This window comes from Amblyraja radiata, chromosome 7 (genome assembly GCF_010909765.2).
Source record: "Amblyraja radiata isolate CabotCenter1 chromosome 7, sAmbRad1.1.pri, whole genome shotgun sequence".
NCBI classification, from domain to species: domain Eukaryota; kingdom Metazoa; phylum Chordata; class Chondrichthyes; order Rajiformes; family Rajidae; genus Amblyraja; species Amblyraja radiata.
Genome location: NC_045962.1, coordinates 49,842,021 through 50,117,205, shown reverse-complemented (window position 1 = coordinate 50,117,205; position 275,185 = coordinate 49,842,021). Strand labels below are relative to the sequence as shown.

The window sequence follows — 275,185 nt, the reverse complement described above, 5'->3', positions numbered from 1 at the left end:
ATATACTGGGAATGGAGGGATATGAATAATGTGCAGGCAGCTAGTAGTTTGGCTTGGCATCACGGGCCTGTTCCTGTACTGTTCTATGTTCTATGTTCTATGTTCTATATTCTATGTTTATGCACCACTGTGCCAACATGGATACGACATGATATGTTAATGTACTAATGAGAGCACAGCATTGTTGCCTGGAGACTCCACCTGCTAGCTAGAACTTGTGTTGCCTCCTAGAACTTACACCAGGACTCCAGGACTACATCTAACTTGAGTTGTCAACCCAAGAGTGAACAAAGCCCAAGTCTTCCCCACAGATGTTGCTTGCTAACTCGAGCACAGCTTCAAAGATGAGACTGCAATCAGTACTCAACAGGTGTCCACAAAACACATCCGCACAATACCTGGCCCGATGACTTCTGCTCACTGAAGGAGACAAGCAGCACTTGTGTGAAAGCTATTCCCGGCTGGTGATATAACAGACAAACGTGACACCAACTCCACCCCCACTACTTCTTAATTTTATTCAACAATATTACTACTGAGAGCTTTTCACATTTAAATCTTCCCTTTGCTTTGTTGCTCAGCCAACAAAAACTTCCAAGGAAGTCCATTCCTCAGTCTCCCGCCACCTTCTCTTGCAGCACACTCTGTCATATGCTGCCACTGAAATTTCTCTGGAATTTTAAGTCATATTAAGTCATGAACATTGAACTGTTTGATTTCAGGTAACCCACACCCCTCTTTTTCTATCCTTTGCCCCCACCACACTTCTCCTTTCACTCTCCCTACCCCCATAACCCAGTTTCTTTCTCTTTCCTCCATCCCTATTTCCCCAACCATCCATTCGGCCCTTTGAGCCAGCACCACCGTTCAATGTGATCATGGCTGATCATCCCCAATCAGTACCCCGTTCCTGCCTTCTCCCCAGGAGGATGCTAGGAGACTGCAAGGTGACTTGGATAGGCTGGGTGAGTGGGCAAATGTTTGGCAGATGCAGTATAATGTGGATAAATGTGAGGTTATCCATTTTGGTGGCAAAAACAGGAAAGCAGACTATTATCTAAATGGTGGCCGACTAGGAAAAGGGGAGATGCAGCGAGACCTGGGTGTCATGGTACACCAGTCATTGAAAGTAGGCATGCAGGTGCAGCAGGCAGTGAAGAAAGCGAATGGTATGTTAGCTTTCATAGCAAAAGGATTTGATTATAGGAGCAGGGAGGTTCTACTGCAGTTGTACAGGGTCTTGGTGAGACCACACCTGGAGTATTGCGCACAGTTTTGGTCTCCAAATCTGAGGAAGGACATTATTGCCATAGAGGGAGTGCAGAGAAGGTTCACCAGACTGATTCCTGGGATGTCAGGACTGTCTTATGAAGAAAGTGGATAGACTTAGTTTATACGCTCTAGAATTTAGGAGATTGTGAGGGGATCTTATAGAAACTTATAAAATTCTTAAGGGGTTGGACAGGCTAGATGCAGGAAGATTGCTCCCGATGTTGGGGAAGTCCAGGACAAGGGGTCACAGCTTAAGGATAAGGGGGAAATCCTTTAAAACCGAGATGAGAAGAACTTTTTTCACACAGAGAGTGGTGAATCTCTGGAACTCTCTGCCACAGAGGGTAGTCGAGGCCAGTTCATTGGCTATATTTAAGAGGGAGTTAGATGTGGCCCTTGTGGCTAAGGGGATCAGAGTGTATGGAGAGAAGGCAGGTACGGGATACTGAGTTGGATGATCAGCCATGATCATATTGAATGGCGGTGCAGGCTCGAAGGGCCGAATGGCCTACTCCTGCACCTAATTTCTATGTTTCTATCCCCTGACTCCGCTATCTTTAAGAGCCCTATCTGGCTCTCTCTTGAAAGTATCCAGACTACCGGCCTCCACCGCCCTCTGAGGCAGAGAATTCCACAGACTCACAACTCTCTGTGAGAAAAAGTGTTTCCTCGTCTCCGTTCTAAATGGCTTACCCCTTATTCTTAAACTGTGGCCCCTGGTTCTGGACTCCCTCAACATCGGGAACATTTTTCCTGCCTCTAGCGTGTCCAAACCCTTAACAATCTTATATGTTTCAATAAGATTCCCTCTCATCCTTCTAAACTCCAGAGTGTACAAGCCCAGCCGCTCCATTCTCTCAGCATATGACAATCCCGCCATCCCGGGAATTAACCTTGTAACCTATGCTGCACTCCCTCAATAGCAAGAATGTCCTTCCTCAAATTAGGGGACCAAAATGCACACAATACTCCAGGTGTGGTCTCACTAGGGCCCTGTACAACTGCAGAAGGACCTCTTTGCTCCTATACTCGACTCCTCTTATTATTAAGGCCAATATGCCATTTGTTTTCTTCACTGCCTGCTGTACCTGCATGCTTACTTTCATAGATTGATGAACAAGGACCCCCAGATCCCATTGTACTTCCCCTTTTCCCAACTTGACACCATTTAGATAATAATCTGCCTTCCTGTTTTTTATACCAACGTGGATAACCTCACATTTATCCACATAAAATTTCATCTGCCATGCATCTGTCTACTCCCCCAACCTGCCCAAGCCACCCTGCATTCTCATAGCATCCTCCTCACAGTTCACACTGCCACCCAGCTTTGTGTCATCTGCAAATTTGCTAATGTTACTTTGAATCCTTTCATCTAAATCATTGATGTATATTGTAAATAGCTGCGGTCCCAGCACCGAGCCTTGCGGTACCCCACTAATCACTGCCTTCCATTCTGAAAGGGACCCATTAATCCCTACTCTTTGTTTCCTGTCTGCCAATCCATTTTCTATCCATGTCAGTACCCTACCCCCAATGTGCTCTAATTTTGCCCACTAATCTCCTATGTGGGACCTTATCAAATGCTTTCTGAAAGTCCAGGTACACTACATCCACTGGCTCTCCCTTGTCCATTTTCCTAGTTACATCCTCAAAAAATTCCAGAAGATTAGTCAAGCATGATTTCCCCTTCGTAAATCCATGCTGACTCGGACCGATCCTGTTACTGCTATCCAAATGTGCCGCTATTTCATCTTTTATAATTGACTCCAGCATCTTCCCCACCACCGATGTCAGGCTAACTGGTCTATAATTCCCTGTTTTCTCTTAAAAACCTTTCTTAAAAAGTGTGTTATCATTAGCTACCCTCCAATCCACAGGAACTGATCCTGAGTCTATAGAACATTGGAAAATTATCACCAATGCATCCACGATTTCTCGCGCCACTTCCTTACGGACCCTGGGATGCAGACCCTCAGGACCTGGGGATTTATCAGCCTTCAGTCCCATCAGTCTACCCAACACCATTTCCTGCCTAATGTGGATTTCCTTCAGTTCCTCCGTCACCCTAGATCCTCTGACCACTACTATATCAGGAAGATTGTTTGTGTCCTCCTTAGTGAAGACGGATCCAAAGTATCTGTTCAACTCATCTGCCATTTCCTTGTTCCCCATAATAAATCCACCTTTTTCAGTCTTCAAGGGTCCAACTGGTAGAGCTGCTTCCTCACAGCGCCAGATACCTAGGTTGATTCCTGACTTTAGGTGCTGTCTGTGTGAAGTTTCTCTCCCTGTGAACACATGGGTTTCCTCTGGGTGCTCTCGTTTCCTCCCTAATCCCAAGGATGCGTGAGCTTGTAAATTGCCCTCAGTGTGAAGGGAGTGGATCGAAAGTGGGATATTTATAGGGTTCAAAGAGTTTAAAGATATTTATAGAGTTTGCACTGTAAACAAATGGAACATGGTTGAATGAATGTGAATGGGTGATTGATGTGTGGCAAGGACTCGATGGTCCAAAGGGCCAGTTTGGATAAATTAGTGTATTATTATTTATTTTTGAATCAATGAATGATCGCAATGCACAAAGGAAACTGTGGGTTATGTGAATTGTTTTAAGTTTACGTATGTCACACTACGTGGGCGAGTTGAGGAGCTGGGAAAAGGATTCATTGTTTTGGAATAACTCAATAAAAAAATCCAAATGTTCCATATATTTACAGTTTAAACTCTATATAATATACAGATCAAGAAACGGGTTCTGCTCCCCCAACCTATCAGAATAAGCTCTCATAATACAGTGCCTGTAAAATCATTAAAGAAGGTATCTTTGTGATGATATTACAAGCAGCATGCATTAAATACTAACATAAAGTGGTGGTGCTCTCATTGTAACTATATTTACACTTGCTGGCAGCAACCATAATTTAGTGATGATGGGTATTCAGGCCAACTGTCAGCTTTTCAATGGCTAATTTATTGAAGTGCTCGTTGATAAAGAGCACATGATCTGTTTGGTAATCTACTAAATTGAAATACTGTAACTGGGAAGAACTCAGGGCAGAAATAATCAAATGGTGCCTGTCAGCAGGGAAATAAATCCGTGTTATAGTGATTGAGGACTGAAAGTTGGTCATTACGTGAGCAAAATCACGGCGATTCAACTTTTGTGACCGGTGCCTCTAATCGTGATTTCACATGATGGCCTGGTAGTTGTTGTTACATCTGGTTTCTTTCAGTTTTCCAAGATTAATATTATATACAAGCCCTACATACTTCTGCTCCACTATTATGGTATAATTACTTGGCATAGCTGATAATTAGTGTATTATTATTTATTGTATAGTTAATTGTTATATTGTTGCATTGACATGCCTGTAAAGCTGCAGCAAATAAGAATTCCATTTCTTATCCGGAATTCTGTTCTAGATACGACATTAAACTCTCTCGACTTTTGCTATTTTATAGGTTATTAGATGATAGAGAGAGAGTGTTTAAGAAAGAACTGCAGATGCTGGAAAAATCGAAGGTCGGCAAATATGCTGGAGAAACTCAGCGGGTGAAGCAGCATCTATGGAGGAATAGGTGACATTTCGGGTCGAGACCCTTCTTCAGAATAAAGTAGGGGTGGGTGGGGCGGGAAGAAGAAAGGAAGAGGCAGAGACAGTGGGCTGTGGGAGAGCTGGGAAGGGGAGGGGAAGGAGTGAGAAAGCAAGGACTACCTGAAATTGGAGGTCAATTTTCATACCGCTGGGGTGTAAACTACCCAAGCGAAATATATGCGGCCGAGACCAGAGACTCGGCCGCTCCGGCGGCAGCGACTCAAAACACAATTACATTTACTGAGGAATGTGGATCAGAGCATTGATGACACATTGTATAACTACTTGTTAACTACTGGCTGATAACAAGTGCTACAATAGTAGTTAACACATCATTTGTGTCTGATGGCCATGTTCGTTTTGTAAAAAAATCCGTATGGCGAATGTTTAAAATTTTTTTTTTATTTATCAAAACGAATTTGTATTTCCAAATGAAATACGGAAAATTAACGTGGGACCCCCAGAATTTGGAAAAATCGGTCAAATTGGCCTAAGGCCGGCCCTGCGAACAAGGTTTGTTCAACGTACCCTACAAAGAGGTAGGCATAGCTGGGGCCCATGCGCGTGCCCATAGCTACACCTTGGAGTTGGAGGAAATGGGAGGAGTCAAAGGAAAAGTTGTTGAGGGTAAGGACCAGCTAGGCGGAGGAGAGTACTGTATGGTAGACGGGGATTGTTTGGTTCTGCGGTCGTGAGAGAGTGGGAATGTTGAAGAGAGGGGTGGCACATACATTGCATCCAGCACCTAAAAGTCATGCAGGATGAGCTGAGGTAGGAACCAGGAGCCCATTCATTTGAATGGGGCCACTAACACAGAAAAAAGATAAGCAATGGTAAATGGTTGATTTATTTAACTCAACTAAGAACATTAAAACAAAGCAAAACAATTCGCTGGCATCTCAAGGTTTATTTAAGTTTTCGCATTGCTCTTTAAAATTCTGTCATCTTTTAAAAAATCTATTTGGACAGCTTTGAATTTTCAGAGATTTAAAAACAGTTTTCTCAACCATCGACAGTAATCGATGAGCAGGGCATGAACGTTGGACTTGTGAAGCCTGCTTGTGTCCAGGGATGCGCTCAGCCCTGCAGAGGCTTTTATCATCCATCTGTGGTGATTTGATTTAATCAAAGCCATTGTCTGTAATTTCCCGTTCAAGTCACTGACAAACATCAGTGCATGTGAAATAAGCAGTAGGCCATTAGGCCCTTCAAGCCATGATCAAGAACATGACTGATCACCTACTGCCAGTGTTATCACCATATTGTTTAATCACCAATCCCTTAAGAAATGAGTGTGCATCCAGGGAAGGGAGGGGGGGGGGGGAAATGGGGGAAGAAAGAGAGGATGGTTGTTTACCTAAAATTAGAGAATTAGGTTCATACTGTCAGGTTGTAGTCTACCAAGCCATAATTTCTTGAGTCTTCCCTGCACTCATTCTATGGCAAGCACACTTTCTCAGATAACGAGGCCACAAATGTGCACAATACTTCCTCTGCAGTCTCATCAAGGTCCTATATATGACTTTGTTTAGTTTAGTTGAGAGAAACAGCATGGGAACAGACCCTTCAGCCAGCGAGTCCACGCCGAACATTGATGATAAAATGATTCCTTATAATCCAAGCTGTGCTTCTAAATTTAATTCAGGGGATATCATCCCATTTCCTCTGCATTGAGTTAACTGACTAGTAAGTAAAGTTATCACCCAATGCAGCATGAATAAAGGGCTTGTGTCCCAAGCCTCAGCTAGTTTGGCCCATGTTAAGGGGAATGGGGAGGAAGGGGTTAACCAGAACTGATAGTGAAAAGTATCATGTGAAAGTGCCTTTGTACTGAAGCCTGATTACTAAGAGGCTTGGATTAGACTGAGTTGCCCAGTGTGCTGAACAGTTAATGCCAGTGCTGTCTGCCTTAAACTATGAAATATAGTCTCTGGATGAGTTACAAGAAAACTCTCAGTGACTGTCGAATTTGATCCTGAGATGGAACTAAGGAGGGAGGGGACATTGTTGCTTTATGATAGGGCTGCTTTGAAGAGACACAGACCAGATATATCAAGAGCTTGCCAGTGGGTTGGCAGTACTTGTGATTTACAATGCAGCAGATAGGAACCTGACTTTTGTGTCAGCACTAACTATCATTTGCTGGCATTCCGGCACATCTGTGCTGAAATAACCCAGTCACCTGGTCCATTTGACTTTATTTGTTACAAGTCCAGCAGCTTTTTTTTTCTCAATTGTGGTATTCACTTTGGAGTTGGTTTTGTACCTGCCATGGTAATGGAGAGAAGTGGTACAATGGGCCTGATTGACTAACAGATGATACGTTGTTTGCTAAATTATAGGTTGTGCTTTCTAAATTTCAAGAACCATTGACTGGATTGTCGAGGTGGGGCTGTTGTGAGGGGGTGGGAATGGAGAGGGGGCAGGGGACCACGAATGATATGAAAGCCAAACCAGGCCTGACTATAAAGTATTATAGTTCTGACAGAGACATGGCTAAACTCATCTGTACCTGATGCGGCTGTTAGCTTAGGGGGGCTAACAACATTCCGGCTCGACAGGGACACTGTTTTGACTGGTAAATCCCGGGGTGGGGGTGTGTGCATCTACACAAACAACAGCTGGTGTAATAATGCTACCGCTGTTTCCAGCCACTGCTCTTCGGACATAGAGTTTTTGACTGTGAAATGCAGGCCATTCTATCTGCCACGGGAGTTTACTGTGGTTAGCATTACTGCTGTATACATCCCCCCCGCGGCCAACACTAAGGAGGCTCTGCGTATTCTCTACCGTTCCATCAGTGAGCTGCAAAGAAATCATCCAGAGGGCGTTGTCATTGTTGCTGGGGACTTTAACCAGGCCAACATGAAGACTGTCCTCCCTCATTTCCATCAATATGTGGACTTTGCTACACGTGGAGAGAATACGCTGGACCGGGCCTACAGCAACATCAAGCAGGCTTTCAGAGCAGCACCCCGGCCTCACCTCGGCTCCTCTGACCACCTCTCCGTAATGCTCATCCCAGCCTATAAGCCCCTGCTGATCAGAGAGAACCCCACTGTGAAGCAGGTTAGAGTCTGGTCTGAGGGAGCTATAGAAGCACTCCAGGACTGCTTTGAGTGCACGGACTGGGACATGTTCAGGACAGCAGCCACTTACAACCAAAACATCAATGTGGATGAGTATGCCATGTCTGTGTCGGGATACATACAGAAGTGCATGGAGGACGTCACTGTCATCAGGAACATCACAACCCGGGCCAACCACAAACCTTGGATTACTGCAGAGGTGCGTGCCATGCTGAAAGCACGGAATGCGGCTTTTAAATCTGGTGATTTGGGGGCTCTGAGAGCAGCGAGAGCCAACCTCAACCGTGAAATAAGGAAAGCAAAGCGCGCCCACGGACAGAAAATCCAGGGTTTCTTCCAGGATGATACCAACACCAGGAACATGTGGAAAGGCATCCGGGCCATAACAAACTACAAGGCCCCTCAGATGTCTTGTAAGGATGACACAGACTTTCTCAATGAACTCAATAACTTTCCGTTGCAACCGCAAGAAATGCAACACCTGTCCCTTCACCTCCCCCCTCGACTCCATTCAAGGTCCCAAGCAGTCGTTCCAGGTGCGACAAAGGTTCACCTGTATCTACTCCAACCTCATCTACTGCATCCACTGCTCTAGATGTCAGCTGATTTACATCGGTGAGACCAAGCGTAGGTTGGGCGATCGTTTCGCCGAACACCTCCGCTCAGTCCGCAATAACCTACCTGACCTCCCGGTGGCTCAGCACTTCAACTCCCCCTCCCATTCCCAATCCGACCTCTCTGTCCTGGGTCTCCTCCATTGCCAGAGTGAGCAACAGCGGAAATTGGAGGAACAGCACCTCATATTCCGTCTGGGGACCTTGCGTCCTTATGGCATTAACATTGAATTCTCCCAATTTGGCTAGCCCTTGCTGTCTCCTCCCCTTCCTTAACCCTCTAGCTGTCTCCTCCCACCCTCCCATCCGCCCGCCCTCGGGCTCCTCCTCCTCCTCCCCTTTTCCTTCTTTCTTTCCCCCCCCCACCCCCCATCAGTCTGAAGAAGGGTTTCGGCCCGAAACGTCGCCTATTTCCTTCGCTCCATAGATGCTGCTGCACCCGCTGAGTTTCCCCAGCAATTTTGTGTACCTTCGATATTCCAGCATCTGCAGTCCCCTTTTGAACTCAATAATCATTTCGGCAGGTTTGAGGCACTGAACACCACTACAGTGAGGAAATTAGAGCCTCAACCAGGAGAACAGACACTGTCTTTTGAAACTGCTGAAGTCCGCAGAATCCTGGAGGGCATTGACAAGCGAAAGGCAGCCGGACCGGATAACATACTAAGCGTCTGCTTAGGGGATGTGCCGACCAGCTGGCCCTGGTTCTGACAGACATTTTTAACACCTCCCTGAACCAGGCCATTGTTCCATCATGTTTCAAGACAGCCACCATCATACCAGTTCCCAAAAAGTCCACAATAACCTGCCTGAATGATTACCGCCCCGTAGCACTCACACCAATAATAATGAAGTGCTTTGAGAGGCTTATTAAGCAGCACATGGTCTCTAAACTCCTCTCCAGTTTTGACCCGTTCCAGTTTGCTTATCGCCCGAACCGCTCCACAGAGGATGCTATCTCCTCTGCAGTCCACCTGAGCCTACAACACCTGGAGGAGAAGAACACCCACGTGCGGATGCTGTTTGTTGATTTCAGCTCAGCATTCAATACGATAATGCCCCAGCATCTGGTGAGCAAACTGGCACCCCTAGGATTCAATACCACACTATGCAACTGGATCCTGGATTTCCTTTCTGAAAGACCCCAGTCTGGCTGGGTGAGGAAGAACACCTCCTCGGTCATCACACTGAGCACCGGCTCCCCTCAGGGCTGTGTCCTGAGTCCGCTGCTCTTCACATTGATGACACATGACTGTGTCGCCAGGTCCACTACTAATCATATCATCAAATACGCGGATGACACAACAGTAGTGGGCCTCATCCGCAACAACGAGGACCAGGCATACAGAGAGGAGGTGGAGCAGCTGGTGAGCTGGTGCAGCAGGAACAACCTTCTCCTAAATGTGGACAAAACCAAGGAGATTGTCGTCGATTTCAGAAAGAAAAATCAGCCCAGTCACACTCCGCTGTGCATCAACAACTTAGCAGTGGAGCAGGTGAAAAACATCAAGTTCCTGGGAGTGCATATAACGGATACCTTAACTTGGTCTACAAACATCACATCTCTGGTAAAACGGGCACAGCAGCGTTTGTACTTCCTCCGCAGGATGAGAAGATCACACCTCCACCCTCCCATCCTCACCACATTCTACAGAAGCACCATTGAATCAGTCATGACCAGCTGCATCTCTATGTGGTGCGGCGGCTGTACAGCTGCGGACTGGAAGTGCCTTCAGAGAGTGGTGAGGACAGCGGAAAAAATAATTGGGACTTCTCTTCCCTCCATCATGGACATTGGTTACAAACGCTGTCTGACAAGAGCTAAGGGCATTACCAGAGCCCCCACACACCCACAATATGGACTGTTTACACTGCTGAACTCTGGGAGGAGGTACCGCAGCATGAAGAGCGGAACAACCAGGTTCTGCAACAGCTTCATCCCCCAGGCCATAAGACTATTGAACTCACAATCAAACCGATGCCAGAATTTTCTTATACATTGCCACTTTTAAAAACTTTCCTACATATCTATTTTACAGAACTACGCACATGAAGCACTTTTTATGGACACACTAAGCACTTTTACTGATCGCTTGATATAAATGTTATATTCTGCTGCTACTTTGAAGAATCAATGCAACGAAATTTTGTTCAATGTGCACTGTGTCTATGTGTATACCTGAATGACAATTAAAGTTAATCTATCTATCTATCTATCTATCATTGACTGCATTGCTTCTCAGTTAGGATGGGTGAGGGTTTCCAAGAGAAGATATTCTTGTGAAGCATGATGCCCATGTGTGTATAGCAAGGTCTCACTAAACATCAACCAGCATGTTGCAGGATGGATACTGACTAGAATTTGGCTGTTTCTTGAACAACTGCTACCAAGTGGCCCAGCTGGTAAAGACGCAGCCTCAAGGTGCTAGAGTCTTTGTCAGCTCTGTTCCTGACCTTAAGTGTAGGAAGGAACTAGGGATGGCGGATTATACTGAAGATAGACACAAAGTGCTGAAGGTAATCAGCAGGCCCAGAATCATCTGTGGAGAAAAGGAACAGGTGACGTTTCGGGTCAGACCCCTTCCTCAGACTGGAAAGGAACAGGTGACGTTTCGGGTCGAAACCCTCCCACAGACCAGGTTGATGCTTAGTGAGAACTTGCTGCATTGGCAGTTGAGTTGAACGATCGCATAATAATCTCCTCAGGCCTGGCCTGGCATGCGCTGTGTGTGTGGAGCTTGCATATTCTCCCTGTGATCATTGTTTCCAAATTAGAACAACATGCAGGTTGGTGGGTTTATTGGCATCATCCTCCTTTCTTACTCAGTTTTCATTTCCCTCTCTCACTCTCTGTGTGATGCATTCTACTTATCAGATTCCACATACTCTGAGGATGAGGGGAGACCTGATAGAAATAACAGTTTAAGGATAAAGGGGAAGTCTTTTAGGACTGAGATGAGAAAAACATTTTTTACACAGAGAGTGGTGAATCTCTGGAATTCTCTGCCACAGAATGTAGTTGAGGCCAGTTCATTGGCTATATTTAAGAGGGAGTTAGATGTGGCCCTTGTGGCTAAAGGGATCAGGGGGTACGGAGAGAAGGCAGGTACAGGATACTCAGTTGGATGATCAGCCATGATCATATTGAATGGCGGTGCAGGTTTGAAGGGCTGAATGGCCTACTCCTGCATCTATGATCTATGTTTCTATGTTTCTATGCAAGCTCACCCTATTACGACTGGGGCATGCGGTGCGGGACAGGTTACGAGCACCCTTGAATGAACAAAATAACGACTGATTTGAGTCAGGTGTCAGAGATGATCAAAGGATGGGAGATTCCTCTGGTGGTAATCTTGAGATTGGTGCCTTTACTCGCAATGTTAATCCGGAAACTGTTTCCTCACACAAAGGAGAAGGAAACCTGGAACACACACTCCTTCAAAAGACTCCTGAGGCCAGGAGTTAATTTAAAAACTGAGGTCGTTAGATTTTTGGGGTATATCTGAGGATCTGAAAACCAAAGGTAGACACAAAATGGTGGCGTAACTCAACAGGACAGGCAGTATCTCTGGAGAGGAATGGGTGATGTTTCGGGTCGACACCTTTCTTCAGATTTGGAAACCAAGGCAGGTAAATGGATGAGGATGTAGAAATGTTGAGATTAGTTGGAGGGAGCAACAGAGATGTGGCTGAATGGCCTGGCCCTGTTCCGCAGTCCTGCACAGGTACACAGACAGGAGCACATGAAGCAGGAACAAGAGTAGCCCATTCAGCTGCTCAAGCCGCTCTGACATTCAATAAGATTGTGGCTTCAGCACCACTTTTATGAAACATCTTTCTCAATGTCAAGGATAACTGGGTTGGTGTCGACTGAACTTTAAAAAAAGAGAGTTTAAGATACTGGAAAATCGAAGGTACACAAAAATGCTGGAGAAACTCAGCGGGTGCAGCAGCATCTATGCAGCGAAGGAGATAGGCAACGTTTCGGGCCGAAACCCTTCTTCAGTTTCCCTCCTGTGGTTCAATAGACTGGAATCAATTGGCAGACAGCAAATTCTGTGACAATGTTTTAGCCAATGTAGACTGGTGATGTGGTTCTTTCTCTAGGACCCACCAGAGCAGACAGACACATGTGTGCAATTACGCACTCGATCTGCCAGGCAACGACAAGAAAAAAAATCACGTGTACAGGATTAAAATAAGTCACAGATCACAAAGCAGAGGTGGCACAGTGGCGCAGTGGTAGAGTTGCTGCCTTACAGCACTTAGAGCGCCAGAGACCCGGGTTCGATCCCGACTACGGGTGCTGTCTGTTTGGAGTTTGTATGTTCTCCCTGCGACCTAGGTGTGGGTTTTCTTTGAGATCTTCCGTTTTGTCCCACACTCCAGAGACGTACAGGTTTGTAGGTTAATTAGCTTGGTATAAATGTAAAATTGTCCCTAGTGTGTTAAGATAGTGTTAATAATAATAATAATAATAACTTTATTTATAAAGCACTTTAAACAACTACAGTTGCCACAAAGTGCTGTACATGAGAACTCATGAACAAAAAGCTATTACAAACAATTAAAAACCATTAAAAACCGTAAAACGAAGGACTATAAAAAACACACTAAAAATTAAAAGACATTAAAAGCACTAAAAACAGGAGCAATGCCTCAGCCAGTGTCGAAAGCCAAAGAATAAAAATGTGTTTTTAAGGAGGATTTGAAGATGGACAGTGAGGGGGCCTGTCTGATGTGCAGCGGCAAGGTGTTCCAGAGTGCCGGAGCAGCAACAGAAAAGGCTCTATCCCCTCTGAGCTTCCGCTTAGACCTTGGTACCTCAAGGAGCAGCTGATCAGCTGACCTGAGGCACCGGGCAGGAGCATATAGGTGGAGCAGCTCAGAGAGGTGAGGCGGGGCGAGCCCATTCAACGATTTAAAAACAAATAAAAGAATTTTGAAATGAACTCGAAAGTGCACTGGGAGCCAGTGTAGGGAGGCCAAAATTGGCGTAATGTGCTCCCTCTTTCGAGTTCCAGTCAAAAGGCGAGCGGCAGCATTTTGAACAAGCTGGAGACGAGCCAATGAAGCTCGTGCGACTCCAGAGTAGAGTGCGTTACAGTAATCCAGCCTAGATGTAATAAAGGCATGGATTACTGTTTCAAAATGCTCCCGCTCGAGAATGGGCTTCACCTTTGCCAGCTTCCTTAGGTGAAAGAAGCTGGACTTAACCACCGCGCCTATTTGTTTATCTAGTTTAAAATCACCGTCCATCCTAAAACCCAGGTTCAAGATGGTTGGCTTTACAGACAATGCCAGTGGACCCAAGTCAACAAAGGGAGGGTCACGGCAGCCATTGGGGTCAAACAAAATCACCTCTGTCTTCTCTTCATTAAGTCCCAGAAAGTTTAAGGCCATCCAGGACTTAATGTCCTCAAGACAAGACAGAAGTGATTTTAGAGAATAGTCGTCTTCTTTCCTGAGTGGCATATATAACTGGCTATCATCTGCATAAAAGTGAAAGGAGATGCCATGCCTTCTTAAAATTGAGCCCAGAGGAAGTAGGTATAAAGAGAAGAGCAGGGGCCCTAAAATTGAGCCCTGTGGAACCCCATATACCAAGGGAGTGGAGGAGGATTCAAAGCCAGCAAGGCTTACATGCATGGTTCTGTCTGCCAGATAGGACCTGAACCATCCCAGGGCACTGCCACAAATGCCCACTTGGTGCTGTAGTCGGGAAATTAAAATTCCATGGTCCACTGTATCGAAGGCGGCAGATAGGTCCAGCAAGACAAGAACCACATAATTACCTGAGTCGTTTGCCAGGAGGATGTCGTTGAAGACCCTTAGCAGAGCCGACTCTGTGCTATGCATAGCCTTGAATCCAGACTGGAAAACCTCCCGAATATTGTGCTCATCCAGGAAGAGTTTCAGCTGCGCATAAACTACCTTCTCCATGATCTTAGAGATAAAAGGCAACTTGGAGATCGGCCTAAAATTGGCCAGATCAGTTTGATCCAGGCCTGGTTTCTTAAGTAGTGGTTGCACTACAGCATGTTTAAAATTTATGGGGACAACCCCAGAACAGAATGTGTGGGGATCGTTGGTCGGCGTGGACTCGGTGGGCTGAAGGGCCTGTTTCCATGCTGTATCTTTAAACTGAACTAAACAAAACAGATGACTGAAGAAACAATTTACGACATTCATTAACTCTAATAAAAGCCCAAATTCAAAGTCAGTGGGTATATGGCATAGACATCTGCCATAGACACAACAGATTGGTGTTCTGGTAAATAAGTGATGAAGGTGAGAAAACAAAGGGTAGTATTGAGGTTTCAGGGGCTGGTTGAAATGTTCTCTTTTATGTCTTCACCTAATCCTAAGAGGGCATTGAACTTAAAATCTCAACACCATCCCATTCAGTAAGTGCAGTAGTATGATCACTGTATCAAATGTACAGATGGCACTAGATGTAGTTGTTGGACTAACCCTCCGCACTCACCCTTCACCATGTTGAATTTCTGCTCACTTCCATCTAAACCATGAGCATTTTTCACATACCCGCACCAATCAGTGTTCCAAATCTGCGCCCAGGCCACGTTTTCCATTCCCCTGACCAACGTCATTGAAAGAGATTGGGGAAAAAAAAGTCATGCCATTGCCTGTTCTGTGGAAGTAATCCATAACAGTGAATGCTTTCTCTTTCGATGTAAAATCCTTTGGGACATTTCTAGATTATGAAACCTATGGTATCTTTCTTTCCATGCATGCACCGTGACTTTCTCTAATTCAACAGGGTTTGAAAACAAAGAGACAAGATATCCTCGACAGCCAGATGCAGAGCACCAAGAAGCTGCTTCTCAGCAACCGGTGCACACAGTTACACCAGGTACCAACCAAAGATGGAGGTAGGACTCAAGGAAGAAGCAGAAAGAATGAGACACTGTCACATTTAGTTTCCAAGAACACATTTTACAGTTTTGCGTTTTAGGCACAGATCTATTTCTGGTTAGAACAAATGATGGAAACCACAAATCTATTTTGACAGAGTCTTGTGGGGGTAACCTCTACAGATACCCAGTGCATGTTGCATTCTGTTCTTCTGACACTTTTCCCTTTCATTAATTGTTCTGTCATAATCTTCCTCCATCACTATTTTCCCCAAGTCACTTGGGAAGGCTCTTGACTGTTATATCTATGTGATATTTCCAGGTAATTCAAGGCTGTGCAGAAGGTTTTCTCCTCCACATTCTCTTATTCCTTTTCCTGTGGGAACCTCCCCAGGCCGAGCTTCGCTCAGAGTTGTGACCTTGGGGACACTCAATGGCCTTTCCACTTCTACACATTGCCTCACAGCAAGGGGTACCAAATACCAGGGCAGTTTTGTAATGTCTCGTAACATCTTGGAAGGACAATCAGTAACTTCTTGAAAGACTTGGGACAGAAAAATATATTTTCTCAATCTGCACTTGCTTAACAGAATGCAATCTTCTAAAGATTCAATGTGGCATTGACGTGGTTTATCAGACGCACATTATGGGTTGTATTCTAACCTTGCTCACAGAAGAACGTGCCACACCTATTTTTGATACAAGCAATAGATTCTTTAGTAACCTTGTTTCAGCTGCTTATTTCAAATACATACGTCCTGCGCCTGCATTTGATTGGCAGTTTTTGAACAGGTAATTAAACTGATTTAGTCCTGATTAACGCCTGGAAAATATTTATCATTATAATGACATGTAATTGCATTTATGAGAGACCTGAGTAAGAGCCACAGGGGAGAAAAGGATGAGAAGGATATCTTGATAAGGTGATTATGCGAATGAGACGAAAACTATCAGGAGCATAAGTCAATTAACTGGGTTATTTTTGTGTGATGTAACTTGATGCAAACTGACAGTCAATGTGGGGAATCTGGCAGTTTGTGGAGAATGGTAATCAGTTTAAATTGCATTCACAGCTGATGAGTGTAGAATGAATGTTACTTGGATTCTATATCATTTGCCCTTTTCCTCATACTTCAAGGCGGTTCATTTTGCTAACTGCTAACTTTACACTGCTTCACTAACACCATTCACAAGTAGGGCTGCTGTCTCACAACTCCGGTGATCTGGCTGCAATCTTGACCATGGGCGCTGTTTGTGTAGAGTTTGACTGTTCTCCCTGTGATTGTGGCGGTTTCCTTTGGGCACTCAGTTTCCTCTCTCGTCCCAAAGACACGTTGATCGGTTTGGCCATTACAAATTACCTTTGTAATACATGGGTGAGCGGAAGAATGTGGGGGGAGTTGATGGGAGTGTGGGGAAAATAAAATAGGTGCAGGTAGGATTAGAGTAAAAATGGGTCAATATGGACTCACTGTGTCAAAGGTTGGACGTCATCTCCCTATGACTCTCTCCATGACTTTTATTACAGTTTACTGGCAGTTAAGCTTTCATGGTCATTCAGCTACCTTCCAACTCACTGTATATCTGCAAAGGCGCCCATGATAAACTAAAGTGAATGGGCTTTTCATATCAAACCCTGTTCTCAGAGTTATGACCTGAGTGATGCCCTGCTATGGTGGTTGGAACACGGAACTTAGAAAAGCACAGCACAGGAACCACTCCTTCAGGCCACAATGTCTATGCTGAACATATTGCCAAGATCAACTCATCTCCTCCACCTGCACATGATCCATGTCCCTCTATTCCATGCATATTCATGGTTCTCTGGGTATTTGGAATAAGACATCACATCTCACACGAATACTCTCATCTACAGGTGTACGGTAGAGAACATATTGACTGGATCCGTCACTGCCTGGTTTGGCAACTCGAATGTCCAGGAATGAAGAAGATTGCAGAAAGTGGTGAACACTGCCCAGTCCATCACAGGTACTGACCTCCCCACCTTTGGATGTATCTACAGGACTCACTCAAAAAGGCAGCCAGCGTCATCAGAGACTCACAAAATACGCTCTCAATTCTCGTGCCATGGGGAAGAAGGAATAAGGAGCTTTAAAACTGTAACAGCCAGGTTCAGGAGCAGCGTCTTCCCAACAACCATAAGGCATTAAACACTACAACTTCCAACTAAGCTTCAATCTACTTAGCCTTGAGGGGGGGGTGTGCTGTTTTTGTCTTTGCACTATTATTGTTAGTTTATTTTTATATAATCTGAACTTCTTTATGTTGTTTATTAATGTCTTTACAGACTATTATGTTTCCATACCTACTGTGCTGGTGTAAGTAAGAATGTCATTGTTCCATTTGGGACATATGACAATAAAACATTCTTGACTCTTGACAAAGTGTTACAAAAGTGTAACCTCACCAATTTCCAGCCATCTGCTCATTTTTGACAAGGCCTCAGCTTGCTAGTGTGTGCATCCTTTCACCTGGTTCATTCCCCAACTGCGTCTACCTACCACCTGCCAGTCTCCATCTCACCCTCCTTTGTACCAGTTATCTTTTCTTTTCCTTCTCAGTCCTGATTCAAGGTATCAACCCGTAATGTCGACTTACACCTTTTACTCTACTGACTCGCTGAGTTCTTTCAATGTTCTGTTATTTGTTCAAAATTCTAGCACCTGTAGTCCCTTATGTCATCATACCTTTAGCCAAGGGTACATTTTATAAACAGTCCACCAACCCCCTCTAGTGGTGAATGTTTGTACTCAGGAAACAGCAGTAAAATGAGCATTTGCTCTGGCGGTTTGTTACTGCAGTTCATGACAATCAATGAACAGCTCCAGTTGTACAGACACCACGTATTTGTGAAAAATTACACAAGGTCTGAACCACAAAGCCTTGGAGCCATGTAGCGCAGAAATAGGTCCTTTGGCCTACCATGTCCATACATAGAAACATAGAAACATAGAAAATAGGTGCAGGAGTAGGCCATTCGGCCCTTCAAGCCTGCACCGCCATTTAATATGATCATGGCTGATCATCCAACTCAGTATCCCATCCCTGCCTTCTCTTCATCCCTTTAGCCACAAGGGCCACATCTAACTCCCTCTTAAATATAGCCAATGAACTGGCCTCAACTACCTTCTGTGGCAGAGAATTCCACAGATTCACCACTCTCTGTGTAAAAAATTATTTTCTCATCTCGGTCCTAAAAGACTTCCCTCTTAACCTTAAACTGTGACCCCTAGTTCTGGACTTCCCCAACATTGGGAATAATCTTCCTGCATTTAACCTGCCATGCAACCCCTTAAGAATTTTGTAAGTTTCTATAAGATCCCCCCTCAATCTTCTAAATTCTAGCGTGTACAAGCCGAGTCTATCCAGTCTTTCTTCATATGAAAGTCTTGCCATCCCAGGAATCAGTCTGGTGAACCTTCTCTGTACTCCCTCTATGGCAAGAATGTCTTTCACCCAGTGAATACCCTTCTTTTTTTTTTCTTTTTTTTTTTATAGAAAGAGAGAGAAAGAGAGGGTAGAAAGTTACAAAGAAAAAAGAAAAGAAAAAAAAAAAAACAACAGAAAAACAAGGGAGGTGGAATGGGTTACCTGTAATACGTCAATGGAGATAGGTTCGTAGGTTATAAAGTATAGCTTTTCATCTGGTCCTGAGTTCAAGTTTCAGTTAGGTCCTCGTGCTGTGCCAATCTGTCCCTTCAGATAGTTAATGAATGGAGCCCAAATTTTATGGAAAAGATCTTGTTTGTCCATTAAGACAAGTCTAATTCTTTCTAAGTATAGGGTCTCCGACATTTCCGCAATCCACATTTTAATTGTGGGGGTTGTAGGGACTTTCCAAAATTTTAATATTAATTCTTTCCCGGTTATTTTACTGTAGTCGAGGAAATTTCTTTGGTTTGTTGTGAGTGTTAAACTTTGTTCTGATATTCCAAGTATTATTAATTTTGTGTCTGGGTCAAGTTTTGTATTAATAACTTCTGAAGTTATTTCAAAAATATCAGTCCAGAAATGTTTAAGTTTTATACAGTTTGCAAACGTATGTGTTAAATTAGCCTCTAGATGTAGACATTTATCACAAATAGGAGAGATTTGTGGGAAGATTCTATTTAGTTTTATTTTAGAGTAGTGTAGTCTCTGTAAGACCTTGAATTGTATTAAAGTATGTCTGGCATTTAATGAACATTGATGTATTTGTTGTAAACTTTCGTCCCACATATCTTTCGTTATAGGGTGACCTATTTCATTTTCCCATTTGTATCTATATGGTTCGGTCGGTGGTACCTCGTTGTTTAGTAGGGTGTTATAAATATAAGCTATTAGTTTTTCAGTATTAGGATGCTTGTTCAAACATTCATCAAGAATTTCTGATTCCCTTTTCCTGTAGACTTGTGTATTAGATTTAACATAATCTCTAATTTGTAGATATCTGAAGAAATTATTTGAGTGCAGTCCATAATTCTGTTGTAACTCTTGAAATGAAAGAAAAGTACCTTTCCCATAAAGATGTCCTATATTTTTCATTCCATAATTTTCCATTTCCTTTGTCCATAAACGATGATTTGAATAAAGGATTATTTACAATGGGAAGGCAGAGTGGTATATTATTCAATTTTAAATCTTTTTTTATTTGTTTCCAAATTCGTATTCCACTATGTATTATGGGGTTTTCTTTATAGGTTTTTTTGTGCAGTTTTGTGGGGGCAAATATGATCGGTCCAATTTCAAAAGGTAGACAGTCTTCCTTTTCCATCATTAACCAATCTGGTTGTTGATCCATTTCTTCCAGCCAGAAATTCATGTTTTTAATATGGACTGCCCAAAAATAAAATAAGAAATTTGGCAAAGCCAAACCTCCATTTATCTTTCACTTACATAAATGTTTTTTACTTATTCTATGATTCTTATAATCCCAGACAAAACTTGTAACAATGGAGTCGACTTTCTTGAAAAAAGTTTTTGGGATATATATCGGAATTAATTGAAGTAGGTACAGCAGTTGCGGTAAAAAAAATCATTTTTATAGCATTAATTCTCCCAAGCATAGAAATGGGGAGTGTTTTCCAGTATTGAATATTCTTATGTAGTTTATTCAGTAAGGGTGGGAAATTTAGTTTAAATAAAGAGGTATATGTCTTAGTTACATAGATTCCTATGTATTTAAATTTATCTTTAACTATTTTAAAAGGGGATTGTTGTATTGTATGTAAATTGAATTTTGTTATTGGCATGATTTCGCTTTTATTCCAATTAATTCCATATCCCGAAAACTGACCAAATTGAGTTATTAGATTTAATAGGTTTGGAATACTAGTTTCTAATTTTGTAATATATATTAGTATATCATCTGCATATAAGGAGATTTTATTCCTTGTGTCTCTAGTATTGTATCCAAATATTCCTGGATGGTTTCTAACGCTTTCTGCTAGGGGTTCGATTGCAAGAGCAAATAATAGTAGGGATAGTGAACATCCTTGTCTACAGCCTCTAGAGAGATTAAATTTAGTTGATAACATTTTGTTTGTTAATATTCTAGCTGTTGGACTAGAATATAACAATTTAACCCATGTACAGTACTTCTCTCCTAGTTGAAATTTTTCCATCACTGAAAATAAATATGGCCATTCTACCTGGTCAAATGTTTTTTCAGCATCTAACGAGATAATTGCTAGATCTGCATTAGGGATTCTATAGGAGTATATAATATTAAATAATCTTCTCAGATTATAAAATGAATACCGTTTGGGGATAAACCCTGTTTGGTCGGGATGTATTAATTTGCTGATCACTAAGCTCAATCTATTAGATAGAATTTTAGTTAATATTTTCTGATCAGTATTTAAGAGGGCTATAGCTCTGTATGAACCTGGGTCTTCAAGATCCTTGTCCGTTTTTGGTATGAGTATGATTGTAGATTCATTTAGAGTTTCTGGGAGTTTCTGTTGAGTATAAGTGTATTTGTACATTGTCTGTAGGCGTGGGGAAGGCAAATCATAATTTTTTTAATAAAATTCAGAATTTAGACCATCGGGGCCTGCAGACTTTCTGTTTTTTAAAGATTTGATTGACTCTTCGATGTCTTTTATCGTAATTTCAGCCCCTAGCGATTCTCTCTCTTTCTGATCTAGACCCGCAAGATTACAATTCTGTAAAAATGTTTCCATTCCCGTTGATTGTTCTTTTATTTTAGATGAATACAATTTTTGGTAGTATTGTAGAAATCTATCATTAATATCTTTAGGCAGTGTTAATGTTTCTCCCTTATCTGTTCTAATTTTGTATATTGTTTTTTCCCCATCCAATTTGCGAAGTTGACGCGCTAATAGTTTTTGTGGTTTATCACCAAATTCAAAATTTAATTGTTTTGTATGTTGATAAAGTTTTATAACTTGGTCTGAATATATCTTGTTTAATTTATATTTCAACACTGCAATTTTATTGTGTTTTATCGTGGATGGTGCTGCTGCATTTTCTGTGTCTAATTGCTTTATTTCCAGTTTCTGTTGTTTGGCCCTATTCTCTTTATTAAAAAATGATTGGGAAGAAATTAATGCTCCTCGTACAAATGCTTTAAATGTTTCCCAAAGAAGGGAAGCAGAGATTTCAGGGCTATCGTTAGCCTCAAAAAACATTTTAATCTGTTTTACTAGGTATTCATTACATAACTTATCTTTTAAGATTTGGGGATTAAATCTCCATTGTGACTGTGTCTCTACCATTCCTTTTAGTTTGATCATAAATGTTAATGGAGCGTGGTCTGAGGTTATGATGTTATGATATTGCGAGTTATAGGTAAATGGGATAAGTTTTGAATCTACTAAAAAATAGTCTATCCTTGAGTAAGTTTTGTGTACTGGTGAGTAAAATGAGTATTCTCGGCCCGATGGATTTTCAGTTCTCCAAACGTCCTTAATATTAGTAGTATTAATATATGAATTTAAAAATTCACTTGATCAAGATTTTAGTTTTCTTTGAGTTGATGATCTATCCAAACAAGCATCCAATGTACAATTTAAATCTCCACCGATTATTAAGTTTTGTTGTGTACATTCCGGGATATTGTTAAGAATTCTCTTAAAAAACAGAGGGCTATCAAAATTTGGTCCATACACATTGAGGAGAGTCACCTTTTTTAAGTATAACTCCCCTATTATTACAATATATCTGCCTTCAATGTCTTCTATCGTTGATATATGTTTAAAGGGTATACCTTTACGAATTAATATTGCAACACCTCTAGATTTATGTGAGAATGAAGAGTGGTACGCTTTAGCAATCCATTTTGCTTTCAATCTGTGTTGTGCTTCCTTTTTAAGATGTGTCTCCTGGAGAAATATTATATCTGTTTTCAATGATTTTAAATGAGCTAACACTTTGCCTCTCTTGATAGGTTCATTAATTCCTTTAACATTCCAACTACAGAATTTAATTCCCTCACCCCCTATTTTTATATTCATGTCTTGCATCTTGTGATTAAGTGGTAGAGCAGATGATTCAGCACACTCAACCCTACTTTATACTTGAACATCAGGTAGATGAATTTTAGGTCCCGTCTGTTTTCCATCCGAACATATCTCCTTAAATAAAATATGCAATTCCATTCCAAATACAAAATATAATATGATATAAGATAAAAAAAGTAACAGCAAATTGGGTTAGTAAAGTGTGGAAAGTAAAAAAGTGAAGCAACTACAACTACAATTAGTGCAGTTAGTGATAGCCACCCTAATGTGGCTAAGCATCTATGGACTTCCGTAGCTTTTGGTTAATAAAAATATTCTCTGTCCTCCCTCTATGGCAAGAATGTCTTTCACCCAGTGAATACCCTTCTGCACTAATCCCATTTACAAGCACTTGGTCCACACTCTACTGTACCTGGGCGATTCCAGTGCTTGTCTACACAGTGCTGTGAGAGGACCTGCCTCCTCCATCACCTCCCCAGGCCATCCGTTCCAGATTCCAACCACCCTCCGGATGAAAAAAATGATTCCTCGGGTCTCCGCTAAATTTCTTACTCCTCAGTTTAAACTGAGTGGTATTAGACTCCTCTACTGTGTCTGTGTTTTCTAGCTATGTCTCTTCATGATGAAATGTATAAAATAAATCACTTGCTCTATGTATGATGGAGGTCAAAATTCTACACATTTTAGTGTCACTTGGCTGATTGTCTCTCCTTCTGTTAACCCTTTCCATTCTGTCTTTTCTATAATAGATGTGGCTTTGAGAAACTGTTGTTCAAATACTTAATGCCATTTGGGACCAAGGTCACTTCCAAGGGTCAGGGATATTGATGATTTCCTCCTATGCCACCTACCTGATATTTTATGTTAGTTCACCGGTCACTCTATATTTGGAAGCTCTATCTGCTCTGCCAGGTGTACGTAAATGTTGAGTGGAGTAAACGTGTATTTTTTCTATTGACATAAAATTACAAACAATACTATCAGACGTTCAACTCACATCCTTTAATGACCTTATTTATGCGGAGGATAAATAAGAGTAATTAAAGGATGGCACTTTCAACACTGCCAAATTTCCAGTTGGTATCAGCCTAAAATGCAGTGTCTGAAATATTCTTAGACGCTTAGAAAAAACCCCAAATCATAGAAAAGATCGGAAAATTGTCTTGGTTATCAATCGCAAATTGGGATTTCAAATTTACCATATCTACTCCCAATACAAAGCAATTACCATGTAACTCTGTCCAATCTAATATACCCACCATGTATTAACTGGACCATGCATCAGTTTCACAGTACAAGGAGACAAGGAGATTGGACAAGTTACTGAATATACTAACAAACCTCTGTAGATTCATTATAGAAAGAATCTCGACTGGTTGCATCATGGTCGGGTACGGCAATTTTAAAGCATAGGAATGCAAGAGGCTGCAGAGAGTGCTGGACTCAATCTGATCTGTCATGGGCACAGCTCCATTCCTCCTCATCAAAAACATCTACATGAGGTACTGTCTCAAGAAGGCAGCGTTTATCATCAAGGATGGCCACCATCTGGGCCATGCCCTCTCCTCACTGCTACCATTGGGAGTGAGGTGCAGATGCAAGTCCAACACCACCAGGTTCATGAAAATCTACAATCATCAGGTCCTTGAACTAACTTGCACAACCCTACTCCTATCTCAATAGACAATAGACAATAGGTGCAGGAGTAGGTCATTCGGCCCTTCGAGCCAGCACCACCATTCAATGTGATCATGGCTGATCATCCCCAATCAGTACCCCGTTCCTGCCTTCTCCCCATATCCCCTGACTGCTATCTTTAAGAGCCCCATCTAGCTCTCTCTTGAAAGTATCCAAAGAACCGGCCTCCACTGCCCTCTGAGGCAGAGAATTCCACAGAATCACAACTCTCTGTGAGAAAAAGTGTTTTCTCGTCTCCGTTCTAAATAGCTTACCCCTTATTCTTAAACTGTGGCCCCTGGTTCTAGACTCCCCCAACATCGGGAATATGTTTCCTGCCTCTAGCGTGTCCAAACCTTTAATAATGTTATATGTTTCAATAAGATCCCCTCTCATCCATATAAACTCCAGAGTATACAAGCCCAGTCGCTCCATTATCTCAGCATATGACAGTCCCGCCATCCCGGGAATTAACCTTGTAAACCTACGCTGCACTCCCTCAATAGCAAGAATGTCCTTCCTCAAATTAGTGAACCAAAACGGCACACAATTACAGAAAGTAGACTATTTCGTTCAGACCGAAAGGTCTGAATGACAAATAAAGGATTCAATTCAATTCAATTCAATTCAATTCAATTATCTGAATGGTGGCCGATTAGGAAAAGGGGAGATGCAACGAGACCTGGGTGTCATGGTACACCAGTCATTGAAAGTAGGCATGCAGGTGCAGCAGGCAGTGAAGAAAGCGAATGGTATGTTAGCATTCATAGCAAAAGGATTTGAGCATAGGAGCAGGGAGGTTCTACTGCAGTTGTACAGGGTCTTGGTGAGACCACACCTGGAGTATTGCGTACAGTTTTGGTCTCCTAATCTGAGGAAAGACATTCTTGCCATAGAGGGAGTACAGAGAAGGTTCACCAGACTGATTCCTGGGATGTCAGGACTTTCATATGAAGAAAGACTGGATAGACTTGGTTTGTACTCGCTAGAATTTAGAAGATTGAGGGGGGATCTTATAGAAACTTACAAAATTCTTAAGGGGTTGGACAGGCTAGATGCAGGAAGATTGTTCCCGATGTTGGGGAAGTCCAGAACAAGGGGTCACAGTTTAAGGATAAGGGGGAAATCTTTTAGGACCGAGATGAGGAAAACATTTTTCACACAGAGAGTGGTGAATCTCTGGAATTCTCTGCCACAGAAGGTAGTTGAGGCCAGTTCATTGGCTATATTTAAGAGGTGGCCCTTGTGAATCAGGGGCTATGGAGAGAAGGAAGGTACAGGATACTGAGTTGGATGATCAGCCATGATCATATTGAATGGCGGTGCAGGCTCGAAGGACCGAGTGGCCTACTCCTGCACCTAATTTCTATGTTTCTATGTTTGTATTATAGAAGTTTGAACATAATGTTACAATTTTCAAGACACTGGTGGGTCTGCACTTGTATATTATTGTGTTCAGTTTTGTTCACCTTGTTATGGGAAAGATGTTATTAAGCTGGAAGGAGTGCAGAGAAGATTTACGAGGATGTTGCCGGGACACGGCAAGTTTGGGCTTGAGCTGTTGAGAGAGGTTGGCAAAGCTTTATTCCCTGGAGTGCAGGATGAAGGGTGATATTATACAAGTGTATTAGATCATGAGGTGAGTGGATTGGGTTAATACACAGTCTTTTTTTCCAGTGTAGGGGAATCAAGAACTAGAGGGCAGAGGTTTAAGGTGAGAGGGTAAGTTTTAATAGGAAACTAAGGGCAACATTTTCCACACACACAGGGTAGTAGGTGGACAGAACAACTGCCAGACGAATAGTTGAGACAGGGACAATAACAACGTTTAATAGACATTTGAACAAGTACGTGAATAGGAAAGGTTTAGAGGAATATGGACCAAATGTGGGAAAATTTGAATAGTTTAGAAAGCATCTTGGTTGGCATTGACAAGTCGGGTTGAAGGGCCTGTTTACATTCTGTGTGACCCTGTGACTTTATGACTTGATTTGAACCAATGTTTTTGCTTCCATTGGTATGCGTCAATGTTGAAACTTTTCAGAAATGTTGTAAGAGAGTCTTTGAATCTGTTTTTTTGCCACCACATGATTGCTTGCTGCAGTCAGCTCTCCATAAAGTAGCTGCTTTGGCAACCTGTCATCACACATTCTCCTGACAAGCCCAGTCTATCTGATCTGTGACTTTTTTCAACAAATGCTGGGGAGGTTTGTTTAGAACAGCCTGTATGCCTGGAATATTGCCATTTGTTGTGAAGTATTCTGCGCAGACAGATCATGTGGAAATGGTGGAGCTGTCTGGCATGTCTGCTGTATACTTTACACCTCTCGCAAGCATAGAGTAAGGTGGCATAATAGCAAAGTGATACTCTTTCAGCATGGTCTTCAGGCCAATTCCTTGTTGTTCTCATACTTTACTTCTCATTCTTGCCTAAGCAGAACTAGCTTTTGTTATCCAGTAGATTACTTCATCGTCAATGTTGACTCATCCTGAGAGAATGCTGCCAAGGTAAGGGAACTTGTCCACCACTGAAAGTCTCTGATAAAATATAAAGTTATTTCACTTTGTGTATGAACTGCTTGGTGCATCATCTATATTTTCTTTGTGCTAATTACGAGACCAAAGTTATCACGGGCACTGGCAAACTTGTTTAAGCTTTTCTGCAAATCTGCTTCTGACCTTGCATTGAGCTTTAAGGTGGTTTCTCAGAATTTTGTTTTGGCCAAGAGTATCTTTTGGAAAAGAGCACTATCGGCCCTGTATCTATGGTTACTTCCATCTTCTTTATCAGAGGTAGGCATCAGAAAATGTTGCAGAGAACATTACACACGATCGTCCCTGCAAGGCACACGACCTTGTTGCACAAGATTGGTGACCAGGAATAAGTGCATAAATTAAACTGAACAATGAATTCCATTTATTAACCATTTTCAATAACCTCAGGACTCCCAAAATTGAAAAAATCAACAATGTGTTTTCCATTTCCCTTCTAAAAATTAATGTTTTTTTTCAAACAATGCAATCTGTCAAATCACTTTCCCAAGTAAAAAAACATGTCTCCTTATCTCTCCCACAGGCCTTTAGCCAATTACATTTGATCAGTGTCCTCTGGAGACCAGTCTGTCAGCCAATGGCAACAATATTTTCTGACCTGCTCCACCGTCCACCGTCAGAACTTTGAACATATCTGTTCAATTTCTACCTAAACCTCCCTGCTCGAAGAACAAGGTCAGCTACTCTAACCTCCATAGAGTGTGGAGCTTTTTCTAACCTTTCATTATCTTTATTTACAGCTCAATAAAGCTACGATGATATTATTTGAGTGTAAGGAATGTGGATGTGCCACATACACAGGTGAAACTAGTTTCATCTGATGAATAAACACAACATTTTGGAGTAACATAGCAGGTCAAGTCAAGTCAAGTCAAGTTTATTTGTCACATAAGCATACGAGATGTGCAGTGAAATGAAAAGTGGCAATGCCTGCGGAATGTGCAAAAAACCACAAAACAGAATAGAACAGTAATCAGTATTTACATATTGGTGAGAAACCCCCCCCCCAAAAACCCACCAGGCAATTTTAAAAAGACACAACACAACAGTAAATTGGTACAGTAAGTTAGTCCCTGGTGAGATAAGAGTTTACAGTCCTAATGGCCTCTGGGAAGAAACTCCGTCGCATCCTCTCCGTTTTCACAGCATGACAGCGGAGGCGTTTTCCTGACCGTAGCAGCTGGAATAGTCCGTTGCTGGGGAGGAAGGGGTCCCCCATAATGTTGTTGGCTCTGAATCTGCACCTTCTGATGTATAGTTCCTGCAGAGGGGCGAGTGTAGTTCCCATAGTGCGTTCGGCCGAACGCATTACTCTCTGCAGAGCCTTCTTGTCCTGGGCAGAGCAGTTCCCAAACCAGATTGTGATGTTTCCGGACAAGATGCTTTCCACAGGCGCTGAGTAGAAGCACTGGAGGATCCTCAGAGACACTCTGAATTTCCTCAATTGCCTGAGGTGGTAAAGGCGCTGCCTTGCCTTACTCACCAGTGCGGCAGCGTGTGATGTCCATGTCAGATCCTCAGTGATGTGGACTCCCAGGTATTTAAAGCAGCTCACCCTATCCACAGTATCCCCATTTATCTTAAGTGGCATGTACCTCCTCAGATGTTGTGCCTTCCTAAGTTCACGATCAGCTCCTTAGTTTTTTTGACATTCATGAGGAGGCTGTTGTCCTGACACCAGTGCCAGATCAGGAACCTCTTCCCGGTAGGCCTTCTCATTATTTTCGGTGATCTGGCCCACCACCACAGTGTCATCAGCAAACTTGATTATAGAGTTGGAGCTGAACCTAGCCACACAGTCATGTGTGTACAGGGAGTACAGTAGGGGGCTGAGGACACAACCCAGGGGGATCCTGTGCTCAAGGTGAGAGTCTTTGATGTATTTCCTCCCATCTTGACTACCTGGCGCCTGACGGTGAGAAAGTCCAGGACCCAGGCACACAGGGGGGTGTTGAGCCCCAATTCCAGCAGCTTCTCAGCAAGTCTGGTGGGGACTATCGTGTTGAAGGCTGAACTGGTCTATAAACAGCATCCTCACATAGCCCCCCCTTCTGGCTGTCAAGGTGAGAGAGAGTGTGTGCAGAACCTGGGAGACCGCATCATTCATGGATCTGTTCGGACAGTATGCGAATTGTAGCGGGTCCATGTTGCGAGGGAGGAAGGCGCAGATATGGTTCTTGACCAGCCTCTCGAAGCATTTCATGACTACCGAGGTGAGGGTCACCGGTCAGTAGTTATTCAAACAAGCTGGAGAGGCATTCTTTGGTACAGGTACAATTATGGATCTTTTGAAGCAGGCAGGGACCACGGACTTGGCCAGGGAGAGGTTAAATATTGTAGTGAGCACCGGAGCTAGCTGCGTAGCATAAGACTTAAGTACTCGCCCCGAGATGCCATCTGGGCCTCCAGCTTTCCTCGTGTTCACACGTGTCAGAGCCCTCCTCACGTCGTGCTCGGACAACGAGAATGTGTGCACATCCCCAGCGATGGACCTCCCTCCAACCTCGCTAGCCAGTGGGCTGGCGGTGTTGTCGTTAGCCGGCAAGCTGGGGGTGATGTTGCTCGACTCGAAACGTGAATAGAAAGAGTTCAGGTCATCAGCTAGGGAGGTGCCGGCACTTCCGGTTGAGTGGGGGGCTGCTCCGGTAGTCAGGCAGCATCTCTGCAGAAAAATTAACCAGTCTTCATTACAGAATAAAATTATTATCCACAAGTCTAACATAGTTGACAGTAGGATCCAATTTTCTGTTACCCTAATGAATGCACGATATTATATAACCAATTAAGTTCTTGAAACTTGGGTGTCGTCCATCTCTCTACTTTTAGGCTAAGTAAGTCAGTAAGTAAGTTTATTGGCCAAGTATTCACATACAAGGAATTTGCCATGGTGCTCCGCCCACAAGTAACAACATGACATACAGTGACAGTGACGAATGACTCAGAAAACACTAAACATTAATAATAATAACACAATAATGATAAAACACCATTGATCAAGCATGTGAACCAACAAAATACCAGATCAAAAGGAGGCTTCAGATTTTTGGCTGTTGAGTAGAGCAACTACTCATGGATAAAACCTGCTTTTATGTCTGGCTGTGGCAGCTTTGACAGTCCGGAGTCGCCTTCCAGATGGAAGAGATTCAAAGAGTTTGTGGCCAGGGTGAGAGGGGTTAGAGATGATCTTGCCCGCTCGCTTCCTGACTCTTGCAGTGTACAGTTCATCAATGGAGGGAAGGTTGCAGCCAATAACCTTCTCAGCTGATCGGACGATTCGCTGCAGCCTCCAGGTGTCGTGCTTGGCGGCCGAGCCAAACCAGACCATGATGGAGAAGGTGAGAACAGACTCTACGATGGCCGTGTAGAATTGGACCATCATTGTCTGTGGCAGATTCTGCTTCCTCAACTGCCGTAGGAAGTACATCCTCTGTTGTGCCTTTTTGACTGTGGAGTCGATGGTAGCCCCTCACTTAAGGTCCTTGGAGATGATGGTTCCCAGGAACTTAAAAGATTCCACAGATGTGACTGTGGTGTCTGTGGTTCTCTGTCACCACATTAACACATTCTACATTCTTATTTACCAATTAGGAGCCCCCACTATTCTTTCCCCTACAACACCCTCCCCTCTAGGCCCTTGGCCCAGACTGGCCAACAGGGCCTAATGATTAGATCCCTAACAGTACCCTTGTTTGGCCTTCTAAACTACCATCCCCCTAACGCCAATGCTTTCTCTGGCGTTGCAGTACACACACTAAAATCATAACAGTCATTAAAACAATCAGCTGTACAACAACGATAATATGGGAGATAAATTGAATCCCGGGATGGATTTATACATTCAAACCCCAATTCTGTCCCAAAAGGGTTTCAGTCCCAGAGTCACTTTGACCCCATTCTCATGATCTGTTATCCTTTTCGACAGTGCACCTCATTGCTTAATGACGTCTTCATCCTCCCGAATGATCTTTTCCCAATCAGCAGTAAAGTGTAGAATGGGTGGTGGTTCTGTGGCTATATACTTGTGCAATCCCTTGTCTGTGTCACTACCATAAATGGTAAGCTCCAGTATCCCTTCTGCATCAGGCTTAGGTAAGCCCAGCCATGCAATCATTAATTCGACTGAGATGTTACTGATTGCCACATTATAACCAGTTAGATTGCATTGAACCTGCCCTTTGTAATATGCTCTTGTTGATGATGCAACGTAGAAGCTATTGTTCACCAAAGCATACTTCAGGTAGGTTTTGTTATTCACCACAAAATGGACAGGGAACAATATCATACATAAGGCTTTGTACTTTCTTTATATTCCTCAAAGGCCCTGGCCAATTTCATCCTCTTAAATCTTGCATGTGCTTCCTTTTTCTTTTTGATCAAATTTACAACCTCTGCAACATGTTGGTTCTGAACTTAGATCAACTGGTCTTTAAACAACTCCCACTTGTCACTGGACTTACCCAGTTACAATTTATCCCAGTGTGCCCTCCAGGGCTCTTGCCTAATACATTTGTAGTTTGCCTTACTCCATTGTAGTACCTTCCCACAAGGTCCAGTCTTCTCCCTATTCAAAACAATCCAAAAACGTACAGAATTGTGATCACTATACCCGAAAGGTTCTTCCACTGAAACACATGTCACCTGGCCAGGCTCATTTCCTAGCACCAAGTCCAGTGTGTTCCCTTCTTGGTTGGACTATCCAGAACCCTCTTGATGTATATTGATGGTTGAAAGATTCATGATCGTAGGAATAAATATCACCAGCAATTTGTCCTGGACCAGTCACATTGAACCAATAGCCAAGAAAACACACAATGAGTCTACTTCCTTAGGCTCAGGAAGTTCAGCATGCCCACAACAACTCTCACTAACTTTGACAGATGTGCCATAGAAAGCATTTTATCTGGATGCATCACAGCATCTTTTAGGATCAGTTCCATCGAAGACCGCAATAAATTGCAGAGAGTTGTGGATGTAGCCCAGACAATCACGCACACTAACCTCCCTTCCATTGACTCCATCTACACTTCATGCTACCTTGGCAAGGCCACTAGCATAATCACGGACAATCACTCGGATCACTCGCCTTTCTTCCATGAGGCAAGAGATACAGCAGTTTAAAAACGCATACCTCCAGATTCAGGGACAGTTTCTTCCCAGCTGTTATTAGGCAACTGAACTGTCTTCTCACCAGCTACAGAGCGGTCTTGACCTTCCATTTACCTCATTGGAGATCTTTGAACTATCTTTTATTGGACTTTATTGGACTCTATCTTGCACTAAATATTATACACTTTATTTTGTATCTGTACACTGTGGACGGCTTGACTGAAATCATGTATAGTCTTTTCGCTGACCGGATAGTACACAACAAAAAGCTTTTCACTGTACCTCAGTATATGTGACAATAATAAACTAAACTAAACTAAACTAAACTAAACTAAAGTTAGTGTCACCCACTAAGACAACCCTTTTGCTTTGGCATCTTATGGATATAGACAATAGACAATAGACAATAGACAATAGACAATAGACAATAGGTGCAGGAGTAGTCCATTTGGCCCTTCGAGCCAGCACCGCCATTCAATGTGATCATGACTGATCATCCCCAATCAGTACCCCGTTCCTGCCTTCTCCCCATATCCCCTGACTCCGCTATTTTTAAGAGCCCTATCTAGCTCTCTCTTGAAAGTATCCAGAGAACCGGCCTCCACCGCCCTCTGAGGCAGAGAATTCCACAGACTCACTACTCTCTGTGAGAAAAAGTGTTTCCTCATCTCCGTTCTAAATGGCTTACTCTAAATGGCTTATTCTTAAACTGTGGCCCCTGGTTCTGGTCTTCCCCAACATCGGGAACTTGTTTCCTGCCTCTAACGTGTTCTTCCTTTCTTTTATCCCTTCCTTTATCTCCTGCTTGCTATTGGGGGGCCTATAGAGTGCTCTGAATCCCATCAGAGTTCTTGCATCCTTCTTATTTCAAAGCTCTCCACACACCACCTCAGTTGACTAATCCTCCGATATGTCCTCTCTGATCACCGCCATGACGGTCTCCCTGATTAGGAGCAAAACCCTCTATATTAATCATGTCCAAAACATCAAAACTCTGGAACATTGAGCAGCCAGTCACAACCCCCTCCCAACCAGATTTCTACAATAGCCCCAACATCATAGTCCCAGACACTGATCTAGGCTCTAAGCTCGGATGTTTCCTCCACAATACTCCTTGCATTGAAACAAACACACTTCAGCTCATGAGTGTCACCATATTCCTTCACCTGTCCCTGCCTGCCCTTCCTTGGGGACTTACTGGTCCTAACCTCACCCTTTCCATCATTCCTTACAATTTCTGAAATACTACTCTGGTTCCCACCCTCCTGCCTCTCTCGTTTAAACCTTTCCGAATAGCACTAGTGAACCTCCCTCCAGGAAATTAGCTACCTGATCTCCCGGTTGCTCAGCACTTTTCCTCCCCCTCCCACAACCTATCTGACCTTTCTGTCCTGGGCCTCCTCTGTTGTCAGAGTGAGGCCCAGCGCAATTTGGAGGAACAGCACCTCATATTTCACGGGTAGCTTACACCCCAGCGGTATGAACATTGACTTCTCTAACTTCAAATAGCCCTTGCTTTCCCTCTCTCTCCATCCCCTCCCCCATCCCAGTTCTCCGACCAGTCTTACTGTGTCCGACTACATTCTATCTTTGTCCCGCCTACTCCCCTGACATCAGTCTGAAGAAGGGCCTCGACCCGAAATGTCACCCATTCCTTCTCTCCAGAGATGCTGCATGTCCTGCTGAGTTACTCCATCAATTTGTGTCTACCTTCGATTTAAACCAGCATCTGCAGTTCTTTCCGACACATTATATCCCAGAAGAGATCCCAATGGTCTAAAAATTTGAATCACTGCCCTCTGCACCAACTCCTGAGCCATGCACTCATCTGTTCTATCTTCCTCCTACTAACCTCCTGGCATTGGCTCTGGGAATAATCTGGAGTTAAACCACCTTCGGGGTCCTGCTTTTTAATCTTCTACGTTACTTCCTATATTCATTTCACAGGGCCTCATCCCTTTTTCTACTTATGTTACTTGTGCCAATGTGCATGACCTCCGGCTGCTCACCCTTATGGCCCTGTCCCACTTAGGAAACCTGAACGGAAACCTCTGGAGACTTTGCGCCCCACCCAAGGTTTCCGTGCGGTTCCCGGCGGTTGCAGGTGGTTGCCGGAGGTTGCAGGTTGTGGAAGCAGGTAGGGAGACTGACAAAAACCTCTGGGAACCGCACGGAAACCTTGGGTGGGGCACAAAGTCTCCAGAGGTTTCCATTCAGGTTTCCAAAGTGGGACAGGGGCATTAGGGAGACAACCACCATCCTATGTGTTGTTTACTGCTACAGAATCTCCTGTCTGTTCCCCTAACTAATGAGTCTCCTATCTCAATGGCTCTGTCTGACTATTCCCCTCCCGGCTGTGCCTCAGAACCAGGCCTGATATTGCCAGGACTTCAGGGCATGAGCTATAGGGAGAGGTTGGGCAGGCTGGAATTTTATTCCTTGGAGTGCTGGAGGCTGCTGGTGAAATTAATTGAGACATAAAGGTAGAGAATGTTGGTGACAACAGTGGGTCAGGTCACTGTGGAGGGACTAACCTTTCACCAGAATTCGATGATTCGGTGGCATAATAATGCAAACATAGTTTATGCAGCGTTTAATGTCCCCATTGTCAAACACCCAACATATGAACACAGTCTGGGCTCTCATCAAGAATGGTTAACTGAGGAAAGACTGAAGACGTGGGGTCTCCACGGAGCGGAGGAAAGAGGGAACATGACTGAGGTATATAAAATGACGAGTATTATTTAACCTATGGAAATGTTTCCCCATATCAGAGGCAGATAAAACTGGAGAACACAGAATGTTAGGAGGAAGATATTCAGAGGGGATAAGGTTCACCCAGTCAAAGGTACCAGATAGGACATGTACAAACAATGGAAAATCTTGTATTGAGTTGTGCTTTCCCAGGAAGGGTAGCACCAGAATAAGGACAAGGCAGTCACTTTACTGCCCAGCAATGTTGTCTTCTTTTACAAGTGATGCTGCTGGCACCTATGGTACAGTGGTTGAGTTACTGCTTTACTGCACCAGAGACCCAGGTTTGATCCCAACTGCGGGTACTGTCTGTATGGAGTTTGTCCGTTCTCCCCGTGACCACATGAGTTTTCTGTGGGTATTCTGGTTTCCTCCCGCATTCCAAAGATGTGTAGGCTTGTAGAATAAATTGTAAATTGTCCCTAGTGTGTGTAGGATTGTGTTAGCATGCAGGGGTTGCTGGTCAGCGTGGACTCGGGTGCCAAAGGGCTTGTTTCTGTGCTGTATCTCTAAACAAAAAAGCTAAGGTGTCAGAGCCCTGTGGTTAGGTGTGTTTGTCTGCAACTTATTACACATCAAATGATTGCGAGAGCCAGGTATGGGGAGAGATTGGAGGAGGAGAGGACCAGATAAATTCCAGCAAAGGCATCACAGTCTATCAATATATACATTCTGGACACATTCCTCTGTGGTCGTAATATCGGAGGATCAAAACCAAGCTGTTTCCATTGCAGTTGAGAAGTAAAACAAGACAACATAGGAAAAGAACAATACTCTACTCAGATTAAACATTTGCTTTCCAAGTTACAATCCACCCTGATTTAGAAATATATCACCACCCTTTCTCCGTCGCTGAGTCAAAAGCCTGGAACTCGCTTCCTGACAGCATTGTAGGTATATCCGACCTCAGAAATGCAGCAGTTCATGAGATCAACTCATTACCAGCTTCTTGAAAGCAATTAGGGATGAGCAATTAAATGCTGGCTCATCCTGCAAAGCCCACATTCCTCGAATGAGTACTATAATAAATGTTGGCTTAATAAGGAAGGCGATGGATTCATTTCTGTAAGGACTGTTTGTTATTGCCTTCTTCTACTGTGTGGCAATCCTCCACTGCTGTAACTCAACTTTCCTATTTGAAGCTGTCAGTAAGTTTGAAAGTTAAATGTCAGAGTTTTGAGTCCAAGCCCCTTTGTCTGACAGTCAATTTGACGACCCAACTCAAATTCCATCTCAGTGATGCATGTTTTCCAACAAAGCACAGAAATCAAACCACCATGAATTGCAACTTCTCCACCCATTTCACAATTCAGCAACATATTCACTTTATACTGTAGATCTTCCAGGCGAGTTACAAAGTGGTTCATGTTGGATTATCAAGATTAAATCCAAAGTCTCCTTAAAGACAATCTGCCACTCTCAAAACCTAACAGATTTTCCAGATTATCGGACATTTAACAATAGACTTTTTTTTACTATGTTGCACAGTATTATAATTACTTTTCCAGGGAACCCGGCAAGTTTATAGTGAGCGTGACAAACATCACCCAACTGGTGAGCTACATGCCGGATCATTGGGATTTCCAAATAGCCGGAGAGATTATTTTTATATACTTCTATCAGGTCTCCTCCCTTCCAATACTACAGCTAAAACAATGCAAATCTATCCAATCAGTCTTTTTAGCAAAGACTCTCCAATGCAGGCAACATCCTGGTAAAATGTAGACACAAGGAACTGCAGATGCTGGTTTACAAAAAAAGACACAAAGTGCTGGAGTAGATCAGAAGGTCAGGCGGCATCTCTGGAGAAAATGGATCAGTAATTCTTTGGGTCGGGCCCTTCTACAGACAGATTGTAGTGGGGGGGGGGGGTCTAAGTTGGAAGAGAAATGGGGGCGGGACAAAGACTGGCAATCGATAAGTGGATATCCTGGAGAATCTCATCTGCAACCTTTCCATAGTATCTGCATCCTTCCTATAATGAGGTGATCAGAACTTGAAAGGATTGAGATCAGATAAATGATGAGGGACAGTGGATGATCGTTCCTGATGTGGGAGGGTTCGAGAACCAGACATCACAGGTATACTGTAAGAAAAAGGAGAGAATAAATAATGATACATGGAAAATAATATTTTTATACACAGCATGGTTGGAATGCGCTGCCTGGAAGAAGTGGTGGAGACAGCTTCCTTTGTGATTTTAGAGGGAACTGCTGGGGAAAGAATTGCAAGGCTACAGATAAAGGGCTGGTGGGTGGAACTCGAAACTTGCTGTGGCGCTGACATGATGGGCTGAGTACAGACAGCACCTGTAGTCGGGATCGAACCCAGGTCTCTGGCGCAGCAAGTGCTGTGAGACAGCATCTTTACCGCCGCGCCACTGTGCCGCCCATGAATGACAACTTGAAATGATTGTCTTTGGAATCGTGAGCTCCTTGGGTTAAAGCAAAGCCTTCCTTTAGGAGATTGAAGGAAAAATGGCATAAAAGAAGGGTGGTCCGAGCCTTCGGCAACCACATCCCAGGAACAACCATCGCAAGAAGGAGTGACATGAGTTTAAAACTGAGGGAAGACTGCTCCCTACCAACAGAGTGAATCTGGCCAGTTCATTCATAAGTAATATCTGAGTCTATCATAAGTTTTGTGATTTAGTTTAAGAAATTATGTTGGAATAGTAAATTAAATGAGAAGTTATTAGAAGTCAATGGTTTGCATGCATGCCAAAGTAACTCAAGTGTTTAGAGTCCTTGCTTTAGAGTCTTTGGTTCGACACGCCAATTGATACTCTATAGAGGTAATAGGATCAACACACCTATCTACCTCATGATGTTATAAACCTTGATAACGCATCGCCCAGCCTCCTATGCTACAGGAAAAAAAGACAGCCTTTCCAGTTGTCCAGAACTGGTACCATTCTCGTAAATATTTTTTGCACCTTCAGAGGAGCGGAGCCCATGGCTACCCGATGTCCTCATTGATCCACAAGGAGTGGATGATCTCCACAAAGTGGCTAGCCTTCACCACACAAGGCGTAAGCAATGAGCAGAGCCCAAGTCAGCACCCCCACCCCCTCGGCCCTGCCTGGACCCCCTTATTGGAAGAGGGGGCTCAGACGCACTGACCTTCCACAAGGAATTGGGGGTGTTGATTTTAAAATCAATTCAGGTAGATTTAAATAATTTAACCCAAAGTAAATAAATAACCCAAAGTAAAAAAAAACGTTTCTGACAAATCTAGAAACAGTGGCTCAAGCAGCTATTCATGGGTTTGAAGATCCTGTTCGAATGGATGGATGGCTATTCTTGTACAAGCCTTGCCTGCTGCCAAACTCTGGACCCACTCCCTGACCAATGCCCCACCGCTGGACCCAGTGGTGATTCCAACTGTGTGGTTGGTTTAAGTCCACTTGTACGCTTGTGTTTCCAAGTTGTCATTGTTTGGTGATCTGCTGCCAGCTGATCTGCTAAATGCAGGACAGCACGATTCGGCCCAGCATCCCTGCCCTCATTGGATAGAGACTTTGGAGATATATTACTCTTAACATCACCAAAGGTCAAAGAAAATCCCTGGACTGTCCCATGGACAGAACCATCCGCTCCAATGTGATTCCACCTCACCCTAAACACATTCAACTCCCCTTTCAGCATCTTGAAGGGTCAACCTCTTGCAACTCCTTGGACACTCTTCCCATTCCAATCGAAATGTTTTCCTGCACGTTCCCATGCAACTTCAGGTGAGGTCCTTTCACCTCGTCCATTCCATCCATCCGGATGAAGCAGTGATTCACTCACACTTCTTCCACACTGGTGCACTGCATTTAGTGTTCACTGTAGAATCTCCTCCCCACTGGAGAGACCAAATACAGATTGTGCCGTTGCTTTATGGAGCCCCCGCGCTCAGTCCCAGGAGTGTCCCTGAGCTTCCCGATGTCTACTCCTTCAATTACCAGTCCTGTTCCCCTTCTGATTCCTCTGCCTGTGGCCTCCTGTACTGTTATGAGGCCAAATGCAACATTAAGGAACAACACTTCACCTTGCTTCTCACATTGCAGCTTTCCAGAGTCAACATCAGTTTGACTTTTTCTTTCTGTCTGTTTCAGAACTGACTATTTCTGCCTGTCATCTGCTCAGTTTTGCTTTTTCTACTAGTATATTCTGGGCTGCTGGGTATGGTCCGCAGCCATGCTATTTACAACGTATTATACAGACAAAGAACCTTAAGCTGATTCTAACTGTTCCTCAAAATTCTGCATGAACGCTTTTGGTCTCAACCTATCAGAGATATTCCCTTGGTTCTGCCCAACCCTCCCCCACTTTTTCTACTACCGAAAGCAAACTTGTTTTCTCTCTTTCCCATTTCTGACAAAGGGTCTCAGACCTGAAACATAGTGATTCTTTCTCCACAAATGCTGCCTGACCTACAACAATGTTTCCAGCATTTTCTATTTATTTATTTCAAATCCCAAGCAATAATAGCTTCCATCCATATCACTATTAGAGGTACAAAATGGGATGGTTGGAAACTTCAGTAAGTAATTGACAAATAAAATATTCATCTGGATGAAACATAACCATTAGTTACAATGTAACTACTGGCTTTTTAATCAGGAAGAAGTTGTATATTTATTATAAAGTTTCTTGTTTACTTTATACACGTGACAATGTGGGAAAATGTTCCTTTCATTTAATTGATTAAATGATTAAATGTGTGTTTTTTCTCACACAAAACATGCAACTAACATCAAATAAAAAACGCTGCCCTGATTTCTGGGCTACAATATGCACATATCCTATTTGCCAGCTCTCCTTCCTGATCCCAGGAGAGGAAAGCCAACCCACAAAAATATAAAAAACAATGAAAGCAATAAAAATCTTTGGGATTTCTCATGGTGAATAGTCTATGGGCTTAATTTGACCTGTTTTTATAATATAGCAACAATTTATTTTGCAAGATGATCTTAATCTCATCAGCAAAGGCACCATCTCTTGATTACAAATCAGTCTCGAGTAGACAAGATGACCTAAGGGCAACTTTTTACTTGTGTGTCCTGGCATTGGTTTTCTTCTTTTAAGGCCAGGCCAACACTATTCCTCAGTGAATGAAGTGGGCATACACCAGCAGAGAGGGGATGGGGATATTTCCAACCATGCAAGTAGAATCGTTGTCTTGGAAATGGGAGCTGGGCATTCTTCCAGCTCTCAGTAATTGGGAGAACTTCTAATTGGAGATGACAATGAGAGCATTTGTAAAGCAGCCGGAGAGAGTTTGAAAAGCACCAACAAGGCTCTGGAGGATCAGTTCACATTTCCAAATTGTCATCTGCAGACTTTGACGTGTTTACTCACTAATAAACGTGAGAGTGAGTGGCTATTCCAGGCGCACTGACTCCAGAAAACTACACCCTATGCCTCCCTATATACTCTTCCAGTTGCCTAAATATTTGTGTAAATACAAGCAACAGCATAAGCAATGCATTCATTCACAAAGAAAATTTCATATCAATTCTCACATCCAACTATTTCCCTTGGGATTCCAGAATTTTCCTTTCATCATCCCATCAAGGAGTTTATTTCTCATTCTGTTTTAACCTATTAGTTTTCAAGGATCCGGCCTTTGAAAAGTTGGTGATGAGTTGCTTCTTATCCTTCTGGTGAAGTATCGATGGGCAAAGACTCTTGGGGTTCAGACACTTGGACCGTCTGACATCTGATCAAGTGGACAGCTTACAACCCAATGATATGAATATTGAAGGTAAACACAAAATGCTGGAGTAATTCAGCAGGTGAGGCAGTATCTCTGCAGAGAAGGAATGGGAGACGTTTTGGGTCAAGACCCTTCTTCAGACTGATGTCAGGGGAGGGGGCGGGACAAAGATAGAATGTAGTCGGAGACAGTAAGACTAGTAGGAGAACTGGGAAGGGGGAGGGGATGGAGAGAGAAAGCAAGAGTTATCTGAAGTTAGAGAAGTAAATGTTCATACCACTGGGGTGTAAACTACTCAAACGAAATATGAGGTGCTGTTCCTCCAATTTGCGCTGGGCCTCACTGACAATGGAGCAGGCCCAGGACAGAAAGGTCAGATTGGGAATGGGAGGGGGAGTTGAAGTGCTGAGCCACCGGGGTTGGTTAAGATGGACTGAGTGGAGGTGTTCAGCAAAACGATCGCCGAGCCTGCGCTCGGTCTCACCGATGTAGAGAAGTTGACACCTGGAACAGCAGATACAGTGAATATTGATTTCTCTAACTTCAAGTAACCCCTGCTTTCTCTCTCTCTCTATCCCTCCCCCACCCTAGTTCTCTGACTAGTTTCACGGTCCTCCTGATTAAATTTTACTGATTGTATGTCTTGTTGTCTTAGGGGTCTAAGAGTAAACCTAGCAATTATAGACCTATTAGTTTGACGTCAGTGGTGGGCAAATTAATGGAAAGAATACTTAGAGATAATATATATAAGCATCTGGATAAACAGGGTCTGATTTGGAACAGTCAACATGGATTTGTGCCTGGAAGGTCATGTTTAACTAATCTTCTTGAATTTTTTGAAGATGTTACTCGGGAAATTGATGAGGGTAAAGCAGTGGATGTTGTGTATATGGACTTCAGTAAGGCCTTTGACAAGGTTCCTCATGGAAGGTTGGTTAAGAAGGTTCAATGGTTGGGTATTAATGGTGGAGTAGCAAGATGGATTCAACAGTGGCTGAATGGGAGATGCCAGAGAGTAATGGTGGATGGTTGTTTGTCAGGTTGGAGGCCAGTGACGAGTGGGGTGCCACAGGGATCTGTGTTGGGTCCACTGTTGTTTGTCATGTACATCAATGATCTGGACGATGGTGTGGTAAATTGGATTAGTAAGTATGCAGATGATACTAAGATAGGTGGGGTTGCGGGTAATGAAGTAGAGTTTCAAAGTCTACAGAGAGATTTATGCCAGTTGGAAGAGTGGGCTGAAAGATGGCAGATGGAGTTTAATGCTGATAAGTGTGAGGTGCTACATCTTGGCAGGACAAATCAAAATAGGACGTACATGGTAAATGGTAGGGAATTGAAGAATGTAGGTGAACAGAGGGATCTGGGAATAACTGTGCACAGTTCCATGAAAGTGGAATCTCATGTAGATAGGGTGGTAAAGAAAGCTTTTGGTGTGCTGGCCTTTATAAATCAGAGCATTGAGTATAGAAGTTGGGATGTAATGTTAAAATTGTACAAGGCATTGGTGAGGCCAATTCTGGAGTATGGTGTACAATTTTGGTCGCCTAATTATAGGAAGGATGTCAACAAAATAGAGAGAGTACAGAGGAGATTTACTAGAATGTTGCCTGGGTTTCAGCAACTAAGTTACAGAGAAAGGTTGAACAAGTTAGGGCTTTATTCTTTGGAGCGCAGAAGGTTAAGGGGGGACTTGATAGAGGTTTTTAAAATGATGAGAGGGATAGACAGAGTTGACGTGGAAAAGCTTTTCCCACTGAGAGTAGGGAAGATTCAAACAAGGGGACATGACTTGAGAATTAAGGGACTGAAGTTTAGGGGTAACATGAGGGGGAACTTCTTTACTCAGAGAGTGGTAGCTGTGTGGAATGAGCTTCCAGTGAAGGTGGTGGAGGCAGGTTCGTTTTTATCATTTAAAAATAAATTAGATAGTTATATGGATGGGAAAGGAATGGAGGGTTATGGTCTGAGCGCAGGTATATGGGACTAGGGGAGATTATGTGTTCGGCACGGACTAGAGGGGTCGAGATGGCCTGTTTCCGTGCTGTAATTGTTATATGGTTATATGTTATATGGTTGTCACCTTCCCCGCAGCTAACAACAAACCATTCTAAATGTTCCTTGATCAGCATCCCCTTTGACCTGTGTTTTCACACCTTACCCTTCTATATCTCTATGTCGCCCTCTCCCATGACTCTCAGTCTGAAGAAGAAGGGTCTCGACCCAAAATGTCACCCAGAGATGTGGCCTGTCCCGTTAAGTTACTCCAGCATTTTGTGTCTATCTTCGGTGTAAACTAGCATCTGCAGTTCCTCCCTACACATCTGATCAAGTGAAGCAGTTTCTCCAATATACTCATCAAATATTTTCACAAGCTGAATTAAACTCTGGTCCACCCTGAAGAGAGAATAAGAGATTCTTCTCAATTCTCTCCATTCAGACAAACATATTGTAGCCTATCATTATCTTTATTCACAGTGTGATCTGAAGAACAGTAATGTGGGCGTGCAAAAAAAAGTTTTATCTGCACATGCTCCGATGAGCTCACAGTTCCCAATTATTTTTGTGGCTGTTTGACAAAATGCCAGTGAAATATGTTCACTGAAGTCATGAGGTGGTGGCTGAGATGTGTCTCAATCTTAGGGATATTTCCCTTGATCACAAACTGTTTCCAGACTCAGTACAATGGGTAAGTAAATATAATGTTCTTATCATGTGAGCAATTAAGATATTTATTAGTAATTGCCAAATGTAAAGGGTGAAAACAACTAGTAGAAATCTGTATCTTTTTACGATGGCTAGTGTTGCTTGTGTACAGCTGGAACTCTGCACTGAGATGTTTAATCAGAGTTGTGTCTGTCATTCACATTCAGATGTAGTGGGATTCGCTAACCGAGGGTATTACTTATTTGTTTTTTTTTCACCAATGGAGGGATTTTTCAACAAACACCATTAACTGAAGGGGACAGATCAGATATTTTAGTGGATCAGTGACAGAGCCAACGATTTTTTTTATTTCCAAAATTAATCTTTATTCAGAATTTAAAAATATGTACAAAGCAAAAACTTTTCCGACATTCTCAGAGTCTATATATTCATTGGCGTCATACTCAGTAATGTTTGCAACTATCATTAAACCAAGTGCCCTTGCGACTCTTGTGGCCCGCTGGGGTGATTTCCCTTGCCGTGTTTGGGGAGTGTCCCTCAGGACTATCCCGTTCTATGTCCAGCAGTGGATGGACGCTAGACTGTGGACCCTGTACCTTCCCCTTCCACTGCCTTGTTGTTAGCTGCACCAAGCTTCAGCGAGTCCTTCAGCACAAACTCCTGCAGTCTGGAATGAGCCAGTCAGCAACATTCCCTGACAGGCATCTCACTCTGCTGGCAGGCCAACAAGTTTAAGGCATGTCAAAGAGCGTCTTTCACTATGTAGATGATCTTCCAGAAGCACTCGATGTCCGTCTCCGAATGTGTCGCTGGGAATAGCCTGTAAATTAGAGAGTCTGCTGTTACGGAGATGTTTGGGATGAACCGTGACAAGGACACTTGCATCATTCTACAGACCACTTTCGAAAATTCACACTCTGCATGGGAAGAGGTGGGCAACCATCTCCTCTCCACGCCAGCCAAACAAGGTCAGAACTTGATGGTGTGTTCTGGTGGTGAGGCGTTTCGCCAGACAAGTTGGGCAGTCTGCTTGCGCTGAGAGGTTGTTGGATATGCCGTTAAAGTTTTGTCTTCTCTGTAAATTATTCATGTGTAAGAAGGAACTGTAGATGCTGGTTTATACCAAAAATAAACACTAAATGCTGGGTTAACTAAGCGGGTCAGGCAGCATCTCTGGAGAAAAGGAAAAGGTGATGTTTCAGGTCGAGACCCTTCATCTGAAGGAAATCCTTTTCTACAGAGAAATTCGCTGAGTTACTCCAGCATTTTGTGTCTATCTTCGGATTATCAACATAACAGCGACAACAACATGGGTGCTTATAAGATGCCCTGATAATGCTAATTTTACTTACCTTTTATATCATGGTATATGGACACATTTATCTGTTTTGTAGTAAATGCCTACTATTTTCTGTGTGCTTAAGCAAAGCAAGAATTTCATTGTCCTATACAGGGACACATGACAATAAACTCACTTGAACTTGAACTTGGACTTGTTTTGTATGTGCACTGTAGACAGGTGATTCAGCAGATAAAGAAGGTGCAGATAATTGTTTAGCAATCCGCTAACAAACACAATCCAATTAAAGGTGTCAGTGCTATTCGACAGTGCTCTTTCCTAGGGGTCATGACTCTGTGAGCAGTGGGATTTAATCAACTACCTCTGTGGTGGAACACATGGTGCTGTCACAGATCAAATCCCACTGCTCACAGCTAAGATGGTTCGATCTTCAGCAATCAGCAACCGATCAAATGGCTCTGTCAATTTGGGGAAGTAAAAGACATTTCAAAGGGGAGAGCGTTGAACTATGAGGGGCATTCCTACTTAGCTACCATCAAACACCTCCATGGATAGACACAAAATACTGGAGTAACTCAGCAGGACAGGCAGCATCTCTGGAGAGATGTTTTTCCCGCAGAGTTACTCCAGCATTTTGCGTCTATCTTCGGTGTAAACCAGCGTCTACAGTTCCTTCCTACACATCAAACATCTCAAGTTGGCTGGGTCAAAAAGGAGTCTGAAGCACCTACTTTAGTTTAGTTTTGTTTAGAGATACAGTCCACCGAGTCCACACCGCCCAGTGATCCCCACACATTAACACAAGCCTACACACACGAGGGACAATTTACACTCATCCCAAGTAAACAAACCCAAGCCAATTAACCTACGTCTTTGGAGTGCACTCTCAACATGATCTAGCAAAGGAAGGAAGAGACTACAGGGAAACACACACGGGACAGATCTGTGGCTAAATATTGGATGAGAAATATAAATAATTGAATTCTCCCATTTTTCCCATTTATAAATGTGAAAACCCAATGTTCGCCTGCTGGCATCCTTGAACTAAGGCCCATCAAAATTGTGTTTGCTAACTCCCGATCCCCGATTTCCTATCTTTCTTAATACCAGGAGATATGTTACTATCTTTTACTATATTTTACTATCTTTAAAGATTGTATATGAATGTATAGGCAATATAGGAATGTAAATGCTGGAAACCTGAAATTACAAATAAATACAAACAGGAAAGAGAATACTTAGCAAGTCTGGCAACTTGTTCAGTGAGAAACAGGTTAATGTTTACATTAGTGACCTTTCATCAGATTGTAATCGTGGACCTGAAAACTAAAGTGTGGAATTCCAGTTACAATTAACGTGGAATAAGTTGGAGCCTAAGATATTCCTCAACAAAAGTTATTTGGTGTCAATGTGAATTCTGATAAATACTTAATCAAAAACATTTTTAAGATTGATGAAAAGTCATCACCCAGCAATGTTAACAGTTTTTTTATTTCTGATTCTTTGAGTATTTCTAGTGTTTTTGATATATTTTTACAAGTTATTAATAATGCAATAGGATGCAAGGAGAAATTAAAATTGTGAAAGCAAACCTCTCATTTCAGGGATCAGATTCTCCAGCTCATCCCTGCGGATTCCAACCATGTGGAGTTCCTGAAACAACTAGCGGAGGAAGGGCAGGTCAGTTCTGAAATGAGCCAGGCTCCAGATCAACAGCAATCACATGAAACTGTGACAAGGGTTACATTTTTGCTGGAAACAGACTTACTGCCCACTCACAGAACACTTGGTTTAGAAACTAGTGATTCGTGGTTGTTTGATGCAATTTATCCATTGTCATTGTCAGTCAGATCAAAATTACTTTCAAACCTTTGTGACTGCTTGTGATTTAGATTAATTTAGATTAATTTACTACTGTCTAGCCTTCACCAATGGAGGGATAAGCATTGCTCAGGATACTGGGGAGACCACACCTGTGCACCATCAAGCACTGCCGCTGGTTCTTTGGTATTGGTATTTGTTTATTATTGTCACATGTACCAAGAACATTTTGCTTTGCTTTCTATCCTGGTAGATAGATAACAGATAGCATAAAAAGGGAAATTGTTACAGCTACAAAGAAAGTGCAGATAAAAAAGTGCAAGGGCCAACAATGAGGTAGATTGGAAGATTGGGAGTAAATCCTTAGCATATGAGAGTTCTGGTCAATAGTCAGACAACAGCAGGGAAGATGTTTTTCTTGAATCTGGTGGCACATGCTTTCAAACTTTTATACCTTCTTCCCAATGGGGGAGGGGAGGAGAAGGAATGATAGAAGTGTAAGTTGTTCTTGAATATGTTGGCTGCTTTCCCAAGGCAGAATGAAATTTAGATAGTCAAGGGCAGGGGGAGGGGTTGAGGTTAGGGGGGGGGGGAGGGCTGGTTTGTGTGATGGACTGGGCTGCATCCACAACTCTCCTCAATTTCTTGTGATCTTGGGCTAAGCACTTGTGAAGCAATAGTATGGTGCACCCCAATAGGGATTGTTTCTATCGTTGGAGGGCCAACACGGTCAGCTTTAACTTCTCATGCAAGAGATGCAACCTGTGAGAGTGCGGTGATCTCTCTGTACTGCACTGAAGTCTGCGTTTGACGTTCAAGTCACTGCTCAGCACTGTACAAAGCTGAGCCTTCAATAGTTAAGTGTGTAGGGGCCGAACGGCAGATGCTGGTTTAAACCGAAGATAGACACAAAAAGCTGGAGTAACTCAGCGGGTCAGATAGCATCTCTGGAGAAAAGGAATAGGCGACGTTTCGGAGCCTGAAGGATGGTCTCGACCCGAAACATCAGCTATTCCTTTTCTCCAGAGATGCTATCTGACCTCCTGAGTTACTCCAGCTTTTTTGTGTCTACCTTCAATGGTTAACCTTGAGTGATAGCAATAAGGCACACATGGCAAATGGAATTGAATCAGTAATTTTGATTGAAGGATTGAAACAATGAAAAGTAAATAAAATTAAAGAAAGGAGAAGGCTGTTAAAAGTAAAGTTAAATTGAAAAGTAAAGCACATGTAGAGTCGCGTCACCCCAATGTAGTTATGCGGGCTCTTTGAAGGAGCTCCAATCCTCTCCCACAGCCATGAAAAAGGGGAAAGAGATTACTGTTAGATTTTTTGTTTATGTTTGTGGCACTTTCTTGAACTTTGAAAAGTGTCTTATTACGCAATGTTCCTGGAAAGTATTTGCAATAACTTCAAGATGTTTATCGTTGGGATTAAAAAGTTAATACTTTATGATTAAGTGCAATCAGGAGAGTTTGATTGCCTCTGTTATCGAGTGTCCCATGTTCTGTTGCTTTGTTCAGGTTGATTTATGGAGGCCTCAATCATCAGAGGGAATTTATCCTGGGGTTGAAGTTGATGTTCGGATCCCAGCATCAGCAGTTGGCGAAGTTCGAAGTGAACTGAAGAAAAGGGCCCTTCAACACAAGTAGGTGCAAGTGATGGATTGTTGGTCAGATGTTGACACTGTGGCACTGTGCCTGGGCAGTTATGCCCCTGTCCCACTTAGGAAACCTGAACGGAAACCTCTGGAGACCTTGCGCCCCACCCAAGGTTTCCGTGCGGTTCCCGGAGGTTGCAGGCGTTTGCCGGAGGTTGCAGGTAGTGGAAGCAGACTGACAAAAACCTCCGGGAACCTCCTGGAACCGCACGGAAACCTTGGGTGGGGCGCAAAGTCTCCAGAGGTTTCCGTTCAGGTTTCCTAAGTGGGACAGGGGCATTACTTACCCTTCTGCAATCTGGGCAAGTTGTCACTGCAACTTCCCACTCAACACCGTCTAATGCCCTGCACTTAGTGCCCATTTCTCAAGAGCATCTTGGAGGCTCTCTAATGTATGATCTCATTTTCTGGAGGAATTGAGGAGGACGTTCTTTAGTCAGAGGGTGGTGAGTCTCTGGAATTCATTGCCACAGAAGTATGTGGAGGCCAAGTCAATTGATATTTTTAAGGTGGAGATTGACAGATTCTTGATTAGTTTGGGTGTAAGGGGTTATGAGAAGAAGGCAAGAGAATGGGGTTAAGAGGGAAAAATAGATCAGGCATGGTTGAATGACTTAGACGATGGGTCGAATAACCTAATTCTACACCTACAACTTATAAACTTATGAACATTATGCTGGGCATAACGTATCCTGCAGGGCAGGAGACAGAAGGTGTTCACCTCTGTTCACAGTCTCATGAATCAGGTTCCAGAGATGGAGAGTCAACTTCATGGATGCCACAGGACATTCCAACAATAAAATACAACAATACAATACAATACAGTTTATTTGTCACATTGCACAAAAAGTGCAAGTGAAATGGATATGTCAGCAGCGATACAATGATAAAGAGCACACACAAAAACACAATAAAAATTTAACATAAACATCCACCACAGCATTCATCACTGTGGTGGAAGGCACACAATTTGGCCAGTCCTCCTCCATTTCCCCCCGTGGTCGGGACCTCAACCCTCCGCAGGCGGGCGTCCAGATGGTAAGGACAAGGTACGAGTCCAGGTAAGTCCAGAGGCGGCTCTTCCCCACCGGAGACCGCGGCTTTAAGTTGGTGTAGGCCGCAGGCCGGCGGCCGAAGATTTAAAGTTCCCTCCACGCCGCAGCCAGAAGCACCGCAGACTGCAGGGCCGGCGGTCGAAGCTCCCCTCCAGGGGTGATGTTAAGTCCATACCTCGCCCGCGGTAGAAGACGGCCGCGGGCCGGCGGTGGAAGCTTCTTCTTACCCCGGGTCCCCCCCGAGGGATCCCGGGCTGTGGACGCCGCACCAGCTGGAACTGTGCAGACCGCGGCTTCAGGCTGCCGGCTGCTGCGGGCCAGCGAAACGGAGCGCTCCCCTCCAGCGAGCCCCAGCGAGGGCTCGCCCGCTCCGCGTGGACAGTCCACGCTGCACCCGCCGCCGGAGCCCCGAGCCCCAGGCGCGTCTCCGGGAAAGGCCGCGCCGATCCTCGCTGTTAGGCCACGGGGGAGGCGACCTGGAAAAAGTCGCCTCTCCTTGGAGGGCGACTGAAACGGTTTCCCCCTCACCCCCCCACACCACCCCCCACACAAAACACACAAAGAAACATTAAAAACATACTTTAAAACATACTAAAAAAATAAAAAAAGTTGAAAATAACTAACGCGCTGCTGACAGGGCTGCCACCAATGCAGCGCCCCCACCGACCAGGATGGATGTCCACTCTCTTCACCTCAGTATCCACTGTCAGCTCTGTTCCATACAAACTGATCTGACCTCGCTCTCTCCACTCCTGCACCTAGTAGGTTATAGAGTCTTTCTTTCCTGTTTCACAGTGTACCAATGTGTCCTCCTCTGGGTCAACAGGGTTTTAGCAGAAAATATTCAAGACCTTCTGGATGGTCAGTTTCGGAGTAACAACAAGCTACCGCGCAGCATCAGAGGACACAGTTACACCAAGTATCATCCAATGGCAGAGGTGAGACTCGGACAAGGAACAGAAAGAACTAGGTCTCTTCATATTTTGTTTTTAAACCACGTTTTACATTTGTTTTCTCAAACTTCCAGATTTATTCCTGGATGGAGCAAATAAAGGAAAATTACAAACACTTGGTATCAAAGCACCTGCTGGGTTCCACTTACCAGAACCGGCCCATGTATTACCTGAAGGTACCTTCACACACTCTCTTCCTCTCTCTTTGACCCCATGTGTTATGCGCTTCATCTCTTTGATCTTACCTGCAAAGTACCTCTTTGCAGAGCTGTCTTGCTAAAATTCATTTTATGTTTAGAAACATAGAAACATATAAAATAGGTGCAGGAGGAGGCCATTTGGCCCTTCGAGCCAGCACCGCCATTCATTGTGATCATGGCTGATCGTCCCCAATCAATAACCCGTGCCTGACTTCTCCCCATATCCCTTCAATCCACTAGCCCCTAGAGCTCTATCTAAAGGGCCTGTCCCACTTGCATGCGATTGCGTGCGTTTGGCACGACCAAACGGAAGCGGAGTTCACGCGGAGTTCGTGCTAAGTACGCGCTAAATTTGCGCGTGACGTCATTTGTGTCATGCTTACCAATCAGCTGGGCAAGAGGCGGGCCGACTGAATTTGGGCGTCGCACGGCATCGGGCTGTGACGTCATCACGCAACCCCACGCCGGGCGGTGACGTCATCGCGCAACGCCACGCGCTAGGCGTACGCCGTCAAGACGCTGCGTACACCATCAAGACGCTGCGTACGACCGTAATGCGCCTGCGTGCCGACAGGCCGTTGGCGCGCAAAGATTTCGGACGCTGTCAGATTTTCGGAGCCCCGCGCGATGTCGGGACCAGCCCCGCACAATTCTGCGCTTCTAAGTGGGACCGGCCCCGCGCGGCCATATGGCGCCTGTATGCCTCAAGCGACCATGAGGTCGCGTAATTTGCGAGCCAAGGTCTCGTAAGTGGGACAGGCCCTTAACTCTCTCTTAAATCCATCCAGTGATTCGGCCTCCACTGCCCTCTGTGGCAGGGAATTCCACAAATTCACAACTCTCTGGGTGAAAACGTTTTTTCTCCCCTTTATTCTAAGACTGTGGCCCCTGATTCTGGACTCGCCCAACATTGGGAACATTTTTCCTGCATCTAGCTTGTCCAGTCCTTTTATAATTTTATATGTTTCTTTAAGATCCCCCCTCATCCTACTAAACTCCAGTGAATACAAGCCTAGTCTTTTCAATCTTTCCTCATATGACAGTCCTGCCATCCTAGGGATCAATCTCGTGAACCTACGCTGCATTGCCTCAATCACAAGGATGTCCTTCCTCAAATTAGGAAACCAAAACTGTACACAATACTCCAGATGTGGTCTTACCAGAGCCCTATACAACTGCAGAAGAACCTCTTTACTCCTACACTGAAATCCTCTTGTGATGAAGGCTAACATTCCACTAACTTTCTTCACTGCCTGCTGTACCTGTATCATTTATTACTTTGCTCAAATCTTTTGCAGATTCCTTATCATCCTTGGTCACTCCCTGCAGACTGAGCTGCTTCTTAAACGGAACCCTCCTACGAATGCTCTAGAAGTTTGTCACAAACGTTGCTTGCTTCAGTGAGGTGGCCCTTTTGATATTTTAGCCCCTCTTTTGTTTTCTTAATCTCTCAATGCATGTTTTCCCTAATTGTTCCTGGTAGAGGTAATGTCCTTGTTCTTTGCTACACGATCTATCTTCTATCAATACCATAGTCTAATTTACTGCCCTGAGGTTTTAACTCTCCACGTTGAAAAGTAATCCTATTTCAGCACATTCTTTCTAGTCAACATTATTTTTGTCCTAACTGACCACCAGTCTTTGATTCTCAACCTTGCGCAGAATTATATTTACTTTACAAACTTTATCTTAATGTTAACAATCTTTACGACACAGCTCCATTGCAGGAATGATAATAAAACATATCAGGAACTCTTAAAATAGATGTTTACATTTTAAAGCTTTTTACAATTCATTTATGCAATCTTTTGCACTATAATAAATACTCCTGATCGAAGATCTGAAAGATTAAAAAAAAATCAGTTCTAAAAGTCACAGATTCCCCACCTTTGCACCAATAAGAAAACAAAAATGTTTGTGTATATATTGGCATATGGTGTACCTACCTTCATCGGTCAGGTCATTGAGTATAAGAGTCAGTCAGTTATGTTGCAGCTTTATAGGACTTTGGTTGGGTTGTTTTTGGAGTATTGCATACAATTCTGGGCCCACTTTACAGGAAGGATGCAGGGGCTTTGGAGAAGGTGTAGAAGAGGATCACCAGAATGCTGCTGATTTAGAAGGTATTAGCTATAGAGAGAGGCACAAAAAGTTGAAGTAAAGGGCCTGTCCCACTTGGGCGTCCTTTGCACGTCACGCAGGTGGCGCGCAAAGATTTTGTGAATCCCAAAATCCTGGGGCGCCGCGCGCGACACTGCCTACACCACCATGCCTCACCACGCATCACATACACACGCGTCGTGCGTTGTGATGCGTAAATGATATTGCGTAAATGACGCGCAAATGACGCCCAAGTGGGACAGGCCCTTAACTCAGCGGAACAGGCAGCACCTCTGGAGAGAAGGAAACAGAATGAAAGATATGCATAAAAGGTAATGATGATAAATGAAACAGGCCATTGTTAGCTGTTTGTAGGGTGAAAATAAGAAGCTAGTGTGACTTGGGTGGGGGAGGGATAGAGAGAGAGGGAATGCCGGGGCTACCTGAAGTGAAAGAAATCAATATTCATACCACTGGGTGTAAGCTGCCCAAGCGAAATATGAGATGCTGTTCCTCCAATTTGCATTTAGCCTCACTCTGACAATGGAGGATACCTAGGACAGAAAGGTCTGTTTAGGAATGGGAAGGAGAATTAAAGTGTTCAGAAACCGGGAGATCAGGTTGGTTCAGGCGGGCTGAGCGAAGGTGTTCCACAAAACGATGGCCAAGTCTACGTTTGGTCTCGCCGATGTATAAGAGTCTGCATCTTGAACAACGGATACAATAGATGTGGTTGGAGGAGGTGCAAGTGAACCTCTCTCTGCCTGACCTGAAAGGACTGCTGGGGTCCCTGAACAGAGTTGAGGGAGGAGGTATAGGGACGGGTGTTGCATCTTCTGCTGTTGCAGGGGAAGGTACCTGGGGAAGGGGTGGTTTGGGTGGGAAGGAATGAGTTAACCAGGGAGTTGCGGAGGGTTCAAGATGAGGACTCATACATCGGCATAACTTGCACCTCCTCCAACATTCAGTTCTTAAAGCTCCCCCAGGCCACACACACAGTCTTGATGTTTTCCAAATTGTAAGGAATGTACACACAAATAGATACACACACTTCTTTCTCCCCTTAACGGTCTCCTCTATATTTCCATTTTATATCTTTTCTAGATCAGTAGACAATCCGACAAGCCGAAAAAGATTATCTGGATGGATTGTGGAATTCATGCAAGGGAATGGATTGCTCCTGCATTCTGCCAGTGGTTTGTGAAGGAGGTAAATATGTCTTCTTCGAGTCATTTTAGTCAGAATCTTTAGTTTAGTTCAGCTTAGAGAAACTGCATGGAAACAGGTCCTTCAGCCCACTGAGTCAGTGGTCTCCATACACTAACACTATCCTACGCATTAGGGACAACATAATTTTACCGAAGACAATTAATTCACAAACCCCAAAGTCTTTGGAATGTGGGAGGAAACCAGAGTACCCGGAGAAAACTGCTGCTCCATTGTGCCACCCTAAATCTCCTCAAAATATTTCAATATTTAAGTGCCCGAATCTCTGAGGTCAGTGGAGATGCAACTGCCCAGTGAAAAATTAATGATGAATTTAGGGGCATCTAATTGGGTCAGATCTTAATGGGGTGGTTGGAAACTTGATGAGGATTTTGATAGGGTTCAATCTAGGCCAAACTTTGTCGGGTAATCAGGATGCTCCATTGTTCAGAGAACGAGAAATAATTAGTGCACTAGATTCACCTGAGAAATAGAAGATCATTATTTCTTGATAAGACCAGCGAAATGTATGCACAATATGTTATTTGCTGCTAATTATGAGGAAACCCTGTACAAATGTGAATGGTAGATATTCTAAAAACCTAGAAGTGGGACACCAGGAATTGATTCCACACCCTTGTAGATCAATATCCAATAACTGAAAAAGAATAGGACTGATGGATTAACAAGACTTGACCAGTCATCTATCCTTGAGTGAATAAAATAATAAAAGAAAAGGGTTGATGGGGAACTCAGTGGGCCAAGCAGCATTTGAGGAGGGAAATGAATGGTGGACATTTCAGGTCAGACCCAGCCCATTCCCCTCCACGGAAGCTGCCTGACCAGCAAATGTTCCCCCAGCAGTTTTTTTTTTTGCTCCAGCATCTGCAGTATCTTAAGTGAAAAGTTTGTTTATCATGGTGTCAGTATTGAGCAATGAGTTTTGAAACTCAGTGTTAGGGTTAGGTATTTACAAAATAAGTCCAATGTTGGTTATACCTCCCTAAATAAACTGGCAATCAAATATTCCAGATCCCCCTCTCTAATCCCTTCTTGTGTTTATGTGTGTACGTGTGTCAGGTATTAGAAACCTACACTGCAGACCCGAAGACAGATCGCTTCTTCGAGAACATTGACTTCTACGTCCTGCCAGTTCTAAACATTGATGGCTACATTTACTCCTGGACAAAGGTAGGTACCATCCTACAGAGTGCGTTACGCAGCTTTGATATAAAGGAACTCCATGGTCGATTCCTGCGCACATTTCTAACACCACTGAACAAAACATCTCAGCTGCCAAATTGCAGGTGTAAGTCGCCATTTCTGTGTGTGTAGTTCAGTTCAACATCCTTTTCCATCTCCAGGAGCGCCTGTGGAGAAAATCGATGTCTCCGTGCTTCAACACCACCTGTTTTGGAACTGATCTCAACAGGAACTTTGATGCACAATGGTGCAGTAAGTGGAAATCTACTTACCTTTCCGCATATCTTCCAATGTACAACATTATATTTATGAGAATTTATATGATTTCTTTTCCATCCTTGATACCTACCAAAGATTCCTAAACTGATTGGACATGTTATCTCTTGTACATCCATCGCAGCTGTCTGCATCCAAGCCTCTGCCAGTGTAGGCAAGGTGTTACCCAGAGCTGTTTTCCTGTTGTGATGTTTGCTCTACATTCTAATTTGTCTGTTCATCCACTTGTGCAGAGTCTGAATGTGCCTGTGCAAACGCAGGGCCCAGTATGAGCAAAGCAGTAGGCTTGGGATGAGTTGGGGCAGAAATATATCCCTGCACTGCCATTCACCGTTCACTGTGGGGAATTGGTTTTGTTGCCTCTCTTTCTATCATTCACTCAACAGCAAGCTCGCTTTATAAATAATGGGCTGGAAAGGTTTAGTGGATACTGTGGCTTTAAATTGAATGTGACAACACTTCAAGGCTGGTCGGCTGAATCAATAGATTTCCTTCTCTCCAGAGATGCTGCCAGTCCGGCTGAGTTAATCCAGCATTTTGTGTCTATCAACAGATTTCAAATGACAGATCACAAAATGTACTTGGTATAAGCCTAGTTAGTCACTTACATGCATGTTGTGAATCAACCTCATCTCAATTGGAAATATACTTATTTTCATTGCTAAGTCCTAAATCAAAGATGTGAGCACTTAAAGTTAGCCTGATCTCTAGATCAACTTTCCAGTATAGCACCGAGGGAATGCTATAGGGTAGGGAGTATCAACATTGGTTGGGCTGCCAAGACAAGGATGATTTTTAAATGGATGTAAAAGCTCCTACTATATTATTCTAAAGAGAATCTGAGAAATTTAGTTTAGTGTAGAAAACCTGAGCACCCGGAGGAAGCCCCAGCAGTCAGAGCGAGAATGTGCAAACTCCACACAGACAGCACCTGATGTCAGGATCGAAACTGGGAGTCTGGCACTGAGAGGCAGCAGCTCTACCAGCTGCGCCACAGTTCTTCCAAAAGTTTTGACCAATATATTTCCATCACTCTTTATCACAAAAGGTGAAGAATTTAAGTAGTTGCCATAACTATGCACAAGGTTGCTGTATTTCCTGACCATCTCCTTGACTGTATCTTGTGATTGTTAAAAACCTTACAGAAATACTTTTTTCCTGATTTTATTTAAAGTGTGTTGCAATATAGAACATTCACTCCATTTCATGGCCTTGGCATTTGAGTGGGTTGGTGGGTGTTAAACATACATCTACAGGGTCACAAGGGTGTCATGTCATAATTGGTAATTGACGTACAGGTTTGTAAGTTAATTGGCTTGGTACAAGTGTAACTTGTCCCTAGTGTGTGTAGGATAGTGTTAATGTGTGGGGATCGCTGGTTGTGCGGATTCGGTGGCCCTATGGGCCTCTTTCTGCGCTGTATCTCTAAACTAAACTAAACTAAATTCAAAAATACTTCAATTGGACATAAACTGTGTCTGAAGATGACAGAAGAGGGAAGAGTTCACAGTAGTCCAGTTCTTAAACTGGGAATGGTGCCATCTTATTCCAGTTTTACTAACAGTGGATTTGGTGAAATTAACTTTGAATATGATAAAGCTGTGTTTATGTGGATCTAGCCAGCAGAGCAGAAAAGTGGTAAGGGTGGTCAAATACCATTCCATTTTCGTACCTCAACTTCGTTGAGGGATTCAACAAACTTAGACCATGCAGCATTGGTGTAGATTCTGGATCGATTCATGGCAGAAAACAGAAAGGAGTTATGGGTTGAGTGGCTGTGACTGCTGGACTGCTACATGGATTAGTGCTGGGGACCCAACTGGTCACAATGTACAATGGGATCTTGTGTAACATAGATATTTGTTTTACACCCACCAACTCACCTTAACACCAGTGCCATAGATGGAGTGAATGGTCTATATCCCAACACATATGCCAGTTAGCTGGGGTTAAAAAACAGGTTGGCAGAGTGGGTGAAGTTCAGTCACTGAATGTATTCAGGAAAGAGACTGATACATTTTCAATAATAGGAATTCAATATTAAATCAAGGGACCTGGAGTACGTGCAGTAAAGTAGGACTGATGTAAAAGGTGGGCTGTGATCTTGCTCTGTGGCCTACTCCTGCTTCAATCTTCTTATAGTTTCTGCTTCTCACCTTGCCTGGGAGTGCTGACAGGGGTTGAAAGAAAAATGTAGTACACGTTTTCACGGGCTGCCCGAGCTGTGTACATACCACGGCAAGACCCACTGCACTAGCAGTGTTTTGGTGCACAGATGTGAGAATGGTGTTCCGCACATCTCCGTTCCATCACCTTCCTTTAATACTGCATTATTTTACTTTCACTACAGGCATCGGGGCTTCAAGGAACTGCTGTTCAAACATCTATTGTGGTTCGGCCCCCGAGTCGGAACCTGAGACCCGTGCAGTTGCTGATTTTCTCCGTCGCCACAGGTCCGACATCCTGTGCTTTCTGACCATTCATTCCTACAGTCAGCTGATCCTGACCCCGTACGGATACACAAACTCAACAGTCAGCAACCACGAGGAAATGGTGAGACAACGTTACCTGGGGTGAGATCCAGAGCAATGATGAGGTCTAGGATTGGCTGTAACAAGGAGCCCTCCAGGAACAGAGACCATAATTAGACACCACACCAAGTTTCCTTCAACTAGTCTCCAGGACTAGTAGTCAGTAACCCAGTAGTATAACAAATTAGGAGTTTGGGAGAAGGGTGCACTGCAGATTGCAATCAAGGAAGAGAGACCTCCATTTAAGGAAAACAAGGCAAGTCTCTCATGCTCAGAATGACAGTAAAAGGATGAAGTTTATTACATAATTAAAGGTAGCTCGCATGCGGGGGAGGGGGGAGGGGGGTGGGGGGTGGGATTAAAATGCATGTTTGTATTGCTTGTCGGAGAGGGATTTCCTCGGGCTGCTAGTCGATGAAGAAAAAACGATCGGACTTCCGTTCCCATTTTTTTAAATAAAAAAATTGCTGGACAATTTAAAAGTTGGATTAAAGTAAAAAGCGACTTCGAAGTGGATTGGAGTGGATGTTTCTAGATTAATTTATGGGAATTAAACATTAAATTCCTTCCATCTGGCATATAAGTTTATGACAGTGAGATTTAAAAATCATGTTATATTGTGAATTCTTATGTGAATGGGATTAATTTGTTATTTGGATACTTAGGCTATTAAAAAAATTATCCTTTTCTTAAGGAATGGATAGATATTTAGAACTAGAATTGAATTTAGATGAATTTAATTGATTTGATGAAACTGATGAATATGATTTTTTTGTTGGGTATTTATTATTTGTTTTAGCGTTTAACTTTATCATTTCTACCTTTTTTCTAAAACTGCAAATAATAACTTGTTTCTGTTAATGCTGTTCAGTGTTTTTTTTCCTTTACATTTTAAACAGATGTCTCTGAAGAAGAAATGCAAAATTGTCCATCCAAATGCCCAACAAAAGAGACTGATATAGACAGCGTTTGCAGAGATGATTCAAATTTGGACTACTCCAAATGTGATGATCTACAGGACATTTTTAGTGGGAAAGTAGTGGGCAGAAAGGCATGTCATGCATGGTTTGAAAAGCAAAAACTAGTAGTTTACAATGCCAAAATTGAAAAGTTGAGGAAAAACAAGGTGTACAGAGTTGCTTATTGGTTACAATCTGAGGAGTATTATGATGCTACTGATTATGATATGCCAATGTACCAGCTAGAAACTGATCTTCTCCATAAAGACTTGGTCTATTGCTAGAAATTGTAATTTATTTACCTATCTGTTACGGACACAGCATATAATACAATGATATTAAAGTTCTGATCTTGAGAATATCACGTTTTTGAATTTTCAAGGCAGTCTGGGTGTTTATTACTATTTCCGTCACAGCGGTCAATTTTGTAATTAGCTACAATTAGGTAACTAACTAATTATATGCTTTAATTTCAGGTCATCCAAGCAAGATGTTTTATATTGGTTTCAGAATGCTTCAATCTATAATGACTGAAAATGTAATTCAGTTCTCTCAATTTTTATGAAAGTTATGGGCTTTTGACTGTCTTCGATCACAGCTTTTGTGTTAAGTCAATGAAAAAGCAATAGGGAACAAGATGCTAATTTCCGAGTATGAAAATGGCCACAACTTTTTTAATACTGAAGATATGAAAGTGAATTAGGTGTCAAATTAAACTTCTTTTTATGCTTTATCTGATGGGATAAATTGCAGACTTGATTTTTAAAATCTCAAAATTTTGTAACATTGCTACACTGAGAGTTTTGATGTCTGAATTTTTTCTTGTTATTGAAAATCGGTGCTTTGTTATATTTCAGATGCGAGTTGGACGAAAGGCAGCCACTGCTTTGATGCAGGTGCATGGGACCAAGTACAAAGTGGGACCTTCCTCATGGATTCTCTGTAGGTTGCATCCGTATTAACCCTTATGTTTATCCCAAGGGCCCATTTGTAGTCTCACCTTGATGTGCTCATACACTCCTAAAGTAAACTCAATGCATCTCAATGCACATGCTGGAAATTTGATATAAAAACAGAAAATGCTAGGAACATTCAGCAAACCTTGAGTGAGAACTGAGTTAATGTTTTAGGTTTATGACATGTCATTAGGTTTGGGGATTGGATAAGCACAATAGACTCGCATTATTTTCATTTGTGAATGTTTTCCAACAAAACGCATGCTCAATTAAGAGTGGTTTGAAGAAACTTCAGATTGAAGTGATTATTGATCATCCGTTCCCATAATGGAAACTCTTGTAGAAAGTGGATATTATTGCGTAGAATATTCTATCAATTGGTAGATTGGGTTGGGTAGTTAATTGACCATTATAGGTGATGGTATTATCTGGGAAAGTTGATTCGTATGTGGGAAGAGTAAAATGGGATGAATGGAGGATCAGTGTCGATGAGAGCTTGATGTTTGGTGTGGCCTTGGTGGGCTGAAGGGCCTGTTTCTGTGCTGTCAGACTCTCTGACTGTATGTGCACTACAATAAATATCTATAAAGTATTAGTTCAAGTTCAAGTGAGTTTATTGTCATGTGTCCCTGTATAGGACAATGAAATTCTTGCTTTGCTTAAGCACACAGAAAATAGTAGGCATTTACTACAAAACAGATAAATGTGTCCATATACCATGATATAAATATATACACACATGAATAAATAAACTGGTAAAGTGCAAATAACAGAAAGTGGTTGTTAATAATCAGAGTTTTGTCCGAGCCAGGTTTAATAGCCTGATGGCTGAGGGGAAGTAGCTATTCCTGAACCTGGTTGTTGCAGTCTTCAGGCTCCTGTACCTTCTACCTGAAGGTAGCAGGGAGATGAGTGTGTGGCCAGGATGGTGTGAGTCTTTGATGATACTGCCAGCCTTTTTGAGGCAGCGACTGCGATAAATCCCCTCGATGGAAGGAAAGTCAGAGCCGATGATGGACTGGGCAGTGTTTACTACTTTTTGTAGTCTTTTCCTCTCCAGGGTGCTCAAATTGCCGAACCAAGCCACGGTGCAACCGGTCAGCATGCTCTCGACTGTGCACCTGTAGAAGTTAGAGAGAGTCTTCCTTGACAATCCGACTCTCCGTAATCTTCTCAGGAAGTAGAGGCGCTGATGAGCTTTTTTGATAATTGCGTTAGTGTTCTCGGACCAGGAAAGATCTTCAGAGATGTGCACGCCCAGGAATTTGAAGTTCTTGACCCTTTCAACCATCGACCCGTTGATATAAATGGGGTTGTGGGTCCCCCTCCTACTCCTTCCAAAGTCCACAATCAGTTCCTTGGTTTTGCTGGTGTTGAGGGCCAGGTTATTGCGCTGGCACCATATGGACAGTTGCTCGATCTCTCTTCTGTACTCTGACTCATCCCCATCAGTGATACGCCCCACAATAGTGGTGTCGTCAGCGAACTTGATGATGGAGTTCGCACTGTGGTTCGCTACGCAGTCATGGGTATAGAGTGAGTACACCAGGGGGCTGAGCACGCAGCCTTGAGGTGCTCCTGTGCTGATTGTTATCGAGGCTGACACATTTCCACCAATACGAACAGACTGTGGTCTGTGGACGAGGAAGTCGAGGATCCAGTTTACCTTCGTATCTGATCTTTTCTACCTGTATTGCCTTTTTATTTATCCAGTTGCAGAGACCCAGTTCTGCGAGTTTGGTAACCAGTTTGGAGGGGATGATTGTGTTAAATGTCGAGCTGTAATCAATGAATAACAGCCTGACATATGAGTTTTTGTTGTCCAAGTGGTCCAGTGCGGAGTGGAGGGCCAGCGAGATCGCATCCACCGTTGATCTGTTGTGGCGGTACGCGAACTGCAGTGGGTCCAGGATTTTGTCGAGGTAGGAGTTGATTTGCTCCATGATCAACCTCTCAAAGCACTTCATCACCACCGGCGTTAGTGCCACTGGTCGATAGTCATTGAGGCACGTCACCTTACTCTTCTTGGGCACTGGTATAATTGATGCCCTTTTAAAGCAGGTGGGGACCTCAGACCTCAGAAGTGAGGGGTTGAAAATGTCCGTAAAAACTCCCGCCAGTTGGTCCGCACAGGTTTTTAGAACACGACCGGGTATACCATCAGGTCCAGGTGCTTTTCGGGGGTTCACCCCTCTGAAGGATTTCCTGACATCGGCCTCTGTGACTGAGACTGAAATGCCATCACAGCGAATGGGGGATCGGGAAGGCACATCAGTATTCTCCCTGTCAAAGCGTGCGTAAAACGCATTGAGCTCGTCAGGGAGTGATGTTACACCGGCATTCGAGCTACCTCCTGGTTTTGCCTTGTAGGAGGTGATTGCATTCAGACCCTGCCACAACTTGTAACTCCAACAATACGGTATGGTGCAACCAAAGCATGGTAAGTTATAGTTTAATGTCACGTTCACCCCACAATGTTAATCCTGACCAGGTCTGGGCAAAATTAACAGTGATAGCAAAGAATAAAGCAATGGAGGAAAATATGGTGATATTAACCCTGTATGACATTATTTTGATCAGAACAGCTAAATGTCCATTACCTCTTAGCCAAAGAAAATTAAAGAAGAATAAATAGAGCACTCATGAGAGAATGAGATGCTTGAATTGCATAGCAGTGGAGGACATGTCGCTGAAATTGACCGGCCAAAGAGAAATGTGTAAGGTTATTTGACCTCACAGAGAGCTTTCAATTGCTTGCAGGTCAGTCAACATCCACGGATGAATAACCTTGTGAATGACCTTCTATAGAATGGAAATGATCTGCTAGGGTATCCTCATGCCCCAAAAAAGGGAAGATAGAGAGAAGCTTCGAGCTCAGATACAGTAACGCTTTCACAATGGAAAGGGAAATTGATTTAATGGGCCTAAATCAGCTGAAGGATCTTCAGCCTGAAACATTGATTCTGTTTCTCTCTCCACAGACCCTGCTGGTCTGCTGAAAGCTTCTCAAAATTTCTGTTTTTTGTTTCGGGAAAGCAAAGGTGATGTTTGAAGTGCAGCATTAGTGGTCAGGTCGGGAGGAGTTCCCCTTGCCATGGGTACCACGTAATCCCGTGCTACCTGCTGCTTGGTCGGATAGTCTCCCCCACCTGGTTTGCCAGATGAGGGGGCTGTGGACTCCCAGCAGGACCAAAAACAAGACCTGTCAAAGGGCCGGTGAGCTTCTAGCGAGCCAACGGCCATCCACACTTCAGTAGAAGTTGTGATCACTGTTGGACATAGTATTGTAAGGAATGATGATAAAGCACACACCAAAATCCCATACTTCCAGTGGCAGAAGTCCACGGGAATGGGAGGACAGAGATGTGTGGTGCGTCTGTCACCATTCCCGTCGTAAACCAACACCACTGCGTCGCTAATGTCTTCAACGATGATGAATGAATTAGGCAGTTTCATTTGTCACACCTCTTTTATCATCCAGGCATGTGTAGATTTCTCCATCATGCTCATGACTTGTGCCCTGTAAATGATGGAAGGACCTTTGGGTGTCAGGATGTGAATGACTCCCAGGCTCTAATCTGCTCTTGTGACCATGGTATTTTGTGGCTGGTCCAAATACATTTCTTGGCAGGTTCTTGATGGGATAAACTCGGTGATGGTAATGACAGGGTAGGTGGTTAGACTCTCAGTTGCTTGAGATGCTTTTCCAGTCTTTAACATTCAGGCCACAAATCAGTCCATGCTTGTAAGTTGCCTCCACCTTGCTGGAATGAGCAAGCATGAAGAGATGCAATGGAATCGAAACTTGCACAAACATCCCCACGTGACCTTAGTTGGAAAGAGGGTTAATGATAAAGCATCTGAAGATGTTTGGGAATAGGAGACATCACTGCAGGAATCTTCTGCAGTGATGTCCTGAGGCTGGGAATGGAGGAAGTGCCTTAGTATGGGAGCTAAAACAACACAGCTCTAACATCCTAAACATTCCCTCCTTTAGATTACTCATCCGGTTCCTCACGAGACTGGGCAGCCGATCTTGGATTCAAGTTTTCCTACACGTTTGAGCTCCGAGACAATGGAACGTATAAATTCCTACTCCCAGAGGATCAGATCCAGCCCTGCTGTGAGGAAACAATGGCAGCGGTGACAACCATCATTGAGCACACCCATGAGAAACATTTCCAGAACTCCACTCCAGGCGTTGTAGCCCTGTGGTTGTATGTGTTGTCTTCTTGTTTATTAAATGTTTATTTTATTAATTTGTCATAACAGGAAAATGAGAGATAACTGTCAGGTTTGATGTAGAATTGTAGAATCATTCATTCACATGCTGAGTCATCATTAATTTGCAAGTCCTTAATAGCCCATGAGAAGGTAGTTGTGAGCTGGTTTCTTTATCCATTGCAGTCCTTGAGGAGTGGCAAACCCACAATATTGTAAGGGAGTTCCAAGATTATGACCAGGTGACATAAATATAAAGTCTGGGTGCAGTGTAACTTGGAGGGCAACTTCCAGCTGGTGGTATTTCCATGCATTTGCTCTTCTGCTGGTGGGCACTGAAGGTGCTCTCTCAGCCGTCCATTTGCAACAAGTGCCAATTAGTCTACTGTGTTTGTGCTAGATGAAAGAGTGCTATCTTTCCCAATCCCACCATCCAGCACAATGTTGACGCCCCTGCAGACCATAGCTCTTCAAGCACATGTCCAAGTACTGTTTAATGGGATGGGATAAAAGAAGCCAATGATTAATATTAATATAATATCAAGGGGGGTGGTTAGTGTGTGTGTGCGCCTCCGCAGGTGCCCCTCCCACACACAACCGCGCGTTGAGGGGATGGAACCCAACGGGTCCCACTTGTTCTAGTTATCTTTAAATTCACATCTTCTAGTTTTTGATCCTTCTAATAGGTTGTTCCCATTTAATTTGTAACATAATTTTACACACTTCAATTAATGGCCTTCACCTCCTGTTACAAAGAAGTAACCTTGGCTCTTCCAACCTTTCCCTTAGCCTTGTTTCCATTCCTGGTAACATCCTCAAGAATTGCTGTATCCCATACAGAGCATTGCACATTTTCTGTGTAATCAAAATGTCGCCACTCTTGGGGATCATCAAAAAGTAAAAGTGGGCCACATAAATCCTATAAAGCATTCAGGAGAATCACACCCCCACAGAATTGAGGTGGAATTTGCTTTCATATCCTGCTGATGAGAGGAATGAGAGATGCAACTGAGGGAGAATGAAATATTACCATAAGTGGAAGAAATGTTATCACGAGAGGAGAGAAAGGATTAGGTAGTAAACAAATCTGGCCTAAAGCAGTTAGAATATTAGGCCTGTTGCAAATTTGTATGTTTATTATTAAAGAACTCATGTTCATCGAAACAACACAATTCTGATGAATTCCTGACCGTTGAATCCACCTCTTCGTGGCCCCTTGCAGTGTATGCTTATCTGCATTTTCTCTGAAGCTGTAGCACAATATTTTGCAGTCGTTTTCCTTCCTCAGTTGCGCTCACTATCTGTTGTACTCATGCAGGGCATGATTTGCCTTGATAGCATGCAAAACAAAGTTTTTCACTGTATCTTAGTACATGTGACAATAATAATAAACCAAGCAAACCTGCACCAATACTGACCATTCGTATTTTTCTGTTGTAAAAGTGGAACCATTTCTTGGTCCCTGGTTTGATATTTTGTTTGACGCTCGAACATTAAAAAATATTTCATCAACTTGATAAACTCTTTGAAAGAATAAATAAATCTGACAACTTTCCTGCCCTTGCCTGTGCAAACACTTCAGATCAGCCAAGGAAGCCTGGGATTCAGATCAGTATGGTTTAATTTGGAGCAGCAGAATGTGCACAGGGTCAGACATTAAAGGGAAAGGCAGAACTCAGTGTGCCATTAGGTGTGGTCTCTCTGTGCATTTTCTCTCCTGATGCAGAGGTTTCAATTCTCTATTCAGAGACCCAAATACAAAACCTGGGCCAGCACATTATTGAAAGAGCACTACATTGTCAGACAGATTTTGAGATGAGCTGTTTGAAAGAAACTGCACTTAGCCAGGCGTAAAACATCTAATGAAAAGCAGGAAAGTTCTCCCTCTCAGACGTGGGCGATATTTATCCGTCAACCAATATTAAAACAAATTATCTGGCCGCTCATTGTTGTTTATCCAGTCTGGCTGCTAGGTTTCAATAGTCACTGTATTTTAAAATTACTTCACTGGCCAAAAAAGCATTTAAAGACTTCTTGAGGTCATAAGTAGTATCGTTTTGAAACAACTTATTTTATTTTACAAGGACGTTGCCAGATTTATGAAAATGTTGCCAAGACTCGAGGGTCTGAACTATAAGGAGAGATTGGGCAAGCTAGGTCTTTATTCCTTGGAGCGCAGGAGACCAAGGTTATAGATCTTATAGAGGTGTATAAAATCATGAGGGGAAATAGATAGGGTGAATGCAGAGTCTTTCACCCAGAGTAAGGGAATCAAGAACCAGAGGATATAGGTTGAAGGTGAGAGGAGAAAGATTTAATAGGAACCTAAGGAGCAACATTTCACATACGGTAGGTGTATCGAACAAGCTGCCGGAGGAAGTTGTTGAGGCAGGCACTATATGAACATTTAAAATACATTTGGACGGGTTGGAAAGGTTTCGAGGGATATGTGCCAAATGCAGGCAGGTGAGACTATTATAGATGGAGCATCTTGGTCAACATAAGGAAGTTGGGCTGAAGGGCCTATTTTCATGCTACATGACTGTGACAATACAGGAGTTTACCCATGTTGCAGGAGTGAAGTGACTCTATGCCTTGCTCATGGTTCACACTTGTGGCAGGTCAAAACTTTACTCTAGCAATGTTTACTAATAAATCCCCTGAACAAAATATTAATTAGATGTCACAGCACTGCCTGTTCCTGTCACTCATTACATTCTACATACAGGAATAAAGGTCATGACAGGTGCAATTTATATTTTCTTCCCAAGATAAAGACAGTAGGATCTTAGTCCAATATTTCTGCTTATTCAGCCTATCCATATTAGGCATAATATTCCCACAGTGCCAATAACTGAAAGCCATTTGCCTTCTGCGGACTATTGGCAATCCATCTCCATTAACTAGATTCCTGTAATATCCCTGTACTGCAGGAAGCATCCTGAATCACATGCAAATTTGCATGTGAAGACCAGAGCAGTAAATCATGATGCACTTGAATCTTCGGTGATTTAAATCTCTTACCCTTAACTCCCATGAAAGCAGAGGTTGACAAAAATAGTTCCTTCAAATACAAGTATGGAATCAAATCATGTTTTCATACATCTTGTGCAAATACATAATATTGTTGCCTCCAAGCCCTTAAAGAACTTAAGTCAATATTTCAGTGTTTGGCAAGTCAATTTTGACTGAAGTCTAGGGAATCAATGCTGAGAGTTCCTCCGGATGTAAAGTAATAGCAACCACACAGTACAGCTACCAGCTACCAGAGTGTCTCAGCTCTTTTAAATTCAGTTTAAAATCAATATTTTCTTTACCTGGTGGATAATGCATATATTCCACCAGGTGGCTGCAGAAACGACATTTCGTTTGGACCTCAAGGGGTCCAAATGACAATAAATTGAATTGTATTGTAATTGTATTCGTAAATTGATAGACACCATTAGATAGGAATGAATGGCACATTTCTCAAAATACTAATAATTATGGAAATATTTAAAAAAATGCACTCTCCTCTTTGATGCATCAAATGTTTGGAGCTGCTCAGTGTACACAAGGATTGAGAACCATGGTTCCATAGTTCTTAATATCAGCTGTGTGGGCTTGATGGAATAATGAGGGGCTTACTTTAAGAAAAGGCCAGCACCTCAACAGTTCTTTTGTTTGAAGACAAAGATCGAAGCGTTTAAGGATCACAAGTTTTCCAAGAGTTACATTTTATCTCATATTCTGAGACGGATGACTTGCCTAAACAAGTATTCTGCCAGCAGCTGAACAATTTGTGGACTTTTACAACAATTCTCATAAAAGTTGTACAACCAAATTTGAGGAAGGACATTATTGCCATAGAGGGAGTGCAGAGAAGGTTCACCAGACTGATTCCTGGGATGTCAGGACTGTCTTATGAAGAAAGACTGGATAGACTTGGTTTATACTCTCTAGAATTTAGGAGATTGAGAGGGGATCTTATAGAAACTTATAAAATTCTTAAGGGGTTGGATAGGCTAGATGCAGGAAGATTGCTCCCGATGTTGGGGAAGTCCAGGACAAGGGGTCACAGCTTAAGGATAAGGGGGAAATCCTTTAAAACCGAGATGAGAAGAACTTTTTTCACACAGAGAGTGGTGAATCTCTGGAACTCTCTGCCACAGAGGGTAGTCGAGGCCAGTTCATTGGCTATATTTAAGAGGGAGTTAGATGTGGCCCTTGTGGCTAAGGGGATCAGAGGGTATGGAGAGAAGGCAGGTACGGGATACTGAGTTGGATGATCAGCCATGATCATATTGAATGGCGGTGCAGGCTCGAAGGGCCGAATGGCCTACTCCTGCACCTAATTTCTATGTTTCTAAATTTAGTTTCAAAGCACAATCCCAAACATGACTTCTATAAACATCCTGTTACTGAATGCAATCACGACATTGGAAAAATATATAAGATTGTATACATCTGTGGCTCAGTGGTAATTCCTCCCACTCTAAGTCAAGAGGTGATGGGTTCATGTTCTCCTCTTGATATTTGAGCACATAATCTAGTTTGATAACCTCAGTGCCGATCAGAGAGAATGCTGAGCTATCTTTTAAATAACACTGATAGATAACTCAGAACAAGGCCTGGAAATTAAAGTAAGGGTATTCTCCTCAGTCCATCATGTGTTTATCCTTTAAACATATGCTGGACACCAACCAGTGATCACCCGTACACTAGTTCAATCCTACACACTCGGGACAAGTTACAGAAGCTAATTAATCTAAAAACCCGCATGTCTTTGGAATGTGGGAGGGAAAATGTACAAACTCCGTGCAGACAGCATCCGCAGTCAGAATCAAACCCAAGTCTCTGGCACTGGAAGGCAGCAATTCTACTGCTGCAGCACTGTTCCGCAAGGAAATGTGCTGGGACCACTTCTGTTTGTGATATACATAAATGACTTGGATGTAAATGTAGGCAGGTTCATTCGTAGGTTTGCAGATGACACCAAGATTGCTGGGGTTGTGGATTTTGAGGAAGCCTGTCACAGTATACAGCAGGAATAGATCAGCTATAGAAATGGGCAGAGAAATGGCAGATGGAGTTTAATCAGAGCAAGTGTGAGGTGTTACATTTTGGCAGGTCAAATGTAAAGTGAAAATATACAATGAATGGCAAAAGTGTAAAATAAGTCACATCGCTTTCAAAGGTTAGGGCAATGAGTACAAGAGTCAGGAAGTCATGATGCAGCTTGCATTATGAGAATTTGGTTAGGCCACATTTGGAATATTGCGTGCAGTTCTGGTCTTCCCATTGCAGGAAGAATGTGGAGGCTTTGGAGAGGATGCAGACGTTTACCAGAATTATGTCTGGATTATGGGGTATTAACTGCATTGGACAGACTTGGTTTGTTTGCTCTGTGACACCGGAGCTTGCAGGAGGACCTGATATAAGTATATAAAATTATGAGGGGCACAAATTAGGGAGACAATCAGAACTTATTTTTCCATCAGGATGAAAATATCAAATACTAGAGGACAGTTTAAAGTTGAGCGGGGGAAAATTTAAAGGAGATGTGCAGGGCAAGTGTTTTTACACAGAAAGTGGTGAGTGTGTGAAACTCGCCGCCGGGTGTGGTGGTAGATAAGATAGAGGCATTTAAGTCTCTTGGATGTATGTACGATTATGCAGGGAATGGAGGGATATGGATTATGTGCAGGCAGATAACAGTTGGTGCTGGCATCATGTTCGCCACAGACATTGCCTGCCACAGGGCCTGTTCATGCACGTACTTTTCTAGGTTCTAAGCACAATCACTCAAATTACGTTATCACATTCCTGACTGAATACTGCCTTTACTATGTCACAGCAATATCTACTATTTGTAAACACTTATTTAGTGGTCAAATGGGTTTGAAGAGTTTGAAGACATGAAAAGCATTAAAAAAAAATCCTGACATCACTGTGATGGGCATGGAGCTGCAGGTGAGTGAGGTGAGGTGGTAAACAATCTGCTTTATAGAAATCAAAGTAATTTTACTCATGAAGGAAACATCATTTTTTAGTAACAGTTGGCTTTTTCACATGTGTGGAAGTAGTGCACCTGATCCACATTATTCATACATATGAATGAATCACAGCAGTAGCACTCCAACACTGACCTGAGATGGAAGGGTGGTAAGAGTAAAATGAGGAAGTACTCAGCTAGTTATGCAGCATCTGTGGAGAAGGAAACAGAGTAAACCGTTCCACACAAATGTTGCCTGAACTACCGATTACTTCCCGTGTTTCATGTTTAACTTCCTTATTTTCAGCCCACAAGGTGTTTTGCCTCTTTAGAAGGGTAGTTCCTATTGGTATCACCGTTGCAGCATAAAAATGTAGGTTTTGGTTGTCACCCAAGAGAAAACAAGAGTTCAAATTGTCAGCTGAACACAATTCATGCTCACAGTTATTCTAGTTGATTCTGGGAGACCATCCCTGTATACAAAGAAAGAACTTAATGCAGAAGCTGCCACATCAAGCTTATCTCTTGCCATGATATCTTGATCAACACCATTAGAGCAGTTGTTTGTGTTCATCTCATATTGATTCATTCTGATCTTACTGTGAATTGGCTACGGATAAACACAGCATTAATTCAATTTTGAGATTCCATTTCTTGAAGAGTGCAAATGGTATCAGAGATTTACTGAAGCTGTTGACTGCATCTTGCTCACCACGGGCACTCAATGCAATGTTCAATGACTTCTCAAAGGCTCTTCATTCTCCGAAGATTGCATTCTTTAAAAACACAACTCTTTCATCTTCTGACAGCCTGCCAAATTCATGTTCCGCGACCTAAAATAAACAAAGACAGGAAAAATAGAGTTAAAAGATGGAAGGTTGTTGGTATCAAAATTCCCCCTCCCACAAATTGCATAAGGCCAAACAGGAAATGTTCCTCAGTAACTAAGGGCATCAGGTTTTGACGGAATATCTGTCTGCCTCTTCCATCACACAAACTGAGCTTCAAATTCACGTGATCAGGAAGCGGACGCTAAAATACAACTGCCCAAGATAGCAAAAAAAAAATTGCTGGGCTGTGGACGTAGCATGGCCGACAACAGAAACCAACCTCCCCCCACCCCATCAATTCAATCTATACTTCATAAGGCCTTGGGAAACCAGTCCACATTAGCAAGGGCCATCCACTCCCCAGTCATTCCTTCTTCACCCCTTTCGCATTGGGCGGAAGACGCAAAAGTCTGGAAGCACACATCATAGATTCAGCAACAATTTCTTCCATGCTGCTATCAGACTCTTGAAAAGATCTCGCATATGCCAAGGATGAATTCCCGTTCTCCCAATCTACTTCAATACAGCCCTTGAATATTTTTTATCTGTACTTTCTGTATAGATAAAACTATATCTGTAACCCTATATTCTACTACCTTTCTCTTCCGTTATCTGTTGTTTCTGCTTGCTCCTTACCCACTGAAATCATTTCCGTGTATCTCGACTCCATGTTATCACATCGGAAGGCCCAGACCACGGGTGAACATCTGGGAAGATCGGAGGGGAGGCTGGCTGGACTATGGTGCCTTCCTCACCAACTTTCTGTGTTTGTGCTTTTTTTTAAATTCTATTTTATTTTTAATATGTTTTATTATTTATTATTTATTTATTTTTATGATACTGACTGTAAAGGGAAATTCATTTCGTTGTCTCTAATTGAGACAATGACAATAAATTTGAATACAATACCCCTGTTCCAATCCCTCCTGATCTATGTCCAAGATACCTCACATGTCCTTCGTCTCTTTAAAGATTTCCGCTTTCCAGGCCCCTACTCCCTCATCTTTTCTATGGATGTTCAGTCACTCTACACCTCCATCCTCCACCGAAAGGCCTTAAAAGCCCCGTTTCTTCCTCGACCGCAGAACCAGCCAATTTCCCTCTACTGTCTCCTCCACCCAGCTGGGCTGAGACAGTCCTCACTCTCAACAACGTCTCCTCTGACTCCTCCAACTTCCTCCAAATCAAAGGCGTAGCTATGGGCACCCGCAAGGGCTCTAGCCATGCCTGCCTCTTTGTAGGGTGCGTTGAACAATCCCTGTTCCAGGCATACACTGGCCTATCCCCGAACTCTACATTCATGCTACCTCCTGAAGCCCATGCAGAAGTCATGAACTACATTAACTGCACCACCAATTTCCATCCTGCACTCGAATCACTTGGACCATCTCCGCCACCTCCTTCCCCTTTCTTGATCTCACCGTCTATATCGCAGGAGATATATTATCAACTGACATCTATTATAAACCTACTGACTGCCACAACTATCTAGACTACACTTCTTCCCACCCTGCTTCCTGCAAAGACTCAATCCCCTACTCTCAATTGCTCCATCTACACCGCATCTGTGCCCAAGATGAGGTGTTCCATACCAGGACATCCGCGATGTCCTCATTCTTTAGGGAACAGGGAATCATAGATGGAAGAGGGGAACCCTGGCCCTAACACGTGTCTCCTTAGCACCACGCAGCTCCACTCTTACTCCCCCTCCCTCCAGTCGCAACAGTGACAGAGTCCCCCTGGTCCTTACCTTTCACCCCATCAGCCATCACATACAACACATAATCCTCCAACATTTTTGCCACCTCCAACGGGATCCCACCATCTCCACCCCTTTCCGCCTTCCGCAGAGACCCTCCACAACTCCCTGGTTAACTCATCCCTTCCCACCCAAACCACTCCCATCCCAGGTACCTTCCCCTGCAACCGCAGTGGATGCAACACCTGTCCCTATACCTTCTCCCTCGACTCCATCCAAGGACCCAAACAGTCTTTCCAGGTGAGGCAGAGGTTCACTTGCACCTCCTCCAACCTCATCTACTGCATCCGCTGTTCCAGGTGTCAACCTCTCTACATCAGAGAGACCAAGCGCAGACTCGGCAATCATTTAGCTCAACACATCCGGTCAGTCCGTCTTAACCAAGCTGATCTCCTGGTGGCCCAGCACTTCAACTCCCCCTCCCATTCCCAATCTGACCTTTTTGTCCTGGGCCTCCTCCATTGTCAGAGTGAGACCCAGCACAAATTGGAGGAACAGCACCTCCTATTTCGCATGGGAAATTTACACTCCAGCGGTATGAGTTAACTTCTCTAACTTCAGGTAGCCCTTGCTCTCTCTCTCTCTTCTTTCCCTCCCCCTTCCCAGTCCTCCCACTTGTCCCACTGTTCCGCCTACTTTCTTTCTTTGTCCTACCCCCTCCCCTGATATCAGTCTGAAGAAGGGTCTCGACCTGAAACGTTGCCAATTCCTCCTCTCCATAGATGCTGCCTCACCCGCTGAGTTTCTCCAGCATTTTGTGTCTACCTTCATATTTCGCTTGGGCAGCTTACAAACAATCGGTATGTGTAATCATTTCCCTAACGTCAAGTAACCCTTGCATCCCCTCTCTCTCCATCCATCCCCTACTCTAGTCGTTGTATTGATGTCAATGTCGTCCTGGTGAGTTTAATTGTTTGTAACTCATTTTCACCTAGCCCAAAGTTAACTATGGCTTGTTGCTTTCATCACGTTATTTTTTTGCATATCTTTCATTCATTTGTTCTATATCTCTCTATATCACCACCTATATCTCATTTCCTTTTCCCCTGACTCTCAGTCTGAAGAAGGGTCTCAACCCGAAACGTCACCTATTCCTTTACTCCCGAAACCTGTCTGACCTGTCGAGTTATTCCAGCTTTTTGGGTCCATCTTGGATTTAAAACAGCACCTGCAGTTCCTTCTTACACGTAAAGTAAGGGTTTGATCATACTCTTATATGGTATAATTTGCCTGGATAGCACACAAAACATTTTCACTGTCTCTCAGTAAACGTGACAATAATAAAAAATTACCAATTATCACAGAACATTTTTCTTTTAATGAAAACCTATAACTGCAGATGTATCCAACAGAAAACCCGAACCATTAACTCTGTTTCAGCTTCAGCAGGCACTGCGGAACCCGCTGAGTGTTCCAGCAATTTTCCCTCAATTCCTCTTGGTGTATGTACATAGTTGTCCAGTTGCTCACTGCAAATGTTGCATGAACACCCCCTCAAACATACCAGAATGGCATAAAGGTGTGGTAGTTATGTTAGAAGAACAGCAAATTAGAGGGTTTAACAAATAATTTGAGAAAAAGATTTAGATTTAAATAGCACCTTTCACAACTTTAGGACATACTAAACCGCCTTACCATTTCCTGAACGGCAGTCACTGATGCAATTCAGGAAACCAGCATCCAATTTATTCCCAGAGACGGCAATGGGATTAAAAAAAAAAGAGCGATTTAAATTGGTTAAGTATTATTTGAATCAAGGGATATAGTACCATTGCTGTTTATTGAAGAAAGTGCCTTGTGATATATCACTGCTACATGAGAAAGAGGACAGGGGTCTATTTAACATAATCCAACAGACTTTGACACTGCAGCACTCCCACAATATCCACCACAATAAATCTGTAAATACAATGCTGGTCGATATCAAAGAGAATATTAAGCTGTTAGACTATTGTGTAACAGTTTACTGCTGTATGTTGAGGAGAGGAACCTGCCACCTTGCATTGGCGTTGGCACAACTCCAGGCCCACACCCAATGTGATTGACACTTAACTGCCCTCACAGGCTGCTGTTATTTGATTGAATCAAACTACCACCCACAGGATCGCCTTCAGCATCTCAGGAAAAGGTAGAAAGTGATGAATGCTGACTGTAGCAGCATCAGACACATTGCAAAAATGAATAAAGATATCTTGACCTCATGGTCCTGTTGAGACTGTCAAAAACAAACTCCTTGAAGAGCTATTAAAACAAAGGGGAACTAACTTTATGTCTACCGAAACCTGATGGTTACATATGATATTTACAGGTAGTTCTGCTGGTTGGAAACACTTTATACCAGGGGCCGGCAACCTTGTTCTGCATAGAGGCCAGGACGCATGTCTGTGAGCTGATGGCGGGCCACATCTATCATGTGTTCACATAGACCTCGCACCCATCCCACGCTGGATGGCAGGCATCAAATCACGTGTTCACATGGATCCCGCCCCTTCAATGACGCCACCGGGAGCACTGGCCCCTAGTTATGGGCGCTCACCAACACGGCGTACCTAGGTCCATTGCATTGGCTCTGTCCTGAAGGCGGTGGCTCAAATACTCATACTCACTTGTCCCTGGTCCATTGACAACCCCGATCCCGATAATGAAGCCCAGACACAGAAGGCGCGTGGCTATACTGGCGGCTTTGCGCTGGATGCGGTACAGCCAGAGTTCGGCACTCGGCGGCTCCGCAATTGCGGCCGCCAGCATAGGCCTCCTTGCGTCACCGTGCCTGGGCAACTCGGGCCCGGGAGGTACTGGAGATGAAGGAAGACAGCGGGCAGGATGACTACGGAAAAAAAAAAAACGCCTGCGGGCCGGATGATTTTGGGTTACGGGCCACATTCGGCCCGGGGGCCGTAGGTTGCCGACACCTGCTTTATACAAAGGGTGCAGAAGCATGGAAGTTAGGAGCAGGAATAGACCTTTTTGGCCCTTCATGCCTGCTCTGCCATTCCATACATTTTCTCTTTTGCACTACCTGTCGTACACATGTATGGATATGAAATGATCTGCCTGGATAGCACGCAAAACAACGTTTTTCACACATTTCTGTGGCAAGCGAGAGACTGGCAGAATTGAATGTATAAAGAGAGGGGTACAGTTTAAAGGAGATGTGCGGGGCAAGTTGCTTTACACAGAGAGTGGTGGATGCCTGGAACGTGCTCCCTGGGGTGGTGATGGAGGCAGATGCGATAGATGCATTTAAGAATTTTTTGGATATGCAGGGGATAGTGGATTATGGACCACCTGCAGGCAGGGAAGTTTAGTTTAATGGCACAGATATTATGGGCCAAAGGATCTGTTCCTCTGCTGTTCTTTTCTTTGTTCTATGATAGTATTAGCTTTCTCTTGTGAAGAAATTACAGAATATGGAACCAAGGTAGTGAAAATTAAGCAGATCCTGGAAATGTAAAATAAAAGCAGGTACATTCACAACGTTTAAGAAACATTTAGACAGATACATGGAGAGGACAGGTTTAGAGGGATATGAGCCAAATACAGGCAGGTAGGACTAGCGTAGATGAGACATGTTGGTCGATGTGGAAAGTTGGGCCAAAGGGCCTGTTTTCATGCTGTATGACTATGACTAAACTGAAATAACTGGAAACACCCAACAGAAAAGCTCTGAGGAAGGAGTTTCATGTGAATCGTTTACTGTTTCTCTTACAACAGACGTGGCCTAACATGCTGATTATTTCCAGCAATTTCCGTTTTCACTTTTATGATGGAACCAAGGCAGGTGGAAGGAGTGTAGAATAGAGTAAAGCTAAATGGCTGTCTCTCGTTCTTCCGTCTCCGAGTGACGTTGCAAATAAAGTGAAACCAACAAAAAAAGCATAAATATGCATTTTAATTAAGATGCCAGTGAAACAAACCAAAATCTAGCCAGAAAAAAACACACCAAAGTAGTGAAATTGTTGTTCTCAATCAGGCACTAGGCTGAATTTTGTCCAATTGATTTTGCTTGGCCAAACCTACCACTTCATCTTGGAAAGTTATCAAGCCAAAGAAGTCATTGTAATACTCACCAATGCTACTTGATAGCCCAGTGTCTTGAGATGCCGAACCTTCAGTGCCAACCTGTCTTTAGGGTGCACTGACCCAAGACAAAAAGCAGATGCTGGTGCACAAATCACAGCCACCCTGGAAGACACAAATAGCAGTTACATTGCAAGGAATGTTCTTTAAAGTGTTGTGCACAAGAAGATAATGAAAAATGCACACCATTGCAACTGAACTTTCTTTAAAACCATTATTATTTTGCTTTTGTACTTTTCAAAACAAATGAAGTTCCTCTTTGTTTACAGAACATCACAGGGACATAGATTTCAACACAATTATAATCCATGTTATACAATTTCAAGCTTTAATTTTGACGTTGGGAGAGGTGAGTCATGGTGGATGTCAAGTGTCATATTGGGTCCCAGTGCAAGATTGGGGCTTTCTTTATTTTGCACATAAGTCTAATACTTATAAGTTGCCGTCAGATTCTCAGACACCGCAACTCAAAAGTTCAGGCCCAACTGATTATTGACTCTGGGAAGGATCATAATTAAGCCTTACCCAGTTCCAAGCTATTATTGAGATAAAATATTCTTGAAGGCTATCATGAGAGATAGCTTGATGTTGTGCAGAATCTTCCAATCATTGTACATTTATAAAAAGTATACAATTTCTTGCTTTTCATTCATTGGCAGAATTGTATATATTAATATTAGCTGTTATTCAGAAAGTGGAATTAAGAAAAATATGAACATTATTATCTTTAACAATTACATATTGTATTTTCAAAAATATTGCATGCTTCTATAACGTGAATTGGATATGATGCTAGTAATGAATTAGGGAACATCTTTGCATTACCTGGGTCGAAATAGTTATAACGCAGTTTTGATAAGGATTTAATGAACCACTTAAAAGTTACTTTGGAAATTGGGATGCAGAAAAAAAAGCTCTTGGATTTAAACATACAGGTAGAAAGATCTGGGGTTCCATGTAACATTTCGGTGGTAATCATAGAAACATAGAAAATAGGTGCAGGAGTAGGCCATTCGGCCCTTCGAGCCTGCACCGCCATTCAACATGATCATGGCTGATCATGGCTAATCAGACGCCAATGACTCTAAGAACACAGCTGTCAGTAGTTAAAGGGAATAAATAGGACACTAAAGAGTTTAAGTAATGTCTTGACCGAGACTGGACAGGAATGAGTTAAGGTATTCCCAGCATTTATGGTGGTTCAGAACAACTCCAGTTAGAGACAGGATTAATGCCGTCTGAAGCACCTGCACCGCTCGGCCTCGCACCTTCCTGTTGGCTGGCGGAGGAGGGGAGGCGGTAGCGAGGCGATCCCAACTGCCTCCCCCTTTGGCGGCGGCACTTGGCGGTGGACAGGGACTGCCAGCGGGCCTGTGATGACGGTGTTGTCCGAGGAGTGCGCTGCCCTTCCTTCCTCCCCACCTGCTCTGCCCCTCACCCCCCCCCCCCCCCCCTCTCTCTCTCTCTCTCTCTCTCTTGTACGCTCCCCTCCAGCCCCTCTTATCCTGGGACCCTTCCTCTCCATCCCACACTGATCCCCATTTCCGCCTCTATTCAGTCCTCACTGACATCCCCTGTGCTCCCCCCCCCCTCCCCCCATCTATTCATCCTGCACTGATCTCCCTATCCACCTCACATTGATTCTCTTGTCACTCCCCATCCATCCTACACTGGTCCCCCAATTCATCCTGTATTGACCCACTCCCCATTCATCCTGTACTGATCCCCCATCCATCCTATACTGACCCTCCCATTCATCCTGTAGTGACCCTCCCATTCATCCTGTACTGACCCCCCATCCATTTATCCTGCACCGATCCCCCCCCATCCATCCTGTAGTGATCTCCTCATTCTTCTTTTACTGATCCCCTCATTCATCCTGTACTGATCCCTCCATTCATCCTGCACAGACCCTCCGATCCACACTGCACTGACCCCCCCATTCATCCTGTACTGACCCACCCATTCATCCTGCGCTGATCCCCCCCATCCATCCTGTACTGATTCCCCCATTCAAGAAGAATGGAGGAGATCAGTCTGAAGAAGGGTCTCGACCCGAAACGTTTCCTTCGCTCCATAGATGTTGGCTCACCCGCTGAGTTTCTCCAGCATTTTTGGCTAGCCCTATTCATCCTGTACTGATCCCCCCCGTCCATCCTGTACTGATCCCCCATTTAATGCCACCGATATCTCCCGCGCTCTCCCCTCACAATTTTACCTACTCCAACCAACACACACTAATTCCCCTGCCTCAATCCATCAATTCCGCACCGATTGCCTTCTCAACCCCTCACCATCTATCCATCCCGCACTGATTCACGCACACCCCCTGACCCTACTGTACTGGAAATGTCTACAGAGCAAACATTTGCTATGTTTGATAACAGAATGCAATCAAATGTGCTCTAATTCCTAATGTTATTATTTGTTATAATCCATAAAGATGGATTGATTAAATTGTGAACACGTGAAACATTAAAACCGCAGTGTTTGATAGTCACTGCTACCTTTGACACGTTATTACAGAATTCATTTTAACGGCAAATCAATGCTCTTAATATGGAGTATCAGTACTGTAGTTATTTAATGAGCAACATTCACAACTATTCGTTGGATTTATCCAGGTTTTACTTCTACAGTCGGTCAAATACATCACAAATTTGGTCAGGAGATATTTCAGTTGAAATTTTAACGTTAATTCTGGTGGGAATGATGGAAACAGCGTTTATCAATAATTTTTTAAAATCTGGTGCGTACAAAATGGGTATCTTCATTGCTGTTCACAACACATACATCTAATCTGAATGTCCGGTAATGTGGCGTTTTGACACCTTTAAACATATTACCAAAAGAACAATTACTGCAGTTATGTCCTTTGGCCATCTCTTGTCAGTTAGTGTAATGTTTAACCTGTCAGATGGGTATAATCAGTTTTAACAGCTATAATAATAAAATGCCTTTAGAAATTTCCTTGCAACCTGTATATTTTGTTGTGGATAAATTATGTGGGAAACGAGAGTGTTTCTGTACCAATAGCAATAACGACCCATGCTTTGGCTATGTCATGATAATTTTCGGTCCTTCACAGAAAACATGCTTGCATCAATCTGTAGTGTGCATGGTTAAGCATATATGTTACCATGGTCCAGGATTTATTGACACAGGTTGATCATACGCTGAATAATCCAACCACATTTTTGTTTGGAAGTGGAAAGAAATAATAGAAATTGCATTCATTGCAACGTGTAAAAAGAGTTGAGATATTGCATTATAACTTTGCTGCATGTCATTGTGGTATATATCATGTTTTGATTGGTGAATATGTTTAATTTGTGACTTTATTTGAACCCGAATAATATGTGAATGCTTCATTGAGCATAATTCCAACTGGTAACTACATACTTCGTCCGAGCACATTTTCGCACGCGTCATGCAAGCCGTCTTAAATGACCACCTAAACTGTCATTTGGCAACCTAAAAAGCTGCCTAGGTTGCCCGGCTGGCAACAGGGAAAAAAAGTTAAGTGAGAGCCCTGTGAGATCAAACAACTAACATCCAGTTTACAAAATAACGTGGAGATTTATACATCAACAGGTCAGAAAGAGTGGGGCGTATATTAATTATTTTTTAAAGCATCTGTTGTTGAAGATTAATGAGTTGTTCGTTGCTTGCGGAATCCCTCAAGTTTTTCATGTGGTTTTGTATCAAGTTGCATAGTTTCAGGTTTCACATTTGGAATCTATTTTGGAGCTGGGTTCAGCTGGGGGTCCACGGAAGTTGGAAGAATTCTGCTTACTGGGAATAAAGACCCGAGGCAGCGCAGCACGGCCACTTCCCGTCTCTCGGGCGTGCACGTTGACACTAACACATGCCGATTCACATTTACACACACACGGCATACGCAGGTGCGATCGTATTTTATGCACGGGCAACGCATAATGCTGAAGGGTCTCGACACGAAACGTCACCCATTCCTTCTCTCCAGAGATGCTGCATGTCCCGCTGAGTTACTCCAGCTTTTTGAGTCTATCTTCATTTTCAGAGTTAAATTAAAAAAACAGAATGCTGGAGGAACTCAGCGGGCTAGGTGGCATCTGTGGAGGGAATGGATTAGAAATTGTTTCGGGCCAGGGTTCTTCTTCAATAGGTATTATTTTATCGACAGAGAAGAATTTGGAACTTTTATTGAAAAAGGAATCATGGTTGGCGACAGGACATTTGACCCTGCCCTCCTCGGAAAGCAACTCTATACTATACATGCTGTTATTTCAGAAAACAAAACCTTGCCATTAGTGTATTGTGTTGCAAGCAACAAGGAAGAAAAAACCATATGATGAAATTTTTACGTTTTTGAAAGATAAAGGAGTTCAGGTTCCAACCGATAACAATTGACTTTGAAAAAGCAACAATTAATTAACAACTAAAAAAGAACTTCCCAAACACGTCTATTTTACTTCGGAGTCACGTGAGTGACTACGTGAAGAACCCTGCCAGGACGCATGCATGTCATATCGCTACACGCATTGCGAAACGTCAGGCGGGGTGGAACGACGTTCCCCCGCAGCGGCAGTTTTAAAAAGCCGGAACCAGCAGGTAAGAGTTACTCTGCGGTCTTTTTGTGTGTTTCCTATACCAACTTACAGGTGGGAAGCATGGACAAGTCTAAGAAAGCAACAAGGGCTGCGACAAAGCTGGTGGGGGAGGACCGCGGAGTAGCGGGCAGCCAGCAGCGGCCAGCGGCACTTGAATCACCGATAATGGGATCAGCTGTGCCCGATGTCGCCTCCGCACCGGCCAGATCCACTCCGCGGCCGGGAGGTAAGGCAAGACAAAAAACTAACAAAGTCGTGGACTCAGAGGAGTCCGACTTTGAGCAACCGCGGGCGGCCAGCGACCGAGAGCGCTGGAGCCGGATGGAGCGGTGTGTGGAGCATTTGCTCCAACGTGACAGGCTCCGGGAGATGGAGTCGAGTCACTGTGGGCTCTATGGAAAACCCACAGCAGCCCCTCTTGTAGGGCTGCACAGTGCTTCTCCCTCATCAGAAGAGAGCACTGGAGGTCAGTACTGGGCTGATCCTGAAGAGGGGTTCGCAGAAGAAAAATCAAGTGTGCAGGGGATGCAGGAACGAGAAAATCTGCTGGACATGGTGTCCAACTTCATACAGCCAGACCAGACTGGCGAAAACCTGGAGCAAAAGCTTGCTGCCAGTATAGACTATATGTCTTTTAACCAGCTACAAGAACAGGCTGTATTGGACACCACGTCAAGACACCTGGCACCGGGCAACTGTATATCCCTGAATGTTCCAGTAGTCAATACTTGTATATGGAAACATATTGGAATAGGAGTTAGAGGCATGGATGTCAAACTCCAAAAGGTATTAAAACTCCTAACAGCAGGGATAACAGCACTCGCCCGCACAGTGGATGAGAAGGACATGTCCCAGGACCAACAGGATGCACTGGCATTGCTTTGCAACACTCAATACGAGATAAATAGCATCAGGAAGAATGCCATCCGACCCACTTTAAATCCGAAATTCGCGGGTCTGTGCAAACCTGGGAACATAAAACCACCAATACTACTATTTGGAGGTAACCTATCGAAGCAAGTCAAGGAGCTCGATGAGGAAGCAAAAACCCTGGGACTCATAAAAGGGACTTCATCAAAAACCCACTACAGCCACAGACAGCATCCCTACGCACCCACCAGTAGAACAAGACCGACTGGTGAAAGCTCGAAGGTCCGGTACACCAAACATGAGTCTTTTTTAGGCCATGGCCCAGGCCGGCCTTCTTGGAAGATACGCGAACCTCCAACATCAACCAAACCACAAACCCAGACACCACCGCCTCAACATCAACGAAGGATTTACAAAAATAAGTAAACCTGCCACTGGTGACTATGGAGGTAGGTGGGTCTGGTTCCCTACAAAATACAGGGAGCATGGAGGTTGGGGGGAGATTACACTCCTTTCTGGATGCATGGAGCATGTTAACTACCGATACTTATATTTTAAGCAGTATCCAGGGATATACAATAGAATTTATACACAAGTACAGCCCTCCAGTTCAACATATACCGAACCGAATGTTCGTACTTTCTGGTAAAGAGAAATCAGAAGCGCATGCTGAACTGGAGAGGCTTTACGCAAAAGGTGTAATTGAAAAATCCCAACACGAACCGCTAGAATTCGTGTCCAATATATTTACCAAAAACAAAAAAGATGGTGGTTGTCGCATCATCATAGATCTGACCAAATTGAATACATTTGTACAATATATTCATTTTAAAATGGAAACCTTTGTTACTGCTAAACAATTGATTTCCAAAGGTTACTTCATGGTTAGCATCGATTTAAAAGATGCTTACTATTCAGTGCCTATACGAGGTGACCACAGATGTTTCTTAAAATTCAACTGGATGGGACAGCTCTGACAGTATAGAGCGCTGCCAAATGGGTTAACATCAGCCCCCAGACTGTTCACAAAAATTTTGAAACCAGCCCTAGCGTTTCTACGGAAACGAAAACACATGGTCATGGCATATCTAGATGACATACTTATTGTGGGCAAAACTTTGGAATTGGCCAAACAAACTGTGTGGCTGGCAGTATAGAGCGCTGCCAAATGGGTTAACATCAGCCCCCAGACTGTTCACAAAAATTTTGAAACCAGCCCTAGCGTTTCTACGGAAACGAAAACACATGGTCATGGCATATCTAGATGACATACTTATTGTGGGCAAAACTTTGGAATTGGCCAAACAAACTGTGTGGCTGGCAGTATAGAGCGCTGCCAAATGGGTTAACATCAGCCCCCAGACTGTTCACAAAAATTTTGAAACCAGCCCTAGCGTTTCTACGGAAACGAAAACACATGGTCATGGCATATCTAGATGACATACTTATTGTGGGCAAAACTTTGGAATTGGCCAAACAAACTGTAACAGCCACAAAAGGTGCCACCAATTCCATCTCCAGCTGTGGAGGTAGATGGACTGCTCAGGAGGCATCATTATTACTCACACTGGGCATAAACTACCTGGAAATGTTGGGTGCATTCTATGGCCTAAAGTCATATTGGGACGACAGATGGCACAATGGGCTAAGTGTTCGGCTGGCAACCGGAAGGTAGCCGGTTCGAATCCCGCTTGGAGTGCATACTGTCGTTGTGTCCTTGGGCAAGACACTTCACCCACCTTTGCCTGTGTGTGAATGTGCGTGAGTGATTGGTGGTGGTCGGAGGGGCCGTAGGCGCAGATTGGCAGCCACGCTTCCGTCAGTTTGCCCCAGGGCAGCTGTGGCTACAGAAGTAGCTTACCACCACCGAGTGTGACTGAGGAGTGAATGAATAATGCGATGTAAAGCGCCTTGAGTATTAGAAAGGCGCTATATAAATCCCATCCATTATTATTATTATATTGTATTGGGTCATATCACCAGCATGTTAGACTACAGATTGACAATACCACCGTGGTAGCATATATCAACCACATGGGTGGAAGCAAATCGACATCATGTGACAATCTGGCTAATACAATTTGGCAGTGGTGTACCCAGAGAGATATTTGGATATCAGCTACTTACTTACCAGGTAAACTAAATTTAGTGGCAGACACCAGGTCACGCAAATTTAATGAAAACACCGAATGGATGTTGAATAAAAAAGTATTTGCTGATATTACAGCACGATATGGAACCCCAGATATCGATCTATTCGCATCCAGGCTTAATCACCAGTTATCAAATTATGTTTCATGGGAACCAGACCCTGGGGCAGCGGCGACAGATGCATTTTCGCTGCATTGGGGGAAATTGTTTAGTTATGCATTCCCTCCTTTCTGCCTCATCAGTCGGGTATTAAGGAAAATACAGCAGGACTCTGCGTCTGGTATTTTGGTAGTACCCGATTGGCCTACTCAACCATGGTTCCCAGTGATACTGAACATGGTATTAGAACCATGTATCACCATCCCGAATAGACCAGACTTGTTGGTTCATCCCGTAACAAGGGATAGCCACCCATGCCATAACTATTTGAATTTATTAATTTGTAGAGTTTAAGAATACCTCTACTACAGCTGGGACTGACGGACCGAACAGTGAACATGATTTCGGCGGCCCAAAGACAGTCCACCAAAAAACAGTATCTGGTCTATATCAGGAAGTGGGAGATGTATTGTAACAAAAACAGCATCACCTACAGAGATATGAACATCCCGTCTGTTCTGGAATACCTGGCAGGCCTCCATTATGATGAGGGGCTCAGTTATAGTGCCATCAACTGCGCCAGAAGTGCCTTATCAACTTATCTATGGCAGGGAACAGAGCGTCACTCTGTTGGAACTCACCCACTGGTAACAAAACTTATGAGGGGAATTTTTAATACCAATCCCCCAAGAACCAGGTACTCCCAAATATGGGATGTGAGTATTGTCCTGAAGATGCTCAGGAATTGGTCTCCAGCAACAGCTCTGTCCCTACATAGACTGACATTAAAAACAGTCATGCTAATGGCATTGGTCACGGCACAGAGGGTACAGTCATTACATAAATTAAGACTGGACAACATGACTTCTTCATCTGAAAATATTACGTTTCATATTTATGAATTAGTAAAGCAGAACAGACAGGGATCAGCGGGCCTCAATATAGAATTTAGGCCTTACCCAACAGATGATCGTCTCTGTATAGTAAGACATTTGTCGTTATACATGGAGAAAACGAAAATCATCAGAGGCAATGAGAAGGCACTTTTAGTCAGCCATAAGCAACCACACAAAAGAGTGACGGTCCAGACCATCTCAAGATGGCTGAAACAGGTTCTAACACAGGCTGGGGTGGATACTAATATTTTTAAATCTCATTCCACCAGGGCTGCAGCTACATTGGCAGTTATGCAGTTGGATGTACCAATGGACCAAATCCTCAAGGCAGCAGGATGGTCAGGGGAAAAAACATTCCAACTATTTTATAATAAACCAGTCATGAAACCTGGAACGTTTGCAGAAACAATTTTAAGTTCTGTAATTTAATTTACCCCATAAATAGGGGTTATAATTTGTGTTAATAAATTTCATGGATTTTAATGTCGGATTCATGTCTAAATTATGTTGACACAATTCCTCCTACAGTCATTAAGGCAGATGTGATGCATGGACTCGTTTCCACGGCATGAAATCACAGAGCTTTGAAATCTTCACGTAGTCACTCACGTGACTCCGAAGTAAAATAGTAAGATTAAACGAGAACTTACCAGTTCGAAGTTTGATCATTATTTTATGAGGAGTACGTTGAGGGAATACGTGCCCTCCGCTCCCACCCATGGTCATATACTCAACTGGTATTTCTTTCTCTAATCTTACTATGTTTAAGTCATTACAGTTACAGTTACATTACATTACAGGGACGACAGATGGCACAATGGGCTAAGTGTTCGGCTGGCAACCGGAAGGTAGCCGGTTCGAATCCCGCTTGGAGTGCATACTGTCGTTGTGTCCTTGGGCAAGACACTTCACCCACCTTTGCCTGTGTGTGAATGTGTGTGAGTGATTGGTGGTGGTCAGAGGGGCCGTAGGCGCAGATTGGCAGCCACGCTTCCGTCAGTCTGCCCCAGGGCAGCTGTGGCTACAGAAGTAGCTTACCACCACCGAGTGTGACTGAGGAGTGAATGAATAATGCGATGTAAAGCGCCTTGAGTATTAGAAAGGCGCTATATAAATCCCATCCATTATTATTATTATTACAGTTATCTGTGGTTTCACACCGCTGCTTTGAAGAATGACACGCATGCGTCCTGGCGCGGTTCTTCACGTATTCCCTCAACGTACTCCTCATAAAATAATGATCAAAGCTTCTTTCAGTTTGGTCAATGTCTATGGCGAAATATTCAAACTCGTGGATTGCAACAATGGTATGCCAAGCCTGACAACGCACTTCTCATTAAGCAATTACAAGCTCTTGCCTTTGTCCCCCCTGAAGATGTTCAAGAAATATTTGATGAATTGGTGTACTCCTTAAATGCAAAAGTGAAGAAATGTTAAGTGAATTTTTGGTTTACTTCGAAAGTACATGGTTAGGAATAGTTCAAAGAGGGAGGCGAAGGAGACCACTTCACGATTGTGAATTGTGGTCAGTCTACACTCGAATTCAGGATAATTTGCCAAGAACAAACAATTCTCTTGAAGGTTGGCATCAGGTCTTTAAAAAGAGACTTAGTGTAACTCATCCCACATTGGCCAAATTACTTAAAATGATCAGAAGTGAACAGGCATCAAATGACATGTTAATTGAGCAGGCATCTACAGGGATTGACATTTCAAAGCCTAACAAAAAATATGCTGTCATTAACAAAAGAATAAAATCTATTTGCAATTCTTACAATAAAGAAGGATTGGCTTTCCTAAGAGACTTAGCTTACAATTTTTAATTGATTTTTATTCCTATTCCTATAATTTTGTTGTACCTTGTCACATTTTGAAATAGTTAAATTGTTGATCCTTGTTACATTTTAAATTAGTTATATTTTTATTCCTTGTTACATTTTATATTAGTTAAATTGCTGTTCCTTGTTACATTTTAAATTAGTTTAATTGTTATATCTTGTTACATTTTAAATTAGTTAAATTGTTATATCTTGTTACATTTTAAATGAGTTAAATTGTTGTATCTTGTTACATTTTAAATTAGTTAAATAATAAATTTGTTTGTGTATTCTTGCAGCAAATATAGCTTTAAAAAAAAGTTTCAGTGTTTCATACCTATTTAACATTTACGGTTCATCTGCGTTCAGATTGTTTTTTGGCTTAAAATCTGTCGGGGAACGAACATGACAGTGAAAAACCTCTGTGGCAATCACAGCAATTTGTAGTCACTGCAACCATTTTATAAACGCAAACTCAAGCTCCCCCCACACTCCAGTCTCCACCTCCCCCCCTGCCCCCCCCACCCTCCCGTCTCCCCCCCCTGGCCAGTGATGCATATCATTTCCTCTGTGGCAATCGCAGCACCTTGGAGTCACTGCCAAAGATCATAGAGCGGATTATTTTTGTAAGCGTTGATCTACCACTGTGCTTGGGGTTAAGAGGCTGGAATCTTTCTCTCTCTCTCGTTCTTTCTCACTCCCTCTCATCCATCCATCTATCCATCTATCTCTCGCTCTCCCTCTCTCTCTCTCCTGACATTCCCGGAATCATTTGCCGTTTTGCAAAGACAACTGCAGCTGCAGTTCCTTCCTATTGAAGAAGAACCCTGGCCCGAAACAACTCCTAATCCATTCCCTCCACAGATGCCACCTAGCCCGCTGAGTTCCTCCAGCACTCTGTGTTTTTTATTTAACTCTGAAATTGAAGATAGACACAAAAAGCTGGAGTAACTCAGCGAGACAGGCAGCATCTCTGGAGAGAAGGAATGGGTGACGTTTCGTGTCGAGACCCTTAGCATTATGCGTTGCCCGTGCATAAAATATGATCACACCTGCATACGTCCGTGTGTTTGTAAGTGTGAATCAGCGCGAGTTAGTGTCAGCATGCATGCCCGAGAGACGAGAAGAGTCCGCGCTGCGCTGCCTCGGGTCTTTATTCCCAGTAAGCAGAATTCTTCCAATTTCCGTGGACCCCCAGCTGAACCCAGCTCCAAAATAAATTCCAAATGTGAAACCTGAAACGATGCAACTTGATACAAATCCACATGAAAAACTTGAGGGATTCCGCAAGCAATGAACAAATCATTTATCTTCAACGAAAGACACTTTAATAAATAATGAATATACGCCCCACTCTTTCTGACCTGTTGATGTATAAATCTCCACATTATTTTGTAAACTGGACGTTAGTTGTTTGGTCTCATTATCAGGGGTATTACGAAATGGACTCAAAACGCGATGAAACACTAGCCATTAACTGACGGAAGCCTGCTTTAATAATTAATCATATGAAATGCACTGCCGATATGCATCAAATATTCATATAGGGAGGTTGCACAGCAGTCGAGGTCACGACCCGTGACCCGTATTGTTGCCACGCAACGCCTTCTGGAGTACAAGCGGTGAACGTCAGGTAAGCACTTACGATGGCTGCCAGTGCCCTGGGCCGTCTGTCCCTGCGGCCGAGGGGGTGAATCACCCGGTGTGGGTCACGGGTCCGGGGGGTGAATCACCCTGGTGTGGGGGTCGGGTGCCAGTGACGGTGAATCTCCCCGTGTGTGGGTCGGGGTGGGGGTGGGGAGGTGAATTATCCCGTGTGTGGGTCGGGGTCCGGGGGTCGGTGAATCACCTTGGTGTGGGGGTTGGGTGTCGATGACGGTGCATCACGGTCAGTGACGCTGGGTGGGCGGAGGGACCAGACTGTCCCCAACTCTGCTGCAGCTGACGGGGACGTTGCTGGGTTTTCGGTCCTGTGTGTCTGCTGCCCGGAGCTGCGGCCCCGTGTGTGTGTGCGCTGCTGACCCACAGCCCGTTACAGTGCGGCCGCACGGGGGACACGAGGCGGAGGGCGAGGGAGAGTGGGGGCTGTCCCGAGGGATGTGATCCTTCGACCGCTTACACCTTGGTGCTCGGGTTCAGAGTGCCCAGTCACCTTCCATCCCCGGGCGGTCTTGTGTGGGAAAATGACCCCCACCCTCCCGTCTCCCCCGGCCAGTGATGGACGCGGAGGTCTGGACCAATTGCTGACAAGTCACCCCCCCCCGGCGACGTCATGTTCGTTATTTGGCGTTGCGTCCGTTCGGTTATTTGGCTTTTCGGCAAATCCCCCTTTCAGTTATTTGGCTTTTAGGCAACCCGCCCTTTCGGTTCTTCAGCTTTTCGGCGGTGTCCGTTCGGTTAGTTGACTTTTCGGCGTTGCGCCCTTTCGGTTATTTGGTTTTTCGGCGTTGTCTCAGTTCGGTTATTTGGCTTCCACTTCTTCGCTTCGGCTTCTCGTCCTTCGACACCACGTCCGGGTACCCTTAACAATATCCCTTAATCTTATTGAGATTCTGGCTTTACACTGTTTTCGCAACATTGGAAGGACATTCTTGCTATTGAGGGAGTGCAGCGTAGATTCACAAGGTTAATTCCCGGGATGGCAAGACTGTCATATGCTGAGAGAATGGAGCGGCTGGGCTTGGAAGGATGGGAGGGAATCTTATTGAAACATATAAGATTATTAAGGGTTTGGACACGCTAGAGGCAGGAAACTTGTTCCCGATGTTGGGGGAGTCCAGAACCAGGGGCCACAGTTTAAGAATAATGGGTAAGGCATTTAGAACGGAGATGAGGAAACACTTTTTAACACAGAGAGTTGTGAATCTGTGGAATTCTCTGCCTCAGAGGGCATTGGAGGCCGGTTCTCTGGATACTTTCAAGAGAGAGCTTGATAGGGCTCTTAAAGATAGTGGAGTCAGGGGATATGGGGAGAAGGCAGGAACGGGGTACTTATTTTTTTGTGGATGTTCAGCCATTATCACATTCAATGGCGGAGCTGGCTCTAAGGGCCGAATGGCCTACTCCTGCACCTATTGTCTATTGTCTAATTCTCCCATAACTGATACACAATCGACCTCAAGCAGCAAAGCTTTTAAATAAAGCAATAAAGCTTAGTGTAGATGGCGCATGTTAGTTGGCGTGGACAAGTTGGGCCGAAAGGCCTGTTTCCACACTATATGACTCGAAAAAGTGTTGGATCAATTAAAAGGTTTGCAAAGTAATAAACCTTACCTCTGAATGTTGGTTAAATGGGCAATCTCATCGTCCTGAGGAAAAGGTACTGCAATTTTTCTCTCCTGGTCCAAAGCAATTTCAAAATCTTCAAGGGAATGTGGAAAATAGAAATTACACTTTGCATCTCTATATTTTTATAAAAACATGGTTTTGCAAGTGTAAATGTTTGAATAATCCAGTCATGTGCCATCTGTATTAAGGATGCACACTTCCATCTCTACCATCTGCAGCCGTGAGGAAGCCAGCAGTATTAACTGCTACCATTGCATGTGATAGATAGATAGATAGATAGATAGCCTTTATTGTCATTCAGACCGAAGTCTGAACGAAATTTCAGCAGTCATACATACAATACAATAAAAACAACAATAAACACATATTAACATCCACCACAGTGAGTCCACCCAGCATCTTCTCACTGTGATGGAGGCAAAAGTCTTAGGTCTGCAGTCTCTTTCCTCCTCTTCTCCCTCTGCGCTGAGGCGATACCCCCCGGGCGATGTTACAAATCAGTCCCGCGGCTCAAACTCCCGGGGTGGTCGAAGCTGCCGCCCACCAGTCCTGCAGACGCAGCCGCTGGCCCGCGGCCGAACCCCGGACTCAGGCCACCACCGCCAGAACACCGTCCCAGCCACCCTCACGTGAGTACCGTACCGTCTTCAGCCTCGGGCTGGGCCGCCCCGACATGGGCGCCGAACCTCCCTCTGGCCGGGCCGCCCCGACTTGGGCGTCGCTTCTCCCTCTGGCCGGGCTGCCCCGACTTGGGCGTCGCTTCTCCCTCTGGCCGGGCCGCCCCGACTTGGGCGTCGCTTCTCCCTCGGGCCGGGCTGCCCCGACATGGGCGCCGAACCTCCCTCGGGCTGCGAGCACCGCACCTCCCCGAGCTCGGCCGCTCCGACGGGAGCCTCGTTCCACCCTCGGGCTGGCCGCCCTCACGGGAGCGTCACAACCTCTCACGGGAGCACTGTTCCAGCCCTGAGCCGGACCGCCCTCACGGGAGCGAGCTCAGGGCGAGTCCTGACGGGCTCTGCCTCCGGAGCCTCGAGGTCGCCAGCTCCATTAGGCCTCAGCGCAGACGGAGGCAGAGAAGGGGAACACGACAAAAAAGTCGTATTCCCCCGCAGGGAGAGACTGCAAACCCCGTTTCAACCCCCCCCCCCCCCCAAAACACAAACTAAGAACCAAAAACTAGACTAACCAAAACGAAATAAACAACACAAAAAACACAAACAAACGGGACTGCCGGTGATCCGCTGCTGCCAGGGCAGCGCCGCCACTCCGGATAACATAGCATGGAAACAAGCTATTCAGCCCATCATTTCCAGGCTGACCAGTTGGCACCATTCATTTGTAAGCACTTTTCCAGCACTTAGCCTATAGCCTTCCATGCCTAGATGTTCCAAGTGCTCATCTGGCCATTTCCCATATGCTCTTAGCACGTGCCTTGGTTACATCCAACAATGGAGACCTTTAAAGCCATGCAAACTGGCCACTCACCAACTCTCCTTAATCCTGAGCTCTTCCAAAGTTCTGTTTGCCATAAGCAGAGCTGCCAAGTTTTGTCAGAGTATTTCAGTATTCTAGTACCTGAAAATCAGTATTTTGCTGAGGAAATCAGTATTTTTACGCGGTGCTTTGCTGAAAAAATGTGTTTTTTTAATGTGCAGTGATATCCATGTAAGAGTACAAGAATGCATAACTTTGCTACCAATTGACATGTCTTCTATGCACCTTACTTGACAGTGCATTCATTGCCATCTCTTTGTATACTGCTGTTTGAATGGCTGCTTCCTGCTTTTAAGCCCCAGATGATGATGTAGAAGCCATTTTGGAAGCCTCCCTCTCCCTCTCTCCCTCCCCATCCTCCCTCTCTCCCCCTTGAGCCCACCCACCGTTCTGTAAAATCAAGGCCAATCCCAATGTAACTGCAATCCCACTGGTAACCTTTCACCACTAGGCTTATCCAGAATTCTACCACTGCCTGAAAAATAATCAAAGGCTCAACTACCACTGAGAAAGTGAATTCCAAAGACTCATTGTTATACGAGAATTTTCCTGAACAGTCTGTGACCCATAGCGCTAAGTGTAAAGCCCATAGCGCTATGTTCAAAGCCCATAGCGCTCCAGCTGGTAGCGCTATTTTTAGAACCCATTGCGCTGTAGCCGACAGCTCTTTGTTTAAATTCCCACGTGTTAAACTGACAGCGCTCTGTTTAAACCTGGAGCGGGACAGGCAACGACTCTGGAGAGAAGGAATGGGTGACATTTCTGGTAGAGACCCTTCTTCAGACTGAACTGAACTCCTTATTTAAAATCCGTATTTAACAACACAAAATCGTACATCCGTATTCTAATCGCATTTCCGAATAAAATACGGAAAATCCGCACTACTTGGCAGCTCTGCATAAGGCAATGTGAACTTGCCTCGCTTACCCATCATCCGTACATTTGCTTACTTACAACCAGGCACGGAAATCGCTATCAAAATATGGGGGGGGGGGGCAATTTCTTGACGGCCACACGCGTGCATGCGCACACACGCGCGCACACACGCAAGGCTTCGGCCGTGGGTCCTGTGGACGGTAACATCGGAAGCTGACGTGGTTGGTGACCGACTCCGAACTCCAGCAACAGCAGCTTTGCTCGCCCCGAATCGTGGTGCTCGAATCGGCCCGTTCGTGGGGGCTTTCATCAGCCGGCGAGGGCTTCAACATCGGGAGCCTCGATGCAGCAGTTTGATTTTAAGCCGCGCCGAGCGCTGAAAGGCCCCTCAAACGGGCCGATTCAGCCCTTAGAAAGCGTCTGAAGTCCGGATTACAAAACACGGGGGGGGGGGGGGGGGGAAAGTTTGTCCGCCACCTCTCAAAGCATGGGGGGACGGGACGTGCCCACCTCCCACCCCAGGATTTCCGCCCACGCTTACAACGGCACAGCTGGATTTTACTTTTCCAGTCTTTGATTCCACCATCTTCCCTCCCGATGACCGTATCATCAATTTGCTTGACACCAGGTGTGCTTCCAGTTCGAGCCACTTGTGCATCTCTTTGCCCACCATAGGTGTCCATACCTTTGACTGGGAGGACATTAAACCTCTGGAATGTCCTCTTTAACCTTCCACCCACCTCCTAATGTAAGAGGTTATTTACAGCTTACCTTCTAGAACAAATGCCGGCTCAAAAACCAGTGGCAGCGGAATTCAGCAACTTGAGCAGCCGCTCTATGGTGGGGGTGGGCAGGAAAGAACTGTCGAAGATTTGTACGTGCTCACCCACCGTAATATCTTCTTTAGTGCACCGTTAATTTGTCTCGGGAATAATTTAGAATGTTTTATGTTGCTCTAAAAACGTCAGCTGGTTTATTGTTGGAGAGCAGTAAAAATGCAGTGTGGGAGGTGTGAGGACAGAGGTTTTCAATCTGATGAGTAACTCCAGTGTCAGTAATTATGCTCATCAAATCGTGCTGGGCTAGCAGGAAAATGTATATCCAGACACAGAAATGCTCTGAGCCTGGCTCCTCTTTCTTTCTGCACCAATCTTTGATCCTGGACCAGTTGACTCTTCAGTTACTCGTGTTTACAACGGTTGAGGCCTGGCACTGCCTAAAATTTACGGGTGGTTTAGTTCTGGCCTTAGACTCCTGCGTGGTCCCCTTTGACACCAGCTCTGCACAGAATATTAATCAGATGGCCAGCATCATGCTGCTGAAGCAGGAGCTGAGGACACAGCAGGATAGTGGATTGATCTCGAATGGTTCAGTCAGAATAGGCCTCATCTTTGTTCTGCAAATCTCTGTGCCTCTATAAGGGAAGCAGTCACAGGAATTCCAACCCCTTCCACCAACACTAAAATACAGGAGCATGGAGAGACGTGCATTGGTGCCCCTCTCTTGTCTCTGTGGCCCTTCTGAATACCTGCCTTTCCCCTGGTGTGCTGCGGTCCCAATGTGTGCCAGTGCTAGCAATTGTTGGGCCCAAGCTCCTCTTCTTTCCACACCACCCAGAAAATTCTCCCCTTTCAAACGTAACCAACGGCCTTTTGAAAGTTACTACCGAACCCTCCGGGAGCCAGCTCCAGACCGTAACAATATGCTACAGGAACAAAAAAGATCTCTTAATCTCCTATTCAGTTCCATCGCCAATTACCTTAAATCTGTCGAGTGGAGACAATGTCTCTGTATTTTGCTTCTTTAAAAGATTTGAAGAGCTCTATCCAATCTCTCGTTGATCACTTCTGAGCAAAGGAAAATGTACCAACTTGCTTGCAATGCTGACATCATTCTGGATGATTCCCCTGTCCACTCTCCTAAATCTTGATAACATTTTGGGCTTGAAGACCTCCACGGGCGCCAGGGAGATGGCAGCCCTGCCGGCAGTCTGTTCATCTTTTCACTCTTTTTGTTATTATTTAGTTTGTTAAAAAAGTTTTTGTTTTAATGTTCTTCGGTTTGTTTTATGTGGGGGGAGGGGATCGGCTCTTGCCTTCCCGGAGATGTGATCAATTTTCGGATTACATTCTCCGGGCTCTGCGGCCTACCATTGATGGAGCTGGAAGCCTCCTCGGACAGTCGTTAGCCCCACCGCGGGTCGCGGACTTAACATCGGAGCTGACCCCTTCCCTGGGATCGCTCCCATCGTGACCACCGCGGAACCAACACCAAGGGCTCGCAGTCTCGGGTGAGGCGGGGGAGCTGATATCCCCCTGATGCGGGAGCTTGATCGCCTCGATACGGAGGGCCCGAACGCCGCCGGCTACGGAAGTCAAGATCATCCCGTCAACGGAGGCTCGAGGCCCACTACCGAGGAAGAACTAAGGGAAAGGACTTGAACTTTATTTCGCCTTCCATCACAGTGAGGAATGTGTAGGAGTCACTGTGGTGGATGTTCATGTTAAAATATGTTTTTGAGTGATCTGTTACTTTTAATTGTATGACTGACCTGGCCAATGAAATTCCTCGTATGTTGCAAAACATACTTGGCGAATAAAGTGTGATTCTGATTCTTATCAAAATACATTAAACCCTTCCAACTGCATGTACAGCACAGTGCGGTGACTAGTGCAGCCATTGCCTCATAGCTTTGGATATCCCGATTCGATCCTGACCATGGGCAACTTCTGTGTGGTGTTTGCACATTCTCTGTGTTACCATGTGGGTTTCACCGGGTGCTCTCGATTCCTCTCACATTCCAAAGCCAAACGGGTTGCTAGAGTTATACAACAAACAAACTAACCCTTCGGTCCAAATCATCCATGTCAACCAAGGTTCCTATTAAATCTTTCCCTCACACCTTAAACCTGTGCCCTGTAATTGTTGAAAACCACTTGAAACTCCCAATGTTTTCCTGCAGATGCCCTGGCATATGGTTGCAATTCTCCGATATTTGCCTGACGCCTCATCACTCATCTCCAATGGGGAAGATGATTCCCAAGAGAGGCAAAATCCCAGCAGAATAGTAGCAAATAACCAAACATCTCAAATACCTATGAAATGAATGTTTCTCAACACCGACCCACAGCGATATAGACTGCTGTCACCCAAGATGGCTTCTACCATCTCCTTCACGGCCGTGTTCACTGCAACACTGGGCAGCAAGGGATCGGCGATCGTAGCACTCTCCAACACGGCAAAAGAAGGATTGTCTAACTCCACGCCCAGCTTGATGTACTGAAGCATTCGCTCATTTGACACTCGGTTGGGATGGTCTAGAAAGACGGAGTAGATACAATTAGGAATTATGGCAAATCAAAGGCAGAAATGAACTAAAAGTTACAATTAGACTAAGGTCATTGTTAAAGGCCATTGCCTGGACCAAGATACCACGTGGGGTAGAATAATCATGTACCTCAACACCAGACAGTGGAGAATGGAAAACAAGTTGGCCAGGAACTGTAACTTTGGGGGTAGGGTGTAAGTCATGAGGAAAGCGAAGAAGAGACCGTAGTGGAGACAACTGGAGGAGGAGAGGGTACAGATTAAGTGTCCAGGAGATTATCATGAGGGAGGCCTGAGGGCATCAGGATTCAGCAAGGTGGATTTCTCAATAAACACGAATTGAAAGACAAACCTACTTTGCATAAGATGGATGCCTTCCATCCCTCCAGCAGTGGTCATGTATAAGCTGGCTTTTAAACAGTAAGCCAGCCCTCGGCCCGAAACGTCGCCTATTTCCTTCGCTCCATAGATGCTGCTGCACCCGCTGAGTTTCCCCAGCAATTTTGTGTACCCTCTTTAAACAAGTCCTGCTTAAGATCAGTTAAAGGAATAATGCATATGGTCCGATTTAAATCGGAAGGGTATCATGCCTGCAGATTGCAATGGATTTAGAGAAAAGGCAAAATTATAGACAAGTACATGCATAGGACAGGTTTGGAGGCAAGTGGGACTAGTATGGCTGGGACATTGTTGGTCGGTGTGGGCAAGTTGGGCCAAAGGGCCTGTTCAATGTGGGTTCATCCAATTTTGACCCCATTTGACATAAGAAGGATGAATCAGCAGGCGAGAAAAAGGATTTATACATTCTAACACATAAATCACTAAATGCTAGTGAGCAAATGGTGTGGTTCTAATGCACCACGAATGTGCTAGACACCTTAATCAAAGCTAGTTGCTACAGTTATTTGTTATGTGATAAGTATATGTTATGATAGAAATTTTGTTTGTTCATTTGTACGTGAGAATTTTCACTAATAGAGTGGACCTCTAAAGAACGGGGTTGTGAACTATGCCAAGGTTTGTAAAATAGAGGAAATGCTTGTAAAAGAGAGGACGTGCTATCGCCAGGAGCCCACAACACACGGCATGCTCTCAAGAATTGATTGACCAGACGTTCCCTTCGAGATGCAGTTGCAAGCAGTATCATCGGACTTCGACTTGGGAGAAGGGATGTGAGAATACCTCCCATCCCTCCTTTGTTATAACCATTTATATGCAACAAATACATAATTTCCTACACATATTGATAGGATTCAAGCCACATGGTATTATAGAAAACATTTTATGATGGACAAAGATGGATAATCAACCAAATCAGTGATGGCAATGGATCTAGGGGCTGAATGGTCTAGTCATGTTCCAAATAAACACATGGTTCAAATGGATAGGACTGACTAACACTATGGGAATATATGTGACAGCCACTCACCTGGACACTGGAGATCATTCAGAATGTCATCCTGGAAGAGCTGGTTTAGAGTTGCTGGAAGATAGTGGCCCATAGAACAAAGGTAATAAACTCCCCGGAGAAGCTCAAGTAATGAATATCTTGACAAGTGTGACTGAAACAGGTCAACCAGAGTCTGTAGAAATCTACAGGGTGTGCCAAGGACACAAAAAAAAGAACACAATATTTGAACATGTTTTCTAAAACCTGTCGAATTTCCCAGATTAATGTCAACAATGAAAACAGGCCAGTGAATCTGAATTGCTTCCCTCATCCAAACACAGATAAAAAATTTACAAAGAACTGTGTTTTACAGTTAACTTTTTTTTTTAACATACTATGCAGAATTTATAGCCCAACAGGTCAATGTCAACTACATTGAAAGGAGTCACTGAAATTGTTTACCATTAATCTGTTCTTACTCATAACTTTCACCAATTCTCCCGTCACTCACCCACATTAGGGGCAAATCACAGTAGCCAATTAACCTATCAGCCTGTGCATTTCGAAGGAAGCCAGAACATCTGACGGATCTCTCATGGTCACGGGAGAATATGCAAACTCCACGCAGACAAGAGCAGACAGAGGTCAGGATCAAATCCAGGTTCCCAGAGCAGTGAGGCAGCAGCAGTTACTACTGCCCCGCCATCCCATCCATCTACATGTTTCTGATGATGCAGGGCAAGCTAAGGCTACTTAATAGGCATAAAGGAAGGTTGACTTTATAAATAGAGGCTAACAGCACAAAAGCAAATCTCTCTCTCTCTGTCGCTCTCTCTCTCTCTCTCTCTCTCTCTCAATATCTGTCTCGATGTAAACTACCGCAGGCCCCGTCTTCTCCAGCAGGGCGGCGATAATGTTGGGTGGGGGCGAGCGTCCCTGGAGCCGAGGGAGCGGGAGGGAGAGGCCGACGGCACCCGGCGTGATGCTCCCTGCCCCTGGGTTGCAGCCGGTGCGGGGAAAGGCCGCGCCGGTTAGGTCCGGGAGCGGGAAGACACCACGCGGGTACCCTCAGCCTCTCTCTCTCCCGGCTCCAGGAGGCTCGACCCCACCGGCGCAGGGCGGCGATGGCCTGGCCAAGGGGGGAGGGGGCAGAAATGGAAACTTGCCCGTGGAGCTGTCAGGTCCCTGAGGAAGGAAAAAAGATTTTGACGCTAGTCAAGTAAAGACGGGAGCGCGGGGCAAGTGGGGCCACTGTTTTATCTCGCTAGCACAGAACCCGCTAAATAGCCCTCTGCACGGAACGTGTTAAGAGCTTGCTGGTGGCCGGATAAAATCTCGTGACGGGCCGGATGTGACCTGCGGGCCATAGTTTGGAGACCCCTGGTTTAGAGATACAGGCGGAAACAGGTCCTTCGGCCCACCGGGACCGCACCAACCAGCGATCTCCGCATATTAACACTATCCTATACATATATGAAGTACAATTTACATTTTTATACAAATATCGAAAATCTCGGAGAAAACCCACGCGGTCACGGGGAGAATGTACAAAATCTGTACAGACAGCACCTGTAATCGGGATTGAACCCAGGTTTCTGGGGAAGAACGTGCTGCAAGGCAGCAACTCTACCACTGCTGCACCACTGTGCCGCCTTAGTTATGCAGTATCTTTATAAAAACATCGGTAAGCCAGCTGGGACAGATGGGTTATTCCATATGCAACACCTTTGGAATGGTAGAGATTTCCTGAAAGGATACCAGGTGGGATCTACCTCAGTTGCAGAGGAACTGGAGAAATTGACACTACAATCAAACAACATTGGCTAAAATGTCTATGGCACAAGCCTGGGATAAAAGAAGTATATTTTAATAACACCTTTTAATCTAACTTTGTTTTGTTGAAAGGGATTTTATAACTTGGCGATTGGGATTACCAATATATTTTTTAGACGTTGTTATCCAAGGATAAATATTAGCCAGGATCCTGGGGGAACATGCCCTGTTCATTGCCACAATAATGCCAGGACATCCTCTATATTTATATGGGACGGGAACTATAACTATAGTTCAGGTTTTATGTGGAGGAGTGTGTGCCTGACACTGCTGCATCCATCTGTACTGCCCTGGCTTGGCAGACTGGATTATGTTCCTAAATCCTGGATACATCTTTAAACCGCATTTCATTAGTGTGAATTGTGCTGCGAGTACTACGTTTCTGGATGATTCTAAAGATATCACACGGAGTGCTTCAAGCTAACAGCATCCTTCAGCTGGAGGGGAGATACCTACTGCTTATTAAAATAAATGAATTAAGAACATCAGAATTTATCCTTTGCCATCCACGGGGGCAGATACCAGAATAATTATTGTTTCCTGATCAAACCAGTTGATTGTCACCAACAACAAAATAAATCTAGACACAAGGAGGAAAGCTGCCCTGAAACTCCCTGTCCACTCATTAAATCTGATTGTAATACATTTTTAAGTCCCTCGGAGCCAGATTTGTGAGAACGCGCGGTGGGACCACATAGGGCAGGGAGCAGCAGAGAACACCAGATAGAGCAATGATAGAACCGAGACCTACTGCTTGACTCGCTCCTCTCCTGGACGATGGTTCAACAAGGAGAACGCACGAAGAGTCGACAGCACATCCTTAGAATTTAGGGATTCAGGTCTTGCCATCACCATCTCTGCAAAGCCATCCAACAGCTCTATGTGACGGAAACCGAGTTCGGCAAATAGCACCAGCAAGAGAGCGAGCTGGATAAGAGGACAGAACAATTAAATATGGTCTTTGTTTTCTCACACTTATCTCACTGAAGATGACATTTCAGCGACAAGCCTGCCTACTTTTTATACAGACCTCCCTATACAGATTAGCCGATAATAACCCCTCCCCGTTTACCTGAGATTTAACAAGACGTCATCACCAACTTCTGCACTCCCTCAGGGTCTTGGTCCTCAATAACCACCCACAGCTGATGACATGGCATCATCACGCTACTGATGGATGGAGCTTCTCGTTTCTGATATTAAAATACACCACCATAAATAACAAAGGCATTTCATGGGCTAGATGTACATTGTGTTTGTTGTTGTCTCTGCATAAATTCAAGATTTTATATTAATCACCAAGAACCATCTACATCTATTGTTTCCATCCCTCCCCACTCAAGGACTTCAAGGTGAGGTATTGATAACGTCAATGATAGGAGCTACTTTTCTCATGCATATGTGCTTCTTGATTATGCTCACAAGGCTCGGCTGGAAGATTACTGCAGCCCACCACAAGGATATCTGCATATACCCTATCCAATGTTAGAATAGCCTCCAGGTATATGCCAACTCTACCCTAAATTAACCTGTTTATGCTCGATGACTTTCTCAGCTGCTGGAGGTCCTTCTTTTTGTAGTTACTGTAGCCTAATCCAGACACATTATCATATCCTGGATGAAGAAGAGGCCACTCGGCCTATTGTGTCCATGCTAGGTCTTGAATAGCACCTTCAAATTTACCTCTTTCCCTACTTCCCTGGAACTACATCTCTTCTAATAGCTATCTGGTTACTCATGAAAGGCAGGCCCTTAAGGCAACTCTAGGAAGTGTCTTACCTGTTTAACCTCCCAGACACACAGCATGGAAGCTACATGGTTGCCAGCAGCAGTAAGAAGAGCAGGATTCCGATACTTGAGGTCCTTGCACGACTGTAAAATGTGCACAAGTCTCCAAAATGGAATGCCATGGATATTCTCTGTAGGAATTAAAAGCCTGTTTATGGATATCACATACCTTGAACAGTTCCTCAAATATTCAAAACAGGAATATTACCATGGGCCAGGCTGACACAGAAGATAGATTGGCTCAAGCAAAGAAACAGCTTTGAAGGAGTCACAGAGAGATTTAGAAGAGTCAATTCATAGGCAGCTGAAAACAGAACCAACAATGCGGGTCAAATGAATTGAGAGATGTGAAAGAATGCAATGTTCTCACAGGATTGTAGGGGTGCAGGGATTTGAGCACGAGGAAGATAAATCCACCCGTGACACTATACTCCATCCAGGGCCAAAGGTGACCCCTCCCACACACCAATTCATATAGTCAGGCAATAAAGAGATGTGGACACAAAATAGTTTGAATCCAAATCATTAGGCTGAAAATCCCAACCTACTCAACCACTTCCCAATCACGGATATAAACCCAGAAAATACTACAAACACAATCACAGTGTATACCTATAAAATACCTCCCCCCTCCCCCTTCCTCCACCCTAGTCGTATTACCAGTGCCACAGTTCTCCACATTGTATTGCTCTTGAGATCGCACCTTCACGAGCCAACAATGGGCCTACCAGGCACAGCCATGCCAGAATTCATTTGTGGCCGGCCCCGATTGGTCCTGGTCATTTCTCACTTCTAGCTCTTTCCCTTCCCTCCCCACCCCCATATTATTTTTAGTCTGATGAAGGGTCCAGACCCAAAATGTCACCCATCTTTTTTCTCCAGAGATGCTGCCTGACCCCCTGAGTTACTCCAGAATGTTGTGTCTGTCTTTGTTTCTGAGTCTTTCCTTTTGGAGAACAGTAATTGCTCAACTTCATCTGCAGTGAGGTTGCTTTTGACCTCTACAAATTAAGTTTAAGAGAAGTTAGTTGATAATGAAAGAGTTAATACAGTCGAATCTAATAGAATTCACAAAATACAACATGGAGTCGTTCTTCTTACTAATGGAAACGTACTATAAAGAACGTATGGTCTAGTAGAACAAAAGAATGGCTCAGTGCCAAGTCTGAATGACTTTGCAAATTGTATGGAAAACAATATGGAGGACAGCTGTCTCTTTAATAAAGACATTGATGGAAACCGGCGTAATAACATGTGCTTCTTTCAAGGCCATAAAGAAGCCAAGATTGAGAAAATGGTTGACGCTGCAGAGATAAGCAATAACTTGCTATTGGATGAGCTTGATTTGGACCCAGCTTTCCCTATATTCTGAAAGACTCTAGAATCTTTCAATCATGCCATATTCAGACTTACTAGGTGTGTTTTATTGATAAGAAAAATGTATAACTACACTAATTCCTCTTTGTTCTATGAGTGGAGCCCGGGAACAGACTGAGCAACGTTTGTGCTCTTTGTAATTCCTGCCACTCCCGTCTGACGAATCAATTAAAGATTGGCTTGGTTTACCTTTAACCAGTTTGTTGTTGACTGCTTTTAAGAAACAAACTTTGACAATAGTACACTGGAGAGATTGGAGTACAGACTGTTCTGGGATATTACAGCATGCCCATACATGGGAAGCACAGATGAATATCCTTGTTGAATGATCGATGAATACTGGAAAGAACCTTTACTGAGTTGAATTGCCCCGGTATTTCAGATTGTGTAATCGAGCAACATACGGAGATATTAGGAAAAAGGATGCCCAAATTTTAGTTCAGACAATAGGTTTTGCAAAATGTCCTGCAGGCGAAGGGGGAAATGGTGAGGGAATGCCAGAACTTGGCAACTGAAGCCATGCCCAGGAATGGCAGGCAAAGAAATTTGTCTGGAGGCACACTGAGATCTTGGAAAATAGATTAGAAGCAAATGCAAAGACATTGAGGAAGAAGATCTAGAAAGGGTGTGAAGACAAAGACGAGAATTTGAAAAGTGAATGAACTTACCAATGATTCTGCTACTGCACGAATCCAAGAGTGGGTATGAGCGGTAACCCATGACTGCCAACGTGATGAACATGTACTGTAAGTTTGGAAGGGTGAACCGATTCAGCAATGACAGCGCTTTGTCCTGTGAAATAGGAAGAGAGAGTCCTTAAATCATCTCACAGCAGTCAAAATCTAGGTTGGTTAATACTATAAATCACCATGTTCCTACTTAACTAGACTAAAGCCTTAAAATTGTATTGTCATTGCCAGTGATATATGTAGTACTACTTAGAGCTATCAAATGGGAATAGTATAACATCCATCTTAAAACCTGAACATCCTTGACACAAAGCAGTGGATAAGATCTGCATCAGTCACTGACAGTGTCTAGTTACCTCTTTATATAAGAACAGTAGTAGGACACTCAACTCCTCATGCCTCTATCAGCATTCAGTTTGAGTGCAGCTGATTAGGATTTCAATTCAATTTACCTACCTTGGTTCCACATTGATTAATACCTTAGAGTCCACATCGATCAATACCTTAATACTGAGTTGGATGATCAGCCATGATCATATTGAATGGCGGTGCAGGCTCGAAGAGCCGAATAGCCTATTCCTGCACCTATTTTCTATGTTTCTATGTTTCTAGAGACACGACAGTTTGGGTCTGTATTCCTTGAAGCTTAGATGAATGTGGAACTTTATTGAAACACATAAGATCCTAAGGGGGCTTGAGATGTTTCCTACAAGTAGGAGAATCTTGAACAAGGGGATAAAGTTACAAGATAGGGGTTGGTCATTTAAAACTGAGATACATAGAAATGTATTCTCTCAGAGGGAAGTAAAGAGATATTGAGGCCAGCATTGATCAGCCATGGAGATATTGGATGCCAAGGAAGGTTTCTTGTGTTCTTTGCATGGTGGTGCAACAGTGGAGTTGTTGCCTTACAGCGCTTGCAGCTCCAGAGACCCAGGTTCGACCCAGACTACGGGTGCTGCCTGTACCGAGTTTGTACTTTCTCCCCGTGAGTTTTCTCCGAGATCTTCGGTTTCCTCCCACACTCCAAAGACAGACATGTTTGCAGGTTAATTGTTTTGGGTTTGTATATTCAGTATAAGTGTAAATTGTCCCTTGTGTGCGTAGGTTTGTGTTGGTGTGGGGGGGGATCGCTGGTCGGCACGCACTCGGTGGGCCAAAGGGCCCGTTTCTCCCAAACTAAAAATCTACCAATCTCAATTTGAAATTCTCAGTCGATCAGGCCTCCCCAACAACACCCAAATTATTTTGTGAAGCAACGGATGTGGCTGTAAATGATTTCCAGATATCAGTGCCTAATACTTCCCCACAACTGTGCATGTTCTCCGATCAGGAGAAATATTTTCACTCTGTAATATGAAATAATTTGAACATCTTAGTAAATCTTCTTATCGAGTCCACACACAAGATTAGAAGTTGTTCAGCCAGAGCTGAACAAACTTCTCGGCATCTGCACAATGGTGTCTATCTTGCACTTCTTGTGCATGGTGGTGGAAAGATTGGTGAAAACAGGGCCGTGAATGCTCTTTCCTTGATCCCATCTTAGTAAATGTTCTCTAGTTTAAAAAGGCAATACCTATCCCATCTGATATGATTTTAGGCTTTTAGTCCTGCTATTATTTGGGTAACTGGAATGCAAACCATCCAAGGAGCAGTGATGCAAAGTCCTCCACATAGGGTTTGACCAGAAAGCTGTGCATTCGTTACTATTACTTTACTTCCCTCTTCTTCTTAGCAGCAGGCATGAGACAGGAAAAAACTGAAAAAAGAGGAAGAGAGATGGGGGTCCAGGGGGCATTGCCCCGGTAGGTTTCCAAGAAGCAACGTTCCTGGCAGGGGTAAAAGCGGGCAGCGCTCCTTTTATGCAGAAATGTTTTGATAATTGTACCTTGAAATGACACTGTTTTCTTGCCTGTTTACCCGTACTTTATACTGTATATTTTTTTCTATTACATTAAGTGGCTTTCACTCCAACCAAGGTTGAGTGGTGCTATCCGCATTGCGCAGTTTCATGAGCAGTCCTCTCCCAGCAAGAAAGAAAGAACACAACACACAACAGAAATTAAACATAAAATATAAAAACATCCACCACAGTAGGACCAGCACTTTCCGCTGTGATGGAAGGCACAAAAGCTCAGTCCGTCTTTCTCGTTCTGTGGACCCATGGTCGGGGCACTAAACCCCCCGCAGCCGCCACTATGGGCGGCCCGATCTACAGGTCCTCTCGCCAGGATGATGGAAACTTCGATGTCGGCAAGGATCGGAACACCTCGCTGCTCGGAATTCCCGAATAGGCCGCTTCCCACCGGAGACCACGGCTTCACGATGCCAAGTCCACATGTCCAGCGGTCGGGGCACCTCATCAGGAGATCCTCGGCGAAGGTCGCAGGCAGCTCCACGATGGTAAAGTCTGTGCCGCGCCCGCAGCTAGAAGCTCCACAGACCGAGCTCCACGATGTTAGAGCAGGCCCCCGCGGTCAGAGTTCCAACACTGGAGCTCTGCGATGTTGAAGTCCATGCTGCACCTGTTGCTGAAGCTCTGAGCTGGTCTCCGGTCGGAAAGGCCGCACCAATCCAGTTGATTTTTTTTTTACCTTAACATAACACATTTTATTTGCTTGTCACTTCTTAATTTACACAGAAAATAATCTATATAATTAAAAGTCTAATCTTGACCACTTCCTGTCTGCACCGTATATTGATTTTAGAAAAATCGCTACCATATATCGCTATGATTTTTGGCCATCTTACTGACAGTCCTCCACCGCTGAGCAGGCCCCGAGGATTTTCCGATGAAAAATAAGTTATGAGTGTTTAAAAATCCTTGAGATCCTCTCGCCGGTCAATCACTGAGATGAAGGTAACGCCCCTTCCGGGGGGGGGGGGGGGGGGGGGGGGGGGGGGGGGGGGCAGGACTATAAAACCCCAGATGCCTGTTCATGACTCAGTCACTCTGCAAGATCGCGAGGGTAAGGCCACGACTCTCATTCTAAGTTGTGAATCAACTGAACTGTGAAACTACAATGTACTTGCAATAAATGATGTTTTATCTCTTAATGAAAATGCAATGAGCTGTTTGGCCTGCCCTGCGCTTGAAACTGCAATGGCAATGGATATGAAATGAAAATGCAATCAGCTGTTTGGCCTGCCCTGTGCTTGAAACTGCAATGGCAATGGAAATGAAATGGCAATCAGCTGTTTGGCCGGCCCTGTGCTTGAAACTGCAATTGCAATGGAAAGGAAATGCAATCAGCTGTTTGGCCTGCCCTGTGCTTGAAACTGCAATGGCAATGGAAGTGAAAAATAAATGCAATCAGCTGTTCGGCCTGCCCTGTGCTGGAAACTGCAATGGCAATGGAAATGAAATGAAAATGCAATGAGCTGTTCGGCATGCCCTGTGCTTGAAATTGAAATGGAAATGGAAATGAAAATGCAATTTCATGAGATCCAGGCCAGGATAGACTTTCCTCCTTCATTGCTGTGATCTGCAGAAAAAAATGAAAAAGGTCTAAAATTGATTCCCCACCCTCTCCCCCTTCTCTCTCTCTCTCTATGAGTCTCTCACCTGTTTTGGGCAGAATTTCTGGCAGTTTTTGAGCTGCCAGCCCACCAGGCCTGAGTGACTGAGCTGCCAGCCCACCAGGCCTGAGTGACTGAGCTGCCAGCCCACCAGGCCTGAGTGACTGAGCTGCCAGCCCACCAGGCCTGAGTGACTGAGCTGCCAGCCCACGAATCCATTCGGCCCACAATGTCCATACTAGCCCTCTGGAAACCAGTCCCTCTCCCCCCCCCCCCCCCCCACCGGCCACCAATATTGGAATTGGTGGAGAGGTGGAATATTGCGTTGGGGGACCAGCCCTCCCGTGTGAACATAGGACCCAACGGGTCCCACTTATTCTAGTCATACCTTAAAATGACACCAATTCCTTACTTGTTTATACGCAAGTCATATTGAAAATATTTTATATTACACCTACTTGTAACATGATACCTGTTCCTTGCTTGTTTACTATAATTAGACAGAGGTATCCTTTACACTGGAGGCCTGGTCCCTCAACGCAATATTCCACCACTGAGACATAGCCCCCAACTGCGCAAGATCGGCTGACAGGCCAGCACTAACAGCAGAAGTTAAGTTAAAGTTAATAACTTCGCACTTAATATTTGCATTACCTTGCCATCCCTCTTCCTACTCCTATTCTCCTCCATTCCCCCTCATCCCACAGCACTCTGTCCCCCTCCTCTTGACCCGCCCTCTTCTTTCCCCTGTCCTCCTCCCCCCTCCACTCCTCTCTCACCTCTCCCTTCCTCTCATTTCCCCTACCCTCAGTCAGGCCCTCTCTCCTTCCCTACCCCCTCCTCTCCCTCTATCCTCCCTCCTCCCGCACTCCCCCTCATCACCTCCCCAACATGCCCCTCCCTCTCCCAACACCCTCCTCTCCCTCTTACCCCCTACTCTTCCTCCTCACCTCCCCAGGTAAAACTACCGCCGGCCTAGTTTTTTCCAGCAGGGCGGCGATGATGTCGGAGCCGAGGGAGGGGGAGGCCGAGGGTAGCCGGCGCGGTGTCTCCCCGCCTCCGGCGCCCGCACGAGCTGCAACCCCAGCCCATGACCCGGGGGGGGGGGTGGCAGAAATTAAAATAGAAGGAAACTGTGTTGGGTCGCCATTTTTAAGCGAGGAAAAAAAGATGGTGGTCTGAAAATTGTTGAAAGGCCCTGCTGAGCATCCGTGGGGTGTCCTTTTCTCGAGGAAAACCATTTATAACGGAGATTTTTCTTAACCGAATTTCAAAATCCGCAGAAATCCGCGGAGAAATCTCATGCCTGTATCAGTCTGGAATATCAATCATATGGCATCCTTTGGCCCACTGTGTCCATGCCAACCATCACGTATCCATCAGGCAATGCATTCCAAACTGCAACCACCCTGTGTGCAAAAATTCTTCCGCAGATCCCCAATCTCTTACTCCTCACCTAAAACTCATACATTTGGTCTTAAACACCTGTTATGGGGAATTGTTTTTTCCTATCTATACCTCTGTGTGTCCTTATAGTGTTTTTCCCCCGCTCTCCTCAGTTCTTCTGCTCCAAGGACTTTCTCTGCAGCGAGGATGAGGGGTGACTGTAAAGAGGTGTATTAAATTAAGGGAGCCATATATAAGGTAGGAATGTCTATTCCCCAAGAGACGGGAGTCTAAAATTATAGGGCTATAGGGCTATAGGATGAGATGGGAAAGATTTACAGAGGATCTGAGAGGCAAATATTACCACGCAGTATGTGGTGGGTTTGTGGAACAAATTGCCAGAAGTGGTGGTTGAGGTAGGTAAAATTACAATGTTTAAAAAAGGTTTCTACAGGTACCACAGGAAATATTTAAAGGAATACGGGCCAAACATGGGCAAATTAAATTAGTTTAGATAGGCACTGTAAAGAGCTCAAACTCACACGGGTTGAAACACAAACATCTTTATTGTTCAGGTCATCAACTACACAGCAGATCATCACATGTTCACACTGCTACTCAGACTGGCAAGCAGTGGGCATGACTATAAATGTTACTAAGCATTATAATTGGCTAACATGCTATAGCCAATCTACATCTCTTCTTCTATAAATGAAAAGTAGATACAGCGTTATCACTACGATGAGTAAATAAATTGTTAAATGCAAAATGCCACATCTAAGAATAATAAGGTTAAACATAGTCGCCGTATCTAACAGGCGGCTTACTAACCCGCCCGGCCCGCGTACGGTAGTGGGCTGCCTCATCAACCTTTTCCTCCGAAAAGTTAAGGGCATGCCTGTGTGAGCCAACAGGGCTCTGGGGAGTCACCATAGGGGACGACCTTCGTGGGGGTACAGGTGAACCGGGTACAAGGGGGGGTGGGGGTGTAGACCGACGCAGGGACAGGCGGGAGATGGCAGCTGCAGGCATTGGAGCGACTGGAACAGCGATCACTTTGAAGTTCAGTGGAGGGGCGTCAGGACCCTGGAGCGCCGGATGTCGGTCCTTCACAGGAAGGATGTGTTGACGGTTGCGTCTGTAGATGTTGCCGCCGACATCGACAAGGTAGGATCGTGGCTCTTTCACGGGGCCATGGATGAACCCCAATTTGGTATGTCCTTTGTTCGTCTGTAAACGAACCACTGGGCCTTGGATCAGTAGTTTAAGTGGCTTGCTGGTTTTGTCGTAGGCACATTTCTGCGCGGCTCGATTGGATTGTACCCATGTTTGAATTGCAGCAGGGCAGAGGACTTTAGGCTTTAGGTGATCCTGAGTCACTGGCAGTGGAGGTCTTGTCCGTCGGGACATCAGTCGTTGGGCTGGAGAGCCTAAAACACAGTCTCTGGCTATATTCCTCAGGTTCAGATTTTGCCAGGAAGGAGCGTTCCATAAGTTGTTTAGCCGTTGGACTGTGGGTACTCTGGGCTGCTGGTGACATGTTTAAAGTTCCAGCGTTTGGCAAAGTCTTTGAACTTTTGGCTGCAGAATTGGGTCCCGTTGTCAGTCTGAAGGCGGGCTGGAATGCCATGTACGGAGAAATGCTGAGGGAGTTTCAGGATGACTAATTCTGAGGAGATGGTTGGTAAAAAGTCAATCCAACCAACTCGAGTATGAATCCACCAACACGAGATAGTGTTTCCCGTGCCAGTCGAAGATATCGATGCCACGGATGACCTTGATAGGGAGGGAGCCGGTTGGGACAGCAGCGGTTGTTTTTTGCTGGTGTGGCGCTTGCCTGTTGCAGATTGCGCATGACTCCGTTTTTTCCCAAATGTACTTGGTCAACCCGGGCCAGTAAATCATTTCCTTGGCGCGTTGTAGGGTGGGCTCAACGCCTGGGTGGCCACCGTGGATCTCCTCGTAGTACTCTTTACATAGGGATGGGGGGGGGGGGGGGGGGTGACCGTCTTGTGACCCTTTACGATCACTCCGTTCTGGAAGACCAGTTCGTCACGTACCAGAAAGTAGGGTTTTAGTTCAGTGGGGTTGGATTGTTTGTTTGGCCAGCCGCCTTTAATGATAGAAGTTAGCAGCTGGGAGGTTTTATCCATAGCAGTTGGAACGAAGGAAACCTTTAGAACGGAGAATTCCTCACGTTCTTAAGGATGTTGTTCGCTGGTGGCGCTGGTCTTTTCCTATCTGGGCATAGCGCTGTTCGGTATCCGTTAGTGTTCTGGAAGCGTAAGATACCGGCAAAACATCGCCGTTGAGAGAGGTCTGCAGGCATGCAGCGCCTAGTCCATACTGGGATGCGTCGCGGGTGATTGTAACTGGCAGGTCGAGGTTAAAGTAACACAGAGTTGGCGCACTAGCGAGCTGTAGTTTTAAAGTCTCGAAGGCTCGCTGGTGGTTTGGGTACCAGGACCAGGTGTTGTCCTTGTGGGTTAGTTGACGTAGGGGGGCTGACAAATCGCTGAGATTGGGGATGAACTTTCCCAGGTAATTAACCATGCCTAGAAATCATTGTAGGCTGGTGACGTCAGTTGGTACTGGCAGCTCATTGATTGCTGCAGTCTTCAATGGGTCTGGTTTTAGTCCGTTGCTAGTGAACACGTGACCTACGTAAGTGACTTCGGGAACCCTGAACTTGCATTTAAGTGGGTTCAGCTTTAAGTTGATGTCTCTGGCACGGTCCAGTACTTTACGTATGCTTGCATCGTGCTCGGTGGCATCGCGACCATAAACTAGAATGTCGTCAACTATGATAGCACAGGGGAATTCTGCAAACAGTTGTTCCATTGCACGCTGGAAGACTTCGCTGGCAGAGTTGATCCCAAAGGACATTCTTAGGAACCGGTAACGTCCAAACAGGGTGGCGAATGTTATTAATGCCGATGAGGCACGGTCTAACGGGTTTTTTCCAAAATGAGTTTTTGACATCCAAGACTGAGAAAACCGTTGCGTTACCGATTTGTGCTGCGACGTCCTCGATGGTCCTCATAGGATAGTGTTGGTGTTTGATTGCTGTGTTCAAATCTTTAAGATTGATGCAGATGCGTAACTCCTTCTTGTCTTTCTTTGTGGTGACAACCATGGTGGAGACCCAAGCAGCAGGCTCGCTGACTTTGGCGAGGACCCCGATGGAGACCATACGTTTAAGTTCATCGTGTATTTGCTCACGTATACCATGCGGGATGCGGTGAGGGGCACGTACGATCGGGGTGACTGTATGGTCGACAATGATCTTATATATTGTAGGTAGTTTGCCGAGTTGGTTGTCAAACAAGTCTTTGTAGTTGGATAGCACCTGTTTTGGTGGTCCCTCTGTCAAACAGAGTTTGTGAACAGCACACCCGAAATAGACCAAACCCAGGTTATGGCACGCATCGATGCCTAGCAGGGTTTCAGAACTTGGCTGAATGATGTAGAATAGCAAGTCCTTGGTCTGTTCATTGATGGTACATTTGAAATCGGCTTTGCCCAGTGGATGAAGAATTTCCCCTCCATAAGCATGTAAGGTGGAGGAGTCTTTTATCATGCGCTCAGTGGTTCTTATCTTGTTGAACACTTTGAGTGACATGACGTTCACGCGGGCACCATTATCGACCTTGGCGATCAGTGGTTTGTTATTGACTATCATGGTCACAGCAGGATCAGTAACTTTGCCTGTGGTGCGCAGGTTTAGGGAAAGTACGGCAGGCTCAGTGTCTGAGCTATCAGAGTCGTTCCCGTGGGAAGATTCGGCTTGTTCATGAGAATCTGACGGGTCTTGTTGAATCAGGTGCAGCTTCGACCTTGGAGCTGTACTCCCACTAGACCAACAACAATTAGCAAAGTGGTTGGGTTTTTTGCAATTATGGCATACTTTCCCATAGGCTATGCAAAATTGGCGCCCCCTGGGGTGGAAATAGTTAGTTTGTGCACCTCGTGTTAGGCATGTTCTGAACCTTGCTGGATGCATTAAGAAATCTTTGCGGAGAGTAACTAGCCATATTCACATTTAGTTGTTGATAAGCATTCGCGCTATCATAATCAGCCAGTGGTGCCACAGTCTCAGCCATCAGACAAGCATGAATAGCCTGATCTAAAGTCAGGTCTGCATTTCGTAATAGTTCAGCTCACAGCTTTTGGTCACTCATTCCTCCCACAATTTTATCTCTAACAAGTTCATTTGTTATCTCACCAAATCTGCATCGAAAACTGATGTGTCTCATGTCGCTGATGAATCGTTCCACAGGTTCATCAGGCTGTTGCACTCGGGCAAAAAATCGTGTCCTCTCAAGGATTCTATTGGACGGTAGGTCACACAGTTCTCTGAACTTTCTCAGCAACACCATCGAGTTATCTTTTTATTTTTATTTAACCTTTATTTAATCAGGAGAAGTCTCATTGAGATTAAAAATCTCTTTTACAAGAGAGTCCTGGCCAAGACAGGCAGCAGCACAGTTCCACAGTTACAGACAATAATTTAAAAACAACAGAGAACATATAAATAGAGTCACAGTCAGAACATCATCAAACAAAGCATGTACAGACAGAAGAGCCCGCTTCAACATCATTAAGAAGGGATTTAAATCTGTTTATAGAAACCAGCTCCTTAAGTTTCAGTTCATTCTGCAGCTGGTTCCATGCGAAGGGAGCAGCATAACTAAATGCCCTTTTCCCCAGTTCAGTACGGACTTTAGGTACAGTTAGTAAGAACAAGTCCTCAGAGCGGAGCTGATAAGTTCCTGCGCTTTTTCGAATTACATACTTCTGCAGGTATGAAGGAAGAACACCGAGGATAGTCTTATAAATAAGGATATGCCAATGATGGAGTCTGCGGGTGGACAGGGCAAACCATCCAACTTGAGCATACAAAGAGCAGTGGTGCGTGAGGGTTTTAAAATTAGTAACAAATCTCAGTGCTCCGTGGTAGACCATGTCCAAAGACTGTAGGCATTTTGAAGATGCATTCATATATAAAACATCACCATAGTCCAACACAGACATAAACGTTGCAGCAACAAGTCTTTTTTTGGCTTCAAAAGAAAAACAAGATTTGTTTCTAAAGTAAAAACCTAATTTTATCTTTAGTTTTTTCACAAATTGCTGGATATGAGGTTTAAAAGAGAGAGAATCGTCAATTATAATTCCCAGATATTTATATTGAGACACAGATTCAATCACAGAGCCCTGCAAAGTGGTGATAGGAGGGAGGTCCGAGGGCTTTGATTTAGCTTTAGTGAACAGCATGAGCTTTGTCTTGTCAGCATTTAAAACAAGTTTTAAATCACACAGGTTACGTTGCACAGTGTTAAAAGCAGTTTGGAGCTGACAGAGAGCCTGATTTGGGGTAGACGCAGAGCAATATATCACTGTGTCGTCAGCATAAAAGTGAAAATTTGCATTCGGAGCTTTATGATCTAGACTATTAATATAAATAGTAAATAATAAAGGTCCTAGAACCGATCCCTGTGGCACACCCTTGGATACATTAAGAGAGCTAGAAGTAATACCTTCTGCTCGCACACACTGGGATCTGCCTGATAGATAGTTTTTAAACCAACAGACAGCTTGATCAGACAAACCGATGCTGCATAGTCTTTGTAACAATAAGGCATGATCCACAGTATCGAAAGCCTTTGATAGGTCAACGAAAAGGGCTGCACAGTGTTGCTTATTGTCTAAAAATTCAATAAAATCATTTACTACTTTTAAAGCAGCTGTTGACGTACTATATTTTTTCCTAAAACCAGATTGAAATTCAGATAAAATACTGTTAGTTGATAAAAAGTCCTTCAGTTGTTGGTTTACAATGGATTCCAGCACCTTAATTAAAACAGACAGTTTGGAGATGGGCCTATAGTTGTTTAGCACAGTGGGGTCCCCCCCTTTTAACAGTGGGAGAACAAAGGCAGATTTCCAAATAAGGGGAATTTCGTTTGTCTCCAGGGATAGATTAAAAAGATAAGTCAGAGGCAATGCAATAAAATCAGCGGCTAACTTTAGGAAGTAAGGCTCAAGGTTGTCTGGACCTGCCGATTTTTTTGTGTCTAAACATCTCAGGGCCTCATGCACCTCTGAAAGTGTAACAGCGTCAAAAGTAAAGGCTTGTCCCTCAAAAAAACAACTACTATCAGAGCAAGCAGAGGAGCCTTGAGCTGTGTTTTGAGAGTTGAAAAGTGAACCAGAGGCAATGAAATGCTCATTAAAACAACCAAGCATGTCAGCCTTTTCATAAATTTGGGTAGAGTCTTTGACAATGCATGGAGGTAGCTCAATAACATTTTTATTTCCAGTTATTGATTTAATGGTTTTCCAGAATTTCAACGGATTGTTTAGGTTATTTGAAGTTTCAGTAAAGATTCTGCTGGCACCAATACCTGTCCATTCGCATCCAGTTGGGCAGGTGCAAATTCAAACGAATCAGCGCGGATCATAGCCTCCGGACCCGCTAAATTCAACAGTAGCGAAGCCTTCAAATCGTCGGGATCGTTGCGGTGAACGATGTGTATATAATGAGAGTAATCTTTCTCAAACAATCTCCATCGCTCGGCGATATCAGAATCAAACACAAGCGGGCTAGGCTTTCGACAAGAGCTAGCCATGTTCCCAAATCACAAAAAACACAAAAATAAAAACTCGTAAACGGAATAAATCGCGATAAACAGATGTGGGGCAGACCCGATCTGACACCATGTAAAGATTGAAACTCACACGGGTTGAAACACAAGCATCTTTATTGTTCAGGTCATCAACTACACAGCATGCTCACACAGCTACTCAGACTGGCAAGCAGTGGGCAGGATCTTACACTATGAATGTTACAATTAGGCAGGGTTATAATTACTAAGCATTCTAATTGGCTAACATGCTATAGCCAATGCTACAGGCACCTTGGTCAGCATGGACGAGTTGGACCAAAGGGCCCGTTTCCGTGCTGCATAAATCTATGAATCCATAAAACAAACACAACGTATCCAATCTCTCCTCATAACTGAACGCTCTAACCCAGGCAATATCCTGGTGAATCTCCTGCGCACTCATTCTAGCGCAATTCTATAGTTTGATAATCAGAATCGCACACAATATGGCTGAATCATTGTTTTATGAAAATGTACGAAGACCTCTCTGTTCTTATACTCTATATCTTTTTCTATCAAAGGCAACATTCTACATGCCTTATTTGCACCCTATGCAGCCACCTTCAGGTATTTTTGGACTTGTACAGTCTTTTTGTTCCTCAATACTCCCTGCGGCCCACCATTCATGGCAGTTCTCCTGCCCTTATTCAACTCAGCTACTCTTCCCAAAATACAGCATGTCACAAGTATCAGAATGAAATTATTTTTATCAATGCTTAGCCGAACTAACCTGCTGATCAGTATCATTCTGTAGCAGGAGATTGTCCTCATTGTCAACATCACAATTTTTTGTTTCTACTGCAAACTTACTACTTGTACCAACTGCATTCATGTCTGGACAAGCGTCCTGTCCTGAAACATTGTCTGTCCAGTTTCATCCATGTTGCCTGACCCACTCAAATCCTCCAGCAGTTTGCATTTGGTTCAAGGTTCCAGCATCTGCAGTTTCTTATTCATCCTACATTCACATCCAACTTGTTAAACAGCAAGGTTTCCAGCATAGATTTCTATAGTACACCTCGGGTCACGGGCTTCCAATCACGAAAACAACCCTCCATCATCTCCCCACTCCTATTACCAAGTTGGACAAAGCTGTGTGTGAACAGCATCAGTTATCTCAGCAAAAGAACCAGTGAAGGGCAAGACCTTCAACATTTCAATTACAATTTGTAAAATTGAGCTGCTGCAGATCTTGAAGAATGTTTTAGCTTTCACTCCATGATTTCCTTCCTCTGTGGAAGGTAGCAAATGCAACAGGACTAACAACTCATGCCTATGCCCAGATAGATTTGGAAAGGATTCTTCTTCACCCCACACAATCTGCTTTATCCTTTAGAACATAGAAGATAGAACAGTAGAGTAGAAGACAGGCCCTCCGGCTGAGAATGTCTGTGCCGAACATGATGCCAAAAGTAACTTCTATCTGCCTGCTCATAATCCATATTCATTAATTCCCTGCAAATCGATATGCTTATCCAAAAGCCTCTTAAATGCCACTATTGTGTCTGCCTCAACTACTACCCCTGGCAGCGCATTCCAGGCATTCTCATTCCTCTGGGTGTTCAAAAAAAAAGCCCCGTATATATCTCCTTTAAACTTTGACCCTCTCATCATAAAGCTATGGGTCCTAGCATTTGATTTTTCCATCCTGGTATACCGATTCTGACCGTCTACCCTATCTATGCCTTTCATCTATCATATCATATCATATCATACATTTATCATATACTTATTAAAAGTCTGATCTTGTACGTGTGTATATGTGTGTGTATATGTGGTTGTCTTTACATCTTCGCAAAAAAACCACGTGGTAACGATTATATTTTTACATATTCTGATTGACATTTTTCCCCTCTAAGCAGAGAACACCTTCACTGAACATTTTATGCTTTATTTCTCGACATATTACGGATTAAAAGTTTTAAAAAATCAAAAGACTTTGAATTTAAAACGACCAGCGTCAACTGATGACATCACTGAACACTTTATGCGTTATTTCTCGACTTATTACTGATTAAAAGTAAGGTTTTAAAACATCAAAAGACTGAATTTAAAACAACCAGCTTTCAGTGATGACGTCACAATGGCTTGGCTAGCAGTGATCAGCATCACTGAGGATCTCATCCTATATTTCCCGTTATTCGCGATGAAAGCTTTAAAAATGCCAACTTTCACAAGATTATAACATATTCTAATTCACATTTTTCCCCTCTAGACAGAGAGCACCTTCACTGAACATTTTATGCTTTATATCTCTACGTATTACTGATTAAAGTTTAAAAAAATCAAAATAATTTGAATTTAAAACGACCACTGATGAAGTCACAATGGCTCGGCTAGCAGTGATCAGCTTCCTTTACGTTCAAGAACGGCTTGAGTTGGAGGACCATGCCTCCCGTGGGGACAACGGGTAGGGAACGGGTGGTTGGAGGAAGCAGACCCAACGGCTCAGCGGCTCAGAGCCGTCTCACACACAGAATCTTCCACGCTCTTCGAGTGATGTCCCCCCGGGTTCTGCCCCACCCCCTCCCTCTCTACCCCAGTCACGCTCTCCCTCTCTACACGGTCTGCACGGTCTAGTATATACGTGTGTTTATATATATATATATGTGTGTGTATATGTGGTTGTCTTTACATCTTCGCAAAAACACTACGCGGTAACGATAACATTTTTACATATTCTGATTCACATTTCCCCCCTCTAGGCTGAGAACACCTTGACTGAACATTTTATGCTTTATTTCTCGACTTATTACTTATTAAAAGTAAGGTTTAAAAACATCAAAAGACTTTAAATTTAAAATGTCCAGCTTTCACTGATGACGTCACAATGGCTCGGCTCAGAGCCGTCTCACACACAGAATCTTCCACGCTCTTCGAGTGATGTCCCCCCGGGTTCTTCACAATCTCCCCCTCCCCCGGGTTATTCACACTCCCCCTCGGGTTATTCACACTCCCCCCCCTCGGATTATTCACATTCCTCCCCCGGATTATTCACACTCATCCCCCCAACCCCCCCCCCCCGGGGTTATTCACACCCCCTACACCGCCGAAAAAGACGCCGCCGATGGAACAAAGATGTAGTCGGGGCCTGGACTGGAGACTGCGGCGGCCAAACTGACAGAGAATCGGAAACCCCAGCTCAAAACGGCAGCAAACACCCCCCCGGGTTATTCACACCCCCGACCCCTTCACCCCAGGTTATTCACAATTCCCCCGCCCCCCCCCCCCGGTTATACACACTTCCCCCCCTTGGGTTATTCACACACCCCGCTGGGTTATTCAAACCCCCCGGTTATTCACACCTCCCTCCCTCCCTCTTCCCCGCTGCCTCAAAAATGCAGCCAACACTCCCTCCCTCTCTACTCCCCCTTCCTCTCTAACCCCTCCCCCTCTCTACCCCCTCCCTCTCTGCCCCCCTCCCTCTCTAGGGAGTGATGAGTATTGGGACCTATGGGTGAGTGGTGGTGTATTGCGTTCGGGGACCAGCCCTCGCCTGTGACGCCACGCGCCCCCTTTCCCATCAATCTCTACCACCCTCCCTCTCTGCCCCACCCCCTCCCTCTCTACCCCAGTCACACTCTCCCTCTCTACCCCTCTCCCAGGCGGCAGCGGCGAGCAGGTAGGTGGGTGGGCAGGGCAGGGACGGGCAGAGTGGCAGCAGCAGGTGGGCAGGGATGGGCCGAACACCAGCAGCGGGCGTTCGGCCAGGACGGGGACGGGCCGAGTTGCAGCTGAGCCGGAGTGGGCAGAGGGAGGGTGGGTCAGGTTGTAGAGTGGCCGAGCAGTTTGCGCGGAATTACGCACACACGCGTGCGCATGCGATACAAACTGGCCCAATCGCCAAGTTAACGGGATCTAAATCACAGCTAACAATGAATGATCTGTGAAGGAAGGAACTGCAGATGCTGCCTTTTATGGATGGAGGGAGGGAGGCAGTGACTGAGGGTAGGGGAAAGGAGAGGGAGAGGTGAGGGATTGGGGGAAGGGAGGAGGAGAGGGGAAAGATCCTGGGGAGGCGAGGAGGGAGTGTAGATTCAGGGAGAGGAAGGGAGGGAGAGGGGGAAAGTGGGGGAGGTGAGGAGAGTGAGGGAGGAGGGGGAATAGAGGGAGAGGACGGAGGGAGTGGGGGAGGTAGGGAGTGGGGAATAGAGGGAGAGGAGAGTAGTGGGGGAGGTCAGGAGGTATAGTGGGGGGTAGGGAGGCGAGGAGTGGGGGATAGGATAGGAGGGGGGTAGGGAGAGGAGGAGTTATGGAGGGTGGGAGGGAGGGAGTGACTGAGGGTACGGGAAAGGAGACAGAGGGAGAGGTGAGGGATTGATTGGGGAGGGGAGGAGGAGAGGGGAAAGAAGAGGGAAGGTGAAGAGGAGAGGGAGGGAGTGCTGGGGGATGAGGGGAAATGAGCCATGCCTGCGCAGTTGGGGGCTATGCATGAGTGATGCAATATTGCTTTGGGAGGACGGGTTGCATTGGGGGGGGAAACGGGTGAGCGGTGCAATATTGCGTTGGGGGGACGGGTTGCATTGGGGGAAACGGGTGAGTGGAGGAATATTACGTTGGGGGATCAGGCCTCCCGTGTGACAGGGACCCAATGGGTCCCACTTAGTCTAGTAATTTTATATAGTTCTATCAGGTCTCCCCGCAGCCTCCGGCATTCCAGAGAAAACAATCCAAGTCTGTCCAAACCCCTGCTGTAGCTAATACATCCAATCCAGTCATCAGTCTGGTAAGCCTCCTATGCATCCTTTCCAAAGCCCCCATATCCTTCCTGTAATGGGAAGACCAGATCTGCACAGAATATTCCAAATACGACCAAACCAAAATCCTACATAGCTTCCTGACTCCAATACTCAATGCCCCGACCACTGAAAGCAAGCATGCCATATGCCTTCTTTACTGCTATCTCTACTTGTTTTGCCTCTTTTGGACTTGAACTTCAAGATCCCTCTGCACATCAATGCTGTTCAAGGTCATGTCATCAATTGTATATTTTCCCCTTACATTTGACCTCCCTAAGTGCAAAACCTCACACTTGCTCAGATTAAACTCCATCTGCCATTTCCCCACCCATTTCTGAAGTTAATCTAGATCCTGCTGCATACTTTGACAGCCTTCCTCACCAGTTCTGAATCCATACGACCATTGGCATTGTTAATCCCCTGCAACCTGACCTTCTGTATCAGCCTACCGTGAACAGATCAAATGCCTTACTAAAATCCATGTAGACAACATCCACTGCCCTTCATTTCCTATTACAAGGTCCAGTATGTACCCTTCTCTTATCCACATATAGTTTCAACAAACCCTCTTAGATAAACCTCACAAATACTGTCCCGTATAATCTTTGGCACTGAGCAAGTTTGTCAATATTGAGTAAGTTAGTCACCCACAAAGGCAACTCTGTTGCATTGGCATCTCTCCGGAACCTGTCCACAGATCTTTTCCTTCATCTCCTGCTTGCTATTGAAGGGGCCTGTGGTACAATCCTATTACGGTGCATGCATCTTTCTTCAAGCTCACCTCATTGGATGAACCCTCCAGTATGTCCTCTCTGAGTGTGCCGTGACAGTCTCCCTGTTAGTAGCAAACCTCTTCCACCTCTTTTATCCATTCTCAATCAAACCCCGGAACATCGAGCTGCCAGACGTGTAGCTCTTGCAAACAATGTTCTGCAATGGCCAGAACATCATAGCCCCAAGGACCGATTGAGGCTCTAAGTTAATCTGCTTTCCCTGCAATCCCACATGCATTGAATTAAAATAAACATACTTTAGCCCATGAGTAGCACCATATGTCTTCACCTCTCCCTGCCTCACCTTCCTTTGAGACTGACTGGTCCTAACCTCTACCTTCCAATCACTCATTCCAAGTTCTGACCTATCAGGCAAAACAAAAATATATCTTTTAAATCTCCTTTAAACTTTCCTCCGCTCATCTTACGCGATTATTTGACATTTCCATCCTGGGAAAAAGACTGACTGCCTGCCCTGTCAACCTGCTCATACTATATTGCATGAGAAGTCTACACTTCTATCAAGTCTCCACTTAACCTTCAAAGCTCCAATGAGAACAATCCAAGTTTGTTCAACCTCTCCTGATAACCGAAACTCAACAATCCAGGCATATTTTGAAAAGCCTCAATATCCTTTCCATAATGTGACGACCTGGAACTGCATATAATGCTCCAAATGAAGTCTTACCCTAGCTTTATATGGCTACAACATGATTTGCCAACTTTAATACTCGATACCCCGACTGATGGAAGGCCCGTATGTCATATGCCTTTTTTATTACCCTATCCACTTTCCATATGGAGGTGGTTGAATCAACTACAACTTTCTCAACGAGATGGAAGGAATGGACTCTTCACTCTACATGTTGTACAGGTTTAATTGGATAGCACACAAACAAAAGCTTTTCACTGTATCGTGGTATGTGTAACAGTAATAAACCTAAACAAGGCTTGGCTTAAATGGTGACACCTCCATTATGAGAATTAAATAGTGCCCTACCTCCAGTTTCTTCTTTAGAGGCATTGAGGATTCTTTACCAATACATCTCATTATAGTCTGCAGGGCCACCACCGTCTTAATTTGTGAAATACGCAGTTCTATAAGTAGTCTGCAAGAAGAACAACAAATATTATATCCAATTCTGTTTCTCCAGGTGTGAAAGATTAACATTTTGAAAACTGGTTCCAGTCATTTGAAAGCATACCTATCTGGACAAGCTAAGTAAAGGATGGGATGTAAATTCTACCAAGCCACTTGCTTGCCGCATGCTGGGCCGATACATAAGGTTATGATAATCATAATAAAAACTGCAAAACTGAAATAAAAACAAATAATGCAGGAAAAACTCAAAGTGTGAGGTAGCATCTGTGGAAAGAGAAACAAGATTATGATTAGGGTCTGAGAGCCTCATTGGACCCAAAACATTAACTCTGTTTCTCTCTCCACAGATGCTGCCTGACCTGTTAAGTGTTTCTGGAATTTTCAGTTTTTATATTACATATAGTATACCAGGTTGTTCTGGACATCAGTTCTGATCATTTTCCATCCATTACCTTGGGAAAGGTGCAGAATCAAATGTGGGAAATGTGGAATTTCACAATATCACTGTGTAACAGGAGTGGAAGAGTAGAATCCTTAATCCAGGGGCATCAAGGAAAACCACGTCCTTTGTCCAGAATCAGTAATGCTTAAATTTGTTATTGCCTTTGATTATTACACTGATTTATGCATAAAGGTTGTATACATAAAATACATGTTCTGGATACGAGGCATTACTGATTTATAAAGATGACACTAGAACCAAGTTGCTGTTTTGATACAAATACATCTATAGATGCTCCTGAACACATCATCAGTGATGTTGCCTGGGGTCATTGGGTGTTTCGGGTCTTTCAACATCAGACACCCTCACCCAGGCGACCCAGCCGTGGTTGATCAGACCACGACTTGTGTTCAGGTGGCATTCGCTCCTCCCCATGGATCTCCTCTCCTGATCCAGAGCCATCTCGAGGCCTTCTCCGCTGCCTCTGTGGTGTTCTTAATGGCCCTTCTCCTTGCTACTCCATTGATGTCCAGTGCACTCAAGGCTTTGTAGAGCGATTGCCCTGCAAAACCTCTGCAGCCAACCTCGATGGACATACACCTTGCCTTCCAGCCCTGCTTGCGGCAGTCTATGACCAGCTCTGCATACTTGGCCATCTTCCTCTCGTGGGCCTCCTCCAGACGGTCCTCCCACAGCACTGTCAGTTCCAACAAGACGATGTTTTTGGTCGCCTCTGAGACCAGGAGGATATCTGGCCTCAGGGTGGTCATGGCAATGTGCTGTGGGAACTTCAGCTGTTTCACCAGGTCTACGGAAAGCTGCCAATCCTGCACAATCACCAGGATTCCTGACGGATTCCTGGCTGCTGTGTTTCTTGGCAGCTGCACTCCGGCCTTCACGAAGGTGATCATCTAGTGGTGGGGCGTGCTCGTCTGCAGCTGCTGATTCCCATGCTGATGGCTTCTGCAATGGGTTTAAGAACCTGGTCTTGACGCCAGGTGTACCGGCCCTGCCCAAGAGCTGGTACACCTGGACACTAGAACCAAGTTGCTGTTACTATTAGTGCAAAAAAAAAAAATGAACATCCTGGGGCTCTAAGGTCTTAAAGAAAAAGACTACAGGGTGATGTGGTAATGGACTTTTAACATTGAAATGACTAACAAGCAAGCATACAAAATTTCTAAGTCAGCAGAGTGGTGCAGGTAGGAGTGCCTCTGCCTCATAGCACGAGCGGGTGAGGCAGCATCTATGGAGAGAAGGAAATGGGCAACGCTTCGGGTCGAGACCCTTCCTCAGACTGTTCCCCCCATTCTTCTAGAATGGGAGGATCAGTACAGGATGGGGGGGGGGGGGGGGGGTGTCAGTACAGTGTGGTTCGGAGGGTCTGTGCAGGATGAATGGGGGATCACTACAGGATGAATTAGGGGAAGGTGCAGGGTAAATGGAGGGTGGGTCAGTACGGGATGAATGCGTGGATTAGTACAGGATGGATGGGGAATCAGTACAGGATGGATGGAGGAGGAGTGCAGGATGGATGGGAAAGGGGTAAGTACAGGGTGAATTGGGGAACCAGTGTAGGATGGATGGGGGTGGGGGGGGGGTGGGTGGCAAGAGAATCAATGCGAGGTGGATAGGGTCATCAGCGCAGGATGAATAGATTGGGGGGGGGGGGGGGTGGGGGGAGATGGGGAGGGGAGTACAGGGGATGTCAGTGAGGACTGAATAGAAGCGGGAATGGGGATCAGTGCGGGATGGAGAGGAGGGGTCCCAGGATAAGGGGGGGGGGGGTGGAGAGGGCGTACAAGAGAGAGAGAAGGGGGGCGAGGTATGGAGGAAGGAGTCAGCGCTCCTCGGACAACATCGCCCCACTGCCTTGGCCGTTGGGAACTCCTCGCCACCGCCTCCCTCCTCCGCCAGCCAACAGCAAGGTGCGGGGCCGAGCGGTGCAGCTCAAAGATCCCATAGCTATAGTATCTTTGGTGCAGCTGCTTCAGAAGGGTCGGAGCAAATGACGGGTCCCGAACAGCGGCAGCAGCGGCCGCGACAGTGGCTCCACCTCCCCCACCTCCCGCACGCCCTGATAAGGGCCTCTGCTTGCAAACCTGCTAATGGCGCACTTTCAAAACAAACCCTCCCGCACGCCGAGGCCTCCCCCTCCCTCCCTCCTACCGGCCTCGGTGTGCGGGAGGGTTTGTTTTGAAAGTGCGCCGTTAGCGGGTTTACAAGCAGCGGCCGCTATTAGGGCAGGCGGGAGGAGGAGGAGATGGAGCCGCTGTGCAGGGCCCGTCATTCGCTCCAACCCTTCCTCACCCCGCACCTAGTATCTTTCCCACGCAATACAGCCGTCACCGCCGACACATTCTCCAGAGATGCTGCCTGACCCACGGAGTTACTCCAGTTTTTTGTGTCTATCTTCGGTACAAACCAGTATCTGGTTGCCAAGCCGGGCAAAATGACTCAGTGTTTAGGTTGCCCGGCGCTTTGAGTGGTCAGTGGCACCAGGGCAACCGTTAATTTCGAGCCCTGGTTGTCTAAGTAGTTTGCACATTCCATCTATGATAATGTGTGTTTTGTCTGGGTTCTCAGGTTTCCTCCAATAATCCCATAAACATGGTGGTCATTGGGCTGATTGGCCTCTATAAATTGCCCCAAGTGTGTACCCGAGTAGCAGTCGAATCTGGGAAAAAGTTATGGGAACATGGAGTCAAAATGAGATCCAGATTTAGGATAGGATTAGTTGTTGATTATCGGCATAGATTCAGTGGGCTGGGGGTGGGGGTTCATACATACAACTAACTTGCTAAATCCAATCTGGAAATTTGGAAACATTTCTTTACATAGAGAGTGGTGAGAGCAGGAATCTGACTACCACACACTGCAGCTGGGAAACAGCAAAGGTGCCTTCTCGGGAAATTTGGTAAAAGTACCACAGGCAGGTAAGGTATATATAGATGCGGAGAGAGAGGACTAACACTGAACACAAACAGAGTTTGGTCTGGTGCAGTAACTCACAGCTTTGCCACAAAGCCTGAAGGAATAATAGGAAGATCAGGATAGCAGCAATGGGTTCCGGTATTTACAGTGAGTTGTAAAGTACATCAGGAAGAGCTGCGATTCTGCTTTGTCCATCAGCTTACCTTAAACCTGCCCGCAGTGAAATTACGTTCTTGCTCTCTTCCATGTTACTCAAGCAGCTGGACAGTACCGAGAGAGCCCTCTCATCAAAGTTGTTCAAGCGCTCCTACAAGCAGGACAGACATATTGAACACACAGTATGCTACTTGCAGTCACACACGTCTAAAATTAATCTGTCAGTCTAGCAAAAATACGAATGATAGTAGATAAATAAACTATGTTTTAGAAAACTGTTTTTTTTTAAACTATTATACACACCCCACGAGGGTAAATAAAATATATTTTAATCATACACTCCAATTTCCTTTCTGGGATGTTCCTAGTTCACTGAAGACTGCAGAGAGACATCTAAAAACGGGACACCGGCCTGGTGAAGCTACAGCACAGTAAGCAAGAAAGCTCAGCGATCCGACAAATCAGGCATCAGGTCAAAGCTCTACAGTTTGGTGTGGCACGGTGGCACAATGGTAGAGTTGCTGCCTTACAGCGGGTTCGATCCTGACCAAGGCATTTGTACGTTCCCCCAGGACCTGCGTGGGGTTTCTCCAGGATATCTGGTTTCCTCCCACATTTCAAAGATGTACAGGTTTGTAGGCCAATTGGCTTGGTAAAATTATAAATTGTCCCTAGTGTGTGCAGGATAGTGTTAGTGTGTGGGGATCGCTGGTCGGCACAAACTCTGCATGTTTCTGCACTGTATCTCTAGACTAAACTATGAGTTAATAAGTCGCTTCTGATTCTGTTAAATTTCCCAAGAATGTGACTGTTTCCCCACTAAGGTAAAAACATTAGGAAGAGAACATACAACCCATTCCGCCATTCAACTGAATCATGACTAATCAATTCTCACTATCTCCTTTATTCTATTTCCCTTAATACATCTCTTTAAAAACTTATTGATCACAATCTGAAAAAGATTCAACTGATCCACAGCCAATTCCAAGATGTAATCATGGAGTAATCGTGTAAAAATACCAAAACAAGAGCAAAGGTGCCAGTTAACCCCTAGAAGCAAGGAACTGCAGATACTGGTTTACAAAAAAAGAAACAAAGTGCTGGAGTAGCTCAGCGGGGCAAGCAGCACCTCAAGAGAACATGGATAGGCGATGTTTCGGATCAGGGCCCTTCTTCAGATTCTGTTGGGATATGGGAGAAAGGGTCACTGCTGGTGGGAGACGAGAGAAGGGGACGTGACTAGTTGGACATAGGAGAAGGGAATCCATGTTGTCCTGAGATGCTTCCTGACCTGCTGAGCTACTGAGCACTGTGTCTTCTTCCATAAGCACACCCCCTGTTTAGTACGGCAACTCGGTCAGGTTATTTTAATTAATTAAAAGTTCTCCGCATTTATAATTTTTGGAATAGTCAGCCAGTCCTGACCATAGACTCAATGGACACACGGAGAATCCTGTCTAAGGTCAACACGTGGAAAGCAGTCGGACCCGACAACATCCCAGGACGTGTGCTCAAGGAATGTGCTGAGGAGTTAGCAGATGTGCTAACAGACATCTTTAACATCTCCCTTAGTCAAGCCATTGTCCCCACATGCCTCAAAACTTCCACGATAATCCCCATAACGAAGAAACCAGTGGTTGCCTGCCTAAATGACTACCGCCCTGTCGCCCTGACCTCAATAATAATGAAGGTTTTGAACGCCTGGTGAAACCCCACATTACTGCCAGCCTCCCCTCATCGTTAGACCCCCTCCAGTTTGCCTATCGCCCCAACCGTTCTACAGAGGATGCCATCTCTACCACACTGCACACAGTACTCACGCATCTGGAAAACAAAAACACATACGCCAGAATCCTGTACATTGACTTCAGCTCAGCGTTTAACACCATCATCCCGCAGAGACTTGTGGAGAAACTAACCCTGCTGGGCCTCAACACCACCCTGTGTCACTGGATCTTGGACTTTCTGACAGAGAGACCGCAGTCAGTCCGTGTTGGCAAGAACACTTCAGGCTCGATCACGCTGAGCACCGGCTCCCCTCAAGGCTGTGTGCTCAGCCCGCTGTTGTTCACATTGCTCACACATGACTGTGCTGCCAGATTCAGGGACAATACGATCATAAAATTCGCGGATGACACAACAGTGGTGGGACTCATCAGCGGAGATGACGAATCAATGTACAGGGAGGAAGTAAAACAACTAGTGGACTGGTGCGGCAAAAATAATCTAGAATTAAATGTCGACAAAACGAAGGAGATGGTTGTCGACTTCAGGAGGGCGCAGCCAAAGCATACACCCCTCAACATCAGTGGCACTACAGTGGAGAGCATAAAGTTCCTCGGTGTGCAAATTACAGACAGCCTCACCTGGTCCAGGAACACCACTGGGACCGTCAAACGGGCCCATCACCAACTGCACTTCCTGAGGAAACTAAAACAGGCCTCACTCCCCACCAACATCCTCAGGACTTTCTACAGGGGTATGGTGGAGTCTGAACTCACGTACTGCATAAATACGTGGTACTCCACCTGCAACTGCTCGGACAGGAAGGCTCTGCAGAGGGTAGTGAGGGGAGCAGAGAGGATCATTGGCGTCTCCCTACCCTCGGTACAAGAACTGTTCCAGAGCCGCTGTCTGAAAAAAGCTCAGAGAATTGCTAAGGACAAACTGCAACCCCTCCACATACACCTGGATCTCCTGCCATCAGGCAAGAGATATCGAAGCATCAAAGCCCGGACTACAAGACTGCTAAACAGCTTCCTACCACAGGCTGCGAGGCTGCTAAACAGTCACTCTGTACTCACAGTCACTTGATTCTGCGGCTGGCACGGACACTTTAATAACTGGCACTGGCCACTTTAATAACTGGCACTGGCCACTCAAATCAGCTGCCCCGGACATTTTATGATTGGTTTATAGTATTTTAACGTTGTGTTTTACCTGCTTTTAACTATTTATACTGTTCCATCAGGGACTGGATTGTTTTTAGTATTATGTGTGAAATGTTTTAAATTTCATGTGCGATGCTCCGCTATTCCCTGGGAAACGTCTTTTTATTTTGCACTGTACAACTGTTGCTTGCAAGATGACAATAAAGGTTGATTGATTGATTGATTGATTGATTGATATTCCTATTGCATGGCAAGTGGGTAAAAGGTTCTAAACATTTAGGAATGTCAATCAATATACACCTTTACACACAATTTCATATTTGCTGCTCTTCTTTCAAACAGACTATTTGAATCTCTGTTACAAAACAGGTTTTTTTTCCATAAAATGATATCATGTCACAGAGGTAAATTGTAACTAGTCAGCCTACAGTTCTGTCCAGTTCTGTCAACAGCAAGGCCCTGGTTGTATTTACCTGGGAGACTCTGAGCAGTGTCTGGATCAGACGACTCTGCTGGTTCACCCCCATTTTTACCAAAGCGAAGAGGCTATACACCAAGTCATTACAGCTCATTAGCTGAGCTTCCTTCAAGGCCTTCTGGCATATCTTCTCAAAGAGTGGATGCTCGAACATCAACTTCTGTTCGTAACGTCTCTGATCATCTGACATTCTCTTTATCGTTTCCCACATGGTTGTCAGGGCATTGCTGGTATATTTCCACGCCATTTTGGAGTGTTCATACAAGTCTAACACATCACTGGGAGAGGTGCATTGTCGAAGCTCATTACAGAATTGTTCCCAAGATGTCCTCATCTCAGTTGGTCTTTCCAACTCTGTGGAAGAACCCTCAGAGGTTGGTCCACTGTATTGAGATGATGTTCCTTTTGCTGAACTGCCAATGGAAGGATCAGATAAAACACTAGAATCTTTGGTGTCTCTGTCACAGTTATTTACATCTTCTGCTTCACTGGGAATTTGATGTATCCTTTCAGAATACTGGAAGCGGATTAAAGTTAAGCCCATACAATTTCTCAGATGGCAAGATAAGCCATTTTGTTTCCTTAATGTCTCAAATCCATGTTTTTGGATCAAAGTTCTGCAATTTCTGTAACCAGTTGCAGTGGATCCTCGGGTGCACAGTCTCAAAATCCTAACAAGCCGACTTCCAGATTGATGGATATTCATGACGAGGCGCTCAAACTAGCCCGAAACCAACTCACATTAATTCACACAGTGCAACACTGATTTTTTTTCAACTGTTGTAAGAGAAAGAAAAAACAAGGTTAATGCTGCAGTAGTTATAAAAGCATTGTAAGTGACAACCTCGCAATTTCTCTACTCTTAACATTGATCAGTTTGCTGTCTTTGTCCTTCCAGGTGACTGAGTTAAGATATTTGAAATGTGTTGTCCGAAGAGCTTTGTGAGTTGTTGCAACATATGTTGTAGATAGTGGGGCTACCTTGATAAATGTTGAAGTGGATCACTTCACATTCAAAACAAGAAGGCTATAGACTAACTAACATTACAAGTGGCGTTATTTTGTTCTTGCCCCCATGATGATTTAATGGTATGGAGGCCTTGCTAATCTGCCGTCGCACTGGGAGTAGCCAAGGCAGCTCAAGATAATACCTTCTGGTACATGCTCATCACGTTTATGTAAATAGCAATTTGGTCTCTGTGGACAATGTCTGAAGCTGGTGCACTGGGATTAGATAAGGCATATTGCGTTATTCAATGCGAGCCCCCATAGGATATACAGTGAGAACTGTATTGTCTGCTCTTTTCAAATGAAGAGACAGGCCTGGCACTGCAAAATATACTGGACAGAAAAAACACTCAAGGAGGGAAGTGAGCTTGGATGAGCGAGAGGGGATGATCAATTCTTTGCCTGATGATGCCTTCTCCTTACTCCCATTCCCCAACATGGAGGTGGTCCAGAAAGCCACTCTTGAAGTACTAACTGTTGAGAGTTTGTTCTATTCCCCTGCTCTATCACTTCTGCCCTACGTTCACTTCCCTCAATTGCCCATGGGATTCCTGTTCTAAATCATTCTTGCGAACAGCAACTTCCTGTTATGAGTGGCTCAAGAAGGCAGAATTGCAGTAATCAGGAATGGTGATTACATGCTGTCAATGCCAGACACATGCCAACATCCTGACAACAGCTACTGTACAGCGTGTCAGCTTTACCTCAATGGGCACTGCTTTTAGTAAGATGCTCACATCAATCAACATTTTAAAAATCCCAACATCTGGTCATACTACATTGGTGCGATCGGGCAGGTATTTCATATTACCAACATCCCCACAATTATGGAGGTACAATAAGCTGTGGATGCTGAAACCTTGAGCAAAACATAATGTTGGAGGAACTCAGCGGGTCAGGCAGCATCTGTGGAGGGAATGGACAGTTTTGGTTGGGATCCTTCTTCAAACTAATAGGAGTTGGGGAGGAGGGAAGAGAAACCTACATCATAAACTTGTCTCCCATCTCCCTTTAATCCTTCCTCTTCCACCACCCCATCTCTTTCCACTGATATACCTCCCTCCATTATTACATTTCACTTCTCCTCTCTCCTTAGACTAGATCTCACATCTTCAGTATTGAAGTGGAGGCAAATCTTGAAGGGTTGGAATAACTCATGGCCCACGTTCTCCAGAAATGCTGCCTGACCCGCTGAGCTACTTTGTGTCCTTTCGCAAGCAAGTCATCCTCGATCCAGAGGGGAGGCACATGTTGCAGTCAGGGTGGTGGGGTGCACATTATTTATGGGTTGATCTAACCCATCAAATTGTGGTAGTGGCAATACCTCTGAACATGAGGCAGACCAGGGCCAACAATCGGGGAGGATCCTGCTCCCGGGGTCAAACGCTGACCCGCACTCATCGCGGGCCGGAGGGAGCCCCGGAGAAGCCGCCCTCGATCTGTGCCGCCCGCGGCTGCCTCAACCTTCCTCCTTTCAGGAAACGCTCACGCTCTGCCGGGGTGACCGACGCGAAAGCCTCCAGTTCCCGGGTTTAAACATCTCCTTCCCCCCGACTCACCTCCATCGCATCCCCGACCGTCCGCTGGCCGCCGCCATCTTAGAATTTAAACTGACGCGAGCCCTGTTGAAGGCGGAGCTGTTCACGCTGCGTCACTGGCTCAACTGCTGATGGTGAAACTCTTATTACAAAATCCAACTGTAACTTATTCCATCTTGTTCCCAACTTGTTTCTGCTTTACGCCGTTAGTGTTCTTCATTGCTCTGATCTTAAAAATACGTTGAGTGCGTTTAGGGGCGCTATTCGGAAAGCACTCATTCAAAATCGACCAAGAACAGCATTTGCATGCGTTTAAAGGGGCTGTCCCACTTGTGCCACCTATTTGGCGAGTTTTGAAGAGTTTAAAAAAATGACATGTTGAAGACCTCCTTCAACTATGTAGAAGACCTCCTTCGACTATGTTGAAGACTAGCTACGACTAATTCCGGGAAAATTAGACACCGAATAGTGGAGAGTGAAGACGACCTTCTTCGATTTCCTTTAACCTCCCTTCGACTAAGATGAAGACTATCTATGACTACCTCCGACGACCCTCGATTACCTACGACTAACATGCCTACCTACTACGAGTAACAAAAGTATCGATTTTTTCCATGGCGACCTTTTTTTACTCGCAGGCATTTTTTAACTTATTGAAAAAAAACGCGCGACCTAGCCGAGGCCTCGAGTACGCGGATACCACTCTCGAGCATGAAGGAGAGTTACGAAGACTTCCTACGACCTCGTCGACCATGCTACGAGTATGAGTCGAGGGCAAACTCGCCAGAACTCGCGGATTAGGTTGCCCAAGTGGGACAGGCCCTTTAGAGATCGAAGATAGTCGAAGGTAGGTCGAAGGAGATCGTCTTCACTCTCCACTATTCGGTGTCCAATTTTCCCGAAGCTAGTCGAAGCTGGTCTTCAACATAGTCGAAGGAGGTCTTCTACATAGTCGAAGGAGGTCTTCAACATGACACTTTTTAAAACCCTCCTAAACTCTTCTAAACTCACCAATTAGGTCGCCGCAGTAGGACAGCCCCTTTAAGGTGCAATTCTGATCGCCCCATCACAGGAAAGATGTGGAAGCTTTGGATAAGGTGCAAGGAGATTGACCAGAATGCTGGCCGAATTAAAGGGTTTTGGCTACAGGGAGAGGTGGGATAGACTTGGATTGTTTTAGTCTCATTTAGTTTATTGTCTCGAGTGCCGAGGTACAGTGACAAGCTTATGTTGTGTGCTAATCAGTTAGCGGAAAGACAATACATGACAATCGAGCCATGTGTGCGGATACATGATATAGTGGATAACGTATCGTGCAAGATAAAATCCAGTGAAGTCCGATGAAAGATAGTCCGAGGGTCTCCAATGAGGTGGAAAGTAGTTTAGGACTGTTCTCTAGTTGTTGATAGAATGATTTAGATGCCTGATAATGACTGGGAAGAAACTGTCCCTGAATCTGAAGGTGTGCCTTTTCACACTTCTATACCTCGTGCCTGATGGGAAAGGGGAGATGAGGGAGTGATGGGGTGAGACTCATCCTTGATTATGCTGGTGGCCTTGCCGAGGCAGCCTGAGGTCTAAATGGGGTCAATGGAAGGGAGGTTATTTTATGGATGGTCTGGGATATGCCTACAATTCTCTGCAATTTATTTCAGTCTTGGATGAAGCTGTTCCTAAACCATGCATCCCGATTTTCTCTGGAAAGTCAAGGATCGAGGGGCGATTTGATAGAAGTATCTAAAATTGTGAGAGGCATAGATGAGGTAGACAATCAGAACATATTCCCAGTGTGGAATTGTCCAGAGGGCATAGCTTTAAGATATGAGGGGGGAAGTTTAATGGAGATATGCAGGACATTTTTTTCACATCGAAAGTGGTGGGGATCTCATTGCCAAGGTTGGTGGAATCACTTCCAATTCCCAATGTACAGCTATTTCGTATTGGAGAATCAAGGAACTGCAGGTGCTGGTTTACAAAAAAAACACTTAAGTGCTGGAGTCAGGACCGTACGAAGCTTTTCAAATAGGGGGGTGGCATGACAGGATTACAAAAAACTTAATGTGAAACTTAATCACGAGCGCGAAGCGTGAAGTCCCTCGATGCCAAGGTCCAGGGGTTTTAGATGCTCCCTGATGCATTCTGAGCCTTATTTTGGAGCATTTCTTCACCGAATTTTGCACCAAATTTATGACCAATATTTCAGAAATTAAAAGGAACCTGAGAGGTAGCTTTTTCACACAAAGGGTGCTGGGTGTATGTAACGAGCTGCCAGAGGAGGTAGTTAAGGCTGGGACTATCCTAATGTTTAAGAGACATTTGGACACGTACATGGATAGGACAGATTTAGATCGATATGGGTCAAACGCGTGTGAGTGGGACTAGTTTAGATGGGACATGTCGGTCGGTGTGGGCAAGTTGGGCTGAAGGGCCTGTTTCCACACTGTATCATTCTATGACTAAAAAGTGAAGAAGAAAAATGCATGTAGATAAGTAGAGCAGATTTGAAAGAGGAGTGAAATGTAAAGGCAGAGAGAGGTTTATGGGTGGAAAGGAACATAGGAAAGTAGGGGGAGAGTGGGCTTGGGCAGATGGGTGAAGAGAAAATAGTCACAAAGTGCTGGAGTAACTCAGTGGGTCAGGCAGCATCTGCGGAGAATATGAATAGGCGACGTTTCACAGAGTGCTGAAGTAACTCAGCGAGTCAGGCAGCATCTGTGGAGAACATGGATAGGTGACATGTCACAGAGTGCTGGAATAACTCAGTGGGTCAGGCAGCATCTCTGGAGAAAAGGTATAGATTATATTTCGGGTCAAGACCGTTCTTCAGTAATATTCATGATGTGACATGCATAGACATTCCTGAATGTTACCCAAATCATCGTGAGCTACTTTGTTATGGTGCTTGCCCTCTCCTATAACATCTCTGCTGCCTTGGGTGATGCAGGACAGGACACAAGCTTTGGGACACGGTGTGAAGCTGTTGCCGTCTGTCCTAACCTGGTGAAAACCTGGATGGAGTGGATTTCGAGAGGATGTTTCCACTAGTGGGAGAGTCTAGGACCAGTGGCCACAGCCTCAGAATTAAAAGACATTCCTTTAGGAAGGAGATGAGCAGGAATTTCTTAAGTCAGAGGGTGGTGAACTGTGGAATTCATTGCCACAGACAGCTGTGGAGGTCAAGTCTGGACATTTTTCAGGAGGAGATTGGTAGATTCTTAATTGATACAGGTGTCAGAGGTAATAGGGAGAAGGCAGGAGAATGGGTTTGAGAGGGAAAGATAGAGTCATAGAGTGATACAGTGTGGAAACAGGCCTTTCGGCCCAGCATGTCCCATCTGCACTAGTCCCACCTGCCCACGTTTGATCCATATCCCTCCGAACCTGTCCTATCCATGTACCTGTCTAACTGTTTCTTAAATGTTGTGATAATCCCTGCCTCAACTACCTCCTCTGGCAGCTTGTTCCATACATCTACCGCCCTTTGTATGAAAAACATACCCCACAGACTCCTATTAAATCTTTTGCCCTTCACCTTAAACTTATGTCCTCTGCTCCTCGATTCACTTACTCTGGGCAAAAGACTCAACCATATCTATTCAAATCATGATTTTATACACCTCTATTAGATCATCCCTCATCCTCCTGTGCTCCATGAAATAGAGTCCCAGCCTACTCAACCTCTCCCTATAGCTCTGGCCCTCTAGTCCTGGTAACATCCTCATAAATCTTCACTGTACCCTTTCCAGTTTGATGACATATTTCCTATAACATGGTGCCCAGAACTGAACACAATACTCTGAATGCGGCCTCACCAACTTCTTATGCAACTGCAACATGACCTCCCAACTTCTATACTCAGCCTGACCCGCTGAGTTACTACTCCAGCACTCTGTGAAACATCACAGAACAGGGCAAGATTAGCAAGTTTGCTGATGATACAGAAGTGAGTGGTTTTGCAGATAGTGAAGATGGTTGTGAAAGATTGCAGCAGGATCTGGATCAATTAGCCAGGTGGGCAGAGGAATGGTTGCATGGTTCCTTGAAGGTCGTGTCGCAGGTATATCAGGTGGTCAAAAAGTATTTTGGCACTTTGACCTTCATCAGTCAGAGTATTGAGTATAGAAGTTGGGAGGTCATGTTGCAGTTGTATAAGACTTTGGTGAGACCGCATTTAGAATATTGTGTTCAGTTCTGGGCACCATGTTATAGGAAAGATGTCAAACTGAAAAGAGTACAGAGATCCCCATCCTGGATCAGTCCAATCAGGGTTGTGTCATCCGCAAACTTGAGAAACTTGACAGGTGTCTGTGAAGGTGCATTCACTGGTGGGGCGAGAGTAGAGGAGAGGGGAGAGTACGCATCTTGCGGTGCTCCTATGCTGAGCGTTTGTGGGTCCGAGATATGCTTTCCCGCCTCACATGCTGCTTCCTGTCTGTCAGAAAGCTGGTGATCCACCGACAGAGGGGTTCAGGCACAGTCAACTCAGAAAGTTTGGAGCGTAGTAGCTCTGGCACAATGGTGTTGAATGCAGAGCTAAAATCAATAAAACTAAATCCTCGCATAGGTTCCCTGGCATTCTAGGTGCTGGAGGATGAAGTGCAGGCCCAGATTGACTGCATCATCCACAGATCTATTGGCCCAATATGCAAAATGCAGATGGTCCAGCAGAGGGATTGTGATATTGTTCAGCTTGGCCAGCACAAGCCTTTCAATGGTCTTCATGACTGCAGAGGTCAGTGCGGGGTCCATTCTTTGCAGACTGGGGTCTGGCTGTGTTTGTTGGGGAAGGGGTACCAGGGATACGTTTCTAATTTTCAAACCTGCAGTAAAACTCATTCAGGTCGTTCGTCAGCTGTCCAAAGAGCGGGGGGCTTTCAAACTGAAGAAGAGTCATTAGCTGAGAACTTGCTCCTCAACTTCTCAGAGTACCTTTCCTTGGCAGCTCTGATTCCTCTTCTCAGCTCTTTATCGATTAGGCCCACTTTTAACTCTTTAATGATTAGGCTATCGGCTTGACGCATATTTCAGTATTGGTATCAAGGAAAAGAAAGCAGTTCCAATTGTTTGATATTATTTGATATTGTTTGATATTGTTTAATATCTAATAAAATCAAATAACCTCCACCGAAAACGGTGTCTGAGACGGGCCAGGAAGATCATCCAGGACCCCTCTCACCCTAACCATGGACTGTTTGCCCTCCTCCCATCAGGGAGGCGGTACAGGAGCCTCAGGTCTCGAACTAGCAGGATGAGGAACAGCTTTTTCAACAACACACTTACATTGCTGAACTCGGAGTCCCGTCGCTAGATATCTTTGGTCTCTCCATCCACATTGTTGACCAGTACTCTTCTTACTCTAGTGTATGCTTGTTCTGTATTTTTTTTTTAAATTCCTATCTTGCACTATGACTATGACCAGACGCTAAACTGCATTTCGTTGTACCTATACTTGTATCTGTGCAATGACAATAAAGTTGAATTGAATTGAATTGAATTGAATTGAATTATTCATATGGAGGAGAAAATATAATAGCTCTAAAACCTACCTTAATTTTGCAATCTCATTAAAGATAATCCCCCTTCCCCTCTCCCCTCCCCCATCTCTCTCTCCCCTCCCCTCCACTCTCTCTCTCCCCCTCCCCCCTCTCACATCCCCCCCTCTTTCTTGAGGGGGGGGCGAAGATGAAGGTGGTGCGGGCCCAGCGGGCGGGGGGGATGAATGTGGCGTGGGCCCAGCGGGGGTGGCGGGGGCCCAGCGGGGGACAGTGAAGGTGGCGTGGACCCAGCGAGGGTCAGCGGGGGTGGCGTGGGCCCAGCTGGGGTGGCGTGGGCCCAGCGGGGGTAGCGTGGACCCAGCCCGGGTCAGCGGGGGTGGCGTGGACCCAGCGGGGTTGGCGTGGGCCCAGCAGGGGTGGCGTGGACCCAGCGGGGGTCAGTGAGGGTGGCGTGGACCCAGCGAGGGTCAGCGGGGTTGGCATGGGCCCAGCTGGGGTGGCGTGGGCCCAGCAGGGGTGGCGTGGGCCCAGCGGGGGTGGCGTGGACCCAGCGGGGGTCAGCGGGGGTGGCGTGGACCCAGCGGGGGTGGCGTGGGCCCAGCTGGGGTCAGTGAGGGTGGCGTGGACCAAGCGGGGGTGGCGTGGGCCCAACGGGGGTCAGCGAGAGTGGCATGGACCCAGCGGAGGTCAGCGGAGGTGGCGTGGGCCCAGCGGGCGTGGCATGGACCCAGCGTGGGGTGGTGGGGGTGGCGTGGGCCCAGCGGGGGTGGCATGAGCCCAGCGGGGGTGGCATGAGCCCAGCGGAGGTGGTGTGGGCCCAGCGGGGGTCAGCGGGGGTGGTGTGGGGGGAAGATGGCTTGGGCCCCGGCGGCAGGGGGAGGCGAGGGGAGCAGGCTCCGCCGCAGCGGCGTCTGGTGTTGGGGTTACAGCTGTTGGCTTCAGATTCAGCCACTCTTGTCCGGTGACGGGGGAACAGAGAACTGGCCATTTCCAAAGTGGAAACGTGGATTTTTTTCCGTTTAAAAAAAAAATTTTCTTCCGATTTTTTTTCCCGTTTTTTTTTTTGGTGATTTTTTCTTAGGGTGGAAAAAAGGGGGGTGCGGTCGCACCCAACGCACCCCCCCTTCGGCCGGCCATGGCTGGAGTAACTCAACAGGTCAGGCAGCTCTCCCGGGATCCTCAATTCACCTCCATTAACTATCCCAAGTTCATGTCTTTCTCCACAGTAAAAACAGAGAAATATATATTGAGGACCTTGCCCATACATAGATAACCACTTAAGGGCCTGGCCCACTTGGCCGTCATTTACGCGACAGGCCAGTAGAGACTGACACGCGACAGTCGCGCGCGTCATCATACGTCTTCATCTGTCAGCACAGTTGTCTGGAGCCTGTATTTCTCTTACATATCACTAGGAGCAGTCACTCTGGAACAATAACTGCTGCTTTTTAGGGCAGCACAGTGGTGCAACTGGTAGAGCTGCTGTCTCGCAGCGCAAGAGATCAGGGTTCAATCCTGGCCTCCGGGGTTGTCTGTGTGAAGTTTGCATGTTCTCCCTGTGACTGCATATTTTTTCTCCGGTGGTCTGATTTCTGCCAAAGGTTTGCGGGTTTGCAGGTTTATTGGCCTCTGTAAATTGCCCGTATGTGAAGAGAGTGGATGAAAAAGTAAGATAACACGGAACTAGTGTGAATGGGTCATTGATATTTGGCATCTAGACTCAATGGGTTGAAGGGCTTGTTTTCATGCTGTAACTCTAAATTAAACTAAACTCAATCTTGCGTGATGCTCCCCCTCTCAGCTACTCAAGCGAAACATTAAAAACATATCCCTTTTCCCCCAAAAACCAGAAGAAAGAATTCAACCCAAGAAAATTTTAAGTAACAAAGTATCACACTTTATAAAATTATATTCTCTTGATAGCCAGACTGCTCCTGCCCAAGATCACTGAGGACTTTAAATATGGAATTGGCTTGGTTGCCAGCATAATTCTCATGTGCAGGAAGGAACTGTAGATGCTGGTTTACACTGAAGATAGATACAAAATGCTATAGTAACTAGTATCGCTTTCTGTCCTGGGCCTCCTCCACAGTCCAGCATTTAGTATAATTCTCATTATTGTTTTGATGGATGAGTAACCTGACATCATCAAGATCAGCAGTGTTTCAGATTAATCTCTGCGATCTGTTGTACATTGACTTAGATTCTTTGATTAAATCAGTTCTGATCAATAGTCATATAATTCTGAAGTCATACATATGTAGCCATTAATGATTTTATTGTAGTTGAGAAGCAAATCAATTATTGAATATACTGAGACAAACGGGATGACTGGGCTAAATTCCAAGTTTCAAAAGAGTTATCACATGGTTATGCCCCAATAATTATAATGAGAACGACCACAGCATCGATAACCAACATGGTAAGATTTCATTCATCTTTATTCATACATTAATTCTGTAATATTTAAATATATATTATATAAAATAAATAACTTGTTTTCTACAATGTACCAGTGGATTAAATAGTGAGATCCCAAGGGGTTACAGCACCAAGAGGCCATTCAGCCCATCAAACCCAAATCAGATCTTTGAGAGCTTAGTTAAGACTCATTCATCTTCTAAATCAACCGACCCCCACCACCGACTCAAAGCCCTGCAAATCTCTTACAATTATTTATCCAATTCCCTTTGATAACTATTATCCCTTTCCTTTCAGCCAATGTGCCCCAGATCACCACTCACAGTGCATAAGCACAAACCAAATCCTTGTCCTCTCCGTTCTGCCAATTGTTTTAGGTTTGTGTACTCTGCTTACCTGCACTCCAACCACGGGGATCAATTTCCCGCTACACCATTTATCGCACCCACTCACAATTTTCAACACCGGTTTCCTTTTTAGCCTCTTCTCTACAGAGAATATTTAACGTTGTGAAATTTCTAGATACCTTCCACTTGGTTTTTAACATATCCACTTCTATTTTGTGCTTTCTGTAGGTTGACCATAAAACACTCTTGAGTTCTGTTTGCAACTATCTTCATGTCCTGGCTTATCAGTAATCCATACAAAAAAATCTAATGTGGCAACAGAGTATGGCTTTTATAAACTCTGGTGTTTCTCTTAAGTTATTTACACAGGCCATCCTTGGGTAATGAACTGGTTCCGTTTTCATAAGTGCCCAGAAGACTATTTTGTCAATGTCAGAAAAAACACAAATATCATTCAATATGGTAATCACACCTCCACTGCATTGCAATCAATGGCATTAAAAGCAGATAAGACTGATAAAAAAGATGATTATGAAAAGTGGGGAGAGAGAAAACCATTTCTGACATCTGTTGGAATGAACATATATACCCTATGCAGACTTTTGAATCTAATAATATGGGAATTCATGTGGATAAATGTGCGGTTATCCACTATGGTAGCAAAAACAACAAGGCAGATTACTATCTAAATGGCGTCAAGTTGGGAAAAGGGGAAGTACAACGGGATCTGGGGGTCCTTGTACATCAGTCTATGAAAGTAAGCATGCAGGTACAGCAGGCAGTGAAGATAGCGAATGGCATGTTGGCCTTTATAACAAGAGGAATTGAATATAGGAGCAAAGAGGTCCTTCTGCAGTTGTACAGAGCCCTAGTGAGACCACACCTGGAGTATTGTGTTCAGTTTTGGTCTCCTAATTTGAGGAAGGACATTCTTGCTATTGAGAGAGTGCAGCGTAGGTTTACAAGATTAATTCCCGGGATGGCGGGACTGTCATATGCTGAGAGAATGGAGCAGCTGGGCTTGTACACTCTGGAGTTTAGAAAGATGAGAGGAGATCTTATTGAAACATATAAGATTGTTAAGGGCTTGGACACGCTAGAGGCAGGAAACATGTTCCCGAACCAGGGGCCACAGTTTAAGAATAAGGAGTAAGCCATTTAGAACGGAGACGAGGAAACACTTTTTCTCACAGAGAGTGGCGAGTCTGTGGAATTCTCTGCCTCAAAGGGCGGTGGAGGCAGGTTCTCTGGATGTTTTCAAGAGAGAGCTAGATAGTGCTCTTAAAAATAGCTGAGTCAGGCGATATGGGGAGAAGGCAGGAACGGGGTACTGATTGGGGATGATCAGCCATGATCACATTGAATGGTGGTGCTGGCTCGAAGGGCTGAATGGCCTACTCCTGCACCTATTGTCTATGGTTTATTGTCAATCATTTTTATGAGCGTCCGTAAAAGACAGGTATTCTTAACCTAGGAAATAGCCTGTTTTAAATGTATATGCTTATATGCAGCAAGATCAGTGAGTGCCCAGTGCTAGATATGATGCTGCTGGAGAAGGCAACATATAAATGAACTCTTTGGTAGAAGTAAAACACAAAATGCTGAAGTAAATCAATGGGTCACGCAGCACCTGTGGAAGGAATGGATTGATGTTGTTTCGGGTCAGGACCCTTCTTCAGACAGTCTATCCTGACTTGAAAGTTTATCACCAAATTCACCTTTGTTACTGGGTCAATGTCCTGGGATGGTCTAGCAGCAGATGGTAGGAGCTCATTCATTGCAAGTACAACAGCGGTTCAGGGAGTCTAGTGGTGCCTTCATTTTACAGAGTCTTAAGTCATACAGTTGTACCGCACATAAAAGGGGCCTTCCGCCCACCTGACCTTTTGTCCATCTACTTTAATCCCATTTGCCAACAATATATCCTTGCCCATTCAAGTGCCCATCTAAATATCTCTTCAATGTAATGATTGTATCTGATTCCACCACCTCCTTTGGCAATGAACTCCATATATCAACCACTCTACATAAAAAACCTTTCTTGCACCTTAAATCTATGCAATCTTATTTTTCATACCCCTGCCCATGTGAAAAAATATTCCACCTATCTACCCTGTATATGTCACTCATAATCTTGTACTTTTCTATCAGGTCAGTCCTCTGCATTCTTTGCTCCAGAGAAAAGAAACCTAGCATATCCAATCCCTTCCCATAACTGCCCCCCTCCAATCCAGGCAATATCCTGGTGAATCTCCCCTGAACCCTCTCCAGCACACCCATGTCTTTCCCATGTGGTTGTGACCAAAACTGTGCCCAATTCTCCAAGCTTGGCCTAACCAGTGTTTGAAAGTTTTCAAGAGTGGGTTTATTGTATTGTACAATTATTGTTTATTGTACAGCATTGATTAGGTACACACTTTATGTCAGGTTGGGGGCTGAGAAACTATCAGACTACATTTTCACATAGGAGTTAGTAGGTATATTAATGGGTATATGGAGCAAGTTGCCAGAGGAGTTAGTTGAGGCAGGTACTATAACAACATTTAAAATACATTTGGATAGGTACATGGATAGGAAAGGTTTAGACAGATATGAGCCAAATGCAACATGTGGAACTATCATTGATGGAGCATCTTGGTTGGCATGGACGTTGAGCTGAAGGGCCTGTTTCCATGCTGTAGGTTTCTATGATTCTACAGGACCTCCATGTACATAACATACACAAGAAAGTGTTTGGAAGACCTGCGGGATGGATTTACCAGCTGCTGCAAGGATGCAGGCATCTTCTACAGCATGGGAACTCGGCCAAGGCCCCGTTTCCTTACAATCTGCTGGGTTATGAGCAGTCCTCAGGAATGGAACACTGCCATAACCTGGGGATGACCTGAATCTACTTTAACATTCCATGCTTCTTGGTTTATCTTCAGATACCTCTACTTAACTTCAACCAGTACTGATAAGGAGAAGGAACACTGGCTGCCCACATCAGGAGCTCTGTGGTCCCATTGCCAAGTCAGATTGAGGAGACCGAGTCTCAGATCTTGGATGCAGTCCAGTTGAAAGCTTGTGTGCCGATGGGTGAAGCTATTCAAAGCGCTGTTGCATACACTACCATGTTAACAAATGTCCTCCCACCACTCTGACAGCCAGACTGCTCACTGGACCACGTCTTCCCACCACACTCTTCCCTAAGCAGTGGAACAGTTAACTGCGACTTTACCACCTCATCTGACCAGTAAATAACCTGCACATCATTCCACCACTTCATGGTTCACACCAAGGTGAGAATGTGAAGATGCAAGCAACAGTACATAAAAAAATAGTTTACAAATTTTAGGGATAAAAAGTTGTGATCAGGCAATTTAAAGGCAGTTAAAATATTCATGTCTGCAGTTGCTTCGCTCTCATTTAGGGGTCCAGGAATAAGAATACAGCCTTCTTAGATAAATGCTATGTATATATAAGAAAGGTTAAAATCAATCTATTTCCTCAATCATCCAAACATTTCTAGGAAGTTTCACATCATGAGCAGAGTCCAGATTACAAAAGCACCACACTGGAGAGTTTGCACATATTTCTGTGTCAGATATCATTTTGAACATTTAACAATTTTTAAAAAATGAGGGTTGATCCTATTTTGATAAATAATCATCTCTAGTGAAGGGACCACATGACGAGAGGCAGGCTGCAAGATCATGGAGCTTCACAGTGCATCAGTTTGCTCTAAAAAAAATGGAAGTTGAGGCACAAATTCAAATTAAACGAATCATTCCTCATTCATACCATTTGAAGTTGAAAGAGAAAAGGTATAATTTCTCCATGTTAAGGCATTTTGAGGAGACTTGTCTTTGGTGCATTCTGCAATTCCATGTAAAAACTGGGTTCCACTTTCACCCATATCATTATCACTTGATTGAATCAAATAACTGATCTGCGAGCTGCACCTGGGCTAGAACTTGAAACAGTCTTTTGATATTCTGTGTTGTATAATTCTCCAGCGCAATCCTAGAAACTGATTAGAATTCCAATCAAATTACAGTTTTAAGTGTCAGTCCACATCCAGTCTCTCCTTTGGAAGAATAGCTCCAATGATATAGCAAACAGGCCGCAAGGCAGAGGTTTCTTCAGTTCCATACATTGTAAACACTATTGAGAGTCAAAGGTAGTGGGTATGTTACCTCTCCCATTGTCCTTCCAGTGTCATCCACAATGAACTCTTGTAGTGAGAGATGCCAATCTGGGCTCCTCACCTTCTGAATGAACTAATTTTTGCTTTCAAGATGTACCTTTATTTTGAACTTGCTATAAATGAAAGTTGAGACATTTATCATTGATTGTTGGTGATGGGACTCCCTTGACAACCTTTATCCATCGTATATGAGATCTTAAATAAAGCAACCTCAGCAAAGCAGCTCTGCTTGGCGGAGAGTAGCTTGATGCATTTTATGGAGAGCTGAATCAATGGCACTGGGGAGTCCGGCTCCCCATTCCCTCTAAATCCAACCTATTAGTGCTCGCCGGTGCATCAACACTGTGTTGGGGAGGGGGTGTGCAAAACATTTTTTTTAAAATGGAGAATGCTCTTAGAAGAAATACTTTTTCCGTCCAGGAAGATTCTCTGAAATGATTGATCTATGTCGACCTTCTTTCATCGAAAGGTAAGTCTGCAATCAGCCAGTTTTTCCTGACACTGATATGTGGTCACATGGGAAGTAAACAAAGTAACACATTTGTAAAAGAAAGTTGTTTGAAACTCCTGCATCCTTGACCGTAGAATAGCTCCCAGACCCAGGTTTTCTCCAGCATACTCTCTCTCTCCTCTTACGATAGTTCTATAACACTACCAAACAAGGTACCCAATGGCAAAAAAATGCAGGATTGTCTCTCTTGACATAAAACCTGGTTCACTGAGGTAAATTAGTTCCACTATAAAATCCCTGGAGTGATTGGCCCTCGTGTTCACGAGTTTTCTATTCCATCTTGATCTGTGAAGCTTTGGCCACGTTACTTCTTGGGTCAATAGACCTTCAGTTTAAGCACCTTAGAAATCCGTTCCTTCGCACTAGAATAGATGAGGTATGAGCCTTCGTCTGTGTTGAACTGTTCCCAGTCTGTACAGCCATACGTTGGGAGGTGATGGACCGGAACAAAACTTTCAAAACCCTGCCACCTGCAAGAAAATTAAATCTCTGAAACAACGTCCATTTTTTCTTTGGAGTGTAGCTTAAGACAGTTTAAGAAAGAGAGCTTAATTTTTGAGTTTGTGTAACAAAATAGCATTCCAAGGCACTGCACAGGAGTTTTAGCAACCAAAATGTGACCTAGAGCCACATAAGAAGATATTAGAAATAAGTTAAGCAGTCGGTTTAAAGCAGCATCTTAAGAGGAGGAAAGAGAGATTGAGCATCAGAGACATTTTGCAAGAACTTCTGGCTTCAGTGGCTGTGGGATAGCAGCCAGTGACAGGGTGATTTTAAGTCAGTGATAAGCAATTGAAGAATGTGGAGATTACACATGTTTTTATGGGCTGGATGGGGAGAAGAGGGGACCATTCAGAAGTTTGGGAATATAGGAAGAAGGATTTAAAACTCAATCTGCTGTCAGGATGAGAGCCAATGTAGTTCGGAGTGCACAGAGGGTGTGAACAGGAGTTGCTGTGAGTACGTTCACATCCAACCTTCTCTTGACAGATGTGCTCACCTGTATATAACACTGTTTAAAAAAAAGTTGGAGCCATCAAATGAGTTTGCCACAACCAGGAAGCTGTCATCGCCCACTGTGAAGAACTCCCAGTCAACTGCACTGTAACACAAAGATGAGAGGTGATGAGCCTGTGGTCCAGACCCTACTCCCTGCCATTCATCATGTGCCATTCATCCCTGGTTCTTTCAGGATGCTTCATTTTCAGGTTGCAATCACACTTTGAGATCCACTTATACTCAGGCCCCATTCATATTTAAGCCTCCATTTATGCACTGGCTTCAAACCCAGATCCCATTCACACTCAGGCTTCTGTTCTGTTGACAGTAATAGTTTAAGCTGTGGTGGGTCTGGCAGAGTGGAACCACCTCATCTGTCAGAATAGCCCAAAACAAAATGTAACCTTAATGTAGAGCTGAGAACATTCAGAGGTGAAGTCAGGAGGCATTTCCTCACTGAAGGTCACAGTCATTGGCAGTGGGCATAAAACGGGTCTTCAGCTGAACTCCTCCATACCAGGTTTTTTACTTGAACCAGTCCCATTTGCCTGTATTTCATATCTCTCTAAACCTTTCCTATCCATGTAGTGTCTAAGTGTATTTAAATAATATCATTGTACCTACTTCTACAACTTCCTCTGGCAGCTCATTCCATGTAGGCATCACCCTTTACATTAAGAAATTGCCCCTTGGGCCACTTTTAAATATTTTCCCTTTCACCTGAAATGCCTTCGGGTTCTGGACCTTACCCTGGTAAAAAAGACTGTGACCATTCACCTTATCCACGCTTTTTATGATTTTATATACCTCAGCCTCCAAAGCTCGAGTGAAAAACATCCCAGCCTACTTCTTGGTTCTTCTTGGTTTCTTGGTCCTCCAAAATATTCCAAACGGAATTTAAACTGGAGGTGGTGAGCTTATCCCAATCTCAACTCCCTGTGTCCTGGTCACATCTTGATAAATATTTTCTGCACTGTTTTTACAGCTTAATGACACATTTCCTCCAGTAGGGTGACCAGAACTGCATACAATACTCCAAATGTGGTCTCACCAACGTCATGTACAGATGAAACACAACATCCCACCTTATATGCTCAATATCCTTCCTAAAGAAGGCAAGCATGCCAAACATATTCACCACCTTTTTTTAACCTATGTCACCATTTTCAGGGAACTGTGCACCTGTACACTAGGTCTCTCTGCTCTACAACACTCTCCAGGATCTTACCTATATTGTGCATGTCAAATGGTTGGACAAAGGCTCGAGGCAAAAATGCAAATCAGGGCAAAGTTGGAAGTTAAATTGGGGGATTTCTCACATTTTCCCACAACACTGGAGGCTATTCAGCCCATCAAGTCTATGCTGCTCTGCAGAGCACACCCATCAATCCAATTTCCCCAACTTCTCTGAGGGAACCAGAGCTTCAGGGGGATTGTAGGATCAATGACAAGAGGTGGCAGATATTATGGTAGCGTGGCGCATTTGGGCAGAGGTTGGCTTTGTGGTTTGAGGGTAGGGGAGATGGTCTAGAAGGAAGAAGGGATATGAGGGAACTTCCTCAATCCAACTCCCGGATCTGGTCTGGGACTTGTTCAGGGAAGTCCCTCTAGATTAGAGAATGCAGCATTACTTACGCCTGGGCTGTAGCACACTACAGAATCAAGTATCCTGATTAAACCTTGTATGGGCGTCAACTCTAAACACTAGAGACTGCAATACTGGATTTTTGAGCAAAAAAACAAACAGGTGGACCAACAGCGCCTCATACAGTATCTGCAGAGGGAATTGGACAGAAAATGTTTTGGGTCAGGATTCTTCTTCAGACTGATGGAGTAGAATCAAGATAAATGTCAGAATGAGGTGAGGGGAAGGGTTAGAGCAAGAGATGGCAAATGATGGTTGGTTCCAGGTAAGGAGTGGCTGAGTCAGATGGGGGAGAGAAGGGTGCAGAGAGTAACCAAGGCTGGAAGTGGTAAGTGGAGAAGACAAAAGAGTGTCATTGGTGGAAACTGATTAAGTGAAAACTGATAAACTGATAAACAGGAAAACGGAGATTGCATCAGGAAACGTCATTGTGTCTGATGCAGAAAATACATGGGTATTGGAAGCACATTTGGTGACTGCAAATGCCAGGTTGAAATTTTGGCGTAATGTAATTCTGCCTGTATTTTACTCTGAGAAAAAAAACACAATTTTCAAATCTGAAGCACTAGAAATATATTTTTAAATGCACCATTTGAATTTCCAGGTAATATAAACTGAGATATGCGAGGAAAAGCTGCAAACTCAGTCACCAGGTGGCTCTGCTGCACACAAAGCTCAGTCCTGGTTTGGTGGCTAGTGCAGTTCCTGAGCACTGAGGTCTGACAGCAACTCTTTCTGAAACACTTTCTGACAGCAACTTGGAACATTACCTTGCCTGGGAGATTATGCAATACAGTTATTGCACAATTAATCATTTTGACATGGAATGTGCTTTCTGAAAGGTAGACAAAGGTTAAAATTTGGCTTTCAAAAGGGAATTAAATTTGAAACAATATACAGAAGACAATATACAGAACACACATCACCCATTCTTTCTCTCCAGAGATGCTGCCTGTCCTGCTGAATTTTTCTAGTTTCTAGTGTTTATCTTCAGTTTAAACCAGCATGTGCAGTTCCTTCCTACATTCTTTGTTAAGCGAAACAGGTCCTATTCTCATAATATTATTCACCTCAACTAAGTCTTTTCTTCACCTCCGTTGCTGCAGAGAATACAATCCCAGTTATCAAATATTTCTTCAAAGTGAAAAAAAAATTCCAGCCCTGCCAACATCTTCATAAATCGCCCCTGGATCCTCTCCAGAGCAATTGCACCCTTTCTACAATGTGTCATAGTCTTACAGCATGGAAACAGGCCCTTCATCCCAACTTGTTCACGCAGATCAAGATGCCCCATGTAAACTAGTCCCATTTATCCGCATTTGGCCCGTATCCCTTTAAATATTGTGTGTGCCAGTGTGTGTGTGAGTGGGAGGTGTGGGACGGCCCAGGTGCTTCTTGTCCAGCTGGTGTATGGGGGTGGTGAGGGTCGGTGACCCGGGGGTCGGGCATCGGTGCGGAGCCTTAGCCCGAGATTCTTCCCCGCAGCTCCGGAGGCGGCACCACTCACCTGGTCCGCTCCTGGCTCCGGGCCGGCGTTAAAACTCTATGGGGTGTGGACAGAGCGGCCGACGGACACAGAGCCGCCGGAGGTGAGGGTGGGAGGTGTGAGCGGACCGGGTGAGTGGGGGCATTGGGAGTTTTTTTCCCCAAATCATCCCGCGGGCCGGTAGTTTGACAGCCCTGCTTTAAACCAATGCCCTCTAGTTCTTGAATCACATATCCCGGGAAAAAGACTATCCTTTCACCTTATATATTCACCTCATTGTTTTTACTCACCTCTAAAACATTTTTTGCTTTATTTTGAACTTCCAGCACCTGCAGATTTTTGAGCGTGAGAAATTTGTGATCAGGGTGAGAGCATGAGAATTTTGTCAAATGCGTTGGCAGCCCTGGGATTGAACCTGATTCTCTAGTGTCGCAAAGCAATGGCTCTACCCACTGCCCCACTGTTCCATTAAGAGAGTTCAGTGCTGAGATAGGTTAGGAAAATGCAGTGTAATGGTAATCAGGCAGGGTGGTGGAGCAGTGCTCAGGCTCTCGCCAAAAGGTAAGGCAAATTTCCCCTGCTGCTATCTCTGGAGGCCTGCACACTGCATGTTGGAACAGGAGCAGGCCTTTCGGCCCCATAAACCTTTTCTGCCATTCAATAGGATCATGCCAACCTGATATTAAAGATAGGTACCATTTGCTGGCTTGGATAAATGTAAAACATCCCACTATAGTGTTCTCTCTAATCAAGGTATCTCCTTCAACCAGAGTCACAGAAGCAAACTCACTGCTCCTTATCTCTGCTGTTTACAAGATCACAAATCAGCAACTGGTCATTGAAGGAAGAGGAGATAATAGCCAGTCTGATCAACATCTAAATAACATACCTGTATGTCGGGATGTCCTGAAACTTGACAAACATCTGGGCGGTGATGTTAAGTTCATAGATGGTGGAATTGATGTTGAAGGAGTTGATTCCGTTTGATGCCCCTGTCTGATAGCTCTGACTGTTGGCAACTGCGAGGAAGGTTCGTCCTTCAACACGGAAAATCTCCCAGTCTGTAGCACCATATGTCTGTAAGAAAAGAAAGGCTTATTTTTCTACATCTAATAGAGACACTGCCTCAAAAAGGCAGCCAGCATCATCAAAGACCCATTCCACCCAGGACACACTCTCATTTCGCTCCTACCATTGGGAAGAAGGTATAGTTTCAATAATAACTTCTTCCGAACATCCATCAAACTCTTGAACACTACAAAAAACTAACTATGGACAGTCATGGTTGAACTTAAGGGACTTTGGGCTTTTTGCACTAATACTGGGTTTATTAATTTATTGTTTTTTTCTTATATGTTATCTATGAGATTTGTATTTACAGGACTGTTATGCTGCTGCAAGTTTGAAGTTCATTAATTCCATTGTCAGAACGTATGACATTTAAATACTATGGATGAGAATTTAGAAAGCATGATATGTGAGTTTGCAGACTAAACTAAAGTGGGTGGTATTGTAGATAGCGAAGATGATTTTCAAAAATTACAGCAGAATCTTGACCAAGTGGGCTGAGGAATGGTTAATGGTTTAATGCAGATAAGTGTGAGGTGTTGTATTTTGGGAAGTTAAACTAGGGCTGGACCTACACAGTGAATGACCAGGCAGAATGATGTAGAGCAGAGGGATCTAGTAGTGCAGGTATGGAGGTTCTTGAAAGTGGCATCACAGTTGGAGTGATCAAGGCTATCAGCACAATTCCAAGGACCCCTTATTCATTCAGCATTACATAACTGAGCAGAGTCCCTGGTTATTCATGACTAAAGGTTGCCCATAATAAGGTGACAGTAATCCACTCTGCATCTGATCGGCAGTGTAGATTTGTCAGAGATTATATGCTCTATTTGAGACAACAGACCTGCCTACCTGCTTTATTTGTTTTAATGAGTATAAATATTATTTATTTATACCCATATCACCAACATAAAAAGGGGTGGGATGTCTCACAGTGACCTGACTGGCATTTGGTCCTCACCCAATGCCATTGAAGGTGCATGAATGGATTTTTAATCTCTGAGGTATCCCCCTATGACTGTTGTACTTGCTGAGATTATAAGAATCATGGCCCCCATTTTATAATGTAATCTACTTCTTGTGACTCTCTTTCAGATACTCCCAAGTAATAGACAAAGTTAAGGTTCAGATCAGCCAAGGTATTATTGATTGGTGGAATAGATGAATGGTCTCCTCCAGATCTGACCACAGGGCCATAAAGCCATGGAGCACAGAAACGAGCCATTTGGCCTAACTCATCCATGTCGGGCAAAGTTCCTTCCTGAGCTAGTCCAATTTGCCTGTATATCTCGTTAAACCTTTCCTGACTCTGAACATGTCCAAATATATTTTAAACATTGCAGCAGTACCTGTCCCTACAGCTTCCTCTGACGGCTTATTCCGTGTACCCATGTTCCATTTCATGTTCTGCGTGAAATAATAGTCCGCTTTAAAACTTTCCGTTCTCATCATATACCTATATCTGCTAGTTTTAGATTTCCCTCCCCTGGGAAAACGATTGTGGCAATACACCGTATTTACACCCCTCATGATTTTCTTAACCTCTACAAGATCACTCCTCAGCCTCTTGTGCTCCAGGGAAAACAGTCCCAGGTATTCAGACTCTACTCATAACTCAGTCCTTCAGTCCCATCAATAGTCCTGTGAATATTTCTGCCCCCTTCTGACTTAATTGCACCCTGTCTATAGTATGGTGACCACCACCTCTGCTATTCCGGCAGAGAAATGTGAAGTACGCCTGTCTTTTGACACTGAATATATGTGGCTTATTTAAGGTAGAGAGAAATGGGGCACTTACAGGCATTGATTGGAAAAGTCGGAACATTCCATCCAGTTGGATGTAAATTCGTGAGTAGATCCGGGTTGAGGTCCCATTGAAGGTGTTCGCCACAACTAGGAAGGAATATGGTCCGATGGTAAAGAACTCCCAGTCGTAGGCTCCTGAAGTGGGAATCGTCTGGTTTCTTTCAAATAGGTGTGACTTGGGATTCCACTTGTAAATAACACTGTCAATGTTGTGGTTGTCTCCTTAAAAGAAGAAACAAATAGGTTTAAGGTGAGAGGGGAAAAATATAATAGGAACCAGAGGGGCAATTTTTTCACACAGTGGATGGCATGTACATAGACTGAACTGCCAGAGGAAGCAGTTGAGGCAGGTACCGTAACAACATTTAAGAGACATTTGAACAAGTACATGGATAGGAAAGGTTAAAACATATCTTGATCAAACACAGGCAACTGGGACTAATGTGAATGGGCATCTTGGTCGGCATGAATGAGTGCTTTAGCTAAAGGTCCTGTTTCTGTGCTGTATGACACAATGAGTATTAAAGCCATCAAGTTCCATGAAGAGGCCCCCAGCCCTCATCACCCCAATAAAGAAGCTGGTCTACATACACTCTCAGCAAGGACGAGTGGAAATGATATGCCCCAGATAACTCCTTACACATGCGAACTGCAGCTAATCAAAACAATGCCGCAGAAATGTGGTCACTGTTTCTCATGAGGAAATGCAGCAGCCAATTGGTTTCTATCAGTTTTCCACAAACATTGGCAGACACAGTATAACTTTATTAATCTGACATACACTGGTGCTGCTGGGCAAGCAGATTTTCCAGGCTATCGGGTGTCATTCATATTAATCATTCCCAGGCACATTTAATTTAATTTTTTTGGAATGACACAGCAGAATGTTAAATGTTCCAGTAGACCCAGTGAGTGAATAAAATGCGGGAAACAAGATCACGATAAATTTCAAGGGATTCTGAAAGACAGATACAATTGATTGGGAAGCAAGCATGGCAACTGGAGCACCAGAGTGTGAATGGGAGTGTGGTATCTGGGGCATGGGTGAGCAAAGGCGAATGTGGTATCTTGGACACTGATGAGTGAACGGGAGTGCAGGAAGTGGGGCACCGATGAGTGAAAGGAAGTGTGGAAACTGGGACACTGGCGAGTTTGGGGGAGTGCAGCAATTCCTTGGGAACCACGTGAGTTTATTTCAGTTACTCTGGTTTCCTTTTACATCTTAAAGATGTTCAGGTTGGTAGACTAATCGGTCACTGTAAGTTGACCGCTCTAGAGTGTGCGTGAGTGGTTGAATCTGATGGGAGTTGTTGAGCATGTGGGGTGAATAAAAAAGGGGATTCACGCAGGACTGGCTTAAACGGATGGTTGCTGGGTTGGCACAGACTCGATAGGTGCACATTCTTCCCAACTCACAAAGCTTTGGGATGTGGGACGAAACCAGTGCACTCAGAAGAAACCATTGCACTTGTGGGGCGAACATGTAAACTCCACAGAGACAGCACCAGAAGTCACGGTTGAACTAAGAGGCAGTATTTATACCAAATGTGCCCTAAATTGATCTTCAAAATCTGCATTGTCTTAATAAGGGATCAACTGTTAAAAGTTAATCTTGTAAATATAAGTGTCCTCTTGTCAAATTGTTGCAATATGTCAATACATGTATTATTTACCTATCGAAATGTTAAGTGGCATTTAACTTAATTTCTTCCCTGAGATTTGGTGATTGATTTGATTGCTTAACCATCATCCTGTCTAGAGCAGGTTGATTGTGATTAATGATTTACACCGATTTCAACCTCTTCTGTATTCCTGGTTCCTTTCCTGCCACTTACAAACACGATAAGTTTCTGATCTGTATCTTAACGCCATCTACTGGGGCAGATATTCTCAGCGGCTTACCTACCAAATGTTTATTTCTATTGAATACTGACAAATCTCAATAACATCAACAACGAAAGAACTGATGGTTGAAACAGGTAAAGCATCGAAAAACTTTCCCATTCTTGTTCTGGCTTGTAACCCTGTTTTGATATGCCTGGAGCACAATGGAATGTAGTTTCTTCTTCCTGAAATATTAAAATATCTATTTGAAATTCCATATAATTTTCATATCTCCCCTAGCCAGGAATTTATTTGATGGTCTGGTTCGCTTGGGTTCAGGGGTGAAGTTTGATATTTTGAATCCTGCTGACTCCAGACTTTCTTTCCCAAAGTCCCAGAGTGAACTTGGCTAATGTCAATGGTGCAAGACACAAGAAAATGGGAGCAGGAATAAACCACTTGGCCTCTCAAGCCTGCCTCGCCATTCTTCACGATCATGCCTAATCTATGCCAGCCTCAACTCCTTTTCTGTGCCAGTTCCATAACCGCCAATGCTTCGAGCTTTCAAATATATATCTACCTCTCCCTAAAATATATCTGTGATCCACCCTCCGCCACCCTCGGGAGCAGAGAATTCCAGAGATTCACTTCCATCTGAGAGAAGAAATTTCTACACATCTCAATTTTAAAAGACTGCCCCCTGTTTTGTAGCTTTGTAGATAAATCATCAGTTTTGAGGTCTTGTATTGTCAAACACCTTTAGTGAGCTCATTTTGGATAGATGAACTACTTAGAAGAGTCATCCTTAAGATGTCTTACTACATTAAAGCTTCAGCATAAACCCAGGCTGTGGTCAGGTGTTTAAGATTGGGAGCAGTGGTCCCTGTAGGTGTAGGTGAGCCCATTTGGAAAACAAGGTCATGCACAAAAATGATGCACCACCATTCTTTAAGAGAGACGTAATCTGAACATTGATGCACACCCTTCAAAGTCCTCAGCAATGAATGACGTTGACAGTAACAGTCAAATTTGCCTCACTTTTGCCTTTGAAATGAATTTAGCTGGTTTCCCACCCATATTTGACTGATTTTGACCTGTATTCACAAAGTTAAATTTAAGAACTGGGCAAACACTTCAATTTTCTGTTAATGCTTCGACCAGTCAATGAGCAAAAATTGTTAGATGCATATGACCTTCACAAATCTTCTCACAGCTGAATTTTGCATTTCTTAATCGACCAATCAATAGCACTTTCAATTCCCACTTCAGAGAATGATGCAAAGGATTAGTTATTACTTCAGGATTATTTAGTTATCAGGATTACTGCCTGTACCACGCGACAGTGAGAGTAGGAATGGAGCAAGGTGGAGGATAAATGCGTGGCTGAAAGACTGGTGCAGAGGGCAGGGATTCAAGTTTCTGGATCATTGGGACTTCTTTTGGGGAAGGTGGGACCTGTACAGAAAGGATGGGTTGCACTTGAACCCGAGGTGGACCAATATCCTGGCGGGGAAATTTGCAAAGGCTACTGGGGAGACTTTAAACTAGAATGGTTGGGGCGAGGGACTCAAATAGAGAAAGCTAGTAGACAGAATGGGAGGCAGGAAGCAGAAAAGGGAAGCACTCAGACACAAGAGGAGAAAGAAGAAAAAGGAAATAAACAGAGAATAAGAGGCGGGGGGTTTCTTAAATGTGCATATTTTAATGCTAGGAGCATTGTAAGAAAGGTGGATGAGCTTAGAGTCTGGATAGACACCTGGAAGTATGATGTTGTGGCGATCAGTGAAACATGGTTGCAGGAGGGCTGTGATTGGAAACTAAATATTCCAGGATTTCGTTGCTTCAGGTGTGATAGAATTGGAGGGGCAAGAGGTGGAGGTGTTGCATTGCTTATCAGGGAAGATATTACAGGAGTGCTTTGGCAGGATAGATTAGAGGGCTCGTCTAGGGAGGCTATTTGGGTGGAACTGAGAAATGGGAAAGGGGTAGCAACACTTATAGGGGTGTATTATAGACTGCCAAATGGGGAGCGAGAATTGGAAGAGCAAATATGTAAGGAGATAGCAGATATTAGTTGTAAGCACAAGGTAGTGATTGTGGGAGATTTCAACTTTCCACACATAGACTGGGAAACACATTCTGTAAATGGGCTGGATGGTTTGGAGTTTGTAAAATATGTGCAGGATAGTTTTTTGCAGCAATACATAGAGATACCTACTAGAGGAGGGGCAGTGCTGGACCTCCTGTTAGGAAATGAGACGGGACAGGTGGCGGAAGTATGCGTTGGGGAGCACTTCGGGTCCAGTGATCACAATACCATTAGTTTCAATATAATTATGGAGAGGGTCAGAACTGGACCTAGGGATGAGATTTTTGATTGGAGAAAGGCTAACTTTGATGAGATGCGAAATGATTTAAAGGAGTGAACTGGGACATTTTGTTTTATGGGAAGGATGTAGAAGAGAAATGGAGGACATTTAAAGGGGAAATTTTAAGAGTACAGAATCTTTATGTTCCTGTTCGGTTGAAAGGAAACAGTAAAAATTGGAAAGAGCCCTGGTTTTCAAGGGAAATTGGACATCTTGTTCGGAAAAAGAGGGAGATCTACAATAATTATAGGCAGCATGAAGTAAATGAGGTGCTTGAGGAGTATAAGGAATGTTAAAAGAATCTTAAGAAAGAAATTAGAAAAGCTAAAAGAAGATATGAGGTTGCTTTGGCAAGTAAGGTGAAAGTAAATCCAAAGGGTTTCTACAGCTATATTAATAGCAAAAGGATAACGAGGGATAAAATTGGTCCATTGGAGAGACAGAGTGGACAGCTATCTGCAGAGCCAAAAGAGATGGGGGAGATATTGAACAATTTCTTTTCTTCGGTATTCACCAAGGAGAAGGATATTGAATTATGTGAGGTAAGGGAAACTGGTAGAGTAGCTATGGATACTATGAGTTTCAAAGTAAAAGAAGTACTGACACTTTTGAAAAATATAAAAGTGGATAAGTCTCCAGGTCCTGACAGGATATTCCCTAGGACATTGAGGGAAGTTAGTGTAGAAATAGCCGGGGCTATGACAGAAATATTTCAAATGTCATTAGAAACGGGAATAGTCCCCGAGGATTGGCATACTGCGCATGTTGTTCCATTGTTTAAAAAGGGTTCTAAGAGTAAACCTAGCAATTATAGACCTGTTAGTTTGACTTCAGTGGTGGGCAAATTAATGGAAAAGATACTTAGAGATAATATATATAAGCACCTGGATAAACAGGGTCTGATTAGGAACAGTCAACATGGAATTGTGCCTGGAAGGTCATGTTTGACTAATCTTCTTGATTTTTTTGAAGAGGTTACTAGGGAAATTGACGAGGGTAAAGCAGTGGATGTTGTATATATGGACTTCAGTAAGGCCTTTGACAAGGTTCCTCATGGAAGGTTGGTTAAGAAGGTTCAACTGTTGGGTATAAATGCAGGAGTAGCAAGATGGATTCAACAGTGGCTGAATGGGAGACGCCAGATGGTAATGGTGGATGGCTGTTTGTTGGGTTGGAGGCAGGTGACTAGTGGGGTGCCTCAGGGATCTGTGTTGGGTCCTTTGTTGTTTGTCATGTACATCAATGATCTGGATGAAGGTGTGGTAAATTGGATTAGTAAGTATGCAGATGATACCAAGATAGGGGGTGTTGTGGATAATGAAGAGGATTTCCAAAGTCTACAGAGTGATTTAGGCCATTTGGAAGAATGGGCTGAAAGATGGCAGATGGAGTTTAATGCTGATAAATGTGAGGTGCTACACCTTGGCAGGACAAATCAAAATAGGACATACATGGTAAATGGTAGGGAATTGAAGAATACAGTTGAACAGAGGGATCTGGGAATAACCGTGCATAGTTCCTTGAAGGTGGAATCTCATATAGATAGGGTGGTAAAGAAAGCTTTTGGTATGCTAGCCTTTATAAATCAGAGCATTGAGTATAGAAGCTGGGATGTAATGTTAAAATTGTACAAGGCATTGGTGAGATCAAATCTGGAGTATGGTGTACAATTTAGGTCGCCCAATTATAGGAAGGATGTCAACAAAATAGAGAGAGTACAGAGGAGATTTACTAGAATGTTGCCTGGGTTTCAACAACTAAGTTACAGAGAAAGGTTGAATAAGTTAGGTCTTTATTCTCTGGAGCGCAGAAGGTTAAGGGGGGACTTGATAGAGGTCTTTAAAATGATGAGAGGGATAGACAGAGTTGACGTGGACAAGCTTTTCCCTTTGAGAATAGGGAAGATTCAAACAAGAGGACATGACTTCAGAATTAAGGGACAGAAGTTTAGGGGTAACATGAGGGGGAACTTCTTTATTCAGAGAGTGGTAGCGGTGTGGAATGAGCTTCCAGTGGAAGTGGTGGAGGCAGGTTCGATGGTATCATTTAAAAATAAATTGGATAGGCATATGGATGAGAAGGGAATGGAGGGTTATGGTATGAGTGCAGGAAGGTGGGACTAAGGGAAAATAATTGTTCGGCACAGACTTGTAGGGCCGAGATGGCCTGTTTCCGTGCTGTAATTGTTATATGGTTATCACTCCGGTGTAGTACTCCTGCATTGTTGACAGTGCCATCTCTTTAATGAGTTATTAAACTCAGATCCTGACTAGCCTTTCAACTGACACAAGAGATTAGGAACAGTATTTGGCCATTCCAACCCTCAAGCCTACCTTGCCTTTCAATAGGATCGCAGCTGATCTATATAGGGTGGCTGCACTTCCCATAGCTCTTATTTCCTCATATATAAGGAATATCATGTTCCATAAAACATCCCTGCTCATTTTGTTCTGCCTGGCATCCCTGTCCATGAATTATCACTCACGTAATATCGATAAGCAGATAATCTGGCTGTTATCATATGGCTGTGCACAGAATGAAAGATGGATCTTTTGTAATTGTTGATTCATTGTCTGTAACACGTTTTCACCTGGCCCACAGCTAACAATGGCCTGCTTCCTTTATTATTCTTACTTTTTTGCATATCTTTCATTCATTTGTTCTATATCTCTCTATATCGCCCTCTTTATCTCTCATTTCCCTTTCCCCTGACTCTCAGTCTGAAGAAGGGTCTCGACCCAAAACGTCACCTATTCCTTTTCTCCAGAGATGCTGTCTGACCTGCTGAGTTACTCCAGCTTTTCGTGTCTATCTTTGGTTTAAACCAGCATCTGCAGTTCCTTCCTACCCATTACTAAAAATGGAGTGCATAGTCGTTGCAGGTTTATAGGTTCTTGCTATGTAATTTGTTTGCTTTTTCATAAAAGTGATTATATATCAAAAGAGCATGGATGTCTGCAACAGATGATGGGATGTTCTAGGGTAACAAAAGGCACCAGAAAAATGGGCTTGATTTTCCCTTCTGTGCACACAGAGCATCCTGTCCCTTTCATGTAATTCTACAGGTCGTACAGGCAGGGTACAAAATGAGCTATCTACAAGACTGAGGGCTGAGCGCATATCTTTAAAACTGCACGCTGGCCCGAGGCTATGACTGATGCAGAAACATTTTGCTTCATGTTTTCATCACGCGCAACTCACTTTGATGGAAAACAGGCGATTTCTTGAAAGATAACTCACCCAACGAGGACCCGTACACTCTACCTGCGGTACGTACAGAACAAAGCTCAAATCGTGGCCATCAAAGCAACTTCAGTTCAATTCTCTTCTGTCAGGTAATTTAATCGTCAGCCAGCACAGGGCAGATGTGGCAGCACATGCACGGCAGGAATCTCCACACCTTCTGTGGGGCTACATCACGGGGAACTGAGAAGCCCACTCATTCAAACCTAAACCTATGTCGGTGAAATGTGATATTTGGTGTGTGTGGGTGGTCTTGACAGGTAAGCTTTTCCTGACTCTAACATATGCACTCTAATTAATGCAAACACTAAAGCAAACGTAACATATCGACGTGTGTCCATGAAAATCTTTTGAAATTACATGGAGAGGAAGAAAATTTCTACCAGTCGTGGGCTTCAGCAGCCGTTGATTCAAATAATAAGGTGAATGAGAAGAAGGCTGCGTTACTGTTCAAAACTACTGCCTGGTCTCCAAGTACATGTGCAGCTTGAATAATGCCTGACACTATGGGCTATTGTCAGTCCCTGCAGGTAGATAATATATATCACTAAACCAGGTGCTAACCCAAGGCATTATTCCACCACTGACCCATAGCCCCCAACTGCACAGGCAGTTGTGACGCGAGAGATCCCCGTTGTGACGCGAGTCACGGCAACCCTCCACCAACTATGCCTCGCCATCCCTTTTCCTACCCCTATCCACCTCCATTCCCCCTCATCCCCCAGCACCCCCGTCCCCTCCTCTTCGCCCTTCCTCTCCTTTCCCCTCTCCTCCTTCCCTCCCCCACTTGCTCCCTCACCCTCCCCTCCCTTTCCCTTACCCTCAGTCACTCCCTCCCTCCATAACTCCTTTCCCTCTATCTCCCTGCTCCCCCACTCCTCACCTCCTCCCTCTTCCGCTCCTCCATTCTCCCTCCTCACCTCCCCATTGCCCTCCTTTTCCCTCTATCCCCTTCTCTCTACCTCCCCCACTCCTCCCCTCCTCTCCCTCTCTCCCCCCTCCTCCCCACTCTCCCTCCTCAACTCCCCCACTTTCCCCTCTCTCTCCCCTCCCTACTCCCCGCCTCTCCCTCTATGGGGAAGTCCAGAACAAGGGGTCACAGTTTAAGGATAAGGGGGAAGTCTTTTAGGACCGAGATGAGAAAAAAAAGATTCACACAGAGAGTGGTGAATCTGTGGAATTCTCTGCCACAAAGTAGTTGAGACCAGTTCGTTGGCTATATTTAAGAGGGAGTTAGATGTGACCCTTGTGGCTAAAGGGATCAGGGGGTATGGAGAGAAGGCAGGCACAGGATACTGAGTTGGATGATCAGCCATGATCATAATGGATGGCGGTGCAGGCTCGAAGGGCCGAATGGCCTACTCCTGCACCTATTTTCTATGTTTCTATGTTTCTATCTCTCTGCTCCCCTGCTCCTCACCTCCCCTATCCCACCCCCACACAATGAAAATCGCGATTTTTTAAAAATGAAACCTCCCCCCTTTCCCATCCCCCTACAATGAAAATCTTTTTTTTAAATTAAATTCTCAATGAAAATCGCGTTTTTTCTTTAAAATAATCTAAACACAATGTTAGCTGTTAATGAAAACAGAAGAATTTGATTAAAGCTGAGTGTTTTTGAAAACCGCGATTTTTAATGTAAATGAGATTCGGGATCCCATTGTGACGTCATTGTGACGTCAAACGCGGCTGACGGGCTGGCCGTGGAAAAGTGGTTTGAAAAGTGATTTTTGTAAAGTTTAAAATGTTAATAACTTGTAAAATATACCATCAATCTGAACATCACAGGACAATGGTGTGTAAGATGGACCAAAAATTGTAGCGCTATTGTGTACGATTTTGGCCGGGTTTTGGGATCTCATGCGCACGCATACAAACAAACAAACAAGATGAGAGTTTTAGTAATATATAGAGTGTATCAATCACAACAGATCAGACAGGTTTAACCCTGCACCCCACAGCACATAGCTAAGTTTTTGATTGCAGACAAGGAGTCTTTCTTCCTACTGAAGGTGCATTCAGAGAAACACAACTTCAGCCACACACTGTTTACTAGGCTATACTCAACTCCTCTTGTTATGAAGGCCAACATGCCATCAGCTTTCTTCACTGCCTGCTGGACCTGCATGATTACTTTCAGTGACTGATGAACAAGGACCCTCCAGATCTCTTTGTACTTCCCCTTTTCCCAACTTGACACCATTCAGATAATAATCTACCTTCCTGTTTTTACCACCAAAGTTGATAACCTCACATTTATCCACATTAAACTGCATCTGCCATGCATCTGCCACTCACCCAACCTGTCCAAGTCACCCTGCATTCTCATAGCATCCTCCTCACAGTTCACTCTGCCACCCAGCTTTGTGTCATCTGCAAATTTGCTAATGTTACTTTGAATCCCTTCATCTAAATCATTGATGTATGTTGTAAATAGCTGCGGTCCCAGCACCGAGCCTTGCGGTACCCCACTTGTCACTGCCTTCCATTCTGAAAGGGACCCGTTAATCCCTACTCTTTGTTTCCTGTCTGCCAACCAAATTTCTATCCATGTCAGTAACCTACCCCCAATACCATGTGCTCTAATTTTGCCCACTAATCTCCTATGTGGGACCTTATCAAATGCTTTCTGAAAGTCCAGGTACACTACATCCACTGGCTCTCCCTTGTCCATTTTCCTAGTTACATCCTCAAAAAATTTCAGAAGATTAGTCAAGCATGATTTCTCCTTCATAAATCCATGCTGACTCGGACCGATCCTGTTACTGCTATCCAAAAGTGCCGCTATTTCATCTTTTATGATTGACTCCAGTATCTTCCCCACCACCGATGTCAGGCTAACTGGTCTATAATTACCTGTTTTCTCTCTCTCGCTTTTCGTAAAAAGTGGGATAACATTAGCTACCCTCCAATCTACAGGAACTGATCCTGAATCTGTAGAACATTGGAAAATGATCACCAATGCGCCCACGGTTTCTAGAGCCACTTCCTTAAGTACCCTGGGATGCAGACCATCAGGCCCTGGGGATTTATCAGCCTTCAGTCCCATCAGTCTACCCAACACCATTCCCTGCCTAACGTGAATTTCCTTTAGTTCCTCCGTCACCCTAGATCCTCTGGCCACTTGTACATCAGGGAAGGTACACAAAAATGCTGGAGAAACTCAGCGGGTGCAGCAGCATCTATGGAGCGAAGGAAATAGGTAACGTTTCGGGCCGAACCCCTTCTTCAGACTGATCTGTACATCAGGGAGATTGTTTGTGTCTTCCTTAGTGAAGACGGATCCAAAGTACCTGTTCCATTCATCTGCCATTTCCTTGTTCCCCATAATAAATTCACCTGTTTCAGTCTTCAAGCGTCCAACTTTGGTCTTAACTAATTTTTTCCTCTTCCCATACCTAAAGCAATCCTGGCTTCACCTTATCAGACCTAGCTATCCCTCCCCAACCCACCCTGTTACTTAAAACTGATATGTTTTCACCTTTTCCAGATCAGACAAAGGGGTCTCTGACCTGAAACATTGACTTTGTTTTTCCTACCAGTGACCCTATTTCTCTTTCCACCAACTGAACAACTGGAAACACTGAGCATTTCCACCATTTTATGTTTTTTATTTCAGGTTCCCAGCATCTGCAGTTTTCAGATTATATTTTTGTTCTTGTAAACCTTATCTGCATCTGTACAAAGACCACTAAATCCTCCTGTGTGTGGAGTCCCAAACAGAAACATAAGTCCCAAATAGAAGTAGAAGGAGGGCAAGAGGATAACCAGGGAATTGGCGGGCCACATTAGGAACCACAGCACAGGATCTACGAGCAGGGAAGTTATGGCACAGTTACATAACAGTTCAGTTATGCCCCTGTCCCACTTAGGAAACTTGAACGGAAACCTCTGGAGACTTTGCGCCCCACCCAAGGTTTCTGTGCGGTTCCCGGAGGTTTTTGTCAGTCTCCCTACCTGCTTCCACTACCTGCAACCTCCGGCAACCACCTGCAACCTCCGGGAACCACACAGAAACCTTGGGTGGGGCGCAAAGTCTCCAGAGGTTTCCGTTCAGGTTTCCTAAGTGGGACAGGGGCATAAGACTGCAGCTGGAGTACTGAGTGTAAGTCTGGTCACCATAATATAGCAAGGATGTGACTGCACTAGAGGAGATTAACTAAAATGTTGCCTGGGATGGAGTATTCCGGTTATGATGAGAGGCTTGCTAGGCTGGGTTTGTTTTCCTTGGAGTAGGTTGTAGGTTGAGAGGGGACTTGACTGATGTATACAAAATTAAGGGGGGTCCAGATACTGCAAATCTTTCCCTCTTTGCTGTAATGTTTATGTCGGAGGGCATGGGTTTAAGATAAGGGTGTTCAATTTAGAGGGGATTTGAGGAGGGTCTGAAACCATGACTGCACTGCTTGAGAGGTTGGTGGAGGCAGAGACTCTCAACGTTCAAAGTATTTAGATGAGCATAGAAGGTTATGGACAGAGTGTTGGGAAATGGTATCGGTGTAGATGGGTGCATGTTGACCAGCCCACACAGGGTGTGCCTAAGGGGATTGTTTCTATGCTGTATGAACTTTATGAACACTAAGGATGGCGTTACCGACCTTTGCAGCCTTTTTGTCTTCCAGCCCCCTGAAGATAAAGGTGACCATTCCAACACATAAGGAAGAACATGGTTAAACGTCAACAGGAGATTATTAGAGCATACCTTCACGGTGGTTGGCTACAGCGAGAAAGGTCTCCCCGTTGATCTGAAAGGCCTCCCAGTCCCGGGCACTGTGGGTCGCTAACCTCTGGTACATCATAAACTGCATCTTCCTTCGGCTCCACCTGTAGATAACCGAATATTCCTGGTTCTGTTCATTCTTTTCAAAGTTGGCCACCACCAAGAAGACCTGCAAAGGCAGAGAATTGTTATTGTGCAGAAGGCACAGTGTGTCTTCAGGTTAACACTGAATGTGCTCGAGGGCCCATTCACACAGTCAGCATGTAGACAATAGGAACCCTACAAATGTTAGAATAGGAAAACAGTTGTGGCAGTGCACAGCTGGTCGTGCCGCTCTCTCAGGGCAATTGCGATCCGGGTTCAATGCTGACCTCAGGTGTTGTCTTTGTGGAGTTTGCATGTTCTCCCCATGACCACATGGGTTCCTCCAGGTGCTCAGGTTCATCCCTCCTCCCAAAGATGCACAGGTTGGTGGGTTAATTGGCCACATAAACTGTCTCTAGATTCTAGGACAGTGGTAGAATGTCAAGGGAATTGGTGGGACTGCAGAGAGAACAGGATAGGATTATTTTAATTGGATATTTGATGGATGGTGCGGACTTGATGGGCACAAGGACCTGTTTCTGTACCAATGTGGTTCCATGGTTTGTTAAAGGGAGATCCATTTACTGCATTAGATGACCACTGACCAGATCCACTCTCCCAGGGCATCATGCCTGTATCCAGCTTCATGTAGAGATGATAATCAGCACTGTACCAACTAATTTTAACAAAGGTACCTGGACCAAATCAAAGGATCTGACATAGAATTTCACTGTTGAGTGAGCAGCTGAGAGGAGAAGTAGCATGGTAGATTTAAGAAGCAGCCATTAGTGTCCTTCAGGTGCAGGTGTTATGTTGAGGGTAAGTGTTGAAGCTTTGGCTCAAGATGCGAGGAGGCTGAGCATAGGGAGACGGCGAGATAAGTTTTTTTTGTAACTCTTCTTTGGTCTGAGTGTAGTAGAGATGGAATTAGAGCACTATCCTGCCCATCCTACAGGATGGGAGAGGTCAGGGAGACTTCCCTGAAGACTGCACCTTCTGGGAAGTGCATCCATCTGCAGCGTACGACTGACCGCATAGTGGAACTGGATCTGTGGCAGGATTTTATAAGAGGTCTTATAATAACTTCAGAAACCAAAGCTTTCATCTATTTGCAGAGCCGCAGATGGCCAAGTGCCTCAAAGAGCATTTCTATTCTGTTTTTATGGTTATGGTTTTCTTTGGGTTACGAAAGTGGGAGATAGTGTTTTACAAATTTGATTAAACTTTTTGAAGAAGTAAACAAAAAGATTGACAAGGACAATGTCTATATGGAGTTCAGCAAGGACTTTGATAAGGTTCTGCATGGTAGGCTGCTCTGTAAGATTAGATGACATGGGATACGGGAAGAGCTAGCAAATTGGATAGAGAATTGGCTTCATGGAAGAAAGGGTGGTGGTTGAAAACAGTTTTTCAGATTGGAAGCCCGTGCTTCAGGGATCAGTACCAGATCCATTGCGGTTTGTGGTTTACATCAACCATAGGAATGTGAATGTACAAGGCCTGATTAGTATGCTTGTAGATGACACTAAAGTAGGCAATATCATGGACAGTGAAGATGGTTAACAAAAAAGTTACAGCAGGATTTTGAGCAACTGGGCAAGTGGGCTAAGGAATGCAAGGGGTTTCACTTTGGGAAGTCAAACGATGGCAGGACCTTCACAGTGAATGGCAGTATCTTGGGATGTGTTGTAGGACAGAGGCATTTAACAGTACAGGTATATCCCTCTATTACAGGTATATCCTTCCTCAGCGATGTAGGCCACTTTCACTCTTCGATTGATTTCCAATCTCACCAAATTTATCTATGTATTACATCTCACATCTTTCACTGTAATCGGTTCAAAATAAGGAAAAGAGCTCAGTCTACCTATAGCCAGTTCATGCTGGGATGTAGCACCAAAATAATAAGTGTTAGTTGTTGAGGTTCATCACTGAAGAACCAGCTTTCGTTATTTGAATTCATGCAACTTAATTCTTGCTTCTTATTCTAATGTACCTGAGGACCAATTGAGAAGTGTTTCCATGCTTGGGCTTCATATGTTGTGATGTTCTGATACGGTTCAAATTTTCCCTTCAACCACTTAAAAATTGTCGATCCAGGGTGAGGCTTCTTATTGGCTGTGGCAACAAAGAGCCCAACATTGGGGATTTCAAATATTTCAACATCAAGTGTTTCCGAGTTGGTGACAAGATTTTGATAATCTTCGACATAATCAAGTCTCTTTTTAGCTGGGGAAGATCCAAAAAAAGTCTGGTGAGATGCCAATATTGCCAGTTAAATCAACTGGCCATTTCACATTTTAAATGTTGTACTTCCGGTGGCGCTGGTGCCAGCTGCCTCCACCTTCAGCCCGGTATCTTTTTGTTTTTTTGTTTTTTTTGTTATGTTAAAGTGTGTTTTTATGTTTTTTTAAATGTCTTTATGTGGGGGAAGAGGGCACGGTAAGGGGGATACCGTCCTTCAGTCGCTTCCTGGAGAGGACGCGACTATTATTCGAGTCGCGTCCTCACCCCCCCAGCGGCCTACCTACTGGATTGGCGCGGCCTTTCCTGCCGGGATCGACCAGAGCTCCAGCAGCGGCGGGACAGCGCTGTAACATCGCGGGGCTGGCGATGCCTTACCGGGGATCGCCGTCTGGAGCCCGGAGTGCTGGACCTGCTGCACCGACATCATGGAGCTGCGGTTTGCGGAGCTCCCAACGCGGGCGGCGCTGATCAAAAACGCGGGGTCCTGCGACTCCGCCCGGCTCGGCCTGCGGACTCGGGAGCTGCGGACTCGGGAGCTGCGGACTCGGGGGCTGCGGGAGGCGGCTGATCAGGAGGTCCGGGCCGCTGAGGAGGAGGATGTTCACCGTCGGGGATCGGCGTCGGCGTTCCACCAGCCCGGCGTGAGGGCCTGAACATCGGGCCGCCCGGTGCGGCGACTGCAGGTGCTCGGAAGGCCCAGACCACGGATGAACATCTGGGAAGATCGGAGGGGAGGCTGGCTGGACTATGGTGCCTTCCTCACCTTGGTGCCACTGTGTCATGTTGTGTCGTGGACTTTCTGTGTTTGTGCTTTTCTTTTTTTTAATTCAATTTTATTTTTAATATGTTCTATTATTTATTATTTATTTATTTTTATGATACTGCCTGTAAGGAAAATTCATTTCGTTGTCTCTAATTGAGACAATGACAATAAATTTGAATACAATACAATACAATACAATACAATACAATACAATACAATACAATAAATAAGGCAAGATATGAATTACTATGGTGGTGGTACTGCTTCAACTATAGTTGAATTCAAAAGAAAAGAGATTGTGACCTTTATATGCCTTTCTTGATGACAGGAGGTCATAAAATGAGTGCAGATCCTTGAATCTGGTGCATTAAACAGTGTACTGGAGGAACTCAGCGGGTCGAGCAGCATCTGTGGATGGAGTTGTCTAAATTTTGGGTCCTGATGCAGGGTTTTGACCCAAAATGTGATCATTCTCTTGGGTTCCTTCAGCAGATTGTTTGTGCTCTTTTTTCAAATGTAATCCATGTGCTAATGCAAATCCCACAATACAGGAGAAAGTTGTGGCCAGATTAGAGTTGAAAATTACCTCTTGTAGTGACACAAAGTCAACAGTATCACATTTGCTGACCTTTGGTCGCACTGCCAATAATTAATTTCACCGCAGTCCCGATGTAAAACCATTACTGTGAAACGTTAATTCCCTCAATCCCAAGTACTTTCTGATGTACTGAATATTTCCATTGTTTTCTATTTTTCTTTTTCTCACTCCAATTGTCTTAATTGTTTTAATTTAATAACTGTTTGTTTATAAACTGCCAATGGCAGTCTTGCTTTTGTTACTACTCTGTGTTTGTTTGAATAAAAGCATTTTGCATTTAAAAAAAAGGAGAAACCCTTGCAGAACAAATAAACTCCACACAACACTGGATTAAACCTTAGTTGTAGCTGTAAGGATGCAGCTCTGCTAACTGTGCCAATGTGCTCTTGCCTCTGAAGCAGAAAGGCACAAACCCATGGCTTTCCGGTTCAGAAAGAAGATCCACACCATTAAGCCTCTACTGGCACTTTGATAGCTGTTGGGCTAAATAACAAATGGGCCCATTTAGAGGGGCTCGATACCCTGCCCCAGGTCTGTGTGTCCATGTGTTTGCACAAACACAACACTGGTTTCTCCGTGTAATCCAATAGATCCAACCAGTTCCATCATCAAAAGCTCTCCACCTAATCCACAGAGCTGGGCTGGCGCTTTTAAGAAAAGCCACAATTCAAAGTTTTGGTTGTTTCTGCATGCAGGTTGCATTCAGAGGATTTCATTTAAATATTCACCTCAAAGTTAAGCCGAATTGTAACATCTTAAGATCCTAGGGCTGTGTTAAGAGATAGTTTAACAACCCACAAAGTAATTATTTCCAGACTTTGGCAGGAAGCCCAATTTGTGTCACCATTTTTTTAACCATTGTTAGCAATATACATAGAAAATTATAGATAAACAATGGCACATTTATTTTGACATAGTGTTAGTTGTGCAAACTGCTCCTTTTAACAGTACTGCAGAAAGGTGAGCCTAGTGATTCCTGTTGATTCTTATATGGGCCAGGCATGGGTTTCCTTGATCTTCAATTTGTAGATGTAAATTGCCCGAATGAACAAGTTAAAGTCTGCCTCTCAAATAGTGGCAACGTAACAGCCCAGTGGAGCTGAGTGGGTAATTCCCCTGTCATTCAACCTTGGTGTTAAAACTGCTCTAAATAATGGAGATTAATTATACACAAAACACAACTATCTTCTTCTTACTGCTTTTTTTCCAGGTGATTTGATGCTATTCTTTTACTGGGAGCAATTGCCATAGATTCCTTTGCTCTTTGAATCAATCACTTTCTGCTTGAATTGGCTTTGTTTGGTGTACTCCCAATTTACTGGCAGAGGCACTATTAGGAATAAATAAATACCCTGCATCTTAAACTTAGATCATTGCCCATTACCTCTCTGCTTATTCATACCATTAACTTCTGACAAATTTACAATTTAACCATTTGTGTCCTTAATTATCTTCTAGATTTCTGTCTGCTGTCTGTGCAGAGTTTGCATGTACTTTGTGACTCTGTGTTTCACCCCAGATATTTTGGTTTCATCTCACATTCCAAAAATATGCTCAGTGGTAGGTTCATTGGCTGAAAGCTCAAGTTCAAGTGAGTTTATTGTCATGTGTCCCCAGGGCCGGTTTTAAGCCGATTTGACCGATTGCTCCCAATTGGGCCCCGCGCCTAGGGGGGCCCCGCACTAATGTTCCGTACTTCGTATGGAAATACGAATTCTCTTTGTTAACTAAAGTTTTTTTTAATTCGCCATCCGGATTTTTTTTTTAAACGAACATGTATAACCAAAGATCTTCTAGCAGAGCTCCACTATAGGATCTTTGTGTATAACAACCGCTGCACGGCCATCAGACACAAACGATGTGTTAACTAGTACTGTTAGCACTTCTTATCAGCAAGTACTTAACTCGTTGTTATACAATCATGTCATCAATGCATCCATCCGCCTTCCTCAGTAAATGTTATTGTGTTTGAACAAGTATTAATAACGTCGTGTTCCTTTGAATAAAATTCACGCGGCGTCATTAATACTTGTTTAAAACACAATTACATGTAGATGTAATGTAGATCGATGACACGTTGAGAATTTCTTTAAACTCACCATCATGAGTGAGGGCCCCGGAGCGCGAGAAGGGGCTTCTTCCTGGTGTGCAGGTTAGTCATTCACCTACCGACCCACGTTGTGTCTCTTTGTGTTTTGCTCTCTCCCTCCCTCTCTCCCTCTCCCGCTCCCCATCTCGTCTCTCTCTAGCTCTCTCACACTGTCGCCTCGGCATTCCCGGAATCATTGACGTTTTGCGGTAGACAAAAATGCTGGAGAAACCCAGCGGGTGAGGCAGTCGCCTGGCCCGCTGAGTTCCTCCAGCACTCTGTGTTTTTTGTTTGGCTCTGAAGTTGAAGGTAGCTCAACGGGACGCGCAAGGGCTCTGGGGAGAGGGTTGCGTTTCTGGTCGAGACCTTTCTTCAGACAATCACAACTAATCTCACCGACGAGAGTTCAGTTTAGTCTGAAGAAGGGTCTTCTCTCTAAAGTCGCTGCGCTGCCTGTCCTGCAGAGTTACTCCAGCTTTATGTCTATCTTCAATTTCAGAGAAATACAATTTCTCACGGGGGGCTTATAACGTCTCTAAACCCCTCTGGGACCCTCTGAACACCTCTAAAACTCCTCTAGCCCCCCTATTTCCCTCTATTCCCCTCTGAACAATTGTAAACACACCTGAACCCATCTGAAGCCCTCTAAACATCTCTAAACCGTTTAAACCCCTCTAAACTAGGAGGCTGCAAGGTGACTTGGATAGGCTGGGTGAGTGGGCAAATGCATGGGAGATGCAGTATAATGTGGATAAATGTGAGGTTACCCACTTTGGTGGCAAAAACAGGAAAGTAGACTATTATCTGAATTGTGGCCGATTAGGAAAAGGGGAGATGCAACGAAAAATGCTCACGGCAGACCAAACGTGTTAAACAGAAACTGGTCAGATATTGAGCTTTACACAGTGAGAAATCATGTGAAATAAGCACTGAATTTAATTTTAAATGAATGTACCTGCATGTTATACTGTTTAGTTTGGAGATACCACCAGATAGTCTGGTTGATACAACCAGATTAGTTTGGAGATACAACCAGATTACTTTGGAGATACAACCAGATTAGTTTGGAGATACAACCAGATAGTCCACTGAGTTCGCACCGACCAGCGATTTTTGTTACAGATTTGACAAATTTATTTGGCGGCCAATCAAACGCTGTCTCTAAGGGGGTTGCATCCAATCACCAACCAGCTTGCCTTAAAATTCCCGAAACTACACGAAATATAAACATACATAAATTTTTACTTTTCTAGAGTAGGGGCCCCGCCATCAGTTTTCTAATTGGGCCCCGCAATTCCTAGCACCGGCCCTGTGTGTCCCTGTATAGGACAATGAAATTCTTGCTTTGCTTAAGCACACAGAAAATAGTAGGCATTTACTACAAAACAGATCAAGTGAGTTTATTGTCATGTGTCCCTGTATAGGACAATGTGGGGCTGTGGGGCAGGAGAATTTGAGTGGAGTCGGTGCGTACATGAAAGAGTAGGTCGCAGGGAAATAAGTGCAGGAATATTGTGGATTGATTACCTAGAGATTGGGCATCAACTCAATGGGTCATATAGCCTCATTCCCAACACCAACCTCTACAACAGGAAGTGAATTTGGAGATGAGTGTGTTTGGAGTCAATCACAGAGAGGATTGGGGAAGATGTCCGATCATCTGATGAGCAATTGGGATAGATGACTACATGCAAATGACCAAGGGTGGTATTCAGACACACGTTTACGAGATTTGGGGCAGATGATCGTAAAGGTTTGGGGAAAATCACTATGACAGGGTTCAAGCAAATAATGGCACTGGATGTAGTGGTTGGGGTAGTTGTCATGGGACATTGGAGCACACGATCATGGGGGTTGGAGAATGTGATTGTAAAGACTAGGGCAGATGGTAATAAAGACAGGGCCTGGGTATCATAGGGGTTGGAATTGAGGATCATGGAGTAGGAAGGTCACTAGCATCCACCAGGTAGGCTTGGAATGAAGCAACTCATTCAGGTGTTGATTCAAGTGACGACGGTCTTTAAGGCAATGAACCTGTGGGGGGTACAGTCAATAACAGGGTGGTGGTGTTGGACAAAAATAGTGAGGCTAGGTATGTCAGGCAAATTATGTTGATCATCTCATGCAAGGAGGATTTGAATTTGTTATATTGATGCGTAAAAGGAGCAACCAAGAGAAGATAATGCCTCAAGCTCTCCAACCATAGTGGTATGGCAAATCCCGTTAACTGGCACCAAGGCAGCCCTCAACGGGGCTCACTTACCTGGTAGAATTCTGTTCAGCTTAGTTCAGTTTAGAAATACAGTGATGAAACAGGCACCGAGGCCATAGCCGACCATGATCACCCATACACTAGTTCTATCCTACACACTAGGGACTATTTACAGAAGCCAAATGCCCTACAATCCTGCATGTCTTTGGTATGTGGGAGGAAACTGGAGCACTCAGAGAAACCCCAGGTGGTCACAGGGAGCACATAAAAACTCCGTACTGGCAGCACGGTTAGTTGGGATCGAACCAAACCCGGGTTAATTGGGATCGAACCAAACCCGGGTCTTTGGCACTGTAAGGCAGCAACTCTACCGCCGTGCCACTGTGCTGCCCTAATGACTTGAGACCATTGTCTCAAGAGTCTTGCACAGAGTTTGGTGTGACTGTGCATGCCTTGTAGCCTCTGTGTGCTGGCACATCACAAACACATGGTTGATGGCAATAATTTCGGTCTTCTGCTGAAATTACCCTTCAGCCACTCCTGTTCTAATATCTATCTACAATCCTCCAGCATGTCTGCACTTTTCCAATGCTGGCCACTTATCCAATTCGTTCACTCCATCACTGGCAATGCCTTCAGCTGCCTAGTTCCAATTCTCTAGAATTCACTCCCCTGAACATTACGTCCATCTTCGCCTCACCCTTCTCTTTTACGGTTATGCTTTAGACCTCGCTCTTTGACCAGTTGATTAACATTTAATTCCAAGTTATTGTACTGTCTTTTTAATAAACTGCAGTCCCAATTATCTTAAACCATCAGCACAGAAGCAGGGACCCATGAAGGCAACCATTATTGAGTGTCAATCAGAGTCAGAGAAGAGAAGAAAGTATTTGAACCTGGGACAATAGTAACCAGAAAGGGTATTAGGATGTCAACGTGGGAGCAATTAAAACTTCTTTTAGTAGAAACAAAATTAAATATCTGCCCAGGAATGCAACTGAAGGTTATAGGAATAAATTGGAATAATTAAATCATCCTGTTTCCCGTCTTGCAGTCAAGGAAGAATCAAAAATATGGAAAGCAACCAGCCAAAATGGAGTACCTCAGGAGAATCCAAATAATCCCATGTCACTATGTCAATTAAGACTTTGTTTAGGGGTCTAGACATTATTTATCCTTCAGATGGTTTCATAAAAGAAAGGTGATCTGGTCATTATTTTGCTGCTCTTTGTGGTGTTTTACTCTGCATAAATTGGCTGCCTGTATCTGCTCCATACTGACCCTTCATTATCCGTAGCACACCGGTGAAGAACTGGAGACCTGTGAGATTTGGGGTTCTGTCCATCTCCTGAGAGATGGGGGTTGAGTGCTTGATACAGGATGTGAGCTTTGTGACTTGTATAGTAGTTTCCCAGTTTCAACTTTTCTACCATTGTATTTCTATTAATTTCAGTTTAAATACTGTCTCTTTTAATTAAAGATAAGTGAAAATTTTTAAACATTGTTTTACAGGATACCTCAATTTCTATATGTATTAAGAAAAATTTTCATTTTTTAAAATTAAACCCATGCTGAAGTAACCAAGCCAAATGGGGGCCTGCTTCTCTGGAATTCTCTGCCACAGAAGGCAGTGGAGGCCAATTCATTGAAGTATTCCAGAGAGTTGGATATAGCTTTTAGGGCTAATGCATCAAATGATTATGGGGAGAAAGCAAGAACGGGGTACTGATTCTGGATGATCAGCCATGATCAGATTGAATGGTGGTGCAGCTCGAAGGGCCGAATGGCCTACTCCTGCACCTATTTTCTATGTTTCTATGCTTCTGGAATCAAAGTAAGTAAAAGATTCAACAGGAAGTGAAAGCTTTGGAGGTGATTTCTTGAATACTCAAAGGCAACAAAGGAGTTCAGTGCAGCATGGTACTACGATGGTTCTCCTGGCCCTAATTCAGTTGGAACTAGTGGTTTGCATGGTGGCACAATGATAGAGTTTCTGCCTTATAATACCAGAGACCTGGGTTCAATCCTGACTCCAGGTGCTGTCTGTAGAGTTTGTATGTTCTCCATATGACCACCATGGGTTTTCTCTGGGCGCTCCAGTTTCCTCCCACATTCCAAAGAATTACAGGTTTGTATGTTAATTGACTTCAGTAAAAATTGTAAATTATCCTTTGTGTGTAGGATAGTGCTAATGTATGGAGTGATCGCAGGTCGGCGCGGACCTGGTGGGCTGAAGGGCCTGTTTCCGTGCTGTATCTCTAAAGTCTAAAGTGTAAAGTTGAGTCTCAGATTTGGCTCAGGTGTGGCTCAGTTCGCCACACCTTTGCCTTTGGGTCAGAGAGTTGTGCTTCAGGTTCTATTCCAGAAGGTTGCCAATAAAATCCGGGTTCTCGCTACAGTGGATTACCTACACAGAAGCCTTTGACCAAATGAGAAACTAAATGCCAGTCAGTGCTATCAGGAGGATTTGCATGAGGGTCAGATCTTATGACACTATTTCAAACAAGAGCAATGAATGTGTCGCAATCAAGATATATTAAACAAACCCTTCAGAAAACAGAAGGCCTGGTTAGTATCTCATTGGTGTTTGTAGGAGTTACTGTGGCTGTTTTATTGGCATCAATGTGGCACTTCATGGTTATGCACCATCTAGGCACATTCAGAAACAAGTTAGATCTTTGTGTACCCTATTAGTTTTATTGACAACGTTGGGAAAAGGCAACACTTCAAGTAATGCAGCAGTTCCTTTCATACAAATTGTTCTTACCTTTTAAGATTGATACCCAATTCTTCCCATCGCAAATAAAGAAGCCTTTGTTGAAGACATCAAACCAGAGGCGGCTGACTTGAGTCTCGGTGCAGGGAGGATGGTTCCCCACCGTCACCTTCACTTCTGCTTCTGAATTCAAGACAAAGGAGGTCAGCAACATTGACAGCAACCGGGAACAAGTCATCAACACTGTTCTCATGAGAGCCAATATGCTACCTGAGAAAGTGGTGGAGGCGGATACCATTACACTGTTTAAAAGACATTTGGACAGGCACAAGGATAGAAAAGGTTTATAGAGTGCTCGGGTCAAATACGAGTAAATGGAAGTAGCTCAGGTGGGCAATTTGGTAGGCATGGACTTGCTGGGTGAAAAGGCTGCTTTTCATCCTATCTACTGTAACTATGATTCTAAAAGTTATCCACTGAGAAAAATGTAAGTGAATTTTTTCTCAAACATTTGTTAACTTAGTTTGTTTTTCAAGTGTGTTTCAACTGTAAAAATAAGGTCACCAGCTGAAACATTGACTATACTTTGATCTTTACAACTGTTGTCTGATCTGCTGGGTATTTCCAGATTATCTCTTACAACATCAAAATGGAGTCATAGACGAACACAGCATGGAAACAGGCTCTCTGGCTCAACTCATCCATGCAGACCAAGATGTATTTTAAATGGTATTATTGTACTGGCCTCTGCCGCTTCCCCTGGCAGCTTGTTTCATACATGCACCACCTTTGTACTACAAAATGTCCATGCATTCTTGTTTACCATCTAGTTTCCTATGTTCACATTGTCATTAACAATGATAGTTGTATTTTCAGTGCACGTCTAATATAATGAAAGATTCCAAAGTACTTTGCAAGAGTGTTATCTGAGAAAATGTGACATTGAACCATGCGAAGAGATACTGTGACAGGGAAACAGAGAAATAAGATGTTTTACTCATTATTTCTTATGGCATTAATTTATGTCTAAAACAATGTCTAAAAGACATTCGGCCAGCGACGTGGTTAGGGAAGGTCAAGAGTGTCAAGAATGTTTAATTGTCATACATACTGGGACATTACCAATGGAATTCATTTTTGCAACAACTTAACAGGCCCATTTAGTGCAACATCAAATAAATATACATTTATTTATAACATGAGTTATTCTGGACAAAACAGGTTTGAGCACTGTAACCAGAACTCCTTGCTGTCTCCGTGTGCTCAGAGATTACACATTAACACATGAAGTGAATGAATCACATGGGTGAACTCAGCATTTATGATGTTGAGACCCTATCATCAGATCTCTTCATCTCGCACAGAAGGGAGAGTTTGTTGGATCTGTCATGGTTTAGTACCTGGTAGCCCCATGTTGATGTTGAATGAGGGGTATGCCAGCCCGCAGAGTTACAGGTTGTAAACCTAATTGAATTGAGCAGCTCTGGCCCTTCAGCTGAATCTAAACTATGTATTACACACAATTCGAGAGTGGATGTCTTGTGTTAAGCTGCCATATGTAGGACTAGGTTTGATCTCTCATCACCCATCTCAGCCCAATCTGCTTTGACCTTTACAACGAGGGAAACGTGGACAGTGCTGGTGTTGTTGAGCACATGAAATCTCCCCTCGGCCCAGCATAATCTGTGTATCTTGCACATTGAGTCAAAGAGAGTAGTTCACAGGCAGATCCCCATTGCCCATACCTTAGAATCATAACGTCATGGTGATACAGTATGGAAACAGGCTCTTCGGCCCAACTTGCCCACACCGGCAATATGTCTCAGCTACACTAGTCCCACCTGCCCACTTTTGGTCCATCCGTCAAAACCTGTCCTATCCATGTACCTGTCTACCTGTTTCTTAAACATGGGATAGTCCCTGCCTCAACTACCTCCTCTGGCAGCTTGTTCCATACATCCACCACCCTTTGTGTAAAAAAGCTACCCCTCAGATTCCTATTAAATCTTTTCTGCTTCACCTTAAACCTATGTCCTCTTGTCCTCGATTCACCTACTCTGGGCAAGAGACTCTGTGTATCTATCTGATCTATTAATCTCATGATTTTTTAACACCTGTATAAGATCACCCCTAATTCTCCTGCGCTCCAAGGAACAGTGTCCCAGCCTACTCAACTTTTCCCTAAAGCTCAGACCCTCTATTCCTGGCAACATCCTTGTAAATCTTTTCTGCACCCTTTCCATCTTAGATGATGTAATGAGATATCGTGAAGTCCATAGTCCATGCCAAGGCATGATGCCACTTTCTCTTCAATGTCTATCCTACAGAACGGAGAACAAGCCATGAATGGGGATGGAGGGATCTGGGATGGTTGTGATACTGAGCCACTGTTGCTTGGCTAGTCTGTGGGACAGCACTCCTACATGATCAGCTGGTTGGTTGTGTGTTTGCCCCTTCTAAGACCACCCTTTAACAGTTCATCTAGTTTCCATGGATTCTCATAGTGTTCCGTTACAGCCAAATGGATGGCCAGAGATGAATCAACCACATTGCCGTGGGTTAGAGACACAAGGAACTGCAGATGCCGGAATCTTGTGTAGAACACAAAGTGCTGGAAGTTAGTAAATCAGGCACCACCTCTGGAGAACATGGATGGGCGACGTTTTAGGTCAGGACCCTTCTTCAGACTCACTGGGAATTGCAGATGCTGGAATCTTGCATAGAAAACAAAGTGCTGGAGTAATTGTAGAATACAAAGTGCTGGAGTAATTGTAGAAGGCAAAGTGCTGGAATAAGGATTCATGGCAACCATTGACCATTGCTACAGGAGTTTCTCAGGGGAATATCCTGGAGCCGACTATCTTCTGTTGCTATTCTTTCAATAGACAATAGACAATAGGCCCTTTGAGCTAGCGCTGCCATTTAATGTGATCATGGCTGATCATCCCCAATCAGTACCCTGTTCCTGCCTTCTCCCCATATCCCCTGACTCTGCTATCTTTAAGAGCCCCATCTAGCTCTCTCTTGAAAGTATCCAGAGAACCGGCCTCCACCACCCTCTGAGGCAGAGAATTCCACAGACTCACAACTCTCTGTGAGAAAAAAGTGTTTCCTCGTCTCCGTTCTAAATGGCTTACCCCTTATTCTTAAACTGTGACCCCTGGTTCTGGACTCCCCCAACATCGGGAACATGTTTCCTGCCTCTAGCGTGTCCAAACCCTTAATAATCTTGTATGTTTCAATAAGGTCCTCTCTCATCCTTCTAAACTCCAGAGTGTACAAGCCCAGCTGCTCCATCCTGTCAGCATGTGACAGTCCCACCATCCCAGGAATTAACCTTGTAAACCTACGCTGCACTCCCTCAATAGCAAGAATGTCCTTCCTCAAATTAGGGGACCAAAACTGCACACAATACTCCAGGTGTGGTCTCACTAAGGCCCTATACAACTGCAGAAGGACCTCTTTGCTCCTATACTCAACTCCTCTTGTTATAAAGGCCAACATGCCATTCGCTTTCTTCACTGCCTGCTGTAACTGCATGCTTACTTTCATTGACTGATGAACAAGGACCCCCAGATCCTGTTGTACTTCCCCTTTTCCCAACTTGACACCATTTAGATAGTAATCTGCCTTCCTGTTTTTGCTACCAAAGTGGATAACCTCACATTTATCCACATTAAACTGTATCTGCAATGCATCTGCCCACTCAACCAACCTGTCCAAGTCACCCTGCATTCTCATAGCATCCTCCCCACAGTTCACACTGCCACCCAGCTTTGTGTCACCTGCAAATTTGCTAATGTTACTTTGCAACCCTTCATCTAAATCATTGATGTATATTGTAAATAGCTGCGGTCCCAGCACCAAGCCTTGCGGTACCCCACTAGTCACTACCTGCCATTCTGAAAGGGACCCGTTAATCCCTACTCTTTGTTTCCTGTCTGCCAACCAATTTTCTATCCATGTCTGCACTCCACCCTCAATACCATGTGCCCTAATTTTGCTCACTAATCACCTATGTGGGACCTTATCAAATGCTTTCTGAAAGTCCAGGTACACTACATCCACTGGCTCTCCCTTGTCCATTTTCCTAGTTACATACTCAAAATATTCAAGAAGATTAGTCAAGCATGATTTCCCCTTCGTAAATCCATGCTGACTTGGACCGATCCTGTTGCTGCTATCCAAATGTGCCGCTATTTCATATTTTATAATTGACTCCAGCATCTTCCCCACCACCGATGCCAGGATAATTGGTCTATAATTCCCTGTTTTCTCTCTCCCGCCTTTCTTAAAAAGCGGGATAACATTAGCTACCCTCCAATCCACAGGAACTGATCATGAATCTATAGAACATTGGAAAATTATCACCAATGCATCCACGATTTCTAGAGCCACTTCCTTAAGTACCCTGGGATGCAGACCATCAGGCCCTGGGGATTTATCAGCCTTCAGTCCCATCAGTCTATCCAACACCATTTCCTGTCAAATGTGGATTTCCTTCAGTTCCTCCGTCACCCCAGATCCTCTGGCCACTAGTATTCCATTATCAGTTCTTTGATAGACTCTCAAATTACAAAAACAGCCTGTGTCCATGTGTAACAACAAGTGAATGACATTCAAATTTGGTTTCTAAAATAGAAATAATTGACATGCTTTGGGTTATGTAGGTTGGAATGGGGCAAGCCGCTGGATCTCTGTGCCAAAGAAAAATAGTGAACCATTCCTTCTTACATCAACCTGACAGCTTTTATGGTCACTATTAACGTCACTATCTTATTAATTTTAGATTAATTTAATGAACGGAATGCAAATGATTTGTTGTGGGATCTGAACTCCCAACTCCATGTGATTAGTTTGTAATCCTGAATGACTGTTCCTGTAACATTACACCCGGCTATCCTGGGGGAAGTGACTCATCTTGACGTTCAACTCCATCTCTCTAATTCTACGCCCTGTGTGACTCTAGGCTTATGCAATGACATTCAGGCAGTGAGCTCCCAAAGCAACATATTTCATGCAGTAGCACTGCTTTCCCAGTGTGTGCACTTCACCAAAGTGTGTGGGCCGCCGAGCGCATTTTGCTATGCTCTAAGGTTGCATTTGTGACTAGAACAGTGACAGAATTTAAAAAATGCTTGTCCTACCAACAACTAGAGAGCAGTCCTGAACTACTATCTACCTTAATGAAGACCCTCTGGCTTTATCTTGCGCTAAATGTTATTCATGTTATTCCCTTTATCATGTATTTGTACACTGTGGATGGCTCGATTGTAATCATGTATTGTCTTTCCACTGACTGGTTAGCACGCACAAAGCTTTTCACTGTACCTCGGTACACGTGACGTTCAACTAAACTCAATAAAATAAACTCCTGAAACATGGGTGTCATTATCATTGTTTCTCATTGGGATTGACTCAGATGGGAAAAGCACTCACTGAACACCCCATTCTTCTTGTAGTTTGGTTAATGTTCAGACAAAAAGCTGAGAGAGCATGCCTGTTGGGGTGCTGCCCTTTGAAATGACAGTGGTGGCACTGCATGCTGACTGATGTCATATCCGCCTGCACAACACATGTCCACTGGGCAATCCCTGCATTTTCACCTGCTGCATTTTACCCAGTGAACGTGTCCATACTTCAAATGTATTATCTGAATGGTGGCCGATTAGGAAAAGGGGAGATGCAACGAGACCTGGGTGTCATGGTACACCAGTCATTAAAGTAGGCATGCAGGTGCAGCAGGCAGTGAAGAAGGCGAATGGTATGTTAGCATTCATAGCAAAAGGATTTGAGTATAGGAGCAGGGAGGTTCTACTGCAGTTGTACATGTCCTTGGTGAGACCACACCTGGAGTATTGCGTACAGTTTTGGTCTCCTAATCTGAGGAAATACATTCTTGCCATAGAGGGAGTACAGAGAAGGTCCACCAGACTGATTCCTGGGATGTCAGGACTTTCAGATGAAGAAAGACTGGATAGACTCGGCTTGTACTCGCTAGAATTTAGAAGATTGAGGGGGGATCTTATAGAAACTTACAACATTCTTAAGGGGTTGGATAGGCTAGATGCAGGAAGATTGTTCCCGATGTTGGGGAAGTCCAGAACAAGGGGTCACAGTTTAAGGATAAGGGGGGAATCATTTAGGACTGAGATGAGGAAAACATTTTTCACAGAGTGGTGAATCTCTGGAATTCTCTGCCACAGAAGGTAGTTGAGGCCAGTTCATTGGCTATATTTAAGAGGGAGTTAGATGTGGCCCTTGTGGCTAAAGGGATCAGGTGGTATGGAGAGAAGGCAGGTACAGGATACTGAGTTGGATGATCAGCCATGATCATATTGAATGGCGGTGCAGGCTCGAAGGGCCGAATGGCCAACTCCTGCACCTATTTTCTTTGTTTCTATGTTTCTAAATACCATTTTAGGGCAAACACACCTTTCATTGCTTTGCCAAATTCATTCATTGCTTTGCAAAACTGGAACAATCAATCTGAATTTTGCAGCATTGGTATCAAACCTCCATGAAAACCCTAATGCTATAAAGAAATGCTATTATGTCAGCCAAAAGATATATCTATCCATTACATTCAGCAAAGTAAAATAACCTAAGATAATTAATGGAAATGTTATTAGCCAGCCGCTTGAGAAATTGGCACAGAAATTACGGTTTTTAGAGGGTTTTTTAGGAGTAAAAGTGCTGGAGTTATCCCTGAGCCTAGGGTTTGGGCAGCTGAAGGCACATTGCAAATGGGAGGCAAATAAAAACACTGGCGATCAATTGGTCAGAGTTGAGGAATGTAGACAGCTCCAAGCAACACAGGCCTGAAGATGACACAGATAGGGATGGGCATAGCCACAGATATTGCGGCCTTCAAAATACCCTACAGTGAGGGAGTGCCACATGGTAAGTGCAATTGGTCTCTGGGTGGAAAACAGCTTCATGACTCAGACCCACACACTTCCTGAACGTTATTGAAAGCGATAATGACCCGGAGCAGCCCTGAATATTCTTTACAGGTTGCCAAAGGAAATGTGAGCAGCAAAGTCTGAGAATACTTCCAAATCTAACATTGTTTAAATAATATGCAATCTTCTTTTTTTCCCCCTCATCCACTGTATACTGCATCTGCCATGTTTTAGACCACTCATCAATTTGTCTAAGATCCCACCCAGTTTACAGTCATCAACGAGCTGAGAAATAATACTTTCCTATAATCGCTTACCTCTAGGAATAATAGCAGATACCCAACCACTGGTCCCTTGATACCCCACTAGTTATCATCTTCCTCCCAAAAAAGACACATTTAACCCTAGTCTTCAATTCCTGCCTGTCAGACAATATTTAATCCATGCCAGTACATTAACCCTAATTGCCTGTGGTTTAACTTCATGCACTATCATTTTAAGTTTCCCGAGAATCCAACTCAACCACATCTGCTGAATTTCCCTTATCTATTCTATCAGTTACATTTGCAAAAAAAAAATCCATTGGGTTTGTCACACATGATTTCCATGTTGACTTTGCTAATTCCCATTGATATTTTCTAAATGTTGTTATCTCATCCTCGAATAACCTCCAGCATTTCTCCGGCTAAGTGATCTGTATTTTGCTGTCTTCCTTCTCCATTTGTATTTAAACAGTGGGATTATATGTGTCATCTTCAAATCTATGGGAACTCACCCAGTTCTGGAAAACAATGCATCTACTATTTACATAGTTAAATCCTTCAGTAATTTGGGATGGGAATGTTGAAGGTTGGGGAATGCCAATGGAACTAATCCAAGTGATGAAGATAAGTAATTGACTTACCTCCCTGCCACCAGTGTGTTGTAATATGAAGACCACATTGTCCCTGTGCTCCCTGGTTCAACTGTAATTGTAACTGTAGTTCAACTGTTGGTTAGCACACCAACGCCTCTACTTCCTTAGAGGGCTTAGGAAGTTTGGCATGTCCCCTACAACTCTCTCCAACTTCTACAGATGCACCATAGAAAGTATTTTATCAGGATGCATCACAGTTTGGTTTGGGAACAGCTCCATCCAAGACCGCAAGAAATTGTAGCAAATTGTGGATGCAGCCCAGACCGTCACACAAACCAACCTTCCTTCTATTGACTCCACTTATACCTCACGCTGCCTCGGCAAGACCAGCAGCATAATCAAGGACGAGTCGCACCCTGGCCACCTTCCTCCTCTCCCATCAGGCAAAACGTATAGAAGTGTGAAAACACACAGATTCAGAGGCAGTTTCTTCCCAGCCTTTTCAGGCAACTGAATCATCCTACCACAACCAGAGAGCAATGCTGAACTACTATATACTCTTTGATGGCCCTTGGACTATCCTTGATCAGACTTTGCTGGCTTTATCTTGCACTAAACGTTATTCCCTTATGTAGGATTATTGGTGCTCCACTCCCTTTCTTGCTGGATATATACAGGAAGAGATGTATCAACAGAGCCATCTCCATCATCAAAGCCCCTACCACCCATCGCATCACATATTCTCCATCCTGCCATCTGGGAAGAGGTACAGGAGCATTAGCTGCAAAACCAGCAGGATGCTCCTCAGCTTCTTCCCGCAGGCTATAAGACTGATAAACGGACTTAGCCCCCTGCCAAAGTATCGCGCACCAACCATCAACCTGGACACACTGCAGCAGCTGTCGATCGGAACGCCTGTTGATGTTTAGTGGAGAGTAGAGTGTTTAATTTAATTTGTTCATGATATATGTTTTTTATTTCTAGTTATTTGTTGTTATTTGTACTGCACACTGAATGGACACTGGTTGAGCAACGTTTTTTTGTTTCCTCTGGGTATGTGAGTACTCAGGAAATGACAATAAAGATATACTGATACTGATACTGATACTGATCTATACACTGTAAATGGATCGATTGTAATCATGTATAATCTTTCTGCTGACAGGTTAGCATGCAACAAAAGCTTTTCACTGTACCTCGGCGTGATGATAAAATTAAACTGAAACTGAAATGGTCCAAAATGACCTGGAGTGCTCCGTAAGGAGCATTGAACGGGAATAATGCATTGGGGAATGGCATTATCCCTTCGACCTGAAGTAGAAATTGTGCTTGGGATGCAAGATCCACTCACAATCAGTCAAATTTCCAGAGGGATGCAAAATGACCTGAAAATGATCTTAACCACATTTCTCGCTGGGGAAGAATTAATTTTCAATTATCTAAGGCAGGATGTCAAGAACTATTGTCGTCTTTGTTGCTAGAGAGTGGGTCTATGGACCCAGTGACCTGTGACCTGTGACATCCTCCAACCCTTGCTGGTGTATGTACCTGTCGTCTCAGTTGCAATCTGTAAGGTCTTCCGTGTCCATGGACGCCCAATCCCCAGTCGGAACAAACTCATCCCACGTGCATGAAGAAACGGTACTTGATCCGATAACTCCTCCTTACCGTATGGGTATTTCAAAATGTCGTTGTCCGAGGGCCTGAGCGGGAGCTCCGTCAGTATCTTCGGGATGGAGATTGCTGCTAATCTGGGAGTGTGACTTGGACAGATCCTTGGGGTGGCATCAGATCCCGGTAACAGCACCAGCTGCCTCAGTAACCCCTGCAGCACAATACATGAAGCACTTTTAAAATACCTCCTCTTCCCATTCCACCACCGTCCCTTGATCACTGTTATTACTCTCATGCCTTCCATATTGTTCCAGAAATATGTCAGTCTAGCCTGGATTTGTCTATCCTATCTTCACAGTTCCTTTCCTCTAACTCAAGCCTTTAACTGAGAGGATCACCAGGAAAACTCATCTGGTTTGGTGTCTTGCCGACGTGGTCATGGCTCTTCAATATTAACTGGGAGGGAAGTATGTTTTGAGGACTTTATTTGTCAGTACTTTTTCAAGTTACAGCTGTTGTTGAAAACAGGAGGCAGTGGTAATGAATTATGAAGGGGATTTGACAAGAGAGACACTGAGAAGGGCGTGCAAGGGCATTCAAAATGAGGGCCCATAAATATGTCAGCAATAAATCCAACCAGTAATTCAGGAACACAACCTTGCCCAGGAGAATGGTTGGAATGTGGAACCAACCAATGTGTGGACTGGGTGAGAAAATCGTTGAAAAGGAAATTGATGAAGTATAAGTGAGTGAAACGGATAGATGGGTCTGCGATAGGACAAGTAGTGAGATGGGAAGAGACTGGTGTGGATCAGGCACATTAGCAGAGAGCAGTTTCTGGGCTGTAAAATCAGTTCAAGGTGAAAATGACACTGATTTTTAAAAATCCTGGTGGGGACTGGCTGTAGCGCCCAGGTCAGCTCGCCTGCCCCACACTCCAAAGACGTGCAGGTTTGTAGGTTAAGTGCTTCGGTAAATTGTAAATTGCTGATAGTCCAGCGGTGGCAGAAGGTGCTCGTGTACGGGGTGATTGCGGTGGGCCAAAGGACCTGCAGTTCCCAGGTCGGCTCGCTTCTCCCAGGTCTGGTTGCAGTTCCCAGATCGCCTGCGTGCCCCGGGAATGGCTGTAGCGCCCAGGTCGCCTGCATGCCCCGGGACTGGCTGCACTTCCCAGGTTGCGAAAACTAATTGGAAAAAAAAACGCCCGCGGGCCGGATGATTTTGGGTTACGAGCCGTGGTTGCCGATCCCTGTCCTAGATGTCAGGCCTCATTGTGTCCCCCCCCATGTTTTAAAAGCGATTTCCGCCCATGCAGTGGCCTTGATCAGATGTGTGCAGATTTTGATAAGCAGATCACCCATTAATATATTCTCTTCTTCTAGATAACAGCATTGTTAATGTTGTGCAGTCAGTAGATGAATCAGCATTTGACATGGAATTCAACATAATTGGGAGCTTAATCATCCTCAAACATCAGAGGCTACAGTGTTCACTATATATTATTTTTCTTATGCAGTCCCTCGAGAACAAGGATAAGTTGCCTCCTCTCTGGCTCTGTGGGTTCCAAAATGTTCAATGAATTGAATGTGGAAAGCACAAGTGTGGGCAGGGAGGTGGATGGTAGTTTGTGAGGTGCTGTGATCCTTCCAAACTTCACCCAGGGCTGGTGCAAGGGTTCAAGGCTCTTGATGCCATCCCAAATGCTCCTTCTCCACTCTGAGTCGTTATCAACCAGAGATTCCCTGCAGTCATAAGGAGGTTGGACTTCTTAAGGAATCTTTGAGCACAACCTTGAATCTTTTTCTCTGTCTATCTGTCTTCCCAACCAATTGTTTAAGCGCTTTTGATTGCAACATGCGCCTTAATTTAGTTCAACAAAGAAACTGACAAGTTACTAAAGAACTTGGAATGGAGGGTCTGTTTTGGAAGTCTGGTATCAGGCATGTGAGTGGTGTGACCTGCCCAATGAGGGTCTCAACATCAGGAACGTTGGGCGACATAGGTTTGCTTATCCTTCCCCAAAATTTGGAAAGTTTTGTGGATACAGCAATGGCGGTATATTCCAGAGCCTTGAAGTGCCTAATGTAGACAGTACAAATCTCAGGAGCCTATAGGAGAGCAGGGATTCCTGTTGTCTGACAGACCGTGAGTTTTGTGTCTTGAACTTTTAATAAACTTTTCCTCAATAGATTAAAGGCTGTGCTGGAAGGATATGGTGTGAATCTGATCGCTGATGTCTGCCTTTGTCTGGTGGTAGCTCCTGAGGTTCCACTTTGTCCAGAGCCTTGTTTTTAATATTTGTTTTCCGAGAGCAGTTGCTGCAGAAAAAAGTTGGTCAGGGCCTCAGTTTTGCTGATGTTGAGTGTAAGGCCCATCCTTCCAAAGCTTTGGTGAGAGTCAGTGATATATAGGAGGTTGGTCACTGAGCGTGCGTGAATGGAAGCATCGTCAATATATTGCAACTCAAGGCTCGAGTGTCCTTGGTTCTGCAGTGTTCTTGCCATGAGTAGCTGAGAGTTAAGGCAAGTTATTGGAACTGACTAAAGTGATGCCAATGGTATGCAATGATCATCTGGACTATTCAAGACCCTTGTGGTTCCCTCGACATGTTCAACATGATGAGCCAGACGCTGGACTATCAGGATTTCCAAATGATTGGATCGCAGATTATCAGAATTTCATTGGTTTATATATTTCACAGTCATAAATCTCATACACTTTAACCCTGATCTGTATCCTTCCCACAGACACTTACTGTAAACAGTGCCTTCCGTCGCCTCCGGTTCCCAATGTAAAATCGAGATCTTGCCGTGCCTAAATATTCTGGAAAGGGAACGTCCATGTACCTGTGGAAAGTACAGTTTCTATTTATACAGGTGCAGCATGACAAGGTTTTCAGAGGAACAAATAGGTGAAATCCAGGCACATCATTGGGGACAAATGTGTGAATTCTGGCAAGTTCCCCAAAAAAATGAGTCAATAAGAGTAATAGAGAGAGAGAGTCAGAAGAAGAGAGGGTGTACCTGTGTATGTGAGAGCGAGAAGGGGGATTTGAGTGAGAATATATTTGTGTGTGTGAAAGAATGTGAGAGAGAGAGAGACACTGAGCGACAAAGAATGTGAGCGATAGTATGTGTGAGAGAGACAGAGAAAGAAGGAGAATGAAAATATGTGTGAGAGCAGGAGAGATTATGTGTATTTGTGTGTGAGAGTGAGTGATAGATATAGAGGAAGAGGCAGAGAGAGTGAGCAAGAATGTGTGTGTGTGTGTTGAGAGAGAGTGATCGAGTGAGAGAGGAAGTGACTGGGAGCATGTGCGTGAGAGAGATACTGAGACAGCGATAGACAGGATCAAAAGAAGAAAAGAGGTGGGAGAGAGTAGGAGAGGGGGATGAGAGAGAGATAAAAGAGAGAGAAAAATAATAAAATGTAATGCTATCCTGACTAAAAACCAATCACAGTTCAGAGAATTATCTCAATTCGATCACATCATATTGCTCCACACTTAAGGGACTATAAGGGGCATTCACCTTATTCCCTTTATCATGTATCTGTACACTGTGGATGGCTCGATTGTGATCATGTATTCTTTCCGCTGACTGGTTAACAGAAAAAAAAAGCCTTTCACTGTACCTCGGTACACGTGGCAATGAACTAATAAACTAAATTAAACTAATAAGTCTAGTCCATACAATATATCCTTAAAAAACCTTGCTGTTCACCTGTTCATGTGGAGGTAATCATGCCTGTGCTAGTTTTTTTTAACGAAGCTACCTTCAAGGTCTTGAAGTATTTTTTCCAATGTAATAATTAATTTTCTTTTCATAATTATTATGTATTCAATTTTTCAGATAATACATTCCAGATTACACAAACCCTGATTAAAACAAATCTTTTCATCTCTCATTTAGTTTTGTTAACCACTTGCCTAGTCTGTTTACTGCCTTATATATTAGCAAAACCCTACTACCTAAGAACAGAATGTTGTTGTTTTAAATATATTAAACAATTCATAAATAGTGTGCCAGTAAATGTTTTATCCCAGTGCCTGAGTGCAGAAATTTATATTGGCACAGGAGGTCTAAGTCTTGTTTGTTAATGTGTTAATGGCAGAGTTGACACACACAAGTCCTTTCCTTCACATCCTCTGCACTGCTGAAGCGCATGAAAGGAATGAGGTAAATCTGCTCAGTTGCTTGTGTGAAACCATGTCAGTAGCATTATGGTTAAGTTACTGAACTAGCAGCCAAGACCACCTAGACAAGAGTTCAAATCCCACCACAGCAAGCAAGGAAATTTAAATAATTAATTGGATGCAATTAAATCTAGTCTCCGTCCTAGAAACGATAAACCGACTGGAGCTCTGGAAATAAATCTGCCATCCTTACCAAATGTGAGTCCAGACTCATCAATGTAGTTGACCTAACTGCCTCCTCAGTTCAGTGGCAAGTGAGGATGAATGATAAAGGCTGCCATTTCCAGAAATGCCCGCCTGCTGAGCACAACTGGATTAAAACTGAAAATGAATCACTGTAAGTATATTCTTGGGACAGGAGTAGTGAGGAATGAGGACTAGAGCCTGGAATGGTGGTAGTTGGGTTTGGAGAGGATAGTTTGTGGAAGGATCGAGACAAGGATCAGCTGCTAAATTGGAGGTGGGTGGTACTCAAAGGTTGAGTGGGGAAGTAGATGGTTGGAGTTAGGCAAGACTGGTTGGGCAAGAAATGCAAACTGGAGAGGTCTAGCTGTTGCAACCTTGGACAGAGAGCATTGAGACTTACTCACATTTCAATGGGAGGGCAGCAGTCCACGATGAGAGATACAAAGTTGGCCGACACAGCCAGCACCAAGGTGTGCCACTGGCGGTCAGCCAGGTAGACATCTTGGAATGTTATCCGCTTCTTACTGCTGTTGGACAGGTCGCTGTGGGCAAACTCCAGGTGGACCTTGTCAGGAGAGATCCTCAGCCCCAGCAGCATGTGGTTTAAGTTCTCCTGGAGCAATGTGAAGATATATTCGTTTGTCTAGAATGCAAATGAAATTTACACAATTACCAGCAAGATTCCCAACGTATCTACAAGGCCACTTTCTTTGATAGATCAACAACAGCAACCCACGGATCTTTAGTTCAGTTTAGTTTAGAGATACAGCATGGAAACGGGCCCTTTGACCCACCAAGTCCATCACCCATTCACACTAGTTCTAAGTTATCCCACTTACTTATCAACTCCCGACACACTCGGGCAATTTACAGAGGCCAATTAACCTACAAACTCACACGTCTTTGGGCTGTGGGATGAAACCGGGGCACCTAGAGAGAAAACACATGTGGTCACTGGGAGAACATGCAAACTTCATGCAAACAGCACCCGGGGTCAGGATCTAATCTATGTCTCTGGTGGTGTGAGGCAGCAACTCAGCATCTGAATGATTGTGAGTTCATCCCAGCTCTGGTCTGAGGCATGCACAGTGCAGCATTGATGCAGATTCAATCTGCATTCAGGCAGCCACAGTGGCACAGCGGTAGAGTTGCTGCCTTACAGCGAATGCAGTGCCGGAGACCCGGGTTCGATCCCCGACTACAGGTGCTTGTCTGTACGGAGTTTGTACATTCTCCCCGTGCCCTGCGTGGGCTTTCTCTGAGATCTTCAGTTTCCTCCCACACTCCAAAGACGTACAGGTTTGTAGGTTAATTGGCTTGGTAAATGTAAAAATTGTCCCGAGTGGGTGTAGGATAATGTGTGGGCAACGCTGGTCGGCGCGGACCTGGTGGGCCGAAGGACCTGTTTCTGCGCTGTATCTCTAAACTAAATCCTTTCAGGTACAATGTTGGCTGCCCTCACAAATGAATGCAAGAAATCTCCCAGGAATATCTGATGAAAAGCAGAGGCAATACTTGCCTTGATTGGTAAGCAACATGATTGCTCATTGCACTTGCAAGACTTCCCTGTGTGTCATTTGTGATTTGTCAACATTTTGCTTTCACATGAAGGGTTCTATAAATGTGTCTTTATCTATATCTCCTACAACAACGGACACACAGCACAGGAACAGACCTTTCAACCCATAATATCTGTGCCAAACATGGTCAAGCTGAACTAACCCCCAATGCCTGCATGCGATCCATATCCTTCCATTCTCTGCATAATCAAGCACATGTCTTGTGGCCTCTTAAACGGTCACTATTGTATCTGCTTCCACCACCACCCCCGGCAACATGCTCCAGACACTCACCACTCTCTGCATAAAAAATTACCCCACACATCTCTTTTAAACTTTCTCCCTCGGACCTTAAAACTATGCCCTATGGTCTTTGACATGTACACCCTGGGAAAAAAGTTCTGACTGTCTCACCTTCCATGCATCACATAATTTTATATATATATGATTTTATATATCTGACACCTTCAGAGAAAACAATCCAAGTTGTCCAATCTCTCCTTGTAGCTAATACCTTTTAATCTTGGCAGCATCCTGGTAAACCTCTTCTAAACCTTCTCCAAAGCCTCCGCATCCTTCCTGAAATGAGGCAACCAGAACTGCATAGAATGCTCCAAATGTTGCCTAACCAATGTTTTAGAAAGCTGCAACGTGACGTTCTGATTCTTATTCTCAATGCCCTGACTGATGAAGGCAAGCATACCATACCATACCTAACCCTTTACCACTCCATGAAACCTGTGTTGCCACTTTCTCCTACTAGCTTAATTCTCTTACAAAGTACAGCTTTTGTCAAGAGACCTCATTCAGGGTGAAAATCCCGATGGTTTCTATAACAACTGATTTCGGAATCATCTAGTCCTAATGAGATACAGCAGGAAAAAATGTAATTTGGTGCATTGAGTCCACACCATCAACCATCCACACTAATCCTATATTGATCTCATTTTTATCACACTTCTATTAACTTCCTCCAGATTCTACCATTCACATGCACACCAGGGATAATTTACAGCAGCCAATTAACCCACCAACTTACATGTCTTCAGGATGTGAGTGGAAACTGGAGGATACCTACCATATCACTGGGTGCTAACTCCACACAGGCTATGCCTGAGGTCAGGATAAATCCTGGGTCTCTGGCACTACTAGCTGTGCCACTGCATAGCCCTGTGCTGCCTCTGCCACTGATTGAATTAGAAAGTACCTCACAACCTCCTTTCACTCCAGTCAAGTACATTTTCCTTGCAGTTTGAATAACGCACATTATCAGGAGTGGATAATGATAAAAGACTGGAACTTGGAATTGTTCTGATCGGCTATCTCTGACTCGTCCAACTCAGGTCCACTCAGCCACCACAGAACAGGCTCACTATCACAAGATCACATGGCAGGGAAGCAGTGGCAACATACTAAAGTCACCATGAAGGCCTCCATAGTTCCTCACCTGATCTCCTCCCCCGGCATCTCAGAGCTCTACAATCTCTCAAAGTTAGATAATATGCTTTTGTTACATTTCGCATTTTCCTACATTATATTCCATTTGTTAGATCTTTCCCCATTTTCTTGACCTATCTACATAACCTTTTATGTTCTTTGCACAGATGACCTTCCTACCTATGTTTGCATTGTGCACCCATCTGCACTGTCTGCAACTTATCAAAGTACGACAAACAGCAATGCGTAAATGACTAGATGATCTGTTTATTGTGATATTAGCCAATGGCTAGGAGATCAGAAAGAACCATCTTTGCCCTTCTTCAAATAGTGCCATTGAATCTTTTGTCTGGGAGGGATAATATCTCAATCCGAAGGCAAGACCCTCAACAGCACAGGACTTTGTTTGACCCCGAAATGGGACTTGAACCCACAATCTTCACAATCATCTGCTGATCACAATCATGTTTCACCTAAGCACACCTGTCAAATTTTCATTCCTCAATGTTCAACTTCAGTTCTTTTGACAATAACTAAGTAGTTAGTAAGTGTACTCTGACAAGCAGTTTGTTAATCTCCCATTGGTTGTGTTCATTTTTGGAAGTACCTTTAATCTCAAGCTGTTCACTTTCAGGGTGAGGACAATGGAGAATTCAGCTGGGAAGTAATGGCAGACCTTGAAGATGAGAGAGGCGGAGAAGCTGACTGCCTTCATATCCTTATTGAATCGCAGCCCACGGACTCCTTGTTCCTGGACCATCCTGACTCCATATATCTCCATTCGAGAGGCTTCAGCAATTTCTGATAGGAGATCCAATGGTTGTAAATCTAAAAAAGAGTGATCAATATTAATGATAGAAATTAGAGGACCTCAATCCAGGAACTGTAATTTATAGCAGTGTTGGAATCATTCTCAGCATTATACAGCACAGAAACAAGTTCTTTGGTCCAGCAAATCCATACCAACCATTAGGCACCATTTACAGAAACCCTTGTCTAATCCCACTTTTTATTCTCCTCATATTCCCAACAAACACTCCAGATTCTACCGCTCACCTGTTTACTAGGAGGAATTTATGGGGAGCCATTAATCAACCAACTCACCTGTCTATGGGACATGGGAGGAAATCCACAGACCGAGAGGAAATCCGTGCAGTTATTGGGAGAAAATGCAAACTCCACACTAAGGGGCAGATCGAATCAGTTTGTGTGTGGCCTCATTTAGGCAATGGGGTTGATATGGGAATGGGAAGAGGAATTAAATGATTAGCATCCAAGATCCAAGCAGGCCTTGGTGGACAGGGAACAAGTGTTCAGCGAAATGGTTGTGTAGTCTACACTTGGTCCCGCCGATGTAAAGGAGGCATTGTTCGTGCCGTTATCCAATTTCTTAGTGATGTAGTAGCTGTTTTCAGCAGCAGCTTCACACCATCCACAGTAGGTTTATCATTTTAGAACTATTGTCATTTTGATTGAACTTGTGCATGTGCATAGAGTAAAAAATGTTTCCAGAGATGTTACAGGACTTCAGATGTTTGGGACCGTGTTCTGAATTAATCAAAATCGAACACTCGAACACTTTGGTCATGGCTTCAGGTTAAGTCTGACTGTGGCAACCTTTAGGGTCCCATAAGATGCAACTTTATCTGCCCTCTGGCAGATCTCCTCTGTAAACACTAGTTATGCCTGGCTCACACCAATTACCATTCAAATTACTCTTTAGCTTGGATTCAGGTTGATCAATGCCCTGATTTAAAGATTCTTCTTTTTCAAAATGCCTTCAGAGCCTGGCCTGTTCCAGTTACGTGACTTCATTCAAATCTACTCTCATCGGGGGTCTCTGCAGTGTTCCAGATACATGAGCTGTAAGCCAACAGACAAGACTGTATGGATAATGTGGCTGAGATATCAACACCACACTGCAACCACATTCCCATATGTTGCAGATTATCAGTATATTTGAACAAGGGAGCCTTTCTCTAGATTAATTTAAATCATTTGACTCTGTTGAGGAGATGGCAGTTTTGCAGCCGGGCTGGAACAAGATGGATAGAGGGGTGGATAGATCTGGAGATCAAATCCTAAGAGTTATTGCAAGATTGACAGGCCCAGTGGTACATCCAGTGCATCAAATCATATGAAATGGGTCAAATTGGGTGGTCAGGATCTGTTGATGGAGACCTTAGGAGAAGGCTAATAACAATTGTCCATCCAGCATTTTTAGCTAAAGAATTGTCATGAATTCATCATCCTTTCCTTTTGCATATATACTGAATTTACCAACATTGAGGAAGTGGTAATGTCAATGAAGTCATCCTCATCTGTTGGTTGTTTAAATGCCAGTTGTCATGCGTGATTGATCTTTTGGAGCTTTCCTGTGAGATTAGTTGTGAGATTGCATAACTTTCTCTTTGTTTCCACTGTTTAACAATTGTAATTTGGCCTCACCAGCTTCACCTGGTACTATCCCTCCATATTCTGCTAGATTCCTCAGGAGTTCCTGGATTGCAGGTAAGAGTGGAGATACTGCAGGGCAGTGAGATTATAGATTGTGTGATCTAAGATTCAAGCAATAACATCTCTTCTGACTGAAGGCCACAGATCAAGATGGAGGATATCACAAGAAATAGCCCTGCCCCAACACATCATCTGTCCATTTCCCTCCACAGATGCTACCTGACCCACTGAGTTCCTCAGCATTTGTTTTTCCACTCAAGATTTCAGATGGAATTTCATCTCTGAAGGACTTTGTGGATTAACTCCTACCAAATTGTCAGCTGTGACAGGTAGATTGGAGCGGATGAGTTCAAGAAGGTTTATCCCTCATGTTCCAGGTGGATTGCAGCAGTTCAAGATGGTGGCCAACCATCACCTTCACCAGGGCAACCATGATGGGCAATAAATGCTGTCCACATCCCGAAAATGAACAACAAATAATATTAACAACAAATAATATATTTTTTGCAAGTATCTTACTATAGCCCCTCTATAGCTTACTATAGCTGGATGATCAGCCATGGTCATATTGAATGGCGGTGCAGGCTCGAAGGGCCGAATGGCCTACTCCTGCACCTATTTTCTATGTGTTTATGTTTCTATGCTCTCTGTAGCATATGTTAGCTCTATTGTCACATTCTATATGTGTCATGATGACATTTTGCAACATGCAGTGACACTTGTCATTGAAATATTTTGCCACATATTGCCTCCTTCTCATACGTCATTTCCCATACATTTACATTTTCCAATAAGATCTTTATATTTCTTATTTTGCCCTGCCAATCTATGTGTTTACTCACTTTGACCTATTGCAGCATATATTGCCCTTTCTTGTAAGCACACAATAAATGGTCTAATTTCCCACCTAGAATAATGTTGTAGCCTCATCCTCATCTGTGGCACTTGAATATTATTTCGTAACCACATCACAACGTATATGGTTCCTCATTACTTGTGACATTGTATATTCATCTGACACGCTATTTTTTGACAAAATTCTGTTTAATGGGCCTATCACTCATTAAAAAAATTACATGAACTAGCAGGGAATGGAGGGATGTAGACCACATGCAGGGAGAAGTCCAGTTTAAATTGCCATCATGGTCAGACATTATTATCCAAAAAGACAGTTCCCGTGCTGTGTTGTTGTATCTTCTCTATCCACCTGTGCTTACTAAATGGACACCAGTTACCTGACATCTACTGTACTTGCTTAGATTGTTCACTGGAAAGCTGGGTTGAATTTGCCCAAAATGTTCAACCCTGTGAGGACCCAGGAGGTTGAATGATATAATCAAGTCTGTGGAATTCAGACTCCTTGAAACTCTTGGAAAGATCTTCACTATAAGGCAAAGCAGACCCTCAGCTGTAGAAGTCATCAACTTCCTATAACGTTTCTGAATACGCCCAATGTTCCAAAGCAGATTAAGAATGAAATAAGCGATTAACACTTTTAAATTATATTAATTTAAATCATAAAATAATAAAAACATTATTAAAAATGTATAAACATTCCTGCAAACACACGTTCATAAAATATATTTATTTCTTTTTATGGCACATGCAAAATCTGCATCAAAATGAATGATCTTGTGAATGCTTTTCCATGTTTAGTCTGACAGGATCCTGGAGCAGTTTGCCTGGTAGAAAAGCCAGGGCAGTTCATGCTTCACTGTGGGATCCCATGCAGAGTCCATCAGTGGAACAAACTGACTGATTGACTAGCTGCAACCTGCCAGCAGGTTCAGGGCTTTCATTTTTTGGATGAAACTTCAAACCAGCTCTCTCGGGTAAATTTAAAGGTTTCATTGCACAGTTTCAAAGAACAGCAGGGGGGTGCGCAATCCGCAAACAAGATTTGGATTAAGAAAATGGTTTATTAGCTCATTATCACTAAGGTGTTTATGAGAGCTAACTGTGCATAAACTGGCTGCTCTACTCCTGATGTTATGTCAGTGACACAACAAAGACCACATTTCCAAAAGTGCTTCATTGACTATATAGCAAAATGAGTCATAGATATGAGAACAGCTATATAAATTCCTTTGTCACCCATTCTTTCTGTAACTGTTGTGTCCTCACCAAGTTCACTGCATTTCTTTCATTCTCATCTCTTACATTATGTATGGTCAGTAATATTCTCATCTGTTGTATAAATGTTATTTCCTTTTACCTGCCACAGTGCGTACTGTCTTATTCCCTCCTTTCACAGACTGTTCATTCACATTCTCACACCACAGTATTATTTTCTCCTCCTCACTTGGACACACTTTGTGTGTTGTCTCTTCTTACCTGTCTGAACTATTCTTTCATTTTCACCTGCCACACAATAAAATTATCTGGCTTTCACCAGCATTCATTCTGCCTTGTCTCATTCTCACCTGTAATGCAGTAAATTGTTTGATCCTCACTTCCAAACAGAATTGACAGATTGTAAAATTAAGTCATTTTGAGATAATTTTTTATTTTATTTGATCAAACCTAATAATGTTTTAATTATTTACCATTTTTTAACGTTTTTATTTGATTTTGGCAGAGATGTTTAAAAGGTGTTACCAATGTATTGGTTGGCACATTGCGAGAGCTGCAACTGGGGTTTCCCCAGTCTGCCAGATGGGGTAAAGCCTCTATCCCCTGACCTGGTACAAACAAGTGCCGAGAGACTGCCACCTCTTCCAGCACAATTCATCCCAAGACCACTTGGTAAACATTTTATTGCCTTATTCTCAACTGTCTGAAATATTTCCCAATTCCCGCGCGCTATGCTGTGTTTTGCCTTGTTTCAGAGTGTTCTGTTGCATTCTCCCTGATTCTATTGACCCACTCTAACCTGTCATACTGAACACTGTACTGACCCAACACGTCAGCTGTCTGTCTATACCCTCCACAGATGTTGCCTAACCCATTGAGTTCCTCCAACACTTTGTATGTTGCTCAAGATTCCAGCATATGCAGTTCCTTGTGCCTCTACTGTATACTCACAGTTGTTGTTTTGTTGTTACATGCTCACCCAACAGACTCATTCTGCCTGTTACACTATATATTGTAGATTGTACATTAATGTTGCTGGGTACCATTTATCCCTGCTGTCCATTATACTTCTAAGAGTTGGACTACCTACTACAGGCATCTCAAAGGACTAGAAAAAATACCACCAAAGGTATGTCCATGAGATCCTCCACCTTCACTGAAATGGACAAGAATACTTCCATCAGCATCTTCTCCCAGAGTGCAATCCTGGCATCGTGGTCCTAGATATTCAGCTGGACACGTTAGGACTAGCACATCATTCACACGCCTGAAACCAGACCCTCTTAAACTCACGCTCCATTTTGAGCGCTGTCACTGGAGATTGCCCAGAGAAGATGATTGAAGGGTGAGCTGCTGTCTCCGAGGAATCTCCTACTTAAGACCATTCAAAGTGAAAGGGGAGGATTTGTGATGGGACGGGGATGTTGGGGGCCCCGAGCAAGCGAGGAAGGAGCGCAGCAGCTGAAAAATAACGTAGTAACCTAAATGAGCTAACAGTGTGCCTGTGTGCGGAGAGTCTGCGGTTTCTTCATTGCCTCGCCAGACCTCAGGAAACCAACCGCCTCATTATCACCCGATACACTCCTCACTGCAGACGGCCACACAAGAGACTGTAGATATTGGTATCTTGAGTAAGGGGGGGAAATAGACAGGACGTTTCGGGTCCGTGCTCGTTGTCTATCTTCGGTGTAAACCAGCATCTGAATTTCCTTTCTACACATTGTGTCTATTCTCACAGAACTGAACGTTGCCCAGTCCTCGCTGATTGTGGTCATAATTCTCACCCGCCATAATTCTCATAGTGCTGACCAGTTGCCACCTGTCACTTGACGGGACCTCTTGCCCGTCAGTGTCCCCGTGTCCACACCCCTGGCCCCTGGGTGCTCACCTGTGCACGGTCCGTGCCTAACGGCCAGACTGACTTCCACTCCCAAGTGCAGGATCGCACAGATCATCAAGTAGGTAGACATCAGGACCCCTCAATCACATCCATAAACAGGAGCCCTCCTCTCCAACGCTCCGATCCCCCCGACCATCTCCTTCCGAAACCCCTCGGCTGTTCAGGCAGCACCCCCTCGCCTCCTTCATCACAGGCGAGGGCTGTCGGCGCTCACGACTCCTGCCCGGACATCCCCACTGCCCGGGACGCCTCTCTGCTTGACCCAGCGACCATCTCTGTCCCCGGGTTGGCAGAAGGGGCGATGAGAGGGTGACGACCCTGCGTCTGCTTCACCTGGAGACTGGCGCGGCTCGGGAGAGTGAGCGATACTTGTGCTGGGCTGCTGTCAGCTGCTCCTTCAGCTGGGAATCCCGGCGGGTGGAGTGAGACGCGGGGCGCCCCGTCCTTCCTGCAGTGACATCAGCGATGTTCAATGACCCTCAGGCTGAAGCAGTTCCTTGTCGGGGCGTTGTGCGGGGTTCCCGTCCCTCCCGCAGTCCCTGTGAGCAAGAGAGCTTCACCTCCAGACTGCTGCCAGCGCCCAGTCACCGAGCGGCAGAGGAATCAATCCCCTTGTCTCCGTGTTTACAAACTCCTCCCGTCCCGCATCTACACGCTCAGTGAGTGACCACCACGGGCGACCGGGAGCCCCCCACTTCACTTGGGTTCAAAATGTAGCACCGGCGAAAGCTCAAGAGGATGAAATAACAAAACAACGTCGCGTCTTTCCCTTCACCCGAAACTTCACGTCTAACGTTGTTTAGCAGCACACACAGTTCCCGGTGAAAGGGCTTGCCAGTCCAATAATGCATGCGAAGACACAGAATGAGCTACGCAGTGAGACTCACTCATTGACCAACAGCGATTATTTCCAAATATATATCCACTTCCACTACTGATCGCTGTATTACATAAAAATCATATTGTTCCTACAAGTTATCATCAATCAATGGTGATGGGCCCACCCGCCGGTGGGAACAGTTTTTTTTAACTTCCTTTATAAAACTCTGCATATTGTTGAATGTACTGCATTCACTGTGGTCAGAGTCTCATAGAGTCATGCAGCACGGAAACGAGCCCTTGGGCTCATCTTGTCCATGCTCTATCTACGCTAGTCCATTTTGCTCGCGTTTAGCCCTCTCAGCCCTTTTTGATTCCCTTACCTTGATTTTTTTAAAAGCCTCTGTGAATTCACCTTATCTTTTCCTTTATGGTCTTATACACCCCAGGAAAATCACCCCTCAGTCTTCTGTACTCCAAGAAATAAAGTCCTACCTTGCCCAATCTCTCCCTCTTGCTCAGGCCCTCCATTTCTGACAACATCCTCATAAATCTCTCTGCACCTTTTCCAGCTTAATGGCATCTTTCCTATGACAGGGTGACTATAACTGAACACAATATTCCAAATATGGGCTTGTATAACTGTAACATAACATCTCAACTTCTATATTTTGAAGGGTTCAAAGGTCTTTTATTGTCACGTGTACCAATTAAGGTACAGTGATATGCGAATTACCATACAGCTATACTAAAAAAGCAGCAAGACACACTTCATAAAAGTTAACATAAACATCCACCACAGCGGATTCCCCACATTCCTCGCTAATCTTCTTTCCTCATTTTTCTCCAGCAATCAGGGCAATCGAAGCTCCCGCAGTCAGCGGTCGAAGCCCCCGCGTCGGGGCGATCGAAACTCCTGCATCGGGGTGATCGAAACTCCTGCATTGGGGCGATCGAAGCTCCCGCGTCGGATCAGTCGATGCTCCCGTGTCGGAGCGGTCAAAGTGGCTTGGAGTTCCCGAAGTCGGTCTACCAGAGACCACGAGGTCCATGATGTTAAAGTCCGCAGGCTCCCGCGGCAGAGCTCAGAGGTCGATCCCTGGCAAAGGCTCCCGAAGTCGGAGCTCTCGAAGTCGGTCTCCAGCAAAGGCCGCCAACTCCTCGATGTCAGGCCGCAGTGCGGAAGGAGATACGATACAGAAAATAATCACATTTCCATCGAGGTAAGAGATTTGAAAAAGTTTCCCCCAAACCACTCCCCCAACGCCCCCATAAAAAAAGCTAAAGAACACTAAAAACATACATTTAACACATACTAAAAAAACAACGAAGAAGAAAGGGACAGACAGACTGTTGGCGAGGCAGCCATTCCCTGACTGATGAAGACCAACTTGTCAAAGCTTTCTTCACCACCCTATCTACTTGTGAAACCAATTCGGCCCTTCGAGCCAGCACCACCATTCAATGTGATCATGACTGATCATCCACAATCAGTACCCCGTTCCTGCCTTCTCCCCATAAACCCTGGCTCCACTATCTTTAAGAGTCGTACCTAGCTCTCTCTTGAAAGTATCCAGAGAACCGGCAGAGAATTCCACAGACTCACAACTCTGTGTGTGAAAAAAATGTATCCTCATCTCCGTTCTAAATGACTTACCCCTTATTCTTAAACGGTGGCCCCTGGTTCTGGACTCCCCCAACATCGGGAACATGTTTCCTGCCTCTAGCATGTCCAAACCCTGAATAATCTTATATGTTTCAAAAAGATATCCTCTCATCCTTCTAAATTCCAGAGTATACAAGCCCAGCCGCTCCATACTCTCAGCATATGACAGACCCGCCATCCCGGGAATTAAACTTGTGAACCTACACTGCACTCCCTTAATAGCAAGAATGTCCTTCCTTAAATTTGGAGACCAAAACTGCACACAATACTCCAGGTGTGGTCTCACTAGGGCTCTGTACAACTGCAGAAGGACCTCTTTGCTCCTCTACTCTTGTTATGAAGGCCAACATGCAATTCGCTTTCTTCACTGCCTGGTGTACCTGCATGCCTACTTTCATTGACCGATGAACAAGGACCCCCAGATACTGGTGTGCTTCCCCTTTTCCCAACTTGACACCATGTAGATAATAATCTGCCTGCCTGTTTTTGCTACCAAAGTGAATAATCTCACATTTATCCACATTAAACTGCATCTGCCATCCACTGCCCACTCACCCAACCTGCCCAAGTCACCCTGCATTCTCATAGCATCATCCTCACAGTTCACACTGCCACCTGCTTTGTGTCATCTGCAAATATGCTAATGTTACGTAATCCCTTCATCTAAATCATTAATATATATTGTAAATAGCTGCAGTCCCAGCACCGAGCCTTGCGGTACCCCTTGCAGTACTGGCCACTGCCTGCCATACTGAAAGGGACCCATGAATCCCTACTCTTTGTTTCCTGTCTGCCAACCTATTTTCTATCCATGTCAGCACTCTACCCCCAATACCATGTGCCCTAATTTTTCCCATCAGTCTCCTATGTGGGACCTTATCAAATGCTTTCTGAAAGTCCAGGTACACTACATCCACTGGCTCTCCCTTGTCCATTTTCCTGCTTACATCCTCAAAAAATTCCAGAAGATTAGTCAAGCTTGATTTCCCCTTCGTAAATCCATGCTGACTCGGACCGATCCTGTTACTGCTATCCAAATGTGCCGCTATTTCATCTTTTATAATAGACTCCAGCATCTTCCCTACCACTGATGTCAGGCTAACTGGTTCATAATTCTCTGTTTTCTCTCTCCCACCTTTCTTAAAAAGTGGGATTACATTAGCTACCCTCCAATCCACAGGAACTGATCCTGTTTCTATAGAACATTGGAAAGTTATCGCCAATGCGTCCATGATTTCTAGATCCACTTCCTTAAGAAGTCTGGGATGCAGACCATCAGGCCCTGGGGGTTTATCAGCCTTCAGTCCCATCAGTCTACCCAACACCAATTCCTGCCTAATGTGGATTTCCTTCAGTTCCTCCGTCACCCCAGATCCTCTGGTCACTAGTACATCAGGAAGATCGTTTGTGTCCTCCTTACTGAAGACGGAGCCAAAGTACCTGTTCAACTCATCTGCCATTTCCTTGTTCCCCATAATAAATTCACCCCTTTCAGGGTCTTCAAGGGTCCAACTTTGGTCTTAACTATTTTTTTCCTCTTCATATACCTAAAGAAGCTTTTACTATCCTCCTTTACATTCTTGGCTAGCTTACCTTCTCATCTTTTCTCCCCGTATTCCATTTTTAGTTATCTTCTGTTGCTCTTTAAACGTTACCCAATCCTCTGGCTTCCCGCTCATTTATGCTATGTTGTATTTCTATTTTATTTTTATACTGTCCCTGACTTCACTTTTTCCACATTTTGTAAAGTTACAGCCTTATTCTAAAATGGATTAAATTCTTTTTTTTTAATCATCAATCTACACACAATACCTCATAATAAAAAAGCAAAAACAGTTGTTAGAAATGTTTGCAAAGTAATTAAAAAGAAATCACATTTACATAAGTATTCAGATCCTTTGCTATCTATATACTTATAAAACTCTGATCTTGGATGTGGATGTATTTGTGTGTGGATTTGTGTGTTTTTCTGTGATTCATAGAAACATAGAAACACAGATTTCACATCCCCTCGAAAACCTGACGCGCTAACGGTGACATGTTTACATATTCCGGTAGAGATTTACCTCATGATCTCGAAAATCGCCTCATCTGAAAATTTGCTTCATTATTTCTTGAGTTATTTCTTCAAATTGTTCACCAATCTGAGATCTTTTTAAAATCTAACGAGCTGGATGACGTCACAATGGCTCTGCTCCTCGCGGCCAGCTACGCAGAGTTTTCAAAGCGTAGCCTGCTGGGCACTGTTTTTGCATGCACTGCGAGTTACGTTAACCCCCCCCCCCCCCCCCCCCCCCACCCCCGTTCTTCAAAAGGCGCAGAATGAACGAGCAAGTGGGCCCTGTTCTGCAGATCCCGAGGGCTTCCAAATTCTGAGAGCTTCAGAGCGCTTCCGAGGTCGACGCACGCTAGGGTCTCGACTCGGCTTTCCCGAGAACTCCCGAGAGCTGCCAAGAGCTTTGGTCGACGCACGACACACACTCCAGTCTCGGCTCGGCTTTCCCGAGAGCATCCGAGCGCTTCCAAGGTCGGCGCACGACGCACGCTTGTGCCTCGGCTCGGGATTCCCGAGAACTCCCGAGACCTTCTAAGCACTTCCGAGGTTGACGCACAACTCATGCCAGCGCCTCGGTTCGGCTTTCCCGAGAACTCCCGAGAGCTGCCGAGCTTTGTACTAGAGTCGGCCCCTGTACTGGAGCTCTCTCTCTCTCTCTCTCTCTCCCCGGCGTCTCTCTTTTTGCCACCCACTCGCTCGCCCGGCAACCCCTACTCCTCTCCCCTCCTCCACCTCTCCCCCCCTCTCCCCTCTCCTCCCTCCCCCCTCCTCTCTACCAGAGCTGCCAACTCTCACGCATTGAGCGTGACATTCACACATTTCACCTAATTCTCACGCTCTCACGCTGATCACAGAATTTCTCACGCTCTGTCGTGAGAAATTCTGTGATCAACGAGAATTTCAAAACAAATATTTTAAAGAAGTGACAGAGATACTTGCAGGGGAATGTGTGAGGAGGTTATTATTTGTCTTTAGTTTCAGCTTGAACAAGGACATCTGAAGATTCAAAGTTTAATAAGGTAATTGTGCTGATACTGACTCCAACCAACCACATAATGCAATGCATGCCATTTAAACTTCACTTGGATTTCAATCACTTCAATGTAAAAGTAATTGGGAATGGGGAGCATTGGAACAAAAATTTGCCCTCAGTACATATTAACTGTAATATAATAATCTATGCATGTTGGTAGGTGCAATCAAAACAAAGATCTTTTTTTATCATTGTTATGTTATGAATACTACAGAAAATATTATGTACTCTCAAGATCATATTAAATAGAATATTATTGCTTAAATATATATTGTTATTAGACTTTGCATTTCGGAAAAGTCCCAGCTGTGAGGAAGACAGCAAAATACTGAACATATTGGGGGTGAAAATGACTTCAGGCCAGTTTGTTAGGAAAATTAAGGAAATGGTAACAGAATACTTATACAGCTGAGTGAGTATAATTTTATGGATGAGAAATTGTGTTCAACCAATTAATGACTTCTTTGACAAAGTAACTATCATGTTAGATAACAAGCTCAATCCTGAGCTTCAGGGCTAACCTGAAGAGGGGCATCAAGAAGGCCAAGCACTGCCATAAGCTCAAGATTGAGGAGCACTTCAACAACAACTCCGACCCTCGACGCATGTGGCAAGGCATCCAGGCCATCACGGACTACAGACCCTCCAACACCACCCCCACATCCAGCGACGCCTCCTTCCTTGAGGAGCTTAATCACTTCTATGGCCGCTTCGACAGGGACAATCTAGAGACAGCCATCAAGGCTGTGCTACCTGCCGATCACCAACCCCTCACACTCACCCCCTACGACGTGTACGTGGCACTGAGTAGGACTAATGCACGTAAAGCTGCTGGCCCTGACGGCATCCCCGGGTGCGTGCTCAGGGCCTGTGCTGCGCAGCTGACAGACGTCTGGACTGACATCTTCAACCTGTCACTTGCCCAAGCAGTTGTCCCCACGTGCCTTAAAACCACCTCCATCGTTCCAGTGCCAAAACACTCCACTGCGGCAAGCCTCAACGACTTCCGCCCAGTTGCACTTACCCCCATCATCACCAAGTGCTTCGAGGGGCTGGTCCTGGCACACCTCAAAAGCTGCCTACCCCCCACACTGGATCCATATCAGTTTGCCTACCGCAAGAACAGGAGTACAGAGGATGCCATCTCAACGGCACTTCACTCCGCCTCTCTCCCACCTCGACAACAGAGACACTTACGTAAGAATGCTGTTCATCGATTACAGCTCAGCATTCAACACCATTATACCATCAAAACTGATCACCAAACTCGGTAACCTGGGCATCGACCCCTCCCTCTGCAACTGGATACTGGACTTTCTAACCAACAGACCCCAGTCTGTTAGGTTAGACAAGCACACCTCTTCAACCCTCACCCTGAACACCGGTGTTCCACAGGGCTGTGTGCTGAGCCCCCTCCTCTACTCCCTCTTCACCTATGACTGCACATGGTACTAACACCATCATCAAGTATGCAGATGATACAACAGTGATTGGCCTCATCAGCAACAACGATGAGTCGGCCTATAGGGAGGAGGTCCAGCACTTAGCAGCATGGTGCGCTGACAACAACCTGGCCCTTAACTCCAAGAAGACCAAGGAGCTCATTGTAGACTTCAGGAAGTCCAGGGGCGGCACGCACACCCCCATCCACATTAACGGGACGGAGGTGGAACGTGTTTCTAGCTTCAGGTTCCTGGGAGTCAACATCTCCGATGACCTCTCTTGGACCCACAACACCTCAACTCTGATCAAGAAGGCTCACCAGCGTCTCTTCTTCCTGAGGAGACTGAAGAAGGTCCATCTGTCTCCTCAGATCCTGGTGAACTTCTACCGCTGCACCATCGAGAGCATCCTTACCAACTGCATCACAGTATGGTATGGCAACTGCTCTGTCTCCGACCGGAAGGCATTGCAGAGGGTGGTGAAAATTGCCCAACGCATCACCGGTTCCTCACTCCCCTCCATTGAGTCTGCCAAAGCAAGCGTTGTCTGCGGAGGGCGCTCAGCATCGCTAAGGACTGCTCTCACCCCAACCATGGACTGTTTACCCTCCTACCATCCGGGAGGCGCTACAGGTCTCTCCGTTGCCTGAAGCCAGCAGGTCCAGGAACAGCTTCTTCCCGGCGGCTGTCAATCTACTCAACAACGTACCTCGGTGACTGCCAATCACCCCCCCCCCCCCCCCGGACACTTATTATTATTTATTCAAATCATTTGCTATGTCACTCTTCCAGGGAGATGCTAAATGCATTACGTTGTCTCTGTATTGTACACTGACAATGACAATTAAAATTGAATCTGAATCTGAAGGAAGCCAATGGATGTAGCAAATTTTGTTATACAAAATTTGGTCCATGAAGTGCCCCATAAAAGATTACCGCATTAGATAAGCATCTGTGGACCTGAACGTAATAGGTTCAGTCCAGGGGGTCAGATATGGGGCTTTATGTGTGGGCCAGATATATTGTCAGTGCAGAGGGGCTAGGAGCAAGGCCAAGTGTGCATCCAGAGTCAAGGTCTGGAATAGTACAAGGTGTGCAGTCAAAGCTGGGACAATGGGAGTGTTCAGCACTGGGAACCTAAGCAGGTAAGCAGCTATGATCAAGGTAGAATAGAGGGCCAGGTGTAAGGCTGGACTCAGGGTCAGGAATGAGAGAAGGTATGCAACTGGAGTCAGTACCAGGTGTGCAGTGAGACCCAGGTTGGTCAACATGGGCCAAGTGCTTGATTATAATCTGATTTCCAGACATGAATACACTAAGATCATTCATGTGCTGCACCTGTTGATCTACTGTTGAATGTAATTAGGAATGTAATTTAGCCTAACGTTATTCATAGCTAATCCCATTTAAAGCATAAATATTGCATTCAAGTGTAAGTAAAAGACTCGCTACAGATTGCACAATTTCAAGCTGAAAAATGCAAAAGCTCCGTACCAATGGGAGGAGGGTTGCCCCCTCCCGCCCCCATTGGTCGCTACGTTCGCTCGGGCTTGGTCTCTCGCAATTTTTCACTCCCAACTCTCACCAATGTTGGCAGCCCTGTCGCTACCCACCTCCTCTCTCCCCCTCCTCTCTCCCCCTTCCCTCCCCTCCTCTGCTCCCCCTCCCTTTCCCCACCCTCCCCCTCCTCTCTATCCCCCTCCTCTCTCCCCCTCTTCTCTCCCCCCTCCCCTCCCTACCCCCCCTCTCTACCCCCTCCTCCTCTCTCCCTCCCCTCCTCTGCTCCACCTCCACTCCCTCCCTTTCCCCCACTGCCCCTTCCTCTCTATCCCCTTCCTCTCTATCCCCCTCCTCTCTTCCCCTCCTCTCTCCCCCCTCCTCTCTCCCCCCTCCTGTCTCCCCGCTCCTCTCTCCCCCCCTCCCTCCTCTCCCCCTACCCTTTACCCCCCCCCCTCTCTCCTCCACATCTCTCTCCCCCTCCTCTCTCTCCCCCCTTCTCTCTCCCCCCCTCCCCCCCCCCCTTTCCCCCCTTGATGAAAACCTGCGTTCAGGACCTCAGACTGGGGCAGAAGTTCACCTTCCAGGACAATGATCCTAAGCACACAGCCAAGACAATGCAGGAGTGGTTTTGTGACAAGTCTGAGAATGTCCTTGAGTGGCCCAGCCTGATCCCGGACTTGAACCCGATCGAATATCTCTGGAGGGATCTAAAAATAGCTGTGCATCGACGCTCCCCATCCAACCTGACAGAGCTTGCGAGGATCTGCAGAGAGGAATGGGAGAAATTACCCCAATAGACATTAGGTGCAGGAGCAGGCCATTTGGCCCTTCGAGCCAGCACCGCCATTCAATGTGATCATGGCTGATCATCCACAATCAATACCCCGTTCCTGACTTCTCCCCATATCCCCTGACTTCGCTATTTTTAAGAGCCCTATCTAGGTCTCTCTTGAAAGCATCCAGAGAACCTGCCTCCACCTGAGGCAGAGAATTCCACAGACTCACCACTCTCTGTGAGAAAAAGTGTTTCCTAGTCTCCGTTCTAAATTCTATCCTTATTCTTAAACTGTGGACCCTGGTTCTGGACTCCCCCAACATCGGGAACATGTTTACTGCCTCTAGTGTGTCCAAGCCCTTAACAACCTTATATGTTTCAATGAGATCCCCTATCATCCTTCTAAACTCCAGAGTGTCCAAGCCCAGCTGCTCCATTCTCTCAGCATGTGACAGTCCCACCATCCCAGGAATTAACCTTGTAAACCTACGCTGCACTCCCTCAATAGCAAGAATGTCCTTCCTCAAATTAGGGGACCAAAACTGCACACAATACTCCAGGTGTGGTCTCACTAGGGCCCTGTACAACTGCAGAAGGACGTCTTTGCTCCAATATTCGATTCCTCTTGTATAAAGGCCAACATGCCATTCTCTTTCTTCACTGCCTGCTGTACCTGCATGCTTACTTTCATAGACTGATGTACAAGGACCCCCAGATCCCGTTGTACTTCCCCTTTTCCCAACTTGACGCCATTTAGATAGTAAAAGTGCTACCAAAGTGGATAACCTCACATTTATCCGCATTAAACTTCATCCGCAATGCATCTGCCCACTCCCCCAACCTGTCCAAGTCACCCTGCATTCTCATAGCATCCTCCTCACAGTTCACACTGCCACCCAGCTTTGTGTCATCTGCAAATTTGCTAATGTTACTTTGAATCCCTTCATCCAAATCATTGATGTATATTGTAAATAGCTGCGGTCCCAGCACCGAGCCTTGCGGTACCCCACTAGTCACTGCCTGCCATTCTGAAAGGGACCCGTTAATCCCTACTCATTGTTTCCTGCCTGCCAACCACTTCTCTATCCATGTCAGCACTCTACCCCCAATACCATGTGCCCTAATTTTTCCCACTAATCTCCTATGTGGAACCTTATCAAATGCTTTCTGAAAGTCCAGGTACACTACATCCACTGGCTCTCCCTTGTCCATTTTCCGAGTTACATTTTCAAAAATTTCCAGAAGATTAGTCAAGCATGATTTCCCCTTCGTAAATCCATGCTGACTCGGACCGATCCTGTTACTGCTATCCAAATGTGCGGCTATCTCATCTTTTATAATTGACTCCAGCATCTTCCCCACCACCGATGTCAGGCTAACTGGTCTATAATTCCCCGTTTTTTCTCTCCCGCCTTTCTTAAGAAGTGGGATAACATTAGATACCCTCCAATCCACAGGAACTGATCCTGAGTCTATAGAACATTGGAAAATTATCACCAATGCATCCACGATTTCTAGAGCCACTTCCTTAAGTACCCTGGGATGCAGACCATCAGGCCCTGGGGATTTATCAACCTTCAGTCCCATCAGTCTATCCAACACCATTTCCTGCCTAATATGGATTTCCTTCAGTTCCTCCGTCACCCCAGATCCTCTGGCCACTACTACATCAGGAAGATTGTTTATGTCTTCCTTAGGGAAGACAGATCCAAAGTACCTGTTCAACTCATCTGCCATTTCCTTGTTCCCCATAATAAATTCACCTTTTTCGGTCCTCAAGGGACCAACTTTGGCCTTAACTATTTTTTTCCTCTTCACATACCTAAAGAAGCTTTTACTATCCTGCTTTATATTCTTGGCTAGCTTACTTTCGTACCTCATCTTTTCTCCCCGTATTGTCAAATACAGGTGTGCCAAGCGTGTAGTGCTGTAATCGCTGCCAAAGGTGCCTCAATAAAGTACTGAGTAATGGGTCTGAATACTTATGTAAATGTGATATTTCAGTTATTTACTTTTAATTATTGCAAAAATCTCTAAACACCCGTTTTCGCTTTTTTATTATGGGGTTTTATGTGTAGATTGATGGGAATTATTTTTTTTAATCCATTTTAGAATAAGGCTGTAATGTAACAAAATGATGAAAAAGTGAAGAGGTCTGAATACTTGTTGAATGCACTGCGAATTCTCACTATCGTACTTTTAAAAACATCTCAATTTCCAAATGTCCCTTTTCCCGCAAACAACCTACTAGAATCGACTTTTGCAATCTCCTGTCTTATGCCGTCAATCGAGGCCTTGCCTCATTTTAGAACTTTGACGTGGACAAGCTCTATCATTATTTATAACTATTTAAAAACTAATAGAACTGTGGTTGCTGGCACCAAAACACTCACCCACTGACACTTCAACCTTTTATCTTGCCCAATGCCCTTCGATTAGGTCAAGATTTGCCTCCTCCCTTGTGAGGCCATCAACATATTGCCTGAGGAAATTTTCTGGTGCAGTGAGGAGATTGTGGGGTTCAATTGAATGTTATGCCATCCCTACAAGACAGTGCACTTGATATCATAAAACTGTCTAAAAAAATGCTCATTATTATGTCATTTGGAAATCTGCAGTTAGTGGGTACACTGTTGTTTATTTGCGGGTGTTAGCAGTTGCTAGTAGCTACAGTATAACAGATGTGAGGATCGTTGTACATCATACCAATTTCATGCCACACCCAATGCACGTCCTGCCCACTCCACTCCACCCTCAATACACTCATCCACATCCTGCCATTCTACACCATATTCCACTTGACAACACATCTATTCCACATCCCTCCCATTCCACATCACAATCATACTTCATCCTGTTTTATACCCGCTCCTTCCTCACCCGTCCATTCTACATTCTACCCTTTCTGTGCCTGACTTATTCTGGACTGAGAACCACACTAGTCAGTACTGTGATTCAGGAACACATTTGAACTGTAATTTGTACTCACCTCATTGCATATATTTAGCATAAATAGTGGACATGGCGCTGAGTCAAAAGTCCTGTCACAAGGTTCTGCATAGTACATGAGGTTGTTTTTGAGGGTGATCACTCGAGCGATATGGGAAACAAAACAACAGGTTGGGGCAAAGTGGGACATAAAATATCTCATGACATTTTTCACTGTGCCTTGACCAGTATTTATCCCTTAAACTATATCTTCAAAATATTATTTATGTGCTGCTGTTTGCAGGTGCTTGCTCTATTCACATTGTTTTTGTTTTACACATTATTGAGGGAATGGGATTGCTGCATGAGCCAGTATAGACTTAATGGGCCAAATGGCCTCTTTCTGAGTCATCAGGATTGGAGTAACATGGTAAATGTCGAATATTCTGGAGCACTAATTCCTGACACTTTACCCGCTTCAAAAACTGCTCCAGCAACTATAAAATACTTTGGGCTGTCCTGCAAACATTGCAGGCACTCTATAAAGGTTTCCTGGATTTTTTGTTTGGATGTGTTTATGGTGGCAGTCATTCCCACTACAGGAGTCACAGAGTCATAGAATCATACAACACAAATCAGGCACTCCACGCCAACCATAAAGCTCCCATTTACACAAATCCTATTTTATTATGTATGAGTTGATAGATTAATCGATCAACCACCCCAACTTGCTCTTGATGATGATAGCATCTGGGATTAGGAATAATAGGTTACAGAGAAAATTGTTGGGCAAATGGGATTGCTTGGTGAACTAGTGAGGTCTTCTTCGGCCAAATATCCTCCTCTGTGTCATCGGAAATATGATATATGAAAAATATCTCAGATTGAAGTAATGTTAAATGTTGGATATCATCAGCACCAACCTTTCACATCCCTCCCAGTCCCCACAAGCCCAATCATATGAAACAAAACTCAAAAGTAGGAATTTACCCCCTAATCTTTTGGCCTTGATGAACAATCTGCGCCTTTAAAGACTGCCCTTAGCAAAACACATCAGAGTGAAACCGTAGACTTACCATCTGGGACGTAGAATATTAACTCTCTAATATTCTTACCAACTCAGGGATGGACTTTGACAAATTATATTATAAGACAGGCATGACCTACCAAATTTATGTAGATCAGGGGGCCCATTGACAAGAACAATGGAATTATTTTTAGCAGTCTCCTGCAGAGGAAAGAACAAAGTTAACCTACTTAGGACAGATGGTTCCCATTGAATTGAATGGCAAGGACGGATTGCATGCAGGGAGATACTTGTGTTGGTTTAGATCTTCAGCAGAGAACAAAGGGATTCTTGTACTGACCTTCCAATGTCATCACAGAATAACTTACCCCAACTTTCCAAAATTACATGATTAAAAACAGGAATCTCAATATATGTCCCAAGCAGGCTGTAAGGTTGTATTCACAATGTAAAATTTTGCTTTAAGATCTCTGTTTCTTAATTGGAGGGAAATTCTAAATAACTTCTTTATCCATCTGCTTCCAATTTTATGACAAATATATAACAGAAGAGAACTTTTTCTAGGCAGAATGAAAGGCCTCAAAGCCTGAAAATGTGTTTCTGTCTTTTGTTAATGTATTGATAAATCCAAAATTAGATTTATTGCCCACTCGCAATTGTGAAAAGTAATCTTTCTCAGCCTGACTGGGTCAATCCCAGAACTCAGCAAAGGAGGGCTACAAGATTGAAAAGGAAATTTAATTAGTGTGGTAAAAGATACAAACATAGACTGTAAAATCTTCTATAGATACACAAACAGGAAATGATTAGTACATTTTTGGATAGAGACATGAGAAATTATTTCAGAGAATAAGAAAATGGCAGAGAAATTATACAAATATTTGTACCAGTCTTTGTAGAACAAGAAATTGTGTTGAATTACAGATCTGTGGTGAATAAGAAGCTTCAAAAGTTTATTATTATTATTATTAAGAAAGTAGTAATGGTGATACCATTGGAACAGAAAATTAATAAATTGCTAAAACATCCTAAACTTTATTGTTGGGTTTTAAAAGAGGTGGCTACGGAGATAATAGATGCACACTGATTATTGTCTTCTAAAATTCAGTAGATTCTAGAAATGAATCCCACAGATTGGAAGGTAGCAAAAGTAATCTCACTATTTAAGGAAGAAGAAAAACATTTAACGGTTAGATTAACATCAGTTATGGGGAAAATACCTGCTACGATTATTAAGAAAACTAAACTGGATATTTGACAATATGATTGGCCAGACACAACATGAGTTTTTGAAAAGGAAACCATGTTTCAAGAGTCAAGAATCAAGAGTGTTTAATTGTCATAAACTCTCAATGGAACAATGAAATTCTTACTTGCTGCAGCTTCACACGCCCATTAAAGCAAATAGAACAGATAACATACAAAAATCAAAAATACAACATATTAATAATCAATAATGCTGGGTAATCAGTCCGAAATAGAGCAAAACTGAAGCCATAGTGCAACCAGACCAAAGTCCAGAATAGATTATAGTTGCTGAGATAGTGGTTGGTGTTCCCGTTTTCAAGAGCCTCATGGTTGGTGTGAAGAAGCTGTTCTTAAACCTGGAGTTCATCTGGCAATTATCTTGAAATATTTTGAGGTTATAACGAGGATAGAAAAGGGTGAACAAGTTGATGTGGTGTATTTGGATTTCCTAGTGGTCTTGAGTGAAAATTAGAAATCATTAAACAAAATTAAGGCACATTGTATCAAGGGTGATATATTGGTCTGCATTGTAGGCAGTAAACAGAAAGCAGAAATAATCAGGATATTTAGATTAGATTAGATTCGGTCTGAACGAAATTTCGTTTTCCTGCAGTCATACATATAATTAAAAATGACAAAAACACACAATCAACACAAATTTAACATCCACCACAGTGAGTTCACCAAACACCTCCTCACTGTGGTGGAAGGCAAAATCTTAAAGTCTCTGTCTCTTCCCTCTTTGTTCTCCCTCTGCGCCGAGGCGATCCAGGCTCCAGATGTTGTGACCCCACCGGGTGATGGTAAATCCCGCGGCTCAAACGTGCTCCGCGAATGGGCCGGTTCAAACTCCGCGGGTGGTCGCTGCCGCAGCTACAGCTCCGAGGCCGAGTCGGGTCTCCGCTGCCGCCGCCACGGTTCCGGGGCCGAGTCGGGTCTCCGCTGCCGCTGCCGCCGCCGCCGCTACAGCTCCGGGCCCGAGTCGGGTCTCCGCTGCCGCTGCCGCCGCCACAGCTCCAGGTCGGGTCTCCGCTGCCGCTGCTGCCGCCGCTACAGCTCCGAGGCCGGGTCGGGTCTCCGCTGCCGCTGCCGCTGCCACAGCTCCGAGGCCGAGTCGGGTCTCCGCTGCCGCTGCCGCTGCCGCCGCCACAGCTTCGGGGCCACCAGCTCCGCCATTAGGCCTCGGCGCAGACGGAGACGGGGACGGGGAATACGACAGAAACAAGTTTCATCCGCCGAAGGAAGAGCCCAAAACATGTTTCTCCCACCCCACCCACACACATACACAACTTAATAAAACAAAATTAACTAAATCATGACAAAGGAACAAAAAGAAAGAAAAAAACCAGACGGACTGCAGGTGGGCCGCAGCTGTTAAGCCAGCGCCGCCATCTTAAATTTGGTGGTTGGGAAGCCGTGAACATCAGCCTTTTGCAATCTGTGTCAATGATTTGCAAATAGATTGATAAGGGTTGAGGGTTCAAGTAGGATCCATCCATGTTTAATGATGATACATAGCTAGGTGGCAGTGTAGGCTGTGAGGAAGTTGCAGGGTAGCTGCAAGGGGATATGAACAGATTTAATGGATGGGCAAGGGTGGCCTTGTGGAGAAAGGTGAGGTCATTCATTTCTGCACAAAAAAATAGAAAGGTAGAATATTTTTTAAATGGTGTGAAGGATTAAAATGTGTTGGCATTCAGAGGGATCTCGGTGCCCGGAATGTGAAACATTGAGAAAACATTCATACATAGTTCGTAAGAGGATTTTAGTACATGAGTAGAGATGTCTTGCTTCAATTATATATGATGAGACTACAGCTGGAAGACTATGTTTATGTCAGTGCACCATGTCTGAGGAAGGATATTCTTGTGATGGAAGCAGTGCAGCAAAGTTTCACCAGATGGACTCCTGAGATGGTGAAATTGTATGAGGAGTGATTAAACTTTTACATTGAAAAGTTTGAGAAGATCTTATTGAAACATACAAAATTCTTACAGGCTTTGACAGAAGTGTACGTAGGGCTAATGTTTCCCCTGTGCCCAAAATCACGGTCAGTCTCACAATAAGGGGACTGCATTCAGGACAGAAATAAGAAGAATTGTCTTCATCCAGAGAGTAGTGATTCTTTGAAATTCTCTACCCAAGAGGGCAGTACTGGCTCAGTCGTTGAGTGTGCTCAGAAAAGACCACTACATTTTTAGATATTAAGGGTACCAGGAGAGATGGTGTAGGGAAGTGGCACAGATGCCACACATCAGCCTCCATCCTATTGAATGATGAAGCAGTGAATGGCAATTAACAAACAAGCTTCCACCAAGATTGATGTGGTCTTTTGAGTATTGTTTTCCCACTCCTCCTGTAAATCCTGACCTCATTCATAATATATTTTATCGTTATTTAGAAATAGGCCATTTGGTCCATCAGGTCTATGCCGATACTCAGAGTAATTCTATCAGTCGCATTTCCCCCACATTTTACTGCAATCTCTTCACCTATTCGCTCTCAAATGCACATTCTCCTGCCCCATTCTCCTGCCACCCATCTATACCCAAGGTATGATTAGTAAATTCACACATAACCCCATAAAATGGGTGATATTGTTGATAGTAAGGACGATTGCCATAGGATACAGGAGTTGATTAGATATTCAAGAGTGTTTAATCGTCATATTACCAAAAATAGAACAATGAAATTATTTATCTAACACTTTTGGTCTTTTCATCTCTGGCCTTTGTCTAACCATCAGCCAAACAACCCCCCCCACCCATCACCTATCACTCACCGGACTGTGTCCTGCCCCCCCTCTCTTCCAACTTTCTACCTCCGCCCCACTACAATCAGGTTAAAGAAAGATCCAGACCTGAAATGTTGTCTACCCATTTACTCCAGAGATGCTGCTTGAACCACTAAGTTACTCGAGCACTTTACGTATTTTTTGGTGAACCAGCATCTGCAGTTCTTTGTGTCTGCAATGGAATTCTTAAATAAAAAAATGGGAGATATTACATTTTGGGGGAATAATAAGGCTAACAGACAGACTGGGATTATGAGGAACAGAGGGACTTTGTTGTACAAGTCCAAAGATCCCTGAAGGTGGCAGCACAGGTCGATAAGGTGGTGAAATGGGCACATGGGATGCTTGTCTTCATTTGCCATGTCATAGAATATAAGAACAGGAAGGATACGGTACAACTTCATAAACCATTGGTTAAGCCACTGCTGGAATACTGTGTACAGTTTTGGTTGCCACACTATGGGAAGGATGTGATCAGGATGGGAGATCCAGCAGGATATTGCATGTGATGGTGCCTTCCAGCCATGTGGAGAGATTGGTTAGTCTGGGTTGGTTACAGTTTGAGTGGAGATGTCTGAGGGGAGACTATGAGGGGCATAGGAGTGTATATAGTGGGAAACTTATCTGCTTAGCAGAGTCTTTATAATCAGAGGGCACCAGTTTCACTAAAGGACAGGAGATATAGAGGGTATTTTTTCATTCAGAGAATGGTTGAAATGTGCCAGAGGGGTAGGTACCTTCAGTATATTTGAAGTATTTAGATAATCACTTGAAACACCATGGCATAGGAAGCACTGGGCTCAGTAGTATAGACAGGGATTAGTAAGACAAGCACTTGACTGACATGGGTGCAGTGAGCCCTTGGACTGCTTCCATGTGTGTGACTCGATAACTATAACCACTGCCCCATGTCACCGCACCAAAACCGTTGCCTCTTCACTATTGTGGCTTAAAAAGCTGCTTCAATTGATCTCAATCTACTGCAGTGCAATGGCTCAGAATAAATGCCCACCTCTGCAGGGGAAAAAACAGGAAACAACGATATACCTGCTCTCAACCTGTATGACCATTAATTTAATACAGGGCACTGAATCCGACAATTAACAACATTAAGTGCTCTCCCATGGTACAGGGAAGAGCACTGAAGAGTCTGATTACCTCAGAGACATCAGCATGAGGTCTCTTGGGTCTCTGACATCCACTCTATGGCTCTTCAGGACCTGTACTGAATTCGTTCACTGAATATGACATTTTATTATAGTAAAATAACTATATTTCACATTACAAATTACTCGCATTAGGATTTTTCTACAGCCACCTACAATCCTTGTGTGCATATCAGTAGTCCTTGCTGTGGCTGAGAAACCAAAAAGGTCATATACGCATGTGGAAACACAAGGAACTGCAAATGCTGGTTTACACAAAAAAAGATACAAATTGCTGCAGTAACAGCGAATCAAGCACCATCTCTGGAGAATAAGTGACGTTTTGGGTTAGTACCCTTCTTCAGACTGATTGTGTTGGGAGGGGGCTAGCTGGAAGAAAAGTGAACAAGACAAAGCCTGGCAAGTGATAGGTGGATACATGTGAGTGAGGTTCTTGATTGGCAGATAGTTGGACAAAGGCAACAAAAATCCAACCCCTCTTAGCTTGTATGTCAGGGGAGAGCGCCATATCAAACTGCCATGAAATAAATAAGTTAGCTAAGTTTAGTTTTTGTTGCACTGACATTTTATTTTGTGAACATTTTAAAGGATTTTGTTGTGTCTGCAGTTATATACATAATATGATTGTGTGACTCTTTTTGGTGGAGTGATGCAGAGGGCTTTGAGTAATCATATGGCCCTTTTAATAAATGGTGTGAAATGCTTGCCCAAGAATAACATGTCTGAGAGTACCCTGGGTCATCTTTCATAATCCTAGTGCTGGCTGCAGAACCTTGCTGCCCATAGATAGGCTCCTGCATTTCTCTAATATTACTAAATGTATTGTGAGGGGCTTCAAGACATCCTGAGATTGTGACAGATGTTTTAACACAAAGTCATCTGTTCATCATCAGTGAATTGATGTTGACAAAGTGGAGGAACATTTCCTTTCTGACCTTGACATACTTCCCATTTATGAATGCAAAATCTTCCTAGAAGAATGCCGTCTAAAGTTTTCTTTTAGATTAAAGGCATTGGCGGAACAATTAATCTGGGTAATCTAGGAGATCTGCACTGCTGATCGGTGTGTGTGGTCAGTACAATAGCACATCTGTACTGCATTCAGTGGGAATGAAACACTTCAGTAAAAATGCTCATGAAATTGGGTGATGGGGAGGGATTGGGGAAAACAAGTCTGTGGAAGTTAACATCAAACAGAACTTCACAGCAGCATAAAGCCAGCCCCATTCAACATAAAGAGCTTTTCTGGAGGCGTGATGTGTCCGCGGAATTTCTGCATGAGTCAGATGTGGACCTTTACAAAACTTCAGTAAACACCTGACACCTGACTGACATCAGACAGTGCACGAATCTAGTCACAGGCAGCATCTTACCCAGTGGGTGAGATCCTTGATCTCCAACCGAGCAAGCCATAAACTCCGTTTGGGAAAGCGCCCTGGGGCAAAGATAGAGCCAATCAAAATATTAAGTGTATGCGGAGGTAAGAATCGTATATATATATATGAATGGGATAATTTAAGATGCAATGTGCACAAACAACCAAACGTGATCAGTGTGACCTGTGGCCACATAAAAGAAATAATAATTTATACAGCACCTGTCACAGTTCATGAAGGATTATACTGCCAATAATCTTTTTTGAAATATTGTTGCTGAAATATGAGAAACACATCGGCAGGTTTGTGGGCTGCAAGATCAGAGCACCGCTGAGATAATCAGTTTCTCTGATAATGATTGAAGGATAAATTTGGTCTCAGGGGCGAGCTGCACGACTTTGCTTTTCAGTAGCATTGTGGTTTTTTTCAACTGGAATGAGGAATAGAACTGTTGCCAAAGTGGAAGGGGAATAGTAATTAAATGCAATGGGTAATTAGGACCAAGAGCTGTTTTCTTTCTGTGGTTTAAGATTTAAGAAAAGTACAGTCGAATGACAAAGCAGGGAATAGGATGAATCTGTCTGATACCGTGCTGCAGATAGAAGAGCTGCTGCCTCATAGCTCCAGTGATGCCATAACTCCTTAGTCCATCATACAAACAGCCTCACTCACCCCCATCAACACCATCTCCACTTCACGCTGCCTTGGGAAAGGCAACATAATCAAGGACCATTTTTATCCTGGTCATCCCCTCACCCATCGGGCAAAAGACACAAAGCAGATACCACCAGATTCAGGAACAGATGCATGGCCGCTTTTATAAGATTACTGAACTATCCTTTCAGAAGCTAATGTATTCACATTCTCCCAACCTACCTCATTGTGGCCCTTGCACTTTAAAAAAATCTGCAGATGACACAAGGCTGGGTGGCAGCGTGAACTGTGAGGAGGATGCTATGAGAATGCAGGGTGACTTGGACAGGTTGGGTGAATGGGCAGATGCATGGCAGATGCCGTTTAAAGTGGATAAATGCAGGGCTGCCAACATTGGGTGAGAGTTGGGAGTGAGAAATTGCGAGAGACCAAGCCCGAGGGAGCCCGAGGGGGGGGGGGGGGGGGGGGGGGGGGGGGGGGGTCCCTTTTAACTTACACTTGAATGCAATATTTAAGCTTTAAATTGGATTAGCTATGAATAAGTTTAGGTTAAATTAGGTTCAGTATTTTGCTGTCTTCCTCTCAGCTGGGACTTTTCCGAAATGCAAAGTCCAATAACAATATATATTTAAGCAATAATATTCTATTTAATGTGATCTTGAGAGTACATCATATTTTCTGTGGTATTCATAACACAACAATGATAAAAAAAAAGAAGGTACACAAAAATGCTGGAGAAACTCAGCGGGTGCAGCAGCATCTAAGGAGCGAAGGAAATAGGCAACGTTTCGAGCCGAAACCCTTCTTCAGACTGATCAAAAAGATACTGATCAAAATGATAAAAAAAGATCTTTGTTTTGATTGCACCTACCAACATGCATAGATTATTATATTACAGTTAATATGTACAGAGGGCAAATTTTTGTTCCAATGCTCCCCATTCCCAATTACTTTTACACTGAAGTGATTGAAATCCAAGTGGTTTAAATGGCATCAGAAAAATAAAACCTCCGTAATGGATGATATTCATTACATGGTTGGTTGGAGTCAATATCAGCACAATTACTATATTAAACATTGAAACTTCAGATGTCCTGGTTCAAGCTAAAACTAAAGACAAATAATAACTTCCTCACACATTCCCCTGCAAGTATCTCTGTCACTCCTTTAAAATATGCCCTTCTTTGAACAAGCTCTTAAACATCACATCTGAATCAGTTTCCATTTGATTATACTCCTTGAGAATGTTCATCTACGTGTTCAATTAATAAAACAATGAGATTGGGGACATTTCTATTCAACCTGTCAAAGGAATTTGGGGGGGGGGGGTTTAGAAATAGTCAGTGAGGTAAACATAATAGTTGAGTGGCAAATGACAACAGTGCTACCTTCCCAATATTTAACTGAAGGAAATAATGGGTTATCGGGGCTGCATGTTGTGACAGACAGCCTGACACCTTGCATGTCATTTTAATAGTACACTTATCCCATCCCCCTGTATATACCGGATTAATAAATCAAGGTTTTGTCAACTAATTACAAATCAGGCTAATTTCAAATCAATAACATTAGCCAACTCCGAAACACGAAGCACTGAGCATTGGGATCCAGACATCACGGACAATTGGCCTCAGTTCCCCGCTCACATCTGGCAGTGCTCTCCGTCTGAACCAGGGGCCGCAGAACGTTTTTGAAAGTGGGGGGGCTGAGCGATCACTGATCGCTGGCCTTGGGGGTACCTGGCGAGGCAGTGGAGTGACCGAGTGGGGGGAGGGTGTAGGAGGGGGGTGACCCCCCCCTCCCACGGTAGAAACTGTTTGAAATTTGATGTATTAAAATCATGTTTTAGTGCATTGTAGAAGTATTATTTCAATGTTTTTGTTTGAAATATTTTTGAGGTACCTTTTTATGGGGTAACTTTTTCCACACAAAGGGTGGTGGGTGTATGGAACAAGCTGCCAGAAGAGGTAGTTGAGGCAGGGACTGTCCCAACATTTAAGAAACAGTTAGACTGATGCATGGATAGAATAGGTTTGGTGGGATATCGACCAAAAGCAGGTAGTGTAGCTGGGGCATGTTGGCGGGTGTGGGCAAGTTGGGCCGAAGGGACTGTTTTCACACTGTATCACTCTGACTACATTATACCTCCACCATGCATGAATGCTTCAAAATCAAGTGGTCGAGTTTTATTGCCATATACTCAAGCATAGAAACATAGACAATAGGTGCAGCAATAGGCCAATCGGCCATTCGAGCCAGCACTGCCATTCAATATGATCTTGGTTGTTCATCTAAAATCAGTACCTCTTTCCTGTTTTTTTCCCCATATCCCTTGGTTTTGCTAGCCCCAAGAGCTAAATGTAACTCTCTCTTGAAAACATCCAGTGAATTGGCCGCCACTGCCTTCTGTGGCAGAGAATTCCACAGATTCACAACTCTCTGGGTGAAGAAAGTTTGTCCTCATCTCAGTCCTAACTGGCCTTCCCCTTATTCTTAAACTTTGACCACTGGTTCTGAACTCCCCCAACATCGGGAACATTTTTCATGCAGTTACAGTAAGTGAAAATCTAGCAGGCAAGCAAGCTTTCTCCAACCATCCCCATTTGAAGGCCACTATCTTCCACCGCTTCTACCCAGTGCTTGGTACCAACTTGGCAGCCACTGCTTGGCAGCCACTGCTTGGCAGCCACTGCTTGGCAGCCACTGGTTGTCCTCCAGGATGCACCGACGCGCAGCCTGGTCCATACCGGTCACCTGGGCGAATTCGGCACAGAGACTCTCACGGCAGCGGTGCAACGCTTCCGACGCCTCCGACGGCCCGGGACTCTTGCACTGAGGCTGCTCGTTGGCCGGAGCTGCAGCGAGCGACTCGCCAGCCCAGCAAACACTCGCCAGCCCCGGCACCCCGTCTGCATCTGTCCCCGCTGCTGCTTCTGTTTCCATCCCTCCCTCTGCTCCGGCTCTCCAACACCCGCGGCCCATGCAGTTGATATTATTTTTGAGATTCTCGTTGATCACAGAATTTCTCATGACAGAGCGTGAGAAATTCTGTGATCAGCATGAAATTGGGCAAAATGCGCGAGTCTCACGCTCAATGCGTGAGAGTTGGCAGCTCTGTAAATGTGAGGCTATCCACTTTGGTAGCAAAAACAGGAAGGAATATTATTATCTAAATGGTGTCAAGTTGGGGAAAGGGGAAGTACAACGGGATTGAATTGAATTGAATTTCCTTTATATTCATTCAAACAAGTTTGAACAAAATTTTGTACCATGCAGTCATGACAGTAAAAGGTGACAAAACACACAATGAACACAATTTAACACAAACATCCATCACAGTGAATCTCCAGGCACCTCCTCACTGTGATGGAAGGCAAAAAATCTTATCTCCTCCCTGCCCGTCGCGGTCAGGCAGAAAAACTGATCTGGGGGTCCTTGTTCATGAGTCAATGAGCCAGCACCGCCATTCAATGTGATCATGGCTGATCATCCACAATCAGTACCCTGTTCCTGCCTTCTCCCCATATCCTCTGACTACGCTATCTTTAAGAGCCCTATTTAGCTCTCTCTTGAAAGTATCCAGAGAACCGGCCTCAACCGAATTCCACAGACTCACAACTCTCTGTGTGAAAAAGTGTATCCTCATCTCCATTCTAAATGGCTTACCTCTTATTCTTAAACTGTGGCCCCTGGTTCTGGACTCCCCCAACATCGGGAACATGTTTCCTGCCTCTAGCGTGTCCAAACCCTTAAGAATCTTATATGTTTCAATAAGATAACCTCTCATCCTTCTAAAGGGGAACCTGTTAAGCACATAGCTTGGTTTCAAGCTTCAATTAACAAATGTTCTCTGCTTGAGTGCCTTTGAGTTCAGAAGGTACTTTTCACATTAATGAACTCTCCACACATGCACACCATGGACCGAAGGGCCTGTTTCTGTGCTCTACTGTTCTTTGTCTATATACTGTCAAAATACCCTCAACACATTTCATCCAGGATTTTTCATTTAAAAGTTTGTTTAAGGAAACATTTTCCAGAAATGTAAATCAAGGAATGGCTATATGGAGAACCCAGTGTTGAGCAGGAGGAAGAGCAATGCTCACACCCTCAATTAATTTAACAATGTCTCCTCCTTTTATTTTTTCCCTCTGTCTTCCTGCTCTGCATTTCACAACTCCTACATCCTTTCGCCAATTATTTTATCAATGACCAGATAACCTTGCTTGCAGATTGTCCCCATGGTCACTGTAGTTTCACCCTCACAGAGACATCCCACCTTCCCCACCCTTCCTGCACATTGACTAGGTTCTTTTGTTTCCTTCCCAGTTCTGACAAAGGCACTTCGACCTGAAATGTTAACTCTGTTTCTCTTCCCACAGATGTGGCCTGACCTGCCGCGTATTTCCAACATTTTCTGAGCTACGTAAAGAGATCCCCAATATTATGCACACTTGTTGAAGAATGATTCGGAAAAGTGATTGTTGTTTGGATGAGTGGTATTGAACTTTTGTATACTGAATTTCGATCAATAGTCATTAAGTCTATCTGAGGTACAGTAACCATGCCCCTCGCTACTGCAGTGGGATTTTGTCAGTTGTAGAATGATTCTCATCACCATTTGCTGCCATAAGGTACCATCCCATTATGGGGCACCGGCTGACTGCAATTATCCCTGAATCCAGCCCCGCAGTTTAGCCACAAATGAGCTACGGTTTAGGCCTTGTTGATTCCAGCTTCTTCACTAATAAGACTTGCAAGCAAGAATTGTGTTGCAGCCTCTACTAGTTCAAATGGCATGGATTAATCTCAATTCATGCTTTCTTCAATCCTTTTCCAATTGTATGCAATTCAGATTCAATGAATTTTTTTTGAAATGTTTGGAATTGGGCCACACAGTGGTGCAGCTGGGTGAGCCGCTGCCCAGAGCTCCAGTTACCCTAGTTTGATCCTGACCTTGGATTCAGTCGATGTGGAGTTTGCATGCCCTGTGGGTTTCCTCCGGCTGCTCCGGTTTCCTCCCACATCCTGAAAATGTGCTGTTAATTGGCGCTGCAAAGTAGTATCCTTAGGCTGGATTAGTGTAAATTGGTGGTTGTTGGTTGACACAGGCTTGCTAGGTCAATGACTCTGTTTCCGTTCTATATCAGTCTATGATTCAATTAATTAATTACTGTTGTAGGAATAAGACTGGGTGAGTGGGCAAATGCATGCCGGATGCAGTATAATGTGGATAAATGTGAGGTTATCCACTTTGCTGGCAAAAACAGGAAAGTAGACTATTATCTAAATGGTGGCCGATTAGGAAAAGGGGAGATGCAACGAGACCTGGGTGTCATGGTACACCAGTCATTGAAAGTAGGCATGCAGGTGCAGCAGGCAGTGAAGAAAGCAAATGGAATGTTAGCATTCATAGCAAAAGGATTTGAGTATAGGAGCAGAGAGGTTCTACTGCAGTTGTACAGGGTCTTGGTGAGACCACACCTGGAGTATTGCGTACAGTTTTGGTCTCCTAATCTGAGGAAAGACATTCTTGCCATAGAGGGAGTACAGAGAAGGTTCACCAGACTGATTCCTGGGATGTCAGGACTTTCATATGAAGAAAGACTGGATAGACTCGGCTTGTACTCGCTAGAATTTAGGAAATTGAGGGGGGATCTTATAGAAACTTACAAAATTCTTAAGGGGTTGGACAGGCTAGATGCAGGAAGATTGTTCCCGATGTTGGGGAAGTCCAGGACAAGGGGTCACAGTTTGAGGATAGAGGGGAAATCCTTTAGGACCGAGATGAGAAAAACATTTTTCACACAGAGAGTGGTGAATCTCTGGAACTCTCTGCCACAGAAGGTAGTTGAGGCCTGTTCATTGGCTATATTTAAGAGGGAGTTAGATGTGTCCCTTGTGGCTAAAGGGATCAGGGGGTATGGAGAGAAGGCAGGTACAGGATACTGAGTTGGATGATCAGCCATGATCATATTGAATGGCGGTGCAGGCTCAAAGGGCTGAATGGCCTACTCCTGCACCTATTTTCTGTTTCTATGTTTCTAAGAGAGCGAGTTTACATCATTACCTATCTAAGTTAGAGGAATGATGCTGGGGCTTTGCTAAAAGGAGCCTTATGTAGTTAAGGCCTAATGTGCTGCTGGAGTATCATTGATATTTAATCTGGAAAAGCAACATGTCCTTGAAGCTCAAGTTAATGTTCTGATAGAGCTAACAATAGAACAATACAAACCATGAACATACTTGTAGTAATTTTTACTCCAACACTGCATCTTCTCCGCGTACATGCTACTGGTCAATAAATAAATAGATAACAGGGTTATTTCGAACAATGTGATTTTGGCTGCAGTCTGGAAAGATAATTCAACACATGATAAACATGGAAAAATAACAAGAGCAGATAGTGGTAGACATTATTAGAAGGTGGAACATAAAACATCACAGAATAGGAACAAGCCCTTTGGCGCACAATATCTGTGCTGAATGTGATGCTCAATTAAATTAAACCATCTTCCTGAACATGATCCATATACCTTCATTCCCTGTATATCCATGTGCCTAACTAAGAGCCTCTTAAATGTCAGAATCATACGCCTCCACCACCACCCCTAGCAGCAATTTCCAGGCAGTCACACCATTCCCTATGCAAAAACCTACCCTGCACATCTCCTTTAAACTTACATCTCATGTAAATTTATATATTTCTATCAGGGCTCGACTCAGGCTCTGACACTCCAGAGGAAACAATCCAAGTTTGCCCAACCTCCCCTCATAGCTAATGCCCTCTAATCCAGGCATCATTCGGTTAAACTTCTTTGGCACATTTTGGAAAGCCTCCACATCCTGCCTGTAATGTTGCAACCAAAACTGCACACAATATTCCAAATGTGGCCTAACCAAAGTCTCATAAAGGTGCATCATGACTTCCTGACTCATACTCAATGCTTTAATCAATGAAGGCAATCATACCATATGCCTTCTTTTCCACCCCATCTACTTGTGCTGCCACTTTCAGGGAGTTATAGACTTAGTCCCCAAGATCCCTCTGTACATCACTGCTCTCAAGGGTCTTACCATTCACTGTATGCTTTCCCTTTACATTCGATCTCCCAAAGTGTAAAATATCACACTTGCTCAGAATAAACTCCATCTGCCATTTCTCTGCCCATTTCCGTAGTTCCTCTATATCCTGTTGTATACTGTGACAGCCTTCCTCACTATTCACAACTCCAATTTTGGTGTAGTCTGCAAACTTATAACTGACCCATCTACATTTTATGTCTAAATCATTCATATACATATTTCACTAACAACAGAGATCCCAACAGAGGTCCATGCGGACGTCCACAGATCACATACCTTCAGCCAGATAACACCCTCCCACCACAACCCTCTGTCTTCCATGAGTAAGCCAGCTCTGAAACTAAATGACCAAGTCATCGTGGATCAGCCTACTATGGTAGACTTTATCAAATGCCATACAAAAATTCAAGTAGACAGCATCCACTGCCCCACCTTTATTGAACACCTTCATCATCTCCTCAAAATACTTGATCAGTTCATAATATATTACCCGCTGTGGGCAAAGCCATGTTGACTGTCCCTAATTAGCCTATCCTCTTTCTAATGTGAGTAATCCTTTCCCAAAAATGTCTTCTCTTTTGTTTCCCTTCCACTGATGTGAGGCTCGCAGGTTTATAATTTCCTGGATTATCTCTCTTTCCTACTTAATCATAGAAAAAGCATTGGTTACTCTCCAGTGCTCCAGGATCTCTCCTATGGCCAGAGCTTTTTCAAGGGCTCCTCTTGCCTCTCTCAATAACCTGGGATAGATCCAATCAGGCTCAAGGAATGTATCCACTTTAATGCCTTTGTGCCCTAAAACCACTTCCTTCTTGATCACAAACTGCCCTGGCATATTAATAATCCTCACATTGATCTCATTGTCCTCCTTAATGGATACAGACATAAAGTACCCATTTAATACTTTGCCTACATCCTCTGATTCCCAGCATAAATTCACTTATTTATCCTTGAGCGGCCCTACCTTCTCTCTGATTACTCTCTTGTTTATAATGACATAAAAAGCCTTGGAATTTTCTTTAATCCAACTCGTCAAAGCAATTTCATGGCAATTTTTAGCCCTTCTAATTGCCCACTTGAGTATGTTCCTACTTGCTTTATATCCCTCAAAGGTCCTGTCTGTGTTTCATCTTTCTAAACCTTACATCTGCTTCCTTTTACTTTTTGGCCAAATTTACAAATCCTTGGTCATCCAAGGATCCCTTACCTTGCTGTTCCTGAACTTCCTACTCATTGGAACTTGCCGGTCCTGAACTCTGATCAGCTGGACTTTAAATGTCTCCCACATGTCAGATATGGATTTACCCAATAACAACTGCTCCCAATTTACTCTCCTTAGCTCGGCCTAATAACAATCTGTCTTACCCTAATTTATTACCCACATCCAATGTCCGGACCTATCCTTTTATTCATAAATCTCTTCAAACTTAAGGAGTTGTGATCACTGTTCTCAAAACACGTTTCCACTGAAACACTAGTCACGTGGCCGGTCTCATTCCCCAATGCAAGATCCAGTGTGGTCCCTCCTTGAATTGGACTATCCAAATACCGTTACAGGAAACCTTCTTGGATATACATAACACATCTCACACATCTAATCAATTTTCACTGAATAAGACCCAGCCAATATTCGGGAAGTTAAAGTCACCCACTATGATAACCCTATTGCTTTTACATCTTTCTGTAATCTGTAAAATCTACATATCCGTTTCTCTCCCAACTGCTAGCTATAGGGGAGCCTATAGTACAATCCCACTAGCGTGATTGCACCTTTCTTATTTTTGAGCACTACCCATATTGTTTCAGTGGGCAAACCCTCCAGTATGTCATCTTAGTGCAACCAAGACATTTTCCCTGATTAGTAAAGCAAATGCTCCACCTCCTTCTCCCTCTCTGTCCCGTTGGAAACATCGAAACCCTGAAACATTGAGCTTAAATCCTGTCCTTCTTGCAATCATGTGTCTAATGTCCACAGCATCACAGTTCCATCCACTGAACCAGCTCTAAATTCATCTTCTGTAAACATGAATAGGAATACGAGGATAAGGTGAATTAATATGTGGCTGAGGAGTTAGTGCAGGGGGCAGGGATTGAAATAAACACACCTCAACCCATCAGTTTCATCATATTCCTTAATTTCTCCCTGCCTGCCCTTGCTTTGAGACTTACTAGTCCCAACTTCTACCTTCTCTTTCATCTGTCTATTTGCTAAGCTTCTGCTCTGATTCCCACCCCCTGCAACTGTCATAAAAATCACCCGAATAGTACTAGCAGACCTGGCCAAAACATCCCTGTTCCCTGCACTAACTCCTCAGCCACGCATTCATTCACCGTATCCTCCTATTCCTAACCATACTAGCATAGAAGCATAGAAAAATAGGTGCAGGAGTAGGCCATTCGGCTCTTCGAGCTAGCACCGCCATTTAATATGATCATGGCTAATCATCTATAATCAGTACCCCGTTCCTGCTTTTTTCCCCATATCCCTTGATTCCTTTAGGCCTAAGAGCTAAATCGAACTCTCTCTTGAAAACATCAAGTGAATTGGCCTCCACTGCCTTCCGTGGCAGAGAAATCCACAGATTCACAACTTTCTGGGTGAAAATGTTTTTCCTCATCTCAGTCCTAAATGGGCTACCCCTTATTCTTAAACTGTGACCCCTGGTTCTGGACTGCCCGAACATCGGGAACATTTTTCCTGCATCTAGCTTGTCCAATCCCTTAAGAATGTAATATGATTCTATTAGATCCCCTCTCATTCTTCTAAATTCCAGTCGACCCATTCTTTCATCATATGTCAGTCCTGCCATCCTGGGAATTAACCTGGTGAACCTACGCTGCACTCAATAGCAATAATGGCTTACCTCAATTTATGAGACCAAAATTGCACACAATACTCTAGGTGCAGTCTCACCAGGGCCCTGTACATTGCAGTAGGACCTCCCTGCTCCTAAACTCAAATCCTCTCGCAATTAAGGCCAACATGCCATTAGCTTTCTTCACTGTCTGCTGTAGCTGCATGCTTACTTTCAGTGACTGATGTACATGCACACCCCCTTTTCCTAATCTGACACCATTCAGATAATAATCTGCCTTCCTGTTCTTGCCACCAAAGTGGATAACCTCACATTTATTCACATTATGCTGCATCTGCCATGCATCAGCCCAATCACCCAACCTATTCAAGTCACCCTGCAGCCTCATTGCATCCTCATCGCAACTCACACTGCCACCCAGCTTTGTGTCATCCGCAAACTTGGAGATGTCACATTTAATTCCCTCCTCTAAATTGTTAATATATATTGTAAATAACTGAGGTCCTAGCACTGAGCCATGCGGCACCTCACTAGTCACTGCCTGCCATTCTGAAAAGGACCCATTAATTCATACTCTTTGCTTCCTGTCTGCTAACCAGTCCTCTATCCATGTCAATACCCTACCCCCAATACCATGTGCTCTAATTTTGCACATTAATCTCTTGTGTGGGATATTGTCAAAGGCCTTTTGAAAGTCCAGATACACCACATCCACTGGCTCTCCCTTATCCATTCTACATCCACAAAAAATTCCAGAAGATTAGTCAAGCATGATTTACCCTTCATAAATCCATGCTGAATTTGACCGATCCTGTCACTGCTTTCCAAATGCACTGCTATTACATCTTTAATAATCGACTCAAGCATCTTCCCCACTAACGATGTAAGGCTAACTGGTCTATAATTCCCCATTTTCTCTCTCTCTCCTTTCTTAAAAAGTGGTGTTACATCAGCTACCCTCCAGTCCACAGGAACTGATCCAGTCTATAGAACAGTGGGAAATGATCATCAATGTATCCACGGTTTCTACGGCTGCCACCTTGAGCACTCTGGGATGCAGACCATCAGGCCCTGGGGATTTATCTGCCTTCAGTCCCAACAATTTACCTAACACCATTTCCTGACTAAAGTTGATTCCCTTCAGTTCCTCTCTCCCACGAGATCCTCGGTCCCCTAGTATTTTTGGGACATTGTTTGTGTCTTTCCTAGTGAATTAAAGTGCTCGTTTAACTGTTCTGCTATTTCCTTGTTTCCCATTATAAATTCACCTGCCTCTGACTGTAAGGGACCTACATTTGTCTTCACTAATCTTTTCCTTTTTACATATCTAAAGAAGCTTTTACAGTCAGATTTTATATTCCCTGCAAGCTTTCTTTCATGCTCCCCCCCCCCCCCCCCTCTTAATTAACCCATTTGTCCTCCTCTGTTGAATTCTAAATTTCTCCCAGTCCAGAGGAGCTGCTTCCTCTGGCCAATTTATATGCCTCTTCCTTGGATTTAACACAATCCTTGATTTCCCTCAATAGCCACGGTTGAGCCGCCTTCTCCGTTTTATTTTTTATATTTTAGCACATGGCACCGGGAGTAATCCGGAGATTCCTCCCCTCGAGGTCCTGGTTTTTAACCTTTTTCCCCTAATTCCCCATATTCACTCTGCAGTACCTCATTGCTTTTCCTACCATTGTTATTTGTGCAAACATGCACAATGACTTCTGGATGCTCACCTTACTCTTTCAAGCCTGGCACCAGGGTGGCAAGACACCATCCTGGTATCCTGTTTGCAGTCACAGAATCTCTTGTCTGTCCCCGTAATTAACGAGGTTCCTATCACAATCACTGTGCTGCGTTCACCCTTCTAGATCCAGGCCTGGTGCTACAGACCTGACTGCTGCTCTCCCCTGAATGGTCATTCCCCTATACCCACAAAAGTAACCAAAAGGGTATACTTATTTCCAAGTCAAATGGCCACAGGCGATTCCTGCACTCTCTATCTGAAGGAGATCCCTGCACTCCTTTTCCTGGTGCCACCCATCTATTTTTGCCTGTACCTTATGTGTGACCATCTCACTATAACTATCTATAACGCTCTCATTCTCCTGAATGATCCTGAGGTCGTCCAGCTGCAGCTGCAGTTCCCTCAAGTGGTCAGTCAGGTTTGTGTAGTTTCTGTTGTACCATGTGATTACATTCCGCCATGCATAAAGAGATCAAGCAATTAGATTAGAAGAACTGATCATATTTGATGATAGAACTACATCTCCCCTTACTAAATGTTGCCCTTTCCAATGTTTTCCGGGGGCTACTTGCCTGGCCTTTGATTCACACAGGGGCATCTCTGGAACAGTGCACAATGATAAGGTGGCTCTCTGTACCTTGGGACGAGGGCTCGATCCAATGACCATCAAGCTTAGGGAGCAGAAGCAATGTTGTGAGATGCAAAAATCCAGAGTGAAAAGCAGGCTACAATTAAAAGCACAGGCCTGAACAGTGCCGAAGAAGGTAAACTGAATTTGATGTTTGAAGTGTGCATTTTCAAAGTGCCGCATATAGCAGAAACACAAAGACCTATAATTAAACCCTGAGCCAGCAACCTCTGCACTGGGTGTGATCAAGGAGCCTCTTTAAACCACTCTCTATTTATCTAGTAGTTATTTACAGCAACTAGTTTCAATTATATTAATATCCCCTTTGATGTGAAACCTATAAGGAGTACAGAGAAAACTTAAAGTACACAGAACTCCGGTTCAGACATACCCACATCTAGGCAGCTCACATCCATCAGCTGGGGTGCTTTGTTGACCAACTTTCTTGCTTTTTTTTAAATGCAGGTGTGCAATCTGTTCAAGAGCTTTAGAAATACAAACAAGTAATGTTTGCCGTTGCTCTTTAACAATTGGGAAGAAATAATTCTTCGGCATCCAGGTTAAAAGAACAGGTGAAACTAAAAAAGGAGTAAAAAAGCAAATGATTTCATTGGATTGTCAGCCCAGAAAGCAGCCATTTGGCCTGTTATAATCAGTTACAGAAACAGGCCCTTTGGCCCAGCTTGTCCATGCCGACCAAGGTGCTTACTCATTTGCCTGCCTATATCCCTTCCTACCCATATACCTATCCAAATGTCTTTTAAATGTTCTTCAATCCAATTAACTTGCCTTCGGCTGGTTTCTCTTCCCTAAAACTCTGAAAAGTTGTCCAATTCCTCTTTGAGAGTTGATACCAAAAACATCTCCATTATCTCTTCAGCTACCTCCCCGCCGTTATAAATCTACTGACCAGTTCTCCCATAAGCTAGGGTGTAGGCCCAATCTTCCAATCTGCCTCATTGTAAAATCTGCTTATTTTTATATCTGCACTTTCTCTGCAACTGTAACACTTTCATGCTGTAACGTGATATTCTGTCCTCTGGTAAATTTTTCTTTACACTACTTTTTGCACTTGTGTATGATTTGTATTCATATATAGTATGATTTGACAGGATAGCACACAGACTATTGCATTGCATCTTAGTACATGTGATAATAATAAACCAATACCAATATGAGGCTGTGTTTTCTGGATAATCATAACTTGCATCATAAAATAAATGTTCATCTCCCTCCTGGTCCTGTTGTCTTAAAACTAGATCCCCTGGCCCCTCTTCCCTGGGTCTATATGTACTGCTTCTCTCCAGTACTCTTCAAGATCGCTGATGATTTACTTCCCCTCTGTTGAATATGCTCCTGGTCATCGCTGCGATAAGAACAAATATATGGTTTCTCTAGTCTCTCCACAACTGTCACTCCAATATATCTCTGTATTCTCTCCTGCAGCTTTCCCCAAATCTAGAAAATACCAGCTGAATCCTAGTGAATATTTTGTAAAGGTATAGCAGAACCTCCTTAGACATTTACTCTGACTGCTATTTACTGACTGAAGGAACCCATATGCTTTTAATTCGAACATGGTCTTGAAAGCTGACATTAACGTCATCTCACTGAGGCCAATCTAGTGTAATGTTTAGACACAGTTAGCCATGAGTTGCAGCTTGGTTGTTTGTGCAATTTAGAAGCAGACCCAGGTTTAGCATAGCAGGCCATGGAGAAGGCAACAGCATGGAAGATAGGCCCACAAAGAGAAAGTTTCCATGTACAACCTCTTTGAGTATTTCAACAAACTTGTATATACTGTAGCTTTAATGTAACTAGTTGATTCCCTAGTTAATTGGCCTCTCCGCCCTCTGAGGCAGAGAATTCCACAGACACACAACTCTGTGTGAAAAAGTATTTCCTCATTTCCGTTCTAAATGGCTTACCCCTTATTCTTAAACTGTGGCCCCTGGTTCTGGACTCACCCAACATCGGGAACATGTTTCCTGCCTCCACTGTGTCCAAACCCTTAATAAGCTTCTACTCAAGCTCAGACAGAGACACTTTGAGTTGGGCGATAAACCAGAGAGGCTGCTGGCCAGACAATTAAAAGGGGAACAGGCGAGCCATGTAATCCATAAAATTAAATCCAAAACAGGTGATTTGCTTACCAATCCTAAAGAAATAAACAATCGCTTCAAAGTATTTTATTCAGAATTATATACTGCTAAAACTCGGGCCACTAATGCAGATTTCGTTGACTCCCTCAATTTGCCAAAACTAGATGAATCAGCCAGGCTAGAACTGGACTCAAATTTCTTAGAGACCGAGCTAGTTGAGGCTATTAAATCTTTTCCCTCCGGTAAAGCAGCTGGCCCGGATGAATTTGGTTGTGAATTCTACAAGGCATTTCATAAGTCACTTTCCCCACTCCTAATTAGGATGATCAATGATTCAATTACGAATAACAGATTTCTAAAGTCCCTGTATGAGGCAAATATATGTATCCTGTTAAAAAAAAGACAAGGCACTGAACCTGGCAGCTATAGGCCTATTGCTCTCCTCAACTTTGATCAAAAGGCTATCACAAAAATACTAGCTAATAGACTGGGGAAGCATATTTCATCAATTATACACCCTGACCAAACAGGTGGGTTTATTCCAGGTAGATGTCATGTGGGTTTATTCCAGGTAGATTTTTGTTTTGTAATGTGCGTCGACTCCTGAATAATCTATATAGCTCCACCAAGGATTCCAGAGTGGCCATCTTATCCTTAGACGCCGAAAAAGCGTTCGACCAGATAGAGTGGCCCTATATGTTAGAGGCACTTAAAAGATTTGGGTTTGGGGATTCCTTTATTGCGTGGGTCAAAATGGTGTATCTTTGTCCGACATCATCCATCCTCACTAATAATGATAAATCTGGACCTTTTAACTTACAACGTGGGGTCAGACAGGGGGATCCTCTGTCCCCCTTACTCTTTGATATTGCTCTGGAGCCCCTCGCAATAGGTATCAGGAGTCACCCAAACATCAGGGGTATTAAGGTGGGGAACGTGTAAAGTCATGTGGGGCTTTACGCCGATGATACATTATTATATCTCTCCTATCCAGAAGCCTCTGTTCCTCCCTTGTTAGATTTTATTAAATCATTTGGCAAGCTTTCCGGATACAGTCAACTGGAATAAGAGCGAGTTTATGCCTTTATCCGACAGTATAGATTCAGATTTCCTTGAGGCTCTACCATTTAAGATAGTATATGACCATTTTACATATCTAGGACTCAAAATACCCCTAAACCCCAAACTTATATTTAAACTCAACTACGCAATGTCACAAAATTTTGAGATTTTAAAAATCAAGTCTGCAATTTATCCCATCAGATAAAGCATAAAAATAAGTTTAATTTGACACCTAATTCACTTTCATATCTTCAGTATTAAAAAAGTTATGGCCATTTTCATACTCGGAAATTAGCATCTTGTTCCCTATTGCTTTTCCATTGACTTAACTCAAAAGCTGTGATCAAGGACAGTCAAAAGCCCATAACTTTCTTAAAAATTAAGAGAACAGAATGCAATTTTCAGTTATTATAGATTGAAGCATTCTGAAACAAATATGAAACAATCTTACTTGAATGACCTGAAATTAAAGCATATAATTAGTTAGTTACCTAATTCTAGCTAATCACAAAATTCAATTACTAGATCTAAACATCTATCCATTTCTTAAGAAAAGGTTAATATTTTTAAATAGCCTAAGTGTCCAAATAACATTCACACAAGAATTCACAATATAACATGATTTTTAAATCCAATTGTCATGAATTTATAGGCCAAATGGAAGGAATTTAGTGTTTAATTCCCGTAAATTAATGGCCATTTAAATCATCTTACGAGTGACATTTTGTGGAACGCGATCAATTGGAACGTTGCATTTGCGGTGAATTTAAACCCCATATCGGCAGGAAAAATACTGCCGGTTCGTATGGGGAAAAAAATCACCTTTTCGCAACGTGAAATTTTGATTAAAGGCATCCTAAGAAGCACGTTTATATGTAAAAATATACGGCTTACTTTGCTTTGTCCCATACCTGAGATCCGTCCCGTTGTCGGCGTTCACGGCTTTAGAAGATGATTTTTAATTTACTCCTGCTATTAAATTATCCAGCGCTAATTTTAATAAACTTGATAAAACGGCAGTCGGAGCGATTATTCTTCAGCAGCTAAACAGCCTGAGAAAGATCGATTTCAACAGGCTGGAGAAAAACGGCATTTTAAACCTGCCCCCCTCTCAAAGGCGCCAAATTCGCGCACATGGCCAGTGACAGAACTGCAGCGCCGCTGAAGGTAAGTTTTGTAACATACCTACTGATATGATTACAAAGTTAAAACTGAACATAGAGAAGTGGAGGATTTTACCCTTGTCTATAGTGGGGTGTATTAACGCTATCAAGATGGTGTCTCTTCCTAGATTTTTATATTTATTCCAAAATTTCCCAATTTTTCTTACTTCATCATTCTTTAAAAAACTGGACTCCATTATCCTTCCATTTATTTGGGGCTATAAAGCCCACCGTATGTCAAAGGCGCATCTTCAAAAGCCAAAAAATGAGGAGGCATGGGCTTTCCTATATTTAGGCACTACTATTGGGCAGCCAATGCTAGAGCTCTGATTTACTGGCAATGGGGATTCCCAGATGAACCTTTGACTAATAATAATAATAATAATGCCCCCTTGTGGCTGAACATTGAAAGCACAGCAGTGAAAAATTCCTCCCTCTGTACTTTGCTTTTTTCCAAAACAGAATCCTCACACAAGTTGGTTGGTGAGAATTTTATTTTAAGAAATTCTGTTCGAATATTAAATCAGATAAGAAGTTTCAGTACATTGTCAAATGGCTCTATTTACACCCCCATATGTCACAACCATTCCTTTTTGTCATCAAAGACGGATGGGGTGTTTGCTGTCTGGAGGGACAAGGGTCTTGCGACCCTCAGAGATTTATATATAGACAAAATGTTTGCTTTGTTTTATCAGATGAAATCAAAATGTAACCTTTCCAACTCTCATTTTTTTCGCTATCTCCAAATTAGGCACTACGTTAAAGACCAAATTCCAAATTTACAAACCATGCCTGACAGTTGCCCACTCTACGAACTCCTGCAGCTTGCTCCGGACTCCAAACATCTAATATCTCGCTTTGTGCATCTATTCACCATCTCTGTATCCACTAACCATCTGAAAGAAGCCTGGTCTACTCAGCTGAATTTCGAGGTGTCTGACAACACTTGGAATGAAGGTTTGACCAGAATCCAAACTTGTTCGATCAATGTCAGGTATAAACTGATTCAGTTTAAAGTCATCTATAGACTCCATTACTGAAAGACCAAATTACATCGAATCTATCCATCTATTTCTCCATTATGTGACAGATGCAAAGGTGCAGATGGTTCTTTAACACACATTTTCTGGCTCTGTCCTCATATACAAAGATACTGGTCTGAAATATTTAAGTGGTTCTCTGGGATCTATGGAAAAGATATTCCCCCTGATACAGAACTGGCACTTTTTGGATTTTTGGAGACTGCTTTGAACTTCACGTCTGAAGAACAACAAGCACTGATGCTTGGTATGGTGGCAGCCAAGAAAATGATCCTAACAGACAGGAAATTATCCACAACCCCCTGCTTTGAAAAATGGCTCAATGAAATGATAATAATCATACAGATGGAAAGGATACGCTTCCACAACTCCAAAATACCCAACAATTTTTTAAGTGTTTGGGGACCATTTATCAACCATCTCACAGACCAATAATTTCATATTTTCTACAGTGATGTAGTCCTTTGTTCTTTACTTGTGCTCTTGCAATGCCTGACTGTGTAGCACCATGTGGATTGCACCAATAGTGTTATGCCTGGTGGCTTTTTCTGTTGTCTTTCTTTTCTTTCCCTTTTTTGTTTTGTTCTGTTTGTTTATGTCTTTAAAAAAAAAATTTTTTTTAAATCTTATATGATTCAATAAGATCCCCTCTCAGCCTTCTAAATTCCAGAGTATACAAGCCCAGCCACACCATTCTATCAATATATGACAGTCCCGCCATCCTGGGAATTAACCTTGTGACCTATGCTGTACAGCTCTCCCTCAATAGCAAGAATGTCCTTCCTCAAATTTGGAGACCAAAACTGAATTTGGAGACCAAAACAGCAGGAAATAATCTATTCCTGAGTCTGGTGGTGCCACTTTCAAGCTTCTGTACCTTCTGCCCGACGGGAATAGGGAGAAGAAGGAATGACCAGGGTGTGACAAGTCTTTGATTATGTTGGTTGGTTTTCTGAAGCAGCATAAAGTATAGGTGGAGTCAATGGTGTGAAGTTTGGTCAGTGTGACGGACTGGGCTACATCTACAACTGTCTGAAACTTCTTGCGGTCTTGGGCAGTGTGGTTCCCAAACCAAGCTGTGATGCAACCTGACAGCATGCTTCCAAATCGTGCAACTGTAGAGGTTTGTAAGAGTCACTGGAGACATGCTGAATTTCCTCAAGAAAGTAGAGATGCTGATTTGCCTTCTTGGCTGTCACATCAATGTGGTTGGTCCACGACAGTTCATTGGTAATATTGATGCCAAGGACCATTTCCACTTCTGCACCACGGATGCAGATTGGGGGCATCAAAAAAATTTGAATCTGATTCATGAGAGATGACCAATAAGTAAAGTAATGAAGGTCAGGCTGATGGAAAGCGGCAATCAAGTACACTGCTTTACCCTGGATTGTGTTTGAGTGTCATCCAGGCAAGCAACGAGTTTTCCATTTTGCTCCTGATTTGAGCTTTGCACTGATGGAAAGGAGATAAATCTCTAACTCAGTCTTTGATCTGTTCTTGGAATCATAGTCATACTGCACAGAAACTGGCCCTTCAGCCTGACAAGTCCATGCTGACCTAAATGCCCCATATAAGCTGACCATATTTATCCACAATTTCCTCATATCCCTCTAAACATTTCCTATCCATGTACCTATCAAATATATTTTAAATATTAGACTTACCTTTTCTCTAGAGCAGGTGTTTGACCCACTAAGTTACTCTAGCATTTTATGTCATTATTCGGTGTAAACCAGCATCTGCAGTTCCTTCTTATACATCTTTTAAATATTAATCTCCATGCCTTAACTACTTTCTCTGGCACCCCGTTCCATACACCCAGCACCCTCTGTGTGAAAATGTTGTCCCTCAGTTTCCCACTATATAGCTCAGGCCCTTGATTCCTGGCAACATCCTTATAAATCTTATTCTCCTGTAGTTTTTTGGCAGTAGAAAAAGTGCCAGATTTTCTTCCCAACATTATTAAGACTACATTTTTATTACGGGTTATTCATTCAACAGCATTTAAATTCTGTTCGCTGTCAAGATGTATTATTCATCTTGTCAGATATCTGGTCCAAAACCCCTGGATGTTCAGTAACCATCACTATGCCAGACCACAAACTGTACAAACAAAAAAACAAGGAAATGATACCAAACATTTATGCCTCACTCATTCATCCTCATTTGAGTACCGAATGCAATTCTGAGTGTGAAGGATATCAAGGGGAGAGTGCAGGTGAGATTTATTGCAATGGGACCAAAAATGTAACTATGGAAAGACCAGAAAACCTGGAGATACAAGAAACTGCAGATGCTGGAATCTTGTGCAAAAAAAACAAACTGCTGGAGAAACTCAGCGGGTCGAACATCCTTTAATCTGTGGAAGGAAATGGACAATGTTTTGGGTGAGAACAATGTTTTGGGTCTGTAGTACATACTAATGGAATAAATGGGAAGCTGGAATTGCTGAGCAAAGATGGTTGAGGATTTGGTAGCCGTGTTTAAACCCTTGAGGTGTTTTGATAAAACACACAGGGAGAAACTGTTTCCACTGGTATGGAATTCAGTAATTCAGAAACCATCTTGAGATAATTGTCAGATGAACGAGAGGAGGAGATGTGAAAAGGCAGCGTGCTGGTATGCTAATACCATAAACTGCTTGCAAAAGAAGACTCTAAAGCACCCTTCAATACTGAAATGGAAAGGGAACATTGAAAGGGCTGCAGGAAAAGAGCTGGGGAGTGGAACAAACAGGCCAGGTCACAAGACGATGGGCTGAACGGCCTCCTCTTTTTACAAACATGGATGTAAGATAAAGAACGAGAAAAGGAGAGACATCGCCTGTGAAATCTCATCCTGGTGGGAATTTGTGGAAGGTAGACACTCAACAAGGGAACAAAATCTTTGTATTATTGCCACTTCAAAATGTTTTTTCCCCCGTTCTATTTCATCTCTATACAATATGCGGCAGTCTTATTTACCGTTCATTGTAAATACATTTGACAAGCCCTCCATTTCATTGTGGCCTCATGCTGTATTATGCTTCTTATCCTTCTCATGTTATCACAGGCTGACCAAATGTCTGCTTTATGTAATACAAGGGATTAAAAGCAGCTGGGTTTCTCTTTATTTCTTCCTTCTATCGACTTCTTCGCAAGCTGTTGTCATACTCTCAGGTGTAGTAAGTGAATAAAACAAACTTTGCAGGCTCTAGGTAACATTTTTAAAATTCTAGACAACATGAAACTTGGGAATGAACCAGATGGATAGAAAGATACTTCAAAAAGTCTTAGGCAGACTGGTGTAATGAGTGCACATGTGAAGGATGAGATTCAATTCAGAGAGGTGTAGGAGGATATATTTTGGAAGGGGAAATTACAAGACACTATAAAAGATGTAATATTAAAAGTGATACCAAATCATAATGACTTGTCAAGTACTCATGCACACATCTTTGAGGATGGCAGCTCAGATTAATGAAACAGTTAATAAAACATACAAGAATCTGAGTTTCATAAATGGGTGTAAAGACAGGAAAAATCATAAATTGATTGAAACTTTTAAAATATCGAGGGACTTGAGAGGGTGGATGTGCACAGTATGTGGAATGATGCATAACTGTTTAAAAATAAGGGTCGCCCACTTGGGACAGTGATGAGGTGAAATTCTTTTTGTGAGTTTTGGAACCTCGTCCTCAAGGGGGTGGAAGAAACAGAGTCTTTGAACATGTTTGAGACAGAGGTAAATCATTACATGATAAGCAAGAGATGAAAGTTTGCCACAGATGGACAAAAGAACAGAATTGAAGAAAAAACAAAGTGCGTAAGAAACGCAGCAGGCCAGGCAGCATCTATGGAGCGAAGAAATGGGTGACGTTTCGGGTTGAGACCCTCCTTCAGACTGATGAGGGGATTGGGCAGAAGAAGAAAGGAAGAGGCGGAGACAGTGGGCTGTGGGTGAGCTGGGAAGGGGAGGGGAAAGAGGGAGAAAGCAAAGACTACCTGAAATTGGAGGTCAATGTTCATACCACTGGGGTGGAAACTACCCAAGCGAAATATGAGGTGCTGCTCCTCCAATTTACGGTGGGACTCACTCTGGCCATGGAGGAGGCCCAGGACAGAAAGGTCGGATTCGGAATGGGAGGGGAAGTTAAAGTGCTGAGCTACCGAGAGATCAGGTTGGTTATTGTGAGTTTATGCTTCAACTACCTCCTCTGGTAGCTCATTCTATATACTCACCACCCTCTGTATGAAAAAGATACCCCTCAGATTCCTATTAAACCTTTCGCCTCACCTTAAACCTCTGTCCTCTGGTTTTTGATTCCCATACTCTGGGTAATAGACTCTGTGCATATGCCCCATCTATTCCCCTCATGTTCTTAGACACCTCTGTAAGATCAGCTCTCATCCTCCTACGCTCCAAGGACTACAGTCCTAGACTTCCTATCCTTTTCCTATTGGTCCTCGTCATAGAAAGGCCAAGGATCTTTTCTTAATTTGTATATTATGCAATAAACCAAAGCAGTATAGAAAACTTCCTCTGTAGTGCCTTGTCTTATTTTGGATATATGTTAAAAAGGATTTAAAATCTTTGGAAGAGGCTGGGAAACTTTATTGAAGTGGAAATACATATTCTTGGTCATCTTCCTGTGTTCATTTATCTAAGTCATTATCTAAGTTCATTGACAAGTACAATGGAAAGTTCATGAATTGGGTTCACTAGGATTGAGAACTGTACATGGGACGTTCTTGAACATTGAGCAGGTGTTGGTTTTGCATGGCCTCCCTCTTGCATATCTCAGGTACTGTGCCATAGTTCCACTTCATCAGTTCAGCTCATGACTGGCCAACTTGGGTCCAGAGATGCTTTAGGCCATTCCATATCTAGGTGCTCAGCTGCCCTGATGGCCAAGCTAACCCCACTGTCCACATTTGAAAGACACTGTCCACATCCCCTGCCTGTGATCACAGGAGTCTCAGATTCAAATATATTGCCAGTGTTGTGCGGTTCAGACTCAAACAGTTGCTAAGGAGAGAGATGGAGATGGTGGCATCAGCTGGGCACAGACCCGGGTCACTGGTGGTGTAAGGCAGCAACTCTACCGCTATGCCACCGTGCCACCCTGATGCCTGACGCCTGTGTTGGAGAGGGTCTGTGCCCTGCTGCTGCCAGTGGGCCCAAGCTCCTCAGTAGTGTATGGGGAGGACCCTCCGTCACTTAATGTCAATAGACATAGAAGATGTATATATAAGATGTTGGTGAGGTCACATTTAGGGTATTGTTTAAGAAGGCACTGCAGATGCTGAAAATCGAAGGTAGACAAAAATGCTGGAGAAACTCAGCGGGTGAGGCAGCATCTATGGAGCGAAGGAATTAGATGACATTTCGGGTCGAGACCCTTTTTCAGACTGACTGATACTATAGAGTATTGTGTTCAGTTTTGGTTATCATGTTATAGGAAAGATGTTGTCAAGCTGGAAAGGGAGCAGAGAAGATTTACGAGGATGGTGTCAGGATTCAAGGGCCTGAGTTTTAGGGAGAGGTTGAGCAGATTACGGCTTTATTCCTTGTAGTGCAGGAGGATGAGGGGTGATCTTATAGAGGTGTATAAAATCATGAGAGGAATAGATTGGGTAAATTGCTCAGAGTAGGGGGATCGAGAACTGGAGGGTATACGTTTAAGGTGGGGGGAGAAAGATTTAATAGGAACCTGAGGGGTAACTTTTTTTACACAAAGGGTGGTGGGTATATGAAACGAGCTGCCAGAGGTAGTTGAGGCAGGTACAATTGCAACATTGAAGCACCATTTAGACAGGTACATGGATAGGATAGGTTTAGAGGGATATGGGCCAAAGGCAGGCAGGTGGGACTAGTATGTTGGTCGGCATAGGCTTATTGGGCTGAAGGGCCTGTTTCTACATTGTTTAACTCAATGACTCCATGGCAGCAGGAGGTAATTCCTCTGGTTTCAGCATCTCTCAGTCCTCCAGGACGGGAGATATCCGGTGAGGTTCCTGCAGGAAACCCACACTGTTGCAGAAGATTAATCTGCTAGGCTCCTGTGGTGCTGTGGGGAGGCTTACAGCAGCTCCCATTTTTCAAGTGTCCATTCTCGAGTTCTATTGACCCAGGCAAGTGCTTCATCCTCGGGGGAAACAGTTGGGGGACGGGGGGGAACGAACACTGATCAGGCGTTGTTGAAGAAGTTGAAGGAGCTGGTCGGCTCCTTTGACTTGGTGGACATCTGGTAGGATGTGAGCAAGATTCACCTCCGTTTCTTATGTCAGGAGTGAAAAGACAGGGGTTGACCTTCAAGCTGGGTTCGGGCGGCTTGAAAGAAGTGCTTGTTTTGGGGTCCTGCCTGAGTCGAACTGATGTACAACCGGACATGAGGCATCAGTATCAGAAGTGGAAGGGCACACTGAAGAACCTACAACACGTGTGGTCCTGTGGTGCATATAGGAGTTTGAGAGTCTAGATGCTGTAGGATTTGGACCACACCTCATCCTTTCACTTCCTCGAGAAGGGGCGGGATATCCATAAACAGCTCACAGAGCTGCTGACGGAAGATGGCTCCTCCGTCATGACCCAGCGGGATCCTTCACTTGGTTCATTGATTCTACAGGACTCTGTTCTCACCAGATCCATTTGGCGAGAAGAAGAAGCAGAGTTTGTGGGAGGACCTATCAAGGGTCTGTCCAAAGGATGCTGAGCATCCAGACTCTTCCACTGTTGATGGCAAAGCTGACAGCTGACTGTTGGGGCAAGTCCCCAGGGCTTGATTGTAGACTAGGGCTCAGGATCTAGGACATTGGTGCAGGGGACAGGGGACTGGGGACTGGGGACTGGGGCTAACTGTAATCCTTGATGTTATTTGGGATGGTCTGGAGGATGACTATGTGAGGGTCCTGGCAGACTGGGGAGAACCCCCCTCATGGCAAAGGGCAGTCATGGTCCTGCTGCCTAAGAGAGGGGATCTCTGCCTCTTGCAAAACTGGCTTCTGGTCTCTCTTCTCTGCACAGATTACAAGCTCTTTGCCATGGTAATGGCGAATCATCTGGGCTCCATGCTGCCTTACATGATCCACCCTGACTAGTCCTACACGGTTCGGGCCAGTCCATCCAGGACAACATCCATCTGGTCCAGGTCATGATCCACCAGTCCCAGGGATAAGAGGGATATGGATTATGTGCAGGTAGATAAGAGATGGTCTTGGCTTCATGTTCGGCACAGACATTGTGGGCTGAAGGGCTTGATCTTATGCTGTACTATTCAATGGTGTAAATTCTAATGCTTAAGAAACCTCCTAATTTCAGTATGTTATAAAGCTTAAACTTAATTACAGCCTACTAAATAATACCATAAGTACTAAGTCTTCATTTTGAACAACATTTATAAACACAATGCACTGTTTGAAAGATTAATCTTTTAACTAATATTATGCTCACAACCAGCCTGCCATTTGATCAACCAGCTCTGGGAAACACAGACAAAATCACACGGGGGTTAACCTGACTAGGAGCATGTATTGTTTCCACATGACCAATCCAGACACTTTATACCTATAATTGCATTAAATATTGAAATGGGCCCCAAACAGTTCTATTTGTCAACTGTTTATCAGAGTAATTATTAATTGGGAGATAAATTGGTGCTCAGTGTCAGTCAATCCTATCTGTTGGTCATGGGGTCAGGTCCATAACAATGCATGATTGAGCTAATACTGCATTAACAGGTGCTAACATTCCAATGAGATGTTTAACTGGGACTTCGTCTAAGTGGCCATAATGGATCCTGTGACATTACATCAAAGAAGTGGAGATTTCTCCCTGGTATCCTTGATAATAGTTACTTCCTAACCAACATTTAAAACAGTGTACCTGGTCATTATAGTGTTAGATTGGAAAGGGCATGGATTTCCTAAAACAGGAATGGTGGTTTCAGATTTCTTTTATGGTGAGCCAAATGATGTTGAAGCAACAGGGTGGGGTAGTAATTCAATACAGTACTTCTTGCAAAAGAGCCTGCATTGGCAGAGGCATCTAATCCTGCAGCATTATTCCTTGATTATCACATTGCATGATTCTTTCTTTCGTAGGATCTTGCATTACAATTCTGACCACTTCACAGTGGCACAGCTGGCAAGCACTGCACAGTGGTGCAGCAGGCAAAGCTGTTCCCTCATAGCACCAGACCCCTGGGGTCGATTCTGACCTAGGGTACTGCCTGCGTAGAGTTTGCATATTCTCCGTGTCCACGTGAGTTTCCTCCGGGTGCTCTGGTAACCACCCGCATACCAAAGACATGTGGATTTGTAGGTTAATTGGTCTCTGCCAATTGCCTCTCGTGCACAGGGAATGGATGGGAAAGTGGGATAACATAGAACTAGTGTGAACAGATGATCAATAGTCAGCATGAACTCGGTGGGCCAAAATTCTGTTTCCATGCTGTATTTCCAAAACATTTTTATAAAGCACTTTGCAAAACTGGTTCATTGGGTACAAAGTGGTCTAGAAGGTGTTGCTTAAGAAGGAACTGCAGATGCTGGAAAATCGAAGGTAGACAAAAATGCTGGAGAAACTCAGCGGGTGTTTATAAACAACATTTATAAACACAATGCACTGTTTGAAAGATTAATCTTTTAACTAATATTATGCTCACAACCAGCCTGCCATTTGATCAACCAGCTCTGGGAAACACAGACAAAATCACACGGGGGTTAACCTGACTAGGAGCATGTATTGTTTCCACATGACCAATCCAGACACTTTATACCTATAATTGCATTAAATATTGAAATGGGCCCCAAACAGTTCTATTTGTCAACTGTTTATCAGAGTAATTATTAATTGGGAGATAAATTGGTGCTCAGTGTCAGTCAATCCTATCTGTTGGTCATGGGGTCAGGTCCATAACAATGCTCATCTATGGAGCGAAGGAAATAAGCAACATTTCGGGTCAAAACCGTTCTTCAGACTGATGTGAGGGTGGGGGGGAAGGAAGGAAGAGAAGGAGCCAGTGGGCAGAGGGAGAGTTGAGAAGAGGAGGAGAAAGTAGGGACTATCTGAAATTAGAGACGTCAATGTTCATACCGCTGGGGTGCAAACTGCCCAAGCGAAATATGAGGTGCTGCTCCTCCAATTTACGGTGGTCCTCACTCTGGCCATGGAGGAGGCCCGGGAGAGAAAAGTCGGATTCGGAATGGAATGGGGAGTTGAAGTGCTGAGCCACTGGGAGATCAGGTTGGTTATTGCGAACCGAGCTGAGATGTTCGGCGAAGCGATCGTCAAGCCTACTCTTGGTCTCAGCTATGTAGAGCAGCTGACATCTAGAGCAGCGGATGCAATAGATGAGGTAGGAGAAGGTGCAGGTGAACCTTTGCCGCACCTGGAAAGACTGCTTGGGTCCTTGAATGGAGTCAAGGGGGGAGATAAAGCGACAAGTGTAGCATTTCTTGCGGTTGCAAGGGAAAGTACCTGGAGAGAGGGTGGTTCAGGTGGGAAGGGACGAATTGACCAGGGAGTCAAGGAGAGAGCGGTCTCTGCAGAAAACAGATGGGAAGGAGATGGGAAGATGTGGCAAGTGGTGGGATCACGTTGGAGGCGGCGAAAATGTTGGAGGATTATTTGTTGTATGTGACGGCTGGTGGGGTGGAAGGTGAGGACAAGGGGGACTCTGCCCTTGTTACGAGTGGGGGGGATGGTAAGTGAGAGCAAAGTCACGGGGTATAGAAGAGACCCTGGTGAGAGCCTCATCTATAGTAGAAGAGGGGAACCCCCGTGAATGAGGACATCTCCGATGCCCTGGTGTGGAACACCTTATCCTGGGTGCAGATGTGGCTTAGACGGAGGAATTGGGAGTAGGGGATGGAGTCCTTACAGGAAGAAGGGTGGGAAAAAGCGTAGTCCAGATAGCCGTGGGAGTCAGTTGGTTTATAATGGATGTCGGTCAGTAGTCTATCACCTGCGATGGAGATAGTGAGGTCATGGAATGGTAGGGAAATGTCGGAAATGGTCCAGGTGTATTTGAGTGCCGGATGGAAGTTAGTGGTGAAATGGATGAAGTCAGTGAGTTGTGTGTGGGTGCAGCTACGCCTTGTATTTGGAGGAAATGGGAGGAGTCAAACAAAAAGTTATTAAGGGTAAGGACCAGCTCCGCTAGGCGGAGGAGAGTATTAGTAGACGAGCATTGATTGGTTCTACAGTCGAGGAAGAAACGGAAGGCTTTGAGACCCTCCTGGTGGGGGATGGAGGTGTAGAGTGACTGGACATCCACATATGGAGATGTGGAGGTGTAGAGTGACTAGATTCTGCAGAGACCGCTCCTTCCCTAACTCCCTGGTCAATTTGTCCCTTCCCACCCGAACCACCACCTCCCTGGGCACTTTCCCTTGTAACCACAAGAGATGCTACCTTTGTCGCTTTACCTCCCCACTTAACTCCATTCAAGGACCCAAGCAGTCTTTCCAGGTGCGGCAGAGGTTCACCTGCACCTCCTCCAACCTCATCTATTGCAACCGCTGCTCTAGATGTCAGCTGCTCTACATCGGTGAGACCAAGCTTAGGCTTGGCGATCGCTTCACCGAACACCTCCGCTCGGTTCGCAATAACCAACCTGATCTCACAGTGGCTCAGCACTTCAATTCCCCCACCCATTCCGAATCTGACCTTTCTGTCCTGGGCCTTCTCCATGGCCAAAGTGAGGACCACCGTAAATTGGAGGAGCAGCATTTCATATTTCGCTTGGGCAGTTTGCACCCCAGCGGTATGAACATTGACTTCTCTAATTTCAGATAATTCCTACTTTCTCCTCCCACTGGCTCCTCCTTCTCCCCCCCCCCCCCCCCCCTTCACATTAGTCTGAAGTAGGGTTTCGACCCAAAGGTGCCTATTTCCTTCGCTCCATAGATGCTCACCCACTGAGTTTCTCCAGCATTTTTGTCTACCTTAGAAGGCGTTGCTATTGGGAAAGCTCATCCTCTTTGCCACAAGAATATAAATCTGGTGCATGAAAGTTTCCATGCCTCCAGTGGGTAGGGAAATAAACAAAAATACAGGCAAAATGAGATACAGTACATATCTGCAGGGATTATCAGGCACTGTGGCTATTTGTACCAGCGACTTTGAAAAGCAGCCAACGAAAATAACAGAAATTAAACTGTCATAATCACCCACATATCACTCAACTCTGTAACAATCACAATAAACGATACAAAATACAAGGGTTCCATGTCATGTGTTGACGAAAAGAATACACCAACAGCAGCTGACTTTGCTGGGCTGAGACGGCAATATGTTGGCCATTAAAATACTTTGCGGTTGTTTGGGACCTTTGCGTTTGCTTTAGGCTATGTGTGCTACTTAACTACATTTGAAGCCAGACTTGTAAACCTACATGATGCTATTAGGAGCAGATTGGTCCTATTCTAAGCCATTAGCATGAATTTAGCTGTCATGTCATTTGTAGCTAAGTACAAAGCCCATTTAACAAAAAATGCCCCCATGGGTGAGGAGCAGTTACCGAATGGATTGACGTTACATGTAGACCGGCTATCAGGACAACAGTGACTCAATCACCGGTCCTGGTTGTTTGGTGCTCAGCTTGTTAACTCTTTCATCACAGAATTTGGAAACATAGGATTTCTGTCTGAGACATGACTGGCCAATGACTTGGTGTGCCAAGATGCCCTGAATCATTCGCATACCAACCTGTCTGTCCTCTGCCTCTTCCACTGTTAAGAGTGAGGCAACACCGCAGACTGGAAGTCAGCACCTCATATTCTGCTTGGGTAGCTTGCAACCCATGTTATGAACATTGAATTCTCCAATTTCAGGAAAGCCGCCCTCCCACATACTGCCAAGATAAGATAATCAAATTTGCCTGCACATGATCCACATCCCTCCAGTTCCTGCATATCTATGTGTCTATCTAAAAAGCAGTTAAACACCACTATTGTATCTGATTCCACCACCCCCTGTGCATTCCAGCACTGCACCTATTGTGTATCACAAACATCTCCTTTAAACTTTATCCATCTCACCTTAAAGTTATGCCCTCCAGTCTTTGGCATTTCCAACCTGGGAAAATGCTTCTGACTGTACAAATGCTTCTGACAATACTATAGTCTTCTATCATTTTATATAGTATATCGGGCCTCCCCTCAACTCTGGCATCCTAGAGAGAACAGTCCAAGTTTGTCCAACCTCTCCTTGCAACTAATACCTCCTAATCCAGTCAGCACTCTGGTAAACCTCTTCTCCACCCTTTCTAAAGCCTTCACATCCTTCCTACAATGGGAGTGAATAGCTGTTCACAATACTCCATATGCGGCCGAACCAAAGTCTTATTGAACTGTAACATGTCCTCCTGATTCTTATACTCAATGCCCCGACCAATGAAGGTGACGTACTATTCACCTTCTTTACCTCTGTATTTACTCATGTTTCTACTTTCAAGGAGTTATCGACCAGGACCTCAAGATCCTTTTGCACATCATTGCTGTTTAGGATCTTACCATCAACCGAATACCTTCTCCTTACATTCAACCTCCCAGAATGTAACAACTCGCACTTGCTCAGATTAAACTCCATCTGGCATTTATTCATCTATTTATTTAGTTGATCTACATTCCGCTATATACTTTGACAACCTATCTCACTGCCCACAACTTGGTGTCTGCAAACTTACTAACTAACCCATCTATATTTACGTCCAAGATAGACACAAAATACTGGAGTAATTCAGCGTGACAAGCAGCATCTCTGGAGAGAAGGAAAGGGTGACGTTTCGGGTGAAGGATGGTTCAGTTGCCCGATTTTCACTTTCATGCTTCATTCACACCTGCTCCATTCCCAAGGTCTCCATCCACACATCTGTTCCCATTCCCATTATCCTCCACCATCACACCTGGCCCTATTCCCAGGATCTTCCACCTGGTCCATTCCCCATTGGCCCTCCATTGACACTCTCTGCCCCATTCCCATGGCCCTCCATCCACACATCTGGACTCATTCCCCATTGTTATCCATCCTCACACCTAGCACCATTTCCATGATCCGTCATCCACACACCTGGACCCCATTCCATCTGCACACCCTATCCCACTTCTCTTGGTCCTCCAGCCACATTCCTCCTGATCCTGCATCTGCACACATTCCCATGGTTCTCCATCTGCATGATCTGCCATTCACACACCTGCCCATTCCCAATGGTCCTCCATTTGCACATCTAGTCCCTTTCTCTTCCTCCAACCATACAGTGGTCCATTTCCCATTGTTCTACATCCACATCCCTAGCCCCATTCCCCTTAGTTCTCAAATAGATTTGGTCACGTTCCCATGATCCTCCATACACAACGTGAACCTTCTGATCCACCGTCCACACAACAGGACACATTCCCCATGAACTTCCATCCACACACTCAATCTCACCCCCCTGGACTCATCATCCACACACTCCACCACATGGTCCCCCACCTACACAAGGGCATTCCCCATTGTCCTCCGTCCATTGACCTATATCCATACAGCTAGCCCCATTCCCCTTAGCCCTCCATCCATACACCTGTCCCAATCCCGTTTCTAACCATGCTTTGTGTGAACCCCTGGCCTCACCTCCCCATGGTCCCCCATTCGCTAATCTCCCAGACTTATTCCTATACATTCCTCATCTGCACACCTGGTTCCAAGTCTTACTATTCACCATTATCACACCCAGTCTCCCTTGAAATTTGCTTAGGTTGAATGGGAATTACCATTGGATTGCGGGCCTTGTATCGAAGAGAACCTCCCTAATTATACATTTTTTGAATTACTTGAGTAATACTGTTCACCTCAGAATTTCACTTGGTAAAGTAATATACATCAAAATGTCCCTAAACAGTGGTTATAGCATGGTTATGTCACTGTAAAGATATTAAGAAAAAATAAGTTTTTTTGACTGGCTCTAGGTAGTTTAGGCATGTTTAATTGCAGCACAGGACATAAATCTGGACATGCTTGGAAGCATATTGAATGAATTGAATAAATCAATTTTATATATAATTATTTTGGTTTGTCTGAAAAAAATAGAATGTGAGAGGAGGTGACACCATTCAGTTTGATGAAAACATTGTGTGATGTATGTCCTGAATTATTTGATTATGTTGTTTAGATTTTTGGGGGTTACTATCAGTTTAGATATTAGATATCTAATATGGTGCCTGATGCATGCTTATATGTAGCACCAGTCAGCCTGTCACCATACTGGGAATGTTTTCCTAAATGGGAGAACTTTAAAAGGATTGATTCGGGCACCTGCGGTGCTCTCACCGACTCGCTTTAAAACCCTGGGATAGAAACCATCTGGACCTGAGTGTCAAATTCCAGTACCATTATTTTCTTCATAATCACATATTTCTTACTTTATTTTACAGAAAGTCACTGTCCCTGACCTATTAGTTTGCTCGGGATGTCTGGGACGCTTCTCTCTAATATAAACACTGAAGCAAAGTCAACATTTTCTGGTTCTGTTATGGTATTGGACTACTATCTGCTACCTGGTGGATTGCTAAAGCCTTTTGGAACTCTTTTAAACTTGTTGCAGCATTCTTCAGCTTCAACTGAAGACAGACTGATGTTGCTCCATGTCTAAGTAAGTGAAGGTGACACTGAGCACCAGACACGCTCCAAAGAACCCACAATGGCAATGAGGGCAGGTTACACAGAAGATTCAGATTGGTGAAAGTAGGGCTAGGGTGTGTTTGCTAATTTGAAAAAGCACAGTTAAAGGGAAGGCATTCCTCCAAACTACAAGACTGTCACAGGGAACAAGAGAGCTCAAGAAGGATGACAGAAACAGCATACACATCGTAAACTGGACTGCTCAGGAAATGTAGAAAAGCAGCAGCTGGTTCTTCAAGGCTGTGCATAACACTGTTAGTGATCCAAGAGCAGAAAGTGCCATATAAATGTGCCAACAAGACAACTTATTTGCCCATGCGGAGTGTGATAGACTCCCTTTAATGACATGGCAATCCATGCCATAGGACCAAAATTCAGAGTTATAGCTTCAGTGTTCATAACCAAATGCAAGAAGAGACGATTGCATTACTGTGAGTTTGAAGGACCCAGCCAGCTAGTCTAACTTCGGCATGTCTTGAACAATGCACTGAGTGAAAGGTCAGCGTTAGGGTTAAATGATGAGCAAATTCAGGACAAACACTTTAACCCAAGGGAACTTACTTTTACAGGCAGGAAGAATTGCTGTTTCAGTGGAAATGAGAACGAGAAACAGGGAGGTATTTTGGTCAGCTTAAGGTCTAGAATCAGTCCAATAGCATAGAAACAGGCCCTTCAGCCCAACTCAACCATGCTGACCAGGTTTTATAACTAAGCTCACATTCCATTTTCCTGTATTTGGTCCCTATTCCCCTAAACCTTTCCTATCCATGTACCATTTAAAATATATTTTAAACATCACCACTGCACCCGGCCTCTGCAGCTACCTCTGGCAAATCATTCTGTATACACACTTCCCTCTGTGTGAAGATTGTCCCCCAGGTCTCTTTCAAATCTTTCCCCTCTCAGCTTAAACCTATGCCCTCTAGTTCTGGACCCTCTAGTTCTAGTTCTACCCTGGGAAAAAGACTGACCATTCACCTTATCTATGGCTCTTTGTATATCTCTACAAGGTCACCCTTCAGCCTCCTACACTCCAGGGAAGTGAGTCCCAGCCCTTGTTAAAGACCCATATTAGCTTTCTCCTCAACTTTAATATTTAAGCACTGAGAAAGATTGTTGGACCTCAGGAGCGTCAAGAGTGTACAGAACATGGCAGCAAGGTGGAGCTGTGAACCAAATCAAATCAGTCAGGATCTTGTTGAAAATTGGAGCATGTTTGAAGGCCAGTGTAGCTTGCTGCCGATCCTATTCCTTAGATACTCAAGAGGGAAAACACCCAAGCCTATTCATATTTTATGGAGAAGGACAACATCACATACTGGAATCAATCCATTCAATCATTTTATTAAGGCCTTAAAATTTGTCTTTCTATTATTTTCTCTCTATTGTCTTTAACTAATTTCCTTTAGAAAGCATATTTGAACAAACCTTCATATCAAAGAGTTCCATTGTTTATGATCTGTTATGGGATATTACAGAGATGAAGATCGACTGGTAAATAAGAACAATCTTTCCTTTTTATGCAGCGCCAAACTCCACTCACCTTAAGTGACATATGGTACAACCCAACATTTGTCACAAAGTCTTTATTGTTTATATGCAATGATCCTTTCTGCAAACAACATAATTTCCCCCCCCAAAAAAATATACTATGAGGAGTTAAGACCATTTGCCTCCACATTTAGATTACTGGGAATGAGGAACTTCCAGTTGAGGTTTGGGAATCTGCATGTTATACACCATTTGAGGGTCTTCATTCTGATTGGAATCCTCTCACTGTGTTTTTAAAGGGTAAGGTGTTATCTGTTTCAGGAACTAAAAGCTTCAAATTCCACGTTAATTTTCTTACACCGTGAGGGTACAATATGAGGGTTTGAGGAGAGCAAATAGAGGAGCTTCCTGTTCTCAAACTCTGAACGGATAAGGAGTGGCTGTAGCAATTATTTTCAGAGGAAAATAATGAAGATAATACATGAGCAGAGTTGCTGAGCTTTGCTGAAAGCTAGCAATTTAGTTAATGAGGAGGGGACTGCACAAGGCTTGGCTGTGACAAGATACATAGATTTGTGGGCTGAGCGGAATGCCATTACATCTTTAAAACCAATTCACAAATTATGCTTATCCTCGCATAGAGTGAAAGAGTCATAGAGCACAGAAACAGACTCTTTTACGCATTAAGGCCACATTGGCCATCAAGCACCCACCTATACTAATCTACACTAATCCCTGTTCAGCCAAAATTCTGGTGAAATATACACCTCCAGTTTAGAATTGCCCAGAGCTATATTCATGCTTTAGAACTGATGCTCACAATCTATCATTGCAATTAAGACAAAATGCCATATAAACACACAGCTCCAATAAATCTGAAAAGACACATGTTAATATTTTGTATATGTATCCTGGAAAGGTCTGCACCCAAAACATTAAACTATCTTACTCCACAGACGTTGACAACTATGGAACCATAAATCAACAATATTTTTTACTTTTCTTTCACGTTTCTTTCATGATAGTTTAACATTTTTTTAATACCTGTTCCTTTTGCATATACTTGTTACCATTGGGTTTAGTTTATTTTGTTATACTCTGGTTGCCATGTGTAGTTCCACTCCCGAGGCACTGCAAGGGAGGGAGGGAGGGAGGGAGGGAGGGAGGGAGGGAGGGAGGGAGGGAGGGAGGGAGGGAGGACGTTCTACTCTGTTGGAGGTGTCTCAGGTTATCTCAGATAATGAGTCTAAAGAAGGGTCACAACCCTAAACGTTGTCTGTCCATTTCCCTCCACAGATGCTGCCTGACCTGCTGAGTTCCTCCAACAGTTTGTTTTTAACCAACATTTTTGGCTGCATGTAATAGTTTGTGGGATACAGCATAGAAACAGGCCCTTCAGCCCATGCCAACCAACTAGTTCTATATTCTAAGGACCATTTACAGAAGCAAATTAACCTACAAACCTGCATGTCTTTGGAATGTGGGAGGAAACCGGAGCACCCGGAGAAAACCCAAGTGGTCACAGGGAGAACGTCCAAACTCTGAACGGACAGCACCCGTAATCAGGATCGAACCCAGGTCTCAGGCGCTGTAAGGCAGCAACTCTACTGCTGTGCCACTGAGTCATCCACAAAGTATGTTCCAAGTATGATCTTTACCATGAATTGATAGAATATATTGGTTAGTAGGTTAATTGGCCATTGTAAATTACCCCTAATGTGGAGATGAATGGTAGTCTTGGGGCAAATGATGGGAGAATGGATCTGAGGGAAAACTAGTGGGGGGATAGGATTGCTCTGTGAACTGGTGTTGTCCCTCCTTATCATCAGGAAATATGATATATGAACCAGCAAAAACACAGCGAAGTTTATTTTCTCAGATCAGCTGGTCAGACAACTAAATTACCCTCAATAGCAGCTGGCTAGGATTGACATCTCTCGTTCAAAGTCTTTCAACAAATGAGCTCATGCTGCCAATTACCTTCTCCTACACACATCACTGCTTGGACCACAGGTCCATCTCACAGTGTCCTACAGTATACCCCTGCACCAATCAGATGATTCTTAACTGCTTGAATACACCTATTTACCCCAATACCAAATACTATAATCAACAAATATGTCGAAAGAAAGTGAATGAATCCATGCATTTTGTAAATGCCCCATGCGATTTTTCTGTTGCTTGCTCCAGGTACTGGAATGTAATAATTAATTCCTGGCAGTTACAAGCAGTGGCGGACTGGCCAGGGTGTCAGCTTGCCCGATGGCAAGTGGGCCCCTGATGAAGTGATAGCAAGTGATGGTAAGTGGGCCCCTGTTAAATGATAGCATTGTAGTTGTGGGTGGGCCCCCTTTGTCTCCTGGCAACCAATATTTTTAGACCCAGTCCGCCACTGGTTACAAGATAGTTTTGGAGAATCGAAGTCCTTGCAGGAGCCTCTGATTTCCTCCTGGATCAGGAATGAGATGAGTCCAAGCTGCACCCATGAAGCAACAATTGTTTCTCATGGAAAGTCTATCTGAACCTGGGCTGTCCCCTATCAACAAGCTCCTTTCAACTGAAGCCAAGTTTCAATTGTCTCCACTCAACCACACCGAGAGAGCCGTAATCTCAATAAAATCAGCTTCAGTACTTTTGGGTTTCACTTACACTGAACAAAGCACAGAGCACGTCTGTGTGAGAACTGCCACTGATCAAAAACACTGGTAAAGGAAACGCAAAGAATATCAGTCAGATACCAAGTTACAGAAATAAATAAAACAGGAAAATGGCTGTAAAGAATTTCTCGATCTTATATAATTTTAGTGGAATTTGCACTCTACAATGGCTGTGGAATTTACAATTGATCGAATTCAAACACATTTCTCAATAAACTGAGTAGTAACGGTTCATTAATTCTTCCATATTAATTCACAACAAAGACAATAGGTATAGTGACAGGTACTGGCAAACACAGGGAGAAGGAACTATTATTGATTTATAAGTAAATTATTAGAGGTCCTTAATTATAGTTTGGCCAATGAATCATACACAAACCTTTATTACTGTAAATAAAGAACTTTCATTAATGATGTACTTTTGAAGCCGTCTGAACGTTCCGAAATATTTTACAACCAATTTTTGAGGTGAACTCACTGTCGGAATGTAGGATTCCTGACACCAATTTGCATGCAGATGTGGAGAAGAAAAATGGTGTCGAGCAAGATGCCTCAGCATGGAGAAGCACGGGCCTGGAGCAGGTCGCAGAGGTCAGGAGGAATATGGCCAGGAGGAAGTTGTATGACAAGGATATAAGAAATGCAAATCTGGAAACTTACAAAAGCTACAACATAGACTAGCTGCAATGGTGGCTCCGTGTCTAGGTTATCAAACTCATAGGCCTAAAGTACAAGCCAGAAGCATGAGTTCATGTGCCATTACAGTAGAGTGGAATTTGTATTCAGTTGATAATTTGAAGATTTTAGAAAAGCAACTGGAGTTTGTAATAATGTCCACGTAATTATCAGATTGTGTGAAAAGAAATAGGTGGATGACTACTGGCCCTCAGGTGGATGAGGAATAAGTTTCTCATACAGAGGGTGGTGGTTTTCTGGACCAAGCTGTTGAAGAGATGGTAGAGACATATAAGAAATATATTCACAATGTTGAAAAGGCACATGACCAGGTACTTGAATAGGAAAGAGAGATGTAGGCCTAATATGGGAAAATAGGATTGCATAGATGAACATCATGGTCAGTCTGGATAGGATGGCTGATAGGGCCCATTTCTGTGCTGTATGATTCTATGATTCCACCAAGAAATGATTAAGAATGGCAAAATGTTTAAGAAGGAACTGTAGATGCTGGAAAAATAGAAGGTAGACAAAAAGCTGGAGAAACTCAGCAGGTGAGGCAGCATCTATGGAGCGTAGGAATGGGTGACGTTTCGGGTCAAGACCCTTCTTCAGACTGATGTTGGGGTGGGGGGGCGGGAAGAAGAAAGGAAGAGGCAGAGACAGTAGGCTGTGGGAGAGTTGGGGAGGGGAAGGAAGGAGAAAGCAAGGACTACCTGAAATTGGAGGTCAATGTTCATGCCGCTGCGGTGTAAACTACCCAAGCGAAATATGAGGTGCTGCTCCTCCAATTTGCAGTGGGGCTCACTCTGGCCATGGAGGAGGCCCAGGATAGAAAGGTTGGATTCAGAATGGGAGGGGGGAATTGAAGTGCTGAGCCACCGGGAGATCAGGTTGGTTAATGCGAACTGAGCGGAGGTGTTGGGCGAAGCGATCGCCAAGCCTGCGCTTGGTCTCACCTATGTAGAGCAGTTGACACCTAGAACAGCGGATGCAATAGATGAGGTTGGAGGAGGTGCAGGTGAACCTTAATTATTTAAGAATGGCAGATGGAGTTTAACCCAAGCAAGCGTGATGTGTTTGCACTTTTGTAGGTTAAATACAGCAAAGGATGGAGGGCAGAAAACAATGCTGAAGTCAGGAGAACAACAAGCAGTGCCTCAAGCCAAACTGTTCCAATGATGTTACTATGCTGACCCAGAAGATTCTCAGATGCAACCAGTTCATGAAAAGAACACATTCAATCCGGATAATTGCCCCAGAACCAGTCTAAGATTAAATTGTCACCAACAGTATTATTAAGCAGAACCTACTCACTGATCTCCTGTTCACAGGGTATCGTATCAAGCTTGGGATCTGCCAGGAGCACCTCAGCTCCAGACCACACCGTCAAAACTTGCTCCAAAGAGCCGAATCCCAGAGGGGAGGTCCGACTGACTGCACATGACATCAAGGCAACATTTGACCAAGTGTGGCTGAAGGAGCCCTGCCTGGCAAGTCTATGGGGGAAATACTCCATGAGCTGTAGTCACACTTCACATCTTGAAAAAGATGGTTGTGGATTTTGGATGTTAATTATTCCAGTCTCCAGACATCAGGGCAGGAAATCTCCCGACCCAACTATCTTCAGCTGCGTCATCAATGACCAATGAAGAAAATCCTGTCAGCCAGAGCTACATCATGAGCTGCAACAACAGCCGCATCAACCAGGTGGTGCGGCAGCTGGTGAAGAAGGGCTCGCTGGTGCAGACAAGCAGAATCAGTTAAACCCAGTTTTAAGGTGAAACAGTAGGCACTGAAGTAACTCAACAGACTGAATCAGTCTGAAGAAAGATCCTGACTCGTAATGTCACCTGTCCATGTTCTCCAGGGATGCTGCCTGACCTGCTGAGTTACTCCTGCAATTTGGGACATTTTGTGTATTATCCAGCATCTGCAGTTCTGTTTCTACTTAGTTTTAAGACGAATCCAAATTGCGTAAAATCTTAATTACATAAAGGTTTGTGGAGCGTAACCCTTACATACAGTGGCTTGAAAAAGTATTCATACCCCTTGAACTTTTCCACATTTTGTCACGTTACAACCACAAACGTAAATGTATTTTATTGGGATTTTATGTGATAGACCAACACAAAGTGGCGCATAATTGTGAAGTGGAAGGAATATGATACATGGTTTTCAAATTTTTTTACAAATAAAAAACTGAAAAGTGTGGCGTGCAAAAGTATTCATCCCCCTTCACTCTGATACCCCTAAATAAAATCCAGTGCAACCAATTGCCTTCAGAAGTCACCTAATTAGTAAATAGAGTCCACTTGTGTGTAATCTAATCTCAGTATAAATACAGCTGTTCTGTGAAGGCCTCAGAGGTTTGTTAGAGAACATTAGTGAACAAACAGCATCATGAAGCCCAAGGAACACACCAGACATGTCAGGGATAAAGTTGTGGAGAAGTTTAAAGCAGGGTTAGGTTATAAAAAAATATCCCAAGCTTTGAACATCTCACGGAGCACTGTCCAATCCATCATCCGAAAATGGAAAGAGTATGGCACAACTACAAACCTACCAAGACATGGCTGTCCACCTAAACTGACAGGCCGGGCAAGGAGAGCATTGATCAGAGAAGCAGCCAAGAGGCCCATGGTAACTCTGGAGGAGCTGCAGAGATCCACAGCTCAGGTGGGAGAATCTGTCCACAGGACAACTATTAGTCGTGCACTCCACAAATCGGGCCTTTATGAAAGAGTGGCAAGAAGAAAGCCATTGTTGAAAAAAAGCCATAAGAAGTCCCGTTTGCAGTCTGCCACAAGCCATGTGGGGGACACAGCAAACATGTGGAGGAAGGTGCTCTGGTCAGATGAGACCAAAATTGAAGTTTTTGGCCTAAATGCAAAACGCTATGTGTGGCGGAAAACTAACACTGCACATCACCCTGAACACACCATCCCCACTGTGAAACCTGGTGGTGGCAGCATCATGCTGTGGGGATGCTTTTCTTCAGCAGGGACAGGGAAGCTGGTCAGAGTTGATGGGAAGATGGATGGAGCCAAATACAGGGCAATCTTGGAAGAAAACCTGTTAGAGTCTGCAAAAGACTTGAGACTGGGGCAGAGGTTCACCTTCCAGCAGGACAACGACCCTAAACATGCAGCCAGAGCTACAATGGAACGGTTTAGATCAAAGCATATTCATGTGTTAGAATGGCTCAGTCAAAGTCCAGACCTAAATCCAATTGAGAATCTCTGGCAAGACTTGAAAATTGCTGTTCAAAGACGCTCTCCATCCAATCTGACTGAGCTTGAGCTATTTTGCAAAGAAGAATGGGCAAAAATTTCAGTCTCTAGATGTGCAAAGCTGGTAGAGACATACCCCAAAAGACTTGCAGCTGTAATTGCAGCGAAAGGTGGTTCTACAAAGTATTGACTCAGGGGGGCTGAATACTTTTGCATGCCACACTTTTCAGTTTTTTATTTGTAAAAAAAATTGAAAACCATGTATCATTTTCCTTCCACTTCACAATTATGCGGCACTTTGTGTTGGTCTATCACATAAAATCCCAATAAAATACATTTACGTTTGTGGTTGTAACGTGAGAAAATGTGGAAAAGTTCAAGGGGTATGAATACTTTTGCAAGCCACTGTAAGTCTGGACATGGATTTTAGTAAGGTATTTGATAAGGTCCCCCATGGTGGGCTGATCCAGAAAACTAAGATCTACGGAATTCACGATGACTTGGACGTATGGATTCAGAACTGACTTATTCATAGAAGACAGAGGGTTGTGGTAGAAGATAAATATTCCTGCCGGATGTCTATGACCAGTGAAGTTCTGCAGGGATTTGTGCTGCGACGTCTGCTCTTTGTAATGTATATAAATGACTTAGATGTAAATATAGAAGGGTTGGTGAGTAAGTTTACTGATCACATCAAAACTGGAGGAATTGCAGTGAGGAATGCTGTCAGAAGATACAGTGGGATATAGATCAGCTGCAGAAATAGGCAAGGAAATGGCAGATGGAGTTTAACCCGAGCAAGTGTGAGGTGTTTGCACTTTGGTAGGCTGAATGTATGGAGAGAGTATACAGTTAATGGCAAGACCCTTAACAGCTTTGAGGGTAGCAACACAAGTATATAGAGTGGCTAAGAAGGCATATGGTATACTTCTTTTCATTTCTAGGTGCACTGAATACAAGAGTTAGGAAGTAATGATGGAGCTCTATAGGACTTTGATCAGGCCGCATTTGGAGTATTGTATGCAGTTCTGATCACCCCACCACAGGAAACATATGGAGGCTTTGAAAAGGGTGCCGAGGAGGATTACAATGCAGCCTGGATTAGAAGATTTAAGTTACAGGGAGAGGTTGGATAGACTTGGATTGTTTTCTCAGGAAAGTCACAGGTTGAGGGGAGCATTGATAGAAGTATATAAAATTATGGGAGGAATGGATAGGATAGGCAGTCAGAGCCTTTTTCCCCAGGGTGGAAATGTACAATGCTAGAGGGCATAAGGGGAGAGGGGGAATGTTTAATGGAGATGTGCGGGGGCAAGTTTTTTTAACAGAAAATGGTGGGATCCTAGAAAGCATTGCCAGGGATGGTGGTGAAGGTTGATACTATCGTGGTGTTTCAGGGACTTTTAGATAGGCGCATGGAAATGTTGGGAATAGATTATGGGCCAAAGAGCCTGTTCCTGTGCTGTACTGTTCTATGTTCTGTGTGTAAATGCATTGGCCATGAGAGAGGCTGGGTGTTCAGTGGCAAATGACTCACACGACCCTCAGAATCTTTCTATCTTCTACAAGGCACAAATCAGAAGTGTGATCCAACAACACTGAAGATCGAGACCATCTCACTTGACTGGCACCCAATCCAACACCACAAAGAACCATTACTCTATTACCAAGCACCGTGGCTGCTGTGTATACCACCTGCAAAATGCATTGTACCTGCACACCTCTGCACTTCAACAGCTCCCCCCCCAAATCAGTGACCTTTACCAGCAAGGAAGACAAAGACAATATACACATAGAAAGAAACAAGAAACTGCAGATGCTGGTTTACAAGAAAAACAGAAAGTGCTACAGTAATTCAGCGGGTCAGGCAGCATCACTGAAGAACATGGCCAGATGTTGTTTTGGGATGTGACCCTTCATACACAGCGAGCACCATTATCGGCAGATTACTCTTCAAATAAAATACTCAAATTTGTGGACAGTGCATATTGGGAAGATGGCCATGAAGTCCTTGAAACAGCTGAGTTTTGAGATAACAAAATAATAAACTAAGATTTCATCAGCTGAGTGAAGGACAGAGAAAACCAATGTGATGGAAGTAGAAACAAACTTTGATGATGTGTAAGCCTAAATATGGTATACATCCAACAGTTTTAACTTGTAGTTAATTGGTGAAACACACAGGAGTATGATTAAAGCCACGTTAACTTCTAGTGTTGCATTTACTAATGCCTTAGCCAATAGCTTGATACCATATCTTGCTGATGGTAATCTGTTAGACATGCCTATGGCACTTCTATAGAACATTGAAAAGATGCTGGAGCTTATTTAATGAGTTTTGAAACAAGCTTGTCAGTTTGAAAAAAAATCAAATCATCCCGTCAGGTTTAGATGGCACTCTAATTAGTAGACACAAAGCAGAGATTCAGCCATAGATCCTGTTAGCTTGTCACAAACCAATGTTCCCTATTTCCTAATTAATTATCTACTAGAGATAGTATCTGTTCAATGCTCAAACACTTTTCATCGTAAACTACTTGTATCTGAAGCTCTAGGCAATGGTGGAAGTGACTTGTCTGATGAGAGGCATTAACTTCTCAATTCATATTGACTCCCTCACCTGTGACAGTCACAAAAATCAAGGCTGTAGCTTTCCCTGAAAGTGTGTTTGAAAAAGAACAATGAATTTATACAATGCTAGTCACAATCTCAGTATTTTTTCAGCCAATTAAGACATTGTTAGAAGTGTGGTTACCATTGGAATGCAGGAATTGCTACTTTTAACACAGCAAAAGGTCTGACGAATAGCAATATGAACGATTAATATGCCTCCAGTGATGTTGTGTGATGGATGAATATTGGGCAGGATATCAATAAAATGACCATGCTCTCTCCCAAATAATGCCACAGAGTTTTTATTGTTATCCTGAAATAAATAGATGGTTAGTTTATCTTCATACAACACCTCTGATGGTGCTGCACTCTCCCCAGACTGCACTGGAACCTCAGCCAGGATTTGGGTCTCAAAGCTGAGCTAAATTTACAATCGTCCAATTCCGGGACAGAAATGCTACCAACCGAATCACAGCTGACGTCTTTGAACACCTTCTACAATGACAGCATCATCCAAGTGTGTCAATGCACTCTTGCCTCTGATCTCAAAAATTGTGACATCCGAGAGACTTGAGTTAAAAAAAGAATGGGTGCCGACACTCCAGTAAAGTATTGAGATAGTGCCCGACCATTGGAAGTGCTGGTTTTCAAATGAAAGGTTAATCCAAGTCCCACCTGCTAGCTCAGGCAAAACATGTTGAAGAGAGTATTTTGAAGAGGGAACTAATTCCTGGTTTTGTGGGTAATATTTTGCAGATTAGAGAGCCTTCTATCAGCAAATTGCTATATTTCCTGCATTGTGACATTAGCTGGATATCAGGTACTTTGAGAAGACTTGCGATGATGAAAAGCACTTACAAGTCAAATTGAGTTTATTGCCATGTGTACAAGAACAATTCATCACAGTTACAATGACAATCTTGCTTGTAGCAGCATCACATGTATACTCAGAGAACGTCAAATCAAATAACACATAATTGCACATAAATATAACACAAATTTTACAAGACAATGAAAAGAGAAGATGACCATGCAAAAAAACAAGACATTAATGCAAAACACAATTAGAAAAGAAATCCATGTAAATGCAAGAAGTAGTCCGCAGTGTGCTATTGTCAAGGTAGGATTAGAGTTGTTCAGGTCCGTTGAAGAAACTGATGGTTGCAAGAAAGTAGCTGTTCCTGAATCTGGTCGTTTGAGACTTCAGGCTTCTGTACTTCTTGCCCAATGGTAGCAGTGAGAAGAGGGCATGACCCAGATGGTTGTGATCCTTGATCATAGACGCAACCTCCTTGAGGAATAAAACATCTTCTTTCTCTGGCACTAGCCAATTAGAGTACTCGGTATCATTGATTCATTCGTGAACGTCATTATTCCATGGAGGCCTGACTGTTCAAATTCCCTTCCCATTTGTTTCTTCCACCTTCTCCTCCACCACTTTATGTTTTGTCAAACATTCAACATTGGACTAGACAGTGAATGTCAGACCCAATAGTCTGAACATTGAATTATCCAGTCCCAAGTGATCCCCCCTCCCCCTCTCTTTAGGGCTACTGACTTCCGTAGTTATTTGGACTAAGCTTCCTCCCACCTTGCATCTTGCAAAGACCTATCCACTCTTTTTTTCCCACCTCCACCACGCCTGCTCACAATATAAGGCTTTCCATTCAACTAATTTTGAGATATCTTCATTCTTTTGTAAACATGGTTTCCCCCCCCCGCTTTCATAAATGGATCCCTCTAACTTTCTCCAACCATCCTTGTCACCCTGCTCCTTTCCCCTCCTTTGTACAATCATCTCCCATCCCTGAATTCCACATTTCCCTTTTGTTTCCTCTTCCCCCTCCTCCCTGTCACCTTCCATCCTGATCCCTCCCTCTGGCTTTACATTTCACTTCTCTTCTTCCCTCTTATCTGACACCTTTTTATCTCCTTTTCACCTCCAGCCTTTTCATCTACTCCACCCATCTACCAATTACCCCCCTCCTTCACGTATATCTACTTATCACTTGCCAGGCTTTGCCCCACCCCACCCTTCTAGTGCAGCTTTTTCCCCCAACTCCATCAGTCTGAAGGAGGGTCGTCAGTCCATTCCCCCCACAGATGCTGCCTTATGCCCCTGTCCCACTTAGGAAACCTGAACGGAAACCTCTGGAGACTTTGCGCCCCACCCAAGGTTTCCGTGCGGTTCCCGGAGGTTTTTGTCAGTCTCCCTACCTGCTTCCACTACCTGCAACCTCCGGCAACCACCTGCAACCTCCGACAACCGCACGGAAACCTTGGGTGGGGCGCAAAGTCTCCAGAGGTTTCCGTTCAGGTTTCCTAAGTGGGACAGGGGCATTACCAGCTGAATTCCTCCAGCACTTTGTTTTTGGTGAAAGATTCCAGTATCTGAAGTTTCTTCTGTCTTCTGCCTTAACATTTAACTTTTATCCACCAAAACAATTGCACCGTATATACACGACACCTTTAAAATATATGAATAATCAATGATACTTCCAGAGCGTGAGCGTCATTGATATTATACAAGACAATGAGATGACTTGATCTTGCTTCTTCAAAACATGGGATCTTTTACATCCCTGGGGCAGGTTGGGCCTCTGCTTAGAATCTCAACTAAAATATAGTACTTCTAATCATGTTGCATTCCCTCAGAATTGCCTGGAGTGTCAGCCCATATTATATGGTCCTGTCCCTCAACTGAGGTTTGAATGCATGTAATTAACAAAGGGCTGAGTTGAAACAAGTAGAAATATTCAATTTGTGTCATTCTGGTTGGGGGGGATATTACATTCCTGTCCGCCTGCTGGGGGATATTAAAATCTTGTCAGTCTCATAGATAATAATAATTCCTGTCAAGTTGCAAACAGTCCAACAGTACCTTGTCCAATCTGATGGGCTATCTTCTCTCTATCCTGATCGCACCTAACAGGTCCCTGCTAGTCGAAAGGAGACAATACTACTTTCACAGCCATATAGCATGTGTTTCTGGCAATCCAGTTGCCCAGGAAGAATTTAATAAATTTGAAAGATTCACATTCACAGCAATCTCAGGAAGTCATGATGCAACTTTATGGACTTTGGTTAGGTCACATTTGGATTAATGCATGCAGTCCTGGTCATCCCATCATAGGAAGGATGTTGATGGTTTGGAAAGGGTACAGGTTTATCAGAAATATGCCTGGATTGAGGGGTATTAGATACAGGGAGAGGTTGGACAGACTTGGATTATTTTCTCTGGAATGCCAGAAGTTGCAAGGAAACCTGATAGAAGTATATAAAACTATGAAAGGCATAGATAGGGTAGACTGTCAGAGCCTTTTTTGACAGTGTTTTGCCCAGGTGAAAACTATCCCTCAACCAACAATTAAAAATAGATCCAAAAATAAAATGCTGCAGTTGCTGGAAATCTGAAATAAAACTAACAACACTGGAGATAGATCGCAGGTCAGGCAGCTTATGTACAGAGAGAAGCAAAGTTAAGTTCCACCTTGTTAACCTAACCTTCCATCAGATGTTTTAAACACAAACTCTGCATGTACACTACCTAAACTACTGAGTATTTTCAGCATTTTACCCAAATCCGGTTACCATCCCTGTTCATAAAAACTTGTGTGTTGGCGCATTTCCCACTTACTGTGTCAAAGGCAACTTATTTGCAAAAGGTGCTGTTGGACTTTGAAACAGAAGTACAAGTTGAGCTTACGTTCTTAAGGGCCTGTCCCACGAGCATGTGACTGCATGCGGCAAGCACGACCTAACGTGGTCGCTTGAGCCGTACGGCCTCGCGGGGCCGGTCCCACTTCGATCGCCGGAGCCGTTTGGAGTTGTGCGGAGCTCGTCCCGACATCGACCAGCGGGGCTCCGAAAAACTGACACTGTCCAAAAATTCCACGCGGCAATGGCCTGCCGGCCCGCAGCCACATTGAGGCGTGTGCACCGTACGCCGTACACACCGGACGCCGTACGCACCGGACGCCGTACGCACCGTCTCGACGTCGTACGCAGCGTCTTGACAGCGTACGCCTAGCGCGAACTACCCGCGGACTTCACTCGAACTTCACGTCAACTCGTACGGGATCACTCGACCTCCGCGCGGCTCCCGCTTCCGGTTTGGTCGCGCTCACCGCATGCAGTCGTATGCTCGTGGGACAGGTCCTTAAGTATCCCAATCCTTCCAGACAGTTTCTCTGAAGCAACATGCGCGGATTAACTAGTGGGAGTGTTCACAGACATCTTTAATCTCTCCCTACTCCATTCTGAGGTACCCACTTGCTTCAAGAAAACCACTATCATCCACCGGTGTCAAAGAAAAGCAAGATCTCATGCCTTAACAACGATAATTCCTAGAGAGTGAAGACTGGGAATGGAAAGTATGGAAGGCAAAATATCTTTGACAACTTTCCTCTATCCAGTTAATAGACCCAATGGTACAGTCACGGTGTATCACTGATGGAGGATCGATGTTAACGTTGGTGGACGGTGTCGTCATTTCGGTTGATTTGTTCTGGAGCATATTCAATTCCTTGGTCCGAACAAGTGAACCCAAAAAGTAACCCACAAATGGCAGGTAGACAAAAATGCTGGAGAAACTTAGCGGGTGAGGCAGCATCTATGGAGCGAAGGAAATAGGCAAAGTTTTGGGTCGAGACCCTTCTTCAGACTGATGTGAGGGGGGGAGGGCGGGAAGGAAGAGGCGGAGACAGTGGGCTGAGGGAGTGCTGGGAAGGGGGGGGGAGAAAGCCGGGACTACCTGATATATGGCAGGATACACCGGTTAGTTCGATCTTTCATTCTTCTTCTGCTGATGAAAGTTATCTATTAATAAACACTTTCTAAACTATTTCCATAGAAAGATGCAAGGATGCAGTTTATGTATTATTTTCCATTCCAGAAAGCACTCAAGAAGTTAACAGCAAAAGACATATATTTTGTTCCTGCTGATATTCACCTGCTTAGTTCATATATTTAGTTGTCAGAATAAAATATACATTAAATGCACTGTTAGTAGACATCAACAATAGTAATTAATGGTGTCTTGTGCCAAGAAGCAATCATCACATTGATATAATATATTCTGTGTATCCAAAGCATATTAAATCAAAACTTTATCTCCACATTATTTTTTACCATAAATTATAATGTTCAAAGTAAATTGCTGTAAGGTATATAAAGACTACAGCAAACATTATTTTAATTGTTAATGAAATTGCGTGAGACCATTCATCTACAGTCATTGTTTTCCAGGTGAATTGTATTCTCTTAAATTAAAATATGGCCTTCTGCCCTCTCAAGATGTCAAGGTATATTTGCAACCTATTTCAAAATGTCACAGTGCCCTCTGTTATCAAAGTGCCTCTCCTGCAACCTCGCTGACTCTTCCAAAGCAGTACCGCACCATCAACGGTGTAAACTGAGCTACAAATACCTTTCAGGTCCACACAAAAAGTCCTATGATAACATTTTGATGAGGTTTAAGAGGCAGTTAGACATAAAATGCAGGGAAAAGAGGGATATGAATCATGTAGGCAGATGGCATTAGGTACATTTGGCATCATGGTCGTACAGACATCATGGGCTGAAGGAATTGTTCCTGTGTTACACTTTTCTGTGTTCTGTGAACAAGAACGTTAACCCCACTGTCCCAGTTAATATAAACGCTTGTCAAAATTACTAACATTAGATTTTTCAGATTTCCCAGACATTATTTATTGTTGTTTGTGGGAGTTTGTGGTGCAGACAGGATTCTGCATTGTTCACCTTATAACAACGACTACTTATCTGTGGTCATGACACCCATTATCTAGATCTAAATGAGGGTCTTGACCTGAAACGTCACCTATTCCTTTTCTCCAGAGATGCTGCCTGACCCGCTGAGTTACTCCAGCTTTATCTATCTTCTAATGTTAGATTAATGGACAGAGAACCTGGCGCCAGGCCTTTGGCTACTGCCATGCGGCTCTGAGCTGCTTTTACAACACGTTAATAGACAGCTTTCTATTCTTGGGCAAGGGGTCATGTCATTTGAGGGGGAGAATTTAAAAGGAAACCGAGGGGCAAGCTTTTCACACAGAAGGTGGTGGATACATCTCAAAGGAAGTGCTAGAGACAGTTACAATTATAACTTTAATAGACGTTGGGACTTGTACATAGATAAGAATGCCTTAGAGACAGACCAACAGCAGGCAAATGGTATAGGTAGGTATCTTAGTTGGCATGGACAAGTTGGGCCTTAAGATCATGTTTTGGTGCTGGATAACTATCCAGAGCCAAGGACAAACACATCTTTTTCTATTTAAAATGTAAAGCTAATTCTCCTCTACTCCAATAACATCTTTAGACTCCAATCTTAGGAGACCATCCCCAAACAGAGGCAATGGGACAACTCCCACACCTTTTATTTTTCTTGTGTATGGCTTGCACAGCCTAAAGTTGTAGATCCAGGCCAGGATAGCATCAGTTACTGGGTGGATAGATTTGATGCCATCAGGGAAAAGCCTCAGTGGGCAGTCATTCACGATGTGTGGGATGATCTGGTCCAGATGTCCGCAGTCGCAAGCAGGGCTGTCTGTCATCCCCCACTTCTGCAGGTGATGGGCTGTTCTTGTATGGAGTGTGCGGATTCTGTTCAGGGTTAACCATTGCTTGCGATGGAGGTCAAAACCCAGTGGTTTCACTGTGGGGTTTGTGATGACCTCTCCGTTGTTGGTGTTGGCATCTTTCCAGGCTCTGCGCCACTCAGTCTTGGAGTCAAAGCCTTCCAAGGATTTAACGGAAGACCAGAAGGGTTTGCGGGACTTCAGGCGCATGTTGGGTAGATTGTCCTCCCTGTCCTCTCTCATATCACCCCTCCCTACTGCGTATGCTGGGAGGGGCGATATGAGAGAGGACAGGGAGCCACTGCAAAGGTGTTGACTTAAGCATCCCTGTGATGACCAGCATTGCAGGGTTAAGGACAGTGTCAACTCGTTTGGTGTGGCAGCTATTTGCCTAAGCTGTGGGAAATTGCAACCTTCACGTGGTCCACCCTGTTTCGACTAATGCAATCAACCCGACATGCACAAACTCCCACACCAATCACTACTCTTGCCAGTGATGTATTATTTAGGATCAGAGTAGGCAGCTCAGGCACTCAATTAATTACATTGGTATTTGAACTTTAGTTATTAATACCTTTACAACAAAAATCTATCAATCTAATTTCTGATGTCTTTATTTGACCATCAGTCTCAACAGTATGAGGATAAAGGTCTCTCCTAGTCTCAGCCCTGAACAGACTAGATCCAAGGGCGAGAGTAAATTTCTTACTAGTGCAGTTATACCGCTAACGTTGCTGATTGAACCAGTTTCTTTTGACTGTATCAGCTACGTTCTGACTGGAACGATCTACCAGCCTGTTACAGCTTTCATTTTAAAGAGAACAAGGCTGAGCCTTTGGGAACGCTCTAACTTTCCCAATGAGGAAATAATAATTTGTCGCCACCCACATCAACTTCAGTAAATATATTAAGCACCTTAATTAATGTTCAATGCTCAAACGTTTACAATCCGAGCTGATACAACCTGCTCCAGTAACTTAACCCTTAAACCACATTCTCATGCATCACATCCTCTGGGAAATGGATCAAATTGCCACACAAAATCATTTCAAGCAGCAATGAGGTGGAACACCATCCCAACCATTGCTGCGGGTTCAAAATGAGAATGGCAGAGGTACGAAGACTGCATGAAAATCAAGATTGTTCTAATTCTTCTAAATGTGCATTCCAATAAGAGCCATGTTAAAATTAGGCTAAACATCTCTATCAATACTGCACTTCAAAACTTTGAAATACTTTAATACAGAATAGAAACAATATTAAAAAGAGTACAATGAATGTGAAATTTGGCCTGTTTACTTCTGCGCAATTTCTTCTAAATTTTGAACAGATGCTGCATCTGCACAAGAGATTATCAACTATTGCTGTTTTGTGTTTTGGTTTACATTGAGAAGGGTGTGACTGTCAGGTTTGAACAAAACCTGGCATTCTGATGTGTTGGATCACATTTGGACCATCATCAAAATCAGTCAGCTTTATCTGGCTTCTAATTAGTAACTGCAAAAATAAACATTTTAAAGCCTTCCTAAGCAATGTTATTGAAGTGTACCAAAAGGTAAAGAAGGTCAACTGAAAAAGTTTCTACAGGTATGTAAAAAGGAAAAGATTAGTGAAGACGAATGTATGTCCCTTACAGTCAGAGACAGATGAATTTACGATGGGAAACAAGGAAATGGTAGAACAGTAAAACAAGTACTTTGGTTCTGTCTTCACTAGGGAAGACACAAACAATCTCCCGGAAATACTAGGGAGCCGAGGATCTAGTGGGACGAACTGAAGGGAATCCACATTAGTCAGAAAATGGTATTAGATAAACTGTTGGGACTAAAGGCAGATAAATCCCCAGGTCCAGCTGGTCTGCATCCCAGAGTACTCAAGGAGGTGGTTCTAGAAATTGGATGCATTGGTGATCATTTTCCAATGTTCTCTCGACTCTGGATCAGTTCCTGTGGACTGGAGGATAGCCTTTGTAACTCCAATTTTTAAGAAAGGAGGGAGAGAGAAAACAGGGAATTATAGACCAGTTATCCGTACATCGTTAGTGGGGAAGATGCTGGAGTCGATTATTAAAGATGTGATAGCAGGGCATTTGGAAAGCAGTGACAGGGTTGGTCAAAGTCAGCATGGATTTATGAACGGGAAATCATGCTTGACTAATCTTTTGAAATATTTTGAGGATGTAGATGTGGTGTATCTGGACTTTCAAAAAGCCTTTGACAAGGTCCCACACAAGAGATTAGTGTGCAAAATTAGAACACATGGTATTGGGGGTAGAGTATTGACATGGATAGAGAACTGGTTGGCAGACAGGAAGCAAAGAGTAGGAATTAACGGGTCCTTTTCAGAATGGCAGGCAGTGACTAGTGGGGTGCTACAAGGCTCGGTGCTGGGACCCCAGCTGTTTACAATATATATTAACGATTTAGACGAGGGATTTAAATGTACCAACTCTAAGTTTGCGGATTACACAAAGCTGGGTGACAGTACGAGCTGCGAGGAGGATGCTATGAGGCTGCAGGGTGACTTGGATAGGTTGAGTGAGTGGGCAGGAGATGGAGTATAATGTGGATAAATATGAGGTGATCCACTTTGGTGTCAAGGACAGGAAGGCAGATTATTATATGAATGATGTCAGATTAGGAGAAGGGAGGCGCAACAAGACCTGGGTGTGCTTGTACATCAGTCACTGAAAGTAAGCATGCAGTTACAGCAGGCAGTGAAGAAAGCCAATTGGTCTTCATTGCAAGGGGATTTGAGTTTAGGAGCAAGGAGGTCCTACTGCAGTTGAACAGGGCCCTGGTTAGACCGCAACTGGAGTGTTGTATGCAATCTTGGTCTCCTAATTTGAGAAGGGACAATATTGCTATTGAGAAAGTGCAGCGTAGGTTCACCAGGTTAATTCCCGGGATGGCGGGACTGATGTAAGATGAAAGAATGGGTCGACTGGGCTGGTCTTCACTGGAATTTAGGATTAAACATATAAAATTCTTGGAGGACTGGACAGGGTTTATGCAGGAAAAATGTTCCCGATGTTGGGGGAGTCCAGAACCAGGGGTGACAGTTTAAGAATAAGGGGTAGGCCATTTAGGACTGAGATGGGAAATTTTTTTCACCCTGAGAGTTGCGAATCTGTGGAATTCTCTGCTACAGAAGGCAGTAGAGGCCAAATTCACTGAATGTTTTCAAGAGACAGTTCAATTTAGCTCTTAGGGCGATAGGAAACAAGGGATATGGAGAAAAAGCTGGAATTGGGTACTGATTTTGATTGATCAGCCATGATCATACTGAATCGAAGGGCCGAATGGCCTACTTTTGCACCTATTTTCTGTTATGTTAGACGCATTTACAATTCCCCCTGTCAAAAGAAGGAAAGTTGCTATGAGAATTATTCAGGAGTCAAAGAGTGTTTTATTGTCATATATCCCAAAACAGAACAATGAAATTCTTACTTGCAGCAGCACAACAGATATGTAAATATAGTACTGAGTTGACACCATAAAAATCAACTAAAAGAAATTAAATATGTAAAAAACGTACAAACAAAACATTATAGTGCAAAGACAAAGTTAACATAGAAACATAGAAAATAGGTGCAGGAGTAAGCCATTCGGCCCTTCGAGCCTGCACCGCCATTCAATATAATAATAATAATAAATGTTATTTATGGGCGCCTTTCAAGAGTCTCAAGGACACCTTACAAAAATTTAGCAAGTAGAGGAAAAACATGTAAGCGGAATGAAATAAATAGTAGAGACATGACTAGTACACAAATTAAAGACAGAATATGATCATGGCTGATCATCCAACTCAGTATCCTGTACCTGCCTTCTCTCCATACCCCCTGATCCCTTTAGCCACAAGGGCCACATCTAACTCCCTCTTAAATATAGCCAATGAACTGGCTTCTACTACATTCTGTGGCAGAGAATTCCAGAGATTCACCACTCTCTGTGCAAAAAATGTTTTTCTCATCTCGGTCCTAAAAGATTTCCCCTTTATTCTTAAACTGTGACACCTTGTTCTGGACTTCCCCAACATCGGGAACAATCTTCCTGCATCTAGCCTGTCCAACCCCTTAAGAATGGTGTAAGTTTCTATAAGATCCCCCCTCAATCTTCTAAATTATAGCGAGTACAAGCCTAGTCTATCCAGTCTTTCTTCATATGAAAGTCCTGACATCCCAGGAATCAGTCTGGTGAACCTTCTCTGTACTCACTCTATGGCAAGAATGTCCTTCCTCAGATTAGGAGACCAAAACTGTACGCAATACTCCAGGTGTGGTCTCATCAAGACCCTGTACAACTGCAGTAGAACCTCCCTGCTCTTATACTCAAATCCTTTTGCTATAAATGCTAACATACCATTCGCTTTCTTCACTGCCTGCTGCACCTGCATGCCTACTTTCACTGCCTGTTGCACCTGCATGCCTACTTTCAACACCCAAGTCTCGTTGCATCTCCCCTTTTCCTAATCGGCCACCATTCAGATAATAGTCTACTTTCCTGTTTTTGCCACCAAAGTGGATAACCTCACATTTATCCACATTATATTGCATCTGCCATGCATTTGTCCACTCACCCAGCCTATCCAAGTCACCTTGCAGCCTCCTAGCATCCTCCTCACAGCTAACACTGCCCCCCAGCTTCGTGTCATCCGCAAACTTGGAGATGTTGCATTCAATTCCCTCGTCCAAATCATTAATATATATTGTAAATAGCTGGGGTCCCAGCACTGAGCCTTGCGGTACCCCACTAGTCACTGCCTGCCATTCTGAAAAGGACCCGATTACTCCTACTCTTTGCTTCCTGTCCGCCAGCCAGTTCTCTATCCACATCAATACTGAACCCCCAATACCGTGTGCTTTAAGTTTGTATACTAATCTCTTATGTGGGACCTTATCGAAAGCCTTCTGAAAGTCCAGATATAACACATCCACTGGTTCTCCCTTAATGCTCCCAGGTTCCTCGTGCAATCAAGGCAGTTCGGAGTAGTTTGTCGTCTGTAATTCTGATATTTTGCTCACAAATTAACCTACCTTGGCCATTATACCAAAATCAGTCTGTTAATTTATTGCATGAAAATAAAGATAATTAACAAACTCCTTTCTTCACAGAATATATGCAAAGACATTGTACATGCACACATAGAGCCATAGGGTGAAACTTGCCACACCGGCCAACATGTCCCAGCTACACTCGTCCCACATGCCCACGTTTGGTCCATATCCTTCCAAACTGTTTCTTAAATGTTGAGATAGTCCCTGCCATAACTACCTCCTCTGGCATTTGTTCCATACACCCATCACCCTTTGTGTGAAAAAGTTACCCCTCAGATTCCTATGAAATCTTTTCCCTTTCACCTTAAACCTATGTCCTCTGGTCCTCGATTCGCCTACTCTGAACCAGAGACTCTGTGCATCTCCGATTGATTTCTCTCATGGTTTTATACACAATAATATACACACTAATATACATATTAGACACAATGTTGTTTCTCTACATGGCTCGGTTAGTGGGATATAGTTGCAAGATCTAAAGCTCACTGGGAAGGTGACCAATACTTGAAGCTGTCCGTGATCTGAAAATTCCATGAGAAGACAAGGGTTTTTATGGCTTGAACCTGTCAGCTTCTGACTCAGAGGCAGAAATGTAATTACTCAGCTAAGAGTGATGTATTTGATGAGGTGCACAATGGGGGAAAGACCTGCTCAGTCCCAGCCAATCTCTGCTGGAGCAAAAACTGAGGTAATATAATTAGCAATGGTTACACAGGAACCCATGTTTCTGATCCAAATCGAGTGAAGAATCAGCCAGTAAGATGACCATAGAGACAAAATAGACTCTCAGAAAAGATGCTCAGCTCCTACAGGCTGTCCCTTGGTAATGAACAAGTTCTGTTTTCACAGACGTCCTTAACTAGAAGTGTCCATAAATTGAATATTTATAACCCGGGGATAGGCTGCACTTAGTTTTGTGCAGGAAGTTTACCAGCTACCAACCTTTAACCAGATTTGTTGAAACCAGATTAGCTGGTCATTATTGCATTGCTGTTTTTTGCGTGCTGTTGCTGTGCAAATTGGCTGTTGGATTTCCTTCAAGACTGCACTGCAATATACTTCAATAATTGCTGAACTCTTAAAAGTCAGGGGATACATAGTGGAATTGCAATTAGTTAAATAAGAACTTGGTCCATATGATCATCCATGTGATCAAGCAGCAAGCCTTCAAAGTCTAACTAATTTGCTTTAACATCACTAAGGGAGAAGAAGCAGCTATTACAGAATAGAAGCAACTTTCAGCTGTTGATACAACATCATTTACATCTTCTAGTCCATCAGCAAAGGCAATGAACACCTATTATTACTGATAAATGAATATAAAATTCTTGTACTTAATTAGTTCAAACTACAAAATTACTTTTTTATTTCGAGTAAAACATTTGCACACTAGTCCAGATCTGCCCTGAAATGTAATTTTTCATGTAAACTAAACTATGGTAAGTATGTTATTGGTGTTTCTTCTTAAGAAATATGGTTCCAATCATGCAATTGCTGTATTTTGGTAAGTACAAACAGTAGCGGACTGGGTCTAAAAATATTGGTTGCCAGGAGACAAAGGGGGCCCACTTCATCAGGGGCCCACTTGATATAGGGTGCCCACTTGCCATCGGGCAAGCTGACACCCTGGCCAGTCCGCCACTGAGTACAAACAGCTACTGTATGTGGATAGGACTGTTGTCTCTAAGCCAGAAGTTTATGAGTTCAATTCCCTTTCCAAAGACTTGAGCAATTAGATTAGGATAACTTTCCATTGTAACACTAAGGGAAGGGTGCATCTTCAGCAGTTCCATCCTTTCATCAGGATATTAATCTGACCAGCGATCAGGTAAATATAAATAATTTCACTTCTCTATTTCTATAAGAGCCTGTGAGCTCTCCTGATTGCCAAATTTATCTCCCAACCCGAGTCACTACAACAGATCACCTCATGACTATCTTATTGTTATTTATAGAAATTTACCCTGCATAAATTGACTGCCAATATTCCTTCTTTGGACAGTGAGTATACTTCAAGAGTACTTTGTTGGTGAAGGAAACCGACATTTCATGAAAGTCACTATATGAATATGTTCTTTCTTTCTCCATGGCCCAACTATTTTCCATCGATATGGCATTGAAAGATTAGGTGCCTGCAGCTGTTTTGAATTCTTGCACAACATCATCAATCTTCCATACAGGTTCAAGAGCAGCATGATTAAAAGGTGACGGCTTAACAGAATTGGCTGCCACAACCATGTTCTTCTCAGCAACATTATGTCTGCTTCACACTCCACATGATGTGGCATCCCTTCTGCCCCCCTCACAACTACATATTATTCCATCAATGAAAACATTCTGATTGCCAGAAATGAACAAGTAGTTGAGCCCAGCATGGACGCTGCTCTAGGAAGGGGAAAAAGTTTCAATAGCACCTCATATTCCGCGTGCATTTTAAAGCCAATGGTATGACACTGATTTCCCCAATTTTAGATAACACCCTCTTTTCTGAGCCCCCAACCCTAGTGCATACCCTTTTCTCCCACCATCTCGCTCTAATTTACCCTTTCCTCGTTCCCTTCTACCTATATCCACCCCTCTGCCTTTAGATTTAACTTTTCTCTCTTTATCTGACATCCTTTCTTCTCTAGCCTTTGTCCACCCATCAGCCAATAAAACATCCCTATCACTTGCCAGGCTTTGTCCTGCCCCCAGCTCTTATCCAGTTTTCTTCCCCCGAGGTACACCAGTCATTAAAAGTAGGCATGCAGGTGCAGCAGGCAGTGAAGAAAGCGAATGGTATGTTAGCATTCATAGCAAAAGGATTTGAGTATAGGAGCAGGGAGGTTCTACTGCAGTTGTACAGGGTCTTGGTGAGACCACTACTGGAGTATTGTGTACAGTTTTGGTCTCATAATCTGAGGAAAGACATTCTTGCCATAGAGGGAGTACAGAGAAGGTTCACCAGACTGATTCCTGGGATGTCAGGACTTTCATATGAAGAAAGACTGGATAGACTCGACTTGTACTCGCTATAATTTAGAAGATTGAGGGGGGATCTTATAGAAACTTACACCATTCTTAAGGGGTTGGACAGGCTAGATGCAGGAAGATTGTTCCCGATGTTGGGGAAGTCCAGAACAAGGTGTCACAGTTTAAGGATAAAGGGGAAATCTTTTAGGACCGAGATGAGAAAAACATTTTTTACACAGAGAGTGGTGAATCTCTGGAATTCTCTGCCACAGAATGTAGTAGAGGCCAGTTCATTGGCTATATTTAAGAGGGAGTTAGATGTGGCCCTTGTGGCTAAAGGTATCAGGGGGTATGGAGAGAAGGCAGGTACAGGATACTGAGTTGGATGATCAGCCATGATCATATTGAATGGCGGTGCAGGCTCGAAGGGCCGAATGGCCTACTCCTGCACCTATTTTCTATGTTTATATGTCTGAAGAAGAGTTCTGATATAAAACGCCACCTTTGTCCTCTAGAGATGATGGCAGACCTGCTG

General features: G+C 44.0%; 3 protein-coding genes across 4 annotated transcripts; 1 reads left to right on the top strand and 2 right to left on the bottom strand.

The window, feature by feature from the left end:
- The first annotated feature begins 43,296 nt into the window (after positions 1-43,296).
- On the top strand, positions 43,297-65,249 carry cpo (carboxypeptidase O). The gene is made up of 11 exons (XM_033024464.1): positions 43,297-43,418; positions 46,301-46,376; positions 48,041-48,165; positions 50,059-50,170; positions 50,260-50,361; positions 53,590-53,694; positions 54,772-54,882; positions 55,056-55,146; positions 57,521-57,723; positions 59,518-59,602; positions 63,614-65,249. The coding sequence occupies exons 1-11, from the start codon at positions 43,324-43,326 to the stop codon at positions 63,883-63,885; spliced, it is 1,377 nt and encodes a 458-aa protein (XP_032880355.1). The 5' UTR covers positions 43,297-43,323; the 3' UTR covers positions 63,886-65,249.
- Positions 65,250-68,192: 2,943 nt separating this feature from the next.
- fastkd2 (FAST kinase domains 2) lies at positions 68,193-130,698 on the bottom strand. Of its 2 annotated transcripts, XM_033024454.1 has the most exons (12): positions 130,623-130,697; positions 128,051-128,832; positions 124,734-124,837; positions 121,053-121,161; positions 102,947-103,070; positions 100,893-101,032; positions 99,865-100,040; positions 97,320-97,483; positions 95,659-95,880; positions 90,179-90,266; positions 76,471-76,585; positions 68,193-70,644 (listed from the first exon to the last, which is right to left on the bottom strand). In XM_033024454.1, exons 2-12 carry the CDS (start codon positions 128,759-128,761, stop codon positions 70,567-70,569), a joined length of 2,031 nt encoding a protein of 676 aa, XP_032880345.1. In that variant the 5' UTR covers positions 128,762-128,832; positions 130,623-130,697; the 3' UTR covers positions 68,193-70,566. The 2 variants fall into 2 exon arrangements, with proteins under 2 accessions (XP_032880345.1, XP_032880346.1); XM_033024455.1 differs by lacking the exon at positions 128,051-128,832 and having other exon boundaries at positions 130,623-130,698.
- A 10,767-nt stretch (positions 130,699-141,465) lies between these two features.
- tspear (thrombospondin type laminin G domain and EAR repeats) lies at positions 141,466-196,685 on the bottom strand. The gene is made up of 12 exons (XM_033024444.1): positions 196,604-196,685; positions 190,793-191,013; positions 187,594-187,832; positions 185,564-185,654; positions 182,863-183,019; positions 173,485-173,616; positions 164,805-165,037; positions 162,707-162,893; positions 150,561-150,790; positions 148,584-148,771; positions 144,565-144,666; positions 141,466-144,034 (listed from the first exon to the last, which is right to left on the bottom strand). Exons 1-12 carry the CDS (start codon positions 196,683-196,685, stop codon positions 143,881-143,883), a joined length of 2,016 nt encoding a protein of 671 aa, XP_032880335.1. The 3' UTR covers positions 141,466-143,880.
- Between the last annotated feature and the right edge of the window lie 78,500 nt (positions 196,686-275,185).

Bases quoted from the DNA above. Each gene is read 5' to 3' on its own strand.
- cpo (XM_033024464.1), top strand. From the start codon at position 43,324: ATGTTCACTGAAGTCATGAGGTGGTGGCTGAGATGTGTCTCAATCTTA. The intron at 46,377-48,040 runs GTCAGTTCTGAA...TGCTTTGTTCAG, and splicing joins AACTAGCGGAGGAAGGGCAG to GTTGATTTATGGAGGCCTCA. The intron at 54,883-55,055 runs GTAGGTACCATC...TTCCATCTCCAG, and splicing joins ACATTTACTCCTGGACAAAG to GAGCGCCTGTGGAGAAAATC.
- fastkd2 (XM_033024454.1), bottom strand. From the start codon at position 128,761: ATGAATATCCATCAATCTGGAAGTCGGCTTGTTAGGATTTTGAGACTG. The intron at 100,041-100,892 runs GTAAGACACTTC...CCTCTTATCCAG, and splicing joins GTGTCTGGGAGGTTAAACAG to CTCGCTCTCTTGCTGGTGCT. The intron at 76,586-90,178 runs GTAAGGTTTATT...TGTGTCTTCCAG, and splicing joins CATTTAACCAACATTCAGAG to GGTGGCTGTGATTTGTGCAC.
- tspear (XM_033024444.1), bottom strand. From the start codon at position 196,685: ATGTCTACCTACTTGATGATCTGTGCGATCCTGCACTTGGGAGTGGAA. The intron at 185,655-187,593 runs GTGAGTAAGTCT...TACTTTCCACAG, and splicing joins TGCTGCCCTCCCATTGAAAT to GTACATGGACGTTCCCTTTC. The intron at 144,667-148,583 runs GTATGTTATTTA...TTTGTGTTACAG, and splicing joins CAGGACATCCCGACATACAG to TGCAGTTGACTGGGAGTTCT.